The 249,069-nt window shown below is 40.9% G+C and overlaps 4 protein-coding genes and 1 non-coding gene across 17 annotated transcripts; 3 read left to right on the top strand and 2 right to left on the bottom strand.

Annotated features, from left to right (window-relative positions):
- Positions 1 to 1,914: 1,914 nt before the first annotated feature.
- On the bottom strand, positions 1,915 to 150,936 carry lrrc7 (leucine rich repeat containing 7). 11 transcript variants are annotated; one of them, XM_049587918.1, is made up of 34 exons: positions 150,698 to 150,936; positions 127,902 to 128,184; positions 58,862 to 59,064; positions 52,024 to 52,141; positions 50,088 to 50,166; positions 49,034 to 49,123; positions 47,933 to 47,989; positions 45,644 to 45,707; positions 44,888 to 44,962; positions 44,607 to 44,751; positions 42,952 to 43,024; positions 42,684 to 42,701; positions 39,170 to 39,299; positions 37,896 to 38,011; positions 37,566 to 37,635; positions 36,388 to 36,487; positions 35,891 to 36,015; positions 34,940 to 35,188; positions 34,695 to 34,817; positions 33,319 to 33,430; positions 30,521 to 30,734; positions 27,893 to 28,399; positions 25,916 to 26,140; positions 25,599 to 25,827; positions 24,704 to 25,054; positions 24,266 to 24,511; positions 22,280 to 22,492; positions 20,690 to 20,857; positions 18,960 to 19,079; positions 18,545 to 18,749; positions 16,666 to 16,937; positions 15,779 to 15,871; positions 9,686 to 9,760; positions 1,915 to 5,260 (listed from the first exon to the last, which is right to left on the bottom strand). In XM_049587918.1, exons 3-34 carry the CDS (start codon positions 59,048 to 59,050, stop codon positions 5,150 to 5,152), a joined length of 4,962 nt encoding a protein of 1,653 aa, XP_049443875.1. In that variant the 5' UTR covers positions 59,051 to 59,064; positions 127,902 to 128,184; positions 150,698 to 150,936; the 3' UTR covers positions 1,915 to 5,149. The 11 variants fall into 11 exon arrangements, with proteins under 11 accessions (XP_049443875.1, XP_049443872.1, XP_049443871.1 ...); XM_049587915.1 differs by lacking the exons at positions 127,902 to 128,184; positions 150,698 to 150,936 and adding an exon at positions 97,979 to 98,558 and having other exon boundaries at positions 35,897 to 36,015; XM_049587914.1 differs by lacking the exons at positions 127,902 to 128,184; positions 150,698 to 150,936 and adding an exon at positions 97,979 to 98,558.
- ccdc17 (coiled-coil domain containing 17) lies at positions 117,986 to 160,273 on the top strand. The gene is made up of 17 exons (XM_049588597.1): positions 117,986 to 118,107; positions 150,878 to 150,966; positions 151,352 to 151,416; positions 153,393 to 153,590; positions 154,066 to 154,194; positions 155,662 to 155,785; positions 155,875 to 156,013; positions 156,472 to 156,588; positions 156,747 to 156,880; positions 157,218 to 157,340; positions 158,308 to 158,483; positions 158,631 to 158,716; positions 158,909 to 159,124; positions 159,300 to 159,435; positions 159,711 to 159,797; positions 159,916 to 160,026; positions 160,130 to 160,273. Exons 1-17 carry the CDS (start codon positions 117,986 to 117,988, stop codon positions 160,271 to 160,273), a joined length of 2,196 nt encoding a protein of 731 aa, XP_049444554.1.
- Positions 160,274 to 161,101: 828 nt separating this feature from the next.
- LOC125895809 (nuclear autoantigenic sperm protein (histone-binding)) lies at positions 161,102 to 167,495 on the bottom strand. Of its 3 annotated transcripts, XM_049587935.1 has the most exons (15): positions 167,278 to 167,493; positions 166,792 to 166,839; positions 166,585 to 166,698; positions 166,142 to 166,222; positions 165,773 to 165,879; positions 164,920 to 165,324; positions 164,603 to 164,664; positions 164,437 to 164,507; positions 164,153 to 164,226; positions 163,749 to 163,937; positions 163,353 to 163,516; positions 163,052 to 163,132; positions 162,876 to 162,950; positions 161,895 to 162,026; positions 161,102 to 161,325 (listed from the first exon to the last, which is right to left on the bottom strand). In XM_049587935.1, exons 1-15 carry the CDS (start codon positions 167,313 to 167,315, stop codon positions 161,287 to 161,289), a joined length of 1,680 nt encoding a protein of 559 aa, XP_049443892.1. In that variant the 5' UTR covers positions 167,316 to 167,493; the 3' UTR covers positions 161,102 to 161,286. The 3 variants fall into 3 exon arrangements, with proteins under 3 accessions (XP_049443892.1, XP_049443893.1, XP_049443894.1); XM_049587936.1 differs by lacking the exon at positions 161,895 to 162,026 and having other exon boundaries at positions 167,278 to 167,495; XM_049587937.1 differs by lacking the exon at positions 164,920 to 165,324 and having other exon boundaries at positions 167,278 to 167,484.
- Positions 167,496 to 168,105: 610 nt separating this feature from the next.
- On the top strand, positions 168,106 to 168,178 carry trnam-cau (transfer RNA methionine (anticodon CAU)). Its single transcript has one exon. It is a non-coding gene; the product is annotated as a tRNA-Met (tRNA).
- A 609-nt stretch (positions 168,179 to 168,787) lies between these two features.
- Positions 168,788 to 239,440, top strand: LOC125895807 (glypican-5-like). The gene is made up of 11 exons (XM_049587932.1): positions 168,788 to 169,291; positions 172,710 to 172,871; positions 178,417 to 178,958; positions 183,926 to 184,108; positions 186,266 to 186,447; positions 186,652 to 186,711; positions 187,318 to 187,440; positions 199,304 to 199,424; positions 216,458 to 216,599; positions 236,566 to 236,672; positions 236,760 to 239,440. The coding sequence occupies exons 1-11, from the start codon at positions 169,114 to 169,116 to the stop codon at positions 236,853 to 236,855; spliced, it is 1,896 nt and encodes a 631-aa protein (XP_049443889.1). The 5' UTR covers positions 168,788 to 169,113; the 3' UTR covers positions 236,856 to 239,440.
- Positions 239,441 to 249,069: the final 9,629 nt, after the last annotated feature.

Here is a 249,069-nt window from a genome sequence, read left to right on the forward strand (position 1 = left end):
TGACATGGCTCCAGAGACTGCTTATTGTTATTTCTGATGCACTGATGTGTAACAGTGTTTTTACGTTGTAGCTGGTTGATGTGGAACTAACTTTGACAACTTAACAGACTGGTTAGTCTAATCTATAACAGTGCTTCATATTTTATATGCTATCTGTCATATAAATGCATAAAATGGAGTAAAAAGTAGAATATTTGTCCTGAAGTGTATGGAGTAGAAGTAAAGTAGCATAAAATGGAAAAAATAAGAATAAATAAAATAAATAAATGTATTAACTGGAAGTTACATTCCAGGCATTATGGTATTTAAAAACACAACATCAGCATTTAGAAAATGTTAAGTTGACATTACGCATGTTGCCGCAGAAGGTGCCTCTGTGTATCAGTGCCTGATACTGAGATCACTGACAAAGCGGTGGTATTTGATGAGTTGTGAGCAAGAAACGGGCTGGGTATATAGAGAATGTGAAGGTATGTCACATCATGTAGGGAAGTAGGCTACATGCTCTGTTATCTCCATTACCAAAGTGTATTGTACAGTTTAAAATATCTGGGTATGTCGTGTGACACAAGCAACAATGATGTGTTTAAGTGCCTCAACATAGCTAGAAGATAACAGACTTAGCTTTGTGCCATGGCTTCCTTCACCTCTGCCTTGTGCATTGATGTCTGTTTTTGTAAAGGTCACAACCACCTGTATTATTGCTTACATAATATACCTTATAAGTGGCTTGCAATTCATTTACCATTATAGGTTTGTGCTGAAAAAGTTCAAAATAGTGTCTTGATAAATTTTTGACAGACAATAAAGACCAAAAGTGACACTCATAGTATTAGTTGAAACAAATGGCATTATTCAAACTCGTACATGGCAAACAACAGATTAACTCTTCTATATTGCAGAAATACTGAGTGATGAGTGAATGAGCACAATGGGCAGAGCTGGGATGGATTTTTTAATTGCCCATAAAATTAACTTATCGTGAAATATCCTTGTCATCAGTGCCCATTAATCAATAATAATGTTGTGGAACGGTTGAAGGCTGACAAGTCCAGTTTGTAGAGAGCAGTAAGATCTCTCATTACGGCAACTTATTTTTCCATTTGGACATTAAAACTGGTTTAGGACTGCACGCGTGATCAAGCTTCGCTTCACTTTACAGAGAATGTCTTTATGGAATTATTTTTTACATTTGCAGGTGCTGTGTGCAAAATCCAGCATGATTTCTATACATAATACTTACCACAAAAGATCACATTTATTATGACATGGTTTTCTACCTTAATGAGAAACTCTGTTTGTGAGGCAGCTTGACAGACTCAGCCGCCCCGCTGTAATCCAGAGCTCAGATAAATGTCAAGATATAGATGAGACAGACGGATGGAGAGGGATGAAGAAGAGTCAGGCTTTTAGGCTAATGGACAGAGAGACAAAGGAGCATCTGCTGAGATGATGAGAGCCTCTAGTGACTTTAATCCAAAGGGAAGCAGAGGAAACTGAAATCTCCTTTAGACCTGCTGAGGTGACTGACATCACTCCATCCTCTTTCCTTTCTTTACCTCATCCCCTTTTCTGTCTCCATTCTTGATCCATCCTGTTCAATGTTCATTCTTACCCTCTATCTCACCTTTTCCTTTCTCTTTGTTCCCTTCCTTTACCCCTATCTCTTCCTACTGCCTCTGACTTCCTTTGCCTTGCTTCTCTTTTGCTTTATTTCCTTCCTTATTTTGCCCTTTTTCTCTTTATTTGCAGAGACAACTACCTTTTTTAATCAACTAATGCCCCCCTTCACCCTCTTCTTTTGTCTCTCTTTCCACAGCAATGAAGATGCATACAGTGGAGGAGCAGAAGGACATATATCCCTCTCTTCTGCCCCCCTAAAGACACAGCTCAGTGCACCAGGAGGAACCCAGATTACCAATAGTGACATTTTTATTATTTGTACAATAGAGACTTTAGTACATTATTCAAAACACTTCTTATATACTGAAAAAATGGTACGTCCCAAAGCCCAAAATGGCTCCAGTATAATCGCTGCACAGCATTTTTTCAATTTTATACATATATTATTTTTTGTAAAAACTGTATCTTAAATAGTATGTACAGATAGCGTCTGCAAAATGCATTCTAAACACATGATATATATTATATATACTTCTGCAATTACATTTCTCCGCATTAATACTCAAACTTAAAACTGGAAGGATTTCAACTTGCATGTGCAAATAAATAAAGAAATAAATAGTTCTGTTAAATCGTCACTAAAATTTGTCCAACTTATAACTCAACAGCGGTTCTCTCTTCGGAGGTCAAAGTACTTTTTGTCACACAACAGAAGAAGCAGCATTCAAGTTGGGTAGGTGTAGGTACTGCAGAAAGCATGAGTACATTCACAATCAATATGAGTCATTTTAAATTGGATTTCATTCACAGCTATGTACAGTGACACCGTCCTCAGCATTTGTTCAGCTCTTATGTAGTTTAAACACATAGAAAATGACTGTTTTTATAGTCATATACATATATATATAATATATATTTGTATAACACAAATTCACAATTACAGTAGAAATACATTTTATACAGTTTTGGATAGTACATGTGTAGGTCTCCAAGTCATACTGTGCGTACTTCCATCCATAACTTTGTTATAAGTGTCATTATTATAAAATATCACAATTTTTGAGCAAAGCTAAGGTATATCAATATATTTAGAAAGAATTACCTGAAACATGTAGTAAAAAATAATTATATTATCAAACCTTTTTCTCTGTTCTCTTCACAATATCTTTGATATTTCAAACTCTAAATAGGGTTGGGTGGGTACCTGTGGTTAAGATCAATTCTCTCAACCACAGGATTAAACTGTGCCATTTTGTGTCCCTTATATTGAATTAACTAAAGTCTAATGCTTATTAAGAGGGCTGACACAAAATGGGCACAGGGTGACACTGTCATGTCAAGTAAAAGCAAAGGACAGCGAAGAATGTTGTTTTGCTCTGGATGAAACATCAGATGTTTTACAGAACAAAACAAAACTCACCGCCATGAAACGTCTTCAAGACACGTGTTGCATTTACACGAAGACAGAAAATGAACCTCTTCGCTCTTTTTCCGTGGTTACTTCTGTCATAAAGCTTCTGAGGCATTATCATGAAGGTCAGATTTTATAAGACCACACTGACATGACTCCAGAAACCTCATGCACAATCTCAGTTTCTACATCTGAGTCAGCATTATTTTCTTTCCATATCCGCATATCATTTGGAACATTTACCAACCAGGTTGAAAAATCTAAATTCCCATGGTCACCTAGTGTTAACTAGCATCTCCTCAGGTTACAAAAGTTACACTGAAATTTCAAATGTAGCCAAAAGCCTTTGTGGCACAGACCAGATCATTTCCTGATTGTCTAAAAAGGGGAAATCTGGTTGACTGCAGATTTACCCATTAAGACAGTAGCACTGTATTACACCTTACTGATTCCTGTAGGGACATTCTCTTTCCTCTTGCTGCTTTCTGCGGGGAGGCCAGAGGTCAGGACACTTCAGCAGAGCAGTTGCTTGGATTTGAAGGCCAAGCCAAATGTCACTAAAGCCTTGCCGCTGCTCTCACTGTGTTCAGATCAGATCTGGGCCACAAAGAGGTAACGCTCTGATGTTTCAGGCCTGTGTAAATACAACCAGGGAGGGGCAGAGGGTCCATATGGCACCAACTGTAAGAACATCAGTCTCACTGACACTCAGTGGTATAATACATCTAGAGTCTTCCACAGAGTAGAGAACTCCAGAAGCCAACAGAAAATGTCTGGCTGACAGTGACATGAAAGCATGCTGTGACATTATCATACAACTTAAACAGCTAAAAAAAGATGAGACATTGCTTTAACAATACTAGAAAACAGGACTTCAAAATATGGCACATATATAATATGAATAATGTTACAGTGTGTGTGACTTTTTTATAGCAATTGAATTGTAAAATCAGGCTAGAATATAGAGGGCTTCATTATGAACAGTGCACAGCGCGCACCACTGCATATGTGTTGTGTATGGGGGCACATATGTCTACATTATATGTGTTTGCCTGTTAGCTTATGTGCATGGCAGTGTGTGTAAACATTAGCATGACTTGCTCAATAGATGGCACTGTAGGACAGGTTAGGCTCTGCTGAAAATCTCAATGGGTCGAGCCTCAGGAGTATTGCTTTAGCTCTTTACGGCACAGCTGTGCAAGCAACAGTTTTAAAAACAAAATCAAAACCAAAGAAAGAGTAGCAGTAATGAACTATCAACAGTGTTTTCTTTACAGAAGAGAAAAAAAAAATCAGTGTTATACTTTAGAAAATTGTCCATTTGGAGAAATAATCCCTGTATGTTCATAAGAGAGAATTCAGAATGTGGTTTATCGACAATATTTATATTAATCATAAACTTTTAGAGCTGTCTGTCCAGGCCCCAAGGAAAGTGCAGCTGTAGAAAGCCGCAGCTCTATGTATGTACACAAGGCAGAAAATCTTAAGTTTTCAATTTCTGTACACAGGAGGCAATAATACCTGCAGAACAGAACAGGAGACAGCAGAAAAGAATAAAACACAAGACAGTGAAAGAAAGAGAAGAACAGAGTAGGAGACAACAGAAAAGAAAACAAAGAAGAACAATGAAGAACAGGGAGAGTGATTCATGTGCTACACCAAACAAATCATTAAATATCTACCATGGACAGCAAAATAAAAGGCAGTGGAGAGAAGCAAAAATACCCCAGAATGCTAATTAACCAAACAAAAACTATTCAGACTGACTGATCAGGTGACTGCCTAATTAACAACCACAAAATCCAAACTGCAGCAGCCCTGTAGGAACTCAAAGAGTCCTCTTGTGGTCCATCCAGCCGTCGATCAGGTCCCTGACCGCCGGTAGACAGAAGAGCCGATATGTTTCCTATGGTACATTTGGCACTAGTATTTGCCTTTGGTCCAGCAATAGGCAAATAAATGTCTGTGTGTTCCCCTAAAAAGGTAAAAAAGGCGGCTCATTTTTCAGTTCCACAAGCCTCCAGCGGAGGGCAGGTGGGGTGGCATGGGATGGCGATGAGCAGAGTAGAGAAGCGTTGTTGTGTTTTGTTTGTTTGTTTGTTATAAAACTATTTTTTAGCACGTGCTGCTGTCTCTCAGAACCACCAAGTCCACCGTCCGCTGGAAACTCTTCAGCAGAGAGACGGCTGTCTCGTGCTCCATGTGTAAAAAACTATGTCCGTTAGCCTGCAAGGCAAACACGCAGCACAGTCAACAGCATGTGTGTGTGTGTGTGTGTATGTATAGAGGTATGTGAGCTGCAGTATTTCCATACATATGTCTATGTGTGTGTGTGTGTGTGTGTGTGTGTGTGTGTGTGTGTGTGAGTGTGTGTGTGTGGAAGGATGGAGGGTCACTGCCATCATTATCTCAGTAACACATCACTGTTGGGGAAAAGAGAGAGAGGAGGAGGAGCTACACAGTCATGCTGTAGAGAGAGAGAAGGGGTAAAGACAAAAAAGGGGTTTTAGATGAGTTCATCCAGCTAAACTGTACATCTGTGGAGAGAAGATGAAAGGGGAGGAGGGGGGAGGAAGACATGATAGGAATGGAGGATGGGGGGTAAATCTATCAAGGTAAGGGGTGCTGGCATCTCATTTTGACCTCACAGTACAATCCTCATGGTTCTTTCTGGGCTTAAATCTAACACAACTTTCAAATAATAGATAAAAGATCATAATAATTTGACTGATCTACATGGGAGGTGGATTTGTTTCAATAGCTATTGTTTCAGGCCTTAGAATGTACTCATGTTACCTGTAATGCTCCAATGTTTGCTTCACAATTTATATTTCAGAGAAACAATCTAGTTGTCTGAAAGATAACATATTGTAATTCATACTACACATTGTAAACTTTCTGAAAGTATCAGAATACAATTTAGAAAAGTTCCCAACCTTTAGATCCAAATCTTATCCAAAGTTACTGAATATAAAGAGTGATTATGCAGTAGACTATGTGGAAGCAGATCAGTGCAGATATGCATTAACTGACCTGGAAATATCTAAGTGGCAAGTAATGATTGTAGTATGATGTACAACTTTATCGTGAGATAGATAATTACACATACATTGTGAGATGGCACTCAGGTTGTCGTACTCAATGCACCAAAAAATATCTATTTTCTTTCTACTAAACTACACCTGCCAATTGACCTATGGCTAAGTCCTGCCCTCAAACGCGATGAGTCAATCACAATGCATACAGCCATTCCCATACACTCAGACATTCTCTGCCTGGACGTTCATTGAAATCATTACAGAAAGTCAGTTTTGTTTGGCTTTATGAGCTTTTTCGGAGATTTGAAGTTTAAAAATGGTCAAACGGTGTGCATGGGGTACATGCAACTCTGACAAAAGGTATCCTGAGAGGCTAGGCGACGAGGTGTATTTTTTACACTTTAAATCACATCTCAACCGAGAAAAGTGTCTCCTTTGGATAAAGTTGTGTGGTAACGTTAGACCACATCAACTCAACGTGAATAAGATTAACAATGATGTCTACATCGGTTTTAAGGTAAGTCAACATCGTAAGACATATAAAGTTATCTTTAACATCTCTAGCTAACATTAGCTAGAGTTAGCCTAATGTTAGCTGCTAGCTGCGTTGTTCATCATGTCACCTTGTTCGCTGGGAGTTCATTAGCCTATTTTGTTCTAGTTTTGTACTTTGTTGATCGTACATCATTGTTAGCTGTTGTCCATAGGGCTCTAGCTAAGCTAACGTTAACTTCTGGAGCTTAGCTTCATTAACTTCTGTAATCTGTAATCGCAGAGATAACAAAGGTTGGCAAACGTTATGCTGAATGATTCAGTGTAAATACTGCAGCACCAAACTAACAGAGAGACGCTTTTGGTAAAGATGGTAAAAAGGCCATTATCCTTTTCTCATATTCTGAGCCAAAAACCTTAACTTCACTGGCACTTAAACTTGTTGTCTTTGATGGTGACGGCAACGAGATGCGGTTTACAAGCGTACACTGTGACCTGTAAATTTTGCCTTGTAATTTAAGCTTTTCATCGACTTTCTCAACAATAAAATGCCCTCCAATACGTAGTTTAGGCCCTTTTGGTTACTTCTCAATGACATCTGATCGTTATGTCCCCAAAAAACATCAACTGCCTCCAGCGAAATGCCGTGTACTGTGATGCCTGCCATAGCGCCGGTCACTGAATGTTGATAGTTTGTCTGGGTGAGTGTAGGGGGGCGTGGCTTAGCCATAGGTTAATTGACCTTTAAGTGAGCCCTGTCCCTTTGTGATGGTCCAACAAGCTGTCACAGTAAGCATGGAGCCCACACTGTAACTAACTGCACTCCCTGAAGAAATATTATCGTGGACCCTATGGGAACAGGTAGCGGATCGGAAGATCTCATGGACAAACTTATGGAAGACTGAACCACACCGCATGAAGTTCCTGGTTCAGTCAGTGTATGACGTCCTCCCCAGCCCATCCAATCTCTTCCATTGGGGCCTGGCAGATTCTCCACTCTGCCCACTCTGCCAAAAACCAGGTTCACTGGAGCATATCCTGAGCTGTTGCCCAAGAGCACAGGGAGATGGGCACTACCGCTGGCACCATGACCAGGTGCTGAAGGTCATTGCAGAGGTCATTAGTACAGCGATCTCCAGCAGTAGACAGCAGCAACCAGCAAGGCAGTCTATCGCCTTCGTCAAAGCTGGGGAGAAGCCGCAATAGCATCCGAGTTAGACAGGGGGGCTGCTGGCAACAGCTCGGGACTGGCAGCTGAAGGCCAACCTGGGGAGACACCTTAAATTCCCAGAGAACATCACAGAAACCACACTCAGGCCAGATATGGTGCTGGTATCAGAAACATCAAGACAAGTGGTCCTGCTGGAGTTGACTGTTCCCTGGGAACACCGGATGGATGAGGCCTTTGAAAGGAAGAGGGCCAAATATGAGGAGCTGGCAGACGAGTGCCGAAGCAGGGGATGGCGGACCCAATGTAACCCTATCAAGGTTAGATGCAGAGGATTCGTTGGCCAGTCTCTCATTAGGGCACTCAAGATGCTGGGAGTGAAGGGACTGCACACAAGGAGAGCCATCAAGAACATCACTGATGCCGCAGAAAAGGCATCAAGATGGCTGTGGATCAAGCGGGGAGATCCGTGGACAATTAAAGCCACTTAGACATAAGCTGGGGCTTGATCTTGATGAGGGTGTATGATGTTGAGAAACCTGAAACACCCAATGACCCCAGGATACATCACTGATGATGTGTCTAAGTTGCACCAAGAGGTGTTTGCTAGAACCCTGCTTCCCTTCACTGGTTCCTGTACAGCAGGGTTGGTCTTTTTTCATTGTTGTAATCATTAAAAAGCAAAAGCAGCATGTGTATACATTCAGTAGGCTATATCTTCAGCAGTTAGCTAACTAGCTAACACTTTCCAGGAGTTGATCTCCAGGTAACCCCAGGCACAACATTTAGCTCCAAATCCACAAAACCAGCCTGAAAATGAAGGAAATCTGAAATGAGAGTCAACAGAGCTCAGCTGTGTTGTTGTCAGACCCTGGTTTGAGCCAGCCCGATGCTACGTTATGATTGGCCAGTCTTTGTCCGGGAATTGGATTTAGCGAAGGGTCAATTGTATCACTGCAAAGAGGGAAGTGTGCATCTGTCAGTTAAGGATGCTATTAATGTTTACGTCTCGTGCTGTCAAGAGCAGGAACCTCTTCTCCACGAGTAGATGCACGCTTCCTTCTGTGCAGCGATACAATTAGTGGGTGTAGTTCAGTGGAAAAAAAATAGTTCCTACATGAAACTGCTCACAACAAGCTCTGTGGATTATCTTGAGTAACCAGGTCATGATTTCTGAAAAGAGACATTGCTATTGAGTTTTTCTGTTATTTATTTTTTTGGGGGTGCTTTGAGCACAACAAGCCGAGTGCAATCTCGTTCCATTATATTCAAGAGCGGGGAGATATCTCCCTACATTCGGCAACCCACACCAATACAATCCAGACTGATTAATAGCACTCCACATAAGAGGAAAAAAAATTATTTGTGGTTATTTTTTTGTTGGGAGAAGTGTTCCATTAAAGTAAGTTCAGCCTTACTCATGTCTTCTGAAACGGCCTTCAAATTGTTTCTTCATTTGACTTTCCAGTTGTCAGTTTCATAGTACTAGTGATAGTAACAGTATGAATAACATTGTTTTAGGCTACTCAAATCTCCCTGTGATATTTGGCTCAACAGCTTTAGGGTGTCACTGGCTATTGATGAATGAGAGAGGGATGGTGGGGGTCATGCCTGATTTCTGGACCAACAGGTACACACACAGAGGCAGAATATACAGGTAGGAAAATGCTGATACACTCTTGTATAATTAATATAAACACCTAGTTAGATAACACCTCCTGGTGAGTTTGCGATCAGTGGCTCAGTCACTGTAGCTTATTAATGTCTGTGTTCCTCTGTTAGTGAATAGAAAATGTCCAGCTAACTGTAGCGCATCAAAAGCACAATACTTGCTCTTCTCTCCTACTGAATGCTCTGCCTCACTGTTGCAAAATTAGGGAAAGGTTAGGGAGGGAGAAAGGGCAAGATGTGGCTGTTTTCTGGCCCAACTGATGACAAGTAAGAGGATGTTACCTGCAGAATCTTGTCTCCGGGCTGCAGGGCGGAGGCGGCGGGCCCGTCATGCTGTACCCTAGTAACAAAGATACCCTATAAGTCAAAATGATACACCGTTAGGACAACACAGGGACACGATGGTTTAGAATCTTTGCCTTTCTCATTCTCGTCTCAATATCCACCCCCAATCCCCAAATAAATCACATTTCTGCCAAAAATATACAGGCAGTTTACCAATGCATTCTCTTTGCTCCAAATTTAGAGAGGCATGCAAGTCATGATGGATTTTAATCAGTTCAAGTACTTGGATTTACTTGTTATTAGCGTCTACTTTAAAATTTACAGAAGCTGAGTTATACATTCCTCCCAAAAAGACACGTCAGAATAGTTTAGATGCTATTTATACAGTAAGGTCTTTGCATAAACATGAAGTTAGAAAGAGAGAAAAATAGATATACAGTAAATATATAAAGAATAGGGGAAGAAAAATAGGTGTGGGATGGGTACCGACTAGGGGTAAGAAGTAGGTAGCGGGGAGGGCATCAGATATTTCATCTCCCGTCTTTTCCCTAAATAACCCAAGGCAGAGATTGTAAAAACACCAACATCTTTTCACTGAGAGCTGAAAGATGTTTTTGAACACAGAAAGTGTCGGACAATGCAGCTGTGTCGACTCAACGTGGTTCAACAGGTTGTGCACGTGTTGAACACACAGTGGTGAGCTTAACAGATAAAGTTAACAATATGATGTAGTAGTGACAGTGCAGTGGCACCTTCATACTACAGTGTATGAGTGAATGCAGAAACAAACACATATATTGAATGTTAAAGAGGTGTGTATGTTAGAAGTATTAGTTTAGTTACTGTTCATCCAACACTGGCATTTATACAGTGAGCCTCATATGTGTATTTGATCAGATAATTTTCATAATGTGACTATGAAATGGTTTGAATCAATGCAGTTCATGCAATCTATGTATGACAACACACTACAAACACTGTTATTTTGATCTGGCCAGTTATTTTAGTATTTAATTAATGTCCTTCACATCTTTGGAAGCCCATGTCTGCCAGGGTGATGAAATTAAAAAAAAAATCCTGTAAGTCATATAAATGAGCTACTATCTCAAAATAATTACTAAGTATTTCGAAATAATGAGTTATCATCTAAAATAATAATAAAAAAAGATACTAAATCATTATTTTGAGAAAGTTTCTCATTATTTTATGAAAGTTTCTTAATATTTTGAGTTGTTATTTTGAGGTGAGTAATTCATACTTTTGAGAAAGTTTTCCATTATTTTGAGATGAGTAATTCTTTATTTAAAAAATGTTTGTCATTATTTTATGAAAGTTTCTCATTATTTTGAGATAGCTTTTCATAATTTTTGTGATACTATGTCATTATTTTGAAGTAAGTGATTCGTTATTTGGAGAAAGGTTTTTATTTTGAAAATTACTCATTACTTTAAGAAAGTTTCTCATTATTTTATAAACATATTCTCATTATTTTGAGAAAGATTGTCATTATATTGAGATACTCAATTATTACTTTGGGATACTAACCCATTATTTTGAGATATGTCTTTTTGTTGAAAGTTTCTCGTTATTTTGAAAAGTTTCTCATTATAATAACTTACAGGATCTTGTTTTCGTTTGTTTGTTTTGTTTCATCACACTTTTAGAAACACATCCTTTCAGACACTGAGAAAGTGGAATATGGAGCTCACTGTACATTACAAATGTGATTGTTAGCAGCTTAAACCTTTATAGCATTAGTCACAATGATTAAACATTTACACACTATAAAGCAGTTGCACACAAAGCTGCAGTTCCCCGCAAAAACCATCCATCTTCAAAACTTCAGAATTTTCAGAAATTTTGAAAAAGCAGTCTGTTTTTTTTGTGGTACAACAAGGTTTTTGCAGCTCAGCGATAACAGATCACTGTTTCCTCCCAAAGATGACAGGTGATAAGTTATCAACAGCAGCTCAGTGTGCAAAGACAGCATTTAGCAACAGCAGGAACAGAAAATTGGATTTTCAAACGATCATTACCCAGATCTGATGAAAAAATCCATGTTCTGCTCCTTAAAACCCTGTCTTCTGTTCTTAAACCAAGCCTGAGAAGCTAATACATCAAAGCCCGGGATCCCACTCCTGTCAATACGGGAACTGAGTCACTGTCTCCGCTTGCTGAATCCTAATTAGTCAGGAGTGAAACTGACCCAGTGGCTTAGAGTGCCACAGCTAGTCTTTTAAGTCAAACTTAGGAGATCACTGTCATTTCTTTTGTAGAAACCTGATAATGACTTGTGGCAGATTTTCACAAAGGGCTTTAAAATGTTAAGAAATCAATGGGGAATCTAAACTTTGATGCAACCTGTCAGATCCTCTCATGGAAACTCTTTTATGAGAAGTATGTTTCATAAACTGTCAATCAATCTGACGACTTTCTTGGAAAATTACTTTGTGTCTATACAAAAAAAATTCAAAGATTACATCTTGAAAGGATACAATCTTAAACTTCTTTGTTGTTTACAGTAAAACATTTTTTTAAGTTATGAAAATATACTGTTAAATACATTTGAGGATGATAAAAATCTACAGGATTATGTCAAATTTAGGATTATAATTTGTGTCACTTGAACATCAAACAAATCTACATTTTCTGAAGTGTATTATTATTAGTCATTATAAAAAACAGAGAATTACAGAATTTTGTGGCACAATTAAAACGAGATTTCCACTATAAAAAGGCTGCAAAAAAGGCTAAAAAAAACATAAAAAGGAGACAACTTTTGTTTGAATTTAAATGAAAATAAGTGAATTAATTTTCCAATTCAAACTGACGATTTTGAAGCCAATTTAAAGATAATACTGCTCCAACTGTATTTTAGTGTTTTACAAATATTAGGGATGCACCGAATATTCGGTAACCGAATACATTTGGCCGAATATTGCAAAAAACCACACATTCGGTATTCGGTGGAATAAGTTAAAAGCAAGGCCGAATAATAGCGGCGTGTTTTGATAACGCAATCAAACAACGTGCCGTGACGGGCGGAGTGAAATGTCGGCAGTGTGGCGATCCGCCCGTCACGGCACTCGCATTTGCGACTAAAAATAGTTTTGAGCGAGCAAAATAGGCTTAAATCATTCAGCACACTGTGCGAGCAGCCTACAGATTTCAACCAGCAGCAGAAACAAAAGGCGAATCCCACCGGTTGTGGGTTGAACGGGGGTCACAGACACAGTATTCCTGTCAAACAAGTCGGCTCCAATAATATCCTCTTCTTGGCGTCATGACTGCCCAGAAGTACCTGAACAGCCGAGCCAGCCGAACACAGGTATGTGACGTGTCAGAGGAGAAACGAGCCGTTCACGGCCCACAAACCTCACCGCACTTTAGGGACTGTTCTTTACTTATGAAGGGACTGTCAGGGGAGGAGGGTGGCTGGTTGATTCTTATTTTATTTATTTATTTTATTTTGACCCCCCCATGTTCATCACTTATTGATGCTGTTTTTGAAGTATGAATAAGTCAGTAACTAATTTATTCCATTGAAATATCATTGATGTATTATAGAAAAGTGATTTATCTTTTTATAAATGACAAAAGGCACATCTTCCTCATTTTTGCTGTGGTATGGTGATACTACTTAGAACCATGTTATTTTCATTGGTATTGTACAGTGGGTCCCAATATTGGTACCGTGACAACACTAATCTGGAGGGGGTTCATCTGCAAAAACTAATGAAAAACTAAACAACAATATTCGGTATTTGGTACTCGGTATTCGGCCAAGCTTTTAATATTATTCGGCTTCGGCCACAAATTTTCATTTCGGTGCATCCCTAACAAATATAAAGAGCACTTATAAATCTGGGCTACATCTATGTTCTTTTTGACCAGATAACTCAGAGGAAGGGTGCAAACAACAGTCTGACCACAGGGGGAAGCCACAGTCCTGTGGAACAGCCGTGGCTGTAGCAGGCTCTGGGGATCAAAACCACAGATGTATAATTTATCAGTCAAGCTGTTTTGATTCACAACCCCTTTAACTATTTACACTCTGGCTCAGTTTAGCCTTACGTGTGCCCTTAATTTACATTCAGAGAAAATTAAAACAATTTATGCAGCTTTAAACCTCGTTACATCTAATCTGACTGGAAGAGTCACTAATGTTTATATAGACAAACCAAAAGGAGTTCTCATAAATGGGTTGTTTGTTTGATCTAAAACTGCTGATGAATCGGCTCTGAGTTGACAACCACTGAAAAAACATGAAAGCAGCCTTCGACTGCTTCAGGAAGATGCCTCACATGTGTGGATGGAAGTAACAAGGGGGCCAGAGGAAGAATAACGTGATTAAAGGGACGTTTTGGTGGTGACAAATAAAAGCTGTTTTTGTATCACGCCAACTTCGACAGGAGGCAAATATCCTCCATGAGACTGTGAGGGAGCCACACGTGAGTGTGGGGTCTGAGAGGAGTGGAGTAGAGATACAGTTCATATAACACAACATTTAGGGCATCTAAATGTACATTTCACATTAGAACATTTACATTTTAAAGCATACATACTCCCATGACTAAAAACATTTGTTAAATGACATCACTGCAGACACCCAGAAGATCAGCAGCTGAGTGGCAGTCACTGTCACTGTATGATGGTAAAGGTAAATATTTTATTCTAATGTGAAATATAGCAAACTGTTCTGCAATTTTTATTAATCTGTATTAACATATCTACATTTACACCCACAGTTCACTTTAATCATGAAAGAATACTGTATATATAATGTAATTACTTGACTAAATGTTTAGGAGAATCACTGGAGAGTATTAATGACGGAGAAACTGCGTCCGGTGAAGCTTTATGGATACGAGTAGGGATGGGAATGATTAAATAACTGTACTTGTCAGCAACTGAGTCACTCGTTGTCCTCTTAAAACTTAAGTTAAATGATGAATTGACAGTTTCTATATTAGCACTTCACACCCCCGACTTAAATTAATTCGCCATTTGTCACATGGGCTGCACAGAGGCTGACTGTTTTAAAGAAGTCTTATTGAAGCCTTTCTATTTATAGAGCAGCTGTCTCGTCAGTTACTCAACATCTGAATAACAGTCAGTAAAATCTGCCATACTTCCCATCCCGAGATCAAAGCGTTTGAACATCTAAAATCACCCACGGTGTCCCAGAACTAAAGCAGCCTTCCTAAAATAGCTGTTAGAGCTCCGTGAGCAGCATCTCTCTTTTGGACTGACTATAGCAGCATGTTTCTAGGACAGACTGCTATGTGCAGGAGGCCTGGGGGAGCTGCAACCCCAACAGGCTCTCGGCACAGGCACACACTGACAGAATCAGTCAAATTCAGAAGTAGAAATGATAAAAGAGTTTGGCATATCTTGTAATAAGACATCATGTGTGCCATGTGGGTACAAATCTATTTCTAAATACCGAAATATTCAAGTTTGTTGCTCCAAGAGACCCAACAGTGATGAGGACGCTGTAAAAATGAACCAAAATCACACACAAAAAACTAACCCACTGAGCAAGCAACGTCCGTGGACGTCCAAGTGTAGTTGATATCATGTCTGTGGACATGATATCAACTAGACTAATGAAAGCCATCTCATACTAGGTCCGTGGACGTCCAAGTGTAGTTGATATCATGTCTGTGGACATGATATCAACTAGACTTGGACGTCCACGGACGTTGCTTGCTCAGTGGGAATGTTTATCAGGTGATAAAAGTGCTTCCTGTACTATCAGTCCTAATAATACAGTTTGCCAAACTCAGGTTTCATTTCTATGATGTCTCCGTTCCTGTTTGGTGACGCTAAGAAGCCTTTCTAATATTTCAATATTCAATATTAATTCCATATTTTCTGACTTCTTTACCCCTTCAAACATGTAAACTTCAATTAGAAGTCTGTAATATAAGATGACAGACTTAAAGTTAACCAAGTTAACTGCTGCCCCACAGACAGACAGACAGACAGACAGACGAAACACTGCGGTAGCAAGCAGCAGTTTCCATGGCAACTCTGAGGTAAAGCCGGGGAGGCTGTGATTGGCTGGCAGGCCGGGTCGGGTCGTACCATGTCGGAGGGTTTGAAGGGGTTCCCCTGGCCACTGATGCCACCAGAGATACTGAAACCAAGACCAGGGTTCTTCTCTATTCTCACACACAACTATAGAGCGAGAGGAGGGAGAGAAAAAAGAAAGACAGAAAAGAAAGAAAGACAAGTGACAGTGAAATACAAAGATCATAATCTCTATACAGAGTAGATAGACAACACGGACAACGCGTGCTTTCATGTGATGTGTGACATGCTTTGGCAGCTATATTGGAGGTCCTCAGTTCTCTGGCAACAACAATCGAACCGCAAATATCCTTGTCAGAGTATTTCTCTTTGGCATAATGAAAGCCATCTCATACTAGGAACGGGAAGACAAAGCAGGAAGATCAGCTGATCTGGGTGGTGTGAATGACTTTGTGTTCTTACCTCAACTGGTACACTGATTTCCATCTGTGAAATATCTCAGATTTAGAACGACGCCTCCGTGGCTTTTTCTAAGCCTGTTTCTTCTAACAAACCGTTGCTGTTCGAGGCTAAAATTAAACTTACACTTTGCAGTTATTTTAATATTTTGTGTCCTTTAGTTGACAGCTTGTTGGCCTTATGTGGACCCCTCAGATTCCACTTGGTAACGACCATGTTCAGTTATTGACACATCTGATCTGGTGAGTTAGTTTACAGTTCTACCATTTATGTGTGCATTTGTCTCAATTTGTTCACTTCATGTTGCATTATTATTGCACCATAGTCAAATGGACCTACATCCACAAAACTAACATCCTTTCTAACCTGGTTAGTATATATTGAGGCATCATTTGAGCACAACCCATTTTCAAACAGACCTCCAAGATAGTGCGAGATGAGAACAAACAGACAGATGGACAGACAGACAGACAGACAGATACCTGTTCCTGGAAACCATCCGTGCTCTTTTGGCCTTTGGTCTGCAACAGGCAGCGAGCGCTCTGAGGCCGTGGGTTGGTGTGGGTCATGACAACCTGATTGCTATGGACCATGCCCTGGTTACTATGGACCATGACCTGGTTGCCATGGTACTGAGGGTTGGTGGCCGGCTGATGGGATGTGTGGGAGGAATGGGGGTTGTACTGGGGTTGGTTCCCAGATGGGGACATAGCCATGCCGGCGCTGGGGTAACCCTGTCCAGAAGCAGGATGGCCTGGATGGGGAAAAAAAGGAAAGAAACCGATTAAAAATTTCCTATAATTGATAAATGTGTGGGCTGTTGATTTTAGACACATGGCCCATGTGTGAAATTTTACTCTGACCGACCAATGTGCTATTACTGGGTAATTGCAGTTTTTAAATTGTAAAGTGGGGCAAATTTCATTGACCTTTTTATGCTACAGTACCTTGAACTGAATTTAAGACAAATAAAAAAACTAAAAATTCTATCAGTACAAAACTTTCTGGAATAAACAGAGGCACACCAGGATATGCTAACTGGCTAACAAATGCTAATGGTAATATCTGGGCTGTTGGTGTTTTATGAGCTTTTGTTACATCACTTTTTACCTGCCATGGAAACACACAAATACAGTGTGTCGATGACAGCTGAAAGGGGGCCTATTATGCTCATTTTCAGGTTCATACTTGTATTTTGGGTTGTTAATAGTCTGCACCATTATTCAGTTCCTCCAGGATCTCGCGGTAAAAATCCCTTGAATCTGCGGCCAATTTTGTCAAAAACTGTGATAAAAATTGCGGAATTTTTATGCAATTTTTTTTGCGGGAAATTGTGGCAAATGACAAAATTTGCGGCTGATGACAACAGGAGAAAAAAATGTGTTTTTTTAAAAAATAAAAATAAAAAAAAAATAAAATTACTACCTCCACAAAAAATCCTGAGTGAATATTGTAGCTCTCAAACCAGACTTCAAAATCGCAAGACCCCACAAATATTGCGGAATTTTGTTGAATTTGCATTAATTATTGCGAACACAAGATTGTGTTTTTCTGGAGGGACTGATTACTGCAGCTGGGGGAATGACTGTAACGCAGTACGTTCTATTGTGAAAATTCACAAATAAAAGCCCCTAAATCAAAATTTTCACAACCAGACCAGTTCTAGCAGGACTATAATCAGAAATTGGAGAGAAATGAACAACATTATCAAACAAGAGTACATGTTTTACTGACATTAGCATGTAGCTACATGTAGCTACATGTAGCAGTGTACCTGCAGCCAGGAAATGACTGTAACAGTAAATAGAGGCACTTTCTATTGAGAAAATCATCAATAAAAACTTTCAAAGACAACTGGAGATGTTCCAGCAGTAATAAGGGTTAGAGAGAGAGAAAGAGAGAAATGAACAACATCAGCAACCAAGATTACATATTTCCCTGATGTTAGCTACATGTAGCAGTTTAGGCAAGGTAATGTAAACATATGCAGTAGCGTGCCTGGAGCAGATGACCATATAAAAGAAATCTGTCACCGGCTAGTGTAATCTTGTCTTGAAAGTAGGAAAGAAACGTTGGAAACAGAGTATTCAGGTTTTTGCTCAAAGGGGTTACTTTGGCCACGTTTAATATGAATATCCTTCACTGTAAACTTAAATGACAAAAAACAAGGAAAAGCATGATAGGTCCCCTTTTGTAACCAATTGTGCTAGTTTCATGCTGTGCTCAGATGTGACAGTATGATCAGAAAACTGCTTGTAACCTCGATAATTAAAGTGTCGACATTATAACTCAAAGTGGTATCCTACCACCCAACCCCAGCGAGGCAACCAGTGAACTATATTTAAATGTATTGCCCTTTACCTTGAGACATGTTGCCTTGGTACTGCCCCCCAGAGGGAACCACTGACAAGGGCATCCCTGGTTGGTATTGGCCCCCTTTGTTCATCATTCCATCGTAGCCCTGCTGCACGACCACACGATGAGGTGTAGTGGATGAGGAGGAGGAAGAGGAAGTGACAATCATGGTGTTGTGTGATTGGTGTGAAGGGTTGTGAGAGTGGGCACTCTGTGGACAGAAGAGGAGCAGTTAGAGACGTCAAAAATTGTTTTGGACAGACACGCTGATATCCACACCAGAGGAACGGTTACAGGAGAGTAGTTATTTCCATGTTAAAGACATTTTCGCTGGCTCCTCTCTTCCCTCCAAGCCTTAAGATCTCAAACAGCTATGCCGAATAAAGACAAAAAGGTGAACTGATCAGACAACCGCTCCCACCTTTTTCACGAGGTTGTCAGGTGGGACGTCCCTCCTGCCAAGTGAGTAGGGAGCCCACTGGTTGCTCCCTGACATTCTCTCCTGATCGTTATCCAGCATGGCAGCCTGCTGAGAGGGGGTCTGTGAGGGAGACAAAGAAAGCAAGACAAAAGGATCATTAATGAAAGTGAACATTTAACTTAAGTCATTAATTCATCTATCAGCCTTTGCCTGCCAGAGACAGGGTTATATGAATGTTATATGAGAGTCTATTGTTTAAAGGTGTGCATACTGTATGGCTGTAAGAGCTTCGTAAATTGATGCTTGAAGTAAAATAATACATTTTGCAAAGTAACCATCAGTCAACATGGAGTGATGACTAATGCAGCTGATAAATACAGTGTCAGTACAGAATTTATCTTGTATCGTCCTCTTACTTCTAACTCAAGAGCCTCTCATTTAAAGCCCCTGAGAACTTGGCATAACCAAAATTGTTTCGGTACAAAATTGTCAATTCACGTAGCATCCCATTACCCATAGTAAGAAGCTGTTTGAGAAAACAAGTTTTCAGGGACTTTGGAAGTGACTATTTAGCAGGTAGCAGAAATGGTTGAATGTGGTGTAGACATGCAATGTCCAGTGGGGGCATATGTGAGACAACAAAGATCTTCCAATTTTAGGATGTTGAAGAAAATATTCTGTTTGTTGAGCTGCTTTGATCTCTGTTGTTTTGGTTACCTTGAAATATGGAAAGTGTCTTATAGTTGAGTCCAGACTCTTGAAATACCAATCCATCACCAGAATCAGTTTATTAGCTGCCACACTTGACTTTAAAGCTACAGCTGGTAACTTTTATGAAAATAATTGTGTCATATTTGCTGAAACTGTCACTATATTCTGAGACAAGTGCATGAGACAGATAGTCTGTGAAAAAACAATGTCCCTCCTCTTCTACTGCATCGAATGGTATTCCCTAGAATCAGGCAGGGTACGGGACGGCAGCAACAACCAATCTGAGCTGACGAGTTTAAAACGCAGCTGTCAATCATGTCAGTCGCTCCGTGAACTGCAGTCAAACTGTCAAACTAGGCAGTGTTGATCAAATATGAATCAAGATTCTGTTACTGCATTGCCTTTTTCTTGCCTCAGATATTTTCAGAGACATATCTGTTTCCAACATGGCAGCCAGGTCACAAATTAATTTCTCATTTTACAGCTAAACAGTACACTAAAATTTCCGAAAACATTTAAGCCGAGAAATGGGCAACAGAATCTTGATTCATATTTGATCAGAGCTGCCTGGTTCAAAAGTCTGACCACAGTTCACAAGCTGTGATTGACATGATTGACAGCTGCATTAGAGACTCCTTGGCACTCATTGGTTGTTTTTGTTTACATGAAGTAACGCCACTGAAAGCATTACAAGGTACGAGAGTGGGCAGTATGATTTTTTTTCTCACTGCTCATCTGTCTCCTTTAATGCTGTGTGGTTGTGGTGACAGCAAATATGACAAAGTCAAGATGCCAAAACTAAAGCGTATCAAACCCAGTTCAAAGTTCACAGCTTGAGTTGGTAGACAAGGTAGTTTTAACAGTCTAAATTATAAAAGCAATAATGGCACACATTTAAATAATGGATAATGGTTGCTGTAGTTGGCTGAAGACGCAGTGGCAGCTATTCTCTATAATTACCTATGTGTGCAGTAATAACAGCAGTACCAGGGGTTTATTGTTCTCAGAGGGATACTCACAGCGTTAGCAGACGGAGGAGGAGGTAGTGGCAGCCAGCGGCCAGCAGGGGGCTCATGCTTAGTGTTATTGTAAAGGTTAAAGTTCAAAGTGCTGCTGCGCCCCTGGCCGTGACCCCCGCCCTGACAGAGCATGCCCAGCGTGAGCGTGTTGTGCTTTAGGACACCACTCTGATTGGAGAAGACAACATTACATGACATGGGTGAATGCAGGGGGAGAGGTGGGGGGTGGAGCCCACACAGCGGGCTGCAGCGTGGTGATAACACACTGTGAGCTCCACACACAAATAAACAAACAACAATAACACCGATAAAATAACAACAACAACAACAGTGCAGAGTTGCTGAAAGCACAGAGAAATGTTAGCTAGTGAGCGGTCAATACAGACAGAGAACATTGTGTCATACAAGCAACAACAGGTGGATCAGTTCATTCCAACATTAGCGTGTAAGTTCTTAAATTAGTTAAATGTGTTCATGTGTGGATATTTAAGAAACAATGAGCCCAATCCCTAATTAAAAACTGGTAACTGGAGAGACATTGAGACTGTGTGTTTCAGTGCTTGATTTTAGCACCATCCCACAGCTCAGTCCAAATCATACATGTAGTTGGGTTTCAATCCAAATGTAGGGCAAATTCTGACCAATTTTTCAGAATATCAGTAAGAGAAAATGCGAACTAATGCACTTTTACATCCACTGCTGTTATGCAATTACTAGGAGTTGGTTTATCAAGATTAACAGTAGGGTAAAGCTGATTCTCCAGTCAGGTGCCACTGCAGAGGAGGGCGCGTTGAGATGATGTCATCAAAAGTGCCAGTCAGATCTCAAACAAAGGAAAACAATGGATGTATAGTAACAGAGAGCACAGTGGACGATGGAAATATATAGTTTTGCACAACTACTATTGCAGCTATGTGCTCTTGGAAGAGTTCGGGTAATGGCCCTGCATGCACGACAGTGTGTTAAATGCCGAGAGAGACGACAAAGAGAGCTTGCGAGGGCCTACATAATGACAGGACATCTGTACTGTACGTAATCATTTATTTGCTGAATCTGTTTCCATTGCACTTAGTCACATTAACCTTTCGTTAAATTGTTGTTTTTACACTTTTGTAGAAATTAAAGAAATGAGTAAGTGAGCTTTTCAGGATTTTCATAAAACTTGGTAGAAGGGTTAAGGATGGTCCAAGGGAGAAACCATTAAATCTTTGTGCAGATCTGAATCACAGAGCGAATGAGATAGGGCCTTTGGCCTTGACAGAGGTCTGCACTCTCTGAGTTGCCCGTGCTGTCTTTAATTATTTATTTACTTATTGATGCATCACAAGATCAAATTTCTTGTCACAATGCAGGTTTTGTTGAATTACATTTCAGGACATGTGATTTCTTCAGCACATATCCAGCGGTGAGTGTACAGTAGGTCAGGCTGACAGAGCGACAGTGTGGATGGGACACACATGCAGCCGGACACATATCTGGTCAACCTTACAACACAGACTGACACAGATACAGACAGGGAGGGCTTCCGAATGCTGTATGTGAGTGTGAGTGCATCCCCCTCTGAAGTGTTTCTGCATTGCAGTGACGTACCCTGTCCAATCGTTTGGCTTCTATGTGCCTAAGTAGCTGTTGCCTCCAATCAGCAGGCATCCTGGAGGTGATGTCTTCAGGCTTCTGTGCTACCACAGGTCTTACTTTGATGGTGTCGTCAGATGGTTTCTCAGGGCAAGTTGCCAGTGTGTAGTCAGGAGGCATTTTCTCCAGCAGGGCAGCCATGGTAGGACGAGCTGACACTGGACGGGCCTGAGGATAAAGGGTTAATATTTTATACAGATGATAAGAAATTAAGTAGGACTTGACAGTTTTATTTAAAGCTGCATTAATCAGAACCTCTCCATTACCAAAAGAAAAAATAATGTGTGTGTGACAGGGTTTACGTGACCAAACCATAGAGAATTAGCACCAGATTTGCAGTTCCCTTCAGCTCTATGGAGTTTTATCATCTTTCAGGTTTGGTTTTAGTGCCCCCAACCCTAATGTTTCAGTTCACCACTGTCATCTACCTTCTAGTTGCAGCAAGCAGATAATTACAATGAAAAATTGCTGTTGAACATAGTGGGGCAATTAGTTGCTATTTTCCCTGGGGACTTGGTGGAGACCAAAACAGAGCTAAAATTGGGCTTATATTTATGAAGTGATAGAAACCAGAACTAACAAGAGTTAGTTTGCACTTTCGCTGGTGGTACTGTTTAAAAACGGTAACTGACAATCCCTGCATGGTATACCTTTAACATACTGCATGTCAGATGTGTTTACAGCTTGCTGCACTACCAAAGTGGCCAAACAGTCATTTAATGTAGGTTTAAAGAACCATGCATCGCATTTTGTGTTCCTTGAGATAAGAGCTACATTCCATGTAATCTGAGACGACACTAAAATGATAGCACTCTATGTTTATTCAAACAGCCTAAGGCAACTTATGTTCATAGTTTCCTAACAAGCAACGTCTTGCAGACAAACAAATAATGACTGACCTCAAAAAGGAAAGGAAGACTGCAGTAATGCAGACACTATACCAGACTATATTGGAGAAGATGAAGCTTAGTCTAAAGGTGAAGCTCTTTACATAACAGGTGATATATATATGTCAGACCTTCACTTTTGGCCTTTTGGCTTTGGCTAAATACTACCAGAATCACACTGCAGTCAGAAGTGCTCAATGTTAGTTTCCTAGTTTTGTTCCTTTAAACGTTTGTGCTGAAAGGTGCCAGATGAGGTGCTTTGCGCCTCTGATCAGTATGCTCCTGGACACCTCTCTGTGGCTATTTTTGGAAAGTCTGACTTGGGGCAAACCCAGAACATGCTGAAGGGATTATTTATGTATTTAGGGGATTGCCTTGGGAATCTGGGGGATATGGCTGAAGCAAAGGACACCTGAGCTACTCTGCTTAGTCTGCTACTACAGTGACCTTGACCTTGGTAATTGGTGGAAAATGGATGAATAAAAATGCTTCCACTCAGTCATTTACATATTCTGTAAGTCCACACACCTCTGTATCAAAAAAGGCTGGTTGTCAGTACCTTCTAGAAAATTACCCAAACAAGCACCCAACAACTAAATAGACATGGGAAAGGTTAGGGAGAGATGGTGGTCATGGTTAAATGCCACCAAAGTTTACTGTTGTTATGAGACAGGATTCAAACCTCACAAGCCTTTTGTTGAGCTATAAGAACATGTCTACTTGCCTTTTGAACATGAACAAAGGACATTCTTTTGGACATTTCAAAGCTGTTTGAACAAATGACCAGTGCAGACACTTATCTCAAGTGCAAAGATTGTGTAATGCAGAATAACAGTATGGCTATTTTTCTCTCTTCTTGTCGATATGTCTTTGCTGGTTTCCTGGTATTGGCTTTTGAGCCAGTATTAAAGTATGAGTACATTTACTAATCAGTAGTTGAAATAGCTATTAGTTGCAGCCCTACTTGTTTTAATTGTGACATGTTATGAGAAAGCAATGGCACACAGTTTAAACTGTTTATATCAGTAGCTCAGGTGACAGACAGATATTCTACCTGAGATGCTCCGTAGGTCTCAGTACTGTAGCTCCTGGCAGACAGGGGGCGACGCTGAGTCAGGCTCTTGGTCGGATAGCCAATCATGGGCTTCTTCTGTTCCTGGTATGTGGGATAGTCGTCATCGTAGCGTCCGTTTCTCTTGTTGTGCATCATCTGGCTCTGGTTGTCGGCCATGTTGGTGAGGGCAGAGTGCTCCATTTGGGTGGAGTAGGGCAGAGCCCGACCATAAAGAGGGGGGTCCGCCTGAGGAGAGGAGAGTTCACAACTATAACAGAACCCTACATCAATCCAAAAATGTATTGTGGGAGGATGTGGGGGACAGATTTCAACTGACTTGAAACTTAATGCTTCTATGTCACTATTTATTCAATTCATTTTCAACAGTTTGACTTCACGCAAAAAGAAGCATTATTTTGCAGACAACAGATCTCCTACCTGCTGTCTGTACTGAGCTTCCTGCAGTGCCTCCTGCTGGGCTTCATGGACTCTGCGGAACAAAGCGAGCTCTGTGGAGCTCACCAGTGAATCTGCTCTCCTCAAAAATCCAGGCCTGGAGCGCTGTGTTGGGACTGGCTGCTGATGCTGGCTGGGCTGACCATCCTGGGTGATTGGTGATTGGGGGAAAGAAAACATCTCAAGTGGTGGATACGCACGATACCGAGGGCTCACCAGCTCCTTGGGTAATGTCTTCCCTGGTTGATTGATGTACTCCAAGGCCTTCGATGAGTGGTTGACGTAGTCTGGTGTGTTGGGGAAGGGGGGAGGGACCCGACGGTCCATGGTCACCTGATTGGTTAGAATGGTTACCAGTAAGTCCATGAAAAGTTTTAAGGCATTGATATTGGCATAAAAATTGTTTTGAGATTCAGATTCAGATTTTTTAGTTTACTTAACTTGTTGAGAAGATTATGAATAGAGTGTCTGAACACCTCCTGAAACCTTTGTCTTTCCTGACTTCTGGAGGTTTGTCTCATCTTGTTACAGCGAACTTTTAACATGTACTACATGAGAGCTCTTCCATAATTAAAAATTCAACAGAATGAGCACTAAAACAACAGACATACACAGTTAGAGACAAGCTGGTAAACATTGTGGATTATTTAGCAGCTAAAGAGCCAGACGTTTCCCTCAGGAGTTGGTAGAGACCAAAAACAGAGCTAATAGTGAGAGAAAATTGAACTGATATTTGCCAGGTATCCTGAAACATGGCTCTAAATAAAACAATGCTTCTCTAGCATGTTACTTAAAAGGTGAGGATAAGTCAAAGTTGTGTTCACAACTTATTTCTGCTGCCCTCAAGTGGCCCAAAAAAAAGAGTCGAGCTGCTAACCTGGGGGTTGTAGTTATGGTCAAAGTGGTAGGCCTTCTGTGGGATGGCAGGTTTTTGGTTCTGTCCCGACTGGTTCTGGTTGCCTTGTCCTGGGAAGACCAGGTCATCATCTAACATGGGGGCAGACTGTGACCGTGACATGTTGGTCTGCTCCATAGAACCAGGCAACTCTTGACGGTCCAAACTAGTCTGCTGCTCAATGGATGAACTGTAGCTGTCCATGGGGATACTGTAGAGAGAACAGAGAGAGAGGTCAGCTACAAATTTGCAATCACCTCATACTCCTATTGTTAAGATAACAACAAAACTAAACCTACCTATAGACCTTATAGGAGCCAATGTCAATCTCATCAATGCTCTGTGACTTCTTAAACTTGGATCTTGTCTCCCTCATCATGGGGGACAGGCGGTCTGAGCTTTTACTCATCACCACGGTCACCTTGTTGCCCCCGCTGACACTAAGCTGATCCTTCCTGTTCTGCTCCCCCTGATTGTCGTGGTACGTCCAACTTCCAGGCAAAGGCCCTGCACCTTGTTCCATCCTTGGGGCACAAAACAAACGATAGTGTTACACAAATATGAGCCCAAAAATGAGTTGGACTGGAGCAGTTTTATATTAATATAACCAGGAAAAAAAGATGGGTGAAATTGGGTGCAGTTATGTCTAAAATCAGGTTAGTGTTAGTACCAGTGAGATCAGAAATGAAGAATGGGTCCAGCAGCTTCATAACAATGATTTTTGCACAAATATTATAATTGCATTTTCCTGTAGATTATCTACAACCAACCAGTGGTTGCATTAGCCCAATATTTTTTGTCATTGACTGAATCTTCTTTAACAATTACGGAAAAAAGGTTGTACATCATTCTGACGAATAAGCACAATCTACAGTAACTTCAAGTGATTCACACCCCTGTCCAGTTGGTGGCATGTGCATATTAATTAGCTGTTGTCTAGTGTTGTCTTTGTTATCACATGCATGACCTTGTTATCTAGCAGGCTTTAACCATCGCATTGGTAGGCTACATGGTTACATGTTGGCAAGAAGAAGAAGATATACTTTATTAATCTCAGAGGGGAAATTAAATTTTTTCACTCTGTTGTCATATACACACACATGCACAAACAGAACTTATACATACATTAAATGGAGAGATGTCAGAGTGAGGGGGCTGCCCATGAACAGGTGCCCCAAGCAGTTGGAGGTCTGGTGCTTTGCTCAAGGGCACCTTGGCAAACTGACACCTCTCCAGCTACCAGTCCATGCTCCATATTTGGTCAGGATGGGGCCTTGAACTGCTGACCCTTTGGTTCCCAACCCAAGTCCCTATGGACTGAACTACTGCCACCACCTTGTTAAGAAATGAGGTGAAAAAAGAGGGACTGATGTGGTGGAAAAAATTCTTTATCTGCTTTGTGTGGTGTTGACATGAAAAGTGACTGCAGTCAGTGTCTCTATTTTTTTTTTCCCCCATGTCCTTACACATGCATAATCAATGAGCTTCTATTAAGTAATATAAAATGAAAATGAATGAATGAAATGAAATGATATTGACCTAAATGTGTCTTATTAACATGAAAAACGAAAATTAAAATGACGGGTTATTATAGATTTTGATTTTTACAACCCTGTTCATCAAACTGACGGACAATGAGGAAGTCTGATGCAACCTCTGCTGCCAGCATCAGTTGGTTTATAATACAGCAGTTACTCACAGACTGACATTTGAGATTAGGAGTGCAGCTAAAAATGATTGTCCTTAATTTGTTGATTATTCATCTGGACCAAAAATTAAAAAACAAATAGAAAAAAATCACATTATTAACCTTGATGAAATGTAAATGATTCAGTTTACAAGAATATAAAACAGAGGAATATGTTGTGAAACAGTGTTTAGCATTTTTGCTTGACAACAAGCATCAATATTTAATTCATTATTTGCTGATCAACTTTTCTATTAATCAACTGCTTTTTTGAGTATCTGATTGTTTGAAAGTGAAAATAGTCAAAGCTGGAAAGTTTCAAAACACAGGATATTATTACAGAGCACTGTTTCTCTGTTATCTGCCGTATAAACCCAGAAGTATTTAGATAATAGATACTTAATAATATAATAGAGTGGCTGATCATAATACTGAAGCTTTAACCAGAAAAAAATACAAACATGGTAAAAGTGCAAATGCAGCTGTGATGGTTTGCTGAAATTAAAACCTGTGGGTAATAAATCCCTCCACATAAACACATACTCATTTCAGGGTTAACTGTGGGACTGTTGGAGCTCCACTCAGTTACCTTTGGTCCATGTCCTTGCGGTCAGGGTTGGGGCTGGAGGTGGGCGTCAAGTCCAGTTTGGAGGGAAAAGCAGTTCGGTCCTCCAGCGGGCTGGGGGTTCTGGTCCAGTTCTGCCAAGGATTCTGGGAAGGATGTCCAGAGGACTGTGGGTCATTGTCCGGAGTGGAGCGTTGGTTGCCGTGAAAGGGGAGTGTCTGAGTGTCCAGCTCCAGAGGTACTCCTACGATTCGCTCCTGCCTGAGGAGGGGGCGGCGCCCGTGTGTTGACTGGCTGCGAGGTTTGGAGCCCAGAGGTGGGTTTCCCTGACTCCCAGTAGAAGATGGAGGGTCCAGAGGAGACTCCTCAGCATCAAAACCTGTGTTGTCATAGTGAGGGGCCTCGGACCAATCAAAAGGCTCGCTCAGCGGGCGTCGATCCCCGCGCTGTTGCAGGGTTCCTGATGGTGGAGTTTCTCTCTGAGATAGCAGGGGCTTGGAGTCAATGGGTTTGGGGAACGACTGAGCCAGTCTGCAAAGACACAAAATATCAAACACCAATTATGCTGTGGAAAATAATAAAATGGACTGAATTATACTAAAGTGCCATACTTCATCATTATGAGCTGTATATTTAATCAGAGCCGATGGGCACTGGAACAACATAACTTTCTCTCCCTCTCTCTGATGTCTCTCTGGAAGATCAATTTGGCCAACAACCATGTTTGTTGTAATTAATGTTTGCGAGAGCAGCCTTGGACAGAAAATATTAATGCCTTCAACCTCCCTCACTGCAACTCGCAGTTTGCAAATACCACATTTTTCACAAGTACACAGACTAAGGGACAAGTATACAGATTGTGATCTGTACATCACCCCAGGGCGTGTGAAATGACAACTTTAATGTCAAAAAATACCAAAGCGAGCTTTTAACCTGCAGGGGCTCCTTAGAACGAGGAGAGGCATGGGAAGAGTGAGGACAAAGAAATGAGTTCTTAACATTATTATACGTTCTATTCCACTGATAGAGCAATGGAAAAGGTTACTGTTCTCAAAAAAACAAAAAACACACAAAATATCTGCTCAGGCGTTGTGGTGTCAGAGAGTAAACAGAATAAACAAACTAGTATGGTACAAATCCAACTTTTGCTATGAGACTCCTGAATCGTTAGATCACTGGTTGGGCTTGTGTGAAGATCTGGTACATTTTTGTTCCATCATGATATGTTACATGTCATGTCAACTGTTACATATCAAACAGTCCCCATTTACAAGGCTGTAAAATTGTAGAAAACAGTAACACAAATAGAGAATTTTAGCAATGCAGTGATATTAAAATGTGTAAATTACTTGCCAGTAATATAGCACGCATTCTACTTAGAATAGATGCTGATACAACAGTCTGCACCAACACTGAAAGTTAGAGCTGGACCAGTAATTACCTAGTAATTGGAAATTGGAAAATGCCAAAGATATATTTGAAACATTAAAAAGGCCGTTACAAGATCAATTTTCAACTGTAAAATGTCTTCCTCAGCACACATTATGGTCACAATAACAAAACAAATTAACAAATTTTAGGGATTCTTACCAAAAACTGTATGTTTATGTCATGTGTTGATGTTAAAAAGTGAGTGTCTCAAATCTAGTCAATGGTATCAGGCTCCAATCTTCAGTAACATTAAGGCTATATACTGAAAATGTCATAAATATGGCTGGCAGTTTCAGTTGAGCTAATTGTTGTTGTCCATAGCTGCAAGATTTTTGAACAACTCAGTTTCAAAACAAGCTTTGTTAGGGCCGTTTCATAGTCGACGCAGGCAACGCGAGCAAGTGACGCAAGCGACACGAGCAACACACTTCCTTTCACAGTCAACACATTGAACACAAGCGACACGGGCGACACTTGAAATGCAATACATCACTCGTGCAACAGGGGGTAGCAGAGTCACCAGTACATTCCAGCAAGCTAGTACTGCTGTAGCTAGCTAGTACTGCTATTTTATTAGAGTGCAGGGCACTAGAACTGTCATATAAATGGGTTGCATTATCACCCCCGCTGGCAACGCATGGTGTTACACACGTTGCTGCGTCGCGTATCAAAAGAATGGACAGCACATTTTGAGACGCAAGCACGCATCATGGAGTCCCAATGCATTCGTGTCTGCATGCCTTTGCGTCAACTATGAAACAGCCCTTAGTTTTCAATGTGATATATGCTATATTATGTATCTAACATCATCATAAGTGCACTGCAATCAAGGTAACATCTTCAGTCAAAGGACCAAACCTCTTTATTCGCTTCTCTTTATATGTTGGTATAAAATAATCCTATATATAACACCAATGCCTGCACTGGACACCTTTGAAACACAGAAGAGAGCTGAGAGTCCTGAACAGAAGTCTGCAGCATCCTAATGAGTCTCTGTGACCTTGACTGAGTGAGCAGAGAGATGAGAGAGACACAGAAAGATGGAGGGAGGAGAGGAACGATGGAGCGATTGGATAGATGGATGAGATGAATGATAGATGGAGGAGATTGAAGGGGGTTGAAATCGAAAGAGAAGAAGAGATGATGGATAGTCGGAGGGAGGGACAGCGATCAGTGATGAAATGGAACATGAAGCCGACGTGTGTGTATCTGTGTGTGTACCTGTTGGTCCAGTGTGTTTGAGGGGCCTGGTCCTTGCTTGGGGCCGGTAGGGCGGGAGCGTGTGGGTGTGTGTGAGAGAGTGTGTGTGAGTGCGCGTTGCCGGGTGGGTTGGAGGAGCCGGAGGAGCCCTGTGAGGGAGAGTAGTCGGAGTAGGTGGCTGAGGAGCCGCTGTGGTTCAGACAGTGGAGCTTATCCACCTCCTCATCTGTGGACTCTGGACAGAGACAGATAGACAGAGAGAGACAGACAGCTCTGCTCAGTGAAAATGTCACATCCTCTTCTTCCTGATAGCCCTCTTTTACGAGTGCTAAAGTGCCTTTGTGTCATGTCTGAAAAGAAAAACCCTGTCTGTATCTGATCACTCTGGATTTGATTTCTTGCCTCAGATCTTTATCAAAATACCAGCTAATAATACTTATATTGGTAGTGTTTTGGTGACTTAAACCACACTTTGATGGCCATATTTCAAAATGACAATGACAGTAGTTTCTGCTGACTGATTCCTGAAGGTACAATGTGGACATCTGAAAAAAAGAAAATGAACACACATGGCTAATTTCTGTTTTGCTTTAATCATTGTTACTCAACGTCTGATTGATTTTGTGTTCAAATTTGATGATCTTAAAGGAATACCTCACCCCCAAATGACTACATGTATGTCAGTTATTCACCCTGTTGAATTTGGAAAGAAAATCTTGCATGCCCCCAGAGTGAAGAAGAATCCAAAAACTGAGAAGATTTCTGGATAAATTTACAGGTATGTGTTTTACAACAGCAAAACTACATCTACACAGCTGTTTAAAAACTCTTACACAGCTCGTGCAGTATCATCCAAGTCTCATTTATCTGGTCGTATGCTCAGTACTTCCAGTAACACTTTACTTGAAGGTATCTACATAAGGGTGACATGACACTGCCATAACTATGACATGACACTGTCATGAACTTGTCATGAACATTATGTACATGTCATAAATGTTTATGACTGCTGTCATTAAGTGTCATTTGGTTTTTGTCATGACAGGTTGACATTGTTTGGCTTGTCTTGAGTATGACAACTTGACATTAATTAAAGTGACATTACCAGAAGATGTCTTTGTCATTGGATTCTTCTTTACCGTGGAGGATTGCGAGACAAAAAAGGTTTCTTCACAAATTCATGGTGACATGGGGTGAGTAACTGACATACAAATGATCATTTAGGGGGGGAATAATTCCTTGAACATATTTGCTTTCTGCTATTTCTGCCCAAAGCAACTATTAGCTTGGCAGGGAAACAAGAAGCTCCATGGAAACACAGCCAAACAATGTTTTCAGTGTTTGAACAATACGATTAATTGTTCAACAGATAATAAGAGAAGAATAATAAGACATTTATTATGTAAAACTGTATTCCATGTGCTGCCCAAATATGAGGATTATATTAGCTTGAAAATATGAGCTTTCTGTTTCATAACATTGTAAATGATATAAAACAGAGAGAGAAAGTAATTTAAAGACTTCACCTTTGGGTCGAGGAAATTGAAATGGGCATTTTTCATTGTTTTCTGATACTGTGTAGACTATCTAAAGAAACCTCAGTCCCAGCTCCACATTTGTTTTATGTTTTTGTCTAACATGTAGGTTGAAGCTGAGGGGGCAAAGCTAGTCGAGCTAAGAAATGATTCTCACATGGAAACCAACAGAGCCTACTGTACGATTTCACATTTTTAATCTTGTGTTAAAGATACAGACCCTTATTAGGACAAAGTAATCCTCCCAAATCCCAGCTCACTGCTTGGTTATAGAAACGGAGCTGTAAACTGTGTTGGCAAAGCTTTAAAAGCTAATAAAAGCTACTGTACAGTACAACAGAATCACTAAGTTTATCCAGAATGCTGTTTATCCTGTATACTGTATGAAAGATAATGAAAGGTTGATGAATCACATTTCTTTCTTAGTCTTGTCAGCCGCTTCTTAACCCAGATTCCTGTGGTGCTCTCATTATATGTTTGGACAATATTGAGTCCACTGCACTGACGCAAGACATGGCCTGGTTATAAAACACGGGTTTAACAGTTTTAAAGTCTTTATTTAACCACACTAGTCCCATTTAAATCAAGAAGCTCTTTTGAATGGTGGACCTGGAAAGAAATCAGAACCAAAACAAACCCAACAGTTGCAGAGAAACATAAAGGCGGGGCCAGGGAGCAGCAGGCTCATGAGTCAAACCTATTAAGATCTTGACAAACCAAACCAAAGGCAGCTTCTTATTAACTTCACCACAAGATCCTTTATTAAGAATTTACACTCACCGGGAGAGACAAGCCATTTGCGTTTTTAATCACTTCACTTCGAGTTCCCTGACAAACGAGTAGATTACATGACGGAGCGCTCAGAGCTACAGCTCGTCACTGAGAAGAGATAATAAACTGTTTCGGGATTAAGGCAGTAAATTATTTTGAACAAAAAAAGGATTTTTGATAGGGCGGTAAAATTAGCTCTGGGCTAAGCAGTAAATCTTTAGTTTACCTCGGATGAAATTGAGGCCTTCAGGGCAAATAAGTAAAAAGGGTTGAGCTAAAGGCTGAACACTTCAGACTAAAACGTATATTCACTGTAGAGGTTTATGGTATTCCCTCTCCTTCTCCGTTATGTGCTGAAATTAATCCGCTTACCACCATGATTAATTAGTGGACATTATTACAACATGCCCCAAAGCGCTTTACAATAGACCACATTAAATTACTGTGTGTGCTGCACGTGCGCGCCCATGTGTCTCCGTGTATGTGTGTTGCTGTACATGTAGAGTATCATACCTTTCTTGTCCTTCCCCAGCAGCACCACCTTTGGTTTGTACATAGGTGGCTCCACCAGGGTGGGCCTCATGTCAGAGATGCGGATGTCATTGGGAGAGCCACCCATCGAGTCCTGTGGAGAGGAGAGACAAACGCCACAGGTTCACATCAGGTAACTACAGTACAGTGACATAACCTCTGACAGCCTAGTTAGGGAACTTACGAGGTAAAAGCAGTACAAATTTCAAGCTCATCAGTTTTTAACCTTGTAGAAGATCTGAATAAGGACCTTCATGATTTGAGGCTGCCTGTCAGTCTATGAAATAATGTTAGTTGAAGCTGGTGGAGTGGAAAGTTGTCAACAATCTAATATAGAGGTCATTAAATAAAGTATTTACAGGTTGCTGGTTTATTTAAAGGTATCCTGTGAAGTGTTTGAACTCCAGTAGCACTCAAATTTATTTTTAGGAGTGGGTCCCCGCTCACATAGGCAACACAATATGCATTCAATGCAGTAATGTGCCAGAAAAGACAGGGAAGAGGAAGACTGCTTGATAGTAAACATGGGTGTAAACAATGCAGATTTTAAAACAATTTCTTAAAAATCATCTTTGCAAAAGTTTTTTGAGGAAGGAAATTAATTCAACATGTTTGTTAGAAACAATACATTTTGGTGAGTAACACTGACTGTAAAGGTTTTGTTTGTTTTTCAAGAAAACCCCACAAGGCCTTTGAGTGCTTAATTTCTAGACTGAAATCATTGCTTATAACCCACTCTAAGTGTGTGGTGATGTATTTATCTGCAGAGACTCCGTCCTCTGCCTGTATTTTCTTATTTAATTCTTATTTTGTTGTGGTCGGGGCACTTATGGGCGTGTAGCTCCCAGCCAAAACCAGCATGCAGATGAAGTCGGGACTTTCTAAAATGGTAGTGATCAGGTAGCAGCAGCATGCATCCAAGAGGAAGCTAAAAATAATCACACACAGCAGCAAAAAAAAATGGAGATATAGAAAGCCAAAACGCCAAGCAGATAAAGCTTGTTCCAAAACAAAAGTGGATCTGGGGTTGGCTTTTCCTTTCACTTTTGTTTGTAAGCACTGGCGGTGAGGATGAGAATAAAGAGCGATGAAGACTTGTTCTTCTTTTTTGTTGGAAGCTTAGTTGGCTTCGAACAAAAAAGACTGACTGTTTGAACAAAACAATGTAATGTTCCAGCAATAGTACATTAGCTTGCAGTGTACGTATGTACAAGCAGTGTAGGGAGGATGGGCCCTATATTACATTTACAAACAGTAAGCAACAGTTCCTCCAGATATGTCTGAATCTATTGTGTGTGTGTGTGTGTGTGTGTGTGTGTGTGTGTGTGTGTGTGCGCAGGGCACACTATGTGACAAACCTCAGAGCTCTCTGTCAGGTCTTCTTTGTCCTTCCTCTTGGGAATGTCAATGCCAGAGTTATGCATTGATCCCTGATCCATTAGCTGAGACTGAGAGAAGTCCTGCATCTCTCTGTCTGTCACCTGGAAAACACACACACATGCACACACAGTTAATTTGTGCTCAATCCTACAGATACACTGGTTTATACTATTCAGTATGGTGATACTGAATGCATTTGTGCGCACGCATGTGTGTTTCCTACCTCTTTCGGAGGCAGGGGCCACGGTGGTTCGTACTGGTCTTTGCTGAGGTGTGTGTGTTCCATGTTGGTTCCTGCCGAGGTGGCAGTGCCTGTGCTCAGCTGGTGCTGGTGCTGGTGCTGGTGTTGATGCTGGTGCGGGTGCCCGTGTCCGGCGTGTACGCTCTTACCCACGAGGCTTTGCACTGACTTGACCATGTTCTTAAGGTCCTCAGGGTAGGGTGTTGGGTAGCGCTTGAGGTTTATCTCCACCTGCACACAAAGAATGGAAATGGGTTGAGTGTACACATGCAAATGAAGGACACACACTGAGTAAGAATGTAGTGGGAATGTAAACATGAAACTACAAAACATTGCAAACAAGACATGAGTACAGTTGAAAGATTATTTAATGATGTCTCTTGCTAGTATTTTGTCAGTCACTGCTAATTTGAATACAGTCACTGACAGACAAAACACAAGCAATTTGGGGAGAACTGCAGGTTACTCAGCAGAAAAATGTGTAAATCTCCTACATCCTTTAACAATATTAGTTACTAGTGCTTCATTGCCCACTCCAATACTGTGCCTGACATGATAAATATCACAGATGCAATACATACAGAAAAGATAGTAGAGGGTTGAGAGCAATGCAAAAACTGGAGTCATATAGTTGCTCCCGCGGTCTTGTACCTTTGACTTTTCCTCAATGAGACAGATATTTTCCAGTACATTTGCTCACTGTTTGTACTGATGATTCAACATGGAGAATTTCATAATTCAAGAGTTGGAGGTGCTCCAGCAGGCCACTCAGTTAACGCTGTCTTTGTAAAACTTGGATATAAACCATGGCTGCCTCATATGACCCCTCGTGCTCAGTTAGTCTTAGGACAGAAAGACAGACAGACAGATGGGTGGACAGGGAGACAGACAGATATATATAGACAGACAGAAACAGAGAGATAGAGAGCTGACCTTGACCTTCCCAGAGTTGTCTTCCTCTTCTTTCTTGTCCTCAAAGTCAAAGGCCACGGTCATCCTCTGCTGTCTCTGCTCCTCCCACAGAGTAGGATTAAAGCTGTCACTGTCCGACTGGTAATCTGGACACACACACACAAACACACACACACACACACAAACAATGAGGGCGGGGTTAAAACTGCTATTATACAGTAGGTCTGTGGATTGTCAGACTAACACTGATCCATGCACAAATACTGCTGCATTCAATTCAGATGTACGTTCACAACCACACAAGTAACACACACATTCATTCATGCATAAAAACACTGTCACACATGACTTCAGAGCACATGGCATCCTATAATGTGACAAATGCTAATGCTGTTATGAAGCTAAGTGCATTGAAAAAAATACACAACATTGACCTTTTTAAATGTCCTTAAACCATGTCTATCCATTCATTATGACACACCCACAGACACACACACCCACGCCCACACAGTTTGTACCCTCGTCATGTCGCGGTTGCTGAGGAAACATGTAGTTGGTCAAAACCTTCTGTTTGGTTTCAGGGTGGGCTTCTGTCTGCAGTGGGATCAGAGCCTTAGACTGCAAACACAGACACACATTTATATTAGTATTCTTCAGGGGATGTTTACTGATCACATAAGTCCTAATTTAAACCTGAACTTACCTCTAATTCTGAAAGACAAAAAGGTGGTTGTTGAATATCTGATTGACTGCAGGAAACTTAAGTTTATTCAGAGCTTGACTTGAAACAAAACCCGCCTGACTAACAGGTGAGAAACAGCCAACGTATTCATGTAAATCACTTGGAAAGAATTTGCAAATCAATTTCCCCAACGGGAAAAATGAAATTCATAGAGGGGAGACACTGATTCCCACTTTACATTGCTAATACAAATTGAATTTTGCAATCTGAACAGTGAGTCAAATGAATTGTCAAATTGCCTCTTTAATTTCCATATTCACCACATATAAAAACATTGAATGATATCTATTTAAATGGTAATATGCTGTAAATATAAATGGCAAAGCACACAGAAAGTCAAAATATATTAATGCAATTGAATTGTCATTTTCTGTTTTGGTATATGAATTAAAGAAAGCCACTCATAAACCGTTTTGCACTTCAGTTTTGTTGATGAGAATTTTCTGGCTGTTAAAGTTGCCAGTTGTGATGCATGAAATGCCAAGTGCAAAGGACATCACTGAATCTGATCTCGAATTGTGTTATATGCCTACATGAGAGCCAACTTTAAATGTAAATGAAAGACTGAATTGCCATTTTACAAATTACATTTGAATTTTAAATGTCTTCTTCAGCAGTTTAAATTGGACCCGGTGTTGTTGTGACTTTGATTTTATTCATTTAACAACTTTGATTAAACTTTGTCATGAAGGATATTTTTGTATTATGAAAGACACTAGAGCTGACAACAAAATAACACATGGTCATAGATGGAGCAATAAATCTACATACTTGATTTACACCACTGTATGATGCTGTAGTGTCACATTATCTGCACTCTCAATACAAATGGCTAGACAGTGGTTAATTTTATGGAGATTTACATGCAGTGGTTATCTGTTTAATATGAATCTTTACAGTGTTTGTGTGTGTTTGTGCTGCAGACTTGTTAGCGTGTAGAGAGAAGAGAGATACCTGATTGTCAGAGAGCCAGAGAGCTGCCAGGTCCTTAAGCTTAGTAAAGGTAAACGGTAGATTCTTTAACCTGAGAGAGAGACACACGGAGGGAGGGAGGGGGGAAAAATAAAAGAGAGATGTTCCTTATGCCCACGCACTGTACAGCCTGCAGAGCACGTAACCATGGCAACACACTCACCCATTCCCATGGTAACTGCAGACCGTGAGAGCAGCTACAGAAGCAAAACGACCATTGAGAAAGTGTTGCCTGCCTGTGTATGTGTGTGTGTGTGTACCTTTTGTCACTACTGAGTCATACTTTGGTCATCTGAGCGTGTGTGTGTGTACCTGTTGTCACTGAGGTTAAGGACTCGTAGTTTGGTCATCTGTCCGATCTCATCAGGAAGAAACTCCAGTTTGTTGGACCGCAGCGACATTACCGTCACATTCTTACAGTTACCGATCTGAAACACAGACATACACACCGGCCATCAGATCACATTACAGTTAAGTATTGCAACGAAAATGATCCGCCGCAGGAGGGACAAGCTACATTACAGAGATGTGTCTGAAGGATATTAGGGCTGCAGCTACTGGTTTCCTTGATACATTGCTTATTTTCTCTGACCAACAGTGCAATAACAAAAGAACCAGCAAATTTTCACAACTGACCCTTGGCTACGTCCCACCCCTTTTACACAACCTGGCCAATCATCGCATAGCATCGTCCAGACAGTTGTCGGACAAGAGCGTGACAACTATACAGCTGTGATCCGTAGGCTCTCATGCAATTGTTGCAGATTTTCTTTATTTTCAGGCTGGTTTTGCAGATTTCAAGCTAAATGTCGTGCATGGAAAAATGGCACCCGTTATCCTGAGAGGTTGGAAGGAGATATATGTAGGGTTAGCTAGCTACTGAAGGTATAGCCTACTGAATGTATCCAAATGCTGCTTTTGCTTTTTAATGATTATAACAGTGAATAAAGACCCACCCTGCTTTACACGAACAACGGGGGGAAACAAGGAAACTGTCAATTTTCAAACAGCTGTGTGTCACTGCAGTGTGTGCAGATGAACAGTGTTTGTTAGGGGATTAGGGGAGCCAAACACAACTCATCTGTGCACACTAAAATGGCACATAGCTGGTTGAATATTGGTTAAGTTTCCCCTTAATTTCATTGTCTTGATTGCCAGGCAGTGGTTCACTTTTACACTGTGATCTGAACGTCAGACTTTAGCTTATATCAGTTTTTGCTGCTGAGTGAGTTTGACATCACAAACACTCCAGTCTTCTGTCCGCTTCTCTCTGAACCCCTTTAAAAAAATTGATTAAAGTTCTTCAGGGAGTGCAGTTTTAGTTAAAGTGTGGGCTCCATATTAGCTCAGACAGCTTGATGGACCATCACAAAGGGGCGGGGATAGGGAAGGGTCATTTGAGAAGCCGGTAGCAGTACATTTATAATATTTGTTGATTCAAAAATCACTCAAATAATTAATCGACTTTCATAGTAGCTGCTGGTTAATTTTTCCGTCAATCAACTAATCATTACAGCCCTAAATAATATGAAGGCCAGCACTGCAGTGCAGATATGAAAGTGTTCATCATGTGTTAATCTTCCTACCTCCCGGGGCAGCTCTGAGAGGAAGTTCTCATCAGCAGCGAAGGTCCTCAGGCTGTGCAGGTAGCCGATAGTGGGAGGCAACGACTCCAACTCATTACAACTACAGTCCAACTCCTCCAATAGAGACAGACTGGGTGAAAAGAACAGACAGAAAAGAAGAGATGCAAAGAAAAATGACATAGAAATTACTCTGCGGGCTGCAAAATCTCTGCTGCAACCTTAGATTACTCAGACTTGCTTAAGTTTTAAGAGGATAAGGATGGTGCTACTTCTTATTTTTCCTATTGCCAACAAATCCTGTGAAAAGACTGAACCGAGAATGGATTCATCCCACGATCAAGTATTGTCTGTAGGTAAAGCTCGATACGACTTATTCGTCTGTGCAACAGAGCTAGTTGTCCAGAATTTATTAAAAACACATCAATGAGTTAAACGCTGCACAGGGTGACATGTTCCTTCATTACCATGAACACACACACACACACACACACACACACACACACACACACACACACACTGCAGTTTACATCTAGTTGGTTCCACAATACTGGAGCTTAAAATATTCACAAACAAATGCACTATTTCCTACTGTTTCAGTAACTTTTAAGCAGTGTTAGGAAATTACTGAGCCTTTAAAAAAATAATAATAATAATTTATATTTTAAGAGTAACATCTTCAGTAGGAATAAATGGGCCTGAAGCTTAGTGCCACAGATGGAGTGCTGAGACAAGGACTAACACAGTGTTGGTTTTGGCCTTTTTATGGGATTTGTTCACAATAAGAAAACTATTAAATAACACCAGCATTATTCTGTAACATGTAATAATAAGAAGGGAAATTTGTCTTTATAGCAGCAACTTAGAAGAAGAGTGTTGAGAGAAAGTAAAGATCATCACATTGAAGAATCAGTCAATAAATTAAGACTCAATAAACCAAATCAATCTTAATCTGGGATTACTATGTACTTGGTCTCATTTGCTGACCACACATCATTTCTTCCCCACTTTGTCCCCTTTGATGTCTAAAATTCTTCAACCTGGATCTCACCTTCTTCACTCAACCAAGATTCACAGTAACATCCACAGCAGGCCCTCTACAGGACACCCTGACCCCCCCTCGACTGCCATCATTGGCCTAGCAGCACGCTAACAGCAGGCTAATGCTAATGAGACAACACTTTTACATTAATGTACTGTCACTGTTAACATTGCATTAGTCTGCTATTATTATTCCCGATGGACCGGACCATCTGGGCCACCATACGGTCTGACAGGAGAGAGGGGAGGAGAGGAGTTTCACATCCTATATTAACATTTAAGGATGCCTTGTTTATTATTTTCTTCTCAGCATTCTTTGTATTCCTTCTTAAAAAAAGTCTGCCTTTTCTCCTACAAAAATACAGAGCTAGAGTTGAATGTGTCAAATACGACATCTTTAACAGCACTCCTAAGATTATTTGGCTGCCGTCTGCCGACCAGCTTCATAATCCTGCACTCGATGGAAGGTGCAAGGGACCACAGTTGCTCAGTGAGCAGTCACTAGGTCACTTTAAGACAGAGTTTCAAGGTTTAAACCTCCCTCGTGTAGCATAAATGCTTTTGTGTGTGGTTTTCACCAGGCAGCAAGAAACTTAAAGGAATACTTCACCCACAAAATGATAATTTGTACATGAATTACTCATCCCATGTTATGTTGACTGTGAAGAAAAAAATGTTTTTCTTGCATAATTCCACAATAAACAAAGAATCCGGAGAAAACAGAGAACACTCTTAATGAATTGAAGTATACAGTGGCTGCATTTAATAAAAGCGAAACCATAAAACATCTGTTTAAAAACTGTCACACAACTTGTGCAGTATAATCTCATCTCAGAAGTCTCATTTATCCAGTCATATGCTCAGTGCGCCCCAAACACATGCACTTTTGCTAAAACCGTACTATTTAAAACACTTCTGCATAAACAGTCTCACACACAGACAAGTAGTGCACCTGGGCAAGCGTGTGTGTTTGAGGTATGCTGTCGCTCACCCACGCCTGTTGCTTCCTGGCCACAAATGAGACTTGGATTATACTGTGCTGCACAGGTTGTGTGAGAGTTGTAAAATGTGGCCCCCTATGATTCCATTCATCAAGAATTCTCATCTTGGTTCACCGTTGGTAGTCTTCACAAGTTCAAGGTAACACAAGGGGAGTAACTGATACACAAATGATTATTTTGGGGGTGAAATATTCCGCTTGCACACTTATTTTAAAGTTACCTCTGGTTAAGCTAAACGTTATGCTAAATGCTGTGGGGTGTACAACCATAAAGACAAGTACAGAAACACATCTACTGATTCAGCTCTGTGTATATGCGGTATACAGTATTTATCCTGTTGCACTGATGCAGCTGGAGGGAAATACAATGTAGTGCTGGTTGAGGTACAGGCATAAATTCTACAGATATAAACTCTGAATAATTTAGTAATATTAACAAATAACTTATGTAGGAATATACAGAATTGTTCATAGGTAGAAACAGATGAGTAGAAATATGATCACATTCATTATTAGTAAGCAAGAGTTAAAAGCTAGAGGGGTAAGAAAAGGATCTTTTCAGGTTTTTTTGGTTTAATCAGAGGGGAAGCAATGGATCTACATTACTACTTATTGAGGCTAAAACCCGGGATTTGTTCAGGAAGACAAAATGTTTGCAGAGCATTCCAATACAAATATGTTGCAAAGAGTGGCATTTAAGTCTCGTATATGTCACTGAGTGTTAAATAGTCTTTTAAAAATGTAATCCATCACAGATTAACTGATTCACACAATACTTAGCAACATAAGTCACTATTCAAGTATTTCAAACAGCAGAAGCGAGCATGATCAATTTAATCAAAATCATACAGATTTAATTTATTATTTCTGTTACTGCAGGCCTTGTTTGGTTTGACTTTCTTCCAAAATCTATCAATCCTGGAGTTCTTATTTGCAGTCTGCGATGTGAGCAGAATTTTATGCTCATAAGCAATCTCTAAAGTATAAAGAGATTTAAAGAAAATCTCAATGACCATACTTCTGAGTTCAGAAATGTTTCAAAAATGTTTCTGCTTAATTCGACAAATGTTCATCTATTTTTCCAAAAGAAGCTAATCTGATTTCTGTGATTGAATCTGGACTGTGATGGATTAGATTGTAACCAAATTACTGTAATCATTTTACATGCAATCATTTCCATCTCAACCAAGCAGATCTGAGCAGAGCTGGTAAAGTACATTTCTGATTAACAATGTAGATTTTATTCAAATATTGAGTCCAAATTGTAAAAAAGTTTGGGAGGCAAATTTGAAGAAAAAATAAAATGATCACTTAATGCCTTGAAACTGTATTAAAGTTTATGTTTGCATGTAATTTGCATAAATTTAAGATGTTTCCCACAGCCCCATGTGGTTGTGAGCTTTGTATCTGTAATGCAATTAAACATCTGTCTGTCTCTGAACGCACCCCTGGATCCAGTAGGCTAATTTTACTCACCCGTGCTTGGGCTTCGCACTAATGCCACAGCAACGCAGCAAACACAACACACAGAACCCCCCAATCATGAGCCAGCATTACAACACAGCAACTAACAGTAATATACAAGGAAAACAACAACCCACCAAAGATAAAACCTGCTGAGAAAATCTGACAAGAATACTGTTGAAGGTGTTTTCAAAATAAAAGTTTATGGCTTATTCATTTGTGCGTGTGTGTGTGTATGTGTGTGTGTGTGTGTGTGTGTATGTGTATGAGAGAGACTTACCTTCCAATGGTGCTAGGCAGTGAGGTCAGCTGGTTGTCATCTACCTTCAATGTTGTCAGCTTCTTCAGCATTCCTAAACAATACGCAAACATGCAGATACATTCACATTAACACACACAATCATGCAACTCAAATAAATATACACTCAGCTATGAAATGGCCCTTATTACAACCACATTAAAGCTGAGGTAGGCAGTTTTATTTTGGCGTCATTGGGCAAAACTCCCATAATAACCTTTCAACACATTGTAATTCAAGTGGTCTGAGAGAAAATGAGACTTCTGCACCCTCCTTGGCTCTGTTTTCAGACTTTAGAAAATCCCATGACTTTGGCCAATCACAGATCATTTCAGAGAGAGGCCGTTCCTATTGGCTGTGCATGAAAGCTGCTATTCCAGCATTAGCAACAACTGCTTACGCTGCAAAGCAACCCAAAAAAATGAAGATGGGCTTGTAAAAAGGGAGTCAAAAAGAGAGTCTGACAATAAACAAGATAGAAAAACGTGTCAGTATTGGCAAAGCGTTTCAGTGATGAAGAAAAAATGTTGCTAATAGTTTAGCTTTCTACTAACCAGAGCCAAAGGTTCACAGTTTTGAATCTAAGTTCATGTTTATCAAACTAGCTAGAGGCTTGAATCAAAGTATGTCCTCCGCCACACTTGCCGCCACTACAGAATACTCTGGGAGGACCATCAGCCCGCCGTAAGCACTGAATTTAAGTTGCTAAAGCTGCCGGCCAAATGTCCATCCCCAGAGCTGCTGCCTGCCCTCCCCTGGCGAAGCAGTCCACAGCAGCGGGGAGCAAGGCAGAGGGAATGCGGGGTGTGGTAGCTCGCTAATTCTGGTTTTATTTGTGGTCTGATAAACAGAGAGACAGTTCTACAATGAAATACACTGTAAGATTAAATAAAGCAATGTATGGGAAACACTGGATTTTTGCCCTTTCCAGAAATCTGCATATCCCAGCTTTAACTGAAAGAAGTGAAATTAAAAATATAGAGTGGGTGCTATTCTATATTTTTCTTTAAGTGCAGATGCAGCGTATTTCTCTTTATAATAAAGCTCCGGTGTTATCCAAAAAGTACTAATCAGTGAGCCACACAGTTGCAGTGGGTGCCATGTTCTTTCATTGCCATGAACACTATAGTTTATTTTGAGTCAGTCCCACATACACCATCCTGCTGCCATAAATATTCCCAGCGCAACAAAATGCATATCAATTGGAGTCTAAAAATAGTCCCAAACACATGCAAAATGTGTTCCTGTTTGACTATCATTTGCTGAAAACTACAGAGTCCAGCTGTTTTAGTAAATTACTGAAAATGAAACTATTTATATGTGACCTGTTTTTTAAGATATTCATGACTCAGTGTGGCTTTTTATCAGATTTTCATCAGATTTGTTGCCAGTAAGAAAAATATAGAATGACACCATTATCGCTATTACACCTTTCAGTTAAATGTGCTACATCACTCTCACTCAGCTAGAACCACTCTGTGATATGCCCAGTATAACTACAGTCCTCTGCTGCTGCCGACTGTACAGACCCATCGGAACCTTAACAGTTGGGAATCTGAATGTTTTGCCACATCTTCATGACCTTCAGTGTATGAGTGTCTTTGTGTGAGCATGTGTGTATGTGTTTGTGTGTGTACCTATAGAGTCAGGGAGGTGCTGCAACATGTTGGAGGATAGCAGCAGGTCTTCTAAGGCCTCACAGCCTGAAATATCTGTGTCCAACGTCTCAATACGATTCTTAGCTAAGTCAAAGTACCGCAATTGACGAAGTTTTCCTATCGACTGCAGCAGGCAGGGCGAGAAGAGAAAGGAACAATCAAAAGACAAGAAAAGACAGATGAGCAAAAATCTGAACAACAGTGTCATTCAAATATTTCCAGAGTTGTTTTTTAACTGTATGAGCTGAAAGTGTTCTTACCCCTGGTACACACTGTAGAGAGTTGTTATCCAGCCACAGCTCTCTTAGGCTGTGGATCTGTTCCAACACCTCCGGCTAACATGCAAACAGAAGAATCCATATCAGCATATAATGATTTCATATGCATCCACAAATATGCAAATATGTGGCTATTTATATAAAACAACTGAATTATGCATCAACATCAAAGGACACCATCTCAGCACTAATGTTGTGAACATCTACAGATCCAACAAATAACTTTACTGCATCTTTCGACCAAGTGTTTGGCAATAATCAAGAAAATAAAAAAATGTTGGCAGAGTGGGTGAGACTGGCAATCTCTCCCTGCATGCTCCCTCGGTCTTGGCAAGAACCATGCAGCCAACTGACTTCTGTTATAGCCAACTTCCTGTCTGACCCTGATGTCATATCCTGTCAGCCTCCATCCAGAGCTCTCTTCCTTGCATCGTGTCACTGTGTCCCATTTCAGGGTCTATCTGAAGGATGGTAACAGGCTGAACTTGCTGCAGCCTGCAGAGGATTGACCATATGCCGTATTGGGTCTTGAAATGTGAACTTAGAAGGCAGCGGCCCCATAAAATAGGACACAGCATCTGTGTTTCTGTTTGGATTCCTCCGTCTTTTAACAAATAAATATGGTTCAACTGGCTAGCCTCTACTGAGACATTAATATACGAGCTTCCTGTGATCACAAAGGAAATGTATATTTGAACACTTAATTCATGCTGCATTTCAAAATACAATTAGTCTCACCATTTCAGTGAATTCATTGCTACCCAGATCCAACCTTTCCAACTGTGTCAGTCTATGGATGGACCTGAGAGAAGAACATACATTGATTAGCACTACCACATTGTGACATATCTACATTTTATACTTTTATATACTAAAAAAAAGCACAGCCCATATATACACCTTCACATTTTAATACTTGTATTTGTATAAGTATATGTTTTATGTTTGAATTTTTCTCATTTGTCTTTTTTATAATAATTACTTTTACATATATTATTATTCTTTGTTGCAGTGGTTCCTAATTAGTCCAGCCATGGGGTCCAGATTTCTCCTTAGTCATTAGGTCAAGGTCGACACAGTTTAATACATTCAGCATCATACTTTGGCCATGTTGTCGAGCTATTTTGTTGTCTCTGTTAAGCAGGCGTCCATTTGTCACTCACTCTACAGCCGGAAAAAGCATTTCAAAATAAAAGCTCTGTGCCAGAAATTCACTGTACTTGAAAATAAATTGTGTATTTTACAAACTTCAATTGTGGTCCATTCAGAATGGACCCGTGACCCACTTGGAGACCACGACCCACCAGTTGGGAACCACTGATTTATTGCATATTAGCTTTCGAGTACCGCCTTGAAACTATGCCACCCTGCATTTCACTCATTAACAAATAAAACCTTTGAATCTTTGAATCAATACACAATTACATCTGATAATATTACTGTTGTACATTGTGGTGTATTTCTGCTTTCCTCGTTGGGTTTTTCTTTCCTGATTCATATGTAACATATCAACATTTGTAAAGTAACATAGTACATGAGCTGTTTTTCTCATCAGGAGGTGGAGGGAATGGTGGATGGCCTTATACTTGGGCAACACAGCTGCCAAGCTACAGATCACTGTTTGAGACCAACAAACAACAGCACCTTGAGTGTAGCACCAAACCTAAGTGGTTTTAGCTACACATTGTGTAATTTCCTGATGGAATTTCTGGCACATTGCAGCTTTTTCTTGCAGTGTTTGAGCCACCAAACTTGGGTATTTTTTACCGACCCATCATTACTTTTTCAGCAACTTTTGTACCACCAGGGGTGGATGTTTTAAACCAAAACATGATCTTTTCCTAACCAAAACCAAGTGGATTTAGTGCCTAAACCTAAACACACCTTTGTCAAAGCACTGTTGAGATGAAAATTTCAATTCTGCTGAAAAATACACAAATATAATGTATTCTTGGTTTGCAGAACTGTAAATTTATTCTGGCGTTAAGATTGTTATTGTGTTTCTGCTTTGCTTTAATTTAGAAGTAGCATCTAGAATGCTGCCGTGGATAATTTGCCTTTGATACTGCATGCAGTGTCCATAATTAGAGAAGTTTGGAAAGAATAATGCAACTAATTTTGTATTCAGGCAAATTTCTGTAAGCCCATGTTGACTTTAGTGTGTACACAAATGGGTCAAAGTGCTGTTTTATATTTAGAATAAAGTGTCAAAGCAAAGACACAACAGTATCAAATGATCTACTAACTGCACAGAATGATTACTGAGAAAGTCTTTCTATTGAATGGTGGCATTTAGGATGTATGCTTACTGTATATGCTCAAAGATTAATATGTGTTGTAGCACTGTCCATAATGCTAGTAAAGAAAAAAATAGGGCAAATGTGGTATAGTTTCCTGGGGAGTGATGTTTACTAAAGCTGCATCTTTCCTTTTTAATATTTACTATCATTTAATTTACATTTTGGAGACATGAATGTCCCTTTCTTTCTCAGGTTAGCTAGGTGGAGAGCAATGGTGTGATTCCCCTGCAACTTAAAACATTTTAAGGAAAAACCTTGGCTGATGATGCTCACATTTAGGAAGCAGATCAACAGCCAACACATACTATTAACCATATTAATAGTTAAAGTGCAAGGACGGCTGTGCAGTGGTAGTTGTACTTGTAAAGTAGAAATTGCAGCAGTAGTATTATTGGCATTGTTATTAATGCTTTTCATAATCTATTTTAATTTAAATCACTTTTACTCTACATTTTTGAAAGTTATCTGTGTAAGGTACAGTTTTAATGGTTAACAGGAAACATTTAAAACTACTAACTAAAAACACATTACTGTTATGACAGGCTTCATTAGTATTCAAGACCACCTGCCAGGGATAAATATAGTTTTAGTCTGAACACCTGGGAAAGCAAACGTACACTCAGTAATATCATGAAGCATCTGTGTTTGTGTGTTTATGAGTGTGCAAATTTTGTGTCTTCCCTTCTTTTCTTTCTTTCTCACACACAGTTATGGCAGTTTGTCTTACTTTGGCATGGTTTTCAGGTGGTTCTCTCTGAGCTCCAGGATCCGTAGTTTGGAGAGTCTGATAAACAAAAGGAACATAAATGAAAAATTTATTTGGTGTATTCAAATTCAAATTTAAAAAAAAAAATGTAGAAAAAGACCCAGGCCAGAACCAGTTTCAAATGTGTTTTCTAATCAGTGTCACTCATGAGCTTCCTCATGTTTCACAGGATTTCATTTGAAATTCATCATCAACTGACCAGTACAAGCTGCCCTCACCCGCAATAACAGAATAAAACCTGCAGAACAACTTGTTGGAAATAGAATTGTAATAAAGCAATAAACCAAAAATACAACACCATGACTTCACCTGAATGAAATGCCAAAAGTATATTTATGGGTTAATTGATTGAATGGAACAGGATTAGACAGCCCATTCTCACTCTGAAGTTGTCAAATACCTCCGCTTTGTCAGTGATGTCTGCGTCAGTTTGATATGCGGCTGGGCAGTGTCAGTTTGTTATGCAGCTGGATGCAACCTTTCGTGGTGTTATGATATGCCCCGGTCAGCCAAATGGCACCTGTAGCAGTGGTATGATATGCAGCTGGATGCCGTCAGGTTCAAACACCGGCAGTAATGACATAACATAAGGAGCTGCAAAGTCTCTAATGGTGGTAGATGGGTTCAACAAACCACAGGCTTTCACCTGGGAGCATGTGTTTGCTTCCTGTATGAATGTAGAGCCAAATCAACCTAACCATGCACTTCTGTTGACATCCTGGCGTTACTTGCAGCATCCTGGGTTAAACAGTGCATAATATGTAGATGTGAATGGCCACTGACAAAGCTGCCATATGTGATGACTTGGAATGAGAACACCTTGGAACAGCCATATATTTTTTGGGAGATGAAAACATGCCTCAAATATAAAAGATGCCCTAAAGATAAAACTCCATAAAAGGCCTAAGCCTCAGGGTTATCGTGCCTCATTATCAGCTTTTTAAATAATCAAAAAACATTTAAGTATGTGCAATACATAAAGCATAAAGGCTGACAAACCTGGCTTTGCCCACCACCCCCAGTCACAACCAGTGCACACTAACAATACACGCATCCCTTTACCTGCCAAAGTTAGCCGGCAGATACTCTAAGAAGGCATCGTTTAAGAAGAGCTGGGTCAGATTCAGGAGCTGCGTAAAACCATCTGGGAGTCTGGAACAGAGAGAAAGGGGGAGAGGCAGAAAGACACAAATAAAATAAGAACATATGGAAAAGAAGAGTAACAAAAAGAAAATGTGTGTCCTTGAAGAGCCACGGACATTGTTCCCATAACAACCCTGTAGAAACAGCTAACTGCTGTTAGTCCGCAGATGACTCATCTCCTGCACGCATAAACACACGCACAAAGTAAAAGAAGCATCTCTGTCTGCAGTATACTGTGTGGTTGAGTCCAGTTGTGCTTCATGGACATTACGCCAACAGGAAAACAGCAATTACTGCCGTAACACCTGATGCTCTAATAGTAAACAACATCAGTTCTTTATTGTAGCAATTATATCTGCTAATGTCGAGCAATAGCTGAGCAAATAACATATATATGATTGTATGGCAGTGTAGGGTCTGTGGATGCAGCCAACTGTTATAAAATATTTAGCACCTCTGTGGTGCTATATATGTATGGATTGGAATACGTAAAAGCAGGGGAAAAAAAATCTTGAACAGTGTCGGTCCCTTTGGCAGAGAAAAATCTGCACAAACAGCTGAATACAGTACATACTGTAGCACATGCATCAAACAATCCATCACACACTGAGCTGAGTCCAGGTCCATTCAAACCGGTAGATAAATTTGGTGCTATCAACAAAATATGGAACACAGTTTTCTACCGTCAATAGATCCTGGTTCCAAAAGATACTATAAACGAGCCAATTTGAAAGTGTTTGAGAGATGTTTATTTTTAGGATGCCAGAGTCAGTGTTTTATCTCAGGTTGTTATCCAGAAGCAGATAAATGAGCCCCTGAATTTTTCAGTTTATTGTCTGTGCAGCTATGTGTCCACCTTGCAAAATGTGCTGGACATAAACTTTAATATTTCATGACCTCAAACCAGAGGTCTGAGTATTCCAACGGATTCAGCAGCTGTAATATGAGTAAGATGTGTGTGTTGGTGTCTTACTTGGTGATAGGGTTGACACTGGCCTCCACCACAGACAGGCCTTTACAGCATTTTATATTGTCTGGAAACTCCTGGATACCTGTAACAGAGCAAGACAGAGGGGAGAGGAAATGTGGTGGCATGTGTTATTTATTTTTGTTGAGTGAAATCCTATAAAGGCAGGGAATTATTATCTACAAGGGCCAAAATCTTCTATCACAGTACATGCAACTTTATATGACGATAACTTTGTATATCAAGATACAGTAACTGTTATGTGAATTCAGTTAACAAATAGTTTAAAGTAACCATGCCGTACTTCATCAGATATGATTATTTTCTTTCTTCATTTGGAACTTTAATAGACTTTACACCTGAAAAACTAAAATCTTCTAGAAGTTTTGAGGTTACTGGGCACAATAATTTTTACAGGTTTCTATATTTACAACTTCACTCTCCTCCTCCATGTCTACCCAGGTCACATAATCTTGCAGCTGGACTCAATCATGGATGTATAAAGAGAACTGGATACAGTGTTGGAGAAGGAGGCGGAGCCCCATTCATTACTATGAATGTTGCTCAGCAGTGGATGAAGAAAAAAGTTAAACTGCCGCCTTTAAAATTACCCGGATGATCGGCACTGCTTCCGCACTGTGTGACCCATAGAGCAGGTGCACTAGAGACTTCAGCCAGCTGAGCCAACAACTTTCAGTTTCACATCTTGCTGAACTAAAATGGGGATAATGTGATTGAATTGCTCTTCTAGACATTGCAAATGTTACTGGAGCAAATGAATCAAATTCTGTTTGGGAAATTAATTATTTCACAGGGGGTGTGATGTCAAAAAACGTATCCACTGATTTCTTAAGCCATGCAAGTCTATGGGGAAAAAGTCTTTCTGGACCCCAGGGCATCTCATGGTGGATGTAATTACATTGTTTGGCCACTCACTACGAAATTGGCTTCCAAACCTGCACACTCCCTGTAGGCTTGGATTCAAGTCACAAGAATGATGAGATTATGCTACAATCCAGCCCTGATTTTTGGTCCATTGTCACACACTGTTCATATGCTTTTCTACAAAAAGTATGCAACAAAATTCGTACATATCCTACATTATCATGAGACAGTAATTTGTGTTTAATCCATGTATTTGGGAAGGCTGCGATCACAGGACTGAGGTGCTGATGCGAGTAAAAAATAAAGAAGGAAGTGGTCCCTTAAGGTGGTAGACTGGGGAGGTAGATGGGTCACAAAACACAGGACTTTCCCCTAGGACTTTTACCAAGAGACTGGTGTTTGGAAGTGTGTGAACTTTGACTGAATTTTGAGTCATATCTGCAAGTACTTCATCACCATGTTTCTTTTCCTAAACCTAACCACAGTAACTTTCCTTGCCTAAACCTAAAATCTGTAACTTTACGCTAAGTGCGTAACTTCACGTTAAGTACGCAATAACATTTGGGGGTGCTAATTTGTAAGATATCATACAAATCGTTGTGTGTGCATTTTCGTAGGTCATCATATGAACTGTTCTATGAGGAGACTCTGCTTGCGTACATACAGTAGCCTGTCTTAAATAGCATTCGCGGTAGACACAGTATTGCTAAATTTCACATTGACATTTCTATGCGGCATGGTATATTCTGTCATATTACCCAACCCTTTTATCTACAGTGAGCTTTGCAAGTGTTTAGACAGTGTCACATTTTGCTAAAATACTTGGGAAGTGAAATTATTTTGATTATGAGGTTTTACTATTGGCTATTTGAGATCTGTGCTACCCTTGTTTCCTTACCTGCTCACCTCCACATACTTTACTGTATCTGGACAGACTATAACTCAAACTTAACTTGAGAAGGTAAGTTTGCAGTAGACTTTTACTTTGCTGAGGTTTGCTTTGTTTTCAGGTTCGTTCAGGTTGGATTCGTCATCATGTTACAGAGAGGATTTTTACCGTTTTTACTGATGTCTAGCTCTTTGAGGTTAACCAAGCTGGCTATGGTGGTGGGCAGGTTGGACAGGTCGTTATCGGGCATGCTCAGCTTCTTCAAGGCCTGGCAGTTGAAGAGTTGCTATGGAAACACAGAGGGGAAACAATGGAATATTATAGTCTGTTGGCAAAATCACGCAGACCTTTAGTAGAAAGGTACAAAAGGACAGAGAGCGAGAACGTCAGCTGGAGGCATGCTCCACTTAATGTTGTGGAAAAGCAGTGCCATTTTAGCTGCCTTTTTCCAATGAATAATGCAGAATTAATCTCCTACATACGGTGGCCCCAAGGGACAAAACACACACTTGAGTGAAAGCAAAAACATTCAGGGAAATGTGCCCTTAATAGGAAAACACTGCAAATGCCAAAATACAAGAGTGAAAGCACATGCATAAAAAGGAAAGCGCTTAGAGTACAGAAAGGCTAAACTGGAAATAGCAAAACACAGAGAACAGAAAGACACACAGACATAAAGGGAAATAAAATGTTACAAATACTAAAATACATACAAAAGTCAGAAGCAAAAAAAAAAAAACCCCGTCAAAGTCCAAAGCTGTGAAGCAACAGAGCTGTTAACACACCATCTGTATAACCTTCATTCACATATATCTCCCCAAAGCATATTTTTTGCTATGATAATAAATAAATAAATAAATAAATAAATAAATATATATATATATTTAAATGATCACTTCATGGTGGATGACGATGGGAATGGAATGGAATGGAATGGAATGGAATGGAAAAACACAAGTTAAATGATTTTCAGGTATAGTCAGCAAATTTCAACCCCTTTTTAAGTCATGGATTCTTTAAAATCAATTTAAGCTAAGTTCCTGTGTAAGACTCCAGTAGACATGATGTCTGCATCTGTAACAATCTAAAAATCCAAAACAAAGTGAGACATGATGGTGGAAAAACTATCCTATCCACTAATGTATATAATCTCAATCCTTGATTGGTGTGCAGCGCTCCATTCACCCATTCAGCACCACATTTAATTTACCAATATCAAAATAAAAAAGTACCAAAAAAACCCCCAAAACAATTTGTGGTTGGTAATTGGTCATTAACAGCATATGTACACAATTTTCCACATCTCTTAGCCTAAGCTAAAAAGATAGTGTTCGTTTTAGTTGTTTTTTTTTCCTTAAAAGAGAGACCATAAAAATAAATTATCACTCTGAGGACTCTTAAGTAGATAACCACACTCTTGCCTGTACAGCGCGAGTATCATCTGGGTAAGGGACAGAATTTGCCTCGTGCTTGGTGCCTTCTGAACAGGTGACCTCAATTACATCCATGTCATTGTAGGTGGTGCGGCATCCCCATTGGGTAAAATGCTGAGGATCAACTGCATACCAGTAGATCTGAATTCACATTGATATTTAATATGAAGTCCCTTAAGAGCTAATAAATAATTAAAATATCACTTTAAAAAATCAATTCAAATCAAATATGCCAAAACACTTTCATGGTGTGCTGATTTCCACAACACCAATGTGCTATCTGAGAGTTGTACCTTCATCTGCTCAGTGTCACCCAGACTTCAACAACTGAGTGTGATTTATTGTGTAGCATACTTCAAGCATCCAACTATTATCTTATGATGTGCAATTTCTGATGTGTTCTTTTCTCAAACAAACATAATGCTCACTCCTATTCATTCCTGCAGACACTCTTCAAGTCACCTAACCTGCACAAAGGAAGGAAACCCATGCAAACATTTAAAGAATGAAATCATTGTGACTAAATCATAAACTGCACAAAATATAATGCTGTTTCTTGGACAAAATCATTGTGTCTGTATATTTTATTGTAGTGTTAAGACGCCAGCCACATTTACTCTGTCACACCTCGCTGTCACTGTTGTCAAAAATAAAAATAACAGGAGCAGCCAAAGAGCCAGATCAAGCTAAACATGGAAAAGGCTGCTCTGTGCCCGTGGGTCAGGCCAGGCCTCGCTACTTAAGGACACAATCACTTACTCACACACACTTAAGGAGCTCTCCAATTCTCTTACATAAAGGCCAATCACTCTGGCAGCCTTGATAGCTCTTATACTTTCTTGGCACACACATACACATACACATTGTCAAGGCTTTTTGTCGGTTGCAACAAGTTTGGCCTGCCACTCACACAGCCCTATTAGACTGTCTCCATTCATGCGGGTTATATTTAGAAATCCAATTCAACATCTCTGTCATTTAAACCAGGACAGGATATCAATAAAATGAGACAGCCCTTTTATAAACAGCACCTGTAATTCTCCTTGAAATACTGGAAGGGCAATTCACCTCATTACTGCTCACGTGAGGGTTTTCTGAAAGTCTCACGTGGCCTCAGATGACTCTGTCACCCCATAGCTGCATTCCGTGCCACAATGCACATAAGAAGTACTCCCTGATTGGACTCCCTGTTCAGGGAATGTCGGTTCTGCCCTTGACAAGACTTCACCATTCTGAACACCATGCAATGATACCAGCGCAGACATCACTTCCCCTGTAGCTTACCCTGGTAATGTACACATGTTGTAATATTCAAGTTACACAGAGTCATAACTTCACTACTGGTTTGGCTCGCAAAGAGTTGATGGGTAATCTTGCTCGTCAACTGCCGCACTGATGAGCCATTGTTCAGTTCTTCCCTACACAGTTCCCAGTTCCCTTTAAACTGAGTATTGTTCGCTCCCTACAGTTTGCAGTCAGCGATTGGAAAGCATCAGTAGTTGCCTGTCTCTTGCTGTTGTCTAGTATGGGATGATATTTGTACATTACACGCATGCCAGAAAAAAACAATTCTGCTAGTTTAAGTCTCAAGACTCTTCAAATGTTACTTTTCTTTTAGAATGTTGTTAAGTTGGCTGGTCAAGTCAACAACATTTTGTTTACATAGCACAAAATCACAAATTTACAAACTGTGCAACGAAGGAAGGAAGCAGTCCAGAGTGAAACATAGGCCTCTAGTTTCGCAGACCGGGCAAGGCGCAGCGCACCTGCGCTTCGCCAACTGGGTGTGGCCAGGCGGATTTTGCAAGTTTGGCACACTGTGCGCGCTGGCGCAGCTACTCCTCTTTCCCACCTCTGTCCCTCCTACCTGCACAAGTCGGAAAGAGGGAGGAGAGAAGGCGTGGAGTGGGTTTTACACACATCACACCAATCAAATGAGCCCCTCTCCTCGCCCTTAAATGCGCCGCGCGAAGGTGTAATGAGAGTTTACTAAATTCGCCATGGCAGAAGAGAGCAGCAGCGTCAGATGACCAAACTTCTCCCAGGAGGAAACTGATGTTTTGGTCCGGGAGGTCCAAGCTCGCAGCTTCCGAATATACGGAACTGCGAGCAGACCTCCACGGGCTGATGATGCAAAGGTAGCCTGGGAGGAGGTCACCACAATTGTAAATCAATGAGGCGTTTCTCTCATGCGCACGCTCTCTCTTTCTCTTTCGCAGTCTCACTCTGTTTCTTTTCTTTTGACTTTTCTAAGATGACAGATGCTGAATATATACTCCCTATCTGATGCTGTGGCTGTTTGTGGTTGGCTGAGAGGGATGTGAACTCATTAGTTTGCAGCTGTGTTAATCAAATCAGGTTGGGTTTCCATTAACCTGCCTATGAGGTTTTGGTGACATGTGCGCACTGTCCGTCAGTCAGCCAAACTTCGACTTACACCAGCTACACTCCGCCTGCGCTGACAGTAGACCTGGTTTCAGCTGGCGAGCTTTTAGCGCACCTTCCGCAAAGCCTTTTGGCAAGAAAATGTCAGTGCACCAAGCTGGATCTGTTGACACCTCCCCCTGCTGCGCCGCCACACCCATCTCAGCGCACCTCAGTCTGCCAAACTACCAAACTGAGTGCGCCTCGGGTTGCGCTGCTCAAAACTAGCTCTGCGCCGCGCTGGGAAACTGGAGCCCATTGACTTAAAGGGGAACTACTCCTATAGTCGAAATTATTACATGCTATTTCTTTGGTCAAAGACAGTCCAAAAATGTAAGTAAATATGAACAACTCTCACAAATCCAAAAACTAGAGTAAGAAAACTCAAATTAGTGATGTGTTGAAGCAAAAAAGTCAAGGTCCTGAGCCAGAAAGCTCGCGACCTCGCTCTTTTCTTCTCAAATGGACTTTCTTTGTCTTCCGTTAGATATCAAAAACTCAAATACTCAGAGGTCAGAAAAAAATCACTGGAGACACGTAGAATCAGATGCAACTGAGTTTAATGTGCTCGCAGGCAACAAACACATCACAACTCAATGAGTCAAGCTCCGGAGCAAGACTGAAATTTCTTTGTTTGCGCTCGCTCTTTTATCGTAGAATTTCTGCTGAGTCATCTCTTTTCCTTAAACTTTTCCACTGGGCACTGATCATAAAGGTGTCACATTTCTGCTGAGTTTTAGTCCTTCCCACCATGTCAGTGTCACATTTCTGCTGACTCAGCATTTTTTAGTCCTTCCCCCTCTAGGGTCATATCAGGACAAACTGCAATTCCCCTAACTCCCCACTAGTGTTTTCTGAACCCATCCTCATGCTATTTTTAGAAATGATTCACAGTGAGTCCTAGGTACTTCTCCACCACAGTGCTTAAGTGCTCAATGAGTGTGTGTGTGTCATAAGAATACATGAAATATTAAACCAGTGTGTAATTTGTCAGTTGCACAGATTATATTGCTTCAACACGTATCTTTTAAAGGTCAGTTTAAAGGTACAGTACAAACACTATAGTAAATATTACACTACAGATGTCATAAGGTATAAAGTCTGGAGTTGCTCCATAGACAATGAATTGGGAAAGATGTTATAGATAAAACTGAGAGCACCCAGAGGAATGTTCTGAGCATATGGGAACATTTTCTGTTTCCGAACTGAGAACACGACAGTAGAATAAAGCTCAGGTGGGTATAAAAAAGAAAACAAACATTCTGCAGGTCCACGAAATCAGTCTCCCATTCATTGTACATGCACCTTCAGACTTTACATTTGATTACATGACAAGTTTGAGATTTACTTCTGTGGTTTCTGGCTTTGAGATTGAGATACTCATGTTTACAATTACTGAACTTTCTTAGGACTTGGAAATATAGCTGAACTGCGATGATCCATAGAGGAAGAATCCCAATGACTTTGTAAAGACTAACATTAGCATTCAGTTCAAAGCAATCAGGCTGACAAAGTACAGTGATGAAAACTGCAATGTACACTGACAAGCTGAGTGCAAGATGTTCTGGATTGGCAACAGTCCAGAGGATAAACCCTTTTTGTTTAGGTACCAGCATGGCCTTGATGCCACCCTCAGACTCTAAAAAGTCTAGACTTTTTTCTGAAGTGTAAACTTCTTTATGTTATCATCACCAATGCCTCCCTGTACAAGTGAACAGGTTCCTGCAATACAAATATACATTTAAGTGTCAATTTCTGTGGGAGTAAGTCATAGTTAGAGCGAGGATAAGTGGGGTTAAAATTAGGAGTGGAGTTCATGATGAAGGGTCTGTTCACATCAACATTCTAAAAGAACAGAGATCAACATTTGTCAAATACCACAAAGCAATAAAATATATGTCATATTTACACTTTCTGCATCGTTTAAGTGAAAAAATGCATATTTGCTGTGCTTTCCACCAACATATGAAAAAATAAAACGTACGTCACAGCTCCCCAGAACAAGGTGTGCAGCAAACAGTATATTTTAATTAAAGTGATCGCGGCCATAAGAGGGTGCAATGCATATTGGTCCACGTGTAGGTCTTCATAAATGATGGGTGAAAATGAAGAAACAAATCTTGTCAAATCAGCCTGTCAAATAACGTGCTCACGAATCTCCGACTGTCCCTACTTGCCTACTCTGTTATTGTAGGATACTGCTCACGGTTCCTTCTACTGTGAGTTATCAAAAAGCGAATGAACTGGACTCAAGTCAAGACAGCCTGACAGCTACACTCACTGAACGATACCAAAAGAACCGTTCGCGAAGTGGGACGTCTGCTACTTGACAGACCATTGGTCAGTGACATTTTTGTAACATTGCATTGAGCTTACATCGCCCACCTACATACAAGTGAGATGCTGAATCAATGCATTAAATGGTTATTATATTTTTTATTAATGTAAACTTATACATGATGACTGGTAAAGCATTAAAGAGAAGTTTTTAGGGGCGGGCAGCATTAGCTCTTGAACATGCATACACTGCAACAGAGTGTCACAGAGAAACCGATACTATATTTTGCAAGAGGTATCAGAACTTGAAAGGTTCAGTACATTTACATGTATCACCTTGAGGAAACCGATACTGTAAAAAGAATCGATCCACTGACCTCTTAGTACCGCACACATCAGAATGTACTTTGTGGTCCTTCGGCAGAAGTCTTTTGTTTGCACCAGAGGCCTGGCTGAAAACTAAAAGGGACAGAGCGTTTGCTGTCAGGGCCTGAGGCTCTGGAGCAATCTGAGGAAATCAGGTTGGCAGAGTCAGTGATCTCTTTAAGTCTCTTCTTAAACTTTTATCAGAGAGCCATTCCTGATTTTACTTGAGTCTTAACTTCATTTAAACTGTCTTTTATTTCCTTAGTTTTTATATACCAAAATGTTTTAATCAGTTCTTTTGAAAGTTGCTGGTTTCATGTCTTGTCTGTTTTATTGTTGACATGTTAAGCACTTGGTTACTCTATTTTGAAAAGCAGTTTATTAAAAAAGATTATTTTTAATTTTATAACTTATTGCTAGTCTCCATGAGGCCAGGAATTTGCAAGGATCACATTTAGGTTTTGCTTGGCAAGGGTTAAAGGGGTTGACATGTGGTTCGGAGTTACCTTGGGTAGTTCCTCAATCTGGTTGGCGTCGAGGTAGAGCTCCTCCAGAGTTCTCTCGAAGCTGAAGATTTCCTTGGGGACCTGCTGCAGGCTGCAGTGGGAGTAATCCAACACTGAGATCACTTCCTCTTCGCCACGGAAACAACGGCACGGCACCAGCCGGCCAATCAGCTTCCGCTTAGTGGTCATTTCCAGACACTGCACTGTAGAAGCAAGAAGAGGAGAGAAGGGAGGTGATGTTAAATTTGTTTCAGAGAGTGCACGACTCATGAAAATCAATACGTTTATAATATCTTCACAGTCTTTATTTATTTCATTGTGTCCTCGTATAGTACATTGTTGGTTAGACGGCACCAATGGTCAAACTAAATCCAACTTGCATCAGTTATTTTACTTCAGAGATAATCTATTGTGGCGTCTTTGTTAAAATTCATGTGTGAGATTTTCTCCTAAATATTTTAAAATAATTTATTATAACAACCATGTGAGCTGAATTCAATAATGGTGACAGATTTCATTGCTTTTGATGAGTAATGCAATAAATAAATAAATACATGCAAAGAGAGCCTGTTTTTCAAGAGGAACATCTACAGCAAAAATGTGTGTTAATGTAAGTCTGAGGGTGTAGAAATGACAGTATTCACATGGCATCAGTATTACATTGTCACTTAGATCGGTCCATCAGCTTATCAGTGGAGTCTTATCATCTACAGTATGAGTCGTCAAGCAGCCCTGTGATAGACTGGCCACCTGTCCACGTGTACTCTGTCTCCTGCCCATTATAAACTGCAGCCCTCCACAACCCAGTAGAGGATAATAAAGATAATGAATGGATGGAGTGAGCAAACACCTCTTTAATCAACGATTTTCAGCTTCAAATAGTCAAATTACTCAACTTATCTTTGGTCTGACTCTTGTTTATAGGATCTCATCTTTTTGAGTTTGTTGTCCAATACTGTTTTAGTTTCATAATTGCCTCTGTGACAAACTTCAGACTAGGGCTGCCCCCTTATAGTTGACTAAACATTGGTCGGCCAGAAAAGTCATTAGTTGGCAAGATTTCATTGGTTGCTTATGGGGGAATTTAATTTGAAAGGGCAGACACAGGAAGTGACCACACTCTGCAGCCTGACGGTAGTCACTATTATCACACGGGCTAGTTAATAACATATCGGACAGGAAATCCAAAGTGTGGGATCATTTTGAGAAGGTGAAGGACAAACCCAAGGTGATATGTAAACTCTGCAGGCAAACATTTGCCTATCATTCGTCGACTCCAAAGCATCATCTGAAACATGGAAGTAGCTACATGCCCATTAGCCACTTAGCACAATCATTACTGCTTTACCAACAATGTATTTAACAGGCAGCTAGCTCAGTGTGTGAAGCGCACTTGTAAAAAAATTATAATAATAATAAAAAATATTAATGAAGGTTCATTAGCACGGTTTTGTATTTGTCTGTAATGTAACACAGTGTTAACAACGTTACTGATACTATTCTTTCTCACACCTTGAACTCAAATCATTGTGTTGCCCCGCGCAAAATATATAATATAATAATTACATTAATATCGTAAACATGCAGCAGACTAGTTGACTAATGGCCCTAAATGGCGACTAGTTGTCAACTAGGAAAATTCTTAGTTGAGGGCAGCCTTACTTAAAACTCCAACTTCTTCTTTCTTCAACCTTTATTGTAAGCTTGTTAAGCTTGCTGCATAACTGTGTACTTGCATGCATAGAGGGAGAGGATAATGCTATATGTCATTTTGACACCGATATGTGTAGTAATACAATATATATTTAACTCGGTCTTAAAGTGGAAAGCGACAAGTCCTCTTGCTTTAACTTATCATTATGGAGTAAATGTTTATTGCACAATGCAATGGCTATAGACTGACACCATCTGTGTTTAGACTGGTACCCTTTAAGCCTCGCTTTCACCATGCAAATCTGCCTGCCACCCAGTACAATCTCCTGGAAAATAAAGTCTCATTTTACGGCACAAAGAAAGTACATAATCCAACAATCCATAGTGTTTTTTGTTTTAATTTTTGGGTGACTGTGGAACAAAGTAACAGTGGAAGGAAAACAGAAAGCAATAGAGTACTGCAGGAATGATATCTTTTTGTAGGCCAATGCGAAATTTAGTGTCACCGTGGTTCCCTGATCAAAAAGCCAATGCACTGGTTGCTGTAATTGTTCAGACTGGTTGTAAAGAGATTCCATATTAATGCAGTTTGTATGGAAGACACAAAGGACAAATCTGCAGTGCTCTGTGCAAAAAAGCCTTCCAAGGTTAAGTTAAAGTTAATTTGAGGCTTCAGAAAACTTAGTCAGTGAAATTAAATGGGATTTTCCCCCTAAGTTGCAGACTTGAAGTACAAAATTCCCCGTTTGTGTGATTATCCCTCCACTTCAGTTCAACAAAGAAGCGGGTGGAAATAAAAAGAGGGAATTTTGCACAAAAAAGGCGGTAACTTTGGAAGAAACCCAGTTAATTTCTCAAATTCAGACTGCTGAAGCTTCATATAAGCTTCAGCTCAACTTTGCTGTTAATGCATTTAAATGACTGCCAGGCAGGTGTAAAATAGGGCAGATGGGTAACACAACCATCACTCGCCAACCAGCAGTTACCCAGTTCACAACAGGCTGAGGCTAAACTTTTACTGTCAGACGCACACACACACACCCACACACACACACACACACACACACACACACACACTTCACCCTCTTCAAACAACAAGCCAGAGCCATATAATTAGACTGAATCCTTTGTAATTCTGCGACAACATCACTCCGTCACTCCATTACGCGACTCCATTTAAAAAGCCGGCGGCTGAATGGCATGAGTAGGCTAACCACGGGTATTAAAATCCTTGAGTGAGGATTTATCATTCAGCTTTATCATTTCAAACCCAAACGCTTATATTACACTCAATCTACTGACAAATAAAAATTAATGCCAGCCTTTCAAATAGAACAAAGAGTGAATTTTCAGTTATCTTGACAGCCGCCTCAATTTCCTGTTTGATCTGGATGAGCTAAAACCAGCTGTGATGAGGAGAAATAGAGTAAGAGGACAACGGGAGGTGATGAGGAGCAAAGCTGAAGAGACAGTGGGGAGTGAAAGGAGGGAGGGGAGCAAGGGGAGAAAAGGAGGGAGAGAACATGAAAATGAGGAGGTGTAGAGAGCAGAGAGAGGGAGACCAGGAGGCTCGGAGATAAGGCCTGCAGCTTTATCTGTCTATAAACACACACATGTCCAGCACACTGTGACCAGATGAATTGGGAAGATAGACAGAGTGATCTTGAGCACTGTGAGGACACTATGTTATCTTCTCAAGGCCAGTGAAATCTGATTTAAAAAAAGACAGCCGATCCTCCAGGACTGTTTATCTGAAAAGGGTTGGACCATTAAAATCAATACATCCTTATCCACAGCCATGCTCAAAGCGGGCGTAATGAGGCCAGCCAAGGTTTACTGTTTGTCTACAGTATGTGTAAACCCAGCAGCAGTCAACGCTTTTCATGGAGCTCACACCTTGGACCAGTGGTTCTTGTCCAAAACCTCATGTTTAGAGCTAAGAGGTAACAATGAGTTTGTAGCTACTGAGGGATGGGAGGGATTTCAACAATGAGGATTACACAGCTCAGACAAGTGTAAAAAAAATCTTAAGCATGCACCATGTTGTCCTTTTCCCTATCAATCTGTATCTCAATGCAATGTCAATGGGCTGGACTGCCAAGTCAGGAAAAAAAAAAAAAAAAAAAAAAAGTCCAAGGACTAAAACTCTAGGTGGGCAGTACGGACATTTTAATTTTATGATCTCATCATTTGTATGTGCCAATCTCAATTCATTAACATGTTTGTTTTTTTTTTACATTTTTTTGTACATTAAATTTCTTAAATAGCAAATTCTGAGGCACCCATTAGCTCACCTGGTAGAGCAGGCACTCCATGTACAAAAGCCTTGTTCTTGCCACAGCCGCCACAGGCTCGATTCCAACCCCTTGGCCCTTAGCTGCATGTCATACCCTCTCTCTTTCCCCTCTGATGCTAATAAACTGTCCTATCGATTAAAGGCAAAAAAGCCCCAAAATATATCTTTTAAAATTTTCTTTACCGCTGCAGCAAGACCAAGCTACATGCTACACATGTAAGAAATGTGTGTGTGTGTGTGTGTGTGTGTGTGTGTGTGTGTGTGTGTGTGTAAGAATTTAAGAAGAAGTCCAAACTGATTTGATAAAATTTTGCATGCACTGAAAGGCAATTGTGACTGAAGTCTCTCTTCATGCACTGTTCATCTACACAGTCATGATCCCCAAAAGTTTTGGAGTGAAATGAATAGATCAGGTTCTATAGGGAGACTAGTAAATGTAGAGTAAATATTGTGTTTTGTATTAAAAATGTTTTGAAAACATGGTTAATTTTATTTCATTTTGTATATCTTGTATTTGGTCTCCCTAAAACAGGTTTATACCTGGTTGGGCGTGGTTTTGCAGGACATAGCAATGCAAGCTTAAGTGAGCTCTGACTCAGCCCATGCACTGAATGCACGTTCATACCGATATCCTGCATGCACATTTGTAGGAAAGCAGAACAAAAGTGCTGAATTATTTCATTTTGATGAAAATGAGAAATTGGACTGAGTGGCAATGTATGAGCCAGTTCTATTTCTAACGCTTAAAAGCTACACTGAATAATAGACAAGTACAGAATATTCATGTTTTCCTATAACTTGTATTTTTGGTTTCACACCTATTTAGGCTACATGGAAACTGGCAGACTGCCTTGTAAGCCCTTTTGGGTTTGGCATCTAACATTATTGATGCAAGGCCACTACATTGGATACAGAATACAGACCCTCCACCTGAGTAGATTTCTGTTGTTGGGCATAATTTAGTCCACCTAAATGTCTATTTTATGCATATCTTAACACTATTTAGATGTAAATATTTTCCACTATAACATTGTGATGGTCAATTTGAGAATATATCAACAGCCAGGTAAAGGTCATTTGAAAACCTTGAGGGAAGTCTTGCTGCACTTGCAGCTGTGCCAGCAGTACAGGGAGCAAAAATCTAAGTGTATCTGTAATCATCTTGGTTTGGAGAAACGGTTAGTGTGGGTTTTCCTGTAAATTTAATCTTGAGGTTAAGATAAAGATTAATAAACATATTTTTTGCCTTTTTTAAAACATCTTTCTTGCTATCGTCTCCAGAAAGTGACGAGGCTACCAATGACCCAATGCGAGCTGACAAAATCGCGCATCAGGCACACAATACTCTGTGTGACCCAGGAAGAATGATAGCTGAAAACATTTCGGAAATATCTGAGGTTTGTATTTGTATTACAAAGGATTACAGGATCACCTTGGTATAAAAGGTATCAAATTATGAAGTGTTGAAATTTTGTTTATATGCTGCTGATTTATTGGTTGTTGTTTTGAACCCTGTTGCCACTTTGCCCCACCTGCTGAGATGCCGTATAATGATTCATTCTGGCTGTCCTCATGCACTGTTCGTATGTATACCTAAAAAAAGTCACAACAATTCCAATATGACTCATCTAATCATGACCCACGTAATCAGAAAGGCTGGATCATGTGACCAATGTGCTGACTGGAGTAAAGAAGGAGGTAGTTCTGAGACCGAATGTGCGTGTAAGGAGTTAGGTTGGGGTGGTGAATGGGTCAAACAACACAGGACTTTCTCACAGGAGTGAGAAACAGAGTGAACTTTGAGTCCGTTTAAGGTACTATGGTACCTGTCACCATGTTTCTTTACCTAAACCTAACCTACTTAACTTAACTTGCCTCAACCTAACCTCTGTAACTTTATTGTAAGTACGTAACTTAACATTAAGTAGGCCCAGGCGATGTCATTCATTGGGCATCAATACTTTAGATATCACACAACACCTGTACTATCTAGTCTATATATCGGCCTAAATACAGTGAAAAAAACATCAATGGCCTCCAGATACAACAGATGATAGCCCCTGAATGCAACAACAGGACACTAATTTAATGTCTTACAAGTTACGATATCTTTTCGGTGCTTAAACCAGTAGATACCCACCACCTGTACTGTCATGTAGACTGAATTTATTCTTTGAATATTTCTAATCATTGCATTAGAAAATCAGGAAAACTTCCCTCTGCATGGCTCATGACAAGCTCTGTGGATTATCTTGATTAACCGGGTCATGATGTCTGGAAAGAGACATTGCTCTTGTATAAGCATATTTTGATTAATTTAATACATTCATCCCTACCTAAAACACATTGTTTTTTTTTTTTTGCTTTGCCAATTGAAGATGGTCAAAAAAACAAAAACTAAATATTTTTATATCACTTGGACTACAGCAGATATGGATGCAGCAGCCTCACCATCTACAGTTAACACTGTGTCAACAGTTGCCAGGCCTGAGGCAGCACACGTATTTCCAGGTGAAGACATCCAAGATCCTCTGCACCAGTGATGGTTGAACAAAGCAACAGAAACTATGTGACACAGGACATTACTTTATATAATGATAATAATACATGCCGCTGTTGTATATGTGGTGCATGTTATAGACCTCTGGTGGCTGTCAGACTGGCTAAAATCTCCTCTTAGGTGTTGAGGTGGTTGCAGTGGGCCGTCCAATCAGCAGAGGACACACGCCAGATAACACGCTTCGTCACAGTTACACAGCAGAAGTAGAATCAAGGGTCTTCTCATTGGCTGAGTAAGCAGGCAGTCTGCGTGCTAACTTGGCTGAAAGCGACATGACTGCCAAAGGTGTGAAATCGGTTTAATGCTTGCTGCATCCTCTAATCAGCCGCTTGACATTCCAGCCAAGAGCCAGATGGCCCAGTATAATGCTCTGAAACCAGCAACACTGACCAGAGCTGATATGACCTTTTGCTAGATCTCTACGATACATTAAAGGAGGTTAAAGTGTGTTGTAAGCTTTTAACTTTCTCTCCTATAGCACCTGCCTTTTCTTTTTATTTCACTCTGTGGTTTTGCTTGATCTATTTTTCTTTTTTATTACATAAGCTCAGTCATAAAGTCTTCTCTGTAACTTTGAACAATTACAGAGTGTCTTTTAAGACTTCCAAAATGACCCAGTGAAAAAGCACTGAGGAGTATTGCGGTTAACGATTTGGCAAAATCGATAGTATAAATATCAGCACGCAGTCTGCTAAACAATCTGCTTTTATGAGCTACTGATGCTGCAGCCGCTTGATTATGCGCTCACAGTCTATTGATGTAACAGCTTAAGCATGCAAAGACAGACGAGACTAAAAATAACAGCTTTTTTGTCAAGAGAGCAGAGAAAACGAGAGCAGAGCTGATGTTACCCATTAGAATTAGGCAACAACAGCAGGGACAATGACAAATATTAGGAACAAATGGGAGCTTGTTTACGTGGGCAGGGATGAGTGCCGACTGTGGGCAGTCACCTTCATGACACAGACACCTCTCTAGACACCCATTTCACACCAGGAAGAATACACAATATGAACAAAGATGCACAGTAGAGAGAGGATGTAGAGAGTCACCTATGAGAAAGATCCTACAAGATGACCAATAGGACACAATATACCTGCATTTGGGCATTAAAAAATCCACATCCTCATGTTTGTGCATGGACACACATTTTGTGGAGGAAGATGGACCTAACTTTGAAAATCTGCTTTTCTTTTGTGTTTCTGTTGCTGTGGTTGACCTCGTCTGAATGAATGAATTTAAGGGGGACACTGAAGTGTATCCAGTCCTGCTCAGACTCTCAGATAGCCACAAAAAAAAAAAAAGAAAAGTAGGAAGAGAGTCGGAGCAAGCCGGCACCAATAGGGTGAAACTAGGAAGTGAGCGTGGTTGGCTGTGTTGGCTCTCGCTGCTGCTATGGAAACAGCATGACAGAGCAGAGCAGACTGACTCTGCAGAGGCAACGCTACATGTGTAAGCTCCCAACACACACACACACACACACACACACACACACACACACACACACACACACTTAAATGATTTAGCTTTGATCATATCAGTACAATGATAATCACATTAAAGAAACAAAGATGTTAATAGTGAGAAATTTTACAAGAACTGTTTACGCACATCCGCCCACACACAATATACGCACACACGTAGCACCCACATATGTGCACATATTTACACAAAGCAAGCAGAGGTGGAAAATGTATTCAGATCTTTAATTTAAAGGAACACTTCACCCATGAAATAACCATTTGTAAATCAAGTAGTCATGTTGTGTTATCTTGTGAAGAGAACTTTGTTTTTCTCGCATGCCTCTATGGATAACAGCAAACATATCGATTGGTTGACTGATTGGGGACCACATTTAACAACAGCAGAGCTTTATCTTTACACCCTTTTACAAATTCTCACACAACTCATGCAGTATGATCCAAGTCTCATTTATCCGGTCGTATGCGGTGCTTCCCAAACAAATGCATTTTTTGTTAAAACCTTAGAATTTTAAACTGAACTGAAAGGGAAACTTATCTATGCTCCATTCAAAGCCAGACTACAATACTTAGGTTCTTTACATGGTCTCCTATCAATCAATAAATCAATATGTTTGCCATTTTATATGGAGGCATGTGAGAAAACCTGGAGAAAATTTAAGTTTTCGTCACAAATTCAAGGTAACATGGCATGACTACTTAATTTATAAATGGTCATTTTGTGGGTGAAATATTCCTTTAAGTAAAAGTAACATCACAATGTCCACTTATAAGTAAAAGTAATACTTATTATGTCAATAGCCACACTTACCACAGGCTAATTGTAACTGCTGCATTTATGCGTGAACAGCACTTCTGCTCGAGTTGGTTTGGGTGGATTTAACTCACAACTTGATCCTGATTAGTCTTTTAAGAATGTATTTTGTGGTGCAATATGAATAATTCAACCTGATGTTAATCTAAATAAACAAAATGTTCGACATAGGAGTACTCATATCTTAAACAAGGAAAAACAAACTGGGTTCAGACACTGAAATTATAAAACTTTATTTTAGAATGTTCCTCGAATAAGTTGATTTGCACTGAGAACAGTCTGAAACATTAAAACACAGGAAGCTTTTTTCCACTCTCTATAAGAAAATAATAAGGATTTAAATCCAGACAAGGATGACCTAGAATTTTTTTTTTTTCACTAAATAATGCATCTAGTTTTAAAAGATGATTATATGCTTTTGGGGCCACATGGGGTCTTAAGGGGGCTTACAACTCTCAGTTGTGTTTTTGCCCCCTCTATTTAAGCTTCTTGTAGGGCTGTAATGTCCACAATACTAACATGGAGCAAAGGAGATTGATAGGCAGACAGACAGACAGACAGACAGACGGATGGAACATGTCACTTAGTTCGGTGCTTTTTGTTTCATGGTTGGTAAGAGAACTTTCAGCTCTAATTCCACTATTCCCCGCATTGTGTTAATGCTCAGATAGAAGGAAAAGTGACCGGGAAGTGAAGGGACAGTCAACAAGAAGGAGAGTACTACAAGCTGCTAACAGGTGTTTTACATATTTCACTGAATCAAAAAATCATTGAATTTGAAAGTTCACCTGCAAATTATGGAAAGTAACCATTTATTCATTCATTTTCCATAACCACTTGTTCTGTTAGGGATCGCAGGTGTGCTAAAGCCTAAAAGCCTATCCCAGCTGACACTAGGTGAGAGGCAGGGGACACCCTGGACAGGTTGCTAGACTATCACAGGGTAACACATAGAGACAGACAACCATTCACACTCAAGTTCACACCTACGGGCAATTTAAAGTCACCAATTAACCTGCATGTCTTTGGACTGTGGGAGGAAGAAAAGCCCACAGTGACACGGGGAGAACACGCAGACTCCGCACAGAGGGGCTCCCCCACCCTGGGTTTGAACCAGGAACCCTCTTGCTGTGAGGTGACACTGCTAACCACTGCAACACCGTGCCACCTGCAAAGTAACTCGTAACTATATGAATATAGAAGTGTAAAGAGTACAGTACTTCCCTCCTGAAATGCAGTAAAGTATAAAGTATCATAATTAAATGCAGTACTTGAGTAAATTGACTTGAATTTCACCTTAAGCGGTCTCTTTTCTTCCATCTGCTCTTCATTAAAGTTTGTGTGTGTGTGTGTATGTGTGTGTGTGTGTGTGTGTGTGTGTGAGTGTGTGTGTGTGTGTGTGTGCTCCTCCATCAGATCTAGAGGGTGAAATCCCCAGGGTCCCATGACAGCCATCACTTCACGTGCAGCCTTGCCATCACCATAGTAACCGCTGCCATAGAGACTGTCTCCCAGGAGCTGGGTGTATTTTTACTCACACACACTCTCTCTCTCTCTCTGTCATAAAACAGAACATGCTGCACTCAGTGGGCGATCGCTCCACATTTGGCGACGCTTTACATAGCCTCAAATAAATCAGACACCTTTATAGCACCTGAATAAGAGATTTGGAACAGCATCTCCGTGTCTTTATTTTTATTTGGCTATGGGTTTTTTTTGGTAGAGGTGTGAATGCTGCACTCTGCAGAACTCACCCTGGGCTTCTGCACTCTTTCACAATTAAACAGTCACACACTGTCACGCACAAGCACATGTGAAACACAGCCACACATTAAAATGCCCACACACACACACATACACATAAGCCAGTGAATTAACAGCTGCACGCAGACTCATTTAGTTCATGATTACTTTGCGACGGTGACAGCGAGAGAAAATGGAAGATCCTGTTTCACATCCCAGTGCTTCACATTGTCAGGCAAATCCCTGAGCAGTGTGTCAGTGTGTGTGAGAAAGAGACTGTGTATGTGGGAGGCAGTTAGCTAACTAGCAGCCAGGAACAGCTTGTTCTGTCTTTTTTACATTCATTAAATAACCACTTACAGCAGTTACCTGAACCAGCACAGGCATACAAACACACAGTTATCAGTCTTTTGTTCTGAGCGAGGACCTGAATCATTCCTACAGTAAACTTCCTGTTTGAAAAGCATGGCGTTTACTATCTGGGAGAAATATACTTTATTAATGTTGTCAGGATTCATTTTGCATGCACTGGAATGATCACTGAGGTTTGAAGTACAGGTGTATCTCGGGGGAGAATGATGGATATTGATGTTGGACAATCAGTTTGACATTTTGTGTATTTATAGCCTCACAGCCAACACAACCTGGGATATCTTCCAGCTACACATCACATTAACAAGTAATAAGCACATGAAGACAATAAACAAATATTGAACTTGGAGGGTTTCAGTGCATATTTGTGTGTTCTTAATGTGTCTGCTGCTAAAACTATAAAAGTAATGTGCCAAGGAATCAGTTCAACATATATGTAATAACATTTGACCAATAATTCCTCCATCACCTACACCCAGTTCTCCTGTTCAAGGTCACAAGGAAATTCTAGCCCATCATAGCCATTAGTGAGGTTCACTGTGGACAGATCGCTAGTCTATAATAGGTTTGACATAGATGGAACCATTCACATTCACATGTAAAGGCAATTTAGCAACCAGTTCATGTAACCTGCATGTATTTCAACTAGAGCTGCAATGACCGGTCAGTGAGATCATTCGTCGACTGACAAAAAAAACAAGCAATGTTTATAATAATTGACTCTTTGGTGAAAAATTATTAATTGATAATGAAAACATGTGGCAAGCTAAGTTCACACAACATGACTTTCCAAGTCGTCAGATTGCTGTACTGTTTACACTTGCTGCCTAGTCATCGGGTGTCTTGAAGTCTTTGTGGTTTTTACACTACATGACTGACCAATGACAGTGGATCATTAGCTACAAGATCTTTATCCAGGAGGAATCCCAAATAAGTCGAACCACAACCTGAGGTCAGGGCCAATGATGAGAAAATATCAAATTAAAAAAATGACGAAGCAGCATCCCAAGTATGTTAAACGTCTCTTCCCCTCTCTCTGTTACTTTCTCTATATGCACACAGACACACACACCTTGGAAATCACCATGGTGCTGCTTGTTTCTGTCCTCAGCCTGTGTATTGTGCTCTCATTGGCTGTAGCCTGTTGACAAAGTCCCTGACATGCCCAGTTACTAAGCCTGTTAGATATCTTGAGAGCATCAGCAATGCATCAGTGAATGCATCACCCATTTACGAGTGCCAGGCCAATGCCAAATTGCCTCTGATCTGGGGTTATGTTGTTGGCTTTAGTTGCAGCCCCACTTTGGAGCACTGACGGATACCAACACAGACATGTGGAGAACATGAATATTTCACACAGAACGCAGGTGGATTTGGACCTGGACCCTCTCTTAAATTGAACTTAACACAGCGTAACACAAAGCCATGTTAGTCCTTGTTAGTTTCCTATGGTATGCAGGTGAATCGCCTCGCAAAGCACTGTAGCAAAGTGGGCAAACACCAGCCTGATCAGTGATGTAAAAAAAGGGATGAGTCAAAAGTCTATATTTTTCAGCTTCATCTAAATGAGGACATTTGCCTGGAGGCTGTGTAGTGATTTACCGAAAAACTGACAAAGAAAATTTGATGCAGTGGTGGAACAGGAAGCTCAGTCTTTAAAAAATATGAAGGAGAAGATTAATACTGTAAAGAAGTTGTATGTCCCGTACGATCACAGATACACACAAAAATAAACATGGCATTATGTCATAAATTGTTGCAGGAAGTGATTGGCTGCTTATTTACACAATGTTTGTTATCAAGAAAGCTACCTGATGAGTGAGAAGAGGTGGAGGTGTGACCATTCCACTGTTCAACAGCAAGCCAGTGAATTAAGGGAGCAACTATATCTATTTCCTAACTTTTGTTATACAGGAACATCGTGCAAGTGGCGAGAGTGAATGAGGACAACTTGGACATCAGCATCAGACTAAACAAAACTAAACAAAAAATAGTTGTTTGTCAGTGTCTTCCAAATCACCCAAAATACCTTTTTTTCTGATCTGCTGCAACTTGTTAAGGTCTGATTAAATGTATGTACTATTTGGTTAAGTTTAGAAAACACTACACCTTCAAGGACACATCAAAGAGTCCATTGGAAGGAAGCAAAGCAGTGGTCACACACTCTGTATGCCCAACCATCCACCTCCAACCTCTTGAGTTCTTGCAGATGTATAACATTGCAATGCCACATTCACCTTTGCTACTGAGTTATTTTAGTATCTGAAGAAATGACCAATGCTCTCTTTTTTGTGGTGAGGGCAAAGTCCCAAGGAATCACGCAATCTTGTTGAATCATGGTTTGGGGCGTTTTCACACTCGCAGTCAGTCCGATCTGCCTGCCACAGTGGCTCCAGGTGGCATGTCTGTAAAATTCAGTGACCCTTACATCACTGACACTAAAAATAACACTCGACCGACACAACAAAACACAAGAGCAGCTGACAGTTCACCTGCACCCAAAATGTGGCAATCAATTCTGCTCAGATGCATGAATGAACAAATACACAAATGCACCAAATGGGTCAAACCAGTGTTACCTAAACTGAGACTCCAGCCACAGAGTGACCTGGAAAACATGTCTCCCACTGTGACTCTGGACTGGAAAAGTTTAGGACTGCATTCAGTGACAAATACCAACAAAGGACAAACAGAAAGTTAGACAGACAAACAGTGGGATATATAAATAGGATGCAATAAAAGAGAAATAAACAAGCAGCCAGACAGAGAGAGGCAGTGTGACAGAGAATCGTGCTGTCATAGAGAAACGTATTGGGGTTACTGCAGTTATTTTTTGACATACAGTACAGTATTTACATACATCAGCTAATGAAGAGTATTCCTGATATGCTAAGTTGATTAATCAGTTAGCTTTTCGATCTCTTAAATGAGAGTTTGCTGCTTTTTCTGTAATATACTATTGTAAACTTTGTGTCTTTGGGTTGTGGATTGTTGCTCTTTAAAGGACTGATTGACAGTATAAATACAGAAAGGAAAGTAGGTGAGAGAGAAGTTTATGACAGCAGGAATCACACGTCAGATTGTTATATGGTATGCATTTTAACCAGTAAGCCATCAGGATGTAGCCTGGAAATCCAGACCCAAATCTAGAAAGATTTAGGGTCTGGCCATGAGTAATGCAAATGGCCCAACTCGAGGGGCGGCCCCAAGCATGCATTTGTAAATATCACTGCACGCAATTGGATAACACTACGACCAATCAGAACAATACACGGGGTGATGTATCCAGAGCTTAACTACCAGCGGAGCTAACTGGTATATTAGACTCTTGCCGTATCCGGTCAACAAAACAGCAAAAACGTCCTTCTTGCAAAGTAAAGACTCGAGCGCCGTCTTCTGTTCCTTTTTCAGAGAAAAAGCCAAGTCTCAATCGGTCATTGTAACGGCCAAAGCCGTTTCAAACAACTGGTGTTCATCCATAGCCATCTTGCAATGTTTACTGACTGATTACGGACTTCGTCGTCGCATCGCTGTCGTCATCTGTTTAGCTCGCCTCTGGCCCACCTATATCAAATACACCGATGTGATCGGTGCAGCTCGATTTCATGGGCATAGGTAATGAGCAGCATTACTGATTGCCAGAGTGACTCGCTGAGCAAATTCAAATTGTGCTCTCGCAAGAACTCTGGATTTCCAGGGTAATCAGGAGGCATGTCAAGGGAAAACCAGAGGATCCCAATCCCGGTAATGGGTAGCAAGATCCATTGAAGGGGTCGCAAAACAATTACTAGAAAAATGCAGTGCTTCCTTTTTAGCCTTCCTTGCCTTTTTCCTTGTAAATTACAAGACAATTTTAGATCTTCAGGACTATAATTCAAATGAAACGAGAGAAAACATTTAACACTAAGAACTGCTAAAAAATATAAATGTATGCATGATGATGATGATGAGGGGAATCTCTCAAAAGGACACTTGTAAATGAAAATAATCATGTGTTGCAGCCCTAATCAGAACCATATTTCAGTATAATGGATAATTAACTGTACAAAAATATATGGACTCACTCACTGGACACATTAAATTAAAAAAATAAACACAATAAATCTGCTTAAAATGTAATAAATTAAGGGAATTTCTAATTTGTTACACACTTGGGTCTTTGGCATCATTTCTTTTTACTGTTATATAACAGAACATGGCAACATCACTACAAAGAAGTCATAAAGGACCAGGAAAGTCAACAAAATGAAAACAAATAAAAGGTTTCCTCTCCCATTAATCATCTCACAACCTCAAATTTATCTTGAGACTCTTTAGAGGGGCCTGACCTCAGACTAGGAACAATTAGACCAACAAACAGCATACAAAGTAGAAAACCAGTTGTTGAAACAGCTATGGCAGTAAAATGTTGCTTACACCTTTACCGATATAGGATTATGAATGCAGGAATTTTACTTACAGTGAAGTACTTCAACATTAATGTACTTTGACTTGAGTAAAGGACATAAATACTTCTTCCACCATTAAGTTATTATTACAGGGCTTTATTAGTAACTCCTCTGACTGGTCACATACAGCATTATGTGTGCTGAACAGGAAACCGCTGCTATGGACACAGCTTTGGTCATAGACACAGAGCAAAGTTATAAAATCCTTTGAAAATCCTTATTTTGTATCAGATGATTGATTTCATTAGTAAGGAGCCATATAGTAATCAGGATCACAAAACAAACCCCTTCAGGGTGATTCAAGTCCTGCGTCACCCTGTCAGGGTTTATTTTGCAATAATGAGCTTTTACCTTATGTATCACATGTTAATGTAAAGTGAGTCCTTATGAACAGAAAGTCAACTGGCTGTTCACAAACATATCCAGACCGACTTATTTGGTTTTTCATCTTAAAGCTTCACTGGTCCAACTGTTCCTCGGTATCAGTGAAGCTCACAGAGGAAAGACTTTATTTGAGCTTCTGTCTCCTCTCCTTCTGTCATCTCTCTCTCTCTCTCTCTCTCTCTCTCTCCCCCCCGTTTCCAGGCCAGTCTTTTATTTTTTCTCCTCTCTGTTCTTCCAGGGTTGTGCTCAGTGGCCCAGTTCTGCCTGAGACGCCCCAGCACATCTCCTCTTTCTGTCTTCTCTCTTTTCCCTTTCAGGCTTCTCTCTCTCTCTCTCTCTCTCTCTCCTCCTTCTCTCAACACTCCTCCGTCTGTCTGTGTTTAACTTTTTCTCTTCCTCCATCCCACCCCCTACCAAGAGACAGAAAGGGAAGCCATCTTAAAATCAAGCACAGTACTTTTTGTTTCCTCTCTACGGGAGCGTCTCAATCTAAATCCATTTTTAAATTCCAGGGAGGTGATTCATTGGAAAGATAAACTTATCATCGTGTGTTTGAGAACAAGGAAATCTCCACAGACTGTGTGCTCTCTGCTCTCAGTCATCAACATGCCAGCAGAGAAAGTAAATGATAACTTTAGTCGCCATTTTGCAAAACTAAAGTTTGTCTTTTGACATGGACCAAACCCCTAAATCACGCACTTGTCAGACACAGTCATATCTTCACGGTAACCTAGTTACAGCTATTCAGCTCCATAAATTTGACATCTACAACCTCCAGGTCATGTCCTAAACCAGTGGTTCCAAACTGCTGGGTCATGGTCCAAAAGTGGGTCATGGGTCTGCTCTGAATGGGCTGCAAGTGTGTTTTTTACACACTTGATTACAGTACAGTGAATTTCAGCACAGAGCTTTTATTTTGAAGTACCACTTTCTGCCATAGAGTGAGTGAATAATGGACAGTTACTTAACAGAGACAACAAACTAGCTCACTGACATGACCAAACAGGACTCAGAAATCTGGCCCCTGTTGCTGGATCAGATAGGAACTCTAAACTAAAATATAAATATTACTATATTATTATTTTACATCTAAAATATAAATATTATTATTGTTTTATTGTATTATTATTAAAAATATAGCTATGTTACTGATAAGTAGATTGTTATGTATATATGTATATAATGCATACATGTGCAACACATTACTTGCCCATTTATCATCATTATCATCAACCATTACATCAACCATACAGAAAATGAATGAATGAATAGTTTACTGGTATTTTAGATGGTTATTTATGGAGAATATAAACACTGAAACCTAACACGGAAGACTTTTAAAATTTGTCAATATTCTGCCGTGACTCCTCTAGGATGTGTACGGTCACAGTTACACATATAAAAAAATAAAAAGAAACACACTTAGCAAAACTAGCTTCACTGCTTTAGCTAGTCCTATCATAGAGTTAACTTATACATGATAACCCTTGTCACCTTGATCTCCTGTCTAACATTAAGTATACAGGAAATAATCATGTAAATATCTCTTTTTAAAGCAGACACATCTCAAGAATTGTTCTAAGCAAAAAAAATTTTCAAAAAATGTAATAGTGACTATGCTTATGTCGGTGTTAGAAATTTAAGCAGCAACTATCTGACTGAGACAAATATTCTAGATAAACAGGCTCAACAAACTTTTCTGCTGCACAAGAATCTTAAGTGTGATGCAGTAAAAGGTTTTTTCTGTGAGGCCAAATCACACCATATCGCACATACATCCTGTGTTTTATGTGTATTTGTTCATCACACAAACACAAATGCCCCCCGAGGAAGACAAAGTTAGTAATGAAAATAATTATCTTTGCTTTAAATTAATCACTCCCTTTGCTCATTTTTAGAAGCAAACATGGATGAGAATACAATATCATAATAGCAGAACCAATTTCCTTCATATGATGACTGATCTGAGACAGAGAGGACGAACACAGTGGCCTCTAAATTGACTCTTGATGTCAATGTCAGTCTGCAAGAGTGTATTTCTGTTCATGTGTGGCCATGTGTGTGTTCATTTGTGTGTTTTATTTAGTTATTTAAGGTCACCTTGCCGTGCTGGTGTCCCAGCAGCTCGTCCAACGCTCAGAGCCCGAAGGAGAGAAACACACAGACACACACACGTCTACTATTACAGTGTCATGTCTTAGAGCTTTTGACCTAGAAGCTGTGAACTATTCATAGATCACACTAAGGACAGGGCGACACTTGTTATTAAAAGTTTTAGGTTAATTTGATTTAACATTCTGAGGACTGAATGTGAACCCTCTATGCACCAGGTCATGTACAGTACAGTCTGATCCACATGGCTTTACAGTGTCTACCAATGTGGAACTCTCCAGATCGCACGTGGTTTAAACCAGTGGGTTTCCAACCTGACTTCTGACTCATCTTTTATTGTGAAATACTAGATAATTTTAATTCAAACCCTATGTCTAACCTGGTACAAGTGGTCACCAGCAACTTATTGCTATTTTTTGAGGACACTTGAGGGCAGAGGAGCAACCTGTAAACAAAGCAGTGACATATTGTCAGCAGACAAATGCTCATTTGCCCATCTAAAGCAGACCCAGAACAACCGTCAGTGGCGTCATCCTTGGTTGAGCTGTAATGTTAGCTAGCTTAGTGGTGCTTGGTGAGCTAGCAGTGGGCACCTCCTTGGAGTGAACTTAAGGCTGTGCAATTAATTGTCTGGTGATCGTGATTACAATTTTGAGGTCAAACAATATCAAAATTAATGAAATATATCAAACAAAAATATCAAACACTGGCAGTTATAACTCCCACACTTCGGTGGTCGACTGCGACAGGCCCTAACATCAAACCAAAAGCATCGAGAATTTCTGAGGTTATCAGAGAGTTTATTCAAAAAGATTGTTTACAACTGTATTACCGACCTAGACCAAACTGCCTGCCGCTGCCATCTTGGAAAGTCAATACAAGTCAAAAGACGAGCGTGACGTAACATCTGAAGTCTGTGGAAGGTCTCCGGATTGTACTTTTTCATCGTCTTCCCACAACTGGGATCAGCACACACATGAACCATTTTGTCTGTCTGTGATGATCCGTCCACTCGTCGCTAACGTGTCGCTCGCACTAACTCTCATCTAATCTTGTTCGAGTTCGTCAATCGACTTGTATGGGCTTTCCAAGATGGCGGCGATGGTATGTTGAATTTTGGGCAATAAATAATAAATACAGCATGTTTTAAAAGTCAAAACATAATCATTTTCATAATCCTGATTTCAATTTTGACCAAAATAATTGATTATCGTGATTATGATTTTTTCCATAATCGAGCAGCCCTAGGTGAACTGTCCCTTTAACTTAAAGTTGTGATTCTGGGCAACCAACCAATTTAAGTTCAATGTTTACTCTCTATTAGCTCACTTTTGGTCAGCTGAGGGAAAAATCTGGCTCTTCAGCTAGACACTAGCTTTATCTGCCTTCCATTTTGTGCTTGGCGGGTAGCAGTACAGTGGATATTAAGAGCTTATTTTTGGCTGAAAAAGCTGCCTGCTTTGTCTGGAAATTATACTAATAAAAGCAGTAAAAGCTAGGCTAAACAGTGTTATGAGATAAAAAACCAGCAATATGAGCTCAGAGACTTTAAGGGGCTGTACACATGCCGCGTTTTTTGCGCGCTCAAATTCATTGTCTTCAATGAGGATGTACGGCAGTTGTGCTCAAATACCAGAGCAATGTTGTCTCAGTTCCCAAGCGGCCATTTTTCAGGGCGTGAAGGCTGTGCCCTGAGATAAACAAAGTTCAACTTCTGGAACGCAGCAGTACACAGCACATGGTATGTGACAAGGAACAACCAATCACAGCTGACGGATATCTTTCCCGTCTTCCGTAAATATCAGTCTGTGGTAAATATGGAAAAGTTGATCATTGGGGTGCAGGGTTGCCAGAGCTTTTCATCTGTCCCTTGGATGATATTTCCACACACAACAGGCCTACACAGACACAGCACCTGGAAGAAAATCAGCTCTGCACTCAGGATTTCAGGTAAATAGGCTAAGATACAGTACGTGTTAAGGTTGCTTAGCAACCTCAAACGCAACCCTTCCGCTGCACTCTTGACAGCAGGCCTCAAAAAGATACAAAAGTAGCACCCAGTGCCTGACCTCGCGTTTTCCAGGCAGTTAAAGATGTGGCATGTGACAGCCCCTAAAAAGACCTGTAGATCTGGGGGCAAGCGCAGAGTTGGGATTTATGAACACTTACCTTAAACTTAACCCAGTTATGATCTTAACTTTGATGCTAAAAACCAAGATTTAACCCTAAAACAAATGGGTAGCCCTGGATTTCTATTGAGTCCCCATTTGTGTGACTTTCAGTCCAGTTCTCTTCCTTCACAACATGAGGAATACAGAGCCCACAGCGTCCTGATTGCAAAAGAACGGTTCACCTTCACCTGAAAAACTCTCTCTGTACACACTGTGAGACCTGCTGCTATCTGGAACAACCTCTCTATCTTTCTGTCATCCCTCTCTCTTTCTTTCTCTCTCTCTTTGGCCAGGAGTCAATCTCTCTTTTTTACTGCCAGCTGATAGCTGTGCATGACTGTCTGGATCTCTATTCATGCGTTCACTCCATCTATCACCTGCTGCTGCCTCTGTCACCCCTCGATCCCCACCTCCCTTCTTCTTCTTCTCTGCCTCTTTTCTAAATGAAAACAGATAATATGCTGTGGCTTTTTATCTCGGCATTGATATCATTCAGCTTCCAGCTCATGCCCTTGTCCTCAGGTTTACTGTCTTGCTCAAAGTCGCTTCAACATTGATGCTGCAGAAATCCGTGACCTCTCTGTGGCAACACAGGCTCTCCTAAGACGAACTTTACCCGCTATTTTGCAGGGTTTTTGGATGTTTTCTTTTTTTCCTCACACTTCACGGCAGCCACCATTTGCATAAACACCCTTTAGTCAGTTTTATCCCTAAAGCTTTCCTTAACAGTCCGTGGAAATTGCACTGTGAGCAGTTGCCATGGTAACCGGGGACTCAATTGCCCAAAATTACCATAAAACACTAATTAAAAAGCCCTGGCTAAGAGCACCATTTTGACAAGCTTTATGCAACACTGCTGAACCAGTCCCTCAGGTGAGGAAAATGGACTGGGAATGGAAATCATTTCAACACCCACTGCATAACATTTTGTAATTCTGTGGACTGAATGTAAACTTAGTGTATCTGAGTGTAGGTGTACAATGTGTGTGGTAAAATATGTAAGTCTAGAGCTGAGTAGTTCTGAGGTGCCAGGTTTTGGACAATGTGTGCTGGACAGTTTTTAGTGAATGAGATTTTTGTTTGCCTGATTGTGACAAAAGTTTATGATCTTTTTTTAATATAAAAGAGTATATAAATTACACAGTTACCAGCATCAACATACCAGCAGTACTGTATAATTCAATGGCCATAGCACACACTTATGGTTACAACAGAAGTAATAGTCAAAGCACAGCAGCTGGGATCTGCTGATCCAAGGAGCACATGTCATTAAGTTTTCTGGAGCACTGATGGTAAATAGGACAATCAATGGGGGTGTCCTGGTGGCTTGAGGGTTTAAGATGTTGACCATTTAATGGCACCAGACTGAAGTCCGGTTGGGGACCTTGGTTGCATTTCATGTTCCAACCCAATAGCCGTAATTAATGTTTCTGCATTGTTCGCATTGTTTCTGAAAACCATATGTATGTAACATTTGTATTGTTAATGTGATTAATGTGTGGCTATGTTTAGGAACAAAAAACACTTGATTATGGAAAGGAAAAGATCAAGTTTTGGCTTAAAATACCCAGTTTTGGCAGCACAATTCTCTTAAAAACAACCAGTTCTGTTGTTTGTTGGTCTCAAACAGTGATCTGCACTGGTCTGTAGCTTGGCGGCCATCTTGCCTGGGTGTCATCTATCGTTCTGTCCTTCTCCTAATGAGAAACTCAGCTCATGAACATGTAATCAGGGTGTTCTTTAAAAAAAATGGTAATGTATACCTGCCAAGTAATTTTGGTGAAAATGTCTGTTCACCTTTCTAAATAAATGTGCTGGCTACATGTTAGTATCAGCCTATATAATATGAGTAAGGGACACAGTCAATGCCTCTGTTTACAGTTAATTTCCAACACTGAGTGTACTCTTTCAGTGCCTCATCCTTGAACACCCCAGGATGGAGACTGTAACACATGCTGCAGGTACAACGCTGCCCCTCTGAACTTAAGCAATCATATTACATCCCACTTGCTGTTTAACTCTCTACTTCAGGCTGCGGCCGACACATGGTGTATCGTTTGTTCGTGAAAATGATGATATTGATTTGGGGATTATGACATGGCTAGTGGGACGATGATAGCTTGTGTTGTTGTTAAACATACTGTCAAATTGTATTTATTGTTTGGCAACAGTACGCAATGTAATTGACTTTGAATGTTGCTAGCATAGCGTTAGCTCTTTGGCTAGTAGCACCTCTCAGTAGCTGAGCCAAAGGGTTCTATGGGCTGAGCAGACTAGAAATAGCTCCTCATATTTAATGTTCATCCTATTTACTTGAGGTGTGAATAACGTTTCCATTGCATTGTTTTAGGTGTTGGGTAGGCCTCAGGTGTTAGGGTTAGGGTTATTTTGATTGCAAAAAGCATAAAATATGAATGAATATTCTTACTTTTTTATTTCTTTGGTAAGTGTTGTGGAAATTCTCTGGTGCTGGTGAAGAATGAAATAGAGCATTCTGCTGGCCAACAAGGTTTTTATTTTCTTTGCAAAGAAAAGGTCAATCAACACACGAGCGGTCAGAATGAAGAAAGACCCCGAGCATGGGAAAGCCTAAACATTTATACCTGAGGAACGCCTCTTAAGGTGTGTTTCACACCCTTCTGTCTGCTGTAGGGAGTGGCACCCCTACCCAGTGTTTTCACACCCTTTTGTCTGCTGCAAGTATTGGCTCCGACCCCCAAGGGTGTGTTTCACACCTGACGTATCCTGCAGGGTTTTGTATCTGGGTGGGAGGTTAAGAGGTCTAGACATCTGAAGTAGTTGAAAACACAAATAATACACAAAGAAGATCAAATTACTATTACATAAGTCACCGATATAAGCGGGATAATGCCCTTTGTGGTGACCATTGTCACTTTTTAATGGCCTTCGCAGAGGCAACTGTCCTCTGCTGCATGTTGGATGGTTCACAACGCCACATCAGCCATTGAAAAGTGATAATGGACACCTTGTTTTTTTAAAGATATTTTTTGGGGTGTTTTGCCTTTAATGCACAGAACAGGTAAGTGTGAAACGGGGAGAGAGAGAAGGGGGATGACATGCAGCAAAGGGCCAAAGGCCAGATTCGAACCCGGGCCGCCGCGGCAACAGCCTTGTACATGGGGGCGGCAGTAGCTCAGTCCATAGAGACTTGGGTTGGGAACCGGAGTGTCGCCTGTTCGAGTCCCCGTCCGGACCAAAATATGGAGCGTGGACTGGTAGCTGGAGAGGTGCCAGTTCACCTCCTGGGCACTGCCGAGGTGCCCTTGAGCAAGGCACCGAACCCCCCAACCGCTCGGGGCGCCTCACCAAGGGCAGCCCCCTCACTCTGACATCTCTCCACTTTGTGCATGTATAGGTCCTGTTTGTGCATGTGTGTGTCTTTCTGACATGTGTGTAATTGACAAGCAAGAGTGAAAACATTGAACTTCTCCTCAGGGAAAGGAAATAAACTTAAACTTAAACATGGGTCGCCTGCTCTACCCACCAAGCCACCGACGCCCCATGGACATAATGTACCCATGGTTTGCAAAAACTTACAATGCCAACATCTCTCCTGGCTACTGGGCTGCAGGTTCCTCTCTCTGAACATTTTCTGTCAGATACAGCTCAACCATGACGATCAAGTAAATGAAAAAATGCCTAAAAAAATACTACAGGACCATGGTGTATCCTAACACTAGTTGACGCTAACAAACCCACAAAGACAATACCAAGATTCTGTGTCAGTGTGTGCTGCCCTTCTGACCACATCTGTTTTTCCACACAATCTGGTGATAGACACAAGTTAGATCTTTCTTTCTTTCTCATAATTTCACTGAAAAGAAAATGATTCAACTGTCATTTTCACAAGTTTGATGTAACATCCATATGATCTACTATCCAATGCTGCTGTAATGACAAAGCAAATGTTCCATTTCAGAAGATCTAAATGGCATGGGAAGACCTTTGAGCTCTGGCTTCTTATTTGTGTCCACCATGCTGCTGCTGCTAGATATATGGTCTAGGCAGACCTGACTACCATGGTTTAGCTAACCAAAAACTGGCAAGTTAGTCCTGAACATGCCAAAGACATAGAAAGCAATTATTTGGTTCAAATGGAGTACTGCACCTCAAGTACAAACGGATCTTCACACTTCTGGTCTCTGATTCACCTGAAGGGCATTCACAACTACACCACCTGTCTGATTTTAATGAATGCTGGAAAGTTAGAGCAGTGATGCATCATCATCATCATCATCTCCATTGTCACCATCAGAATCATCTTTTCACCGCCAGTTATCATCAGCACCGACAGAGCACAGACAACTTGCCTGTCTGGACGCAGAGAGAGAGACAGTAGGAGAGCAGTCAGAGAGAGGAGGCAGCTCCATGACAACACACTGGTGTTAAGCCCACTAGTCACGACACAAAGGCGCTCTGGAAAATGTTTTAACACGATGCCATCACCACAGCGACGTGGGCATCACAAGGCAAATTCAGGCCAGTCAGTCAAGGGTGAGACACTTCACTCCCACATACCTGGGCACTGTCGAATTTCAGCATCACGATTCAAAATGCTTTTAAAGGAATGCAAATCATGTATTGTCCTTGTAGAACACTATTTCTGACTAATGAGGAATAAAGTTTTGTTACTGCAGCAACTTATAACTTTACCTCAGAATCTTCACTCTTAAGTTGCAGATATTCTCAATATGTCATTCAGTCATACCAGACGACTAATCAAAATTTGCAGAAAGGTACTGTCTTGCTGAGCTTTTTATATTCTATCAAACTATTTTGCAAAAGTTTATGTACACAGTGTGCATTTATACATCTTAAAAGCTAAAAAATGATAAGTCAGCTAAGTCTAAAAACAGTAAGCCAACATTAACCCCAGTCTCCAGTGTGAATGTCCTGTGCTTGATCCATTCAGCCACTACATCTTACTCCCTCCATGGACTGTGTTGCTCTTTACACTATGTCACCTGACATTCCAGCAGTGCATTTGTGAGTTTTTGTAAATTTGCTATTTTAATCCTAGAGAATATCCAAGATTGGCATGTGCTAACCCTAACACTGACTTCTTTGCTCTGATCCTAACTGCTTCTGACCTTGATACGTCAGTGTGACGAGTACTAGCCAATCACAGCACGCAGTGGGATCCAAAATAACACATCACAGGAAAGAGTGTAAATAGCTGAAGAGGTGCAATGTGACTATTCTCAACTAGGTGCAAATAGACACTCAGTTTTTTTTATATTACATGTAATAAGTCGGCGGGCGGCACGGTGGTGTGGTGGTTAGCACTCTCGCCTCACAGCAAGAGGGTTGCCGGTTCGATCCCGGGCGTGGGGGCCCTTCTGTGTGGAGTTTGCATGTTCTCCCCGTGTCAGCGTGGGTTCTCTCCGGGCACTCCGGCTTCCTCCCACAGTCCAAAGACATGCAGATTGGGGACTAGGTTAATCGGTAACTCTAAATTGTCCATAGGTGTGAATGTGAGCGTGAATGGTTGTTTGTCTCTATGTGTCAGCCCTGCGATAGTCTGGCGACCTGTCCAGGGTGTACCCTGCCTCTCGCCCGATGTAGCTGGGATAGGCTCCAGCCCCCCCGCGACCCTCAAGAGGATGAAGCGGTTAGAAGATGAATGAATGAATGAATGAATAATAAGTCGGCTTTACCCTTTCACAGCATTTGCATATTAGACAACAATTTGTTGTCAAATCAGTGACATGTCTAATTTACTTTGCCTGGCATTGTTTGCATCTCAGATTTTACACCTCTCTAGTCACAAACGTTGCAGATACAAGTCAGTATAGTTAAGGACAGACATTTTAGGGGATATAAACAGAAGAAAAACACATTTTTGAGTGGAGGGGGACTGAGGGGGATTCAGTGTCACTGTACAAATAGACAATACCGTACAAGGGTATCTCAGCTTAAAACAACAAAAAACATTCAATAAAAATGTGCATGTCTCTTCTTATATCAAAATACACTACACCAGTGGTTCCCAACCTGGGGGTCGGAAGCCCTCAAATGGGTCACAAGATGAATCTGAGGTGTTGTGACATGATTTTTGAGATAGAAGACAAAATATTGTGCTGCAAGGTTCGTTTCTTAGGGGCCACAAAACCAAGATATAACATCACTGCAAAGTATAATGTTGAAATGCATGAGATCACTCAGTGAAAACTGTCAGCATCGACTGTATGGTAGGTGCACGTGTCAACAGGCGTAATTGAATTGCTAATGAGCCCTGTGGACTGCATGTTTAAGGCAGCAGAACATGCTGCCATACAGGCAATCCAATGGACACCTATAGAGCCCGTAAGACCTGTGGGAGCTGGCCTACATATACTGATATATACTGCATGCTACAGAGACACAGAGATTCAACAAGAAGAAACAGAGGAAGCAAGAAAGAGTGGGGAGAAAGAGGAAGTCAATGATGCATTAGGCAGCCGAGCTTTAGACACACACACACACACACACACGCACACGCACACACACACAGATGAGTAAAGTGATCGAAGGAGAAGATTTTCAGAGGCGGAAACGACAGTGTTGTGACTAAAAAATTCATAGTCAGCAATCCTCTCTCTCTCCTTGTCACACACACACACACACACACACACACTCTTCATAAAGTCACATGCAGCTCTACACACGCATGGATGGGCACCCACACTCCACAGTGACACAGTATGCTGCACACACACACACACACACACATGCACACACACTGGTCTGAGGTCTCACGTGTCGTGGAGTGGTCTATTAACATTCTCCACACATGGGTGACTACAGTGAGCCAGGGGACTTTGCTCTCAAATGTAAAGAAAAAACACTGTCAAACAAAATTACCGCATCACATCTCATCCAAGAGATGAACTCATGAATGGAGTGAAAATCATTCATCATTCAAACACTGTTTACTGCGAGAAAATAAGGCTTGTCTTTGCCGTGTCTCAGAGCACTTTGACATAGTACACTTTCTGTTTGAAATATTGTAGTAATGACTGTTTGACCTGCCGTACTGAGCTCTACGGGACATTACCTGATATTCTACGCTTCCAAACAAAGCCAAAGAGTGGCAAGTGGTGCCAAAAATACAATTAAAATGTCATGTATCATCATAAAGCACTATCTCCTGTTCTCTAATATAAAAATCTAACCCTTTCGACACTAAAACATTAAAACACAACAACAGAACACTTTACAGCACACACTTTAACTTGTCAAAGCAGGAAAAGCACAGGTGGGACTAATAACTTTAATGATGGCTCTGTTCCATTGTTAATGTTAGCCTGTTATGACAAGTCAAAAAGTGTACCGTAAAAAAGATCAATTAGTACCATTCACTTTTGGGTTTTGTGTGTGTGTGTGTGTGTTTTTGTAGGGTAAGGACGGGGATTTAAGAGTTTTATCCTAATTTTGACTTTCCTGCTGTCAAAGCTCTCATTACTGACTGAAACCAAAGAAAGGGTTGAAATTATTTCCTTCCCCTGAGCCTAAAAGGAAGTGGGATCATGTCAAGTCACCACCGTTTCCTTGTGTGATCTGAGTGGGAGTAGCTCAGCTCAGGCAATGTAGATGACCCTACTCGCTCCTGTGACGGCCACAGTGTCCACACAAATAACATCTATTTGGTCAAATTTATGCAACGTAAAAGATAAATCCGGCAATGCGCTAAATATTTCTTCTTATCAACAATTACCATGAAGTTTTGTCTGTGTATCAAAATCTGATACATCTTATTCTTCTGTGCCACAGAGCCCCTGTTTTTGTCCAATTACTTTTAAAAACACAATAACGAGCCACAGTGTTGCACTAGGTGACATGCATCTGCATTACCATGAACACACACATGCTGTAGTTTATTTTGAGTTGATCCCAAACACACACCGTCCTAATGCTAGAAATATACGCACTAGTGCACCATATCTGCAGCTGGAAATAGTCCCCACTGAGCAACATTTGCTACAAACTCCAGTGTCCAGCTGTTATTATTTAGCTTTTTTGAAAAATTAAACTCTGTGTTTGTAAATCATTTATTAGTAGAGGAAAGTAATTAAGTACTTTACTCTAGTCCTGTACTTAAGTATGATTTTGAGGCATTTATACTTAACTTCAGTATTCACTCCACTACAGTTCAGAGGGACATACTGTAATTGTACTTTGAGGTAATGCATTACAAAAGTAATATGTTACAGTATTGCATTTTAGCAGTAAGAAAGTAATATAATACATTACCAATTTTGGGTAATAGTGTTACATTTATAATGTCAACTAACATGTTACCACCCAAAATAATTTTATTCTATTATTATAATTTTTTTTTAAATTCATCTACACCACGCCACTTCCACCAGTGCGCCACCACAAAAATATCCCCTGAAGGACTTTGTGTCTTGTCATGTCATTATAGGTTAAGTTATAGAAGGGTGCCAGTGGTGGGCACATCTGGGTGATGCCGCACTGTGTTAGCATGCATAATGAGTTTCCACTCAACTATACCAACGTCTACAACATATCCTGATTGCTTTTTATGTCCTAAGCCTGCTTGAAAACAGCAGAGATAAGGAGTTGGGCTGCGGTTTGTTTTTTTCCTAGTCCCGATGATCGACACATCTGGGTGATGCTGTCAAATGTCCATTAGCACATTGGATGTGTTTCCTCTCACGTCCCCTACAACGGCAGAGCAATGCCAACCGTCCCCAGGTGCTGTTGTCGCTCAGGTGGTTTGATTTGTGCTCGTCATAATGACAGGCCTACAAATATTTATCCATATCTCATAACTGATCAGACTTTGATCCTTTGTCTAGTTGCCCATCCCTGTGACCAACACTTCTGATTTATTTAAAAAGTTATAGACTATTTAATTGTTTTATATCATCGCACTATTGTTAATATAAGCAGGATATTTTAAAAATGAGGGGAAACCACTGCATGTGTGTGCAAGAGTGGACCAGCTCTGCGCTCTGGAGGAGAGCCCTCATTAAACTGTATCGCATACCGCTGGATTTGACATAAACTGCAATAAACTGGTGCTTTGATTACAAAATATAGAACAACATCATCCCCTTTCATTTTATATTACCTTGTTGTACTTCTGCGAACATTTTGGTGAAAGTATGGCAAACGTAGTGTAATAAGTAACGCATTACTTCACACAGAGAGTAACACTGTAAAGTAACTTATTACTTTGAAATGAAGGTAACTAGTGATATGTAATGCATTACATTTTGAGAGTATATTATTAACGGTAGTAGCAGTATATAAAGTAGTGAAAATAAGCCCCACATTTGTGTGCACATTAATATATTGATAATAAGTTTTTAATGCAAAATTTTTGGCATTTATTTCTACACTGCAGCTCTTTTGCCACTGCCATTTTCAAAAGCTTTACTATGTTTTCAGTAGGAGCTAATGGGTTGGGAACAGACAGGCTGTTGAAGTCTGAAAGTTTTAGAAACAGACTATTGTAATTTTGATTTCGATCATTATAATAACATAAAAACATAATAAAAAAAATCTAGAAAAATGTCAGATTTCTCCTCTGAGGAAGAACCTAAACATATGGTGATCACAGAGGGAAAAGCTGTCTTATAGAGATGATAAAATGCCAAAGAGCAGCGAACTCCGGCCTACACTGAGACAAGCCATCTCTCAGTCTCTTCCTGTCTGATAGCCAATGACAGCTGAGCCGAGACAGACAGAGCAAGACAGGAGGCAGATGCTGTCGATTTAGAGAGATTACTCTCCTGCTCCCAACCCATTCTTCTTCTCTGCCTTTTGGTCTCTCTGCTCACTCTGCTCTTTAAAAGTTTCTCTTGGGCTCCAAAATGCAAAAGAAAACTGCGGATGCTACTTATTCTCATCACATGTGTCTCTGTGTCTCTGCTTTTATTCCATCTCACTGGTGCTCTCTCATTAATGGAGGCTGTGGTTATTTTTGCTACAATAACAAGGCCATTATTAATAGACTCAATAGGTTCAAATTACCTCCATAATAAATGCTGTGAGTCTGAGACGGATGAGAGGATCTTAAAGGCTCTAACAGAGGCCTCAGGGTCGCTCTCTGTCTCCCTCTCACTGACATTCAAACATCTTGACGTACTCAGAGTTGTCTCACGAAGACCTCAGACCAGAGGCTGCCTGGGCTTTTGTCTCATTAAGAGGAGACTGGGTCGCCCTCGGCAACACGTGGACCAACCAGCACAGGATGCAGGCACGCCTCCTCCTCCCATCTCCTGGGAGACTGTCACACTTTACATCCTCTTTCTAGGAATTACCGGATCAGTTTGGACTTGGCACGTGTTTTGGGAAACTTCTTATTCATATCAGAAGCAGCACTACCACTGTAGTGGCTAGGTTATTTACTGTGGACTATGGCAATGATTACTTACATTTTCAGAAACGTATGTCTTTCAGCTCATTTGAGCTTTCATTTGAGCTATTTTATGGACTCAATTTAACATCTATTGTGCTGAAAGACACAGAACTTTCATTAAACAGAAGTAATCAAAGATAACTAGGTACGCCGTTGTTTTATTTTGGTAATGGTGTAGCCTATGACTGAAAAGGAAACTGTATGAATTTCCATCAAAGATGTCATTCATGTCTGAAGTTTGGGCTTAAACTCCCAAGTCCTTTGTCTTCCACTAATGTTACAGCTATTTTACCAATAAAGCAGGAGTGTAGCCAGACACTGAAAACATTCAGAGCTCAGCCCAAACCAAGGGAGGTGTAGGGGTATGCTCCCCTGAAGAGACTTTTTTGGAATTAACAGCATCTACATGCACTATTTTTCAAGCCATTTGAGATAACAGAGTTCCTAAAAATCTGTACATGACTTTGGAAAACATGACAGTTGGCAAGGAGAAAATCACCCAGCAGAGTGTAGATCCTATTTTGCATCTAATTGTTCTCCAACTGTCTTCATCATTCTGAAACCATAACACAACAGATGTTGAGGATGACTAATTTTCACTCTTGCCACCTAAAAAGAAGCAAAAATTGTTTGTAAAGTTATTGTGAAAAACGTGAAATGAGTATGACAGTAAGGTTGGGAAAAAATCATTCGACTTAAAGTATCCTGATTTTTCTTTTTACAATTTTAATGATTTATTTTAATGCCTGAATTGATATAATCCAAATCTTGACGTGGAAAGAATGCAACGTCATATCAGCCTGCCCAGCGCAAACTCCCCACCAGATTAGCAAACTTTCTCTTGCTGCCGTTACACAGATTAGACCCAGCCCACTATGAATCCCTGCACTGGGGTTTGTGCCCTCTGAATTTGAGTTGCTACTGTGAGCACATCTTCAGAGCTTCCGCCCACTCTCCCCCTGCCAATAGTCTCCTAGCAGCGTGGAGAGGTGGAGGGACTATTGAGTGGCTACCTAGCTAATTCTCTTCTGATTTGTGATCTGATAAATAGAGAGTGAAAATGGGGCAAGGGGCTGAGGGAAGCTATGTGTTGCATGCGCCTCTTCTGTGGAATAAGATTTTACCCATTATAAATACAAAAAAAAATCAATATGTGGTGGTCAGTGTTGATACTGTAGCAACTGCCACAAATAAATCAATGTATGAAAGACACTGCAAGCTTGACAAGCAGGAACAGCTAAATGTAGTCATTCAAGTTTACTCCAAAAAGTATATATATTTTTTTCATTTGGTTGTAGGCTATATCTTGTGTATATTTTAATAAAAGTTTATTTAATATTGTACCTTTGACAAAGCAAGGTCATGAAGTCCATTACTAGAATGAAATTATTAAAAAATAAGAACATAAAAACAGATAATACTTTATTTACCTCTTATGTAGTAAGTGATGCTGCTGAAATTGAATTTAGAAAGACTGACTGACATGAGATGTGCATTGTTTGGAAATATGTCTCAAGATATCGTCTTGTGAAGTGTATGATTTAACTTTTTCCCGTGGTCTAGTGTTTAAAAATATCGCAATAAATCATAAAATCATATTGCAATATTTGCAGAATCGCAATGCTTCAAAGACAGAGTACATATCAGATCGTCACCAAAGTATTAAGAAAGTATTAAATCAGGAGATAAGCATGTCGTAATGCCCTAATAAGCCAATGGGTTTCTCAGCCTGTGGGTTGAATCAGAACCAGAATCAGAAATACTTTATTGATCCCGGGGAGAAATTGTGATTTGTTAGAGAGTTGGGCCTCTGTATAGGGCTGTTTGATATGCATACTTTGTAGGAGATTTCTAAAACTGATATGTTTTATATAAAAATGTTTTTAAAAACTGCATTTATTTCATTTAAATTATATAATCATAGTAAATACACTCTATTTGGAGCTTCATCTACATCCACATACAGTATATAGTGACAACAGAATAAAATGCCATATTTGAGTTCACATGTTGACTGACATCTCGCAAACTATCGGGGCCATGACAATTCTGTGAATTAAAAAATGCGGCCATAGGTCAAAAAAAAACATTTGTCCTAGGCCGGATCCCACCATATTTAGACTGAGCAAGCAGGAAACAACATGGAGGGAAAAAACTGCACACATACACGCATACAAGTACACACACAAGCCTCGCAGATTCAGCAGAAACACTGGGTCACACTGTGTGACACATTGGACAAGTGTGAAAGACTCAGCTATCCACACACGCGCGAGCCTACTGTACAGTGTGAAACACCTTGCTACAGTCCCGCCAGGTTGTTTAACAACTGCATGGTTACCTATGGTTTCTGCCAAACTGTTAATTTGTCCATTATCAACATACAAGCACAAAATGAGCTGCCACCATATTCTGTGCATCTTCTGTGTGAACCAGCAGTGAGGCACAGTCAGTATGTGGCCATGCTGCCCCAACACTGTTCCCCTGAAAAGCTGCATTATCTCAGAATAGACTCCCATCTTTGCACACACTACAATATCCTGGCTTGACCTCCTCTTTGCCAGTGACAGGTCATCATCTCTGGTGTTCTTGTAGCTGTCACAATGGATCAACAGAGACTTTTTGTTGAGACAGAGAAATACCAGGATCTTTGTGACCTGTCCCGTCACTGTATCATAAGAAAGATGCCTGGTGAGCCACAGCTGCAGACACTGTCATCTTGAAGTGAAGCTTGAGGAATCACATGACACTGCCGCAACAGACATTTTGAACTTTAGGGCACAACTATGGCTCAAAACTACTCAAAACAATGAAGAAAAAACAAAAATAAGGACAATGGCAACAGCAGTCTCAGGCTTCCTAAAAAGATTCCTGATCAGTGCTGCAGAAATAATACGTCTGATTTGTTCTCTGGTCAAAATTAGTTCACTCCTATTTTAGCTATGATACAACCTGAGAGGAATAAATAAATTAATATGAGTAAATATGTTTTCGAGGGATTAACTGATTATTCATTCAGGCTATAAAATAGAAAACAGTTTTAAAAAGTTAATGACATGTTTCCAGACCCCGAGGTGAAATTTTCAAATGTCTTTATTTATCCAACCAAAAAGAAAAAAAAAACATCCACCAAAACCTCTCAAAATAACTTTTCATTATAATCCATCTTTTTTTGATTAATCAATTCATTGTTTGGTCTATCAAGACTCTTTCAATGTCCATAGCCTGAGGTGATGTAGGCCTATTTAATTTACAATGACATGATGAAATGAGGGTGGCACGGTGATGTAGTGGTTAGCACTGTTGCCTCACAGCAAGAGGGCTCCTGGTTCCCAGGGGGGAGCGCTTGCCTTTTTTGTGGGAGTTTTTTTAGATAATTTTTGTGGGCTTTTTGCCTTTAATGACAGGACAGTTAGTGAAAGGAGGAGACAGAGAGAGAGTGGGGACTGACATGCAGCGAAGGGCCACGAGCCGGATTCGAACCCATGGCCGCTGCAGCAAGGCAATGCCTCTGTATGTGGGGCGCCGGCACTATCCACTACACTACCAACGCCCCAGGAGGGAGCACTTCTGTGTGGAGTTTGCATGTTCTCCCCGTGTCAGCGTGGGTTTTCTCTGGGTACTCTGGCTTCCTCCCACAGTCCAAAGATATACAGGTTAATTGGTGACTCTAAATTGTCTGTAGGTGTGAATATGAGCATGAATGGTTGTCTGTCTCTATGTGTTAGCCCTGCGATAGTCTGGCGACCTGTCCAAGGTGTACCCCGCTTCTCGCCTCACCCCCCCCACCCCCACCCCCCCGCCCCAAGAGGATAAGGGGTTACGAAAATGGATGGATGGATGATGAAATGATAAAACATCAAAAAGTAGCAAATCTTCACAATTGTGATGAGCCACAGAAACCAGACAATATTTGATATTTTTGCACAATAAATTACTAAAGCTATTATCAAAGTAGCTGGCATTTTATTCCCTAATGATTAACTGCTAATGGACACATGAGAGATGTCTTTAAAAACGAATTCTGTAATTTATTTTCTATATACTTGTGTCAGTGCTAATTCTTGTCAAATCTCTCACGTCATCCATTCGTTTTTGTGCCTGGACAAGTTGTTCCCTTCCCACAAAAGCTCACAAATCAGAACTATGACTAATTCATGGCAGCAAAATATGACTAATTTTACTTAAAGAAATACATGACGTACTATAGAATGAGCCTCCAGACCCAAAATAGCTGTTAGCATTAGATGAAGTAAAATATTTCACAACCAGATCCGCTTTGCCATTAGACTGTACTGGAACAGCATCTCTTATTTGAGCCAAAGAATTATGTCACCCTGGAGAGAACAATGTGCATGATGCAACCATGGCAACACTGTCACTGAGACTGGAGAGGGGACAGAACGGATGCTCCCACATGAATCTGTACTCGTAGAGAAGAGAAAAAAAATCACATTAAACCAGCTAAATGAACAAAACGGATGAGATAAATTTATCCTGTGAGAGACCAGTTTGGAACACTTTCATGCAGCCTGTGTGAACCTACAGTACAGTACGTGCCGTGACCAAGAGGATAATGTTTCTTTCTCTTCCTCCTCCCTCCCTCTCCTCTCCTCTTTCTCTCTTCTCCTCTCGGCTTCTCTAAAATCCTGCAAAGGATTCCTAACATGGATTTGGTGGTTTTAAGAAAATGCAGCAACATTGCATGACATTATAAGTGTGTAGTTTATGCTTCAACACAGCGCATTGCTTTAAGTCACACTCCATAATCCAAAATCGGACAAACATTCACTCCCAGTCGGCTTCAAAGGTGACTGTAAAACGTTTGCAGCTTTGGTCAGTTTGAACTCAAGTTACAGGATGGAGGATTAATGATAGAAGTTTTTTTTTACTGACTATCGATCAATCTACGCATTCTAGTAATCTATGATTCATTGTTGGGCCAAAAAAAGTCGATATAGTGGAAAATGCCCATCAAAACTTCTCATGTGGATGCCTTAAAATATCTTATTTTGTCCTGCCACTGCTTAAAAACCCAAATATATTTAGTTTACGGTGATATAAAACAGAAGAAGTGGAAAATCTTAACATTGGAAAAGCTGGAACATTATTTTTGATATTTTTGCTGAAGAAATTACTTAAATGATTACTAGATTATCAAACTAATTGCAGATTAATCTTCTCTGTTCATAGCTAATTGATGCAGCTCTATCCTGCAGCATATACTTCTCCATCCTGTCCATCCAAATAGCCAACGTTTTGTGACAGTATCCTACACTGCCTATCACCCTCTTCAAATCTCTAAAGCTCTTCCAGAAAGAGCATATTCCGTCATTTTTTTATCCGTCAAGTAGCTGATAAAGACTCAGTTAATTCAACTAGACTCTTCATCACCTTCTTAAGAGTCAACGGTGTCATCACCGCAACTGACAACACCAATTCATCACAATCACAGCCACCAAAAAAACCATCGCCCTCTATAACATCACAATTCATCCTCATCATCATAACACACACACATACACTGCAGATGTACTGGTATCTCTGTCCCCCTTCCCTCACTGGGTCTCTTTCCCTTGGCCCATCACCATGGCGATGGGAGCCGGTTCCATGGATACAGTCACTAGGCAACCAGCAGCATCAGCAGCAGCAGCAGGAACAGCAGTGTCCTGTCAGAGCTATAGTGGAGCAGCAGAGAGAGCCGGAGCCAACCTCCCTCCCTCCTCTAGCTGCATGCAAGTTTGCTCTTTGAAGAGGAAATGTTAATGCGTTTATCGTGTCTTGGATCCGCAGCCTGAACTGTAGAGGTGCTGACTGCAATTTAGACTGACATAAAAGGACTAACTTAGTGACTATCTGGAGTTAGACTAAAATGGGAAAAGTATGTTGTTAAATGGAAAACAGATAATGACAGGATTGCGTGTATCAGATGCAGCTATGTAATAAAATATATACATACAGCCATTATTATTACTATTTACAACATCATTTCTGTCTCAAAATATGGACACTGCTTCTCTTTAACTGCTATGCTTCCAAAAAAAGAAGTAATAACCAGTACAACAATACATAATAGTGAAATCCTCTATTAGGGCAGCATTATTCTGATTATTTCAGTTAAGCTGTCCGTTATTTCCTTGGTTAACCGATCATTTGTTTGGTCTATAAAATGTCATAAAGTACTGAAAAATCACACTCAAGGTTACCCAAAGCCCAACGTGTCTTCAAACCCTTCTTCTGTCCCATAAATCCTCACATTTGAGAAACTGGAACTAGAGAATGAATGGTTAGCAATTTTTGCTTGAAAAATTACTTTACGTCAAAATAGTAGCTGATTAATTTTCTGTTGACCAATTAATAGACTAGTGTGACTGCTGCTAACAGCTGGCAGAACAGCTTCCCAAAGAGACCACAAATACCAGGAACCACTGTCAGGCACAGGAGGAAGACATATTCAGACGCTTCAGTAAAAGTAGTAACACCTCAGTGTAAAGGTAGGCCATTACAAGTACAAGTCCTGCATTCAAACTTTATGTAAAAATATCTATGTATTATCAGCAAAATGTGCTTAAAATAAAAAAATCTGATATGTCAAATGGTGCAATATAGAGAACTGTATCTGTTATATTTATATGTTTATAAAGGATTTCTGATGCATTTATGTGTAAGCAGCAATTTTGTTGTAGTTGGTCCAGGTGGATTTATTTACTACACTATAAAGTGTTGAGCTGTTTAATCTGCAAAAACCTCAGTTTTAAAAAGAGGTTTCTGTCCTCAAAACCCTTATTTTGCAGTGCAGCAGGAGTATTTTAACCAATATTAAATTTAAATCAACCTATTTAAAATATGTTAAAGGCGTGAGAATGTGTATCTTGAAACGAGAAAGAATTAGGGTCCACCCAGGCACTTGAATTATGAAAAAGTTGTGAAAATTCTTGAAACAAGTTGATTCTTGCTGAGGACAGTTGAAATATTCCTACACCAACATATAAAAAAATAAAGCTTTAGTGAAGTTCAGACTAAAACTACATGAGAAGAAGGATATTTTAACCACAGGTGTCCGATAAACGTAATAGATTAAAATGTGCTGTAGAGTGCTTGTGTAGTTGGTTACATTGCCACTGCAACATATGTCTTTTTTTAAATTATTTTTATGGCTTTTTTTGTGCCTTAACTAGATAGGACAGGCCAAGTGTGAAAGAGAGAGAGTGAGGGGACAACTTGCAGCAAAAGGCCGCAGGTCCGAATCGAACCCACAGCCTCTGCAGCAAGGACACAGCCTTTGTAAGTGGGATGCCCACTCTACCAGGTGAGTTCAACATATTTCTACCAGCCAAATATATGCTTTTTTTAATGTTGGTGGAAAGCACAACACTTTAGAGTCCCCAAAAAGTAGCTCTGTAAGCCAGTGGAAAGTCAAGGTAGCTCTGTAAGCCAATGAAAAGTCAAGGACACACAAAGAAAGAGATGGAACTGCAAACATCCTGGAAACCAAGATTACGCTACATGTCCAAGTACTGCATGTAGTCCACACAGACCATGACCTGGACTGCTGTGCTCCTTGATACCAAAAGAGAGACCAAAACTGACAACCCACAAAGGCCTGTTGGTAAAATGATACAAAACAAGGCAATTAGCAGTGACTGCAAACCCCTGCTGTAAAGAAAATGTATTAATAGAACCCATCTTAGAGGCTACACAGACAGAGAGGCTTTGAAATCTGTTGCATTGAAGATGTAATTAAATATTCCCTTTGATTAGACGAAGCCCCCCTTTTTTTTGCACGTTGCTTTAGTGCCCTGGCTGCAACTCAGAAAGACACTCAGTATGTGTGCTGCTTAGCGATAAGACTGGACAAAAAAAATTACAGCACATAACTGCAAAAATTATGATCCGGACAATAAAACAGTTTAACCTTGTGCAGGTGTGTAACAGCAGCAGTAAAGCATTAAGCTGGATGGTTAACAAGCCTTTGTCATTACAGGCGTGACTGATACAGCTAAATAATGGGAGAGATAGGCTAATAAGCTACAATACCTCAGGCTGCTGGATTTAACAGGTGTGTGTGTGTGTGTGTGTGTGTGTGTGTGTGTGATAATGTCTTATATGAAAGCATGAAGCTATCATGGCAATGCGTCTGGGGGCTACATGTCAGTACAGGAGTGTGTATGACACTGCATCATATATCATCCTCTCTCTCATTCACACACACACACACACACACACACACACACACACACACACACACACACTCCTCTCTCTCTTCCTGCAGTCATGGCTGTTTCATTAGCTCATCACAGAGCTTGAGAGGCCCGTGGATGAGGGTCTATAAAAAGATGAAGGGACCATTTAAAAAACAAACAAACAAAAAAAAACTAAATGATCACATACAGTACACATTGCCAGGTGTTTTTGTAAATATTAAATAATGCCATTATTTGTCGCATGATAGCAGCCTAATTAAACATTTATGGTCATGGGAAAATCATGAGATGCATGCATTAACAGTAGAATATCATTTTTAAGTGTGTGACAGCACATCTATAGATATTTTGGATATTAAAAAAGGCATTTTGTGCCGTTTTGAGTCCTTACATATCGATAGTAATGAGATTCTTCATTAAGAGATCATTAACACACACTGAATGACAAACACTGCAGCAGGTATGTGTCAATCCGCGTTGCCTTACGTTGTAAAGTGGAGTAGTTATCCATCTGGCAGGCTGCTGGTGGCGGATCCGGTTTGGGGGGAAAAAAGAATGAGTGGTGGCCCCTGTGGACACCGCAGCACCGGACAGGATCAGTCTACCGGGACGAACCGAGCCGGTGTGAAACCAGGACAGGTACCCGCACGACCAGCCGCATCTTTAGTACCCGCGGGGCCAGAAAACGGAGGAGATAAGCAAACCAAACCGGGCAGTGTGTCTCATTGTAGGATCATTCGGTTAAGGTTTAAATCCAAGTCGGTTACACACGCACGCACACACGCACACACACACACACAAATACACATACACCGTTTTCAGTCAGATCTCCTCGGTAGGTTTCGTTACAAGATGCCTCGCTCCGCCTCCATGTAGATAAAAAAAGAAAGCCAAGATGCGGGCACACCGGGAAAGAGAAAGGTCAGTGTGCGGTTATGAAAATCACACCGGAGGAACGGATCCGTGACCAAGAGGAGCGGTGCCCTTTTTCTTCTTCTTCGTCTCCGTTACCGTAAACCCCGCTGCAGGGAAAACACATTGAAGCAGGAGCGTCTCCTCCCATCTATCCCCCGTAGAGAGCAAGAGGAGAGAGGGAGGGAGAGATGGATGAAGATGGAACGAGGACGCCAGAGTAGGTGCGTTTGCGCGTGCGCATGGATGTGCGCGTGTGTTGTAAGCCTAATTGTGCACGGGCAAGTGTGTGTGTGTGTGTGTGTGTGTGTGTGTGTGCGAGAAGATACAAAGAATGGAAGTCATCTTTTTATCTCATTGTGTCGCGCCGCGCACACACACACACACACACACACACACACACACACGCTTGCCATGGAGCGTGTCCCTGAGACTGTTGCCATGCTGCCTCCATCTTTTCCTGTGAGAAAAAAAAATGTTTCTTCTGAGGACAAAAATAGCTCAATGTAGCTAAAATATGATTTTAAAGAAGAAGTTTTTGTGTGTGTGTTTACTATGTGGGTGTCAGATGTTTTATCACACTATTTTGTTATTCTAAATATATACTGTAGTGTACATACAGGACTACAATTAGACCATTTTAGACCGATTAATCTCAGTCATTTGCCTTAATTGTCTGTGGCATAGATTCACCAACAATTCATGATGCGAATCTCCTGGTCCACCACATCCCTCTGTTGGATTGAGATCTGGTGACTGCAGAGGCCACTGGAGTACAGTGAACTCTGTCATGTTCAAGAAACCAGTTTGAGATGATTTGAGCTTTGTGACATGGTGCGTTATCCTGCTGGAAGTAGCCATCAGAAGATGGGTACACTGTGGTCATAAAGGGATGGACACGGTCAGCAACAATACTCAGGTAGGCTGTGGTGTTTAAACCATGCTCAGTTGGTACTAAGGGGCCCAAAGTGTGCCAAGATAATATCCTCCACACCAGTACACTGTAGAAACATAGCGATGCAACATGGGGATTTCCACAGATGAGGAGCTGCTCCCTATGTAGCTATAACCGGCTCATTTTAAGGCAATGAAAACACAACAATTCTTTTTTTTACACTAAAGAAAACATACTTTTGATATTATATTCCATTTCAGCCAATATATCCCCCGGAATCTGACACTGGACCTTTAATAAAGCAAACTCTGAAAACTCAACAAACATGGCTGTCTTATGTCAGCCAAGTCTGTCATTCAGGATAATTAAACCTTAATTCAACGAAGATAGTGTGATATTGCCTTCACACTTTATAACTCTAACAGACCCAAGTCTGCAATCATACAACCATCTTCAGCTGTCCAATGATGTGAAAGCTCGAAAGTCTTCGATTTTTCCAGTCACTGCCATTCATCCCACGTAATGCAAACACAGAATCAGACCGTCCCTTCCTGGTAAATGCCCATATCTTTGAAAATCCCACTCCTCCTCTTTTGTAATGCAGTTATAAATATGCTGTTTCCATCGCCAAGCTGAGATAACCCTAATGGCATCATCACGGTTATTTTCTCAGACTTGACAAAGCTCCTCCAGAGCCGCAGAAGACATTATACAACTGTTTGCACAGGCTGGATAGTGCTCACAATGACAAAGAAATGGATTTTGATATGTAGTGTCCTTTTTACAGTCAACTCTACAAAGACATGATCAACCCTGCAGGTCTCCCAGCCTGACCAGCGATAGCAGCAGTGAAGCACTCAGACGATCAGACGTGCGTTTGAGAGTCAGTTTGCAAAACATCACCAGCATTATCAGCAACTGTCCCCACTGCCAAAGGCTCTAAGCATTTGGCCTCATGCCCGGGATAAATGTGTCCCTCCCTCCTCTTGACCGACACTTTAGCTTCCAAAATTAAATCTGAATCTGAAAGGTAAAGGTGCCATCCATCAAACACAATGATCATGGTGCCATTGAAGATTTAGCTCTCTAGCTAGTCCATTATTTGAATTCACAGGACAGGACTGAGTGACTGTTTGCTATCATTTTTTAGCACTACATGCTAAATGCTTGCACACATTTGCAGGAAGTTCAGATGTCTCTTGAAAATGCAGCATTGTAGTCCAGAGGCTAAACATGAGTCTCACGCAAACAGCTGTTGAGAAATCCAATCATATGGAGGACATTACGTAGCCGCAGGTGTGCCACAGTTATGATTGCATAGTTGTGATAGTCACTGAACTGCAGAGGACCCCTGTTGGTTTTGTGATGGACATCACAGATATTAAGTGAACAGCCAGAGCTCAGAGCCCAAAGCACGGCAAACTGCTACTCCTAGTCAACAGGCTACTGAGTGGGCTGCTGTTTTGTGGCTGCCTGAGCCCAATCAGCTCATCCACAGCCAGCATGAGGCCAATTAAATTCTATTTGTTGCCTTTAATATTAGTTTGCAAAGCAATATGTTGACATCAGAGACTTGGCAACTACGTATGAGCAGGTTGGCAATGAATTATTTGCTAAACTTCCTGTTCAATGTGCAGTACATAACTAATTATCCCTTCAAGTCGGGGGTTTGACCTGCTGTGTAATTTGTTGCCTGCAATCTTTCAACTCAGTTACATATTTGGGAGTGATAAACAAAGACTAGCAATCCATGCAAGAGCATCAATATTGTATAAGTTCTGCAGAACTCCTGATTATGTCCAAAGGCAACAACATTTTACATTTACTGCTCTGGTGGCAAGAGTAAGGTTGAGGAAAGATAGTGGTGACAACAAATAAACTGTTGTTAAGGTATGGTTAGGCTTAGCCAACTAAAAAACTTTGTAACACACCCATACTTTCTGCCCTGCTATCTGAAGGTTACACTATTTCCTTCACTGGTACAGCATTTATAGCCTAAGCTAATCTGCAATGCCCCTCCTAAAATGGGCCATGAAAATACACAAAACTCAATAATAAAATACATAAAATCAGCACAAAACACAAACAACAGTACAATAAATTAGACTAACATTTAATAACAGAAGCCAGATTATTCTAACCTGGAAATCCAGATGCCCCGCCCCTAGCAAATTCGAATTTGCACTGCACCATAATCTAGCCCCGACGAGCAGAGCCCGCTGAATCGCCAATCGGACCAATGAGATCAGTCTATCTGACAGAGGCGGGCTCTAGGCGGGCGTAACATGATGAGGACAGCACTGCGCCGTAGGAGTCGAAAAGTAAACAGCCAAGATGGCAGCTTCCGAAGGACCGCGTCCATTCAATTTAGCTTTGGATGAAATGCTAAGCCAATTACACTTATCTTTTTCCTTGAGAGAGGAACAGAAGACTGCCCTAGAAGCCTTCTTTCCAGGAAGGACGTTTTTGCCATTTTGTTGACGGGATATGGCAAAAGCATAACATATCAGTTAGCCCCACTGGTCGGCAAACCAATGGGGCTTACTGCAATGAATACGTCACCTTGTGTTTTGCTCTGATTGGCTATCGTGCTATCCAATTGCGTGTGGCGGCATTTAATATGCCTTAGTTAGTGCCGCCCCTTGGATAGGGTGTATTGGTGAGGGCCAGACTCAAAATCTTTCTAGATTTGAGTCTGGATTTCCAGGCTAAGGTTATTCATGTCTACATTCGCTCTTCAAAAACTGTTTCATGTTAAGTTTAAAATAATCCATATCAAAATCCATTTTTCAGTTCAGTTTCAGTTTCAGTTCTTAAATTTAAAGGGGATCACTACCTGAATTAAGAATTCCAATTCGTTATTCCTATGACTAAGCAAAGGTCAATCAATATTTGTGAGCATGAGCTACCCTCTCCCAAATCTAAAAACTAGAGTGCTAAAACTCAGCTGTCATAGGGTATAAAGTCTGGAACTGCTCCATAGACATGATGGTTTTCTCTTGGCTTTCTCTTTTATGCTCAAACAAATGAGCTTTATTCTATTCTAGTGTTCTCAGTTCTGAAAAGAGAAAATGTCCCCATATACTCAGAACATTCACCGAGTGCTCTCATGTCATCCATAACATCTTTCCCAATTAATTCTCAAGGGAGCAGCCCCAGACTTTATACTTGATGACATCACAAAATTGAGTTTTAGCACTCTAGTTTTTGGATGTGAGACAGAGCATCGAGTCCAATATATTTATTTTGGATTGTTTAAGATCTTAGGAATAACATGTATGAAGTTTTAAAATGGGCGTAGTTCCCCTTTTAATCCTAAATCATCCAGTATGGACGTAATTCCCAGGGATACTGGGCTGAGATTAGAGAAGCCGGCTTGTGGCTCAACTCCAGCACCATCAGGATAAATTTGTTGTTGGGAGGTGGCTGCCTCTCCCTTATGACCACTGCTGAGGAGTCCTTGAGCACAGCACTTAAAACACAAGTGATTCAGTACACCTGCTCAGAGGCGATCAGATCACACTGTGGTTGCACTGGGCAGCTTCCAAGTGTAATGTGTTAAATATAAATGTGTGAGTGTGGAACAATATGTTCCTGCAAAGAGCATTTATCTACCCAAACAAAGGTTAAAACTAAAAATAAAGTAAAATAACATGATTAAATAAAATGAATACAACATTTATGCTGTGCTGTGGTCAGAAGATGTCCGATGTTAAGACCTTTCAAGTGCTGGCAGAGTTGTCTTTCAATTAAATCTGACTCAGTGGGATGCTAAAAGAGCGGGCCAGTCGCCAGGAGAAAATGTTGGCATTGTATGTTTCTGCAAACCCCAAAAATGTTACATTTGTACATTTCATACCAGCGTTTATAAAGTGATGGAGTATATGACCTGATATTGTCATCAGAAGGCTAAGGGGATGAAGATGGTGAGACACCCAGGTGATCGCTGTGTTTAGCCACCAACTGTGTGTGTTTCTTACCAACCTGTTGCTATATTTCCACTGGGGATAATGCCACAAAAAGCAGTTATTTTTTACCAAGACATTGCTGTTCTCTTGTTGCCAGAATAGTGCCACAAAAAGAGGTTCTTTTTTTATATGATATATGAAAGTGAACTGGTCCGGACAAATGTATAAAATATGGCTCCTCTCATGGCCTAAACTGACCTCTTATACTTGATAGCTAAACATGACTGAGGACCTTTAGCTCTACTTCACTCTACTGTACTCAACTCTACTCAAACAAATGACATAGTATCCTTATGCCATCTGTGCCAGTTGGCAGTGCCAGGATAAAGCTCCAGTTAAACCCAGATGGCAGTGCTGGGACTCTCCAAGATTGACTGAGTTTAACAACAGTCTGGGAGAAAATAGGAAGCTGGCCAGCCAGTCACTCTGTCAGTCAACAAGTCACATCTCTCTCTCTCTTTCTCCCTCTCTCTCCGACTTCACCGTTGCGTCTTTAAGTTTTCCGTACACTGAATTTCAAGTTCAAGCCACAGTCCTGTTGAACAGCTGGGTTGCGTTTGTTGCCTGGCAACACTGTAGAGGGGCCTCTTGGCTTTTTTGTCGAAGTTTATTGAAGAAGTTTTGTTTTAAAACAACAAAAAGTTTAGTTTTTATACAATAAAGAAGTCTAATTTTAGAAAGTGCATGACACCACACAACAGAAAAAGTATTAAGAATTACAGTATTTGTTGAAAAGATGGTAAGTAGTATCTTTTAAAGGCTTGAGCAAATTGATAAAATTGTGTATATCCTGGGAAGATGAGTCTCATCTGTTATTGACTGCTTATTTTGTTTAGACTGATTTGAGTTGTTTGTGTAAAATGTTGAGGAATCCTTGAACATTCTCTATTTAAAATTCCTTTTGTTTATTGTCTACATGCAGCTGTGCACTCCTGCACTGCCCTCTGTTTGATTACAGTGATGTATTACATTACCAGTCCACAGTTTTATAAAAGCAATGAGCCACAAGAGGCCAGGAGGCTTTACAGTGATTTGAAATCAATATGAGGAGCTTCATGGTGTGTCTGTTTATGACTGACTGCTATGCTCAATAGTCCAATCACAAATGTTATATCAGAAATAATAAATGCTCTTATTGCTCTTTAGGAAAACCTTATTTTTGCAGCCGTGATTTATTGATTAATCTTTGCTGTAAGAAACATTAACAAAAACAAAATTTAAGGATTATGGACTGTGGAAACTCACATGCATAACTGACCCTTCGCTAAGTCCCACTCCTGGATGCAGACTGGCCAATTATAACGTAGCATCGGGCTGGCTCAGACCAGAGCCCAACAGCAACACAGCTGTGCTCCATTGACTCTAATGTAGTCGTTTCAGATTTCCTGTATTTCCAGGCTGGTTCTGTGGATTTGGAGCTAAATGTTGTGCCTGGGGCAGGTCGTGCATTAATGATACTTGTTACCTGGAGAGGTTGGCAAAAGATATATGTTTCTCCCATGTTCCAAAACCAAAATCAGACCTTTAAAAGTGTAGGGTTAGCTAGCTAGCTACTGAAGACATAGCCTATTGAATACTGCTTTTGCTTTTTAATGATTATGACAGTGAATGAAGACCAGCCCTGCTGTACAGGAACCAGTGAAGGGAAGCAGGGAAACTTTGGTGATATTCAACCAGCTGTGTGTCATCACAGTGTGCGTAGATGAATGTTGTTTGACTTCCCCCAGGGAGCCCTTCCCGTCTGGCCACGGAGGTCTGGGTGCTGGCAGCGGGACGGGGGCGAAGCCATACACTGTTCATCTGCACACACTGCAAAGCCACACAGCTGGTTCAATATCGGCAAAGTTTCCCTTTATATTCATTGTCTTCTGTGGCGATCAGCAGTGATGTGGTAGTCTCGCCACCAGACAATCAGAGATCTCCGTCTTCTGATAGTCTGGAGACACTCCTTTCTACAGTGTGTTTTACACACCGGCGAAAACGGCCGGCAACAAAGCAACGCCTCTTGCACTTTTGAAAAGGACACGCCCTCCCGGAAATGTGCGCTCCCCCTTTTCTCGTCCACAAGGAAACAAACACACAGAGAGCTTGAAAATGGATGCCGAGAGATTTAACTCCGTTTTATCAAACGTGTGCTCAGTCCACAAGATTGTGGAAATGAAGGACTTACAGCGACTTGAGCCATTTTGTACTGCTACATGTGTTTCTAGTCGGACTATGTTTACGAGCACAAGAGTTCAGCAAGCCACCAAAGGACCGCCCTGCAGATTTACTATTGGTTCTGCAACGCAGGGAGTCTTTTTAAACTCTGAAATTGTATCCGCCCATCGAAACACAAAATCAGGGAGAAAGTCATCAGTCTTCAGTTAAGCTAAGCGTCTAAAGGCTGACTTGTGAGTCTAGTGATGTGGTGGTTCACTTTTACACTGTGACCTGTAGCCTATAGTTCGGCTTTAGCTTCTAACTGTCTTTGTCTTTTTAACCTGTTGTTGCTGCTGAGTCAGTTTAACATCCTGGATATATCATTCAAACACAGACTGTAGACCCCTCTGTCTGCTTCTCTCTGGAATCACTGTTTCATTTGTCCAAAAATATCATAATATTTCTTCAGGGAGTGCAGTTAGTTACAATGTGGGCTCCACGCTAACTCCAACAGCTTGTCGGACCATCACAAAGGGGCGGGGCTTAGCGAAAGGTCCATTAGTGGCACATTCCTATTTTTTTCAGACAGTGAAGGAAAAATTGAATACTGTACTAGAAATACACAAGGATCATATTCTTAAATCAAGAGCAGAAACTAATGCAAATATGGAAAGAAAGTCCAAACTCCTAAGATATATCCACAAGAACAACAGGCAAATACAAGACATTTTTACTGAAACATTTACAAATGTTTTCAGATTTTGCTTAAAATATAAATACTGCAAGACTAATAAGGCTCATGAGACCCTTGCTGTCAAGTGACTTGGGTGAGAAGTTGACAAATTTAAACACAATACATTGGAAACGGCACATTTTACAATCTGTGTAACACTTTTTTGGGCCAAACTCATTTTATTAGAGCCAGGTTTTGCCTACAGGTCCTATTTCAGGCAGCTGAGATTCAGCTGGTTTTGCCCACAGGTCCTATTTTGGGCACCTCTGGCTTGAGAGCCAAGCATGGATCTGCTGTAAAACATAGGTTGTACTGATGTACATTTAGAGAGCTCGACTATTTTTGGTAGCAAATTGCAGCTCCTTCTTAACACCTCATACAATTCTGTAAGTGTTAGATAAAGAGACAACAATGATGCTCATAATATCACTATGGCAGGATTCCCAGCTCTGCAGTTAGTGTACCGTAACAGCAAGTTAAAACTACAAACTGAGTACATTTTGTCCAGTCCTCACTACTTCAAAGGGCTGTTTGAGGGTTTAGACTTGGTTTTAGGGTTACGTTTAGCAACAGATTAAATTAGAGTAAGGGTTGAGGCATTGTTAGTACTCAAGATCGGTCTTTTGGAGGTCTCCGTCTCAGAATTCATCGCATTTTTTACTCAGTCTTGTCTTGGCCTCAAACAAAGAGAAATCGGGGTTATATCTCAAGACTGGTCAAGACCACAACTACAGGGATATCACTAGCAGCCTGTGTATTGTCTGATTTGTTAACGTCATGACTGCAAATAGATGTAAAGTTTCCTGCCTCAAGTGTAACCAATAATTTGAGTCATTTCTTATTTGAAAATGCTCTTACTATTTATGGCTGCTACCCCTCTTCACCCCTTTCACATGCATTCTAAGAAAGTGAACATGGGAGAAGCTGTGGCTGTCTTGAAGAAAATGTCAGCCAAGTCTTTGGTAATAACATTTGGATAGCTAAACCATGCCTGTGGCTTAGGAGGTAGAGCGGGTCATCCACTAGTCGGAAGATTGGTGGGTTGATCCTTGACTCCTCCAGTCTGCATGTCAAAGTGTTCTCATTCACATCAGTGTGTGAGTGCATTTGAATGTTTAAAACAAAGTAGGTGTTGGCATTTTGTATAGTAACCTCAGCCACCAGTGTGTGAATGGGTGAATTCAACTGGTCGAAATGCGAGAAAGGCACTATACAAGTGCAAGTCCATTTCCTATTTACCACAAAGTGTTCATCTGCAAAACAGTGTCCAAAGGAAAACACAGCAGGATGTAAATTATGCGATACAATGCTGAATGAAATAGCTAGGACCTGGTTTAACTTTTAATGGCACCTTTTAGATCGATTTGAGGAATGCCTATGGTTTGCATGTTCCACATTTAATTTTAAGTATGTCATGGAGTGTGAGACTCGCACTGGCACTAGTCTGGTTTTGCTCTTGGCTCTGTCTCGTCCTGCCTTGGTCTTGGTTTTGACTCTGTCTCAACCCCTCAAAGTCATCTTTTGCATCAGTCTCAATACACTTTGGTCTTTGACATGACTTGGTCTTGATTTAGATGGTTTTGACTACAGCACTGGGTTGGGGATTAAGCAATATGTAGTTGTGATGATTAAGGTAAGGGTTAGGGGGAATAATGGATCTGAAAAACATACGGATACAAACATGTATGTCTCAGGCAGCTTGAGGGAGGAGTATCTTAAACACACACACACACACTTTCCAAAGAGACTATGAGTATGAGGTGGTGCCCTGCAGGTAACAGGATGTCATGCAGCGAACTGACAGCCTGGTGCAAAGCCAAGAAAAAGAGTTGTGTCATTAAATCACTGAAGCCTCAATAGTTGCTTCCTGTTAAGATGTTCACTAAGTTAATGTTGCCAAGCAACGAATACAATTCCAGCAAGTAAGAGGAGATTTAGCCAAAATCACTTGGCAAAAAAATTTTGCAGGGAGATGTTTATGTCACGCTATGAGGTTTGGATTTCAGAGAAGCAGCAGCTGTAATGAAGGCCACAGCAGCTGACTTCAAGTCATTTTTAATCAAGCTTTCTGTGCATGTGTCTATGTCTTTTTAAACATGGATATATTGATGACAGACTATTATAAATCCTGGTGTGTGGTACCAGAAAGAAAATTTAATCACAAGGGCAGAAAGTACAGGATGTGCATTATTCTGCCACCAGCACTTTTGGTAACAGCAGCAACCACTATAGCTTAACTGACATTGTTGCAGCCACCATTTTGTCAGATGTTATGAAACAAATATTTACAGGCATTTTCTTTAATCAACTTCCTACATGCTCTTGTTGGATCATTATCTCTAGGTGAATGTTGTGATCTGTGTTCATTTAGTTTTCCAGCAATTATTCTGAGACCAAACGTGGAGCTCCGTGGCTGGCTTCACAGCTTCGTGCCACTCTGTCGGCTTCCCAACGAGCTATAACTATCGCTGCAGCAACAATCTGCTGCAATAGTTTTGGAGTCAGAGTCAGTCTATCTCCTGTCAAAGTTTATTTTAGCAATACCCTAGTAGCAGTGCTGGATGAGTACACACACACGCACGGACACACGCACGGACACACACACACAAACAAACACAAGCAAAAAGACAGAGACAGGGGATTAGCTCTATGTGTGATTATAGGAAAGAGCAGAGGAGCAAAATTGCTTTTTATTCTACTACATCACCCCTGCAGCTTTTTCAGACAAATCCAAAAATTTCCTTTTTTGTTTTAACAGAAAAGGTAAAGTACAGGAAAAGGATATTTTTGGTACCAGAGTTCTAGGTACAGGAACCAGCACTGGTTCAGCTGTGAATATTATTCAACCCTGGTGTGCACTCCATCTAGGCTGAGGCACGGCTTTAGGTCTGACCTGTGGCCCTTTGCTGTATGGCATCCTCTCTCTCCCATCCTTTTCATATCGATCTGTCCTATCTAATAAAGCAAAAAAGTAATCTTAAAAAGCAAGTGCCCGAAACACAGTTTGTGTATACGTTCAAGAAGCAAAGTAGTAATTATGACAGAAGAAAAAGTGGAAATCAGGTGATGTTATTATAGTGTGACAAAGTTCACATAGAAAGGAGGTCGTGGTGGATGGATGGTAAACAAGACACTGGACTTTAACACGGCAGACAGCTGTTTACTTCCTGTTTTGAACTTTTGTTTGTTTGTTTTGTAGAAAGTAGAAATTGTATCCCACACCATTATCCTTACCTAAACTTAACCAAGTTGTATAGCATTGTATGTGTAGTTCTACAGAGGGTATGAACAAACAACATATTTTGTCACTTCATTTTGAGGACTTTGTTGTACTTCCTATGGGTGCTTCATTGGCGCTACACTTAGAGATCAATTTAAGGCTAATCTCTATAAACTAATATCCACATATGCATGCAAAATATGTAGACAACGGTACAAGATTTTGGTTTTGGAAGCATTCTGGTTTCTGTTTGCAGTCTGACCAATCATATTTGAGTGGCAGTAAACAGTGTGGAGAGGTGGAATGCATTGGTGGAAATGCAATCTAGGAACCCATCAGCTATCAACTGATGACAATTTAGCTTTATATTAGCTTTTTAAAAATGTATATGCATTCATATGCAGGCATCTATTTGTAGAGATTGGACAAAATGACGGGCACGCTGAAAACAAAGTCTTGGCTTGGGCAGCCACTTGCTACACTGTGTTTCCAGGAATAGAGCCTCTCCCAGAGACTTATCATCTTCAGGCCAAACCAGTGGGTTCATACCCTACATGAAAAATCAACTATCTCATTCATATGAATGAGGCCAGTATGTTGGAGCAGAGAGCTCTTATAAGAAAACACAGCGTTCAAAGGAAAGTTAAGCCTGGCTCATCTTTTGCCAGATCACAATGCAACATCATCCAGCAAGGCACTGCAGTGGCAGTATGTGCACGTGTATATTCTTGGTAGATTACTTAACATGATTGCCATAATTCTACTTTTTTTTATCTTGTTATCGTTAAGATAAAATAACTGCAAATATGAAATAATTGCTTTCCAGAGCTGCCTCGCAGAATTATAAATTGCTCTGCAGTGTTTTAGGCATCCAAGAGTTTTACCTTCAAACTCTAGGATCTGTTACTTAAAAGGGGAGCTTTTAATTTTCTCATCAGTTCTACATAGTTCACGAAGAAGATCACAGGTAGATGATCACTTGTATCTCCCACAAGTCAGCATTTAACAACAGAAACTCCACTGACCCTCACATTTTTCTCTGTGTTTTTGGTTTTAGTTACAATGACTCATAAACTGTTCACATTGGTTCCAGGATCACAAAGCCTTATAAAATGACTTACTTACTTCTAGAGAGGAAACAACACAGCAGAACAAATTGTTCTCATTGTGTGGAAGTATAATAAATGTGATGGATCATACCAAACCCCACAGTACTGTACATGGGAGGAGAGCAGAGCAACTAGTGTTTAGTAAATAACTGTATAAAACTGCTTTCATACAGTCTGCACAAATGCACACATGTATCGCAAGATATTGCATATAGGTGAATGATTCACTCATGCTTCTATAATTTATGGCTCTATGAATAAGTGATACAAGACCATAATGTGATTCATGGAGACACTAACTCACCTTCAATCACCAAGCAATGAGTGGCCATGCCACACACACACATGCACGCACACACACACACACACACACACACTGCACTGAGTGACTGCGGGCTTTCCCCTTCCCGAGTGCGTAAATAAAAAGGAGTGTTTTCTATGCATGAGGTTCCCGACTGTAAATTATAAAATCAATGCCAGTCTCTTCCTTATGTTTGGGTAATTGAATTCCTTCTGTCTCCACTTCAACTCCACTGACTTTCCCTTAACCTGCGAGAGAGGAAGCTACCAACATGACAACACCAGTATTAAACCGTCTTGGATTAGACAGACAAGTCAGTCATAAATGATACTGAAAGACACTGTGGGGATGGAAATTCAGTTTACTGAAGTACCACATCAAACCATTAATATTAGACAGCATAGCATTTTGGCTACAGGTTAAAGTTTACAAAGTGGTTGAAATTACACTGCTCAAATTAAGGTTACACTTAATCATCAAGGTATAACAGTAAGTCAGTTAAACCTTAGGAATATCAATCTGTCCATTTAGGAAGCACAAGTGATTGTGAATCAGTTTCACCTGCTTTGGTGCAAATGAAAGTGACAACAGGTGCAATGGAGAGACAAGAGCAAGACAACCCCCAAAAGGGAATGGTTTTACATGTGGTGGCCACAGACAGCTGCTCTCTCCTTATCCTTCCTGACTGATTCTTCTTTAGTTTTGAGTTCAGCTAGTGTCCTTGTCAATCCTCTACTGGTAGCATGAAGCAGTTCCTGCAGTCCAATCAGGTTGCACAGGTAGTCCAGCTCCTCCAGGATGGTACTTCCATACGTGTGGTCCCTAGAAGGTTTGCTGTGTCTCCCAGCACAGTCTCAAGAACATGGAGGAGATACCAGGAGACCGGCTGTTACATGAGAAGAGCTGGACAGGGCCGTGGAAGGGCATCAACCCAGCAGGAGGACCGGTCTCTGCTCCTTTGTGCTTGGAGGAACAGGAGGAGCACATCCAGAGCCCTATGAAATGACCTCCAGCAGGCTACTGGTGTGCATGTTTCTGACCAAACTGTCAGAAACAGTCTCTATGAGGGTGTCATGAGGGCTCAACGTCCTGTAGTGGGACCTGTGCTCACAGCCCATTATCATGCAGCTCGACTGGTATCCAGAGAACACCAGAATTGGCAGGTCCACCATTGGCGCCCCATAGTCTTCACAGATGAGACCAAGTACAGCACATGTGAGAGGCGTGAAAGAGTCTGGAGACACTGTGGTGAATGTTATGCTGCCTGTAACATCATCCAGCATGACCAGTTTGGCAGTGGGTCAGTGATGGTCTGGGGAGGCATATCCTTGGAGGGTCACACAGGCCGTACCCTGGCTGCTGTTAGGTACCAGGATGAAATCCTCAGAGCAACTGTCAGACCTTATGCTGGTACAGTGGGCCCTGGGTTCCTCCTGGTGCAGGTAAATGCCCGGCCTCATGTGGCCAGAGTGTGTAGGCAGTTCATGGATGATGAAGGCATTGATGCCATTGACTGGCCCTCTCATTCCCCTCACCTAAATCCAATTGAGCACCTATGGGACGTTATTAGTCAGTGCATCCGATGCTGCCAAGTACCACCACAGACTGTCCAGGAGCTAACTGATGCCGTGATCCAGGTCTGGGAGGAGATCCCCCAGGACACCATCTACCAACTCATCAGGAGCATGCCCAGACATTGTTGGGAATGGATACAGGCATGCAGTGTCATACACACTACTGAGTCACATCATGAGTTGCTGTGATAAAATTAATTTAAGTTGGATCAGCCTGTGATTTCAATTTTTAACTTTGATTTTCAGTGTGGTTTTGAATCCAGCCCTCATTGGACTGATGATTTTGGTTTCCATTGACCGTTGTTATGTCATTTTGTTCTCAACAAATTATACAGTAAAGACTTTCAACTTTAATAATTAGTTAGTTAATTAAGATGCATGATTTGAGTGTGCCCTAATTCTTTGAGCAGTGTATTTTCTCCATGCACAATTGTGTAAAAATGGTTCAATAACTCTTCAACATAATCTCAGCTTTATGGAAAGGGCAATAATAAATACAGTGCAAAACTGATAATATCGCGTAAGTAAATACTGAAAACATGAACTGACAACTTCATTTATAAATTTGCTTGTTTGAGGAGCTGCTGGCGTCTGTGAGCTCCTGTTTAACTCGCTTGTGCCTCAGGCAGCAACAGTATATGCATCAGCTGTGTGCGCTAAGCTGCTTTAGAAGTAAACTTACTGAAATTGTTCCCTGCTGTCACAAAAAAAAAAACCTTTTGAGAAATGATGTTACCAAAACTACCTTAAAAGTCCCAAAATGTAGCCACAAAGTTTAAAACTGTAGTTTTAAACACTGCAGCCTTAGCAAATGTTTGGTTCATTAATTTAAAACATCTATACACATTTAAAATGGTTGCATATAGGGGTCAACAGTAAAGGCTAATACTCTGTATTATCTGTTCTTCAACAAGTCTGAAGCCACGCTGATTTGCTGAATACAACAATAACTGATGAGAGTAGCAGAAAGAGGACAAGGACAGACCAGAACAGTAGGCAGCCTTGTCCCACAGTCTTCTTCCTGCCAATATGAAATATCCATGGTTGCCATGGAAACACAGTTTCATGAATCACTGTGTTTTATTTTCTTTTTCTGGGGCCAAAAAAGCTGCAGTTTTATAAAGCTGTCTTGTGCATGCTGCCCATTACTGTCTGTATTGTAAGCCTTAAGATCTGTTAGGTATTAGGTGTGGGAAGAGACCAAGTTTTAGTCTGCTCCCACTGAGATGACTAATTGGCTGGCTAGTTGGTTGGCCAGCTGACCAGCAGGCTGAACGACTGACTGACAGACAATGGAGAGACGTGCTGAGGAAAGACAGGGAATACATGGGATTACATGGCAGGTAGGAGCTGGTATTTGGACAACGTGGTAAGCTGCAAACAGTGCATGACGGCGATACTGTAAACAGGGTAGGATGCGAAAGCTCCAGCTCATGTAGGACTCACATTGACTTGAAATCATTGACTGTGGGTCTTTGCAAGGATGCAGGTTGACTGGGCTGTTGTCGAGAAAGACAGTAATCCTGGTACTGCGATATCCAGGATGTAGACTGATGAGTTCAAGAGCCAAAGTGACTATTTTGCGGTCATCAGGCGTAAAAAAAAAAAATAGAATGTACTCTGCTACCAGAAGAAGCTCCTAATGTTTCTTTATAAGACCTCTACCACACAGAACATAGCAGAGCAGATATTTACTCTCTGAAAAACCACGTCTCTTTAATGTCCTCTCACTCTGCCTCTCTCTCTCTGAATCTGAGAGTACATTCAGCCTCCATACTGCATTATGCCTTATATGGCATTTTGTGAATGGGTGTTGCTAGGTAACTGGAGTGCAGTAAACCATAGCGATTTGCTTCTTGTATTTAGGATGATTAAGGATTAAGACAACAGTTTCAAGCACTGAAGCTGCTGAACTAAGTAGAGGAATTGTGTGCATAGAGAAGCTGTGGATTTTTTTAAAAGTTAGTTTTTATTTTGGCTCAAAAGAGAAAAACATACTGAACATTTTTTTTCCCGATGGCAAAGAATCTCAACATGTGTTGCAGTGTGGAAAAGCAATATTTTCTTCTGCAGTGGAAGATGTATTTCAATTTTTGCCCTTTTTACACTTCAGTCTTGCCTGATATCAGACAGATATGTCATGTCGTTACAATTCGTTTCCATCTTCAGCCTGACATTGCTTCCACTCTGATTTCTGTGGAGAAGGGGGATTCGATTTTCTCTAACCAATCACTAGAGACTAACATGTCTGCCTGAATGTAATATCATTTTAAGTCCACGCTGATGCTTAGCAATGCCAACAACAAGTGCTCGTGAATCTGTAATGTGTGTTAAGGTAGTGTTGAAACGGCACTGAATTAGTGAGTTGAGACCTCTGCCAGCCAAGGCCTACAGTGCATTCACATGCTACGGTCCGGAGCCTCAGAGGCCTCAGATAGTCACTCCTCCAACTTCAACATATCAGTGTGAAGCTGAATCAATGCATTAGTCTTATGGGGCAGGCAGCACCAAGCGCCAAGCAAGCTTTGGTCCCGAACAAAATATCTCAACAGTTACTGGGAAGATTAGTTGCATAATGGTTTGCTAATGGTGCACTGGGCGGTCCTGAAAAGGTCCAGGGTTTATAACCTTGGAATTGTTCAGTCAGTAAATACTGTGCTGTTAAAAGATTGTTTATTACTATATTGTCTTCAAGCTAACATCCTTCTCAACCTCCTCTTCATTGCAAAGTTTGGCATTAGCCTGGGAGGAGCACTCAGTTAGAGAAAGACTGAGGCTATTTTTAAGACTTTAATTTGTTTTTTTCTGTGTTGGTTTTGAATTCATTACACTTGCCCTCTGTTGTGGCACAACTCTATTCCTTTTACAACACTCCTCCATCAAGGTTTTGTCAAGAGTTCATGTACTGTGAGAGGATTTTTGCTAATCTGCCATATTTAGATATGTAGGAGGACAGGTCCACACAATGTTAATATTCTTTATTAAACCAATCACGTTATCCAACCTCAGATGTATGGCTTCCAATTCCTGTGCAGACTCTTCATTGGGAAATGTACCGCACTCTAATGGAAACAAATCTCAGACCACTGTTTCGAGGTTGAGACACTTGACACCACTTTTCTTGCTGCTTCTTAGTTCAACAGCATTCACTGACAAATCAAACCCTCCTTCAGCAGTGAGTGAAAAGAAGTGCGCCAGTTTCAACTGACTGGTAAAACATGTGGAGCAGCTGATTGTACACACTCAGGAATGTAGCCCCCCTGTCAAGAGTGTCCACCTCCTCATGTTGAATGGTGGCAGCTTTAGTCTTTCTGACACTGAGCTGCAGTAACTTGGATCTTAATCTGTACTCTGCTTCACTGTACCCCTCACGGGTGGTTGTAGTTTCCATTTCAGTCTCTTTAGCCAGATCAATTCAAGGGAATGCTGCAGTTCAAAAATCTCTCTTTACATCGAAGCTGTATGGACAGATTTTTAGTTTTATTGTATTTACATATTTCTATGGGTAAGCATAATTTTCCAATTAAAAGCACTTCTGCTAAATGAACGCAAATTAAACCACGTCTATTTGAGACTAATTTATCCACCATTTATAGCTTGCTCAATAACAAGTGCTGGAGAATTCGGGAAACGGAAAAACGGTTACTGCAGGTTACGCTTTTTCTCAAAATTTTAAAACAAAGACAGTTTTAGTCTGTCACGCTGTTTAGGTGGAATCACATAAATGAGGGGTGCCCATTGATCTCTATGTGGCACCGACAACACAAATTACTACTTGCTACATAAACAACACATAATCTTAATGACACACTATTTTATGAGGAATCCCAAAACTAACACCTTCTTTATTGCCTCTCGTGGTCCTATCTGAATTTAGTATTCATCATGTTGTGACATGTCAATAAATATTCCCTAATTTGTCCTCGAAATACATTAGCACACAGAATGAATGGTAACGTTCTTGTTTGAAGTACTTTTCAAGCAGACATTAAGCCACATAAAAACTAGATAAGCCTGTACACACCCATGTGTGCACAGAAATTTCCTATGTGCACCTTCATGTCATCTTAACTAACCAGCATGTAATCATTTTGTTCTTACTGGTACAACAGCACTTTACAGCTGCTGAAAAGTCAATGCATGTCACACCTGGTTAGCTGTGACATTCAGCCAGCTGTCCACAGTGTGGACATGCTCCTTATGAATTATGGGTAATGGCTGACATGGTCAAAGGCCAATAATTTGCCTTGTCATCCCTCTCCTTATCCTCCAGTTCCTATCTTCCTCTCTTCCTCATCAGTAGTTTTCATCATTTCTGCATTTCCTGTTGTTGGTCTGATTTTTTGTCACATCTCGTTTTGGTACACTTTCCTTTGTTTCATGTCTCTCGTTATGTTGTCAGCAGAAAAGTAAACAGGCAGACTGTGATGTAAGCTTGCAAGCTGAAAGACATTTGTGGACAGTGAAAGTGTGTATTAACAATGTTATTTTGGTCTGCGTCTGAGGATTCAATTGTCCTTTGATCTTAAGTAAATCTCACAGAAATAAAAATCAGAGAAAAAAGGAAATTGATTTTCCCTGCCCTCTTTTCTAAATGTCTACATCTCTCCATTCACGATTCATCTGCTTATGTTTAATGAATACATCAAACATCACGATTGCCCCAGATGGATGGATAGATGGATACATCTCTGGATTTCTCTCCCTCTCACACTTTATCTCACAATCTCTGCCTCTCACTCCATGCCTCCTCTCCCTCTGACTTGCGTCAGCACTTCTGCCTGCTGATGAATATATGAATGAGATTAAAACACAGGGACACACACATACAGTGCATACACACTTTCTCACTCCTTCTCCAGCACAACACAGGGACTTAAACATTTTATAATTTCCATTTCAGCAATTGTAAATGTCCACTGGCTTTTTGTCTTAAAACCTCAATCAGTGTTAGTTCGTTTAAAATACGATACATTTTAATGGATTTTGCATTTAAGAAACTTTCAACTACAAGAAATAAAGTATAATGAAAGCCACCTAATAATGAGACAGCCTTCCAGTCAGGAAACGCCCTGCGTGACTTTGATTCTCTGTTTTAAATCAACCCACAACATCTCCGACAAGTAAATAATGCAGCTAACAAGCACTTTTTTCCTGAAGCAAGAATCACATCCTTCCCTGTTTACAATGGAGGAGGAGTCATACTGCATATAGAACACACACACACACACACACACACACATACACACACACACACAGAGGGAAGTGTAGTTGTGTGTATCATAAACCATGTTTCTCAGAGCCAGAAGGTATAATTGGCCCTTAACTCCAGGACACAGAGGGATAGATGAAGGATTAGAGATAAAGCTGGAGGGATAGATAGAAGGAACAGATGAAAGCTGCAGGAAAAGCTCTAGGAAACCAATCTATGTTAGGGAAAAAAATAAAGAAAAGACAACACAGATGTAGAGAGAAAGTCAGACGCTGTGAGGCAAAAATGGATGAAGTGCAGCTTTCAACCTTAAAGTTTCCCCTTCATCCTTCTCCTCTTTTATTCTATCACTCTCTTTTCACTTCTTTCTTTTCTTTTCTTTTCTTTTCTTTTCTCACTCTTACTTCACTGTAGGCCCTCTGTTGCTATGGCGACCGTTCCTGCCATCCTGAGGAAGAAAGGATACCTGAGGAGAGGAGGAGGAGACAGCAGTGGAGCAAACGCACAGATGAAGATTGATAGAGGAGACATGGATGGAAACACTTCTGCGTAGATTCTAGATTATGGTAATGTGTGCGCAATAATGCAACTGTTGCCCAATATATTGAGCAATTTTAACAAAATAGTTAAATAAATACTTAAGTATTTATTTAAGTACTTAGCTTTCTTGCTGAAAATTAGATGAAAAAATTGATCGCACTCTCAAATTGCCATTAACTATTAAGCTACAGCTAGTGGTAGACTAGCATAGCTTAGCACAAACCTGAAAGCAGCGCAAAAGCTCAGCAATTAACACGTTATATCTAGTTTGTTCGCATAAAAACCAAAGTGTAAAAATGACAAATTGTTGTTTCATGGGAGGTAATGTGTAAGACTTTTTCTTGGTTGAGAGCAGTAGCTGAGGTGACGACATGACTTCTAGTTCTCAGGAAAACTACTTTCCAAAATGTACTGTAGTTTTGAAAAATGTAACAACTCCCCTCAATGCTCCCATTTACCAGTATGTTTTATTTTCCTACTGACAGGACTGGCATTGTGTCATTGCCAAGGCCAAGCCCCATTAGGGGTGTAGAATCAAGCTGTCACATAAGAAGAGAAACAGGAAATTGCAGAAAAGCTACTGGGTTGCAAGTTGACCAACCAAATTGGCACCAGACATCAATATGATGTCAGAAAGCTGTTGCACTTTTATGTTGGACAAATATAAAACTTTGGATAGAATGAAAATTGTCTAACAACGTTAGAATTTCATGTTGTGTGAATGTTAACATTATGATGTTTTGCAGACGGCTTTTGTTCTCCATTCTTTATGACTAAATGTTGTTACTCTACAGTAAGATGATGTTGGCTCGAGACATTCTCACGTTGAAATTTGAGGTACATAAGATGCGTGATATTTACTGTCAGTGTGGTATATGACCAAATTTTGCTAGAGACAGTTACTTCTGTGGGATAGCTAATGTTAGCTTGAGCAGGAGGCTGCTGTATTACAGTCATACAGTTTGGTAGCATCAGACTGTCGTTTTCAACTAAATCTCATCCTATGCCAAACAGTTGGCTATTAACAGGATGGTTACAAACAACACTTGGTCCAATGATAACCTGATGATTAGTCAAACATGTATAGATGTTCAAATAACCAATATCCTGCCTCTGTGTTGGGCCATTGATACACTTGGACAGGGAAAGACTGAAGGGGCATGATGGCGATGAACCATAATTTATTAAGGTATCTTGAACTTTCAGGCAAGGTTGCAAAACTATTACACATGTCCAGAAAACACACATGTCAAATTGCATTGATATCTATCTACAGGCTCTTCATTTTTATATACCCCCAAAAGGGGCGTGGCCTTGTCATTTTCCTGAGCACCAGTATGATCTGCTATGTTCTATGCAGTGAGAAATGTAAAGGCCCAGACCCACCAAACTGACATCAAAGAACTAGTGTTGATGGGATCAACTTTTGCATCACATCACATTGCCTGTGTCTTGGCCAAAAAGTTGCATCTGGACACACAGCAAACACTATAGCCAACATCCAACTAGCAAGTGAGTATATTCTGTGCCTGCTTAAGAGGATACAACTCTCCATACCAGCAGGCAGCAGTAGTCTGTGTTTGTCATTAAAAAAAGAAAACTGGAGGACGGGCTTTAAGACACTAGCCAGTTAGCACATTAGTAACCCAACTCAATGTTAAAAGAACAATGGATATTTACCGTGCACTAACGAACAAAGACACACAGTTACAAAACGTTTCTGCCAATGAATTTAATTACTTAAAGGGATAGTGCACCCAAAAATGAAAATGCAGCCATTATCTACTCACCCATATGGCATATGCTGACAGAGGCCCTGGTGAAGTTTAGAGTCCTCACATCCCTTGCGGAGATCGGCAGGGGGAGCGGCTAGCACACCTAATGGCTAATGGTGCCCCAGACTAACGTCCAAGAACACAAAATTGAAACCACAAAATATCTCCAACATGCTCATCCGTAGTGATCCAAGTGTGCTGCAGCCCCAACATAAAAAGTTGTTTCGAAAAATGTCATTTGAACTCTGTTTTTAGCCTCATTGTAGCCTGTAGCTCTGACTGCTTCTCTGTGCTCGGCGCTCACGTGTGCGTGCTTGCGCGAGACCAGCGAAAGCATGAGCTTTGCTTACCCGTGTTTACATCACATGACACGTGCACCGCAGGGAGAGACAACAGTAACCACAGTAGCTAAAAGATAATCTGCATTACGGTCCTTTAGCAAAGGACAGCCCAACATGTCTGAAGAATTTCTTTGTTGAACCGTATTTGTTTGAGCCCGAGTATACAGACACGGAACTCAGGCTACTGGACGAAGCAGCCGTCGGCATATGGGTGAGTAGATAATGGCTGAATTTTCATTTTTGGGTGCACTATCCCTTTAATAATCTTAGTTAACATAACAAGTTTGTATCGATGTCACACCCTCTTGACTTTAGCTGTTTGTTTACTTTCCTCACTTCCGTTTTTCTCCTTGTGCACTAAGCTGATCTGCCAATCAGGGAGATTTCATTCACTCACAGGTTCTGCCGGCTCCAATGCCAATTAGACATGCTTATACAACTGCAAAAAAGCCAACAAGGGCTGACTAGTGCCAACGGTGTGGGACACACTGCCCAAACTAGGGCAACAGACGCTCACAGACAGCCTGACATTGACCAATGGCTGACCGTCGACTTCATGTGTCAGGGCCCTAAGGATTACAGCTTGTCCCAACAGCCATGTTTTGACTTGCGTTTCACTTGCGCTATGCACATGTAAATGAGACCAAAAATTTATTTTTCTACTTAAAATCTAATTCATTCCTTTTTATGCACATAAATACAGTGATTGTGTGCTGAGCTCCAAAACAAGGATGACCTACACTCAATACTGTGCCTGAACGCATCCTGTGTAGACACAGGTGGAGGACTGAAGCTGCTGCTGCTCTGCTAACATGCAGCTTGCGTTAAGCGAGCTGTGTAGACAAGGCGTTAGAGGTACTGTTGTTAAATTTCAGGAAGGAATTTGGTTGGAAATGGCATATCTGTGAATCTTACCTTCTGTAAGGTAAATGTAGAGTCATAGGATATCCTCAACATTACATAGGAAGCCCTTCTCCTTACTCACTTAGATTAATGTGGAATGGCCTTCCAACTTCCAATCCCACTGCAGGGTAACAGAACAGGTTTAGATCAAATTCAATGATTGATCAACAGAACTGCATGTCTCATCACAGGCCATCCTCCAAAGGATCACATTAAGACTGACAAACCTCTGAAAATGCCTGTTATTGACAGCATAGTGGTCACAATTAAAATGACTGTACTAACAGTGCTCTTCAACTCATGTTTCCTCCCCCATACTGACAGCACTGTTCAGTTGACCTTCACCAATGGCCCCTATGGTTGCACAAGGTCAGCCACAAAGGCTTTGTAGAAATGGGACTCATCTACACATCACATGAAAATGCTTGCAGTAATAAATGCTAGGTTCAAGAGCAGGCTTCAATAACATGGCACTTCTGACAGTTTGACAGGGAACAAACAAGTCTACAGGCACAAATGTGCACACCAGTACTCAACAAACAGACTTTTCACAGTTTGAAAACTTTAACTTATCTTATTGTGTTATTGTTTGTTATGTGCTAAAGACTCCTCGGAAAGTAGCTCTGAAACTGAGTAGATTATCCTGGTAAAAACAGAGTTAACTGAACTGAAACATATCTCTCCAGTTTGTGTGATTTCCTTATTTAAATTCAGTTGCAAGACTCTACTTCATCACTGGTGCTCATAAAACCCTTAAAAATTAATTTGGGCAAACTCCAAAATCAATGTGGGCCAACAAGGATTTTTTTTCCTTATAACTGAACTTTCCAAATGGCACTAGTTGCCTGTAATCTGGCCAATCAGGGAATTCCCTGAATGATCTTAGTTAACCCAATATTAGGAGGCAGCTCTGTGTCCCAGCCTTGGTCCTGGCAACATTTTCACCCTTTCTACCATGTTAATGGACTTCTCTGTACCTCCTTTTCTATTTGTCTTCCTGCATGAGCTCTGCTTTATGCTTCTGATGTCCAAGGAGATGCCTTTTCAGGTTTTTGCACCTTTCTCTGCAAATGCTCTCACTGTCACTCAATGACACCACTACTTTATGGTGATTATGCTTATACTTAAACTCAGCACATATTCACATTATCTCAATCACAGTATAACAATGGCTAAACCTTACCTATGTTCAAGCTTTAGTCAAATCACAACTATAATGTGTGAGCCACATCAAATATGGCCATCTGACACCTACTCTATTTGGCATTTCATGTCATTTCAACATACAATAGAACAATGTCACTATGAATAAACAATGCTATATTGATGCTAATATAGAATTTTATAATAAATTTACCCATTAAAGTTACTGCATTGTGTCATTGAAAAGTTCTTTACAGAGTTGCGGTAAAATGGACTATTAATACAGTTTAGCAAACTTTCTGAGGTAAGTACACTTGTAATTACAAGTCATGACTTTGAAATTCCTGAAAGAGCAGTAAGAGGTGCTCATATAGCTCAGCAAGAAATCAATCTTGAATCATGCTGTCTGATAAACTTATCTGGTGTTCCTGCAGCAGATTGAGGGTGATTTGCAGATTGCTATATTACAGCATGATTGACAACAGACATTGCATTCAGTAACAGTCCCTCTGTCTTGGAAAAAAAAACCCTCCAAATTGCTTCCTTAAGTGGGATTAAAATAGGATTTTCTCATTCGGATGTTCCTGTAATGTGGCCTCAGGACTGAATCACATAGGAGTTGTTCACGAAAGCCATTAACTCCATTCAGTTCAGCTCAGACTGAAGATAGAGTCCCATGGGATTCATTTGCAATTGCTTCAATTACTATGGACTTGCCCAACTGTTCTGTGTTGCTTAACTGTCCCCTTCTACGGAGAAGAAACTGCAATCACAAAGGAGCCATTACAGCAAATGCCACTCACAAAGGAGTTATTTAAAGAAGCACACTGGCCAAAAACAAATATTGCAAACATAATCGAGCACAACACCATACGCTGTTTCTCAAATTTAGGATCCCTTTTTTTAAGGTGTGCATGTGAATCATGCCATCCAGCATGCACTCTACCCTTGTGTTAATTACAGCTCATTCATTGTGGTGAGTCCCCCACTGAGTCTGTGGGGGGGCTCTGTGAGAAAAACATAGTTCCCAATGGATGAGGTACTTGTATGCTTTTATGTATTTTTGTGGTAAAATAAACACAACAAAGGTGGGTAAACAATATAACAGAAGCACCTGTCAGTAGAACACAATACAATTAACTACAAATCACAGCCTCCAAAACCATATAGTTGAATTAACACGTCTCTGAAACTGTGTGAACAAAAACTCAACAGAATTGTTTTCAGAAAGGATTCATTGCGAGACTGTTGTATGAGACAGCATTAGTTTAAGCTAGGTATAGCTGGTAAACTGGCAACTGAGTGTGTTTGACTGCTGCAGAAGTTAGGAGCATAAAACCTGCCTCACTCTGTACCAGCATGTAAATATAATAAGCGCATGAAACTTTCTGTTTCCTCAGGACATAACATATATGATATGTTATGAGCAGTTCACACATACAGACTCAAAAGCTGACGCAGTAATAGGTAAATTCAATACAAACAAAATGGAGATACAGGCTGTTTTCTCCTGCCTCCAGTCTTTATGCTAAGCTAGACTAACCACATTCTAACTCTACTTCTGTACCTATTGCACAGACGTGAGATTGATATCCATCTTCTCATCCCTCATTTGAAAATAAAGCAATTAAGTCTGTCTTCCAAAATGTTAACCTATTCCTTTAATGTGATGTTATGTCAAATCACATGGTCGGGACATTAAATACAAATAGATTCATCTTAATGGTCTAGTGTTCAGGATTTAGCGGCATCTGGTGGTGAGGTTGCAACATTGCAACCAGCTGAAACCCCTCCCGTGTGCTGACGCAAAAAGGTGAATGGCCTCATCTAGAGCCATTTGTCTGTTCTTGGCCACTGTAGGATAACATGCGAGCGCTGTAGAGGAGGAACCGCTCCATATGTAGATATAAACGTCTCTTTCTAAGGTTACAAAAACACATCAGTTCTTATTTTCAGGTGATTATGAGCTACTGTTAACATAGCTATGAATATTATATTGCATTTCTACCAATATATCTCCTAAACCCTACACACTGGACTTTTAACTGGGCCTTTCAGTGGGATATAAATTATGGAAATACAAAGGGAGAATGATATGATGCGAAGAAAGGATGGGCTGTTAAAACATTTATGATGACTCAGTTTCAGCTCCAGGTGCAGTATGAGGTCACCTCTGAAGATGCACTTTATCTCAGAAAGTCACAGTTTTCTTGGAGGTTCAAATGGCCAGTTCAACTTTCATCTCGGGATCTTTGAAAAAGAAAAATCCTAGCATAGCCTACGTCATAAAATATAACCATATATGAGCTACAGGGCCAAATGAGACATCAGTGAAATGCTGCTTAAAAGGGTCGGAGTCAGAGTCTATCAGAGTGATTCCACTAAATGTGATTTGATATCTCCAAACTCCTAAGAGCACCTAGTTGCTGGTTGGTACATGGGTCTGAGATGCCACCTAGTGATTCTGGTAGGACCACCCCAGTCAAACTACACCCTCCTTTTCCTGACTCAGCGAACAGGGTTGAGTAGGACTGGTTACCACAGCAACAGTAGACAGAGAGAACGAAATGGAGAGAGAGAGAAAAGAAGGAAGGACAAGGAGAAAAACACAATGAGGCTGCTACACTTAACTTGGCCTATGTACGCCCACACAAACACCCACTCAAAAATACACACACAGTTACGCACCAAGGGTGTAGTGAAACATATCCTACATCACATTTTAATACTTACTCAGTTTTTATTTCCTTGTTGGGAGCCAAAAAAGCTGTAAAGGTACGGCATACTTATCCGGTAATATTTAACTTAAGGTTCAACAAGGAGGATCCACAACAAACTTTCAGAGGGATTCTTCAACGCAGATTGCTTTGAAGGATGTGAAAGAAGCATGATGGGAAATAGTCCTTCATTAGTCAGAGATCTAACTGGTGACAGACTCATCTCTGTCTATGAACGTCTTGGGCAATAAACTTTATTCCCACAGCAGACATTTGGAACTTGATGAGAACGTCTGTCCACAAGAGGAACATAACCTGGCTATGGTGTGTGGTTGAGTACCAATATGCTCATCAATAAAAGATCTTATTACTGTCTTCATCATTGTAATGTCATTTCACAGATCCTTCAGTGAAAACGTGTCTAAATCTTGAGCAATATATCCACTGTACAACAATTAAAGCCTGTCACGGTTAGTTTTATAGCTAGTTGGATAATTACAATGACCAGCGTTTGGTCAATTAGAATTTCATTGTCATGTTTTCAAGCAATTAATTTTCTGAGTGAGCACTTTTACCCAAAATGTGTTGGAAGATTTTTTTTTATTGTTTCAGTTACAAGTTCAGTCTGACTTTCAAACAACACTATTGTCTACAACACAAAGATTGATAGTTTTTCCATTTTTGGGACAGCTTTGTTTTCAAGCAAGATATCTAGATGACCATCCTGGTCTCACTCCCAACTCGTCAAATACCAACGCTTGGTCAGTGGCCCTGTCCAGCAGTCACTCACGCATAAAGACATCCTTGTCGGCGGTATGATACACACCAGGCAGCAGCAACGTCCGACACTGTGGTTAACTACCGTGGTATACAGAGCGGAAAAGTCTACATAGCAGGTGTAAGGGGAGGTAGATGGAGCAAACAAACTCCAGACTTTCACCCGGGAGCCCGTTGTTTTGTGAAACCAAAAGTCAATTGAGATATGTTGTGTGCTAGGATGTTTAGCATGCTGTGGTAGTGATGTATGTCACATGATGTTACACTACACGAGTAACAATTTTACTTATTTTAAGTCAAATCATAGTGGTTTTTCTATGCCTCAACACCTGTTTTTGTTGCCTAAACTTGAAGAAGTACACCTAAAAGCAAAGTGTCTTACCTATGTCGTGAGTATATTTTCACAAGTATATGATGCATTTAACTCGCAGAAGCTGTACATTTCTTGTGACAAGCAGTGTATTTGAAAAAGATATAATACACGTAACGTGTGTAAATTGACATGCAATCCCCGAACGTTCAAAACTGATGCAGAAAGGTACTGAGCACGTTGGTATTTGATGAGCTGGGATGATAACATGTTGGGATGACTTGCGTGATTGCAGCAACATTTGCTCTGGATGGTCATGGTCCACAGAGGATGTCCCCTCTAGCACTCCCAAAATGTCCACGTGTACAGAATTAATATCTGAATTTAAATGTTAATTTACAAGGGACCTTTACTAGGCTCCAAGACAAGATACATCTTCGATTTATTTCTTCTAATGCCACCTGCAGATCAAATGAATAACTTTGAACACAAGTTTTTGGTTATGGTTAGATTTCCATAACATTTGCTCTGGCTGTGAGAGAAATAAGGTTTTCTCTTTCTTCTTGCATCACCATCAGGCCAAACCTTCCCTTTGCACACAGTAAAGGAAAATCACAAGAAAAACTAAGTGGCAGATTTCCTTGAAATTTACTAAACACAGTCATGCTCTCCAGAGGATGAACCCCACCCATTCACAGTGGAAAAAATCTTATTCACTTGGCACACAGGATATCTCACAATTATTAGTCAGATTACCATGAAGTTTGCTATGCACATTCTTGCTTCCAACTGTTTTGATTTTAATGACTCATTCTCAAGTGACACATTACACAAAATTTGTTTTTGATTAATATAATCAGCTTTGAAATGGAAAAAGTTTCTTTCAACAGATAATTATTTCAGTATCAGCTTGTTTTCACTGCTTGTCTGATTTTAACTGTTATCAACACCCTGGTTTGTGTTTAAAAGTTTCTCTTGTACCTCAGTGGCTGATGTGGTAAAACAAAACTGATCTGCCAGCTGCTACTGCTGCCACAGCTGCAATTTCACTGTCACCTGAGTACCTGTGTGCTTGTGCTGCCTATTATCACACAGTGTGACGTCAGTTACAGCAATCCGGTGGAATAATAGCAGCTTGGTGTGTCACTGAAATTACATAGGAACATGAATTCCATTGTACAGTAGTAGTCGTTTGCAGTTTTTCTGTGGCTGGCTGGAAACCTGGTTGTGCTGTGTGCCAACTGCTGCCTTCAGCCTTTACTGGAAGTGTGAATTGGAGGGACTGCGTCTGACAGTTTTTGTAACTTTCCAAAAACCAACAATCACGCCCACTGCAGACAGCAATTGTCAGGTGCAGAGGTGAGAAAGTATAAGCTTAATTCACTCCTCACACAATTACTTTCAATCATTTTACTTGTGTACAATCAAGTGCCACACAACAAATACTTTCAAGGACACACTGTCTGAGAGTATGTGCCATTATTCACAATTTTATGACTGCACAGAGACTGCAAAGACAAAATTATTGGATGGAGACAGGGTTAGGCGCCAGAATGTAGCCAGAAGGTTACATTTTTAGATGTGGTTGGACAGCTACTCTAACCTTTATTTCCTACTCTTTCGTTTATAGTATTGTCCTATTCACCTCGCTTATATAGCCCCTCCAGCACATTCCCTATCTCCCACACCTCATCCTCCTCACCCTTCAGCTCCCCTTTTCATCACCCCTTCACCAACTCCATGGTCAGGGTGATAATTAGGACTGCCACTGATACTGACAAACACAACTCTGAGAATCTGAGATACAAAAGCTCCTCCCCTACCCCTCGTTTCCTACCTGTACTTTGGGCCAATGAAGGTTGAAATGCCGGCGTATGAGGCGTTGGTCCAGCTGTCAGTCACCCTGAAGATCAGTGGTTGGTGGAGCTTATATCCCCGGGTGACGGCCTGTGGTTGGTCAGGTTCATCTCTGCCTCCTTGTAACCCCACCCACTGGGCCCCTGCAAGGCCTTATGGGTACCACGCTCTGCTGAACATGTTCGTGTCTGTGAGTCGTTTGGTTAAGCAGTCAATAGTAGTCTTCTCTGGGAATCTTCTTCTACCGTCTTCATGTAGGTTTCCTGTGCAAACAGACAATGAAAAGAAAAATCATTTTTCTGAATCAGGTAACACTTTGCTAAGCCCCATTCCCTTTAGTTACAGTCACCACACTGTTCTTCCTCGACACATAAACAGTTTACAACAACACAAGGCAGATTTACTGAGTAATTCATGGTAATTTTCGGAACAGTGTGGGTCCTCAGACAGAGATAGACAAAAGCAGGCTCATCCACAGCCATCAATCTTTGACTTAGTTGGCTGACATGACATAAGTTGGCTGAAAACACCATCTCCAGCTGACTTGAGTTTTTGATGGCGTGCCAAAAATACAGAGTGCCTATTTGCAGCCAGGTGAGAATAGTCTCACTGCAGCTATTCAGCTTTTTACACCCATCCCTCAACCCTGTCTCCTAGAAATTACATTTGTATGTTACTAAACTGCTTTCTTAATTATGTTGTTGTGGCAACAGAATTGCTGCCTAGATTATGTTGAGAGACAAAGTTTGTTTCAGGTGATGAAACACTACATTCTTGTATAGTGCAGGATTCACAAGGAGGTGGTTGGGGATGATGGGTGTACAAAGCTCAGGACCTTGACACCAGAATTCCAGGGTTTGTGTCCAAAGGTAAGAGAAAAATAACACTCTAGTCATTACATGTGGATAGTGTATCGCAATTCGGCAGAAAACGACTGAAATACATTTTATTATCAAGTTTATTATCAGCATTTTGTCTTTATGTTAGCAGAAAACATAATTTGCCTTACATTACGTTTCCCTCAAAATGTATTTGCTATTTCAAATTAATTGTTTATAAATGTAATTTCTAGGAGACAAGGCTGAGTTTTCATGACGGGTTATTATGGATCCCAATGTGTGCTGTGATTGGCTAGTACTCATCACATTGACATATAGAGGTCTGAGGCAGTTAGGATTAGAGGTCATGGTTAGGGCTAATACTAGCCAATCTCAGATATTCTCTTAGATTACTTACAAGTGTTACCACAAAGTCAGGTGACTTAGTATAAGATTGACACAGGCGATGGAGGGAGCAAAATGTGGTCGGATGAGTGGGTCAAGCATGAGTTTTTCACACAGGAGACTGGGGTTTGATTTTTATGTGTGTCATCACTTTCTTATTATTTTTAGACTTAGTTGACAGTTTTGGTTATTAGGATGTATAAAGCTGCTGAATGGACACTATGTACATATACTTGAGGAGAATAGCTGAATAGACCCGTTCGTGTTAATGTCATATTTTCATGTCGCTTGAACCCCCAGGAATACACACCCAGGTGTAAACAGCCACATTGGTTGTGTACACCCCCCGGTGCTAATAGCATCTGCCTAAAAAATATAACTATTTCTATAAACTGTATTATTAAGAAAACATACAAGCAACACACAGGTTAAATTTTTGTGTCATTGTCCAGATCAGTAATTGTTTGTCATTGTGCAAGGACACTACCTTTGTATATGGGACACTTGCTTGACCCAAAAAGCCACCAGGCACCCCAAGTTTAGCTAAAGTTGCTGGAGTGTAAACTTCCCCAAACTAATAAAGACCTGGAAACCACTGCCAACAGTCTGATAAAGACGCACCAAAGCTCTCATGCAGCAATGTTTTGGTGTCATTGTTAGCATGAACATAGCGAACCAAAACCAAAAAAATAAAGACTAGGGAACTGTCAAACTATTAACAGTAACAAACTGGATATTTTATGATTTAGTAATCCCCAAATGACAATAAAAGCTTTGTGCTTTGTGCTGACTCCAACCGCCTTTCCTTTGTTACTTAAAAAAGAAAATACTTGGCTCTCATCTCCATTAACACAATCGGTTAAGATAAAACATGCACAAAATCTCAGTGTGACAGCGTTGGGTTAATGCTTTGTCACATCTGTGTAATAACAAAGTGACTGTTCTGGCACTGATGGAAGACAATAGCAGTCTTCAGTGAAGAGTGAAATGAAGGGTTATACTAATGATTTTCTGCCTCTGTATCGTGCGATTTCTTTTATCTCTCTTTTGCCAGCACACTCCTCAGAATATCATAGTTTTATTTTATTTGTAGTCCTAACACCGCAAATAAAAGCTGCTTTTTTTAAAAAAAAAAAAATCTACACTGAAAATCAGTCTAACTCAATTTAATCACTGTACAAATCATCAGTTTTGTTACTTTTCCTCAGAATTTAAATTATTTAACAAAGAAAACAAAGGCATGACTGTTCAGGCATGAAGTTTTTCATTAATTTTACTTATTATCAGGCCTAACATCCTCATGCGAGTTCCTGCCACCTACACTTCCTGGCTGCATCCATCATTACAGTTGTATAGTATGTAGGTTGTATGCACAGTATAGTGATTTACACATTGAGTTCAAAACGCCTTAATAGATCTTTCACCACTTCCAGAGATGGACTCTTTATCTTATATTAATGTGAACTACAACACAAACTACACACCATTTGTTTCCCACACATGGTGACTAATATAAGGGTGACTGCTTGTGCCCTCAGCACAAAACTTGTACATCATTCTTTCTTGATTACAGTCAGTTCATTAACACCCAACTCAATCTCTACAGAGCACAAATGAAATGGAAGTATTGCTCGGTAATGTAAAATGATTCTTCCCTGGTGTTGGGATAATCAGTAAGACAAACCAACAATGAGATAACAGCAGCAGCAGCCTGCCGGCATGTGAGTCTGTTTTTCTGTCCAAGCAATCCAAATGACATCCAATAATGTGGGGATGCTCGTCACCATGGCTACGCAGCATGAGTCATTGTGAAGTTCGTTATGGAGACAAAGGCCTGTGTCGAATGTATGATTATGATTAGAGAGACAGAGTTAGCCTAGATACCAGCACACATACAAATATCGTATTTAAATATACCGTATTATACAGAGACAGTTTATTCTCAATTTATCCTTTACACCATGCAATTCCACACTTATCAATCCCTCTTCCGCTTTCAAAATAAAAGCCCCTACAAGTGCATTCTGTAACTCACTCTTTATAGGTTTGTATCTCTGTTACCAGCTGCATCTTTGCTGTCACTATTTGTTTTTGTATTGTTACTGTTGCTCTAGCACTACTCTCTACTGTCACAGTTAGAGGTGGGAGAAAGTAACTCAGTACATTTATATTAACATGTTTTTAAGTACAGTTTTGAGATACTTGTTCTTTATGTGAGTTTTTCCATTTTCTGCTACTTTATATTTCCACTCTACTACAATTCAGATTCTATTTCACTACTTTAATTTGATAACTGCATTCAACAAATAAATTATGATTCAAATGAACTCTTTTATTTTTGATACTATAAGTAATAGTAATGTAATTCACTGCCAGTGCATTTGAACTTTTTTTTTGTAAAATTTTGAACACATTACTTTTAAGTTATTGTATACAAAACACTGCAGCCTGGCTGTTAAATAAATCCAACTAGATCCTCCCATCCCTTCTTTGGCTCCCCATAAAGCAGCATAAAGCCCCAGTGCATGCTATCGTGCATGTATTGACTTGACACTGGACAACAGCAATATACATATTACCCAGCAATCATCACTGCATATCTGACAAAAATATCAAATAAAGGAAGAAATTAGTTTTTTAGTTTTAGATGGCAACTGTCTATTTAAAAATAAATAAAAAAGTAAACCATGACATACAGCAAATGGCACTGTTTTTAAATTAAGAATGTTCTCTTATTAATCCTCTTAGAACACAGATATTCAAGGTGGCAATCTCTATCACTTGCAAGGGCCTGCTCTCTCTACGGGCCCCTCCACCCCACGGGCCCCAGTGCAACCGAACTGTCTGCACTGTCTCTATTTACACCCCTGCCATAAAGTAGCATACAGAGTAGACATCAGGACCCTGCTTATCACATACAGCCCTTAGGGCCCAATCCCTCGAAAACTGAGACCTAGAAGGGCGTGTTCGATGACCTGGGAATGAGAACGGCTACAGAGACTGTACAAATCTTGAGAGACTTAGGTTTCACCCATGCATAAGATACATCCCCAACAAACTGCAGTTTTCCCCAAAGTCAATTAACAAGCCATTTCATTTTGACAGAGCTAAAATACAACAGTGAAACAAGTACCGTTCCTTAAAGTGTCCTAAGAATCTTCTCAGTGTATCTGAGATGTTACACCAAATAAATGGAAGAACAGACCAATGAATGGAAGGAAACTGTCCTGTGGTCCTCCCCACAGTTTCAAAAAGCTTCCGCAGACAAAGTCTTTCTCTCTCTAAATACTCTGAAAGCTGACTCCCCTGCCCACCCACAGTCTGTTGGCTGCTTCACCCTGTTCTTATCTGTGAAGAAAAAGAAACAAAGCCAGTGCCTCCTGTTGGATGAATAGCTGCACTTTCTCAAGGATTTTAGGAGTGATTGCTGGTGAAAATGGGTTGCTGTTAAAATAACCAACATGTTCATCGTCTTTGACAGTCAGACGCAAAGTACTTTCTCCTTAATATGCTCTCATCTGTGAATGCGAGAGTGAGAGAAACAACAAAAACGAGTGTTTACTCTCTGTCTCGACTCTTCTTTGAACTCATTCACTTCAGCTCACTTGTCCTCCCTTTCCTCTTACACCCTCTTTCTCTCTCCTTCCATCCCGTCCATCCTGGCAAACAGAGTGGGAGCGAAGGGTGAATTAATAAAGGAGTAAAAGTGGAGCACAACTCCCTGAGGTCCGCCTTTTCTGGGACGCTGACACAGAGAAACACACACACACACACACACACACACACACACACACACACACACACAAAATGACAACACAATCTACATAAAGGCCCTGACACACACACACACACACACACACACACACACACACACACACACAATGTAAGGCAAAAAGCCACATGCATTCTCCTCCTGCATTACTGAGGTGATGAGATGGGGTGAGGGGGAGACACAGAGAGAAACAATCCATACATCTCATCATCTGCATGCCCCTCCCTTAGAGTGCGGGGACATGAGGAGGGAGGACAGGGGGAGTGAAGAGTGGAGGCAGTTGAGGAAGAAGGAATAGGAGGAGGAGATAGGAGGGCAAGAGACACTTGAGGAAGGATGCATGGAGAGTGTCGCCCTAGGGGATGAAACTCACAATGGTCCCATACTGTGATTCCCTCTCTTATCTCCTCTTTCCTTTCTTTTCCCCTCCTCTCTCATTTCCTTTTATCTCCTCTTTGTCTCCTTTTCTTTCTACTCTTCTCTCCCTTATCATTTCCCTTACCTTTCTTCCTTCCTCTCAACTCTCTTCCCTCTCTTCTCTTGTTGCTGTCTTTCTTTTTCCCACCTCTCTTCTCCTTTCCTCTCCTACCATCTCTCCTCACCCTTCTCCCTTCACCTTCTTTCTCTTCGCCTTTCCTTTCCTCTCCATTCATGTATCCTCTCTTCTCCTCTTTCCTCTCATCTCCTCTTTTCCCTTCCCTCTTTTTCCTCTTTTCTTTCTTCTCCTATTTCCTCTTATATCTCCTCTTTCCTTTCCTATCCTCTCTTCCCCCCTTCCTCTTACACCTCTCTTCTCTTTCCTCTCCTCCTTTTCATCCTTCCTCTCCTCTTCCCTTTCCTCTCCTCACCTTTCATCTCCCCTCTCATCCCTCATTTTCCCTTTACTCTTTTTCCTCTTTTCTCTCTTCTCCTATTTCCTCTTATATCTCCTCTTTCCTTTCCTATCCTCTCTTCTCCCCTTTCCTCTTACATCTCTTCTTTTTCCTCTCCTCCTTTTCGTCCTTCCTCTCCTCCTCCCTTTCCTCTCTTCATTTCTTTCCTCATCTTTCATCTCTCCTCTCATTTTCCCTTTCCTCTCCTCTTCCTCTCTTATCTCCTCTTTCCTTTCCTTTCATCTCATCTCTCTTCTCCTGTTTCCTCAACTCACATCTTGTCTCTTTCCTTCCCCCCTTTCCTTTCCTCTTCTCTTTCTTTCCTCTCATGTCCCCTCTTTCATCTAGTCTCCGCTCCTTTCCTTGCCTCTCTCCTCTTCCCTTCTCTCAGTGAGGTGAATATATAGATTACGTAACAGAAGTACATGTTGCATGGTGAACACAGAAAACCTGGTAATGACACCTCGGAGGGAGGTGGGATGTTACTGTAACACTATGGTCCTATCTGACAAAATCATCGGCCAAAACACAGCCTGAAGTGTTTTAAAGATTAAAGAAAACAAGAAAACAACTGATATACATGTCACCGCCAAATCTAAGCGGCTTTCCTGGTTTCAAACACACCTTAAATACACCATGAAGCATTTGTATTGACAGGTTGCATTACAGTCAGGATGCTATTGTTTATTAATGGCTTACACTAATAAAACCTGTTAATAATTAAGCCTCCTTTAGCAAGGGAAAAAAAGGCCCTCAGGAGTTTCATTGTAATTCAAAGCGTTGTAGTGGGCACGGTCAGGCACTGGGGATCAAGCCAGAAACTCTTCAACTGCTTGCTACATTTCCTAACAGATCTGCCAGCCAGAGAGCTTTCCCTCCCTTGAGTCCATCCATCTTTCTTTTCTCTCTGTCCATCTCTTTGTTTTCATCTCTTTTCCCTACAATCTGCTGATCGAAAGAAAGAGAAGAAAAAAAGGAGCAGATGAATGAAATTAATTGAATCAATCAGTGAGTGAAACTAACTATATTACTGCATAAACTGAAACATTTTAAATTGTTATGACAGGGTTACAAAAGCTCATTAAAAAGTTCAACTGCTTTACTGTTTGTGAACTGTGTGCCACCAGTAAGTGAAAAGTTTCTTTCTTTACAACACTGCTGTGTAGTGTTGATAAGTGTTGGCACATGCTAATGGTGGCAGAAGAAAAATTAGATTCAAAAAAGTATAAAAGAGATCGCTGTAGTTACACATTAACTGCCCCATTTCAGAATAATATATTTTAATGTATATATTATATTATTGATGCCTTAATGTGTTCATCACTTTAATGTTGCAGCTGGTAAAGGCGGAGCTCATTTCAATTTCTTTATATATTACAGGGCAACAAAATCTGTAATAATATATCATAATTTACTAGTTGATTCATATTTTGTATTGATAATCTGAATCTGCAAAGTAACTAAAGCTTTAAAATAAATGTAGTGCAGTATAAAGTGCAACATTTGCCTTTAAAATATAGTGGAGTAGAGGTGCAACATACCATAAAATGGAAATAAACAACAGTAAATACCTCAAAATTGTACTTTAGTACAGTACTTGAGTAAATGTACTTGCATCCCACTCCTAGTGCCCACTGGAACCTTAGATATAAAGTAACAAGCTCTTTTTTTCAAGTGAGGAAAGCTAACAATAAGATGATTAAGAGATTAAATATTGATAAAAACATCAAGGCATTTCATCCCAGAGAAGAGATGTAATGTTTGCCTTGACTCCGCTTAGTGGCCAAAACTGGAACAAGAAAAAAACAGTCATAAACGATACAACAGGGGAAGGATGAAAGCTCACCAAGCTAGGGTAACAAAGGCTCAACAGAGATAAAGATTTAGGACAGATTTAGATGTAAAACGTTTGAGTCTTTGGGTCTGGTTTAAAAACAAAACAAAACAAAACAAAACAAAACAAAAGATTCCAACATCTTTATCTGGTACCTGTGAGGGATTACCTCTTATTCTCACTTTCTCTCTGCTGCACACACAGGAATTAAAGCAGCATTAAACCTGATGCTGAAAAAGGAAAAACATGACAAAAACACATAGAGAGGGAGAATAAAGGCGTGAAATCAGTGAGGAGAAAGAACGCAAAAGAGAGAAATAGAGCAAAAAAGGGGAAAACATGCAGAATAAAAGTGAAAGAAAGAGTCGGAGCTAGAAGCAGCGTGAGGGAAAAAGAAAAGAGAGCTTCTTGCAGAAGCCCAGGGGGTATCCTGCTATCCCAGAATGCTTTGCTCTAACCTACTTTGGTATTTCTGTTTCTGTCTTTGTCTCTGCAGCGCTCTGAGTGGGCTAGCTACCCCATACACACCATATCTGACGGAGTTTTGTGCATGTGTGTGCTCCTTGGATTTCTATCCTTCCAAGGACCAATGTAAAAGGAATACACAGTACATGTATTTTACCTATACGTCCGGATACGCCCCCATGTCTGCAAGCATCTGATCACTGACCGAACTATGAAGTCATTAAGTTAAGTTTTCCTAAAGAGGTAAAAAAAAAAAAAAAAAAAAAAAAGGCCTTTTGTTTCTTCTTGGGGGAATATATGACACACAGACGTGGAAACACACACACACACACACACACACACACACACACACACACACACACACACACACACACACACAAGATGGGACGAGTGATAAGGATTCTTACGGTTCAAAAACCTCAAAACAACAAAACACTTGTATGAGTGTAGTTTGTGTGTGTATTCATCCACAATGTAACTGTGTCATTGCGAAGTGTGTTGTGTCCTTAAGTCAGTGCAACTGTAATAGGCCTACATATTTGTGTATCTCTATGTTTGAGAGTATCTATGGGTGAATGAGTGTATGTGTGTGAGTGTGTGTGTGTGTTTGAGAGCTGTGCGGGCTGAGTGGGCAGCCTGACGACCAACTCAGCAACACTCTGTTACCATGGAAACTAATGAGCAGAGCATGGAAAAGAGGAGTGTGATGAAATGGAGAGGAAGTTCTATCTATCTATCTATCTATCTATCTATCTATCTATCTATCTATCTATCTATCTATCTATCCTACAAAATTTTACTTTAATTCTACAAAGCCAAAGCCTAACCTTAAAAAGTGACCTAGTGAGAACTCGATTTGTGTCCCCATAAGAGAGGTGAGTTCCCACAAGATGATTATGCACACATGCATCTATAATCAATGTGACTTTCAACACTGGAACCAGGGCTCCACCTGCTGCATGCACAGGGATACACACACACACACACACACACACACACACACACACACACTATTTAAGCCTTTAATCTATCACAGTGATCGAACCTTTTATGCTTTTCCACGATCATTTCCTAACGACTCATTAACATACAAATTCATAACAGTGTTAAATCTGAATAAACGTCTCCAAACTATCACAATGACTCATGACTGTCCATACTAATCACTCACTGTCCCTTTCAGCTGCATGTTCAGACGTTGTTTTGGTAACCTGTTGTAATCGGTCACCATTAACACCTAACTCCTACCTCACGCACTCCATGCGTACATGCACATGACTTTAACCACATCAGCAAGGAGGCGACTGTGTTTTCACCCCAACTGCTGAGTTTTGCTCTTTACTTGCCCACCCCTGTTGCATTGTTTGTGCCAAACAAGTGAGCAAAACTCCATTAACATCCTGACCGAGGACAGCCCACACTTTTTATATTTCTCTGTTAAAACACCAACGACATACAGTAAACCACTGCTGAAGGCCTGCACTGAATCAATCCAGGATGCATCAGTACATTTGGTAATAAGCTTCAAAATGACAATGAAAAAGAAAAGTGTGGCTGAGAAAAATAAAGAAATGAAACTTTGATTTTTTTTGTTCCAATGCATTGTTCTGCTGGGAAAACTTTGGTTCTGGCATTCATGTGGATACTACCTGACATGTTCCACCCACTCAAACATCATTGCAGACCAAGTACCCCCCCTCAAGGCAACAGTACTCCCCAGTGGCAGTGGCCCCCCAGCAGAAAAAAGCAGCATGCCACACTACAAAAACTGTTTAGAAGGCGTAGCCCTAGCTCCTAAATTTCCCAGGTCCCAATCTGCCCAAGGATTCTTGTGATGTGCTGGTACCCCAGATGTACCCCTAATCCAAGGTGGGGCCTCTTGGATCGGACTTGGCTCTGACCTGTCGAGGCATGGACACAGGATCTCTGGGAGTGTCCTGCGGTGTCTGGCACCAGTGCGTTGGCGGCAGATCCATTTTGTCCAGTAGGTTGTGAGGTGGGTTAATGGAACGTGCTACAGATGTTCATTCAGATGGGGATCTGGGGAATTTGGAGGCCAGGTTGACACTTTGAGGTCTTTGTCACATTCCTTGGGCCATTCCTGAGCGATGTCTGCGGTGTGGCATGGTTCATTATTCTGCTGGGGGGCCACTGCCATTGGGGAGTACTGCTGTCATGAGGGGGGTACTTGGTCTGCAACAGTGTTTGAGTGGGTGAAATACTTTAGGCTTTGTGGGGGCTAAATTCCAATTGTAAAAACATCCATATCTCCATAAAAAACACACTTTTCGTGGTACTATACCAGCAGAAAACGCAGCAAAGTCTGCAATGGGTCACTAAAAAACATCCACGTCTGGTGGATTGTGGGATTGACCAAATTTGCCAAATTTGCCATTCAACCATTATTCATCAGCAGTGAAGCATCCTGCTGATCGTTGGGCCACATAGATTATTTAACACAGTAAACACTGAATGGAACAGACAGCAGATGGTATTCTGAAAGATCACTGGGAAGTGGAGTGTGGATGGGCTGCCAGAGCCGGCTGGTTTCCTCTCTTTTACCTCACGTCTTTCCTCTAATCCTCTTTGTCCTCCTCCTGTTTTTTCTCCTCTCTTTCCCCTTACTCCAAGTTTTGTTTAACAGAACTCCATGGAGTGACACCCCTTGAGGACATTTATCAGACTTTGCACAGCTCTCTCTGGAGCCACAAAAAGGCTTTATACAACTTGCATATGCAGTAGTACTCCCCAAGACCTGTAAACAGACTTTGATGTGTAAAATAGGTGGAGTTCCCCTTTAAGATAGAGGATACTGCAAGTTGCACACGTTATGAAGCCTTCTGAGACACATTTGTGATTCTGGGCTATGTGAACTGACTCATGCACATACCCGCATGGGCACTATATAGTCTACGTAAACTGGCCAACAACCGCAGGCTGCGGTTCACGCCCCAAACCGACCCATTTAATTGGCTAATAGTTGGCTCTCAGATGAGTCACATGCTGTCGTTCTCTCTCAGATACACACAAACACAAGCCTTACAAACAATGACGCACACAAATTTGCAATTAATGCTCTGCTAGCATTTACACAGACACTTAACTAAGCAGAAAAAACAAAACAGAAAAACAAACAAACAAAGAAAACAGGAGACGTCACACACATTAGTGTTTCTAGCTTGCAACTGTCAACAACTTTGGAGAGTCTGGAGAGCCCAGTCAGAGCCCACTCTCTCCTGTGGATCTGTGTGTGTGTGTGTGTGTGTGTGTGTGTGTGTGTGTGTGTGTGTGTGTGTGTGTGTGTGCGTGTGTGTGTGTGTCCATGGGCATCCTGTGTGTGTGGGCGGACAGTGAAGCTGAGTTGTCATGTTGGGCAGAACATATCTGCATATTCATAACCAAGCATCTATGCATATAAGCCTGCACACACACACACACACACACAGTCAGGTGAACACAGTTGTACAAAATCCCCACAAGATGTAAACAATATTTTTTTTAAACAAAACGACAATGGCGTCGTGCTGAGGAGGAGAACAGCAGGAGGCAGAAAGGACAGTGAGGGAAGAGGTGAGGTAGACAGAGAGAGAGCAAGAGTAAAGACACAATGGCAGACTAGAACGAGAGAGGAAGAGAATGAGTGGTAGGCAGGAGACTCTGTGTGGGTTGACTTTTTCTCTCTCGGGTGCTATGGTAACCTACAGAGCCGCAGCTAATCATAGAAGAGGAGAGGAGAGGAGAGGAGAGGAGAGGAGAGCAGAGGAGAGGAGGGTTCAAAAGAGGGATGAGGAAAAGAAGATGATAAGGAGGAGGGAGAGGAGGAAATGAGAGAGGAGAGCAGAAAGAGGAGAGGAGGAAACAAGAGGAGAGTGGAGGAGAAAGAGTAGGGAGAGGAGGAAACAAGGGAGGAGAGGAGAAGAGAAAGGGGGATAAGAAAGAGGGGAGGAGAAGAAGGAGGGAGAGGGAAAATGAGAGAGGAGCGGAGAAAGATGAGAGGAGGAAACTAGAGAGGAGAGGAGAAAGAGGAGAGGAGAAAGAGTAGGGTGTGGAGGAAACAAGGGAGGAGAGGAGAAGAGAAAGAGGGGATGAGAGAAAGGAGAGAAGAAGGAGGAGGGAGAGGAGACAATGAAAGAGAAGAGGAGAAAATGAGAGAGCCAGAAACAAAAGGGAAGAGGACAAAGAGCAGGGAGAGGGGTAAACAAGAAAGGAAAGAAAGGGGATACGAAAGAAGGGAGGAGAAGAAGGAGGGAGTGGGGAAATGAGAGAAGAGAGGAGAAAGGGAAGAGCAGGAAACAAGAGAGGAGAGGGGAATAGAAAGAGGAAATAAGAAAGAGGAGAGGAGAAGCAGAAGGGGGAGGAGGAAACAAAGAGGAGAGCAGAAAGAGGAAAGGAGTCAACAAGAGAGGAGGGGAGAAAGAGCAGGGAGAGGAGGAAACAAGGAGGAGAGGAAAGAATCAGAGAAAGGGGATAAAAAGAGGAGAAGAAGGAAGGAGAGGCAGAAACAAAGAGGAGTGCAGAAAGAGCAAAGGAGTCAACAAAAGAGGAGGGGAGAAAGAGTAGGGAGAGGAGGAAACTAGAGAAAAGAGGAGAATGGAGGGGAGGAGATGGAAAAAGAGGAGAGGAGACAGATGAGGGAGAGAAAGACATAAAAGGGGAGAGAGAAGGAGAGCAAAGAGGAGAGGAAGACAGAAGGAAGGAAGGAAATTAGAGGAAAGGAAACGAAAGAATGGCGAGAAAAGGAAACAAGGAGAGGGGAGGAGCAGAAGGTAGGTAAGAGGAGAGGAGGAAACAAAAGTGGTCAGGAAAGCAAAAAGGAAAGGGGAGAGTAAAGAGGAGATGAAAGGTAGTTTAGGCAGTTTTTTAGTAAAACTGAAACTTCAACTAACAATCACTTAAGGAGAAACACACCGTTTTTAGCCATGCTTGTGGCGTGGCTCAGAGGATGGTCCTTTCCTTTTGTCAGTTGGTCCAAACTTAAACATCTCACCAACAACTACTGGATGGATTGTCATGAAAATTAGTGCAGAATATCTGTATCTTGGAAATTTTGCCATTTTACGTGGGTTTTGTGATTTTGTTGGCCGATATTAAATGCAGAGGCGCGCACACACACAAACGTCAGGTGGATTTCCACCCCTGCAGCTATATTTTTAGATCTTCAATTAAGCGTTTTGATGGCTTGTCCTGATCAAAACTGTGTTGATTCTGAACAGACAGTGTTTGATTGTCTCCACTGTCAACAGGAGGAACAAGCATTTCACTGATCGTCAATCACATTAAGGGATTTACATCTAACCAACATAAAGTGAGATCACTTCTGACAGTCTCTCCTGATTTCTGCTCACTCTGATTCAATCACAAAAGTTAACACACATAACATTTCCATAGGTCTGCTGGTTTATGATTCTGTTTTCTGTAAATCAAATCAAACGCAAAAAAAAAAAAAAAAGTGTTTGTGGGTGGACTTCTGTTTTGTTTGTTGTTGCGACAGTTGATGCTATAAACAAAGAAACTGCCAGGCTGTAAACATAAGAGGCTTTTGTTCCATGGCCTGTTGTATTATGTACGCCCTGGAGCACAATTAGTGCAAAATTAATCACAACATGATTCAGCCTCACGGAATAAGGTGAGCATTTGTCGGCCACCTACAGAAGCCATAACTGGCATAGATGGAGAGGCACCATGTTCTTACATTCATACAGCAGAAACAAAGAATAAAAACCTTCCTTCACCTGCGAAGGTTTGTGAAACTACATTGGCACACAAAACCAGTTTGAAAGTGTAAGATACACACATTTTCTTTCAGGAACAGGTGCAGAGATAATCAGCAGTGAAAAGTAACTGAGTACATTTACTCAAGTACTGTGTTTATATGTCTAGTAGGATTTAGTGGCATGTGGTGTTGAGGTTGCAGAGCTAAAACTTCTCCTGTGTGCCAAACACGTAAGAGAACAGCGACCAACATGAAAATGTGAATGGTCCTATCTGGAGCCAGTGTTTGGTTTGTCTGTTCTGGGTAACTGTAGAAACAACATGGCAGACTCCGTGAAAGAGGACCCACTCCATATGTAAATATGAACAGCTTATTCTACGGTAACAAAAACACAATGATTCTTATTTTAATGTGATTATAAACTACTAAAAACATAGTTATGAATATTTTACACAATGTTTGCCAATAGATGCCCCTACATCCCACACACTGGACCTTTGAGTTTGAGGTATTTCTATTTTACATAAGTATATCTAATTTGTGGCACTTTTACTCTGTTACTAAGTAAACAGTATTTTTTCTACTTGTCTGCAATTATCTGACAGCTGTGGCAACTTTTTGATTAACATTTTAAGGATTATAATTATGTAAAATAAAATGCTGTGTTACGTTTGATCCTTTTTCACTATAAACCCCTCAGATGGGTTTTATTTAAATGACTCGTTTGAGGCAAAAAGAAGTAAAACTCTCCACACAAAAAAAGTTTGATTTGAGAAAAGTGGAAAAAAAAAGAGTTTTAGCAGAACTTTTTTCTTCTTTAGTACCACATTCATTATTTTCAAGACTCCCTGAGATTTATCTTTTGACCCAACTCAAGCTACAACAGCAATATGCTGCTTACACACTGATGTATAACCAACCTAATAATGTCATATATAATAATGTAGCAGTCACAGAGTAGACTTTGTAGAAATTGTATTTTTACTCTTGATACTTTCATTAAATGTAGCTGATAATATTGTTTAACTTGGGTAGGGTTTTAAATGCCAAGCTGCCAAGTGTATTAGCTTTTACTTATGTGATGGATCTGGATACTTCTTCTGCCATTGGAGATAACGGTGGTCATTGGTTCTAAAGTGGTCCTGTAGTGGAGGACAATGGCTCAGTGGCTTTTGCAAAAACTGCAATTTGTCTCCAAGTGTCAGAGACACATTAAAAACTCAAAACACATAGATTCTCAGTCCTATGAATGCACTGATTCCTTATTCTGAACAACAGCACTGAGTAGACACTGGTTATCTGAAGCTGCAGAACAATCAGAGACATCGATTGCAGGCTGTTAGTTGATCACAGACTAAAAAGCCTTCATGTTGTACAATAGTGGAAACAGTTCAAAGTTATTCGGGTGAGTCGCTCTCAGTCTCTTTACTGTAGTTGTGTCATCATTTCTTCATGCCGTTTTCTTGATTTGTGACAGATGAAGTAAGTATCTTTCAATGTCGGCGTCAATATGTCACAAAAATCAGTGGAAACCTGGCGAGCTTTGTTTCTCTCATCTGTCTCTCAGAGTCTTTGTCTCCCTCTCTCTCTTTCCCCTCTCTGTTCATTTCTCACTGTTTCAAAATCCTACTGAGAATGATGCAACCATACAGTAACTATACAGGCAAGCAAACACACACACACACATACATACAGTGACACACACACACATACACACACAGGCAGTCTTTGAGAAACCAGACTACTTTGGAAATATTTCATCTACACTTTGTCTGAGTTCATTCACAAACAGAAAGCCCCGTCTTTCTGACAATCTTTCTCTCTGTATGTCTGTTTTTTAACCTGTCTGCCTGTCTGCATATATAGGTCAGGGTGCCCCAGTTGTAACTGGACCTACTTTGATCTAATTGGTTTACAGATGTTTTCTGTTATTCTGGCTGATTAGACCTCCCTTCAGGGAATACCTACGCTGGCAGTTTGATGATGTAACCAATCTCCATAAATGTAAAACAACCATAAATGTGTATATTGTCCCACCCTAACAGGTGCAGCAGCAGAGCCAGTGACGCTCTAGGCTCAGTTTATGCCTCTAATGTCATTACATCATCATTACACTCATATCGTAGAGCATCTGTTTTTCTTCTTAAGCCGAGAAGGTTGTTGATGAACGCTTACAGCTGTTGGAAGGTAATTCCAGAATAAAAATAATTCAACCTGTTTCTCAAGTTGCGGCACAGTTACCCAATTACAAGAAAGACAGTAACTTTCTGTAATTGTAATCTCCCTCCCCAAATCAAAGCTGTGTGACCAGCTGGATTATTTGGGCAACTACCACAGGGTCCCAGACCATGAGGATCTAAAACTCTCAGGTTTACTGCATGTCAAATAACACATTTTGTTACTTAATTTAGAGGGCTTGCTGGTAACGACCACAGCTTTGAGGATATTTCATGAATTCTTAAATAGTCTTTTGTACATCTAGATAAGTTCCAACTCCATTTCCCAATTCATATAAAGATGGCAGCTGGAAGTGACATCGTCTTCACCAAATTTGCCTTTATCACAGCAAACATTTCTGACTTGTCATGGCAGGAAAAGCACAGGAGTAAGTCAAAATAAATGATGGCTCAGCTCTATTTAATTTGCCCATTAAGCCTTGACAGTGTGAAAGTGACCCTGAACTGAAGCAGCTAAGTGGTTTTCCCTACGGTGACATGTCAAAATGTCCTCTGTGGAAAAAGGCCTGTGGCTCAGGAGCTGGAGTGGGTTGTCCACTTATCAGAAGATTGGCAGTTTGATCCCTGGCTAATCGAGCTCGAATGTCGAAGTACTCTTGGACAAGATACTGAACCCCAAATTCTGTGTGAGTGGATGTGAATGTCGAATTTGAGTAGCAGGTGACACTTGGCCTTGGCCACTAGTGTGTAAGCGTGTGTGAATGGCTAAATGTGGCTCTGTAGTGTTAAAAGCATTATGAATGGTCTGAAGACTAGAAAGACATTATACAAGTCCATTTAGTAGGAAATCTAGCAAAAATCTTTCACTTGCATCAAAAGTGAGCAACTTTTTTGTTGTTTTTTAAAAGATCACCAGTCGTCCTGAGAAGGTCTAATCCGCCAAAAGTGAAAACACTTGTGTACGATGGGTGTGTTGTCTTTAGCACCAGACTCATATCCCTCCACCTCAAGAAGATCTACTCCCGACCTTGACTTTAACTCAAAGTTTAACCTTCCCAGAGGCTCTTATCAGAAACCGTCAATCTTTAAACTGGCAGTTTTCCAAAAAAGAAAGAAAAGACAGTATGAATTATTCCCTGTAATTACTGGGGATTTTGGACATGCTCTATGATTAATGATGTCGCTTGGCTGCTGGAGCGATCCTTATTTGTAGATCTGTGGGATGACATCAGCTGTCAGCCACAGTCAAAAACATCAACACTTCTTCCTCAGGCAGATAGACCAAATCAAAATCCCCTCAACTAAGTCGTTTAAATATTATAAACTGCTTCAGACTCTATTGACACAGGCCAGCGTGTCACTACTTTTCCCCATTAGAAATTAAACCGCTGAAGCTCAATAAGGACGTTCAATAAGCAAAATGTTGCCAGGCAACAAATACAGCTGCAGCATCCATGCTGACTCTTGGATGATATTGCTTAGCAACTACTTTTGTTTGTAGGATGTTAAAACTGTACCTCACAGTGCTGCATGAGTGTGATACAGCTAGGGCCACGGGGTGTCATCGTGGCCAAATCTCCTTCAGAGAGATTGCGTAACCTTGGAACCAGACAGGATAATCATCTGGGTGTAAATATATATACACACACACTGGCAGTAACACCAGCCGAGCACACAACAAAACATGCACATCCTCCACACAGGAATCTGCTGAGAGGCAGTCCATATATCTATGGTACAGTATGGGACAGGTACTGTACTGGACATTAGTGTAAAACACTGTATAGAGTATTTTCTATATCTGCTTGCTTTAACATTGAAGCTTTTAAACTGGCCGCAACATACCATCACATCTAAACATTCTAAATGGCTTGTGCATCATTTTATACATGTGTAGGTGTATAAAATGATGCATAAGCAACTCCCCATGATGCACCTCTCCTGAGCACGGACCAAAAACTGTGTCAGTGTCATCCAACACCAGTAACACCCCTCTAAAGATTCAGTCAGCTTTGCAGTTTCATTTGTTTAAAGCAACATTATCAGATCTTTTAGCTCCTCTATTTAAATTGCATTTTGTGCAGTATTGTTTGCACCATTGTTCGTACTGACTAGCCGTTTCCCCCTGCTTCCACTCTTTATGCTAAGCTACGCTAACTGTCTCCTGGCTGTAGCTTCATATTTAGCATGCAGGTATGAAAATTGTATCCTCTCAACTAACTATTGGACAGAAAGGATTAGGCATGTAGTGGTGATGACTAAAGGTGAGGCTAAACTAGGGGATTAGGAATGCATTTTGTCAGTACAGGCCCTCAGATGTACAAATGTATGCGTGGATGTAATCATGAATGTAGTTTGAATAAGATGGCATTTTTGTATTCAATTATTCTACGAAATTTCAGACACATGAAATAGTCCCAGCATGAGTGTATTCTTGACACTTAATTTCAGTTTTAAAGGGACAATTCATCACAAAAATACATATTTTTCCTCTTACCCATAGTGCAACCTATCAGTCTAGATTGTTTTGGTGTGAGTTGCCGAGTGTTGGGGATAACAACCGTAGAGGCATCTGCCTTCTCTCCAATATTATGGAACTAAATGGCACTCGCAATGTTCCAAGCTCCAAAAAAATTAATATAAAAAACTCAACCGCAATGTTTCTTTCCAGAAATTACAACCCAGTTACTCAGGATAATCCACAGAGTTTGTTGTGAGCAGTTTCATGTAGGAACTGCATCACCGCACAGAAGGAAGCATGCATCTACTGCTAGCTCACCTAGCATCACTGAGCTAGCTAACCTTACAGCTCAGTCGAGGAGGACGCCATTATTGTTTAAATCTCGCGCTTTCACAAGAGCCTATCTTCCATGAGTACATGCACTCTTCCTTCTGCGCAGTGATGCAGTTGGCGGGTTTAGCTTGGGTGAAATAAAACAGTTCCTAGATGAAACTGAGGACTCATAAACAGTACTACAGGTGAGGGGAAATGTATGTATTTTTGATTTTGGGGTGAACTGTCCCTTTAAAACGAGTCATTTCAGTATACTTTTACAATTGAATTTGGCGATAATTGCAGTTTCACACCTCCTGTTGACACATTGCCGCTGACAAACTGTCACTGATACACTGTCATCCTGTGATCTTACAGGCTGTGCTAAACACGAATGATTTCACGAAACCTTTACCAGTCAGCTCCAGTCGGGCGAGATTTGAGGCTTACCAGGACTCAGATTTAATCATGTTACTGTACACTTGGCTGGAAGAATCTCTCAGCTGTGGGGCATCCCAGCGAATCCGTGGGCTAAGGTGAATACCATGTACTTGTGATGTTGTGGGCTCAAATCTGGCTCCTGGTCTGTCTCACCCCCTCCCACCCCCCCTTTCTCTCTCTGTCATCTTCCCTGCCACTGCTTTGCATGCAGTCTAATGAAGCAGAAACAAATCCCAATGCTTTATATCTGCAGTAGACAGAGCTGTGAAGATGAGATGTTTCCTCCTACGCAGACAGGCAGGCAGACAGGCAGCAGCTCGAGACACCCGAACACCTCCAGCTCCAGCTACTGTAATGCTATGGAATATCTGATAAAGTCTCACTGATAGCAAACAGGAAGGCTGCAGCCTCCATCGGAGCTGTTAGCTAAGCTGATGGATTTCTTCTGTAGATTTATACCTGCAGCGAGGATGTGAGTTCATTATGTGGACGATATCAGACCTGTAGTCACCGTACAGCTTCATAAAAATATAAACTGTATACAGGATCTGTTTAAGTTACCCAAGACGAATTCAAAAAGCAGCGAGGCTGCCATGTTAGTCAGTTCTCTTCCAGTTGACAAGATGGAGCAGAGTTTTATGAGCAGAGTGAGTCAGTTACAACAAGATGGTTGGAATGAAATGTCTCCATTCAGGAGGAGTGTGCGATCACAGGCAGGGGAAGCACAACATCCTCTTCAAAAATGTATTAGAAATAAGTCAGTTCCATCCACTGACCATCGATAAAGTGCATTTTTAAATATGAGATTTTTAAGAATTTTGATGCTATAAAAATGGGTGTAAGTTTCTTTTCAACACTGGGGTGGACACATATGGAATGGGGGTTTTTTGAGCATCACTCACTTAATTTCCTGCATTCTGGTTAATTTTGCTGCATCAATTTATTGTGTAACTGTCATTAATATTGTCAAAATAAAAGTCCTCTGCTACTTTCATGTTTTTATATTTGGGCGGATAAATGCACGTTTTAAATATTGAGGGGGATGCGTCCCCTGCAACCCCCGAAATCTACACCCATGGATATAAATACTTATTTTTTGGGAAGCATACATTTCTGTTTTAATCGGTCTTAAGCTAGCTTATGTTTAACTCAATTAATGTAAGTGTTGAAAATGTTTATCACAAATAAGGGCCATATCCAGGATTTAGAACATTTTGGGATCTTGATTTTAAATTCCCCTCAGATATTTCTGACTTGTCAAAAACTAGACTGTTTTTTTAAAAAAAAAAAAAAAAAAAAAATCATGAAATTTCACGTTTTATTTAATGATTTTTTTCCCTGTAAATTATATCTCCCTACATTATGGTCTAAAAATGTTGTTTCAAAACCTTCTCCACACTGCCATGTTATTCTATAAAAATCCCCTTTATTGTCATTTGTTTAGTTTCTGCATTAAAACAGTAAAAAATAATCAGAATTGTCCTAAAAAATATGTGTCACCAGGGTCAGTGCAGTGCCAAAATGACTTCTAGTGCTGAGCTTTGGACTGTCATTATATTTTAACAAACATTATTAGTTTCCTCTAACATTACTTAACATGGTAACAGGCTATTTGGAGCATTTCTTTAATTTTACCAAAACCCTGGTTAGGGTATGCATTAAAAATGTGAGCAGGATCAGTTAAGTTAGTCAACTATACGCTTCACTCATAAAAACGACTGTATGATGTGTTATGGTTGATTTTGTTTCACAGGTTATATATAATTCAGTATTTAGAGAGCCTATTGACATTAATACAAAAGACCTAAATCAGTTATATGGATGTTAAAACGTTAAATGTCTGTCAGGCTGCAACCAACAATTGTTGTCGTTATCAACTGACATCGATAAATCAACTGTTTTGTGTACAAAGTGTAAGAAAACACACATCAAAAGTACACTTAGCTAACTTGCTTGTTTCATCCAAGCACTATTGAATCAAATATGACAAAGGACAGTGGCAGTTGCTCCAATTTGAGAAGCTAGAACAAGTAAATATTTAGCATTTTTACCTGAAAAAGATACATATAATGATTATTTGGTTATCAAAATAGTTGCACATTCATTGTCTGCCAATAGATAATCAACTAAAATCATTCAGCTTTGCATGTAAAAGTTTGTAACTACAATATGTATACTGACAATCAAGAAATGCAAAGTGTTTATATTTTGGATCAAATGTGAGAGCCTTCCTAATTCTGTGTTATTGCCTAGAAGACAGAAAATGATTTTATACTGCTGCATTTCTACATTCACAAAAGTACAGCAAAACATGTAAGTCTGCATCTGTAACTTTTTATTTGACACAAGGGAAGTCTCAGTTCAAGACAACGTGTTCCCAACAGGGCACCTCAGCAGTCGAATTGTCTTTGTCACTGGATCTAATTTTCAGATATTGGGTCTTGGGAAAATTGTCTTTACAAGGTCACTTTGTCTCTCTCTGTAGTCCAACCCCAATTTCACAAAACCCCAACAGGAGGATGAAAATGCTCCTTAAAAAAAAGAGGAAGAAAAGCAAGATTTCCTGCAGATGAAACTTTTCACACCTGATTGAGAACAGCCTAAAAGTGTTTGAGGCCACTTCAGGTGGCTGGGCAGAAGACTCTCAACAGGAGAGCAGGCAAGCGGAAAGCCAAGTCCCCTGATTGTGCACAGCTGTGTCCTGAGGGTACGGAGGAGCCGGCTGTCACCCGACCCTGAGGTGACTAATGGATGTTTTAGGGAATCCTGGTGGCACGGAGAGCTGGGTGCGAGTGCCATTTCACTTACAGCGAAATGACCCGTGTCTCATTTTCCTTTTTTATGATCTTTCCAAATTGTAACCCAGTCACTGGGGATCAAAAGTTTTGTCACCTGCACACTTTTTAACTCACACATCAGGGATATATAAAAATATACATACAGATGGATGGATTCCGCCACACTATCCCACTAAATAAAGTCTCAGTGTCTTTCTAGGTTACAGTAGAAAACAGACACTCCTCCAAATGACTGTAGCAGAGAAGCTTTTCTGGACTAGTGGGACAGTGTGATGCTGCACAGCCCTGATACAGGAGTATAGATGGAGCGTTATGTAATTAATACTCCTCCTCCTATGCAGATACAGTAGGCAAGCCTAGAAATCCTGGCCTCAGCTGTAACTGAAGCCCCCGAAATGACTGACACAGCTCATATGGGTGTCATTTTAATCACTCTGGCTCCTATATCCCCATATAGACAAGCAGCTCTTGACTCAGCTAAAGCCTTTACTGTAAAACAGGCAGCCAACGGAACATACAGTAACACCAAACCCCCTCAGCCACGCAGCATGCAGAGAATCTTTCTCTCTGTCTCACCCACACACACATATATAACATACAGCCCCCCCAAAAACCCTGTTAACCTGCTATCCCATAATTCAGTGCTGGCAAGGACAGGTGACTGGTGAAGCCAAGACAGACAGAAAAGTGACAAGGGGCTTCTCTTACCAACAAATCCCCCCTTCTTCAGGAATCCTTCCCTCTCCTTTTCCCTTCAGCCGGCTTCTTCCAGCACTCCAGCTTTCATCTTTCCAGTAAACAGAGCAGGAGGAAGACGGCGGAGGACTTTATAGAATTAGCATTCCTCTTGCTCCTGTTGTTTTCTCTCCGTCTCTTCCTCTCTTCCAGATTTCTCCACAGTCTCCGGGGGGAAGCGGGAGCATCAGTGATACACCGCCGCGCGCTCCGCTGCAGGAGGCTGGACGTCAATCACACAGGTAACCTAGGGAACCGCTGCGCCCGCCTCCCAGCCCCCTAAGCCGGCGCTGATTGGTCAGCTGACAGGAAACCAGAAGTCCTCGCAGATCCACAGATGGTATACCGAGAGCTGTGGTGGGATCATGCACAGAGCCAAACAAACAGTAGTGGATTGCGGTACTTGTGAACTCTCTCTCTCTCTCTCTCTCTCTCTCTCTCTCTCTCTCTCTCTCTCTCTCTCTCTCTCTCTCTCTCTGACTTCAGTGCCTACCGCTTTATTTTACAGTTGCTTAGCAACAGACTGGCATGTGTGAGTGTGTGTTGCAGAGCAGGAGGAGAGATGTGGGAGAGAGAAAGTTCAAGTCCTCAACTCTCTCTCTCTTGCTGTTTCTGTCTCTCTGTCAGAGGTGTGGATGGATGTTGAATATTTCAGCTCTCAGCAGCAGCAGCAGCAGCAGCAGTCTGTCTCAGTATTATGGAGGCTGTTGTTGCTTCAGAGCAGCTTAATATAGGCAGGTAAATGCAGCACTGAGAGGTAGTTAAAAGGGGGAAGTCTTGGAATGAAAGGAGTGAACCAGAGAAAAGTTTAAGAATCAGTCTTATTTGAGAATAAAGGGAAAACACTCTCCATTTCATCTTTAACTTTGGTGCATTAAAATCCTTCCACCCAGAATGGAAGAGTTTAGAAGTGTGGAGACCTCTCAAAATGTCCATAAAAACTTCTCAAACCACTCCTGCAACAACATCCACGTTTATGCTTCCCATAAATAAGCTCATCATGTAAGCTCAACAGTCATGTTTTTACAAATATGCCCAAACACTCTGCATTCAAACCTTACCCACCATCCTGCCAAGTTCAAAGGATTGCACAAGTCAGAGCATCCTGCCTCCTGCACTTTCACTGGTCACAACTGCTCTGTCCTAACTCAGTAATCAGATTACATTTTTATATATCAAGTAGTGTGTCACTTGGGATGCATGTAAGGAGTTACACTGCTAACAGAGCATTTAATAAGACAACTGGAGACAAAAATCAGTTGTTACTGCAGTGATGAAGTTGCCACAACCTTCTGTAGAACAGTAAAGCTGATTGTACACACAGCTGTCAGCAGGGGGCGCCATTTTCACTGACTATAGTAGGGGAGAGAATTGAAACACGTACAAGAAAGTAAAGTTTTGAAGATGCAAATTGATAATTACATGTATTTTAATAAGTTAAACTCACCACAAGACTTTCTCAGATATACTCAGAGATATATTCAAAGAAAGATATATTCAGAGTGGTGTGGATGGAATGTGTTCAGCCCAAAATAGATTACTGATATTTGGGAGTGCTGTTTCTAATAATGGGTATACCTTTAAAACTAAGTTGAATTTGCCTGAAGTAGAAACACACCCACAGCAGCTGGGTCCTACACAAGGAAATAAACTTACATGCCTCTTTAGTTTGTTTACTGCTGATATCAGACATCAGTGTCACATTTACATGCTGCAATATCAAAGAAATTATTTGAATACATTTATAAAGTGTCTCAATAAAGTAGTTAGACGAGAGAAAATCCCCTCAAAGGACCTGACCTTGTCGAGTCCTTACTGAAAACATGCAGCCAGACTATCAGTTTTTGTTGTTTTAGTCATTAGGGTCAGATTATTGTCTGTGTCGTGAGAAAGAATATGCTCACTGAGGTCTAGGCCTTTCACTGCTGATGCTTTGGAGCCAGATTTCCTCTGCACACAGCTGCAGTCAGCCTCTCAGAGTGCTCACTCGAGGGTGAGAAAACATCAGGCAGTCTGAGAATTTAAAAAAAGGCACATTATGAATATTCATATGGGGAGAAGGAAACATATGGGAAGTGTTATCTTAATGTGATTGGGAGTAGCAAGTGCAGAAAGTGAGAGCTTTTTTCCATTTGCTTCAGACAGAAACTCACAGCACTTTAGTATGAGTTTCATTGTTAAAGTGGGCGTCAGTGTGATGGGAAACGAAAAAATGACAGCACTTCTGACACATTCATATACAATATGAAATTGCAGTACTTAAAGGAGCTGTATATGGCTTTCAGAGCATACGTATGATTCAGAGTCTGACCCAGGATTGTGTGCACATGGCAGTGGCTTCAAAATGTGTGTGAGGTATTGGGTGGCATGTTTAGAAGAATTCACCACACCCTTACAACAGATTGACTGGCATGGGGACAGTTACCAACAAACATACAAGCCAGTAACTCCGTAGTTAAGGAACCAAGCAAACATGTTTTACAACCCTTACGTTAGCTGACCCTTTTTGTCTGTGTTTTTTGTCTTGAGGATTGTCTTTGCAACAATGGTTTTGTGTACTACTTTTAAGTGTGTTTTTCCCCACAGTATTTCAGTTAAGGATTAGGTTATTAATTTTCAGCAAATTTCAGCTTCCTTCATTCTGGATAAACACCATCTTTGATACCAGATGGAGAGGGAATTGATCTGCGGAGACTGTAACATGGTGTTTCGCTCCACTGGGCTGCTTGAAAAACACCAAGCACTCCTCTGCGTTGGGAGCGAGGTAGGACACCTTCAGGTGCAGAGACACAGCTCTGAACTTCTCACAAGAGACAAACCTGGATATGTGGAGCATAAACAGACAAGAACCCCTGACCTTGTTCAGGTGAGTAGACTTAAGTCATACTGATCTAGTAAGGTGTGAGCGAATGGACGGGGGGTGCATCCCCTACTTTGTAGGAAACTAAAAAAGCAAATGATACAGTCCAAGTGGAGGGGTTGATTTACCTAAAAAATGCTTCATATCTGTAACAATCACATAAACTTTACTATTATAATATGAAGTCATGAACTTCCCACAAAGTTTAGAGTTATTGCTGTAGGGAGGTCTGTTTGCCATGTTGCTACATCAAAAAATGCAGTGACAATTTAGGGTAAAATACAAATCACAATGATTGAGCACTGGAGTTAGCAAGATAAATAGGAGTGTTTTCACTATGAAAGACAGTATTTGCTGCTGCTCTATTGGTTTGCAGATACTGTATAGGTGAAACTAACAAACTGATTTAAGGGGCACCTCTGTCATCGTGATTAAGAAACGGATGCAGTGTAAAATGCAGCACTTGTCTTTGTGTGTGCAGCTGAGAGGTCAACAAAGGAACATGACCAGGTGGAGGAGTGTTGATGCCAAACCTCAGCCAGCAAGAGCAGAGGACAAACTAGCAACCAGCCAGATTGAGAGGGCAACTCTGCAAGACCTCACACATGAGGTAAAACTAAACCCCCGCAGCCAACCGGACATCATCTCTTCCGCACCACAGCAGTGTCAACATCTAAACAACACCATGACAAAAAATAGCCATTTATTCACTGTCAGTTCCCAACAAGCCATGATTGTTTTACCTCAGGTTCAGAAGAACTCACCTGGGATGAGGGTGTCAGGGCAACATGTTGAGTACATACGACCATTTTAATTGTCACTTTACTGAGCACTGCAGGCGCTTTCGTGTTGTCTTTGATTAAAAATTCATGTTTGAATATCACTGTCAATCAAGACACATTGAAAGAGCAACTTCAAAAGGGGAGTAGGAAGGGTATTGTATTTTATAGACTTACAAATATACACATGCAAGCATTACTTTACCAGAGAACTGTCTTGAGCTTGAGTCACAAATTTGAGTCACAAGCCTCGACTTGACAAAATCAAAAAAAAGACTTGCAACTTGACTGAAACATCAATGACTCGTGATGTCACTTGGACTTGAGCCTTTTGACTCGAAAATACTTGATACCTTCCCCTGAGCCCAGAGATGAAAAAGTTTGCTATTTAAAAAGAGTTTCATGATTCAGTGTATTTACACTCACATTCACTCACAGCAAGTCAGCACTTCTCCAAATGATCCACTTTGTTTGAGCCAATCTGACAGCATCCAGAACCATGAAGAACTAACATTACATTACTGAGCACCAGTTGGAAAAAAGTATACTAAAGATAATTTTGTGCAAGTGCAAAAAACTACTTGGTGGTCAGCACAAAATGAATTGCAGCGTGCAAAATGTGTGGGTCAGAACATACAGACGAAGATGCAACAAAGAACAAAAGGTCAAGAATAATATTTACGTAATTAGTGAGCTAATGCTAAGCTAATGTTAGCTTTATATCTAAGTAAGTTTTTATTCAACTCGATTTAACAAATGAAAACCTTACAAAAAGCATTCAGGATTTTTGTGAATTTAATACATTATTACTCTGTTGTTAAAATTGCATTACATTTGGTGGCACATTATGACTTGTTTCGGACTTGTGACTAGACTTGGGACTTGAGTGTAAAGATTTAAGAACAATTTCTCTCTTCTGACTTTCAGTTTCTCAAGTTAAGGATGTCCATTGAAGAAAATCTGCCAAACTGGTCAAAAAGGTCCACAAATACTGAGGTGGGCTCTGTGTTTCTTTTGTCAGTTATATTTCACATCCAGTTTTTGCTTTTCTTTTACTCTTCTAAGCCTTTCAGCCTATGGTACCTGGTGAGTACTTTAAAGTATGTGAAGGTGCTAGAAGTGCACATGTCTATATGGTAAAATAGCTTCAAAGATGTCAGAATGAGTCACAGGTCACTCTGTAAAGACGGGTGCAAGACAAGTGTACAAAAAGATATGAATAATTTTGCTCCAGGGTGTAACATGTTTAAGACCCAACGCTGTGCATGAATCTGTTCATTTACAAACATGGTCTTCAGGCAAGTGGGCATCAGCTGGGTCACAGTGAGAGACTTGAGGAGATGAGGGAAATGGCGACGCTCCACGAGCGCCAACTGGCCCTGATACGTGCTCACAACCAGCAGCTGGAGCAGCAGAGAGATGGTGAGGAACAAAGAGATTCCATCCTCTTAAATGTACTCTTAATGTTGATGTCAGAGATTGCTCTAAGACAGTGTGAATGTGTGTGTCAGAGCTGGCCCATCAGGTGAGTGTCCTGTCTGAGCAAAGCAGCACAACTCACCTGGAGAGTCTGCTGATGGAGCTCAGAGAGCAGGAGGAGAGAAACGAGGAGACGCTGCAACAACTCGCTGAACATCTGCATGGATTACGGTAAATGTGTTCTATATGTCATGGTTTCAGATTTTCTTATTAAGACATGACTGCTGAGAGCTCAACACAGACCAATTTGGGATCCAACCTGCAACATTTCAGTCTGTAACCACCGATGGTGCTGCCAGAGCAGGCACGGGCACAACAAAGAGTGTATTTAATGTGGATTTGTCAGGGTAAATTATGTCGGATGCAGCATTCAAAAATAAATTAGTGCTTCTGTGGTGCTCTGCCTCTAAGATGAATATTTAGTGAAATATGTTTTTTTTCCTAGCTGCTGGATGACTCAGAGCATCAATTATGTATTTCATTATGCCCGGGTAGTTCCTCACTGCAACATTTGCGGTAGAAAAAATTAAATTTGCTATTGTAGGGTGGAATGCGGCTGGAAAACTTTCCACAGATGCCACAGCATGATCTAATTTAGATGATCTACTGTGTTTTTGTTCTCTTTTTAGTGTGCAAGAGGGCTCTGTACCTGCTGATCAGCCAGATCCACGCAAGAATAAAAAGATGCATCATGACAGCTACAAGCTCATTTTGTCTGCAGATGGCCCTCTCTCTGCTCAGATAAAGTACACACATACAGTACATCCTTCAAGAGTCATTTATTTTAAAACAAGATGGACTGCAGATTTGTCTTCCAGTTTGTCTGGTTGCCATCAATATTATTTACATGTGAATATGAATTAGTTGTGGTTATATGAGGGCAAATCAGGTCTCTTTGTTGCAGAGCCCTGTGGCAGGCATACATGCAGTCAGGTGGGTCAGATCCAGCCATTGTGGCACAAATGGTTGACCTGCAGGCAGAAGCCCAAAGTCTGGAGAAGAACCAACCAGCGACAGCCGGCGAGGCCAAAATGAAGAGTAAGCATCGGAGTGATGACGAACAGAAAATATGTAGTGCTTGTCACTGTATAATCATTAGTCAACACAGCTGTGCTCAGTGGAACGTTTATAAAGTTTACTCAGCTTGATTTTCCCACTCTGGAAACTCATTTCCTCCACTGAGTCCATGGTCATTAGATTCTGGTCCAACATTTCTTTTCATGTGATCAGTTATAGCATGCTGAATGCAAAGCGCCCCCCCCCCAATTGGAGTGTCTAGGGACAACAAAAATTATTCTAAATCTTGATACACACTCCAGACTTGAGGGTAATTACCTTTTGGCTCTGAGCCACAGTGTGTTGTCCTTGTGTCCAGAGATGAAGCCTCCTCGGCGGGGTCCAGGCTGGGAGCTGCTGGCTGTAGAGCAGGAGAACCAGAGACTGGAAGTGGAAATCCTCAGGATCCAGCTGGCAAGGGAGCGACACCATAACTATGATGGTTGGAGTTCTGACAAAGGCCTTTTGTTATTATTATATGTAATTAGCTCAAATTAACCAGAACGGTTCATGTTCCACGCCATGTTGACATAAAAATGAGTACTTAGAATGAACTCTCCAACATTTTATGTCTAAAGGTACGTTTACAAAATAACAAGTTAAGCATCCTTCTACAGATTTATAGAGCCTCTTAAAGGAATACTTTACCCACAACATGATAATTTGTATATCAACTATTCAGCCCATGTGATGTTGGATTCAGAAAGACAAGAAACAAGAAAAGTAGAACTCCTGGCCCTATCAATTTTTGCCAGAATACTATTACTTTGAAGCTGTTCGTGCATTCCATTGAAAACACGTCTCCCAGCTCATTCATTGGCCAGAAGTTCTGCTTTGACTCAACCATGCCTGCTGCTTCCTGGCCAATGAATGAACTTGGACGTGGGATTTAAAAGGAATGCATGAGCAGAGTTCAAATGCATGTGCTTGCCCAGGTACGCTATTCGTCCATGTGCAAGACTGTGAAAAAGTGTTTAAAATATTAGGCTTTTAGCAAAAATGCATGTGTTGGGGAAGTACTGAGCATACGACTGCATAAATGAGACTTGGATTGTGCTGCATAAGTTGTGTGAGAGTTTGTAAATGGTTGTTTTGATACAGTTTTGCTGTTGTTAAATGCGGCCCCCTATTACTTAAGTTCATCAAGAATTTTCACCAGCTTTTAATTTTCATTTATTGTGGAGGCATGTGAGAAATGCAAAGTTGTCTTCAAGGATTTAACATAACATGGAGTAAGTAACTGATATACAAATGATCATTTTTAGGTTGAAGTCTTCCTTTAATCCACCTAGCATAGTGATACGTGCAGCTCTAGGAATTGAATTGATTATTATTAGTGATTATGTAATATGTTGTGCTTCGGACATTGTGTGCCAAAAACAAAATGAGGCTGTTTGTGTGTTCTCCAGCAGCAGTGAGGACTGAGCTTGAGCTGATTCAGAGGGAGAACCTCCTGCAGATTGCCAGTTTACAGGCAGAGATGGAGAGAAGCAAAGCTCCCAGGCCCAGGAGACAGCCTCCTCCGCCTCCCCCACCTCCACTCCCACTCCAGCCCAACACTCACATTCATGCACCTCTTTCACTGGTACATTATTCACAGTTGTAGTCAAAACCATTTACTTAGCTCTCCAAAAGAACACAGGGCAACTCTTACTAATTCTGTTTTTTAGCTCCGAGTAATTTGACAGTGTTTGTCTGTGACATTGATTCAGATGCTCTATATGTCCATCAGTTTCAGGCCAGACCCCTTTCTTCTCCACTGGGAAGATTTGTTTTGGACTCCCTGGATTCTCTGGGTCCGGCTCCCTACGACCCTGCGTCAGTTCAGTTCTCCACAGCATATCAAAAATCGAGTTTAGCCACACATTGAGCTCACATCATGCAGTTTTTTGTATATTCAAAGCCTGTCAAACAGCACATAGTCACACTGAAGTAAACTGTATCCAAATCTGTCAGTGTTTTAACCCACTTACCTTTCCTTAAATTAACTCAAGTCCTCTGGCGTTTCAGAGCTGGTTTTGTGGTTTTCTACGACCTGTTGCTGGGAGTTGATGTTTCTCAGAGGGTGCTGCGTTTGGTGGTAGCTCTCCTCGCAGAAGGTCAGGAGGTGGGATCGCCGACTCTGCTGCCCCCTGTTCAGTGCCTGCCGGGACTTTCCCTTCCTTACACCCACAGCCTCACCCCTTGGAACTACGCTCTCCTGTCGATCAAACAGCCTGTGCCCAGGTAGGAGCAACACCCAGGGAAGAGGAGCAGTGTTTGTTATTGTACAAAGCAGTGAAATGCTTTGGAGGGTGTAGTTCACAAAATTTAAATTTAGACTGGAAGGAAATGCACTTGGAAAATATCTAGATTTTTTTTTTAAATCTACAAAAATCTACAAAAACCTTTCCCTCTTTAGGATCCAGCCGACACCATCCCTTTGTCTAGTGGTGGAGGTGCAGGCAGCCAGAGATCTGAACGTTCACAGCCAGGAGGTCTTAAAACTGACGTCCTGTGGCTGGACACGAGTGGACCTCTTTGACCAGTACAACCAGGTAGGAAATTACATGGCCTATAAAAAATAGTGTATCAAGGCTTGTGTAGATTTAAACACTAACTTGACCAAACTTTTACTCATTTCAAGACAAGATGTGCAGATAACTAATTGCACCATCTGGCTAAGTTTATCACTAATCCATCAGATTATCATGCAAATCTAAAATCACCATCTGCCTTTTTGCACAATGTAACCAGTCTCACTGACTCATTACTGAATACTCAGGTTTATAGTAAATGTCATAACATTTTAATATTTTCCCTTCACTAATAGCTCCGTAGTGGCCACTGGAGGGTGCCAGTGCGCAGTCTGCCCATTCAACCCTCCTTAAATCTTGCCCAGCTCAACTCAGTACCACAGGTATAAAGATGCCAAGAGTTCTGTTTATGTGGGTGTTTAAGTCCGATGTACCTTTTTGGCATACAGTGAAGCCAGACAGTGAACTGTACATCTGACTGTGTGTTTCTCTAAATTTAAGGTGGGCAACATGGAGCTGTGTGTACGCTTGGTCAATGGAAGAGATGGAGATGTTCAAACCCTGGCAAAACCTGACCCAGCCAGCACCAGTCGCTACAAATACCCAGCTGTGGTAGAATGTTAACCATGGTTATGGCTACTGAATTACCAACCTTTGTACTTTTGTATCCATGCTTGTTCGTGGTGCTATTTGTATGCCTTGTGTCTTGATACAGGTGTCCTCACATCCTGCGACTGTCCATGGAAACGCAGCTCTGCCAGTTTCAGCTCCAAAGCCCACAAGAGTGGATGACGTGTCCTCTTTTTTGTCTTTCACTAATCACCAAGACCCTCCACCCACAAAGGCCAGTCAGAGTTGAAAACAAAATTCAGTGCAGAAAATCTCTCTACAATCAGGACATGAACTGTTATGGTGGCTTGAGTGAGGGCTCCTTTCTCCCCTCATCTTCAAGACAATCAAGGCATTTACTCTTTGCTGCTGTTAAAATGTGCAGGTCTACAGCAGAAGCCTAGTTATGCAAAACACGTCTTATGTGCAGCACCACGAGCATGATTTAACAGTGTATCAGGTTGGTTTCAATGGTACATTTTTAGCTACAATTATTTAACAGCAAAATTTAACCAATTATTTTTCTCCATTACCTTACCTAGTCTATGAAAATGCCAGGAAGTACTAAAAAGTGCTAATTTCAAGTTCTCAAAGCCTGTAATGTGTCCCACCATCTTGTTTTACCAACAGTACAAAACCCAAAGATTGTCTCTGATATTGAAGGGAGGGGGGGTTAAATGCACACAATGAATCCACTAATCATTGCAGGTTTATCCAGGTTCATCTGTGGCACCTGTTTCTAGGGTAAAGTATTCATTAAACAAACACATTTGCCATTTGTAAAAAAAAAAAAAAAAAAATTAACAGATTAAATATATTTTAATAAAGCAAAACTTGTGGCAAAATGCTGTCCTAACTTAGTCCTAGATATTGTGTTAAGTAGTTAGATGTTTGAATGAAGACCAACTTTGAGCAAAACAAATTCAGGTTGTCACACCAGTGTGGCTGCCAAATATTAGTGCACATTCCACTTCTTCAAAACTGCAGTCAACATCTAAGTTTTTGTCCTCATCAAGACTGTGTGATGTCTCAAGTTCTCAGAGTCTGAAGAATTCGGTGATACAAAGTTACAGCTGCAAATTTTTTTTTATTATTAATTTTTTACTACAAGTATACAAAAAACTGGACAGACAAATCTATGAAAATGGATCTTATTTACAGAAACAAACAAACCAAAAAAAAAAAAACAAAGTGTTGAAAGTGGAGAGGGGCTGGACAGGCATGCTGTGCTGGTTTTGAAGATCAGGAAAGAGACGAGGATGGTCATGCTGAAGACCCAACGGAGGCCGACTGGCTGGCAGACTGTAGGAAACAAAGAAAAGAAAACAAATAAAAACACTCACAAACAGGAAGGATTCAGCACTGTCTGCCCATCATCTCATCCAGAGGATATGTGCTGGTTTGTCTTGTTAAGAGCTCTCACCACTGCACTTTAATTTACAAAAAGGAACTTTCAGTCACAAAAATGACATGTCATTTCGCCCCCTTTTGGAAACTCCAGAATAACTTTTCAAGAGGTGAAAATAGTTTTGAAGCCAGTCCAAGAATTTAACCGTATAAACTTCAACCACAGTAACAGCCAATGCTGCAAGTGCTCTGTGAATGTACAGTATCATCACTTGCTTCTATACAGATGAAAGTCACTTGAAGTTTGGGGAAAAACGGCCTGTAAAGTCTGGGCATCTTGAGGTCTGTGCCTAGACCTGCAACCAGCCACAAAGTCCATGCATGCAGACTGCAACATGTCAACTTTTTCAGATGACTTCCTATCCCTTCCATCTAAGCAGGGTAGCATCGTCACGACATCTCTTCTGTTTGAAGTGCTGCCCTGGAAACTTATTAGTTCATAAAGACATGAGCCTATCACTCGCCTCCTGTGATTTTCCCTCCTGGACTCCATTGCCGTTGCTGGCACTAGAGTCAGCGCTGCCATTAACTGTGGCTTCCTGTTTCGCTTGTTTAGCATCAGTGTCCTTTACTGGGCTCTCCTCCTCTGGTTTCCTCTGTAGAAACATAAAACCGGTCAAAAAGGAAAGTGGAGAAGACCTAACGCCTCTATACACCACTGTATTCAATGCAAACAACGGTCAAAGTCACACACACATTTTAGTGTATCATGCACACAGATCAGCTAATATCAAAGCTTAATTTACAGCATTAAGCAGTACCACAATGCAACCACCTACACACACGCCACAACTACAGAACATAACCAACAGAAGTCACTTCACACAAACCCCACAACACACAAGCTTAAGATTGACATTCACAGAAAGCCGTAACATCCCTACAACCAAAGCAGGCAAGCACATGGATCTTGTGACATAAAAATGAGTGGTACATGGCCAGTTTCAATATACAGTAGGGCCACACACTGGGAGTTGGATTGATTGCTCCATGTCAAGCACTTTTTTTTTAAGCCAGTCAATGTTAAATGTACTTCAAGGAATGTTATGGTCCTGAGAGTTTGCTCCAGAGTGAGTGCTCCTCTTTCATGCTGCTCTTTGGTACAAGGCAGCTGCACAGAGGAGGAGGTGCTTTGCTCTGTGAGGCTCCAAATTAACATTAGTTGAATATTTGCATTGTACAGCCTAGTCTCATTAGACTGACATAATTCTGAGTCAGGTATAGCACCAATATACAGATGATTATACAGCCAATACGGAGTCAGCTGTCCAGGTATTTGTTCCTTGATTGTTATTAAACGGTTGCTTCAGAAGGTGAAACAGACAGCAAAATCATGACATGTGGAATGGTCTTTGATCTGTCGCAGGTATGAAACTGGCAGCAATTAAGGGGAGGACCAAAACACACACACACGGTGGAAATGAGTGAAGATTAGTTGGCCTCACCTTTTTCCTGACAAGGTGTGAGATGTTCGAGACTGCTTTGGAAGAAGAGGCGCTGTCAGATGATTTCACTGGGATCTAAAATAGACAAGTTTGGTTTGTGTTCTTAGAGATGTTCTGTCAGGCAGTCAGTCATGTTAAACTGTGGGCAGTTAAAGATACACTAATGATGTTCTTACCTGGCTGGCTGTGGCAAACGCTGATGAAGATGAAGGGCCGCCGTTTTCACATAGGAATGCTGATGAGGTTGAGGCTCCGCCCTGCAAGAGGTTAGCCAGTTACCCAGGAGCTGAAGCTTTTGTTTTTAAAGCTTTTGCACATCTATGCAGCACTCTGACAACATCAAGATGGATTTTTACGCTGGAATTTGACCAAGTGTTGAGAGCACACATACACAACGCACTCACATTTAAAGACTATAGCTCTAACCATGGATGGTTTTCATCCCCATCAGTGTATATTGTTGCCCTGGGCACTCACTAGTGTCTGTTGGATGGCCTGTGAGGCAGCGCTTGCTGTTCTCTGGCTTTCCTTGGCATCTTCAACCTTTTCCCTGATGTCGGGCAGAAGCTGCTTCAGCTCGTCCAGCTCATTCTTCTCTTCTGCTGCCCCGTCTGCTGCGTCTATCACCTCCTGTAACATGGCTATACACCGAGAATGACTGATTAGAACAGCAAATGCACAATAAACAGGATCAGTGCAGTTCCTCAGCTGCCATAATTTGATGTTCAACTTTCCAGACGGCTTAGTATCATTTCAAGAGTGAAGAGACTCCATACACTTCGACAGTCGCCTCATTTAAAAATGAGACAGCACTCAAGACAGACAGCACAACAGCTCTGAAAACGCTCAAAACAAAACTCAGTGCACTCTTACCCAGACGCGTCTCAATGACTTTTATGGAGCTGTTGTAGTGCTGGATGGCCTGGCTGTACTGATCCATGTAGCACAGTGTAGTGGCGACGTGGTAGTGGGTCTCAGCCAGCAGACGACTGTGGGGAGGCAAGTGCTTCAGCTGCAGGGCAAGACACTCCTGGAAGTCTTCTAGCGCCTGGGGATAATTACCTGGGGAAGGAAACATGAAAACATTGAAGGTCTCAGACATAAGTACCAATTATTGATGGGGCGATTAAACAATTTGTGATGGGTCAATTTACATTTGAACAAGAAGCCATGGCGGAGTAATGTCTGGGTTTAATTCAGAACATTGTCTTAGAGGCGAGGGGAAAGGTGGGCCACCAGGTGAAAATAACATCCTGGAAATGCTACATGAAACATACCTGATTCAGCACTGACTTCTCCAAGTTTCAGGTATGCCTGGGCTGCCATCAGCTGGTCATCTTTGCCTTCCTTTCTGCAAGTATGAAGAAAAATCTACTGTAAAACACTGCATATAGTCTCACATCATCAAGCAGGGCCCTAAAATAGAAAGTCTGAATTCGTATGAAGTGACTTTCTTCAACACACTCAGTACGAATCTTTCCAGTCACTCCTTAAATGTAGAGGACTAATTTTATGCCACTACTCTTTTTCTACAATAAGCTTCGTCTTCTGTGGCCTTTACCTTTTGTAGATGACTTTAGCCACCTCCAGCATCTCCCACGCCAACTGCAAGTTCCCAACTTCATCCTCTTCCTGAAAGAGGAGGAAGGCATAAATCACAAAAAAAAAACAAAAAAAACAAAAACTTTAAAATCACGTCAAGCCTTCTGCCATGTATATGAACTCACCTTATCCTGTCCATTTTGCTCTCCATCCTCATCGTCGTCGTCATCATCGTCGTCATCATCATCTGTTGAAGCAACAGGAAAATTAGAGCTAAAGAATCTTTTTTTAAAAAAAAAAAAAAAAAAGGGTGTGATGAAGTGAAAGTAAAGGCAAGTGTGCTCAAAAATGTTTCCCCTAAAGTGCTCTAACACATACTCCAGTGGGTTTCCCCTTCCTTCACCTTTTGTTACACCTCTTATTGTGGCCCATTATGTCAAGATACCAAGCTAGTCCTCCACCCTTCTACACAAACAGTGCTCCGTATCCAAAGATCTACTGCCCTCTGGCTCCTCATCATCCATCTTGGATTCTTCATCTTTTCCTTCCTCTGGCTTTGCCTTCACACCATTCTGCTCTTTCAAATCTTTTTCCCTCTTCATCCCAGGTTCTTTTCCTGGAGACGCAGTGGGACTTTCTGCCGCACCATTCACAGGAACACCTGGGCTCTTCTCAACTCCATTTACTTGAGCTTTCTGGACTTCATTCTCATTCACAGGGGAACTTGAGGGCTCCTCTGATCCATTAACATCATGTGTACCTGCTGACTTGACCACACCATTTTCCTGTTTCACCTCAGTGTTGCCCTTTCCATCCACAGACTCCAACTTGGCGCCAACTGCCTCAGTCTTTTCCTTCTCTGCCATTGCCTCATACACCTGCTTTCGTAGCTCATCTCTGGTTTTTTCTGTACCAGAGTGGTATTTGAAAAATAGGTTCACATTAGATCATTTAAATACCTTTGAGAAACACTTGACAGAAAGCTCACAACTCATTGAGGGGAACACAAGGCAAAACCTTTTCTAATGCTGCATTAGTAATTTGTTATTTGGCTTCTCACCTGCGCATGTTTATCTCTTTATCATGTAAATACAGTAAGAAGTTAACCAAGTGCCATGCTGAAAATCAGTCTGGTGTTTTACAATAACTTGGATACATGGCAGTGCAGGCAAGAAAAATACATCTGAAAGACACTGGAGACAAACTTACAAAATACATATAAAAACTACTTGACCTACCAAACTAACTTGCCTTGTATGGGATCGCAAAGATGCCATTATTAGCAGAACACAATTTGAAATCACTTCAGATCTGTTCCTTTAATCTGACAACCATTTACAATAATAGATACTGACCATCAAGATTGTTGGCACTCTCGATATTTGAGCCATTGGGCTGCTCCTCTTCCTCAGATTCTTCTGGAACACCCTCCAGGGCATTACCAAGGACACTGTTCTCCATCCTAATAGAAACATAACAAGGGGAAAAAAAAAAAAAAAAAAAAGTCTGAAAACTACTACTCTAAACATTGCTTAACAGATGTCCAGTCAGCACTTTGCTACACTGAATTCTGGGCTGGCATCATACAAAAACAGCACACCATAAGTCACTTTATTATCAAAGTGATGGAGCATTAATCAACTTTGTGCACACTTTCAAATGTGCACTAACACCACCCAATGTACAATAAATCTCAAAAAGTTAAAGCAGTGAAATTAACCCACCTGGCAAGCTCCAGTAGAGATTTCCCACACAGGAAAAAGGCCTCACCACACTCATATGCAGTGTCCCCATACTTTGAAGCCCTGGCGGACAGACAGCAAAAAGAATGAGTGAAGCAGGTTTTGGTGGGAAAGGCAGTGATGAAAATAAAGCTTACTTTTACATAATCAAAACCACATCACTGGAATGCACTTAGAAATCGAGACACAACTGAGGTCAATATGCATTTCAGATTCAATACAACTTTGGAAAGCACAAACTAGCTAAAAACTTTACCTTCCCTGTCACACATTCAGATGGATACATATTCAAAAATAGACAATTGCTAACAAAATTCAATGATTTCAATATTTCTTATATACACACACACAAAACACACCAAAAACATGAATTTTAACAGTGACTATTCGTGTTGAGTCAGTCACAGTGCTGTAGCTATACTCACAGCATGCTGCAGGCGTCCTGGAAAACACTGACAGCAGAAACAACATCTCCCATCACTAGATGCCTGTTCCCTGTGCCAATCAGCTTCTTTGCCTCTTCCGCGACGTCAACAGAGCTGTGTGGAGAGGGGGTGCACATGTTTCTAATGTCCATGTTGATAAATGATCGAGTGAGCAGATGCAGCGGAGTCTTCAGTGTGGACACTCACCTGTCTGCGGCAGCTGCTGCTGATGAGGAGCACGGCTTCTCCTCTGCACTGCAAGAATCAACGGAGTTCAAACTTGAGTTCAGTCAGTGCCAACACAAGCTGCCTGACCGGATTGTAAACTGCAACCACAGTCGACACACCTAACTTTTACTGTTGACGAGATAGTTAAAGCTACCAGAGGAAGTGTTAGCTGCGGTTTATTGTTGTTAGCACCGTACGGTTGTTAGCAAATTAGCCTACCAGTCGGGGGTGTAGTGGTGTTTGCTAGCAGCACTTGCAGCCACCAGCAGGTACAGTTACCCATCCCTTTAGTTTCACGGCCACTGTCATTGACTGTAAGTATGTAAAACCTAGATGTCATGCGACTAGTAACGTTACTAACCACTTAAAGTTCGTCAACGTTAGCCGCGTTCATACAGAGCTAAATGCTAGCTAGCTGTGTTTTCTCAGCGTACCGTACAGTGAGAAATTACAAGCGGGTCTTACCTCCCAGAGCTCGACGCGGCGGACGTTTCCTCTGGCATTTTTTAGGACGACAGGAGATGTTGGACAGAGAAGAAATTGGCGGTGTAGTGTCCAGTGAGAGAAGTACAGAAAGAGCTCCTGTGTTGGTCTTTGTTGGCGCGCTTAAATAGAGAAAAGAGGGCTTTCTATTTCCGCTTAAGTTGGAACGCGGGAGATTGGACTTAAAGGGGCCGCAGCAAGCATCATGATGCATTCAGGTCCCGTGAGAAAACATTCGTGGTATACAACTTGTTCTGATTAGTTAAATCGTGGAAGCTGCAGCGAAAGGTAATTGGTTTACACAAATGTTGGTAGTGGTCGGCATATGACTGGTAGTGATAGGTAACACCATTGGCTCTCACATGATGGTTTTGCTGGACCGACAGGTGTCAAGGAGCGCCATCCTGAAAGGTCATATAAGCTGTTTTTACTTTGGAATTTGTCATTTGTCAGGACATCATCCTGAGTTTAGGGTGATTTAGCTTGCTGTCGACATAGTTACATAGAAAGCTTCCTTTTTACTTTGACTCCCAGCCGCAATCGAGGCGGTGGCCTGTTATGAAAAACGAGAAAGGAGTGAAACATTTCTATCCGCTAGAACTGTCAGTGAACACACCACAGCTTTTCCACAAAGATAAAGCGGTGTGTGTCCCCACCTTCTGTTCATCCTCGGCCATACGTTACCATTTTGAACCAGATTGAGATATTTAATAAACAAATCTATAAATATCTGACCTAACAAAAAAAAAACAAAACATAGAATCATCTTGTTTTACATTGAAATCAATATGTTTTGAAGATTTGTACAGAGCCTCGTTGGCGCAGTAGGCAGCGCGTCAGTCTCATAATCTGAAGGTCGTGAGTTCGAGCCTCACACGGGGCACTGTTTTTTTTGCCCTCTTATAATTTCATCATTTATCGCGAGCTAGACTAAGTTTGTTTAGGCCTCTGTAGAAGTAACGTCGAATAAAAATAATCTTTCAGCCCAAATGATAACACGAGGAAGGGTAACAACACACTGCTTTCGATGGCACTGGCATTAATTTTCCGCATTGGCTAACGAACTATGAGTGAGCAAGTTAATGAGGCTAACCTTCGATGAGTACTGTCGGTTAACTCAACAGTAGCTACTTACGCTATATTATATAGCGTCCTCCTATCCTTAAATCCATATATTTACGTGTGAAGTCAGTATATTAGATGAATATAGTGCTTATTTTATTCGGGAGCTGTTAAAATGACTCTGCTGTAACCCCAACAGACCAGCAGGTGGCGCCAAAGTTCCACTGTCAAACCTCATTTCCCTGTGATCCCACTTCACTCACAGCCATCAGTCAAGTTTAATGAACCTTAACTGCAGCAGCAGCTGTTGTAAACTATGCATGTGAGAGAGCTATAACGTCAGTAAAAAACATCAACAACAAATAAATAAACAGATGGCTAAAGACCACATAACTTAATGAAATGAGAGTAAATGGCATTTAATCCTTATGATTGTTATGGCAGTTATGCTTTTATTGTGGTGCCATTTTCTTAACTGTAATAAGTTATCGTTAACATCACGACAGTTGCCGTACAACAGACAAACGTTTTCAAACCACACATTATTTACAAGTCCTTTGGGTGCACATGTCAATTAAGTAATTGAGCTGAAGTGAGTGAGAGAGTCAGAGGGAGAGGAGGGCGCTGAGCCTGACACTGGGCTCCAGACAGACTTACTGGCTGCAGATGAAGTTTTCAGTCACACTGCACCGTGGGACCTTGTAGGGAATTCATATTAACCATCCAGACTCTCTATCTCCTCACTGACATGTTGCGATGTTCCGTGCAGCCTTACAAAACGTGGACTTGCTTTGGGTGATTTTGTTTCATTTGGTTTTTCTGCCGGAGACTGGCTGTAGATCAGCCGATGCAGACAGCTGTCATGAGGTGAAGACAGCCTACATGATGCGCCAAATAGGCCCGGTGGAGCTCGTGCCAGACAGGCCGGGAACAGGTCAGTCAGCCCCTTTGGAAATATCGTGGTGGAGATACTGTAGTAGGAACATGGAATGTGCAGAGGTGGAAAGTAACTGAGTACATTTACTTAGGCACTGTACTTGAGTATCATTTTGAGGGAGTCGAGCTTAACTTGAGTATTTCCATTTTGTGCCTTCTACTGCACTGCATTTCAAAGCCAAATGATGTACTTTTTGCTCCAATACATTTATCTAAAAGTTTCTACATCTTTTTAATTAAAAAAGTAAATATTTTAAATACAAAACATATGATGAGTTTATAAATTTCAATGCATTTTTATGAATTAACTAGTTAAGGTCTACAAGATCAAAGTGTTTGCTTATTAAAGATGCATCAGTAGTATAAATTCAGTAATGTAATATATCATAATATAACACTCACAGGACCATTCTATTGCATAATGTCTGCTATTAATTGCTTTTTTTGCTGCTAATTGATGCAGAACTTGTACTTGAATATTTTTTATAAAGTATTTAATACTTTAATAAAAAGTGTAAATATGTTTTTATCCACTGAAAATATACTTTAGATCTATACAAACAAGTATAATGATAAGATCTGCATAAATAAAATGTATGATTGGGTGTAAACTTGCTGTCAGGCATCACACAATTACATTCACTGAATTTAGTCGGGCTGAGCTTGGCAACTTTCCTGTGCTGAAAATAATTTAAAAGAATTGCTATCTTCTCCATCAGTTCTCCTTTTAAATAAGCACAATGAAAGTGAGTATACTCCGTGTAGTGTTAAATCATATTTCATCCAAATATCTCTCCTGCTTTGAGATTTTTAATGCTTAAAACAGTGCTGTGTTGAAGCCCATGCATGGTTTAAACCCATATCTGTAGAAATGCAGGGCTGAATTCCAAATATAAGTGATCATCACTGTGCAGCACAGCCAACGCATCATATAGAGAGAAGCTATTTCTGTTGAACCTGTTACCTCAGTAGTCTGCAGCACGCATATAGAGCTCTTGAAAGCATACTTGGCTATAAGTGGTGGTGTTAAAGATGCTGTTTTCTGACTGTAAATGCTCATGCGAGGTGTCGTCTGGCTCGTGAGAGTGTCTCTGCCTAATTTTGCAGTCCTGACTTCTGAGTTGTTGAATAGGATGTCAACATTTTTAAAGTAACTGCACCCAAAAAAAAAAGGTGATCACCCGGAGTCATTTTGTTGGCAGCAATTTCAGATTTCCCCGGGTGGCAGAGACCAAGCGACGGATGATACAGATCTCGAGTTAACAAGCTTTATTTTCTTGTAATCTTGACATACAGAAACCATCTCCTTGTCATAATTATACACTTCATGAGAATGCATAGAATCAGATGTTGATTGTCTTACTATAATCAGCAAACCTAAGGGAATCCATGCCAGACATCAGCAGATAACACTCACAGCTGCCAACAGAGTGAATGCTGTATAACTTTTCTTTGGGGACAAACAGCCTGCTTGTGGTCGACGACACTGAGTTTACAGTAGCTTGTATCAGCCGTATTAGACACAAGGCGCTGCAGTATTCCTACAATATACCTGTTGCTGCAGGAGGTGATAGTGTGAGCTTGTGATTGTTAACAGCTAGTTGTCACGTTTCAGTTCAGGAGAGGTGGACCCAAATGCAGATAAATAGGCAGGTTTGCAGTTTTAAACAGAAAGCAAGCTTTAATGTAGCTCAATGGCAGTTTTCAAGAAGGCAGGCAACTCAAAAAACCATCAAGGAGAGGCAAAATCCAAACCAAAAAACCAACCAGGAACAGAAAAGAAGACCGGGGGTGGTGCAGGATAATGGCAGGAAAGACAAACCCAGAGATACGCAGAGGTACATAGGAGTACACAGAAGTACACAGGCGGACTGACAATTCGAAACATAGGCATACATACACAGAAGACTAATTACAAGGACAAGACACAGCTGGAGAAGGAAGACATGGGCACCAGGAGTGAAACGGGGATTGGCTGATAACAAGGGTGGAGCAGACAAGACTAATGCAGAACAGGTATGAAGGGAAGACTCAGGGAACAGGGAAGGACTAATGAGACAGGTGTGGCAGAAAACAGGCGGGAAAACATGCAAAGACAGGAAGTAAAGCCAGACATATTACATGAGGAGAGAACCTACAGAATAAAGACAGGAAGCGGATAAATACAAGCTAAACAGCATGAAACAGGGCCACCAAGTGTCCTTGATGGACACTTGGTGGTCCTGATTGAACAAAGGCATCAGTCCCTGGCCGGTCGTTGGTCTTTGCTTCTGATATTCAAGATGAAAAACAAGGCGCCTCTGAAAGTATGGTTGAAATCCTCCTAAAAGACCCACTAATATTAGTTTATGAATAGCTGAGATTGAGGTTGCGTTAACTTTCTGACCTTTAACAAAAAAGTACTTAACACACAGTTGACTTACCGGATATTTTCAAGACCAGGATTACAGTCATCCCCCACATGCAGTGTACGACCACCTGTTATCATGTGACTGAAATTCCACCCATGATATCATGTGATAACAATGGACCCATCTCTATGACAACTGAACTAACTCCTTGTGTGAAGATTTTCCTTATTCAGACAAGTTTGATGAATAGTTTTGAGATGAAAACAGAGGATACACAGGTTTGTGAATCACACTGAGTGAGTTAGTTTTGGAGAGGTTGTTTCCAGTCAGCCAGTGCTAATAGGAATAGCTGAAAGTTTGACACAGGTCTAGTGTGTGTGTGTGTGTGTGTGTGTGTGTGTGTGTGTGTGTGTTGGGTCAGACATAGGTGAACGGTCTATTCCTCTCATGTCTGTCTCTCTTTCTCTCCTTTGATCTTAGTCAGCTACTTAACAGCTTTGCAACCAAAGTCAGACTGCTTCACACCACACACACACACATGCACACACATTTTGGTGTGAGTGGTGAAGTGCCACCCAAGCTGTGCGTTTCATCACATCAGGTGCTGACAGTCTCAGTGTAGAATTATATTTGCCAAGTCAAAGCGTCTTGTACACTAAATGCCTCTAGACCAGTAGTCTATCAACTCGCTTAACTGATCAACAAGATGGATTCTTATTGGTTAGTTGATTAGCGATTGAATGCGAGATTTTCATGAAACCTTTAGAGACAAATCTCTGTCTCTGAGTCAGCCCAAAATGTATTGGTAGAATTCATTTTTTACCTGTACTCCAGAAGGAAATGAAACATTTATCAGATATGTCACTGTTCCTAATAATCACAAGAAACTCAGCGAGTACGCCTACGAATTTTTAACCAAGGTTAAAGCAAAGGTTGATAGAAACCCATGCATACTTCATGAAATAATTCCTTCCACCCACCGTTCTGTGTTGGATGAGATTTAACCTCTCTGCGACAGCGAATATGACCAGGCCTGAAGCTATTTCTTCTGCCTCTGTCTTTCAGATGAGTCTCTGCGAGTGTGTGTCCACCCAGGGCCCAGCTGCTGCACCAGCAAAATGGAGGACACCTACATGGCAGCTGTTCGCAGCGAGACACAGCAGAAGATGCGATCGTACAGCTTTGAGCTCAAGTACCTGATCGCTGGACACTCCAAGGCCTACCAAGGTGAGGGAGGGGAAGGGTGTAGACCAGAGAGTTCAACACAGAGATTAATTCATTTCATGCACTACTGAAGAGAAACCTCAAATATATTGTCTTTGTAAGGCATTTAATTGAATATAGGATGAAAAGGATTCTCAAATAATTGCAATTTGTTGTTATTTAAGTTTTACACAGCGTCCCAACTTTTTAGGAACCTCTGTTGTAACGTGAAGACACAACTGTTGGCTGTGGGGAATTGCAAAGGGACGTTTTGATTACTTTTTGACATTTTTTGGACGAGACAATCAGAAAAATGGTTTGGGTTTTTTTTATAGATTAATTGATAATGAAAAATATTCATTAGTTTCATTTCAACAATAAAAAGCATGTCTGTGTTTCAGCCATGGCACCAGTAATGTCTGTGGGCGATTCAAGAACGCAAATCAAAGTGACTTTAATAGCAGTGGTGATTTTAGTGTTTTAACAGTTCTGTCAAGTGCTTGTAGCCCCCCTGCCATTCTCACTTTGTGTGTTCATCATGAAATAGCTAGTTTGTGTCAGGGTGGTGGTGTGAGGCCAGTTTATTTTGTGAGGCGCCACAGTGGCTAGCCAAACAAACAACTGATGTGCGATTGAGTCTTTGAGAGAGCAAACTCTCAGAGGGAGCAGCGGAAAACTTTGTTACAACTCTCCGCTCTCTTTCTCTGTCCGTCTGTCTCTGTCGCTGCGATAATCAGGTTTTGTTCTTGACCAATGAGAGAGCGAGGGACAGAGAATGTTTACATTCAGTACGTATCCGCAGCAAAGTGTTGTTGCCGTGGGCAACAGCCGGTCCCTAACGGGCTGCTCTGAATAGGAGGAAGAATACTCTGCTTGTCCACTTGTCTCTCAACGCTATTCACCAGTCTGTGTGAGCATGTGTGTGTGATAGAAAGACCTTGTGTGTGTATGTGTTTGCGTGCATGAGTGAGTGTGTGTGTGTGTGTGTGTGTGTGTGTGTGTGTGCAGAGATTATGAGACGGGTAGAGCTGATGAAACCCAGCAGACAGACATGGCAAACATGTACCTCTCTGTTTTTTTTTTCTGTCCCTCTATCTCTCACTCTCTCCTCCCCTGCTCCATCTGAATGCACTCAGGCTCCGTTTCAGCTGCTATTTATGCCCAGCGGATGGCTTAACCATCCATGGGTAAAATTAATGCAAAACACCCATACACAAAGAAGGGCTGAACAAGGCTCCTCCAAGTGAGAGGAGACAAGTTTGGCATTTGCTGCATTTAATTTAAATTTAAACAGTGTTTTTTTTTTACATTTAAAGAGTCAGTTCACCCAAATCATAAAAAACATATTTTTCATTTACCACTAGGGATATCAACCCATGCGGATAGTTTGTGCTTAAAGCAGTGGTTCTCAAACTTTTTCCATCATCAGAAGCCGTGTTTAATTTTAGTGAAATAAAGGTCAAGATGATAGATGATAGGGATATTTTGGCAGAAATGGAATATAATATTGATACCTATGTTTTAATTAGAATGTATAATCACCTGAAACTAAGAATTTTCGTGAGCAGTTTATATCTAAATACGGAGCAGGAGGTAAATGGTGTTTGTATCTTGCTGCTCAAAACATTAAAAAAATTGCAGAAAAGAAAACACTCTTTCTACAGAGCAAGGAGATCAGTAACCTGAAAAGCATCTATTCAGTCAGGCATAATATGTACAAGTATGTGGATGTGTGGAAAACAATCATTTCTAGGTGCTTATGGGTCATTTCAGCCATTCCTTTTTTTAGGTGCAAGATAAAATTGATAACTTTTCCATGTATCAAAAATAAAACAAAAACTACCTCCACAGCTGAACAACTCTACAGAAAGTGAGTGACTATGCTTGTTGTGTTTTGGGTGAACTGACCCTTTAACGAAGAAATTAATTTTGCGCAACAGCAGCGTTCTTCAACAGCTGAGCTGAATCTCCAAAGCACAGTGATTAAAAGCCACTAGAGAAACTGAGACATGCCCAGAGCGGTAGTAGTCAGGCTCTATTTACACCCCGAGGATTACTTTAGTGTGTGTGTGTGTGTGTGCGTGTGTGTGTGAGTATGTGTCTGCATGCTTGCGTGTGTTTCTCCTGGCACTGTAAGACCCTCGTGCCCTCTCTACCACATCGCAGCTGTCATCCAATCACAGAGGGTAAAGAGCTAATCACATGACCCCAGAATAGTCTTTGCTGTGTCACTCGATGCCGTCTGTATTTGTGTTGCTATTGCCAGGACGTGGGTATGCAAACACATAAAAGTGAGACGTTCTCACTCACTGCTGCTGTACCGCCTCAACCCCCCCGACCGCCGTCACTGTCACTTAATTTAATTTCATCTATTTGTGTGGAAATGAGCATACCAGAACTGTAACAAATACCTTGTTGCTGGTGTGTAAACTCTCCGGGAGACTGAAAATGAAATTTCTCTTAATAAATTTGTGAGTTATTTAATAAATTCCCTATAAATTATTGTGTCTTGGAGAGTCAGGTGGCTGCAGCTGTGATAGGCAAATGCAAAGCTGTTACGACACAAACACACACACACACACACACACACACACACACACACAAAGATGCACATTGTCTGATGACTTAGTGAAAGTCACAGATAAATAGATACCCCTCTCTCTCTTACTCCCAGTTTGTGTGTGTGTGTTCGTGTGTGTCAGGATGCCATCAGATTGACATCATCCTTTTTACTTGGCAAGTTTCAAACATAGACACACACACACACTGTCACACACTGCGGGCATGCAGCCTCTGTTAAGAGCGCTGTCCACTTTATTAGACCCTGACGGACATAGGAAACGCAGGAGATCCTGAGATTGGGCCTCTCATTATCACCTGACTATAGATAACAGGGTAGTGAAAATGAGCCCAGGGATGAATTAAGGTGTGTGCTATTTTGGCTCGCATGCACCAAGATAAAGTCAGTCCAAGGTTAGTGAGACACTGTGTGACAAGGAAAAATAATATATGCACTGATATGGAAATGTCACATCTTACATGTGGGACTGACATGTATCTATAGCAGGTATGTCCCCATTATCAAATTGGAACAAGTGTCTATAGACTTATTATATTTAAAGAGACAGCTCATCCTCAAATTAAAAATACATATTTTTCCTCTTACCTGTAGTGCTATTTATGAATCTAGATGTTGGCCTTCTCTTGAATATAATGAGATAGATGACACTCAGCTTGTGGTGCTCAAAGCGCCAAAAAAATACATTTGAAAAACACAGCAGCAATGTCTCTTTCCGGAAATCATGACCCGCCTACTCATGATAATCCACCGACCTGATTGTGAGCAGTTTCATGTAGGAACTATTATCTTCGAAGCTTTGATGAGATGTGGCGGGAATGTTTCTGTAACTTATTACTAAGTTGGACCATCGTGGGTTGGTCATTTCATCCCACCTCTTCCTTATACTTGTTGGACAGCCAATTAAATAGTTTGAAGGGAGGGTCAGTTACTGTGCTGATGACTTAAGAATCATGCATGTCTGATACCTGCCACCTCCTTTCAATGCCCTCCAAATCTTTATATGTGAAAAAAACAAAATCAAAGCATTTGAATACTAATTTGGACGTTGATTACTATGGCAATGATTGAAGCCTCGAAGCATTCGGATCGGCCCTAATGTAAACATTAATGGCATTCTTCTTGACTGAACTGTAAAGCTAGCTAGCTCAGGTGAGCCAGCAGTATCAAACTATTAGTTAGAAATAGAAAGCAGATGCACCCTTCCTTCTGCGTAATCGTATGTAATACACTAATGACACTTTGTCATTTATCATGTGTTTTTATTTTCATTATTTCTTACAATGCTGAAAGCATTACAGGTGTACCTGTGACTGCACCAGAGGACCACTGGTATTAGCATTATTATTTTTGGAGACTGCTGTTGGTCATCATTCTTTTAGTCACCTAAGCAGGGTGGCTCATAGGATGGTATTGGTTAATCCATCCAGCACTTTGGTCCAAGCTAAAAATTTGGAAATTTAACTTGACACAGACATTTACAATTCCTAAAAGACCCCAGTGTATAATAGATTTGCATTTATACAGCACCTTTTTAGTCCTTCACCCATTCAGAGTGCTTAATACTACATGCTACAATCACCCATTCACATTCACGTTCATACACTGATGACTGAGGTTACCATACAAGATGCCGCTGGCTCAACAATTAAACAGTCACACATGCTCAGGGGTTCAGTATCTTGCCCAAGGATTCGATGCTTTGACATGTGGACTGGAGGAGCCGGGGATCAAACCATTGATCTTCCAATTATTTGACAATCCGCTCTAGCTCCTTAGCCACAGAAGCTTAGGAGCCTGATCCCCTGACTTTTCATCTAGGGCCATCATAAGGCCAAATTTTTACTTCATCAACTTTATAAAATACACATCATCCAAAAAGGAGTTCCTACCCTGACAAAAAATTGCTAATTTTGCTAATATTTTATAATCTTGGTAATATTCTTTTTTGTTATATTCATGATAAATTATCAAAGATGTTATTCAGTTGTAGGGGAGACCGGGGATGATTGTAACACTTTTTGTTTGAGCAAGTGTAACTCAGTGTTTTTTTTGTTAGAGCTCTTAAATTTTGATACGTGGTACCCATATTTGTCTGCTATAAATAACACACACTTTGACCTCTACTACACCATCACAGATTATGGAAATTAATGTCAAATACAAAGAGGTATATTGTTATAACGTACCCCAGTACCGGGGTGAGTTGTAACACTAGCTGGGGATGGATGTAACAATTAAATTATTGTGCTTAAAAAAGATTCACAATAGGCTAAATGTATTCAAGCACTTTAATGAATAATAAAGAAGGAACAATAAACTTGTAAGAATACAATAATTTTAATATTAAAATAAATAAAAATGTATAACATGAATACAAAAATAAGTACAATAAAATAAATAAAAATATATTACATAAAATAAATAAAATTAAGAATAATAAAGTATTAACCTGTGTGTGTGTGTGTGTGTGTGTGTGTGTGTGTGTGTGTGTTAGTTGTAGCCTGAATGAGGCTGTCATTTGAACAGCATTTTAACAGTTGAACAATAAACACTTTCGAAGAGTTACAACCCTCTCCATGCCAAGCAGCCATGAAAGAGCTAACCGTTTTTAGCATTTAGCTTCAAAGCTAGCACTAATGAAACACATCAAATTAAACTAGAGAAACTACTACTTGAACCTATGTAAGTGAAACAACTGTACATACAACACAATGGACACTATGCAGAAAACAACTGTGATGAAAAAGTTTGGTTTCTCACCTGAAAAACTGTTTTTTGGCTCTAGAACAGACAAATTTGAACTCAGAGACATGCGACTTGACCAGTGAGCTCCAATTGTAAATGGGCATGGACTATGTTGATGATGTCACCACAGCTTGTTTCTAATTGGCCAAACTGAGAGTGTTACTATCCCTCTGTTACAACCATCCCTGGTCTCCCCTACAGAGGTTACAATAAAATGCATGTTTGCTTTCTTTCTCGTTCCAGAGACCTTTGAGTCGCTCGTGTCCTTCACATCTAACTTGACCAGCACTCTGTTCGACAGCGCTTACTCCGCTTTGACGTCTGACTGTCGCCCCCTCGTGTTTCAGCTGTTCAGTGACATCAGACAACACCTGTCTGGAGACATTAATTCTTCATTGGACAACACTGTGCGTCAGTTCTATAACGATCTCTTCCCATTAGTCTACCGCCGCCTGCTCAACCCTGGGATCGGCCACATGTTGCCCAAGTCCTCCGCTTCCACCAATCACAACGACTGCCTGCGAATGACGCGGCAGGATGTAAGCCCATTTGGACCCCACCCTCGCCTCCTGGTCAGCAGCTTGTCCCGTGCGCTCGGGGTGGGCCGAGCACTGAGCCGACTGCTGAGATTGGCTGGAGAGGTTGTGAATGCGACCGAGAAGGCGACGTTATCCAGAGAATGTGGGCGAGGCTTAGTGAGGATGCAGTACTGCTCCCACTGCAGAGGGATGACACTGATACGGCCCTGTACAGGACTGTGTGTCAACATTATGAGAGGATGTTTGGTAAGTGTTTGAATGTCTTTGAATTTAATGTTTGTGTGTGTCTGTTTAATCATGGATGTACAAAGGGCCAAGTTGCTCTGACACTGTGAAGCCAACAAAAGTTTGATTTCGGGGGTTTAACATTTCCCACATCTTATGCATCATGGGGCCCATGGAGCAGGCGCACTAGAGACTTCCACCGCCTGACTTCCAGTCAAGCCTTTTGCTTATTTGAAACGGGATAATGTGGAATGAATCAAACTGAATAGTGAATTCTGATAGTGAAAAGTCTTTTTAGGCCCATCGGCATCTAATGACGGACTTGGAGTCGTCATCCCACTGGCCACAGCGTCAAATTGGCTTCAAAGTCCTTCGGGCTTGTTTTAATATGTGTGTATGTTTCCACTATAGTTATACTGTACAATTACTGATAAAATTCAGCATGGGATTTCACTTTACTTGTCATCAGAGGATGTTTAGCAGATTAATGTGTGTATGTGTTCTCTCATTGAGTCATCAGAAATTTTACCTCTAAATGACATTTTAGGATGTATGCGTAATATGCAAGTTAATAGAATGACCATGTCTGTGCATTAAGTATGGAGCAAGTGGCTGGAAGGCTATTAGCTTAGCCTAGCTTCACTTAGCATTACAACTGGAGGCAGAAGAAAATGGTACTGTCCAAAGTTAAAAAAGATGCCCACACCAGCACCGCTCTTACTAATAACTACTTTATGTCATGTTTATTTAATCAGCACACAAACAGAAATGTAAAAACAACAATTTGTTGTTTCACTGGGAGTAAGAAGCTGTGAGAAAGCAAATAAGTGTGTTTCCAGAAATGTTGAACTTTTCCTTGAAATGAATTCGCCCTTAAAGGAATACCTCACCCACAAAGCTGCTCTCTATACATTGATTCACCTGAAAAATACCCGTCAAACTGATACACACAATTAAATGAATGTTCAGTGCCACCATAAATATACAGGTAGCGTTCTTGGTACAAGTGAAACTTCTGCAACACCTGGGGCAAATTCATCCCCCACAACTAATGAGGCATGTGCTGTCAAACTCACTTTCAGCTGCTCCACCTGTAAGTCACATGCCAATCTGTCTAACACCTAGACACTGTCATTTTGTCTCACAAACATCTCGTCCAGTAAACTATGACAATCTTATTGCTGTTGCACCCACTATAATTCCATCCTCGCCTCCTTTTCTGTCCAAATTTGGTCTGCTGAATGTGAGATTGCTGTCAAACAAAGCATTCATCTGTCAAGATTATATTCTGTCAAAAACTCTAAACTGCTTCTTTATCACTGAGTCATGGCTTACCCCTGATGACCCCTCCCCCCCACTGAAGCCACTCCCTCAGGCTATTCTCACTTTCATCAACTTAGATTACTCGCACGAGGTGGTGGGGTTGCCGTAATTCAAAATAACGCCCTGAGCAGTGCTCCATTATTTCTGCAGCTCCTTTTTCATCTTTTGAATCTTTAGCTTTTATGATAGATGGCGCCTCGCTGGTTTTCTGCCTGCCAGTACACAGACCCCCTGAGCCAAATAATAATTTTATCAGTTAATTTTCTGATCTCCTTTCCCACATTGTTCTGAAATACGACAACATTCTCACTCTGAGATTTCAATATCCACATTTGCTGTCCCTCTCGTGACCTGTGATTTTGTGTATTTACTGGAATCTTTTCGTCTACAACAGTCTGTTAATGGTCCTACCCATGATAAGGGTCACACCCTAGACTTAGTTCTCTGCTCTGTGACAGAAGAGTTTGACCTACTGTATGTGATAAGGCTATCAACTCTGATTTTAATTTGCTATGATTCTCCTGTTTGCCCTGCTCTTCTCTGCACCCACACTGCAAATTCCTCCACTGTTACTAAGTTTGCAGAGGCCTATAGGGAAGCTCCCGTCATTACCAGCAGTAGGGCTGCACCATCTCATGTAAGCAGAGAGGAACTTGTCTCTTTATTTAACAGTGCTGTTTTGGCCTCCACTGACTGTGTTGCACCAGTCTAAAGTAAAAAAACATAAGCCACTAGCCTCACCATGGCTGAACAACAATACTAGAGAAATAAGAAGGCAGGAGGCCAGAGCAAAGGTGGACACAGGATAAACTAATTTCAAACTTTGAAGGATCTCTTGGTTAAATACCAGCAGGCTGTCAAAACTGCCAGAGCTCGATACTTCTCTGATATTATTCACAAAAACTGTCATAATTCCAGAGTACTTTTTAGTGTTTCAACCTCCATCACCTCCTCCACTCCCTGCTCCTGCTTAGAAACATCTGTCTTAAAATTTGAGGAATTCTTTAACTTTTTAGAGACAAAGTTCTTAATATCAGAGCTGGTATCTGTAAATACTCCATGTATCTCCTCGGACAACACTGTAGTTCTGAATTCCTTTAACTCCATTACTTTCCCAGAGCTCCATCATATTGTCTCTTCTATAAAGACCTTCACTTGAAAACTGAATCTAGAATCTTCAGTCCTAAATAACTACAGGCAAATCTCCAAACTGCATTTTTCTTTCTAAAATACTCAAAACAGTAATTTTTAACCAACTGTTGTCCCACCTGGCTCTAAACTGCATTTAAAAAAATCCCAGTCTAGTTTCAGAGCTCCTCACAGTACTGAATCAGCCTTAGTAAGAATAACTGCTGACTCATGTCACTGCTCCATTCTCTTGCTTCTAGATCTAACTGCAGCCTCTCTAGATCAATAGCTCACTCTATTCTCATTCACAGATTAAAGGAATGGGTGGGGGTCTCTAGTTCTGCTTTAAACCGATTCTCTTTATACAACAGATCCTTCTTTGTCTCAGTCAGTAACTCATTTTCTTCCTCAGCTACCATCTCCTGTGGTGTCCCCCAAGGTTCCATACTTGGTCCAGTCCTTTTCTCCATGTTTTACTTCTGATAGGCCACATTATTTAAAAACATAATATATCTTTTTACTTTGACGCGGATGACACACCAATCTACCCATAGAGCCAAACAACAAACTAACTGACCTAAATAACTGTCTTCACAACATCAAATCCTGGATGGCTGCAAATTTTCTCCAGCTCAATGAGAGTAAAACTTAAGTTATTTTGTTTGGACTGCAGCACTTGGCTAATCTTGGTTCTGAATTGAAGTTTGACAAACAAATAAATTAAGTAGTAAAATTAAGTTTCTTCTTCAAAATCAGATCAATTCTGTGTCATCAAAGTCATCTGTCTCAAGTCATCCACGCCTTCATATTCTCCCACCACGATTATTGCAACCTGTTATTTTTTGGTCACATTTGGTCACTCAGTCTTGTTTATCTTGTCTTCAACTAGTCTAAAATGCAGCAGCAAGAGCTTTAACAAGGTCAGATTAGTCATGCCATGTTACCTGAATTTGTGAAGAAAATGATTTTATTTCTCTCATACTTCAATGGACAATGGCAAACATATTGATTGATTGATTGATTGATTGATTGATTGATTGATTGATTGATTGATCAGGAACCACATTTAATAGCATCAAAAAATAGCATCAGTTTACAATCTCTCTCAACAACCTCTGCAGTATGATCCAAGTCTCAAGAGAAAAACAAAGTTTTCTTCATGAATTCAAGGTAACACGGCATGACTAATTGATTTACAAATGGTCACTTTGTGGGTGAACTATTCTGTAAATATCCTGTCGAAGTAAATATCAGAAATGTTTTATTTCTTTAAGGTGAACTGTGCAGGAATTTTACTGTTTGTAAACACAACATTCAACTTGGCCCCTCCTCCCTACACTGCTACATACACTGCAGGCTACTTTATTATTGTCGGAACATTACATTTGTTGAAATGGAAAAGCCGATACTTTAGCACGCTAACTAAGCTAGATCTCTGTGTCGCTTTTCATCCTCTCCTTTAGCACTCTCTAGCAAAAGTGAAATCCAACCTAGATTCAATCTTGTTTTTGACCAACCTTTGTCTTTCTTGGCTCTGCACCTCGCTATATTTCGATAGATAGATACAGATTAATACATCGCCACACACTTCTAGTTCTAGCCATAAGTAATGATGACTGAGTTTATACATTTCTTAGGAAAATACTGCATAGTATGCCTTTGAATTGTTTGTAATCTCATTCCACATTTAGAATTTTTCTTTGGAGTTTGTGTGTGTGTATTGTAACTAATACTGATTTAGATGCATGGGGGACCTCAGAGCTTTTGTCTCATTTTGCTTCTGGAGAGGCAAGTAAAAAAGAAAAGTAGTAATGTTCCCACATCTCACATTTCTGAATCATTCATTCACAGCATTTTATCATCAATAAATCATTCCCACATTAAGTTTTAGACTGACAAATAACAAGAACATTGCCAAGAGAACTGGCAGTGTTCTCCGTGCATCTTACGGGGCTGCTTCGAAATTTGCTGGACAGCTTTAACAGCGCCCACAATAGAGAGGCTTGGAAGATGGCACTGTTCATCCCGCTTGAGAGTTTCTTGGAAGCAAAGAAAGCGTGGTGGAAAAACAGCTCCCATCATGTTTATCCTCTTCAGTAAAGGAAAGGAAAGAAAAACACACACAGCAAAGTCAAGGAGAGGCAAAGGGACAAGTAGGAATAGCCTCACTGTGACAGAAGGCAACTGGGTTTATGGAAAATGTGGTCCTGTCTATCCTGTTGTGAGATAGAGACTGCCAGTCATCTCAGTCACTGGCTCATTTCCATCCATCCAATTGTTTCTTTAATTACAGCTAACTGTCAAAAATAAATTTGCCACAGTTTTAAGTATATATATATATATATATATATATACAGCACACCTAAGCCAATTTACCAACCTTAAAGAAATTTAAAACGTAACATGAAAATATGTTGTTCTCTTTCTCCCCGTCTCCTTTCCACATTTGTCACATCTGTACCCTCTTTCTCCTCCTATTCCTCCATTATCTGAATTCACTCTCCCCATTCCTCCTCTTTTCCCTCTCTCTATTTTAGGTGGGTGTATCAGAGCTTGGCGCCCCCTGGGGGAGTTTGGTGGTGTTGCTCCAACGGTTAGCTGCGACCTTAGCAACCAGCAGCAACCACAACAGCATGGAGTTAGCTCTGTTAGCAGTCCGAAATCATGTGAATGATGCTATACTGCACGCTCAGCTGCACGGGCCACGCATCACAGCCACAGTAAGCAGAGGGGATGCTGGGAAGGAGGGGAAGGAGTGTTTGCTTTATCCTCTCTATACTCTAAATTGTTGCCTGAGGTTCTGGATATTGATATCAGTCAACCAAGAAAAGTTTGGATACTAAAGTTATTGTGACCCTAAAATGTCCCCCGTAAACTGCAGTCACAATAAAGGGATCATTAACAGATTGCTTAACGATCCGTACTCATATGTCCCAATAATAAAGTCATTTGAATTTTGGACACAGAGTGAGGAAGGCCGTGGGTTTTCTTTCAGCCTGGCAGTTGGATCTTCTCACAAAAGCCTTGTACCTAGATGGGCTAAAAACAGCCTCATTCTTCAGAGAATCTGGGGTTCCCCTCAGTCTGTGTGTGTGTGTGTGTGTGTGTGTGTGTGTGTGTGTGTGCGCGAGTGTGTATGTGAGTGTGAATACAGATCCAGTGCCAGACAAAGACTGTGGTTGGCGGGACAACCGATACCCAGAATGCAGCTTGGTTCTGAGTGATGAGAAAGTTTCTGTGGCTAATCTCTGGACAAACAGACGACACACAAACACATGCATGCATGCACACACTGTTGGAGGAGGAAATAGAGTAGCTATCCAACTTTGAGAGAACATTGTGGACTTAGTAGAGTAGATTCCTGAGAGGTAAACAAACATACACAAGCATAATCACACTGCTAATTGTGGCTAATACGAAAATACCACTTAATTGAATATTTGATCAAGCTTCTTATTCATTAGACTCATCACTGAAGGCTAACCCCCCAACCCTTTGGCAGTGCATATGTGCAGGATTTAAAGTTAATAGATGATTTAAACATGATTTTAACAGCAGTAATTTATTTAATGGAGTAAGACCACTGTTTGCCAGCCTTTGCAATGCATTGTTTCTTGTGCTTTACCGTGTTAGATTTTGAGTTTAACTGATTAATTTAGCGCTGCGAGATTTAGTATTACGAGACTGATAATTGCCAGCTCGGGGTCTGCAGTTTTCGGGGGTTACTTTGGGAGATTGTGGGGGCTCAGCTAACATGAAAAAACAGAATTTATGATGTATTAAATAAAAATGAATAATAACCTCTGTGGCGGAGGTAAAAAGGGACCAAAAATATAAATTAAAATAAGAATTATGAATAAAAATTACAAATTTGTTGCTGGTCTAGTGTGTTTTAAGCACATTTACGTCATAATAACCATTAAACTACCAGCTATGGAAGGCAGACTGCACAGGAAACAGCTCCCAGCAACCTGAGCCAGTTGTAAAGCTCTAACACCAAATTCTTCAACTAAGAATTAAAGGGATCCCTCCTCAGTTGCTCTTGCTGACGTTTCTACCATTTTTTGCCCCTGTTAAAGGTTTTTTGGGGAAATTTTTCCTTATCCACTGTGAGGGTCCAAGGACGGACGGATGTCGTATGCTGTAAAGCCCTCTGAGGCAAATTGTGATTTGTGATATTGGGCTTTATAGATAAAATTGAATTGAATTGAAAACAAGATGGCGAGCAAACAGAGACAGTGAAATAACTAAAGGATAGATGGTTAAAACATCCAGTTTCTGCCTCTCCAAGTGTTGAAAAACTAGAAAGGCACTTGGAAACCACAGACCTTGGTCAAGACCAGTAGTCCAGTCTTCTATGATATGTAAATCTGCAAGTGCAGCCATTACATATGTCTGGATATATTTCCAAAGCTATTAGAAGTATGTAAAATGAGCGCTCCCTATCGACCGCTATCTGTGTGAAGTCTGACCAACTACATGTGAAGGCTACCCCATAGGCTTACTGGTACCAGTGAATGTGAACTGTGATAAAGAGTCATTGTATTTCTACAGTTGGCTATGTTTTGTCACTACTGAACTCTACTACCACCTACTGGTTTTAAGATGTATGGCATTTATCCTGCGAAGGCCAAATCTCCTACCTCGCAATGCTAATAAAAGTGAAAATAATTCATGTATCTGCCCCATGATTCAAATCTGCACCAAACTGGATGTGCTCTTCCTTGGCCCTTTCTTCTTTCACCAAGTTTTGTGAAAATCGGGCCAGTAGTTTTTCTGTAATCCTGCTGACAAATAAACCAAACCAAAAACATATCACTTAGCGTTCCTCCAAAAAGCAGCCAAAACACTGCCCTGCAAACTGTCTCTTGCTTCAGGTAGAGAAGGTGTGTGGACCCCAGGCAGCTGCTCCCATGGTGCCAAGTGCAAATCCCACTACCTCGCATATCACAGCCTCTGTGAGCCCTGCTACATCAGTAACCTCAGAGAGGTCAAACGTGACATCGCCTCCCTCGGTGGGTCCGGCTGCTCATCAGCATCTCCAGCCGCAATCCCGGAGGTGAGTTACATACATCTGATGAAATGTATGAGTTCTTGTCAGAGGTCAGACTATCTGGGAGGGAAGCTGGAATTTAGCCACAGCAGGTGAATTAAATGTGAGAAGAGACAGAGTAGAGGGTGTTTTTACATTTGACCTTCAGTCATAGCAGAAGAAAGTTGATTTATTTATATGTGTGGTTGTGTGTGTTGTATGTCCCTCTAGGTCATTCCTTCTTAAAGGCTCCAGAGGAGACAAGAGTCGCAGCCTGAAGAAACTGTCCAGGTAAATTTATCTGCATCAATTGAGCTTTGAATTATTATCGAAATGATATTTGTCCATAATCCCAAAGAGAAGCTCTTATAGAGGAGCCAGCACCAGAAAGAAACCCTTTTTAGTTAATAACTACATTTTACCCCCAGACTTAAGATATGTATTTTACATTGATTCAAAACACTTGTTAAAATGACTCAGCGCAAACATTCAGCTACTAAAGTGCAATGCAGCTGTTGTCAGTGAACTTTTAATTCTCTGTATCTTTAGTTACATTTGAGTGGTACAATACTTCATTATACTATGTGTCATTCCACCTAAAAGATACAGCCATTCCCTAAAGCTGGGACTTTGAGAAAATAAAACCTCAGATCAGACAACTCATTAAATGAAAAACCTTCATATCAGATTTTCATTATGCAGTCATTACCAAAAGTGCTGTGAACTTGTTTCCCTTCAGAAACTTACCAGAGTCTATCAGAAGGGGATTTCACAGGGAATTGGACATGACAGGTCTTAATTGGAACAAATAAAAGTATATGGTACACTGGTCCTACTCTTATTAACAACAACCCAAGCATTCAAAGGTGCACAACTTTCTCTGTCTCTCTCTTTCAGGGAGTTTGAGGGCTCAATCCAGCGGTACCAGTGGTTTTTCTCAGAGCTCCCAGAGATGCTCTGTGAAAGTGAGATGGAGGTCGAGCAGCATACGTGCTGGAGTGGCCAAGACGTCGTAGAGAGGTGCGTTGCGTTACATGTATTACTTTGTAGCAAAGATCAAACACACAGAGTATGCTCATGTAATTCCATAGTGAACGAGAAAATATGATTTTTAGTGGTATCATTTTAGATCCAATATGCTGGAGTGCAAAGCTAAAGCAACAGTAAAAGCACATGCTGCATGCGCAGCACTCAGCAGGCCATGTAAAATCCAAGTTGGTGCATAGGTAATTTGTCTCTCAATGACTTGAGGGCATCTTCAGTGTCCAGCATTGCTCTCTGTGCTGCCACCTGCCCAGAAGCTGCAGTACATTGCGGTGATATTGATGTACAGTAGGGGGGATTATTTGTCCCAGTGTGCTGTAGCTTCCAGTCACAACTCTGTGCTAAGTGACAGCCCAGTAGGTATGTGAGACAGATGTTTAGTGCCACCTTGGATTTTGAGGCAACTCAACTGCACTGTGCTGATGTAAACCGATTATTATGAAGCTATTATCAAAGTGAAAGTTATACTTTTTATACATTTATCTGAAACGGTGAGCATTAAACACCAGAAATGAGTTCTGTACTCAGGCAGTCTCCCATTATTTTTGAATTCAAAAAAGAGGACAAAAGTCCAGCGTGTGTGTGTGTGTGTGTGTGTGTGTGTGTGTGTGTGTCTCCCAATAGTTGCCAGGGTGGGGGGTGACAGGGTTGTGAAGGTTAGAGAGTTCGTTTCCAGACTCTTTCTCATGGTGATTACATTGGCAGCTTAAACTGGTAACAAGACAAATGGGCACACACGCGCACGCACCGACACACACACACATTCGCAGGCATGCACAGAAATGCGCTCCGACACACAGGTTCATACACACCTACCTACTGACACACGTACCAACACACACCCTACAGTACACAAAATATGAGATATTTGTGTTCATCAGACATCTCACCGCACACAACCCTATCTCACCCCACACACACACACACACACACACACACACACACACACGACATCAGTTGCTGTGATGGAAAAGGTTTTCCATTAATGGTCTATCAACCATATGACACAGACCATGTAGTCTTGCAAGGACATCCTACACAAACAAACACACACAGACACAGACACACAGACACACACACACACACACACACACACACACACTTTGCTTTGTCACCATCAGTGTTTCAGTGAAGGCAGATGAACCTCAAGTAGAGCCTTTAGATATATTCTAACAGGGCCAAAATTAAGGAATCGAATATTTAATGGTGTATAAAAAAACATTACAGTAATACATTTGGTAATGTACGCCAATGTATACAATTTGGGTTTAAGAAATTCTGATGATTGCACCCTCTTTAAGAAAATAACAGTAAACAGTATGATACGTTTGAACGGGCATTAGAAAGTATCACTGAATTATGATTACCATGATTACCACACAGAGAACAGTGAGCAGTTTTCCTAAATGTCCCCCTATGATGACTCTTGTAGTGAACCTTGCCTCAAGTCAAATGATTAATATATTTTTAAAAACTGGATAAATTTGGAGCCTTAAAGTACCATTTAAGGGTATTTAGCCGCGACCCAGGTGCAAGGTTTGATTGTGGATTCAACTGACCTATGGCTAAGCCATGCCCCCCTCCACTCACTCGGGCAAACTATCAACATTCAGTGACCAGCGCTATGGCAGGTGTCACAGTACATGGCATTTTGCAGGAGGCAATTGATGATTTTTGGAGACATAATGATCAGATGTCATTGAGAAGTAACCGAAAGGACCTAAACTATGCATTGGAGGAACATATTCATCATTTTATTGTTGAGAAGGTCGATGAAAAGCTTAAATTAAACGTCACGGCCGGGAGGAGGTGAAGGGTCAGGGAAACGCTTAGTATGCTATTTACAGAGATAGCACTGGCGATCTGAACTGGTCAGTGGCGAAAAAAAGCACTTTTAATGCGCAAACTTATAGGGGACGCATTTGCCCCAATATCTACCTCGTGGCTGCCGGCAATACTGAACCAATTTTAAAACGAGTTGTACCTATGAATCATACGCACACATACACATGGGGAAATAGGGCCCAGGTTGAAAAATACCGAAGTTATCCTTTAAAGTGTAAAAAATACACCTCATCGCCCATCCTCTCAGGATACCTTTTGTCAGAGTTGCATGTACCCCATGCACACCGTTTGACCATTTTTAAACTTCAAATTTCCGAAAAAGCTCATAAAACCAAACAAAACTGACTTTCTGTAATGCATTTCAATGAAGGTCCAGGCAGAGAATGTCCGAGTGTATGGGAATGACTATATGCACTGTGATTGACTCATCGCGTTTGAGGGCAGGACTTCACCATAAGTCAATTGGTAATGACCTGGTATTGCCAAGTGAAAATGTGCATTAAATAAATGATTGTTTTCGCAGTAAGGAAAGCTGTAGTTTTATGAACATAAACTACACAAGTAGTCTGATGTGCCAGAGCAGGTTCTAAAGAAAAGTAAGCACAATGGATAAAATGTCTTTTGTGTAGAAGTGAAGTGTTGTGTTTCAAGGCAAAAGGTCAGTTGCCTTAGTAGTCATGGCGGTTCTTTAAACTTTCAAAGTCTTTTTTTAGCCGTTAAGTCTGAGTCCTGGCCACTGGTCTCTTTAAAAAATGTCTGTAAGAAAAGATGCCATATGCACATGCCTAACAAAATACCTGCCCTTACCTTCTTGTTTTTCTTCTAACATTGAAGCCACATCTCTGATCATATGTGGAAAGAAAACTTTGGTGAAAGCTATATGTTACAGCTTAAAGTGTGTAACAATGTTAAAACATTTTGTGTTACATAAAATCTTCTTAAGCACTGTCATTACAATTTTAATTTCCTATCTACACTCAGCCATTTTAGCCCGGCCCAATCTGCTGAAAACCAGAAGTCTCCTCACTCCTTGTAATTTTTGTCTGTACATCAGTAAGGGGAGGTTTCTGAACATAAACAAGACCGTAAATGAAATATTCGGACATCCTCAGACTTTCATTATCTGTGAATTTAGTTTCAGGGTTTTATTTAGAGGAACAGGACACTCAGCCCGTGTTGGAGTACAGCCAGTCTGTGCCTCTCTGACCTCTTTACATCTTCTTCTCTCTTCCATCTATCCATCCACCCGTTCATTCATTAATTCCGCCATCCATTCATCTCTCCATGCTTTTATTCAGACCTCCATTCATCTCCTCCGCCCTCTGACCCACTTCACTTACAAATGTCTGTGTTGGTGAGAATGTGTGCATGTGAGAAAAAAAAGAGAGATAGGCGGCAACACGCACAGAATGATGAGAAAGTCTAAGAGTGTATGATAAAGGAGACGAGGGCGTATTATTAGCTCTCTTCTCTCTTATACGGATACAATGATGATGAAGATGCTTAGGACCATGTTTAGGGGAAGACGCGTGCAGCATATAAGTAGGCGTCAATTCCTCCCCGATCCCAAATTTGAGCCTCGCCAAAATAGAACCCAGTCATTGAAACAGACATTGCTAAAGGCATCTTGAGCAGCATCTTGCAGAAATTGTTATCATCAGAGTGCACTCCTGCCAAAACAAGAAAAACATTTGGAGGTGAAAGAACTAAAATACCTCTTACATTTTACTGAAAATAAGCAGGAGAAAGGCGCACTGAAGAACTGCAGTCTATTTACGATATGTACAATATTCAACAACTTTAAGTCAAAGTCTCAGAATATAACCACCTTGAATGACTCCAACAATTTGGAGACCCACGAGTAAACACTGCTGTCAGCTGCCAACCCAAACTGAGGGCCCTAGGCCATATACAGGCACTGGCAGGACATAATTGGCAGCAGACTGACTTCCAATCCTGACCAATGCACCATATCCACCTACACAGATGGGGCACTCAAGTACACACAGAGCAGAGCACAGAATAATATTACAGTGGGTCAGTATGATATACACATTCAGGTAAAACTTGTTTTTAGAATCATGGATAGATTACTGACAGACACATGCCCAGGGGCCCAAAGTGTCAAGGGCCCCTTTGGCCTTCAGCTGCAAAATATCACTCCGAGAGACACATACTGACCCGGAAGAGACTCAGAATGACCACAAATAAATGAAGACAACTACAAAAACAGCTGCAAAGAGACACAAAGAGACTCCAACGAAAAGGGGCAACCACAAATAGACACAAAACAGCTACAGAGATGCAAAGGAACTACAAAGAGGCTCAAGATGGCCGCAAAGAAATACAAAAAAACAAAAAAAACAAAAAAAAACAATTATGAATTATGTGTGTCTTGCTCCTGTGTAGAAGAAGAGGTTGGGCATTCTGTGATTCTGTGCCCAGGGGCCCATTTTCTCATATATCATCCCTGATTAGAATAACCATTAAAATTATATCATGTGGCAGATACAATGCTTTTATACAATTACCAGAAATGTTAAAAAAAAAAAGAAATCCTGTATAGAAATAATCCCATATTTGCACACATGATGCCATAAGTGACATTAGTGACCTCCATTAGACTATATACAACACACAGCAAATACAGTCCACACTTGCACAGTAAGCACATCATCCAAACATCACCATCGTCATATTGTGTATGCTTTTCTATTATATAATTGACAGAATAGCTCTCAGAATGACTGTTACAAAGTCAATATACATAACATAAAAGGAAATTGAGACCATTTGACCTTCAATAAATGGTGTCAAATGGTGCAAATGAAATCATGAGTGTGTGATATTCAATAGAGTTGATTATGTCTCTGAACTCTTGATGGACTGGCCTCTGAACAAGATAGTAAGTAAGACACCTTGAAACTGAATTAGTCACAGTTAAATATTAGAAATATATTTTTTGAAGCTTTTTAAACTCACTGAATTGTACTTTTTACCATGTGGCCAGCTGTAATAGCTGATTTCGTCCACAAGAGGGAAGCATCTTATCACCAGCCTAAGTAACGACATTAAGTCTAATCCCACCTCTGAAAACCTGCCACACCCGATGTGTTGATGTATATTGTGTGTTTTTTCTTAATCCATTAAAATTGGGTTTCCATCAGACACTGATGCTTTACAGAATCAGGGTAATAATGTTAATAGGCAGGGGAAGAATTGTCCGGAGGCAGTGAGGAGGAATATGATAGATAAAGAAAGTGAGACTAAGTGTAGTTTCTCCAAACCTATCCAAACCACAGCATATCACTTCCATGTCTTGTACAAGAGGTACAGGCATAAGCCTCAGGTGTCAGTACAGTGTGTGTATGTTTGTGTATGTGTGTGCATGTGTGTGTATGTGATACAGCCATGTAAATGACTCCACAGGAATGCAGCTAGATTTACAATTGAGGTTGTGACTCTTATAATTACACACCTCCCTCGGATCAGATCCCTATCTCAGGTAATTTCATTTTCACTGTGTTTGCGCGAGTGTGCATGTGTCCGTGCATGCCACAGTCACTTTAAACGTCACTGTTAACAACCCCACAGTAACCGAGGGCAACAGCGGCACAGCTTTGTCATTATGGTGCTGGTGATTTATGTCTGTCGTTCCTCCAGATCTTATTAAGTGTCACTCTCTGTGTCGTCTGCAGCACACTCTCTCCAATATTATCATCTCATCAAACAGACAGAGAATCCAGACAGTCTGTAATCTGGCCAACAGCTCATTCAAAACACTGACAGTTTCCAATACATTCAGCTGGACAGCAGATATTGGGCGTGAGAATCTGCTTTAGATGTGCAGCTGCTGTTTGATATCTTCTTCTCCACTTGAATATAAAGCACAAGCCACAATGTGTGATTTATTACTGAGACTATGAAGATTTATACGTTTGCCAAATGGTAATTACAGGTAATAGAAGAGAAATTATTTTCTGTAGCTTCAGTGACCTTTACACCGATAACTCATGTTTATCAATGCCACCATTTGTCATTTCTTTGTACAAAAAGACACTGAATTGATGAAAGAGGCAAAAGATCTGATGTCTGTGAGTCCAATCAAATCACTGACTTTCACTATGTCTGATGTACTTATCTGTTCCATCTGCTTGAACACTTTAATTTTAATTGAACTTACCAATACTAAAAGGCAATCAGGTTAAGATAAATAAAGACACCACCTCGTTACCTTCAGCCTCAGTAAATCTGATGGCTGTTAAGCATTTAGTGAGAATGATTTTGGTTCAGCTTTCAACAGATGTTCAGTTGCTGCTGGCAGACTGTTTTGAGAATGTCTCATCCTGCAAATAGTTGCATGCATCCAACTCTGGATCTCTGCTCCCTTTTTAGCTTTTCACTGCGGGGCTGTACTAGAGATGTTAGACAGCTGATGGGAGAAGCAACATGAATCCATTCCTTAACCTTTTATTGCACCAATTATTACAAAGCGTAGCCCATTAACAATTGATCTGACATCCTCCATAGTGATAGTTATGGAAATTGCCTCATGTAGTCCCTCTGCATTTGCAGTGGAGATTGCAGTGGCCCTAATAAATATTGTTGTCCTACCTGTCACATATCCTGGAATTGCTGATCAATAATAGCTGAAGGCATTCCTCCTGGAGCACATATATCAGTCTGCTTTTAGAGTCAATCCTAGCCCCACCTCAGATGTTATTATAGTGCCAAACAATTGAGATAATGGGAATGCTGTCCTGTATATTATAGATTCATCAAAAGCATTGGATACAGTTGATTATTCTTTACTTCTACAGAGATTGTCCTCTTTAGGATCTAGAAGGGATGCCTGGCAGTTGTTTCAGAGCTATTTATGACAGTAACATCAATGTGTGAAGGTAGGGACACTTCATTCCGAATACTATACATTTAAGCCCTGTAAAGTTCACCAGTAATGTGATTAAAATTTCTTCCATGCTTGTTCATCAAATACATCTTTATGCAGATGATACACTGTTATATGGTGTTGTTGATTCTGCTCAGATAGCTACAGAGAAATTATAGCTCCTCCTCAATTATCCATCAAGGTACTTAATGCAAATACAAAAAAACATCTCTCCTCAGTATCTAGAGATATGCAGGTTTATTGCAGTAATTTTCATATCTCTACTGTGACTGGTTTTATATTGCAAAGGTCACAAAATATCAAAACCCTGGTATCTGTCACAATGAGAAATGTTCATTAAAATATCTGAAACTTGGAAGTAGCAACAAAAGCCCAATTTCTGCACAGAAACAGTTTCCCTGAGCTGTGGGGAAAGTATTGTTGTTTTCAGTGCCTTATTATGGGGATGTAATCTATAGACATGCTTCTGCCTCCACCTTAGGGTCCATAGACTCTGTTTTACCATTAAGCTCTTGGATTCATTACTGGAGATAATTACACTACCCACGACTGCATTTTTCATGATTAGGTCGGTTGGTCTTCCTTTACTGAGACACACAATAACCCTTGGTCATTACTTATCTACAAATGTCTTCTTGGAAAATTGCCATTGTGTGTGTGTGTCTTTTAATGCTTTGGAAGGACTAACTGCTGTGTTGTTGTTGTTGCAGTGGTCTCATGAAACGAACTGCAAAGCCACTTTATACACTTTTATAACTTCAAAGTCATACATGATAATGGCCTCATACGTGTGTGTGATGCTTGGTCTAATTTATTTTGTTTGGTTTGTGTCTGTTTATTTGTATCAGTTGGTTTATTTGTCAGTGTAACTGTAAAGAGGACGATGTGGTAAAAAGGCACGTACACTCAGCCAACCTTGTATAAATAAAGGTCAAATCAATTGCCTGTCTCTCTTGGCTTTATTGTTACTAATTAAGACTCACATTTCTAGCTTTAATGAATACAAAGGAAAAAAAACACCAATATGCCAGAATATGTGTGAGGTGTTGCCAGTCCTGGGTATGTAGCAGATTCAGATGTGTGGTGTTGACACTGATCCCTAAAATCTTCGCTGGAGTCTGAGGAATCTTGGGATTTCCCCTTGGGGCACAGTCTGTGGTTTTTAATTGCGCTTTTTTTTTCATCCTCCCTACTCACCCTCCTCTTTTCCTTTCAACCCCCCCCCCCCCCCCGCCCCCCCCATCCTCTTTCCTCTCCTATTGTGCTCTTTCTATTGCCTTGGATTTTATAAATCAGTTTGGGGGGGGGGGGGTTGCTGAACCTTTTATCATATGTGTTCATGCATTTACATGCAGAACAATATCCTGTTAGTACATAGGCTACTCCGTCAGTGTTTTGGGCATGTCCGTACATGTGGCATCATATCCTGTTTTTATCAGCCATACTGTCTGACCCCAAACACACAATAAAAGCATAATTAATTTCTTACTTAGCTGGGATGCACCATAGGCTCTTTTGTTGTTCACTGGTGTGTCTTTTTATTCAGTGTAAGCAGTTTCCATGGTGATAGTGTTTAAAATGTTTCCTTTGTTTATGTAGCAATACATAAGAGATCCATGAGCTATGCTCTGTCTCATAAGATAAGTAGGTTAGCCAGCTAACTTAACTTTACTTCCCCTGGAGCACGTTATGATCAAATGGTTTTAGAAAATCAACAAATGGCCCACCCACGAACAAATCAACTCTCTGCTTCAGTTTACACTCAGTGTTTTTTGCAGACCACAGATGCACAAATAATAGATAGAAAGGCACCGATGCTCAGATATGTGATTCTTTCACAGTATTTCCATCAGTGGTTGTTTTAGTGTTACTTATTAGACGCTTGTTGAGCAGCTCACAACATGAGAAGAATCTCAAATGTAATGTCTTGCCCAAACAGAGCCTGCACCCATAACTGTTGTAGCTTCACTATAGCTGTTCAGTGCATCCTCAAAAACCTAATTATATTCTTATTGAGTTAAGAAACCAGGCAGACCTTTAACCACAGGTTGCATTACAAAGTAAATGAAAAGAAATTAAAAGAAACAGTTGCTGTAGAAAATATGATTAAAGCAGACTATGGCGTGATCACACATGGATTTGTCCAGCATTGCATATGTGATGCCTAACGAAAGGCCAAAACTTATGCAGCAGATTCTGACGGTGTCATGTCTGTTAACCTCTTGTGTCATAATTCCATTGTTGCACAGTGAGAAGGAGCTCCCACTCATGTTTGTGCACAGTGTTAAAGTCACAAAGACCGTCATTAATTGCTCTTTTCCTGTAGCCATTATGTTTATGTTCATTTACAGTGCAGTTTTTTCCCAGTAATCCTCTCTGCATCGCACAGCAGAAACTGTAATAATGCACCTCATCATGAAACATAAGAGCAAAGCTAGCAGCAATTATTTTTTTCCCATACCCACTCCAGGCTACTGAATATGTTGAAAGTGTCAGCTGTATAATGTTTAATTTATTTCATTTAGTTCGGTCTCTATTGATTATATTTATTATAGCTGTGTGCTGTATTCTTTTCCCCCCACTCCATTATATTATTTTTGCCTCTCTAATGACCTTATTTTCCCACGCGGTTCTGAAGTCTCACCCTCTCTTAAATTAAACATGCAGCTCTTGATCTGTTGATGGTGTGTGCCATTGGCTGCATATTTAATTTGAACTTGCTCAGAGCTGGATTGGAAAAGCTATCTCACAGAGACAGCTCATAAGCACCTCTGTGAGACCAGTTATAATGGATTGCCAATGTCAGGCTCAGTGAAGCCAAAACATAAAAGGACTCAGGTGAACTTGCTTTGTGAGTCAGGCCTCAGGACACAACACTTTGACTTGAGTAAGACGTTAACCAGGAAATGACATTTTATCAGGAAAATAATATGCATGAAAACACAATCTGTGTGAGAATAAAACAAAGATCTCAGAAAGTTAATTAGAGACTTCATGCATCAGACTAAGTTTCTGGTAAGATCCAATTCCAGACCAGCAGGGTTAGCATGGCTCCAGAGGTTGGGCTCTTTACCACTACACCATCTCTTGGCATCAGCCACGTCAGGGTTTTTTATTCAGCTTACATCCACCATGTGTCTGCTCTCTGGTTCCCACAACCCTTTTGCCCTTGTTGCCATAGCCAGAGTGTGTTTGTGTTTTCGGGGGTGTGGACTCAGCGGTTACGGAGTTGGTGGCTGATTGTATTAGCTAGCAAAGCTGGTTTGGAACATGCAGACTTGGAAAAATATGACTCATGAACTGTTGTTTCTTCTATTTTGCTTTCTCTCACTTTATCTTCCTCTTGATCCACCCACTGCAACCCCCCACACAGAAAAAAATGATGTGATTCTTGCATGTAGCCCACTAAGGAAAGAAACATCAATATGTGGGATGACAAAGGATTAAACTCAGTGATGATGTTCTTTTGCCACATTCCGGCCAGTCTACCCATTTTGTCATTTAAAGGAGTTTAGTATGATGTTTGTAAATGCACAAATCTTCAGAAAAAGTATCTAGAGCAGGTAGACTTAAGAAAACCATCCAGATGGAGCAGAGGGAAGAACATTTTAGTTAAAAAGCCCATGGCTTAAAGAACTAGAGGGGCATTCAGAGAACGCAGACCTCTGCTGAGGCCAAATGACCTATCTCACAGTGTTGATGAAAGTGAAAAGTAATTTGTATATTTGGCCATGATTCAGATCTGCTCCAAAAAATTTCCTGGGGCTTTTCCTTGCCCCATGCTACACTGTTCCACCGGGTTTAATGAAAATCAGACCAGGAGTTTTTCAGTAATCCTGCTGAAAAACTGACAAACCAACAGAAAAACAGGCATGAACATGCAATGGCTGCAACCTCAAGGCTTAATTCCAGCGTTCTAAAGCAAAGACTGTGGCCACCAAAGGGTTGGGAAAATTTTGTGGACTGACCAATCGACCAACCAACAGAATGACTTGCTGGTCGCAGCTAACAAACCAAACTGAAACCACAACATTCTTGGCAGAGGTAATAAAAGGTAAAACCCCTGCTCTTATGGAAACAAAATATGCACACTGTGGAGAGGATGCTGGGAGCCCAGTTAGAAAGATAAGATTAAATTGACACCATTTAAATCCATCACGAAAATCAAAGTAGCTGTATGTGAGTTGTTCAGAGTACATGAATTGTACGCAGCTCTCAACATAGAGGTGGCTGAGCCGACGGCTGGCAGCTAACAATGCTACCAGTGTGAACAGTGTTAGCAACAGCAAAAATGCTGACAGAGCTAATGGTGTTAACATGAGGCAGGGGATTATGCTTCCGCAACAATGCCATGGGTTGGGACAGAGTTTTCAGCGGTAACTGCTATATGAGCTCAGTGCAGAGCAGCGGCGATAAGCTAGCTATTGGTATACACACACAGGGGCTCAAATGCACCAACATGCGCCACAGCAAAGAACAGAGAAGTTTGGATTATACACAGAGGTAGCATCTCTTCCGTTTCTGCTCAGGACACCATTTCTTCACTGTACAGAATGTCCTGTACAGCTCCTTTAATACAACACAGGCTAACTCCATAAAAAATACTTTCTTTGAAGCCCAGTAAAAGTCAAGAAGTATTACAGTCAAATATAGTTAATTTTTAAAATTAAAGAGACATTTTATTCATGGAGTTGAATGAATCATTTAACAACCTGTTCTTAATAAAAAATCTCTGTGACTTCAACAAGGTGATTAAGATTAAGATCAGCCTGCCAGAAGATGAACTCATGTCACCATAGCTGAATGTCTCAAGTGACTCCTCTGCTTGAATAAAAGTCTGTATTTCTTTGTTTCATTTGCCAACAGTTAACTTATTTTACAGTGTGTGTGTGTGTGTGTGTGTGTGTGTGTGTGTGTGTGTGTGTGTGTCTGCACATGTTGATGTGAATTACTACACCCTGACTGAACACACTAGTATAGTGACTGTGGGAAACTGGGGCAGGAGAGCAATACACACACACACACACACACACAGAACTGGGACAGAAAGTACTTTATGTTTTCTCTTGTTCTGTCTTTCTGTAGTTATGCAGGTCGTGTGGTTGGCAGCAGTTTAAAAGGCCAGAAGGAGAACCCAGAGATGACCGTCCGTAATGCAGATCCTGTCCTGAAGGGGGCGAAACAGAGGCTGGAGCAGCTAACACAGGTACACACATGAGCTCACTTCAAAAAAGAAATAGTTGGTGAGGTAAATCTTGACCCATTCTCAACAAACCCTGTAAGGGTTTAACTTGCTTTCAGTGTGATAGACCATTCCAAGGTTTCTGTTCACAGAGGTGCTATTTAGCTTTTTGTGATGCTAACGGTAAGGCCTACAGAAAGCAACACTGATTGGTCGATCCAGTTTGCATAAAAACCTTGATCCAGAGCAAGCCATCTTGATATAACATTGATATATGTGGTCCACTGTGACCCTGTGATCTTTCAGTATCTCTATCTATGTATATAATATCCTGTGCATGAATAGTTTCCTAGAGGATGACTCTCATTGTTTTTGTGGACCCTCTGGCCTTTATTCTAGCACCACCATCAGGCAGAAATGTCAGGAAATGTAATGGACAGATGGTCATGAAATTTGCCCCCAGAGACGTTTTCCATTTTAGACACACGAACATTTCTTTCTGTCTTGCAACATCATCATTAGGCCAAAATGTCAACTTTGCATCAGCATGAACTTTGTAATGTACCTCATAATCTTATTGGCATCTCGGCATGTAAAAATCTGATATGGACATTGATATACTGAGTTTTTTATGTCACATAGTGCTCCTCCCAGGACACGCACACAATGAAGTCAGCATCTTTTCTCTTTGACTTTAACCACAATAGTGTGAGCTGTGACATATTTTTGCTTTGGGTTGGGATATTGCATTCATTAATTCATCCCACTGTGCAGACTCTGCAGTAGCCTCGGTTGTAAAACTGTATTTTAGAGAACCTGAGAGTGGATGTAGTTCTAGATAAAGTCAGGAGGATCTGTGCGTGATTTTATAACAGTTCCACGAAGCATTAATATCTTCCGAAGTCACCTTGGCCGTGACACCACAACGTCTGAAGGTGGTTAGCATTCTGCAGGAATGTTCCTACCTGCCCTTAATGGACGGAATTATTCATATCCGTACCTAAATGATGATGCTATTGTTAGTTTGATCTTTTGCTGTTATTATTATAGTGAAATATTGAGTTCAGCCTCTTGGTGTTTCTCTAAAGTGTGATGTAGGTGTGATACACAGTTGCTAAAGCAGGGTTCTGGTTTGTGTGTGTGTGTGTTTGTGATGTGTCCTCGTCCTCATCTGGCTCTAAATCATTCGCTATCACCTCATGTGTGAACCGCTGCTTAATCCAATAAACTTAAATGTCAGCTCTGTGAACAGATGTAGATAATAACATGCAATAATAAATGAATTAATTCAACAGTTAAGCTGGATTTATGCAGCACTTTCAAAGCTCTGAACAGCATGGTAATATGGTGATATGATTTGCATGAATGATTCATAAAATCATGGGAATATGATTTCATAAAATGATACATCAAGGTTATCCATAATGATGATTCATTATTTGCGCTAAGGACCATGTGGCTGTTTTTGGAGCACTTTGGAGAGAGTCAGACAGGCTGATAGGAAAACAGGAAGGCAGAGAAGTCAACAAACTAACTACATTTACATGCACAAAATATTTAGTTTTTTGCCCTTATTCCAAAACAGCAATAATCCTACTAAGCTGTTTACATGACTAATGAAAATGAATATTTCACTAATATGTTTACATGTTTATATCTACATACATATATTTATATGTTTATGTTTACATGTTGACATCATTCTCAGCTGTGTTTGACAATGGGTCAATGTCCTTTTGCGTCCATGAGTGGTGGACTTTAGTGAACACATTCTTCCTTTTTTTTGTTCCTTCAACTATCTTCTTGAAAAGGTTGGCATTGCAATATTTGCACATGTCCACAAACCTGTTGATATCCAAGTCTTTCTTAATGTTCAAAGGTAGGTGTCTCCTTCTGACCACTAATGTGTGCTTTTTTGGGGGCATGCAGCTTTACACCAGCCTTACAAACTGTTGGTGTGTTGGACCATAAACTGGTAAGAGGCTGTCTGTCACAAACTGTGATAAAAACCCCAATCGAGACACATTATCCAAATGCACAGTATACATGTCCAAAGACTGCCTGCTAGTACTAGTGTGCATGTAAACATAGTCTCTGAGAGGAGGACAAACAAATGAGCGAAGATGTCAACAGTGAAACGCATGGTATGTCAGCCATTAAAGAATAAGGCAGGCGATATTCTGTATTTTTGTTACTGTCAAAAAAAATCAGATAAAAAAAACCAAACAAACATTTTAATCCTCCAACATGCCCAGCTAGTCAGTCTAAATTATTTCCTCAAAGTGCTGGGTGGTGTCATTTTTTAGCAAATTTTAGTCAAACAGGAGTTAATACTGCATTTATTAGGAACTATTTTCAGCGGCAGATTTGGAGAATTATAGCAACACGGCATTACATGTAGAATTGATTTGAAATAAACTAAAGTGCCAGTTTTTGTCATAATTAAGCAATGTGCCACAGTATTGTAGATCATTGATGTGTTTTTAGTAGTTTTTGAACAACACTGGAGGCACGTGGCATTAAGTTATATCAGGCTGTGGATATTGATCACTTAATTGTTTTGTTCTTAGCCCTTTCATGGGATCGTTAACTATCTAAACTACAGAATATGAACAGATTTATCCTTTAAAGTAATGTTCCTTTTAGCCTAGGGTGACCATATTTTGATTTCCAAAAAAGAGGACAGCCTACTTAAATGATACTCGCAGTTTACTCAAAAATGCCTTATAATTTTAATATACGTAAAGTTTATATGTATGGATAGAAAATTCAGTTATATTACAAAATAATATCTCTCAAAGACAGAAATTCAGATAGGCCCCTATAGATAGGGGACACATACACACACTAGAGTGTGGCTACCCGATCCGAGCCCGACGGGTCCCGACGGTAGGCCTACCCGATGGGTCGGGCTGGTTTCGGTCAGCTTTCAGTGAAAATGAAGTGTAAAAATAAATAAAAACCTCTTATCTGTCCTGTTTATTGCTTGGGCACTGTTATTTACGTGACAACACCTGAACATAACACACACGCACATTGGCTGTTTGTTTCTCCCTCTCCCCTCTCTGGAAGCCTTGGACATCCCGCTGCCCGCCTCCACCTTGATTAAATGCTGAAAATAAAATACAAGAGGGAGACAAGTTTTCCTATTTTATCGTATTTTGTTATATTTCTCCCTCTCCCCTCGCTGGAAACCTCAGACCTTCCGCCGCCCACTCCCGTCTCAAACACAGAGGTCTCCCTCTCCGCAGCTGAGCACCCATGGTGCACATCCAGCCTGTTAAATAGCCTGTAACCATAACAACTGTGTGACACAAACTCAGTGCTTTAGTAATTAAATAATGTCGGGCTCGGTTCGGTTTCGGACATAACAAAACAGAATGACTGTCGGGTTCGGAAAGGATAACCGGACATTATCATCATTTTATAAACACCCCCCGGTTACCTCGGACAGGACGTGAAAAGTGGACATGTCCGGGCAAAAGAGGACGTTTGGTCACCCTATTTAGCCACAACCATGAAAATGATGATGACAAAGATGTCAGAGTAGGGGTGGGCGATATGGTCCTAAAACAATATTACAATATTTCTGGGTATTTTTGTCATAACGATATTCTTGACGATATGACAAATTAGTACGAAAAAATATATATATTAATTTTAAAAAATAGAATTGCAACAAAATAAGTGATAATGTTTTACATGACAACCTAACAGCCTGCCTTCCATTTTCTTCTCCAGTTTCCTTTTGAATAAAATCCTAAATGGTTAAGTTGTTCTTTTTCCACCTGGACCTTTATGCCATTTCTCCTCTAATCATCATGCCGTAACGTGTGACAGGCTGTTATGCTACGATAACTATTGCACATTCACATATATGTTGTTTTTAGTCAAGCCACGAGCATCACGTAGGTTTACATTACCAAAGGTTTAATCACTTGACGACACTGACTCCTGTGTGTGCACGGTGAGAGAGGAGAGGAAGAGATGCTGTGCTGCTGGAGGAGTCGCTGAATGAGCTCCCTCTGCAGGGACAGTAACTTGCAGTAACTAGAATCAGTTACCATGAAGTCAGGGGCTGGTCAGGAAACATTAAGGACACCCAGACCTGATGATGCCACAGTTTATTCAGCTCCACTGAAGCTGCTCCTCTTCTCAGAACCACCATGGAGTTTGAAATAATTTCACTTTCAGCCATGCCTGTTGCTGTGGGTAACAGTATGACATCAATATGTCATCAAGCCAAAATATCGCAATTATCACAATATGAATTTCTCATATGATGTTAAAATCATACCAGTATTATCGTGAACGAGATGATGTGGCACACCCCTATTTCAGAGTGTGTGCATGTAGGTTCAAGAAACCATTTTAAAATAATTTAGGGATACCAATGACATGTTTGAAGTAGCAGCAAGTTATTTTATTACTGACTGTCTGAGTGCTTTATTGTAAGGTTAAGAGTGAAATTATAGTTTGTCAAGAAAACCTGATAAATTCTGTTCATCTCAATGTTATTGGTGGTTTTGGAAGATCCATGGGAAAGTCATGGGACGGGATATGCTATGGTTTATTTTCCTCTTTTTGCTGTTGAAGCTCTTTCTGTGCTCCGTCTAATTTTGGTGGTGAGTCCATTAATCATGCTGCATTTACATGGAAGAAATGCAGAGTCAGCACCCCCCCTGCCATATAAACAAGCACACCACATGCACCATGCAATCACTTATGTATGAGATTTGTTTTCTCAGGCCCATTAATTCCATGTTAGCTGGACATGTCCTGTTATTCTTTGATTTAAGGACTATTGAAGCTTCTGTGAATCTTCCAGCATGCACACAAATGCACACCCATCCACTACGAGGACTGGAGTAGTAAGATCAATGTTTTTAGACTTGTGCTGCGTGCCTGCTGAATTGATGATGGTAATGCTAACAGGCCACAGCGTGAACCAAAGGGAAGACTCAGATTTAACACATCTCATCTGCATTGCAAAGTATGCTCAGTGTGCAGTCTTTCCATCTTTTGATAAATTAAGAGAATGTAAGTCTTTGCACTTAAACAAACCCTGTGTGTAAGTCCACAATGTGAGCCAGTATTGCCTTTAAACAAGTTTAGTGTCGCCTTTAGAAATCCCTTCTTTCATACGAGCTGCCCGAGTGCTGTCTCTGTGGGGGAAACCATGTATCTGAGGCACACTCATTAATGCATGCTATTTAGTAATAACTATTCATGCCCGTCATGTGTGCCATTTACTCACACAGCTAGGATTAGAGGAGGAACAAAATATGATACAAGACAAAGAAGCATTCTCAGAATTTTAATTATTTGATTACCTCAGTATAGAGGTCTGTCTTTCTGTCTGTCTTTCCCTCTGTCTCTTCTTATCTGTCACTGTCCCAATTTTGTATTATGCGTTAATTAGACCTTTGCAGCTGTGGGTAGTGTTTCACACAGGCTTTGCCCTCTGATGGGATTCAATTAGTGTAGCCACTCGCCTCTCCTCACAATTAAAATTTGTATGTACATGCTCAGCCAATCAGGATGAGCCATATCAACCTTGTGAGAGCTGCCCCTACATAGGGAAAGGGCAGTGGTCCCACCTCTCCTTAAGTGACAGCAGAATACAGACAGTAGGGGGGTTGCGCATCTTTGCTTCATTCAGGAGACCAGCGGTTATGTTTCATCACAGACTTGCAGTTAATATTTGCTCTGTTGAAAGGACATTTTGGGAAGTTATTTGATTTCTTGTTAATGTTTAGATGAGAAGATTGATATCGCTTTCAAATCCCCAACCTCATTTCAACAGTGAGACTCCACAAAGTCACTTAAAGGGGCAGTGTGTAGGATTTAGTGGTATGTAGCAGTAGCACTGAAGACTGCAGATTACAACCAGCTGAGACTTCTCCCGTGCACCAATCATGAGCTCCCAGTTAGAATTCCTTCAGTGTTTATTGCTCAGGAGGTTTTTACCAGAAGCCAAATTAGCCACAGAGGTCTCTTCCTCTAAAACTGGTAAAAACACTAAATAAAGCAGTTTCATTTTACAAATGAACGTGTTGCAGACAAAACTGGTAATAACACCGAATAAAACAGCATCACCTGCTTGGCTTGCTGCAGAGGGTCTGCTAACTACGGTGGCCATCACAAAAATGAGAAAAAAAACGTGAAAACGCATTTGGCCCTGTATAGAGCCAGTGTTAGGTTTGTCCATTCTGGGCTACTGTAGATCAATGTTGATGCAAGTGGGCGATCTCCAGAGACAAGGACCTGCTCCATATGTAGATACAAACAGCTCGTTCTAAGGTAATGAAAAATTCTTATTTTCAGGTGATTGTATACTAAAGAAAACATAGTTACTATATTACATTCCATCTCTGACATTATACTCCCCTAAATCCTACACATTGGACTTTTAAGAGAAAGAGAAAGACATACTGACATTCAAAAACTTCATTGGACATAATCTACATTTTTGCAGAACCACTCAATATCACCATTTTCTCTGGTTATATGACTGCTGGTGACCAGTACAAAACAACAGTGGCTACAGTGTTTTATTGAGGGTTAATCCTGATTGGCTGTAAACATTATTTTGTGTACATACAACTAAGGTAGTCCTGTAACATGTTAATCTTTGAAATTTCGCGAAAAACTAACATCATCATTTACAGTACTTGCTGATATGTTCCAGCTTAGTGGTAAAGGTACTGCCCACCATTAGTCATCTTTAATCAATGTTGTCCTGCATTAAACAAATAAGACAAGACAAAAAGTCCTCACCTTTGCCACTAACTCTAAGTTTTTCCCCTGTCATTAATTAGATTGGACAGACCACTCTGCAGCTGCCACCCTTGACTAATTTGTCATGTTACAGGCCCATTGGTGTCACCGGAGAATTTCAGTGCCGCATGACCCAAATTCTGTTTAAATTGTAGCCTTTCCACATGACTAAGAAAAGACAGTCCTGGTGGAAACATTGCTGTAATGTGTTTTTGTCCTCCCTCAGCCCTCATTGGCAGTCCAATGACAAGATGGTGAATCACTGCACAGAGTCTGGTCTGTCTCCATGTCCCTTTGGACATGCTGTCATATATTAACCTTGATTCCCCTTGTCCTCACGGACTGCCCTGCAATTACTTTACAGCAGAGGCGAGATGTCCCTCCTTTTATATAGAACCTGCATCTATCCAAAAAGTCATCCTAAAACATAGGTAGATAGTATCATCAATTGTTATTTTAAAATTGTTAGAAATACCAATAGCGCCAAGTATCCTCATGATATCCTATGAAAATGCACACACAATGATTCATATATCTAATGAATGAACACCCCACAAATGATGTTACACACTTAAGTTACAGAGGTTAGGTTTAGGCAAGTAAAGTTACTGTGGTCTCTCAGGGAAAATTTCAGGGGGAAAGTTCTACATTTTGTGACCCACCCACCATGCTAAGCTTTGCCCTTAAGGGAACGGATCAGGACCACTTCCTTGTTTACTCCTGTCGATGCATTGTTCACCTGATCGGAGCCTTCAAAAAATACGTGGCTTAAGCACAAATTACCGGCTCATGATTGAGTGGGATATGTACGAATTTTGGTGCATTACTTTTTGTAGGAATCTTTCAAACAGCGCACGAGAACAGCCAGCAATGTACTTTGCTCTTTGTGCTCATTTACTTAACATATGAAGCAACAGTGTAGGTTTAAATATCATGTGCATATAATAAAAGCAGGTTATAGCCCTGTTTGTTTAGCATGCATACTGCATGTCCAAGACATAGACATGTACTGCAATATAATTATGTGTAAGTCTACTGCTGCACATTTTAGGGTCATGCTGTGAAGAAAAAAATGTGCACTATATGCCTACTCAGTCAGCATGTGTGTATGTATAACAGCATCTTATCCCATATGGTCTTGTGTTAAGGGATTATATTTGGCAAGGCAGAGTTAAGCCATCTTCAAATACTCTAAAGTATAATGGATTTTGGCTGTCTAGCAACAAGCAACTTAGAAGGGGAAGTGTTTTTCAGAACCACTGTTGCCCTGCATGACAATGACGTAAAAAAAATGTTTGTAATTATGAAATCCAAAAGTGTTGACTCTCAGTGTGGCCTCTGTTAGTGTTTAATTTGCCAGACAGATTTTTACTATTGTAAAGTAACATAAATCATTACGATAGATGTTACAATCTTGGTGGCATCATCTTTGCTGTATATAGAGTGTGTGAGTGTTATCTAAAATAAAATAGAATGAAATGTCACTACCATATATCGTTTGCCTTTATAAAACTGGTGGCGGTTTGCCTTATCTCTGCTTTCGGCTTGAATTTATATATTACCCACCTTGACTCCCTACGATACACATTCATCATACTGTGAATCAATTACATGTTCCTGTATATGTGTGCAAACCTAACAACTCCCATTTTGGTGCTTTATAGTTTCTTACTGGGACAGGAAGTTTGTGTTGTCCTTTGTAAGTTAATCAAATCCTGCAACCATCGATTGTAGTCGAGTTGATTTAAACTGAGTGGATGTTTTTCTTTTTTTTCAATCCCTCATTAGTTGAGCTTTACGAGACATGAGGTTTCCATCCGGCATCACAATTATGTAACATGCCGAAGCATCCACACTGTGACTTAGCTGAGCAGTAGGGAATATGGATTCACACAGAGACAGCATGACCTCAATTACCCTTTAGTCTACTCTCTGACCTGTGTGCGTGTGTTTGTGTATTTCTATTCTGTTGCATTTTTGTGCACGTTTTTGTGTTTGCACAAAGATGTTTCTGTGGCCATTTGCTGCCTTTAGAGGGGAAAAATATAGTAAAACATCCCTTTTTTGGATTTAGCTCTCATTAGCATCTCTCTTTAATGATTGCTCTGGTATCATGATCATTTAAGTATTATTGGAGTATGCTATATTTTTGACCCTTGAACCCACTGCTATTAAACGTTCAGTGTGTAAGATCTGTTATGGGGATATATTATAATAAGTATGTCTTCTTTAGTGTATAATCACTTGAAAATAAGAGTGGTTGCGTTTTCCTTACGTCAGAATGAGACGTTTATGTTTACATAGGAAGCTGGTCCTCATCCATGGAGATTCAAATGTTTCTACAGGAGCCCAGAATGTACAAACCTAACAGTGGTGCTATAGGACCATTCGCATTTTCACATCGGCCACCGTAGTTTGGAGTTCCTCTGCGATAACAGCGATGGAAAAACACTTATTTTTTTAAGTTAAACTGCTTTAGTCAATGTTTTTACCGGTTTAAATCACCGGGTCCATTTGTTTTGGAGAGGAAGAGACCTCTGCGGATAAATCAGTTCTCAGTGAAAACCTCTTGAACATTTGGATCTTAAATTATGAGAGAAAATAGATAAGTAGACATTAGCCAGTGCTGGGCTAGCATTCTGTCTGTGACATGCCAAACAGTGTTGGAGAAACACTGATTTGTAATATGACACTGCTTTATTCAGTGTTTTTACTGGTTTTAATCACCTGGTTTGTTAGTGTTGGAGAGGAAGAGACCTCTGTGGATAAATCCGTTCCTGATAAAAACCTCCTGAACAATGAACACTGAAGGAACTCTAACCAGGAGAAGTTTCAGCTAGTTGCAATATGCAATCCTCGCTGTTTCTTTAGCTGTTTGTAATCTTTGTGATTTGTGCATGTAAGCCTTTAGGCTGACCAAACGTCCTCTTTTGCCCAGACATGTCCACTTTTCACGTCCCGTCTGGGGCTTCTGGGGTTTTTTTATAAATTGATGATAATGTCTGGTTTTCCGGTTTTCCGTGTGTGTTAGAGAGCGGCACGGGCCACATATCTCTGTCCGAACTCAAACCAAGCCCGACATTATTTAATGAGTAAAGCACTGAGTTTGTGTCACACAGTTGTTATGGTTACAGGCTTTAACAGGCCGGGCGTGCGCCGTGGGTGCTCTGCGGAGAGGGAGACCTCCGTGTTTGAGAGGGGAGCGGGCGGCGGGAGGCCCGACGCTTCCAGCGAGGGGAGAGGGAGAAATAAAACAAAATAAGATAAAATAGGAAAACTTGTCTCCCTCTTTTCTTTTATTTTCATCGTTTAATCAAGGCGGAGGCGGGCGGCTGGAGGTCCGAGACTTCCAGCGAGAGGAGAGGGAGAAACAAACAGCCAATGTGCGTGTATGTGTTATGTTCAGGTGTTGTCACGTAAATAACAGTGCTCAAGCAATAAACAGGACAGACAATAGGATTTTATTTATTTTTACACTACATGTTCACTGAAAGCTGACCGAATCCGACCCGAGCCCGAATACAATTTATAAATTTTTGACCGAACCCGGCCCGACCCATTGAGTAGGCCTACCGTCGGGACCCATCAGGCTCGGATCGGGTAGCCACACTCTACTGTGTGTGTATGTGTGTGTGTGTGTGTGTGTGTGTGTGTGTTAAGGCAGTTCAATATTAGGACCCAAAAGCAGACACCACCAGAAGACTGAACAGTTTAGACAGTTTATTTTTTTGGGAAAAAAGGAAAGTTGGTTGAAGGCTTGGCTGGAGTGGACAGGTTGGGTTCGGCGGAGCAGGGCAGGTGGTGGAGTTGAAGGAGGAGAAACCAAATTGGCTGCTGAAGACAGAATTGAGGCAGGTCGAGTCTTGTATAGTGGTGGAGCTGGCGAGGAGGATCTGAGGCACAGAGAAAAAACAGGTAAACTGGTTGTCCAGGAAAAAACACCAAAAATACAAATGATCCAAATAGTCTTAGGAAAGGAAGCCTAGACGTCTGTACCGCAACGGAGACTGAACGATCTGGCGGAGTCTGGAGGTCTGAATCAGGGTTATATACACTGCAGGGCTTGATTGGAGATTAGGTGCAGGTGAGGAGAACCAGCAGCTGCAGGAGATCAGATGGGCAGGCAGGAGGAGGGAACCCAGAGTCCACGCCCAGCAACACAGACAGACTGAGACAAACATGACACAATAGGGAGGGGAAAACAGGAAAACACAAGGAAAGGGAGAAGCTACGCCCAAACTCTTACAGTACCCCCCCTCTAACGGGAGCCCCCTGGCGACCCACCAGGCCTGTAGGGATGGGACCGATGAAACTCCCTCACCAGCTGGGGGTCCAGAATGAAGGAACGGGGAACCCACGACCGCTCCTCAGGTCCATACCCCTCCCAGTCAACCAGATATTGGAGCCCCCTGCCACGCCGACGGACATCCAGAAGGCGGCGGACAGAGAAAGCCGGATGGTCATCAATAAGCCGGGGGGGTGGAGGGGGTGCGGCTGGAGGGCACAGAGGACTGACAACCACAGGTTTAAGCTGGGAGACATGGAAAGTTGGGTGGATTCGCATTGAACTGGGGAGCCGTAACCTGACAACAGTAGGGTTGATAATCTTCTCGATAGAGAATGGGCCCAGATAACGAGGTGACAACTTCTTTGAATCTGCCTTTATAGGAATATGCTTTGAAGACAACCAAACAGTCTGACCTGGTTCATATTGTGGAGCCGATGTTCGGTGCAGGTCCGCCAAACGCTTATTGTTGCTGGAGGTTCGGAGGAGTGCTGCACGGGTGTCCTTCCAGATCTTACGGCACCGGCGAAGATGATGCTGCACTGAAGGAACAGCCAACTCGCTCTCCTGGGAAGGGAACAGAGGTGGTTGATAACCAAGAGAAGCTTCAAAAGGTGACAAACCTGTGGCTGCACTGGTCAGGGAGTTGTGTGCATACTCAATCCAGGCTAAGTGGGTGCTCCAGGCAGCAGGGTTTGAAGCAGCAACACAGCGTAGTGCCGACTCCAGATCTTGATTAGCTCTCTCAGTCTGGCCATTTGTTTGAGGATGAAACCCAGAGGAGAGGCTAACTGATGCACCAAGGGCTTGACAGAAGGCTTTCCAAACTTGAGAGACAAACTGAGGGCCTCGATCAGATACAATATCTACTGGGATTCCATGGAGACGAAAAACATGATTAATCATAAGGTCGGCAGTTTCTTTGGCTGAAGGAAGTTTAGACAAAGCAACAAAATGAACTGCCTTGGAAAAACGGTCAACTATGGTTAGTATAGTCGTGTTACCATTGGAAGGGGGTAGGCCGGTGACGAAATCCAAGGCGATGTGTGCCCAAGGGCGACTGGGAACAGGTAGAGGATGGAGCAGGCCAGCAGGGGGGCGGTGAGAAGACTTTCCTCGGGCACAAACTGTGCAGGCAGTGACAAAGGCACGGGTGTCTGAGTCCATGGTGGGCCACCAGAAATATCTCTTGAGCAGCGTGAGAGTACGATTAATCCCTGGATGGCAGGAGAACCGTGAAGCATGCACCCACTGCAGGACCTGGGAACGAACAGAATCTGGGACAAACAGACAGTTAGGAGGACCAGTTCCTGGATCTGGCTCATCCTTCTGAGCTTCTCTCACAGCTGACTCAATCTCCCAAGTTATAGCAGCAACAACACATTCAGCTGGGAGAATTGTGTCTGGACAGCAGGTAGCGTCTTCCACCATGTGCTGACGTGAGAGGGAATCTGGCTTCACATTACGGGAGCCAGGGCGGTAAGTAAGAGTGAAATTGAACCTGCTGAAAAACAGTGCCCAGCGAGCTTGGCGGGAGTTCAGTCGCTTAGCGGATTGAAGGTAGGAAAGATTTTTATGGTCAGTCCACACCACAAAAGGTTGTTCAGCCCCCTCCAGCCAGTGTCTCCATTCTTCAAGGGCAAGTTTAACAGCCAGAAGTTCTCGGTTACCAACATCATAATTGCGCTCAGCTGGAGACAGACGTCGAGAAAAGTAGGCACAGGGATGGAGCTTCTGATCTGGTTCAAGGCGCTGAGACAAGACTGCCCCACTCCTGTGTCAGATGCATCCACCTCTACAACGAACTGCCGGGATGGGTCTGGCTGCATCAGGACAGGCGCAGAGGTGAAGAGATTCTTCAACTTCTTGAAGGCAACCTCTGCCTCAGGAGTCCAGGAGAATGGAACTGAAGAGGAGGTTAGGCTAGTAAGAGGTGCAGCAACACGGCTGAAATCCCTAATGAACCTCCTGTAGAAATTTGCGAAGCCAAGGAATCTCTGAAGCTGTTTTCTGGTGGTGGGTTGTGGCCATTCAGCAACTGCTCTGACCTTTTCTGGATCCGTCTTCACCTGCCCGCTCTCAATAATGTACCCAAGGAAACTCACAGAGCTGGAGTGGAATTCACATTTCTCTGCTTTGACAAACAGTTTATTCTCCATAAGTCGCTGCAGAACCTGACGGACATGGAAGATGTGTTCTGACTGGGTCTTGGAAAAAATCAAAATGTCATCAAGATAGACAAAAACAAAGCGATTTAGAAAATCTCTCAACACATCATTCACCAACGCCTGGAAGACAGCAGGTGCGTTTGTCAGGCCAAATGGCATCACCAAATATTCAAAATGGCCCAATGGAGTATTGAAGGCCGTCTTCCATTCATCTCCTTCTCGTATGCGAACCAGGTGATATGCGTTCCGTAGATCCAGCTTAGTGAATATGGTGGCACCTTGGAGAGGTTCAAAAGCAGAAGTGAGTAATGGCAGGGGATACTTGTTCTTCACTGTGATATTGTTCAAACCTCGGAAGTCAATGCAGGGGCGTAAGGTCTTATCCTTCTTATCCACAAAGAAGAAACCAGCACCGAGAGGGGAGGAGGAAGGGCGGATTATGCCAGCTGCCAGAGATTCCTTGATATACTTCTCCATGGCCTCTCGTTCGGGTTGAGACAGGTTATACAAGCGGCTGGATGGCAAAGGAGCACCAGGGAGGAGATCAATGGCACAGTCGTAAGGTCTGTGGGGAGGCAGAGAAAGAGCACGATCTTTACTGAAAACCTCACCAAGGTCATGGTAATCAGCAGGTACGGAAGACAAATCTGGAGGCTCAGGACTGGGTAATACCACAGCACCCTCTGTGGGAGGCAAAGCAGACTGCAAACATGATGAATGGCAAAATGAACTCCAACTCACAATCCTCCCGGCAGACCAATCAATGTGGGGGTTATGACATTTTAACCATGGGTGTCCCAGCAGCAATGGTGTTTTGGGAGCAGAAATAATGTTGAACCTGATTGTTTCCCTGTGATTTCCTGAGAGTACCAAGGTGATGGGTTCAGTTTGTTGGGTGACATGAGCCAGCAATCTTCCATCCAGGGCATTGGCAGTGAGGGGTCTTTCCAGAGGTTCCAGGGCAATTCCAGACTGAATGGCTACTTCATAATCCAGAAAGTTCTCTTCCGCACCAGAATCTACTAAGGCGAAAAGAGGCAAGTTTAGTTGGTTGCAACAGATTGTGGCTTGTATTTGTAATCGTGGCTTGGATGGGGAGGAAGATCTTGTCTGGCCCACCAGTACACCCACTTATACTGATGAGCCCTGTCTTTTGGCCGAATAGGGCATGTTGCCAGAAAGTGTCCCGTTTGGCCACAATAAATGCACTCACCAGCCCTGATTCTCCGAAGACGCTCCTCAGGCGTTATATGGGCACGCCCCAACTGCATAGGCTCTTCCTCAGGAGGTGAAACAGTGGCTCTAACAGAGGAACTCACAGAAGGCTGGATTCTTGTAGGTGTTGAGGGCAGGGGACGAGAAGCAGATGGCTGCTGAGAACGTCCGAATCTTTCTGCACGACGTTCACGTAGACGGTTGTCAATCCTAATGGCAAGAGAAACCAAAGAACACAAGTCAGCAGGTTCATCACGGGTTGCCAATTCATCCTTCATTTGCTCACTTAATCCTTTAACAAATACTCCTCGCAAAGCTTCCTCATTCCACTTGGCATCAGCAGAATAGGTCCAAAAATCAACAGAATAATCAGCCACACTCCTGTTACCCTGCCGAAGATTCAACAGGCGGTTAGATGCATTGCCTTGATAGTCAGGATGATCAAACACAACTTTCATCTTGTGAACAAAATCCTCATAAGACCAGGTTCCCACTGATTGACTTGAATAAATTGCCTCCGCCCAAGCCAAAGCTCTTCCTCTTAATAATCCCAGTAAATATTGTACCTTGGATTGGTCCGAAGTAAATGCTTGAGGCCGTTGCTGGAAAACCATGGCACATTGCAGGAGGAATCCTCGGCATTTGTCCATTTGTCCGGAGAAGGGCTCTGGGTCGGTGGCATAGGAATCCCGAGGTGGAGGTGGCGTAGGAGCAGCAGCAGGTGGAACGGACTGAGGAGGTTGAGCTGGGGACACTGAAGGAGTGAGCAGAGACGTGAGTAGAGACACTTGGTGTGTTAATTCAGATATTTGATTTACCATGCTTTGGCTGCTTTCGGAGAGTGCTTGGAGATGTTGCTGATGTTGTCCTAATAACTGACCATGACTGGAGACGGCTTTCTGTAAATTTGCAGTTTCAGGGTCTGTGTCTGCTGGGTCCATGCTGGCCAGATCGTTCTGTTAAGGCAGTTCAATATTAGGACCCAAAAGCAGACACCACCAGAAGACTGAACAGTTTAGACAGTTTATTTTTTGGGAAAAAAAGAAAGTTGGTTGAAGGCTTGGCTGGAGTGGACAGGTTGGGTTCGGCGGAGCAGGGCAGGTGGTGGAGTTGAAGGAGGAGAAACCAAATTGGCTGCTGAAGACAGAATTGAGGCAGGTCGAGTCTTGTATAGTGGTGGAGCTGGCGAGGAGGATCTGAGGCACAGAGAAAAAACAGGTAAACTGGTTGTCCAGGAAAAAACACCAAAAATACAAATGATCCAAATAGTCTTAGGAAAGGAAGCCTAGACGTCTGTACCGCAACGGAGACTGAACGATCTGGCGGAGTCTGGAGGTCTGAACCAGGGTTATATACACTGCAGGGCTTGATTGGAGATTAGGTGCAGGTGAGGAGAACCAGCAGCTGCAGGAGATCAGATGGGCAGGCAGGAGGAGGGAACCCAGAGTCCACGCCCAGCAACACAGACAGACTGAGACAAACATGACACAATAGGGAGGGGAAAACAGGAAAACACAAGGAAAGGGAGAAGCTACGCCCAAACTCTTACAGTGTGTGTGTGTGTGTGTGTCCTATCTATAGGAGCCTATTTGAATTTCTGTCTTTGAGAGATATAATTTTGTAATATAACTGAATTTTCTATCCATATATATAAACATTACGTATATTAAAATTATAAGGCATCTGTGGGTAAACTGTGAGTATCACAGATGCCCACAGATGCCGAGTGTCCTCTTTTTTGGAAATCAAAATATGGTCACCCTAATATAAGCTTATTTTCCTTTACACTTACTATAACTCATACTCAGGTCACTCAATCCCTGAAAATGAATAATTTACAGCTACACCAGCAGCTAACATCAGCATGCTAACATATTCAAAGTGACATGTAGATGCTTTGCAAGTAATATTTACAGGGTTCACCATCTCAGTTAAGCCTCGTTGAATGCTAACATAGGGTAATAAGCACTAAACACAACGTGCAGCTGAGGCTGATGGGAATGTCAGTGGTACATGTAGTTTTGCAAGCATTTAGTCATGAATCAAAGTGTTAGACAAATTGCAGTTTTGACCTGATTGTGTGAGATGAGGTCAGTGCATCACCAAAGAGACTCTTTGTGCCAGATTTCATGGCAATCCATCTGACAGTTGTTTAGACATTTCCGTTTGAACCAAATTGGTGGACAAACTGATCAACATTGCCATCCATCCATCCATAGAGTATGTGTCAATCAATCAATCAATCAATCAATTTTATTTATAAAGCCCAATATCACAAATCACAATTTGCCTCACAGGGCTTTACAGCATACGACATCCCTCTGTCCTTAAGACCCTCACAGCGGATAAGGAAAAACTCCCCAAAAAAAACCCTTTAACGGGGAAAAAAAAACGGTAGAAACCTCAGGAAGAGCAACTGAGGAGGGATCCCTCTTCCAGGACGGACAGACGTGCAATAGATGTCGTACAGAACAGATCAGCATAATAAATTAACAGTAATCCATATGACACAATGAGACAGAGAGAGAGAGAGAGAGAGAGAGATGCAGGTAATGACATCACCATGTGTGATGTGTATGAACATTTGTATGTGTTTGTGTTGTATGTAGGAGCTGTTAATGGACCTCGGCTGGGCCAGCAAAACCAGAGGAAAGGTGGAGGAAGAGGAGGGGGGGAGCGCACAGACAGAGAGGGGCAGCGGAGATGACTGTGATGATGAAGATGGCTGCGAAGCATCTGGTGTGGAGAGCGGTGAGTCACACACACACACACACACACACACACACACACACACAGACACACACACACACACACACGCATTCATGCAAAAATAGTGGAACAAACATTAGCAAACATAGACCCACACATATACACATGTGAACTGATGCACAGTTGCAAGTTCGTCTGCTTCTTGTGCAAATATATGGATTCTGATTCATACATAACACATCAGCATATACAGTATATATACACGTACACAACATAGGTAAAAGACAACACACACATACAGACACACACACACAGTTTATTGGCATGGTGGAGGTTTGAAAATGCTGCAGCCTCCACACATCTTGTGCCAGCAGGGAAATGCCCAGAGGGAGGGATAGTACTGAGAGATGGATTCAACTGTCCTCTCCCCCTCCTTCCCTCCTTCTTTCTCTCTATCTCTCTCTCTTGTTTCCTCCCTCTCTTTCTCCATCTCTCTTTCTGCTGCTCTCAGCAGTTTATTTCCTCCTCAGCAGGGATAAAGGATGCTCTACAACAACCAGGTCACCCCAAAAACACAAATGGAAAAATAAACTGTAATTATTCATTTATCTCTTGACTTATTCACCAGGCTCGTGCTTATACATAATACATGGGTGTCACAGGGAGATCTAGGGACCCCTAGGAGCCTTGAGGCAATCCCACAGAGTGAATGTAGTTAAAATTTGCTGTGATTTAAATTGTTGATGAGAAAATGTTGCTCCATGTTGAGGTTTATTGACCAGATATCCTCTGTAGAGCCCCTTCTTACCATGAGATAAGGGGAGGATTAAGCAAAAAATAAATAAATACAGAAAGGGATTCTTTTAATTTTCAATGCGAGAAGTTTATTTTGGAGCACTCTAGTAGTAGTAGTTAAAAATTCAATGCAGTGTAGAGGCTTGTAAAATATGAAAGGGGTTTGAATTGTAACCTCTAAGTGCCTGAACACTTTGTTTTAATATTTCTGTTGAAATTACAAGACTCTTTAAAAAGCAATAGTTCAATGAAAAAGCTTAACACTCAAAAGTTTAATTTGTCGATCAGATCTGATTGCAAGTAATTCTTATATTGCTAAGTTCAGACTGCTAAGAAGAAATACGTCATCAGTGTGTAGCTAGAGTTTAAGAAATACTGTGGTCATACATTCGCAAATAGTGACCCAAAATAGTCTGTAGAGTCTATACATTTGTCATATTTTTCAACTTACATTTTTTGGTTTTATTCATTTAGAGATGTATTTATGCTTTTAGGCTATGTAATACATAAATGAGCATTTCATTGATCTACTTCTTAACTTTGAAACAGTCAAACTTAAAAGTTCCAGGTCTAAAAATGCTTTTTTTTCAGCCTTTAAACCATGTGTAACTTGGAAGTAACTTAAAAGAACAGTGTATAGGATTTTGTGGTATCTAGTGGTGAGGCTTGCAGATTTCAACCAGCTGAAACCAGTTACGGGAGCGGAATTATCTGCAGAGGTCTTGTCCTCTCCAGAGTACACCAACCAGGTGATTTAAACCGGTAAAAACTCAAAGTAAAGCAAAAAAAAATAAATTAAATTTCCAACGGTGCTCAGGGGTTTCAAATTACAGTGGCCAATGCACTGTTTGGTCTGTTCATTCTGGGCTGACCCACCACAGAAAACATACTTATTATATTATACTCCATTCTGCCAGTGTATCCCCCTAACACCTACACACTGGACCTTTAACACAAACTGAAAGTGATCATTTCAAACCTGCTGCGCCACTGACCACACTCAACATCACTGACGGTATTTGCTGGATGAGGTCAGAAATGTGCTCTGTTGCACCTGTAACCACACCCAACAGTGATATCACCATGATAAAACATCTAGAGGTCAATAAAAACTGAATATTCAGGGAAGGTTTTTATAATTTAGGTTGCAAATTACAGAACAGGCCCCAAATTACCCCTCAGAAATACATCAGTGGTAGTTACAGCCATGTACATTACATCACCTTTTACCCATCCATTTCAAATTAGTGAGAAGACCACAGACAAAAACACCAAACAGACATCTGTTGTGTAAACTGACGAACATCATTCCACAGTGGCAGTGCGCTCATGTATGACCCCATCGCTCATAGTAAAAAGCTCATTCACAGAATTGGTTTAAAGGAGTTTTATCAGACACAGCAGATGGTTTACACAGATTATTTTACGTGCTGTAGCAGCCTTCTTTTAAACTTGTCTGTTTCCACGTGATAAGAGCAAACTGATCTGGTATTTTGTTAAATATCAATGTCATGTTCAACCAGACGTCTGAAGGACAAACAGTCCTCAGTGGCCGCTCACATACTAGCAGTTACACTCTCCTCTTATACACTATGGAAAGCTTTGCTGTCCATGTCTATCTTTAGCTGGAAAAACACATATGTTGATTAACTAGTCAACATACGAGAAGACCCCGACCACATTTGTGGTGACGGAACTTTCCATGACACCCAAGTGGTTCCTGACGGGACTTTCTGAGATCATATTGGTCATGACACAGGCCAATTATTTTCAGGTCAAACCAATAGTGTTTGTTGGCAGTGTTGTTTTTTTGTAGTTTCTACTGTACAGAGTGGAAAATTTGCTAGAATACAATGCAGCACAATACAATACATTATTGAAAGGAATTCTTACGTCATGGTCAGTCTTGTGCATCATCACTTTGTTACTCATGATCAGAGGTCACGTCACCCTCATGAACACAACACCCTGGTGATGTCATAGCGGGGTCTCTGTCCCTAAGGGCAGGATGTAATAAGGTCAAAGGTCATTGTCATGTTAATTATCCCTGTGCTGTCCTTGTCATTACTGGAGTCAGGAGAGTGTTTCTGTACAGTGACGCTAAGCACAAGTGTAGCTTGTTATGATACTGAACCGTAGGTCAGTGGTTCCAAACTTCCGGACTGTGGACTTGTACCAGCATGGCACATTTTTTATTAGGCCAAGAGGAAGCAACGTGGTTGGACAAAGGAAAGCGAAATAATAATTTTAGAATTTCGTTGGTTGTTTGCGTAGTGATTAACTTGTAGCTGCCTGTGCTGCATCCTTCTCAACTCTTTTTGTTAAGAAGATACTTTCAAAGTAAAGCAGGGTGTCAGCAGCTGGTTAATTCGTCCCTCATCAGTAACTCGGTCTGCATGTTTTGTGTGGAGTTCTGGTACCAGACCTGAACGCAGTGGGTCTCAACAAAGTTTTGTTGCTTAAGTCGTAAGGTAATTTATTAATAAGTGGATGTCTTTTAAGTCAGTTTAGTCAGTAATCTTTTTTTTATCAGAGGTCTCTTTTGCAAAAGATATCTTGATCTTAATCTACTGACCTGATTTAATATACGTTTTATATAATTGATGAATTACAGCAAAAATAGAGCCTTTAGGTAGGTTATTGAGTCGGGTTCAGTCGGTTTAATGGAAGTGGGCTGGTCAGAGTCTCTGTTTCAGGTGTGTGCAGAACTTGAGACATGATTTAAGAGAGCTTGGGAGTTATTTTGGAGCAGATTGGAGAGAAAAAAAGCCCCAGTGCATGTGTTATTATACCCTAATATGCTTATCAGTTATCCCAGTCATCACCCTGCATCCTCTCATCGAGTGGTCCGTAAAAACCTTGTGATTTTAATAATGATCTATGGTGTAAAAATGTTTGGAAGCCCCTGCTGCACTGGTAAAATTTTCTATTACAGTTAAGGGATTTGATGTAGCAGTGGGGTCAAAACTAATCTCACAATAAGAAGCCAAGCATCAAAGTTATGACATTTACTTAAGTATCCATAATTACACCATTGAGTCAAATGGGGGATTTATTTTTGTGCATTTCACAAAAACAAAACTGTATTTAAGATCTCACGCTATAAAGCTTTGGTAAGTGATAACTTCATGTAGGGGATTATAAACCACAATATTTCAATGCGAATGATATGACTGATAGTTAGGTTTAGCACATAATTCATACTCGAGATTAAAAAACTATCGCTTTGTTTGTACATCAGGATCACTTTTAACACTGTTGATATAGTAGTTGTGAGTGAAAGACTGTGTTCATGACAAGATAAAACATTTTTGTTTGGTGTCTTATACTCCATCACCCCCCTTATAAAAAAAGTAAGGTATTTGTTGGTACATTTGTCATACCCTTTAGTCTAACCTTGATGTGTCAGATCTCTGGAAGCTCATGCCTCCCGCTGGGCCTGGAACTGGTACATCGGCTATTTACAGAGAAAATTGCTAGTTATGATTTACCGAGCTGGTGGCGGCGTGTGGGGATCGTGTCTCTCAAGCCACAGCAAATTCCTGGAGAAAGAATCACAATAAAGAGTGACAAAAGGGGGGATTTTCTGCATGTCTCCCCCGCACGTCAGCATCTCTATGCATATAAACAAGCCTCACACGCACTGAGGCTGAAAGAGTGATGTCGCGTCTACCAGACCACACAAATCACAGGGATTCTTTTTTTATTTTTTAAATATTTGTACTTCTTATCCTTGCACTGTACATCAAAACAGTAGTTCAGCATCACCATCAAATTAATCAAAGCAGGACGCTCTGATTTTCCTTTGGATAGATCTACCACAAAATCTGCCCATCCATGCTCTTTGACACCCTTTTTAAAATTCTGCCTACAAAACACTTCTCCAAGTCTGAATCTCTAAAATATGGAGCTTATTATTTCACAGGAAAGGGAGAGCATAGAAGGAAGATTTTGCTTGTGTGAGAAGAGAGAGAGAGTGTTGCGAGTGAGTGGATGTGCATGCACAAATTAATGTTTATGACGTTTTTTTTTGTTTTTTTTTGCGTGCGGGTGCAGCCATGTGCTTCATGTGTAAGATTTAAGTGTGTTTGTGTGTATGCAAGCTGTGCATCTGTTACTGCAATGTCTTTGCGCATAATCCACTATGTTTTATGGATGGCCCAGTTCTCCGTCTGACTGACTGAAATGGATCCAGTAGCGTGCTGCTTTCTGACTCATAATGTCTTTCTCAATATCGACCCTTTGCTCTCTTTTACACACACATGATTGAGCTTAAGTTTTCTCTCTCTGTCCCTGGGCTGCAGATATGAACAAGGATAAATAAAACTATAAAACAAATATTCTCCCGTCCTCTAATTAATTCTCATGATATTTCGGCTTTGTTGATCAACTGAAGAGGGACAAGAGAAGTGGGATATGAGAGGTGGAGGTGGTGTGCCAGGTGATACCAGCCAGGAGCTGGAATTAAACCTCACAACTTCAACACCCCATTGCCAAGCCTGTTTTATTTATGTGGGCCATTTAGCAGTTGGAAGTTATTTTAGTCATGCTGAGACAGTACACAGCCTATTATTATTTGATTTAAGTCCATTTACAAGTTGATCTCAGCCCAGAGTGGGAGAATCACTTGGCAAACATTGTTTGCAGATCAAAAGCGAAGAAAAAAAAGGCAGGCGTCTGAACATATGAGTAGTAAAAGCAGAGCGCTTAAGTTAGCACCATTTGTGCCATTTTACAAAGATTCAGTGAAGTCCAGCCAGAAAATCTGGTATTGTTGGGTTTAGTCTCTTACATTGCAGTCAAAATGAATGTTATACTGAAAGTTGTGCAAAACAGTATGTTTAAGTCACAATGTGGTATGTGAGTAGAAGACGATACATGCCCATAGACACAAGCTGTAGGTCTAGCCATGAAATTCATGCTAAAGTTGTTATGGAGCTCTGCATTACTGTCAGCAATCAGATACAGCTGCTGCAAGTTCATACTTAACTTTATTCGCTATTAATTATTAATAGCAACCCGTTTTAACGGGTCCCATAATAATCCCATAAAAGTATGCCACGTAATCCATTAAACAGTCTGTTACAGATTTTTTTTCTCTTTCACTATTCTTCTCTCTCCGTTTAGTCATTTCTCATCCTCCCCTCCCCTCGAATTCACCAAGATTAAACGGATTGATTTTCTCTCCTTAAACCAGCACAATCCCTTCTTCAACTGCCCCTTCTCCGATCTCTCTGTCTCCCCAGACATATCCAGGTCCTACAATGTCAATAATGTAAATGTAATCACAGCTTCTCTTCTCTTCCCTTCTCCTTCTGTGTAATAAATGAAATGCTGTGTCATTATAATTGTTGTGCTTTAAACTGGGATGTGGTGGTGGATGCAGAGGCGGGGATACTGAAAACCTCCAGGTGTCCATGAGTCACATTACAACCACTAATGTCAGTAGTCTGGAAAGCACCGATCCTTTTGCTCTTACAAGAAAGCTACTTTTATATGTAACACATTAGTTTGAAGTTGCTTCCAAAATCCCCTCAATGACCATATGTCTTACAGATTCGTGTTGTCCTAAAAACTGGCTCAGCTCAATCCTGCAAATAAAAAACAGATAAACACATTTGAAGCAGATTTCACTACAATACTTAATACCAATATGTATATTCAAGAGCTCTTTGTATCTTTACCAGGTGTTTTTTTCTGTGTCTATCTACAGTATGTAAGAGAATGTGTAAATGTGTACTCGCAAGGGGCACTCAATCCATGTAACCATGGTTACCAGGTGGTCCGTCCTCCCATGGGTCCTTATTTGATGACAATGAGGAAAGAGAAAAAGAGAGAGAGGGAGAGACAGAGAGGAGAAAGAAAGGAGGTGTGGCAGATTTTGTGCCGTCTCTCTCAGCCAAGTAACATAATATTAACCGGTTGCCTCCTTTGTGTTACAATACCTTGGAATCTGGTTAAAGCATTGTTTAATTTGCAGTTAAAATGCTGTCAGTGTTTGGGCCTTATCCTAATCCTGCACTATATAATAGACATACAACGGGATATTGCTGAACCATTTTCTGTTTATTGTTTCTGGCTCCTTGTATCTTCCCTCCATCATCTCTGCCTTGCTCCTCTGGACGCTCCCCCACTTCCCTGGGGCCACATTCACAAAGCCTTTAGAAGCCATTTCATCTTAAAGGGAAAGGCCAGTGTTTTCCATGTTACCCCTCAGCCTGAAGACAGTTTGATCTGCATTCGTAAGCATCTGTCTAAAGGGAGCCAGAAAGTACAATTAAAAGTCTGGCGAGGCTCCTAATCTGCACCCGTGACTATAAAAGTTCCCAGAGCGAGCCATTGGATCATTTGATCGGTGCCATAAAATGAAACTGCTTTCTTTGAGTGTGAAACATGCTATGAATGCAATCAGTATTCCACTGATACAGCAGCTTTACTCTGGGAATCCAGACTGAAACATTTTCTTCCCATAATGCTTTATGTCCACATGCGGTCGATAGGAGAATACAAATTATGCAGCTGCTTAAGAATATGCATTACTAAATACATTTTCTTCACTTTTTCAATGGGTGTGGCAACTTTCCATATTTTCCCTATTGTCAAGAAAGTCTAAATCGAACAATGAATTTATTTTTTCCTCCTTCCCCTGTGCCTTTTAACATCCATGCTTGTCTAACAGCTAGTACGGACACATCAGTGAGGCACCCAGTTATGGCTTGCCCCTTGTATTAAATGAACATGCACAGTGTGGTTCATTTTGAGTGAATCCCACATATTTGCTGGCACACTATATGGCCAGAAATTTTTTTGAGTGATGACAGTGTTTATCTGTTTCATTTGTAGTCTGTTTTTTTTAGTTAAGTATATAATCATTTTGAAAAAAGGAGGTTGCACTTCAACAATGGGATTCTCAGTGGAGGGCTGAACCCAAAATCTAGTGAGCATATTTTTTTTTTTAAAAAAAGTGAGGTAGCCGATCCCAAATTTCCAAGCAAAGGAGGACAAAATGCTCACATTCCACATGAGGTGCAGTGGTTCACACTGACGTCATGCAGCAAGAGGATTTGCTTGGGCTGGGCTAGTGTTTGCATGTGCTCCCTGTGTTAGCATGAGTTTTTTCAGGTTCTCTTGCTTCCTCTCACAGTCCAAAGGCTAAAGGGGGTTTTATACTTCTGTGTTAAATCAACCCCGTACCTACAGCATAGGCTCTGCGCAGATGTATACCCTACATAGCCTTATATGCACCTCCTAGAAATGTAAATACACCTCGCTGTTTAACTATGTTAGCTGAAAACTATTTCCCTCCATGGAAACAAAGCTTTTATTTATTTTTATGTCACTGATAAGAAATAATAAATTGTGAATGGTCAATAATGCCCACACAATAAAGCATTTGAAGACTGTGTGATTTATTCTGGCTTCATATGAGTAGAGGAAAGTCTGCTAACCACTGGGCTAATTTATGCAATGTAAATTGTCATAGGCTTATGCTAGTAATGTTAGCATGTTGCATATTTGGGGAAACATGTTTAATATGAAGCTGAATTTTGTACTTTGTTAAATATTGTTTTTACTAAGCCATGTTTAATGTGTGTTTTAGGCGTGTTTTGAATCAATCAAACTCAGAAACTTAACACTTCGGCATAGATACAGCGCCGTCAGCTGGCGTTTTGCAGAGCATCACAGACACACCACTGCCCAAGTATAAAGGATCACAAAGACGTTGTCCACTTGCGTATGCTACAGCTTAGTCTCTGCATAGAGCCTACGCACACCTATAAATCACCCTGTAGTCACAGCTTAGCTTAAGTGTTGACTCACTGTGTGAATATGAGCATGAATGGTTGTCCGTCAGCTGGGATGGGCTCCAGTCCTTTGCGACCCTGTAAAGGATAAGCAGTTACAGATAATGGACTGATGTTTTGTAAGATACACATCATTCTAAACGAATGGGCTTTGAGCTGACAGGTTAAGGAAGGAAAAAAGTATTAAGAGATGGACTAACATCTGGGGTATTTTCAAGGGATTCATTAAAGATAACAAAAATAGCGAAGTACATTCTCTGACCTGCTCCCTCTGACTTTTCTCTCGTATTGATGTCTGATTTCCTGGATGGGTAAAGCCGTTGCCAGTGAAGGTCATCTAGCAAGCAATTATGTTTCCACCAAAATGGATTTACCAAAGCAAATTAATTGCATATAAATTAAATGTGGAACATCATTGATATTTCTGTGTAATTTATAATCTGGCTGGTTTTTCCCTTTTAATTGCTGCTCCTTGTCTGTCTTCGGTTCTTTGGTTTTATTTTGTTTTTGTTGCTTGCAGCTCGGGGTATATTGACTGGAGGTGTTGAACACATACACCCACGTATACACACACACACACACACACACACACACACACACACATACAAACACAAATCAAGGGGGGAAAAGAAGGAGATAAGGAGGAGCAGATACAGGAGAGGACGATAGGGGGTAACAGTGGGTGCAGAGAGAAAGAGAGTGTGACTCTGTGTGTGTGTTCAGCATGTGGAGATGGTTAATAAGCAGTAGAGTTAAAATGATAGATCCTCAGGGCAGGAGATGCGGCTCATTAAAGAATTACACATTCACTTTGCTCTCACTGTCTCTCTTATCCACAGTGATTTAAAGCTCTCTCTTTTGTTCAACTCACCCCGAGAGATAAAAGAATTGAACTTTACATGAAATGCTGCACATCCGAAAATATCTACTGAATAGTCCACGCACGCTTGACTCCCTGCACTCAAGCTATCAACATACCTGTAACCTCTATCAAGCATCTCCTATTTTGGCTGTCATGTCGTGTTTTCTCTCTCCCTGCCCACCTGTCTATCAAGCTGCCTGCCGGTTCCCTGTCTCTCTATCTGACTACCCTCCCAGTTTGTTCATGCAAATCTGATTAGACATCATTTGTTTATTAGTCCTCCTCTCTGCAGTGATGCTGTTATTCCCACACTTGACCTTTTGAAAGAAAGCCCTTGCTTTGTCTCGCCTTCTATAGCTGCACCTCCAGCCTCACTCCTCATGTATTCAAATGAGCACTCACATGCCGAACGCACAGGAGACAACACCCCCATTGGCCTGTGTTGATGTACAACCTTCAATCAGTCACTCTGCCACACTCATCCTTTCATCCACGTCCAATCACAGTCAGTCCCTCGCTGCGTTCACGTCTCCAGCTCATTTTTTTTCCTGTGCGTTTCCTCCAGAGGTTTTATGATTTCACTGGAGGCTATGCTTAACCTCGGTGAGTGTGACCTTGGGAAGATGCTTCACAGTAAGCCAAACCATTAGCTGCTTTAGTCATTGACAGCAAGCACTAGTCATTAACATGGATGTTACTTTTTAGTTTATGTTACCGCACAGTTAATTGACACCTGTGGAGCAGGTGACAGAGATACAAACTAAATAATCTGACCAGGCAATCTATCAATGAATACAAATTTTTGGAAGATTAGGCAGTTGATTAATTTGATTATGAAGTGAGCCCTTTACTCTATTACATCACTTAAATATGTTCTATATATAGTAAGCGATATACAAAACTAACAGACCCTTCAGTTACATTCATAAAGTTAAGTCATGTTTTAAAAGTGAGTACAACAGTCAGGTTTATCAGTGCTGTCACATTTTAGGTGTATTGATTGATCTTTTATCATAATTCAGCAGCACATGCCTGTTTTTCTGTCAACCCAAACTAAGGGATGGACATGAGGTGATGCTTAAAGAAACTTATTACAGTTTTCCCCAAAGCAAATAAGTTTGTGAGTTATTTATCTATTTATTTAAGCATGCAAGTGGTGTGGTTTGAGGAATGGCAAGGTCAGTCCATCACTTTGGTCCAGACTGAAATATCTCAACAACTTTCAAATGCATTGCTTTGAAATTTTGTGCAGCCATCCATGGTTCCCATACGATGAATCCTAATGACTTTTCCTCTCACACCACCATGAGGTTCAGTTTTGTAGTTTTGACTGAAAAACCTTAAATTTTCGATGGACTACCATGAAATTCGGTACACACATTCTTGTCTTCCTCAAAATGAATTCTAATAACTTTGGTGATCCCTTAAAGGTATAATATGCAGGATTTTCCTAAAAAAATACATGTTTAGACTCATACAACAGGCTGTTCTTATGCACTGCACATATACATACTAAAAGTAATGCACCACAATTAGTGAAACATGCAGTGAAGAGGAAGCAATTAAAATTGTGGACACAGTACTGAGAAAACACAAATATTGCGGGACAAAACAGAGATGGGACCAAGTCACACATGTGCAAGTCTCAAATAAGTCTCAAGTCTTAACCTTCAAGGCTCAAGCAAGTCCCAAGTCATTTTTTCTTGGGCAAGTCAAGTCAAGTCACAGGTTATGTCAAGTCAAGTCAAGTCCAAGTCAAGTCACCTTATTATTGTAACTTTACCTGCAGAATTTGATCTTAATAAAGTGAAAAGACAAGATTAAGTAACTGTCAGTAAACACTGACTTCATCGATGCAATGTTTACTTTGCAGGGACGACCCCCATGCGTGTGCACACGCGCGCACACACACACACACACACACTAACCAAGGCAGCTGCCAAAATCACCCATTTAGTCACCCATTTAGCTCATTTAACCTTGTGTTGCTCGTTCATAAAACGTACAGCCGGTCTTGTGATGAACCGGTCGGAATGTTCGCTCACGTTTTCTGGGGTTAATGTTAGCAAATAAATTAAAAAACAAGTTCCACCAAACCAACCCACCACCCAGTCCCACCCCACCCCCATATCGTATCAAGCTAACGTTAGCTAACTACCGACTAACCAGATAATATTAGCTAATTGACAAGCACTTACTGGGCAGAATGGCTCTTCAAATGACGAACAAAGTTTGAAGTTGTCGCCTGGCTGTCCGAGATGTTTATGCCGCATGTCTTGCACTGTGCTGTTCGTCTTTTGCCGTAATAATGGTAATTCCGAAAGCCGAAGACGATGACTCTCGGTACCCCTCCCGCTGACATGTTGATGCCTATCTGATATAAGAGGGCGTGTTTCTCAAATAAACACATAAGGTACGTGGAGAGGGCATGACTGATTGACAGGGTAGTGATCCAATCATGACAACGCCATTCTCAGCCTGCACTCCTACCGGGTAATCGACATTATTTTTTAAATTATTTTATAAATTTTATATTCTAACCGAAAACAAGTCAAGTCAAGTCCTGAGTCTTTAACTTCCAAGTCCGAGTCAAGTCTCAAGTCTTTTATTTTTTGTCAAGTCAAATCACAAGTCATCAAAACAGCGACTCGAGTCGACTCGAGTCCAAGTCACAATGACTCGAGTCCCCATCTCTGGGACGAAATGCCGAGCAGACATGAAGAGCAACCTAGAGCTTTCTGTTGGAAATGTAGGTCTCTTTGCTTTGCTTCATTAGCTTGCTAAAGTATCAGCCTTGCCTTAACAACAAATGTAATTTTCCCACAGTAGTAGCTTGCATTGTATGTACAAGCAGTGTAGGAACGTGGGGCCAAGAATGCTGCCTACAAAACAGTAACCAACAGTTCCTGCATAGTATACCTTTAACTTTTTTATCCAGCAACATCAGGTCAATCCAAATGTCCAGTACTTCATTTTATGACCAAAACCTTGCAAAACTTACATTCCTCTCAAACACTGTATACCTGTTAGCATGCTGATGCTAGCATTTAGCACGAAGCACTGCTGTCCTTGTGCGCAGCCTCACAACATGCTAACATGGCTGTAGACTTTAAGTCCTGTTTAGATGAAATTCCCTCTTTGGCTTGGGACTATTCATTGCTGTGCTGTGGTGAAGTGATAGACAGTGGAGAATTACACATTGTCTTCGTTGGAAGAATCCACGTAATAGAAACACAACACTTCTTGGAACACTAGTTGGTATCTAAAACAACAGTGCTTGCTTGTAGCATGTCATGCATTCATTATCTATAACTGCTTGTCCTGATACAGGGTCACACAGGGGCTGGAGCCTATTGGGCAAGGGGCAGTGTACACCCTGGACAGGTTTTCAAGTTATCACAGGGCTCATATATAAGCCCTTTTTACACAGAGATTCCGTAATTGGGCCGCTATGAAGTCCCTTCTTTATGTCTCCTTTGGATTTTTACACATAACCAAATGACAGCGGCATCGATCTGCTCCAGTGTGTGATTATAGACTGCATTGCGCCTCTGCGAAATCAAAAGAGATGTGACGGGAGAGACATGTAGCACATTACACATCGGCTTCTTTTGTGACATACAGCATACACATCAGCAGCGCTTTGTAAACAACAACAATGGCATTAACATGTCAATAACAAATATTTACCACCCCTGTTATATGGCGGCTGATCTGGTCCTCTGCTCAGAGGGTGAGGAGCTCCCAGACGTAATCATTTCCTGGTTTGCAGACATAAATAGCAGCTGTTTTTTTTTCTTTGAGTTAGCTGCTAATTGCTAACAGCTACTTTTAAAATCTACCATAGTGGGTTGCATGCATAACACATCATCAAAGTGTCCCACCTGTACCACCCATGATCCCGTTCAGTAGACTGTCCTATTTATACAGACACTCACTGCGCTGTTACTTCCTCTTGTGGCGGATTAAATGCGAGCCCATGCTGTCCCCATTCAGCAATCATACCTTATATACAACACAGCAAGACAATGTGATATTCCCGCATTTAACAGAGGGTATAAAAGGGGCTATAGAGACAGACAACAATTCATGCTTATATTTACACCTACGGGCAATTTAAGTCACCACTTAACCTCACATGCATGTCTTTGGGCTGTGGGAGGAAGCCAGAGAACTTACAGAAAACCCACACTGACACTGAGGGAACATGTAGACTCCTTACTCCATCAGATTTGAACCTCAAACTCTCTTACTGTGAGGTGACAGTACTAACCACTCCACCAACGTGCTGCCCGTAACATATCATACCAGTTAAAATAATTTTGTAAATGTCCTAAATTTTTTGTTTGATGGCCAAACCAGAATCATTCATTTCCCTGAGTTTCTTTCTATGTTCCTGGTTTGATCCAAGTCTGCAAAGCTTGTTCTTAGAAGACACACTCTTTGACACAGAGCCTATCAAAGTAAAATCCTTTAAGTTAATCCAAACATTGAGTGAACTTTGCTAAGTAATCCCGTCAAAATAAATTACAGCATCACTTAGTACAGAATAGTATAAGCTAACTTAAATGCTTGAAAACATTGTAGCAAATTACCCGCTGGGGACACATTTGATGATTTTAGTGTCTATAGATTCTCGTCTCAATGAGAAAGTTGACCAGCAGGCCAATTCCATAATACTATTTCTTTAAGTCCTTAAATTACAAGATGACAGCAGAGAAGAATGTTAAGAGATGCAGTACAGTGTGTTGGCAGGCTCATTGCGTATTCAAAGAATAGCCACTGGTGTTAGCGTTTAGATACATTATCACTATTTATTTACTATGATGTTGACAGTGCATAGCCTGCTCTTATTTCTGTCTTTCTTTTCTTTGTCTTTCTCTCCCTCTCAGCTTTTTTAAAATGTTGTTATCATTTTATAATTTGATTCTGATAAGTACTTGCTGGGAGTATAATCCACAGATACCTTTTACCATGCTCTTTTTGCTCTGTGTGTGTGTGTGTGTGTGTGTGTGTGTCCTCCCTGGGGAACTGAGGCTGAAGTAATGAAATGCTCATTACTGATTCAGCTGGAAATGCTAGGGATACATTTACACGCCTACACATACTCACACACACACCAGCTATCCAGACACTTTCCAAGGTCACCTCGCATCATATGTGTCTGTGTGTGTACTGTATGTGTGTGTGTGTGTGTGTGTGTGTGTGTGTGTGTGTGTGTGACAAAGAGAGAAAGAGAATGAATGCCTGTTGTATACACTGTGCATGTTGTGTACAAATTGAGGAGCAACAAGATTGGGCATAATTGGGGCCTAAATTGACAGTTCTGTACAATACACCACAGGCATCTGATACCAAACACAGTCATTAAATACACGCACGCACACGCACACACACACACACACACACACACACACACACACACACACACACACTCACCTTTGCTGTCAGTTCACTTCAACTTTCACTCATCAGTTCATGCATCCCTGACAGCCTTTCATTACTTCATCCACACAGACACCCCCCCCCCCGACACACACACACACACACACACACACACACACACACACACTCACACATACATACTATATAATGAACATAAACACACACACACACACACATATACATTTGAAATACCTGAGGTTACCTTCTGAGGCAGGAAAAACCATTTGTTTAACACATTAAAATGCGTTGATTTAGTTCTGCTTCACACACAGAACAGTCTGATCAAAGCATAGCTAACATGTTTCTGTGACACACACTGTGTTTATGGACACACATAGAGCACATGCACAGTATTGTGTGCTGTTATTAGAAAGATGCTGTGTTGTCAGCGGGGTTTTGTTTCAGATGGCAGACTGGAGGAATGCATGAAAGAGAATTAAACAAAGTATCACTGGCTCTTCTGGAATGGATGTTGTGGTTGTGTATTACAGGTGAGTCAGGGATGCTATAGTCCAAACATTAAGAATGCATCAAAGCAGTGGTTCCCAACCTCTGGGGACCGCCAGGAGTCTTTGAGGTCCCCAGAAAAATGTGGAATAGTTTATTTTCACTATTTCCTTCAATGCAGAAGTGAGCCCCATGCGAGTAAAAGTCATAAGAGGTTTCACTTCCTCCACAGTCATCTCCTCAACTGTAGTTGACAACTCCAAGATTCTGGTCTTAATCATAAATAACAACCAAAATATTTTCAGATGGAGCTCCCTAAAGTAAAGTCTTATGAAATGGGGGTGCATGACCTATTTTGTTTTAATTTTTTGGGAAAGATTGAGAACCACTGGATTAAAGACCCACAGGTGAAGATGGTAATTTTGGCCAGTGGGTCATTCGGATGCAGAATTTTGTTTCTGTTATAAAGAAACATCTTGAAAAACACAGTCCCTATTTTTAAAATAGGGAAAAATGTTCACCAGAGACATGCTGCATCTTATCAACAATAGCTAACCGTCATTCATATTTGACACGGATGAACATTTATTTATTTATTTATCGAAATCAGTGTTTTATTCAGAAGACTAGTGAAACCTTAGCAATTCAATCACCTTAAAATATGACTTTCTTTTTAATGATCATGGGTTTGCCAGCAGGTATCTGCTTCCTTTGAGCAATATATTAATATTATTATATTATTGTATATTTTACCATGGCATTTAAAAGTCTTCTTGGCGGGGAAAAAATAATTGCTTCGGAAACAAGCGTAAAATCTTAAGATCTAAAAAGAAAGAAAGAAATTTCCTGCAAAAATTGTTTTAATAAAAGACATTTTTGTGACTGGATTCAGTGATTTAAAGTCTGTTTTAATCCATTTTCTTCTGTTCATCTTTGATATTTTCCTCATGACATTGCAACACATAATTAGTTACAGTTTGTGAAAAATCTTGCCAGAAATAGTCAGTTTTCAATTATGTACAATATTCTTTGCCAGTTGAGACACGTCTGCCTCCTTTCAGACTAAAAAATATCTTCACCAAACCCTTAGAAAGCTGTGCACTGTGTATGTTGACATGTATGGGTGTTAGAGAAAGAGAGAGAGAAAGAGAGAGGCGCACTAAGCACTTGGCAGCCAGACCCAGTTTCCTCTGGGTCACCACAGCTCTGATTTATGGCCCTGCTCCACCTGCTCTCAACCCTTACTGTCACCCCTGGGCAAACGCTTCTTCAATCCAATTTCTTTTTTTATCTTATTATTTCAGAAAAGTATCTCAATTACAAGTCATTGGAACATTTATTTGCTTGGGTAGCAGGGAGCGATGTATCACTGTCGCTCTCCTCCTCAGCCGTTACAGTGCATGGTGACCATTTTTGTCCTTCCTTGTAAAGTGTCAGTTCAGCTCCTCTGAGGATGCAAACTGTGCATGAATGGAGTTGTAAGCTGCTCAAATGCTGGATGTCAATGAAGCAGGACGGAACTTTTGGCTGATCTGCAATTACATTGACCTAGGGTCTGCAGTGTACCACTGCAACTCATTGACAGGATCCTCCAAATGTCACTCTTATTATCACCCAAACACACACACACACACACACACACACACACACACACTCATTACTCATTTCAGTAAAGGTTAAGCTACCCCATGAGTATGAACAGTCACATCGTTCATCACTCATCTCTGGGTGTGTGTGTGTGTGTGTGTGTGTGTGTGTGTGTGTGTGTGTGTGTGTGTGTGTGTGTGCGTGTGCGTGTGTGCACATATTTGTAGCCAATATGCCACATGTGACATGTTCTGGATTGTTGCTAAGAGACAAACATGCCGAAGGGCATGTTGGAGGAGACTGCATGTTGCCACCCGCTTTTAGAACACACAAACATGTACATGCACATGCTCGTGCAAAGAAGCCTTTTAAAGTTGGAGTGACACTGATTTAAAGGGATAGTTCGGGTTTTTGGACATGAAGTTGTGTGAAACGCTGACCATCTGTGGCTCTGATGTGACGGTGTCACTACTGTCAACGAGCCTCCTGAGGGGGACATGTGACCAAAAGGTTTCAAGCTACAAAAAAGTATGCATGTGTTTTGTTAGACTATTTCAATAATTTTAAAACATCCCCGCATTACGTCAGACCTTGCTATCAATTGGGACTATTTTCTGGCCAGTATCACTCCGCCTTATACTACATAACGTACCTATTTGAAGTCAAATCATGATGTTTTTCTAAACTTAACCACATAGTCTTCATGACTATGTGGTTAAGTGAAAGTTAAACCTAATGGCACAGGCACTTATGCTGATAACCACAATGTGAGCATACTAGTCAGTGTAGCAGGACCCTTCTAACTGGTATCTAAGACACTGATAATCACTAACGCCCACTTAATGGAGTGATTACATACAAAATGGATGCATTTTTTCATCTAAACCTGCTGCCTGTATGAGCAAAAGAGGGTCCGTTTTGGCATAATTCCATTCTCAACAGCAAAAGTCAGATATTGTGACAGATATTTTGTTAAAACTGAAACGAAATGAATTCATCCCAGTACACTTGTTATGGTGCAAAAGCAATAAAAATATGATGCAGTTGTGTTCCCCAAACAGGTTCACACCAGATGTGACACAAGGTTTTCAATTGTGATGGGAACAGATGTGCACAAAACAGACCACACACACACACACACACACACACACACACACACACACACACACACACACACACACACAAACACACATTTGCACAGCCATGAGCCCAGGGCCCCATATTGCTCCATGCAGCTATTTGTCAAGAGAGCACACAATAAAGGACAGATTCAAAATTGGTAAACATTCTGCTGGGAGTAAATCATCCAAATCATCAACACAGACAGTCAAAAACACATCATGTGTCTCTCACACAGATATTTTGTTTGTGTCTGTGTTTTGATACTCTAACATTTTGTGTGTTCATGCTTATGTTTGTGTGTGTGTGTTTATATGGGAGTTTTCCCGCTTTCTTCATGTCTGTATTGTTATGAGATATAATATTTGTGTGACAGTGTGAACATTAACAACTCATCTCATTCCTCAGCGACTCAAAGAGGCTCTTTGTCTATTGTACCTCAGGACAATGTGCATTGTGAGAGACAGAATCAGATTTCTGTCCAAGCAGGTGTGTCTGTGTCTGTGTGTGTGTGTGTGTGTGTGTGTGTGCGCGCGCGCGTGCGTGCGTGCGTGCGTGCGTGCGTGCGTGTGTGTATGTGTGTGTGCCAGGATAGGATAGAGTATATTGTGACTGAATTTTTTTTTTGTGACAGAGCAGGTGAGTATGAGATGTCTGTGGCTGATACGTGTGTGTGTGCTTGTGCGTGTTTGTGTGCGTGTGTGCACGTGTGCATACGTGAGAGCGTGTGTGTGTGTCTGTGTCTATGTGTATGTATGTGTGTTCTTAGCCTGCGTGCGTGCCTTTAGCTGCCGGCACATTTTGTCTCCCTCCTGTCCTAATCCACTCATTTACCTGAGTTCCTCCCATGAGGCCATGAGGTGCTGGAGTACTGCCAACACACACACGCCTACATGCATATGAAAGCATTACAGCAGCTGGCAAAGTCCGGCCGTATGCCCATTAAGTGAAGCAACATTTCACACATCTGTGTGTGTGGGTGTTTATGTGTGTAAGGTAACAGTATTCACATTTGTGCAAAGATGCGGGTGGGTGTGGTGGAGCCCATAAATCTTCCAGGTCTAAACAACAACAAAAACACCCATAAATAATGCAAGATTTTGTGCAATCATGAGACTAAAAACAGAACCAGAAATGACTTCCACAAATCTTGACTTAATTTATGGACTTATTTATTTATGGAGATATTTTTAAAACTAGAGTTTTCAGAATGATTGCAAAGGCTTGAACTTGTTTGGGTTCATTTATCTGATCTTTTCAGACACTTGAAGTCAGTTAAATGAAGCCTCGCTGCTGGGAAAACTAGATTAATGGGGTACAGTGTCTCCTATGTTTGAGATTATTATCATGTAATATAATAAATACCGTATTTTAGATACTAGATCTTTATTTGTAGAGCACTCGGAGATGAGCAACAAAAATAAAAACAAATAGAAAATGTAGATACATTTTGCTGGATCAGATTAAAAATGAAAATTAAAAAGCGAAAAAGTCAGATAAGCAAAATAAGAAAAAGTCAAGCAAAATTAGATTTAAAAAGGGAGTATAAGGATATGTACTGCTATGTGATGCTGTTCTTCACATAACCAATTACTACCAGCTATCTTGACCTCACTGCACAGGACACACTCCTTGTTAATCTGAGTCAGTTCTATGTTAACACCACCTGCTGTGATTTAGAGTGTGTGAAAACTAGTTAGCGAGTGAGCAGAAAAGTTGAAATCAATAGCTATTAATAAATAAATGGCGGCTGTGGTAGCAACATGAATGCAAACTTGATCAAACCTTCAGTTAAAAATCAGTTGAAATGAACATATTTGGAACAGGACAGGAGGTGCTGATAATCAGTGACTTCGTATGTGACGGGGCTGTTGGGTGTAGAACCACTGCTATACCATGAAGCCCTATAAATTATACTGTATCATATTTTTGCTTCTGTCTTTCTCAGGCGATGAGACAGGTGATATATCCAGCGGCCGTAGTCCAGCAACAAAGGACATGGCTCCTCCTCCGCCTCGTCGTCCTGTACCTCCTCATCACCTCTCACCTCCACAGGTAGGTCACGGCCGTTCCTCCTTTCACATCCAACGTCTCCCTCCTTTATTCATATCATGTTGCATCTTATCGCACATTCTCTGTCAGGTTGCCGTTCGAGGCTCGGCCCACGCGTTGTCTGTTGAACCTTTGACACTGGCGGCCCTCCTGCTCCTACTGCTGTCACCATGGGAACACCGCTGATCACCGAGAGACGGGCTGACGGAGACAAAAAGACTGAGAGACAACCACACCTGTTTTGTGGTGTGGTTGAGTATTTGGAGTTTCTGTAAGCACAGGTCAACCACTCTGATTGTTTCTGTTTTGGGTGGGACGAGCTGTCGGTTCATCACCGCTGCAGGTGCACAGTATGCATTTTTATGTTACCTGTACTGACCTCTACGTGTGTTTGTTTATGTGTATTTAACTCTGATAGGATAGATTGCACAACACTACTGACCTTTTTTTGAAGAGAGATGTAAATACAAATATATATATATTATATATTTATATAAAGAATTTCTATAGATAACAATGGCTTGATGTGTAAATAGAGATTAATATAGAGCAGAGCACATTGACTTGGACGTGAAGGGATGTTTTGTTTGATTTGACCTTTACATTATGTATCCCCCACGGAGATTACGATCCATTGCAGCTATAGTTCAAGTTGAAAGCATTCACAGTAGCAGCAGGGTGCCCAAAGCGAATGCATGTTGAAGAGAACTCAGCACTCGATAGGCAAAACAACTAATTATGTGATACTTCAGACTATTACAGATGGCCATGCAGCATAATGAAGAATTTGATGGTTTGGCCTGTTAGCCTGCGCAGACTGAAGCCCATCCGGCACTTTCCTTTTTCACACAAACATGCTCTTTTGTTCATGCAAGCTGGGTGAATTTTTTATTTTTTATTTTATTTTTTTTATTTCTGCAGCGAGTATGCTGACAGTTTAAGTGTGTAACACTTGCTCACATATAATTCCTTTGAAAATGACTCTTTTTTTAAAAGCAGAGATCTCCCAAGAAACTGTGTCCTGTGGTAGCTGTCATTTCCACGTATATTATACCTTTTATAGAGTCGTAGCTGTGGGGAAAATGAGTTAAGACTGTTTTTCTTCTCAAGCTGTACAGTGTTCCGAGTTGTAAAAGCACTACAGGGAGGGATGTAACAGCTTCCATTTCAACTTCAATTTTACTTGTAAGCTGCCACAGACATCCTCGACACAAGGCTCAGTTAAAAATAAGAACATCCTAAACAATAAAAAGCACCTTACAAAAGAGAAGACTAAATATGGCCTGCATGTACGAGCAGGAAGACAAAACCGTCTGCCTGAACAATGAATAATCAGACATCCCCTTGTCATATGCAAACACTGAACTGTCACAGTGTTTTCAAATGCTGGCTTGTCCCCAGATGTATTCATTAAAATTACAATAATGATATTATATTGAATACAACAAACAAAATGCTATATATCAGGGACTTTTCTGATGCATGTGTTATCAGCCTGTCTCTGTATCCAGAGGAGACAAGAGAGTGATCAGAGTACAGCTGCGCCCAGATCCAAACATGTGAATTAAATTTAATTCATGTTAATTAGGACCATCAAGTCTCTCTCTCAATCCCCCAAACTGCACACAACAGCAGGACAGACAACTGGAATACTCATTAATACATTCAAATGGAGCTAATGATCCAGCTGAAGGACACTGTGTGCATTTGTGTCAGTTTATGACCGACTTTCTTCTCATCATTTTGTCCCATATAGCCTTTTGAAATTAGCAGAATTCCCATATAAGTGTGTCTGCTGGCATCACCTGAGACGTTTATTCATGAAGGACTGTGACTGACAGCTGAGACACCTTAAGAAATACCATTAAGAGCCTATGTATGTGAGTTATCTGGGCAGCGAGCCCAAATACCGTGTTAGCTAGCAGGATGCTTTTACAGCATAATCTGTCAAACAAGTGTTATTATTTGATTAGAGTTTAAACGTTATACCCAAATGAGATAAGATTTTGGATTGGAGCCAACTCCTCCATCTTTCACAGCTCTTGCTAGGCGACCTACATGAACAAAACACCAACACACACCAATGCACACACAGGTAAGTGGATATATAAAATGGATGGATACACACTGATTGTTTCTCAACACGGAATGAGACGAGGATGGGCTATTGACAGCAATTTCGGAGCTTTGGAAAAAGAAATAGTTTTCCTATAAACCTAACATTTTTTGGGGTAATAATTAAAATGATATTGTCTGGAAAATGAAGGTAAGGCATCACTCTGTGGATGCTCACCTTCATGTGAGAGCTACAAACTGCTGTCTTTGGATCGCAACTTTAATGATGAAAAATCTTTGCAGTGAAGTGTGAATTTTGTTAGTGCATATGTGTATATGAGACCAAGTGACGTTTTTCATATCAAACGTAGAAGCTGTTTTGTTGCTCCTCTAGTGCTGTGTTGTCTCAGCATGTGTGTTGAGACACACTGGTGTGCCATGGAGGGAGCTGTGCTGTGTGTCGTTGTCAAAAAAAATCATTAAATGTACTTTATCAAGGTTTAACAGCTCTTTTTTTTTTTTTTTATTAGAAATTCTAATGTTGTAGCAGTATGCAGGAACACACACAGTAGCCAACATCAACCAGTTAGTGACAGTAGTTTGGTTTCTCTCCCCACTCTTTAAAAACCACTGTGCTAATTTAATGAACTAAACCAGTGACTCTCATGTGAAACTTAAATAAGCCTACTGTAAGACAGTGTGTCCATTGTGTAACCCCCAGCGTAATATCTTCAGTAATAAAGTGTTTTCAAATACATATTGTACATTGTCTTTTATATATTCTGTAACAGTCCCAATATAAGACGCAAGTAGGAGCCTGAACAGGACTAAAACAAGGTGAAAAAGAAAATGATTTGTAAATAATAATGATGATTTGATTGAAAAATATTTATGATAGAAAATAAAATATGACAGGAGTGCTCCTCTTTTTGCACATGGCTTCTCACAAAACAAGTATGCAGTATGGTAAATGCTGTAAGAGATGGTAGATGGTGTAAAGACGGGATGACTGCCAAGCTGCAGCCATGAAAACTGGTTGTTATATAGGGAGACATTGGCAGCATTTTCAGACATGATGGTGGCATCAACACCAGGTGGCTTTTTGGGACACAACTGTGGCATTTCTAGCCGCAACTGTGGCACCAAGACCAGTTGCTTTATAGTGAGACACTGGAGGCATTTCCAGCTGTGATTTCAAGCTCAAACTGGATGTTTTAAGCCCAAACAACATCTCTTCCTAATGATGACCATCAGTTAAGTTTTTTTATTCTTTTTTGTGCTAAACATAATCACACCTTTACGACAATATTGTTGAAAAATAAAGTTTTACCATATCTACTACATAATGACAAATGTTACTTATCCACAGTTTGCAGAAACATACAATGCTAATCTTTATTCTGAGGACTGGATTGCTGTAATTGTAGCTAAGCACTTCCATTGTTGTGGAATTGCTGCCTTTTAACTATATATACAATAAAGCCTTCATTTAGAGACATATTTGGCTGGTTTAGTGCGTTTTACAGCATTCACCATTTTTGGGTTGTTAAAATGGCTTTTGAACAGATAGCAGTCTGGTGCCATCAGAGCCCTACGTGTACATATATATGGGAACGCAGCTGCAGCTCTTTGGCCTCTGGCCCTTTGAGAGATTACTGTGATTGGATTGGCATGGTCAGGAAGTTGGCACAGATCGCTGGGTTGGCACAGGAAACTGCCAGGGGATGATGGGAAATAAAGACATCATTGAATGCAAATTGCCACAGAGAGGAAGACACAGAGAGAGAGCACGGTGGAGAAAGACTGTGAGAAGGTGGGGTGTTGCCATTACTCATCCTGATGTTGGCACGTTCCTGTCCCACCCATACACTCTGTTTCAGAGCAAGAATTTTGTTTTACGATATCTTTGAATGTCATATTTTGCTCCCTTTTTATTTATCGTTGTCAGTTTATCATTTGCTTTTTATTCATGAGAAAGGTATGTTGTCCTGGACGATGCAGTGTGCTGCTCTGATTAATTGCCTGGAAGCTTCTGATGTACTTCATCCCGAGACGGCACAGGGCCAGTATACTCTGCACATCCCTGAACATGCAGTAAGAACAGAGAGACAGAGAAGTCAGCAGCAAGCAGGATGAGAGGTGAACAAGGTGAAACTGGGATGAATCACAGTTCATGACAGAGAGAAGGAGTGAGAGGGGAGATTTGCAAGATGTTGTTTCAACAAGCTGGTGAGGTCGCTCTGCTGAATAATATCCTTCCTCTGTGCCAGCACTAATGAAATCAGACCTCTGATTATTTTAACCCTGTCCAAGGGTTATAATTGAGGTTTCTGCTATTTAAATCATATTTATGTTCCTATCCCTGCCAGTGTTTGCAGCCTTGGAAACACACATTATATCAGATTACTCACTGTGTACATGCTGCAGCTCCACATGGTTTTATAACAATTTTAGCTATAAAAACAGGACCAGAGGCTTTCTAGCTATGAGAGGCATGTTGGTGATCACCCAGGATTCACACCTGCCTGTCTAATTGGCACAAAAGTAATGATCTGAATTAATTATTAGGCCATGACACAACTGTAAAGGTCAACGTTTATTTGTAAATCTGATCATGTCGACAGGTCTACTTCTGAAGAACTGCAACCCAAGATGGAAGAACAAGCCCTTTTTCCTTTCAGCATTCATCCAGAAAAAGCTGAAGTGACAAACAATGGATCTTTAGCCCCTCTTATCCCTCAGGTGTTCAAATTTTCAGTTACTCTAACTGTGAATGTAACAAGTCTATTGTTTTCCAATGCTTTTGGGTGTAAAAAAGATCTTTGAATATCAATGACTGCAGATGGAATCTGTGTGGCGGTGGTGTGACACTCGACTAAATTTGGATTGGGTTTTGAGGACTCATTTAACCCTGAAAGCTGATCAACTTCACAGTGGTTGGCAGCCTCGTTATCCACAGTCTGTGCCAACACAGAGAAGCTCTGCTGGAGCAATCAGAGATTAAGTGTCTTGCTGATAGGCACTTTAACATCAGTTAGTTTCTGTGTGAAAGGACAGCTCTGAATCATCGAACTCACTTTAACACACCCATATCATCCCAATCATCCCTTCAAGGTTCTAAATCACTAATTGTGTCTGGTAAATCTGCACCTTGCCCTTTTTTCCCTTTGCCCCATGGGAGCAGCTGAAACAAGCTACATAAACTGTTTTTATTATTGCCTTTTTTTGTAAGTCAGCAAACAGTTTCCTCTTTACACATCCAGCATATACAAAGCAACATTAATTGAAGTTGTGTTTCTGTGTACTTGGTGAGTGGAAGTCCAGCATTCGCTTTCCTTTTAGCTCTGCTTTTGGTCTCCACCAAGTTCTGAGGCAAATATCTGTGTTTGTAGCTGCGAAGTGCTCCACTGTGTTCACAGGCTAGTCTGATCTAGTCTAACTTTGTCTGTTCAGTGTTTCGGTTCTGAGAATTTAGTATACAGTGGGTTTTCTGATGAAAATAGTTGCCTTATGCAATAAGCAAAAAGAGTGAACTAACACAGAAAAATTAAAACTGTGTTCTGAAAGACAAAATAAAACTGGAGAAAACTGGCTCATCACAATAAGTGTCCCTTTTCATATTGTAGTCACTTCAGCCACTTAAAAAAAAACAAAACTATAAATTATAGCCAGTTTAAGTATAGTAGACTTACCAACAACACTAACAGTTTATAGTCAATGGCACAGAACAGCCCAGCAGTGCTTTGAGCTGTATGCTAACAGCTTGCTAGCATGCTTCCCAATGACAATGCTACCATGTTGATGTTTAGCAGGTATAATTTTCACCATGTCCGCTGTCTTAGTTCAGTGTGTAAGCATGCTAATATTTATTAATTAGCACTAAACCATGGATGTGGATGTATAGAGAGAACTGGATACAGTGCTGGAGGCAGAGGCCCACTCATTCCCATGAAAACTACTCAGTGATGCACAAAGCCAAAAATGTTGAACTTATGCGGATGATAGACACTGCTTCTGCACTATGTGGCCTATAGAGCAGGCACACTCCAGACTTCAACCCACCAAGGTGGCTATTTCCAATTTAATGTTACACTAACTTGAAATGAGATAAAATGATGAATTTGCGTGGCTCTTCTAGACTTTCCAAATGTTATCTGACTGAATGGATCAAATTATTATAGTGAAATGGATCATTTTGCAGGGGCTGTAACACTCAAAAAATGTATCCATTGATTTACAAATGTCTTTTTCTAAATTTAAGTCTATAGGAAAAACAATTTTTGGGCCACATGGCATTACACATTCTCGGAACTCATCGGCTGTATTCTCTGTCTAACTTCCGGCAGACGGCGATACAGCCTCTGGAGGCAGACCCCCAGTTTTTTGGCATTCCGGTTTGAGGAGGCGAATTTCCGTTTCCGACTTCCGTTTATATATAAACAAATATGCTGAACCATTGCGATGGCTTCAGAGTTTGCAGTGATGCCAATTATGTTCCGCCTCGTTAGTTCACCGCACGGAACGTTTAACCTGGCAACAACTGCAGCCGGCTCAAACGTGATTGATCAATGTCACGCGGACTACAAACAGCCTAGCACCGGAAACCAGAGCTTTTCCACTCTTCTTCCGGAGGCAAGATCTCTGGGGTTTGCCTACAGACTCTACATTCACTGAATGGAGAGTCTGTATATAGAGACTAGGTATTACGTGACAGATGTAACTCCAGTGTGTGGTCTTTATGAAAATTGGCTTCAAAAACCGAAGCACCTCCTGGGAAGCTGCACTGAACGCAAAGTACAGCTGAGGATTATGGGAATGTCATTAGTTTTGCAGGCATTTAGTTGTAAAGCAAAGTATTGGACAAAGTCAATCTAGGACTTGATGAAAACGTAATGTGGAGAGTCAAGGAATTACCAAGTTATCATGATTTATTCTGAGGGTGACAAATGTGCAATCTATAAAAGCACAAAGCATCTGCTTGAAAATAAAAAAAAAAACATATCTGCTCTGGTTTTCTGAATTCAAGAGATAATATTCTTAATTTAGAAAAACAGGGCAAAGTTTTTTTTGTCTCTGTCTTTCCTCTCTGAAGTGAATGCAAAAGGTTGCACCTCCATTGAAATCCATTCAATAGCTGTAGACATTTCATTTAAAACCACAAATGTCTGTGTCATAGTGGTGCGACAGAGAAGAAGTCACTGGACTGCTAAAGTCTGAAGGATTTATCACACAAGTGGAAACATTAAATCACTTTGCTGCTTCGAATAATTTTGTTCAGTTCATTTCAAAGAGTTACTGAGTTCAGTTCTATTCTTAGCACAACAGTAAGTGAATGTATTACTGTTATACTTCTGCAATACTGCTGTCTTCAGGTCAGTACTATATTTGGTCTGTTGCTGTTTAGTACATTACAAAGCTAGCCTTTACAAGCACTGTTTAAAGGGTTGACAGCTCATCAGCCACATAATGTATTTACAACAGTTATGACATTATGACTGTTTCTATGTTTCTGTTGCTGTTACTGTAAACATATAGATGAGCTGTCAGTCACTTGTAAGTGAAGCTACAATGGTAAAAGCCACTGTTTTCTTTAGTGATGATGGTTATTCAGTATAGTCATTCCAGCTGGAAGATTCTGTGTTAAATATTTGTTACATGCAGCTGAGATATTTCAGTTTTGAACTGATCAATGTACAGCCACGTCACTGGCTTAGCATAGAGGTCCCACTCTTCTGTTCTCTCACTAACTGACTTTGGCCTTCAGCATTAAATTCACGCTGTTTTCAGGTTGAAGCAGGCTCATACTGACCTGGACGCCAGCCAGTCATTCACTCCCATGCCATTATGTCGGTGTTTATTGGCTACGGCTCAGAGATCTTATCTTAAATGACAGATAGTTTGGATCTAGTGTGGCAGGTAAGCTGTTAAAGTTTCATCATCTATGATTTATTGTTTGTAGGTGTGTGTGTACTTTATGTAAGGGGTGTTACTGTGTAGGTATGCTTTGTGATAGATGCATAAAGTGCATGTTGTGTCTCTAACAGTGTTTCTCTGATGTTTATTATCTCATGGTTTAGTCTTGCTACTGTAGATGCTACCAAGAATGACTGACATGTGAGTCAAGAGTGCCAATGATTTAAAATCTGCTGAGAAGGAAGTATCTGTCATTCTGACTTACAGGCTTGAAGGGAGACAGAAGAGAAAGATACTACACTAACGCACTACAGGTTGTAGCAGGCTATAAGCTGCCTTGTCTATTCATTATTTTTCTCCCTGACATCGTCATGCTCTGATGCATCTCAGAAATGCACTTGGAAATCCAGAGCCCTAAGATGTATCTGTATGATAATAAAAGACTAAGTATGTGTGTAGAGAGAAATAGCAAAGGATGGCGACCAGGGAATAGATTGTAAAAAGGTGAGTCTTAAAGTATTACAGCTTTATACTCTACAGTGTGTGGGCTTGGCTGAGGAAATACAAAATAGGGCAGGATGTTCAGATGAAAAGAAAACTGACAGAAAGCAAGACCAACATTAAGTTTAAAGGAATACTTCACCCTCCAAATGGTCAATGGTATATAAATTACTCACCCTGTGTTATGTTGAATTTGTGAAGAAAACTTTTCTTGCATACCTCCACAGTGAACAAGAACCCAAAAACTGAGAAATTTTTTAATGCATTGAAGTTATTGGGGTCCATGTTTAAAAACAGTAAAATGTATCCAGACACCCATTTACAACCTCACACACAATTCATGTAGTATAATCCAAGTCTCATTTATACAGCCGTATGCTCAGTACTTCCCAAACAGACAGCCCTTTCCAACAAGGAATTGGAATTAAAGTGAAACTTATCAATACTCACTTCAAAGCCAGACTCCATTGATGGAGTCAATAATTTTATCTTGCTGGACATAGGAGCTGCTGGTCTACCACTGCCTCGATCAGCTGGGTAGTGTGTATCATTAGCCCCTTTTACACTGCCAGATTTTCAGTGAATGTTGGGCCGTTTTGCCGGCAAGCTGCGAGCGTTTAGACACACAGAGCTGGATTGGCGAGTTGATCCAAGGTGCCCAGTTTTTCACAGCATAGGGGTAAACACATTGGCAGAACCTTTTTGGTTTGAAAAGAACAAGGTGCCCTTCCGCCACGGGAGGGGCTGGTGATGACTTGTGGGAGGAGCTGTTGATGACGCCGCATGTGCGACCCACTGGCGGAGGACTAACAGGAAACAGCTGATAGCAAGAATGAGCAGCTAGTAGCAAGAGGGAAACGCAAACCTGAAAGACACTGTAAAGATGAGCAACTGGGGAGACAAGGAATTGCACACCCTCCCTGCCCTCGCAAACAAAGAGGCCATTAACCATCAAATGACGGGGACAGTGAAGGACGGGCCAACTTATGAGAGAATCGCCAAAGGACTGACCAGTCACGGCTTCCCTCGGAGTCACTGTCAACGTCACATGCTGAGCATTTTTTTCCTTGCTCACACCCCCCATTACAACGATAAAAGCACATTCTGTATAAACAAAAGTAGGCAGGTGGCATTTCGCTGCATTCGCTGTCTGTTTGGAAAATATTAAGCATACCACTGGGTAAATGAGACTTGGATTTCATTGCATGAGTTGTGTGCGCGTTTGTAAATTGATGTTTTGATATAGCTTTGCTATTGTTAAGTGTCATTGCCTATGACTTGAATTTACCAAGAATTTTGTCTGTTTTGGATTCTTTGCTCACAAACGTGCAAGAAAAAAAAAGTTTTCTTCAAGAATTAAACGTAACATGGGGTGAGTAACTGATGTGTGGGGGGTGAAGTATTTATATTTTAAAAGAAATTAAGAACTTGGCTAAACTAATGAAACATATTCAGTCCGGTGGTTATTTTCAGATGTGTGTGTCTGGCCTGGCTTGACTAGCCCCATATTATGTTTTCAGCAAAGATCTCAGAGGTTCAACACATGATAGAGACTTAATTAGGAGGGAATGTTCTTGCTAGGTCTGAGTACAACAGGATTATAGTTTGCTATTTGTGCAAAGAAGACCAGTTACCTAACTGACAACATGTAGACATTGTTGGCTTAGCGGCCTGTGCCGACACTGAAATCCTGCCTAAACGTGGTGCCAGAAAGAAAGTTGAGACAACACTTGTGCTCGTCCACAGACAGTATCCACATTGTTGCATGAAATAACGACCTGAATATTTGTCTGATATCAGTTTAAACAAGTTCCCACTGGTGATTTAATGTGACACCTTCAATTTTTGTTGATATGGAGCTTATTTATTTTTTCTTCAAATTAATTTCGGATTATATTGGTGTTTTATTTTACATGGTGAACATAGTTTTAACAAAGATCAAAAAATCTGGCTGCTTCAATCAATTTCCAGAAAGGCAGTAATTGATATGTTACTCATCACTTTTCTCTGTGAACTGATATAAAACGTCTCTGCCTGAGGGCTGAAGTGGCTGATATGTGCCAACCTCTTCTAACACATTAATCCTAATGGCACTAAGCCAGCCAAGGCAATAAATCATTGGCTGGATTAACACTTGCCCTGACATTGCACTATGTAGGTGTGTATGGAGCTGAGAATGTGTGGGATTATGTGAAAGTGGAGCTCTAATTTCTCTTCTTTGAATGAGCTAGCCCATGAAGGTGTGTCCCTCGGCTGACCTGAAGGTGTGTCTGGACCTGTTGTTCTAAAATTAGACGTTCCAGCCAAAAACAAATGGTGTCTTTGACCTGGAATGTGTCCTCAAACAGCCAGCAAAGTGCTTGTTAGCTGGGGTAAACTCCATGATAACCAATTTTATTGTATAAGTTGTGGCATTTAATGTAAATTCAAGATATACAACTGTGCAAAAAAAGTGTTAGGGTAGTGTTAAAAAACGAAAGATCTGCGCTTCATGTTCAGGCTGCTGATGAGAACAAACCTGGCTTAACACCTTGTAGTGCGGTTTTCCTTTGTTAAGGACACTGATTAATGACCACCAGGTTCATACAGAGTGGTCACATGATAATTCCTGATTTAACGAGCTGATGAAAAACAACTGACTGCACCATAGGCCTTTTTTCATGTGTCATAATGGGGGAAGCACAAAAATAATAAAATCAATGATATTTTAATTCTTTGTAGCTACCTCTATTTCAGGATCCTGGCCAGCTGTGTCCTGACTATACCACAAGGGTTCTGCAGCTCTTGCCTAATTTATTTGCTTTATTTCATCTAATCAAGGTATGCTGACACCCTAACATTTTGGGGGTGGATTTTTCTAGCTTTATTTTCATGTCAACAGTAGTGAGATGACAAGAAATTAGGGAAGAAATAGATAGGACGCCACAGAGGGCAGGTATCAAAGCGGATCTTAACATTATACCCATTTGTGCTCTTTAAACCAGTGATGTTAATACTCTGCTGTAATGTCCTCCACTCCTCTGGCAAAACTGTAATGATCTGCTCCCCTTCAGCCAAAAGCATTATATGCAACACTGATTTTGGCTGATAGGGGTTGACATGCATTCCAGTCCCCTCCAAGGTGTTGGATGGGGTTGAGGTCAGGGCTCTGTGCAGACCTGTCTTTCACTCTAAAGTGGAAAAAAACCCCCACAAAGGAGCTTCCCCAAACTGTTGCCACAAAGTTGGAAGCACACTGTTGTCCATGTGATGCAACCTGTGTGTCAAAGTTTCTGTTGAGTAATATGAAAGAATAGACACAGAGGCCCAGAACACTGTGTCCTGCTAATGTACAACATGTATTATTATTAATTAACTCTGAGCCTGACCTGTGCAGCATTAACAGTACTCACACAGTGTTACCTTCACGCTCCTCTGCCACATCCAATTTAAAAGTAATTAGAGCGCATTTAAACCCTTTGTGGATTTAATTTCACCTGCAATTTGATTTAATTTCAGCTGCATTTCTGAGTCACGGCTGCCAGTGACCTTTCCCGGCCATCCTTTGGACCCAGCACTGCTGCCGGGGAGGATGTAGGATGTAGAAAGATTGGAGAGTGTCTGACAGCTCATCGGTCATGTCCACCAACCCTGCCAAACTGAGCCAGAGGAAGGCACTGAATCCCTACCAACCCGCTGACCTCCCTGCAAGGATACATAGAGTATCTCCGTGTGTGTGTGTGTGTGTGTGTGTGTGTGTGTGTGTGTGTGTGTGTGTGTGTGAGTCAAGTTTGTTTTCTTTCATTCTAATTACATATATTTACTTGCAGAAGAACATTTACCCTTGAACCTTAAATCCTGACCTCAATATCATTGTTTAAGCGCCTGTGGTGAAAGATTTGACTGATGTTCCATCACTGTGGTGGAGGAATAATGAAGTCAGGTCCCTTTA

This window comes from Epinephelus fuscoguttatus, linkage group LG10, assembly GCF_011397635.1.
Source record: "Epinephelus fuscoguttatus linkage group LG10, E.fuscoguttatus.final_Chr_v1".
Lineage (NCBI taxonomy): Eukaryota > Metazoa > Chordata > Actinopteri > Perciformes > Serranidae > Epinephelus > Epinephelus fuscoguttatus.

What these genes read in the sequence shown, in the direction of transcription:
- lrrc7 (XM_049587914.1), bottom strand. Translation starts at nt 98,003, where the DNA reads ATGGATAACTACTCCACTTTACAAC. An exon ending in CTCTACAGTGTGTACCAGGG is followed by an intron (nt 44,752 to 44,887) that starts GTAAGAACACTT and finishes TGCCTGCTGCAG; the next exon opens with TCGATAGGAAAACTTCGTCA. An exon ending in CTCCTCCGTCTGCTAACGCT is followed by an intron (nt 19,080 to 20,689) that starts GTGAGTATCCCT and finishes TCTCCCTCACAG; the next exon opens with ACCCCCTCTCAGCAGGCTGC.
- ccdc17 (XM_049588597.1), top strand. Translation starts at nt 117,986, where the DNA reads ATGGCGACCGTTCCTGCCATCCTGAGGAAGAAAGGATACCTGAGGAGA. An exon ending in ATGGATGGAAACACTTCTGC is followed by an intron (nt 118,108 to 150,877) that starts GTAGATTCTAGA and finishes CCTCTCTTCCAG; the next exon opens with ATTTCTCCACAGTCTCCGGG. An exon ending in CCTCTCTCTGCTCAGATAAA is followed by an intron (nt 156,589 to 156,746) that starts GTACACACATAC and finishes TCTTTGTTGCAG; the next exon opens with AGCCCTGTGGCAGGCATACA.
- LOC125895807 (XM_049587932.1), top strand. Translation starts at nt 169,114, where the DNA reads ATGTTCCGTGCAGCCTTACAAAACGTGGACTTGCTTTGGGTGATTTTG. An exon ending in GCCAGACAGGCCGGGAACAG is followed by an intron (nt 169,292 to 172,709) that starts GTCAGTCAGCCC and finishes TCTGTCTTTCAG; the next exon opens with ATGAGTCTCTGCGAGTGTGT. An exon ending in CTCCAGCCGCAATCCCGGAG is followed by an intron (nt 186,448 to 186,651) that starts GTGAGTTACATA and finishes ATGTCCCTCTAG; the next exon opens with GTCATTCCTTCTTAAAGGCT.
- LOC125895809 (XM_049587935.1), bottom strand. Translation starts at nt 167,315, where the DNA reads ATGCCAGAGGAAACGTCCGCCGCGTCGAGCTCTGGGAG. An exon ending in CACACCTTGTCAGGAAAAAG is followed by an intron (nt 162,027 to 162,875) that starts GTGAGGCCAACT and finishes ATGTTTCTACAG; the next exon opens with AGGAAACCAGAGGAGGAGAG. An exon ending in AGGAGGGAAAATCACAGGAG is followed by an intron (nt 161,326 to 161,894) that starts GCGAGTGATAGG and finishes TGTTTCCTACAG; the next exon opens with TCTGCCAGCCAGTCGGCCTC.